The sequence below is a fragment of the Archocentrus centrarchus genome, chromosome 3, assembly GCF_007364275.1.
Source record: "Archocentrus centrarchus isolate MPI-CPG fArcCen1 chromosome 3, fArcCen1, whole genome shotgun sequence".
NCBI lineage: Eukaryota > Metazoa > Chordata > Actinopteri > Cichliformes > Cichlidae > Archocentrus > Archocentrus centrarchus.
In genome coordinates, this window is record NC_044348.1 from 18,592,033 (window position 1) to 18,880,390 (window position 288,358).

Genomic DNA, 288,358 nt, shown 5'->3' on the forward strand with positions numbered 1-288,358 from the left:
CTAATTAGGCTATTTTTAAAAACTGATTTGACAGTTCTAAAATTTGTTGAAAATGATTAACCTTTGGCAAGTTTGAGTTATGTTCAATCAGCACAGACAAAATGGCAGGCAAATTAAAAAAAAAAAAAAACGCAAAATGTCCCTAAGATCTCCTAAGGGTTAATACCCCCCAGTGTACATCACTTTATTTCTGTGAAACCAGCAGCCATTGTGTAAGTGGAGAGCAGAATTCTGCACGAATTCACCAAAGTTCACAACCATGAGGATTTAAACTATTAAAATATGCTTAAGTCTGTTCAGTCTGTTTTGAGGTGGGAGGTTAGTGTTAGCACTCTTCATTTTAACTATAGTTTATCTGCTTGTGTCCCAACAGATAAAGTGCAGTTCCCCTTTCAAAGTTGTAATCTCATCATAGATGGAAATTGCTTCAAGGTGTCTTCAGAGGTTCGGACCTACTATGGAGCTAAAAGTCACTGTCAGGTGTGTGTTCCTCACTCAGGCTCCTCAATGAGCCTTGTGCAAATCATCATGCAAAAACAAAGTTTGCATTCTTCTTTATAGGAACAAGGGGGTATTCTGGCTCAAATCCACAATCAAAAGGTTCAGGACATTCTGGCTTTTTATCTTAGTAAACTAGAGACAAACAACGAGGTCACGAAGAATGACTTTGAAACTCAGAACTTCTGGATAGGTACTCTTTTTTCTTATAAACAAATTAATATTAAGAAAATATACAAATGTTCATACTACTGGAATGGAGATAGTAGAAATGGTGCATAGATAAAACAGCATGTTTTTACTCCACAGGTCTGACATATAAACCCCCAAAAGACTCATTTCAGTGGGACACCGGAGAGATTCCTACATTCTTCAGCTTTGCCTTTGGGCAGCCTGACAACCAAGGGTAAGAGACCCATTTAGAAATAGACAGCTGAGGGCAATGGACCAAAACAAACAAAGCAATTCTCCTGAAAAGGTGGAAAATCTGCTTCTCTATTTGTAAATCTTTATTTTTTTCTCTTATTTTATTTTATTTATTTATTTTTTTTTTAAGAAAATGTAGCTTTTCTTTCTACCTTCAAATTAAGCTTTGCTTTTAACCAATCCAAGTGATAGTGATCTTGGCTGACATGTATCCTTCATGAATACCACTAGATGTCTCTGTTTCTCTCTGTGTTACCTTACCCCCTCTAATTATAACAGCTTTTTTTGTCCACACTGTGGACAAAAGAAGTGGCAACACATATTGCTGAGGCTGCCAGTTAACCAAGTCAAAATGTTTCATCTGTGGTTTCTAGATGGATCCATGATTTTTTTTTTTTTTAACTAAAGAAAATAAACGACTCTGCTGGAAGTCTATACTTCTTTTTTTTTTCTTAAATTCCTAACCATTTCTGGTATCTATCACAAACCTTGCACGTAGTGTCACTCACGGTTTCTCTTTTTCTTTACAGTTTTGGAAACTGCGTCGAGTTGCAGGCATTGAGTGGTTTCAACTGGAATGACCAGCGCTGTAAAACACAGAACAGATACATCTGCCAGCACGGTATGGCTCCTTCTGGGAGAAGGTGGATGAAAGCCAAGATGGGTGAAGACTGAGTTTTTGCACAAGTGAATACCTAAAAATATAGTGATAAAAATTAAGACTATTGACATTTTTCCATCATTTTTCATGGGCACAAAAACAAACAGCCTAACCTGAGTGTAGCACATCTGTCTTTTTCCTATGAAATCTGTGCATGTTCCTTTTCCTCAAAAGCAACAGCTTTTTTGTTGACAGCTGACTTGCAAATGCGACTGGATTGTCCTCTTATATTTCCCCCAGACATGGCAGTTTACTGTCTGTCCAGCACCAGCTGCTTTGAAGCAGAAAACCACCAAGCTTTGAGCTGCATGGTGAAAGGGATCTGTGTCTCCAAACCCTAGCCCTATAGTGATATTATAAAAAGGATTTGGTACACCAGCTACTATGTAATCAATTTTTTACTTTCATTTCAATGTATTTATGAAAAATAGCAATAATAAGATTACTGCTGTGTTGCAGTTCATGGTCAGTGTTTTATCTTCTAAGCCACATGGTGATCCCTTCATTTAACAAAGAATGATTTGATTCACTGTTTAATATATATATATAAAACATCTATATACATAAATTGAGTTCATTTTCTATTTGTTTGGCTAGAAGAATGGACATCTTCTCCTTTTTTAAATTTTAAAATGGACTTTTCTTTACAATTGTGGTTTCTGCTCCTTCTACATGCTGTGCTCCACTGTGTCCAGGCAATTACTTTTCCTACTTCACAGCCTCTGTCACTGATATTCAGTGAAGTGTAAAATATTAATCCAGTGTGTCCCATAATGATGTGAAAACACTGAAATCTCCATGTGATCCTGCTAACACCTGCCTCTCAGTCTAAATCAATGGCACTCGGGGCTCACCATCAAGAACCTCTGAGCAATCAATATACCTCAGCTCCACAAAGGCCTGCAGTATTTGAACACACACACACACACACACACACACACACACACACACACACACACACACACACACACACACACACACACACACACACACACCACTTATATTGATCGTGAGAAATGAGATGGTGGTAGATGTTTAGTTTTGCCCAGATGAGTGTGTGTTTGCAAGTGTCTGGTGTGTAATCTCCTAATGATTACTCATAGCTGAATGATGGATCTGCTTTGAATGGGGTCCACATTGCAAGGATGTCATTTTTATAAACAGCTTTTCATTTTTCCTATTTGTGGAAGGTGTGAAACATGATTAGTAAATTCTTATCAAAGGAGAGCTAGCTGTTTGAATTGTGTCAGTAGAAGATATTCCTACAGGTATTTAACAAAGCTAAATTTATGTAAATATTCTTCCTCAATCGATGAAGTTCTCACCCTTCCTCTCAAAATAAAAGCAAAATTTCACTGAAGCAACAAAGAACTAAAAGCATAAATTAAGCTGATTATAAGTGCACAGAGCCCTGCAGCCCATCTGACTAATTTCCAGACATCATTGCTGTGTTGTTTTAATTGGTAATAAAATGATAAGTGGATATCGCACAGCCTGGAGCAGACACTAAGCTGTGTTTCTCCCGAGTACTGACTGTACTTGTGTGTATGTGTTTTTATATGCATGAAAATGTGTCCACAGTTTGAGACTCTTTTGTGACTTTGACATTTATGGCTTTACATTTAGGACATTACAGTCATCTTTGGAGAGAACTGAAGAATAACTTGGGATTCATAACACAAATGCAATTTTTCAGTCTTTAACATTTTTTATTTATTTATTTATTTTTTTGCTTAACAAGCAGAATTTCCTACATATTTTATGTGGTTTTCTTTTTCCAGGTGCCGAGCATATTGCCCAGTGGGAAGATGGCAGGTGACCTGGATTTTTCAAAGGGGTAAAATACTGCAGTTGTGATTACTTTAAGATATGCTGGGACAATAGAGGCTAGTACTGATGTATATTTATTTAGCTTTTGCCATTGTACAGTACTGTGTAAAATTCTTGAAACACTTCTCAATTCTTTATTTTTTGCTGAGAAAATGAGCAAATATGTGCAGTGATTTCCTGACACGTTTAAACAATCATGGAAATACATTATATAAGGCGAAAAACAGTTTATATAATTCTAATGAACAGGAATGTCAATATTTGGTATGAACACCTTTATTCTTCAACATATTCTGAACTTGTAATTTCTTCAAGCAGTTTTTAAGAAGAGTTCTCCAGGCTTATTGAAGGACTTTCAAAGCTCTTCTTTGGATATTGGCTGCCTTTTGCTCCATTCTCTGTCAAGATGATCCCATACTGCTTCAATAATGTTGAGGTCTGGGCTCTGGGGAGGCCAATCCATGACTGGACTGGACTGAAAATGAGTAAAAAAGCCACCAATGCTCAAAAGCAGTCAGACTTTCAGAAAGCCTGGAGAACTAATGTTCAAGACCACTATAAAAAGGTCTGGCTCCTTGGAAGCAAACTACAAAGAAATGACAGCTACCTCAACACTTTTGCAAAATACTGTACATGGATTATGGTAGGTTTAGATGTGCACTATATAATGTAGATGTCCTAATCTATAAGTATTTTACAGTAAAATAGCTGTATGCTACTGATAAAACTTCATCTGTTTATGTTAGGTGAAACATACTTTTGTTTTTATGGTTCCAGGCACAGTCAATTGGGTGGTCACTTTGATCCAGGCTACAGTATCTCAATACTTTTGGGACATAGATTAAAAAAATAAAAACAACTTTTATGAGGCATTATTTCCAGAGCATGAATCTTACAGCTTTTAGTCATCCCCTAGCTTCTAACACTGCCATGAGGTTAACATTTTTGCCATAGTTGGGTTTTATGTAGAATTTTAATTTTTATTCTTTGTTGCCTGTTGTGTTTTGAAAGTATTCATTTCCTTGTATGTTTATGCTTTTCTCACCTTTGTAACTGTTTGCAGCTACTGTTTGTAGCTGTCTTAGGTGCCGTTTACACGAGACCGTTTTCATTTTGAAACGGTGTCGTTTTGATGCGTTTCGGCCATGCGTTTACACGACAACAGAGTGAAAACGATGTGTTTCAGAAACGGGGTCCAGAGTGGAGCGTTTCAGAAACGCACCGGCTTGCGTTTTCGTGTAAACACTTGAAACAGGGATGATTTGAAAACGCTCGACTCGCACATGCGCACTATGGTTGCGACGGCCACAGTTTTTCGCGCACGCGCAAACTGATAAACAGTACTCGCGGATTCACGAGTGCTTCTTATGCTTTTCCTGTGTTTTTACCGTTTTGTAATTCAGCGTTGTGTGCAGCAGCGATCCAACCTCATCATCGGTCCACACAAAACCTCTCACATTGGCCGTTTTGTAAGTAATGAACAATTTGCCGCACTACCTACTGTGTCACTCCACGCATGCGCGTCTTGCATAAACAAACTTTGCAAAGAGAAAACCAACGCCAACTTGTGGCCTGGCATGAGAACTACATCGTTTTCATCATTTCACATATCCTCGTGTAAACGCGGATCGTTTCTGAAACGCCATCGTGTAAACGAAAGGCTGAAACGCATCAAAACGACACCGTTTCCAGTGAAAACGGCTTCGTGTAAACGGCACCTTAATCAGTCCCACCTGTGATCAGTGAGCCCTGCGTGTGTGTATGTGTATGTATATGTATAGCCTCATTGTCTGTCTGCTTCTGTGTCTTCTGATGATTTCCCTGGTTGTTGTTGTTGTTGTTTGTTTGTTGTTTTTTTTTACTCTTTTCATTATTCATTTTGTTTTTTTCTTTCTGTCTGACTTTGATGTGACTGCATGCTATCTGTATCTTGGTCCACTTTTGAACATAATGTTCAAAGAAAAAAGAAATGTTTTAGCAAAATACATATAGATAACTACTGGGTGGATTGTAACACAATTATAATGGTTTCAGATGGTGAATTCAAATGATCTCCCCTCTAGCACCATGATGAGGTTCCTATTTGAGTTTAACAACGTTTTACTTAGATCCTCATATATGTGCCGAGCTGTATAAATGAGGACCTGTCAGACTCATCACCATCAGTGTGAGGACATTTAGGAAAAGTGAGGACCTTTTGGCCTGCCCTCCATTTTTCATATCTCTTCAAAGATAAAGTTGAGACTTGTTTTTAGCAGTTCGGGTTAAATGTACTCTACCTGAGGTTTACATTAGGTAAGAGATAAGTTTAGACATCTGAAGGAAAAGTAAAGGTTTGGGTGTTTGGGGAAGGAATGCATTTGGTAACAGACATAGCCATGCAAGTGTGTGTGTGTGTGTGTGTGTGTGTGTGTGTGTGTGTGTGTGTGTGTGTGTGTGTGTGTGTGTGTGTGTGTGTGTGTGTGTGTGTGTGATTAAAACACGGATCAGGTCAGTGAGCTTTTAATGGTGACTCCAAGGTCAGACACCACAATGGCCTTTGCAGAGGAAGATACTGTTAGGTGGTAAATGGTGGCCTCAGAAGGAAGAGTGCAGTGAATTAGTGCAAATGAACACAGAGGATTAGACAGTTATAAATGTCCCTTCAGTGAGAGTTTCTGCTTTTTCTGCTTTATCTGCAAGTATGCAGTGCTGCTACATGGTGCAAACAAAAACTTGTTCAAATATCTCTTTAACATACAGCTGATGCACATACACATTTTCACAGCCCTCATCATGCTAGTATTCCTATGCTTATAGGTCATGCTCCAACAAGGATGTTTAAGGGCTAGAGATGTGCATTGGTGTAGTGGTTAAATTTGGTATTTATAGCCTCATTGTTTCTGTGCTCACATATCCCTGCAACTGAAAAGATACCATGAATACACTGTGTGTCATAAGTGAGATGCGCTGTCTAATAAACTTTTTATTTTTGCTGATGTGTTGGTTTACATCTGACAGTCTCTCTAAGCAGAGTGTGAGTCCTGAATGTGCATGTGTCTGTCTGAGAGTGTGCTCAGTTTGTGTGAATCTTCGCCTCACAGTCGGTGCTCGCGCAGCTTCCTGCTGGTCTCATGGTGCCCCCTGATAAGCTGGTGCTGCAGAGGGTTTCAGAATGGTGCTAGTGGCAGTGGAATTAACTTCTATTGTTATGATAATGACAGTGATACTCGTGCCCCTTCCAACTCAGACCAGCCATTGTATGGAAACAGGAATGCAATTTCTCCTGCAGCAGCAACCGACAATCCTCTATGAGAGTGAAAGGTCCCTAAATGACTCTCCATTCAGGCGAGGCTAAGGGGCCAGCAGCCAATTAAAGTGGGAGCAGAAGAACAGTGCCATCTCGAAGACCTGAGGCTCTCTAAACACACGCATTAAGCAAGACCAAGACACACACATTAGTTTCTGTATTTTCCTTTTGACAAAGAACATCTAATTCCTATTTTTTTCCTCACAAACCTGATTGGTTCTGGGGTACAGACAGTTTTTGCTAAATAACTCAAGAGGTTTATTGAGCACAGTGTGTACACAGACTCAGGAACACAAGTTACTGATTTAAGTTGGGAAATTGTGGGACGGAGTTACCGGGGCAAAGTGGAGACACTCTCCCAACACTATCCATCACCATTAAATTCTCTGGCAGTGCTTAAGGTATCAGACAGGCAGACAGGCAGCTGAAGCTGAGTCATGATGGAGGGTGAAGGGCTTCGAAAGTGTTCAGTCTGGTGAGCCATGAGTTAAGTGGGTGTGTGCTGCTGGGCTCTGTGAGTCTTGAAGCCTGTTGAGCCAGATAAATTTATTTTAAGCAATGTTACTAATAATTGCCCATCACACCTCTGACAATTACTCAGAGTTTCCCCAAACAAAACAAACCACTTAAAAGTCTCATTTACTCTACGGCCACCTTTGGTCCAAAACATTTTCTAGGCTTGTTTCTACTGCTACTGCATAAAAACTTCCCCCATCTAGAAGTTTTCCACATTTAGCAATCTGAAAACTTTCTGTAATAATTGTTAACATGATATTGTTCCACAGATAAATGCTTATATATTTTTCTCCTAGCCTTACTAAGGTGTTAAATGCACCAGGAGGTGTCCAGTTTTGGCATATTTCATCTCCTTTGTCATTAGTTGGACCTCCTGTTATCTTAAACCTTGTGTGACTCATATATTGGCAGCTATCATATAAAATCTCTGCCTCATCTGGCTGAATCAATCTGTAAATAGAAGCTCAAGTGCAAACTATTAAACAAGCAGTCTTTTTTGTTTAGCAATATTAGCTTAGAGTAATTAACCACATAACCAGCTTTAGCTTTACAGAAATTGTTTGTAGCAGAAAATATTACCCAGTAAAAGGTACATTTACTGGTGGAGTAAAAAGTGAGTAACTTGCAAAAAAGCAGCAGGGCCCACTTCAAGACAATAGCATCAGTCATAAGGTATGAGCTTGTAGCATTTCTCATTTATGTTAAGATAGTAAATATCACCTCATTCAGTCCTGGAAGATAATGTTTCCTCCCGACATTTTTAGTGTGCTGATGTCTGGGTGGCTGGGGGCTGCTAAGATAAAACAACAGTCTTTAACAAGAACCTTATTAAAATGGAGCAATTTGATAAAATGTTGGATCTTAGCAGCAGATGTGCTAGCAATAGGCATAATGTGCATCTTAAGGTACCAAGTACAAAATATCTTTCCATCATAAAATATTACAAGACCAGGACTTAGATGAAAGCTCTCATATGGCTGCAATCAGTCTGCAATTATTGCTCTTTACATCTCAATGAGGAAATCCAGCTGCACTTTAGTAGATGATGATACAGGCGGAGGAGTAACCATGTATTTTTATGTGGAGAGGCTGATGATACTTAGAGACAGAATTACAAGGGGGTTTCTAATCATCTGAACGAATCATGAGAACTGCACTAAACACTCCCTTCTTGTCTTCGGCTGATGATGGCCTCTGTTTACCAGAACTAGGGCAATGTTTTCTTTTCTTTTTTATGGTTCTTGCATCAGTTTTTGAGTCCTTACATTAACATTTCTCATATGATACTAAATTGAGAGCAAAAACTTGAGAGCATTCAACGAGCCTATTGTATTGGTAAGATTGAATTACGATAAGATTTCTATTTAATTATTTGTGCCAGCCGTTTTTTTTCTTCCCTAACTTCTTTTCTAGCTCTAAAAAAACCCCCAAAAGAACAAAGACAAGTGTTAGTTTATATTAAAAACGTACTTATCAGAGTTTCAAATATGAACAGAGTTTAATTTTACACCCAACCAATATTCAGCCTAGTCAGATGACTGCCATGATTATTCTACCCATCTCCAGTCACCATTAAACAATTATTTCTCCATCCTTTATCTACACACTGCTCTCTCTCTCTCTTATTCTCAGCTGCTTGCTTTGTCTTTTTCATTTTCTCTTTTCAGTGCAGTCAGTATTGAGCAGCCCACAGCATTTGGATGCAAGATGAACTTTGATAAGAGTTAATGTGAATACAGCATTGTGCAGGCAAAGAATGGCTCAGGCTGCACTCAAGAGCCTCCTCACCAGGAAATGGACTGTAAAGAGCTGAAGCCACCCATTGCTCTAGTTTGGAAGAAGAGAGGAAAAGAGGAACTGAAGGATGAAGGGAAAAGTATGGTGCAAAACCAGACCATATATTTGACTGAGGAACAGAAATGTAGTACAGGGTGCAAACATAATCGCAGGTAATTACTGCATTTATATAGCCAACATAATTCTACTTATATCTCTATATGTCTTATATCTATATGTCTCTATACTTTTGTCACATAAGCAGGAAAAGAATATCTATTATAATAATAATAAGCAATTACAATTTAAAAAACAGTTTTGGAGGAATCCCATCATGTTTAACCATGTTAATAATAAACACTGCCAACAACAACAACAACAACAACAAAAAAAGCACAGTCACTATTGGCTGTTCCACCACTCTCCCAGACATGGTGTTCTTTTAGGATTGAGCAAGCTCTTCTTGCAATTGGTGGCAAATAACAGATACAAAAAGAAAAGTGTTCAACAACTGCAACTGCCTTAAAATGCTGAGCATCCTCCTCTGTGCAGCCTAACCTCTTACTACAAAGTGCGTTTTTGGTTGGGTGCAGTACTATACATGCACTTGTGTGTAAATAATTCTTTGTTAAAAATATAGTAGCTACATATCATGCACATTTGCATTTCTGTCCATGTGTTGCACTCCTAATCTGTTATTATAAGGTCATGTCCTTTAGCCAGCCGAATAAGATAAAAAAAATCATGATTCATATTTCAGGGAATATTAATCTAATGGACAGGAACTTTACAGAATTCACAAAGACACAAGTCAAGCCTTATACAACAAGCTCCCTTTGTGCCCTAAAATTAAGGCTGGAGCCAACCAAACAAAATGATGGTTGACTGAAATCATACCTGCGCTTATCTGCTATCCTTTGGAGCCACAATGAATTATTAATAAATTATTATTTGCATTATGTTAAATAATTTCCACTCCCCCCCCCTACATTTTCTTCTGCTCATCAAATTCAGGATTGCAGGGGGTCTGGAGCTTGTTGCAGCTGTCACAGGACGAGAGGCAGGGTGCACCCTGAACAAAATGCCAGTCTGTCGCAGGGCGTTAAATCATTTTAACTGTGTTATTTTTAATGTGAAAGCAAAACAGACTCAGCCATTTTCCCATTTTGATGGGAGAGGATGCTTCATATCTAGTTTGGTCTGGGTGTAGCTGCTGCCACAGCTGCTTACTGAAGCTGTGGCTGGCTGTGCGTGTTGTTAAAAATGATTGTTACATCACACACACACACACACACACACACACACACACACACACACACACACACACACACACACACACACACACACACACACACACACACACACATGCCAGTTCTGATATTTTTACACACAAACCTAAAGGGGTTAGCCATGAAAGTTGGTCAGGGAATCTAACACAGACAAGTTAGCTGCCCATTTTTAGATCATAGGGCTTATTGGCAGCTGAGCTGTGATATGAAACTCCCACAAAGTTTAGTTTCATTTCATTTCAGTTTGTTGTATTAAACGATTAAAAAATATACAAAAATGGCAAAGATAACAAATAACATGCAGTGCAGGAAGAAACAAAAACATCCAGTGGACTTATTCGGAAGCCTCCATCTAATTAATATGAAAAATATAAAGATCTGACAGCATTGTTCAAAATCATAAAGTTTGCATAAAATAAATAACAAAACAATGGCAAAATAGGAATAACAAAAATGTATAGATATATAAGAACAATGACAATCACATCAGAGTAATGTGTTTAGGTATATGTGTGTTGATAAAGGAATATTAGTTTGTGCATGTGAGTTCACAGCTATGCAATAGAACAAACAACTCTATGAATGAAACAAGTGAAACATGGACAACTATGCTCAGAGGAACACAGTTTTACCAGACTGGAAAAAACAATACATAATATACAACTTCCAAATCTTTCAGAAAATTGACCTTGACAAGTGAGGAATTTAATTGAGTAGGAATGTACCTGTGAGTTACACTCAACCATCTCAGCATCTGTTTTAATAAAATGCAGTCATATAGGTCTCTATTTTTGACATGGTCAATTAGTCTGGAATAATCTCTGAGTTAAAGAGGTAGTATATTCTTTCCAGTGCCAGAAAGAATGGATCAGTCCATGGATAAACGGATAAAGTCTCCTCCTAAAACCAACACCAGCGACTGTTTGACCGAACAATTGACCGGTCGATCCACAGATTACAGCACTGTTTGAAATCCAGTCATCTTGAATATTCTCTTTTTCATTTGTAAAGTAAGATCAAACATCCCTGCCTTGAGTGCGCATGGTATTTTGTGTTTTCGCAATCTGCAGGCAATCTCACACAACAAAGCCATGTTCAGAAAAAAGAAAAATCCCTCATCGATATTTATATTTCATGTGCTAGCTCTGTAAAATCGTGAAAACTGCAAATTCTATCACAACTGAATCTGAGGGAATATTTAAAATGGCATCTAAAATTCAGTGGTTGTCCTTTTCATTTATCTGTAAAACTTGCTGTTGCTGTTGGAGAAAACTCCCTCCTAAAGCCTCAGCTTTTTAGGAAATAGCCTCTGAGAAAAATATATAAACAACTTTGGTTTAGAATATATAGATTTTAGATAAGCAAGTTATATTACTTCTAAGTTACTAAAATTCAACTATTTATTTTGCTTCTTTTAGCTTTGTTTGTTTGTTTCATACATCAAATCCTTAATTTGATTTAAATTGTTATTTCAACACTTCTTCTAATTGAACTGCATAAGAGACATGATGCAGTAATTTGTTGTTAATTGCAAAAGTCACCAAACACGTTTCCTAACATTTTTTGTAATGCAAATAAAACCAAATAAATTCACATTTCTTCACACATTTTGATGGCACAGAATGCTGATAGATAAATAAAATATGATGCAGTGGAGTAAAGGGTAAAATGTATGAGCAGGTGTGAGATGGACTGAGTAAAAGTAATGATTAAGAATAACGACCATAGCAGCATGTAAAATGAGGGTAAAAATAAGACATTCAACACACATTAAGACATATAGTAGCAGCATGATGAGAATAGTTCCAAGAAGCAAGAGAGGAGGAGAAGAAGAGAAATGAGATCTGGAGTGAAACATCTCCTGAAGGCTCTTGATAAATGAATAAATAAAGGGTTGTGGGACGAGAGGGCTTCTCAAGGATGTCATATCTTAATTGAAAATGACAACTTCAATTAAAACTGTAATCATTCTGTCCGTTTTCTAATTAAAAGCGAAACGACTGATAGTTTTGACTCATTAACTTCAAAGAGTGATGCAGCCTGACAATCTGGGGAAAGTATATTATTTTCTGAATGGTAAAGAAAGGAAGCAGATGATGAGAAGTGGTGCAAAGGATGAAGGAAACTGATGCACAGGGTAAAGGATAATCTGCAGAAGTGACTTTCTATTACAGAGACACAGCTCTTGGTCAAAGAATGAAGGCTTAAATGATAATAACCAGGAAGCAAAGAAGACACTATGCTGTCAAAGAGGTAGTTACTCCTGACAAAAAGCTACAACAGTAAGTGGCAATTATTGTGTTTTAAAAAAAGAGTAGCCGCTTTCTCATTACTGCTTTTCTGAACTAACACAAGTGACATGGATACAAAGTTTTTAACATAAGCCAAGAACACACACACACACACACACACACACACACACACACACACACACACTGATCTGATGCCTATTACCTGTGTCACATATGGTTCTCTCTCCATTCAAGGGCCTTTATTGGCTTGGTTGCTGTGTATGAGAGCAGTTGAGGGTTTTTGTTTGTTAAAAACAAAAATATTTGATATTGCCACTGAGCAACAGAACACATAATACAATGTAAAAGACTTGCATACCATGATTTTTTTGTTTGTTTGTTTTGGCAGCGTCAACTGTCCAAACTGATAGTTAAACTGAATAATAATCATGAGAGCTTATAATTAAACTAGATTTTTTTTCCCACCATCTTGAGGCATTGCAAAGTCAGCATGCACATTTTGTCACCTTGGTTGATTATTTCTTTGTCATAACAGTGCTTCTTGGCAATAAATCTTATTCCGTTGGAAAGCCTGTTTATTTCCCCTTAAATGGTGTCACATTTGTAAGGAAAATGCATTTGTGGGTCAAGCAGGAGAGTTGAGTATGTGGGTTACGCCCATGAAAAACTTGCCAAATCTTCTCTGTCAATGCCAAACAGCAGCTTCTGTTACTGACTTTTGTTCGGTGTCATTTATTAGATTGAATGATTGAAGTCTGAAGAAACAAAACATATTGGCAATTTAACAGTTTATTAATTTAACAAAGAGGGGCCTCAGCAGCATGTGGAAGAACCATGCAGTCCTGACCTCAACTCTATTAAACACTTGTGGGATCAGCTTGGGTGTGCTGTTCCAACACAACCACACTGGCTGACATGTGACAAATGCTGGTTGAAGTATGGGAAGCCATCCCACAGCAGTGTGTGACCAAGCTGGTGACCAGCATGAGGAGGAGGTGCCAGGCTGTCGAGTCTGTGTGGTTCTTCCACATGCTACCGAGGCCCCTGTTTGTTAAATGAATAAACTGTTAAATTGCCAGTATGTCTTGTTTCTTTAGACCTCAATCATTCAATCCAATAAATGACACCAAATGAGTCAAAAGCAGAATAAGCTGTTTGGCATCATTTCCTTACAAATGTGGTACCATTTAAGGGGAAATGAACAGGCTTTCCAACAGTAAGATTTATTGCCAAGAAGCATTGTTACAGCAAAGAAACAATCAACCAAACATAAATTTCCTTACTTTTTGTGCTAAGTTTATTTACATACAACATGTCTGAAGCAATAACAATATTCATTGTGAGTGTGTGTTTCTGTAAGTAATGAATGTACAGAGAAACTCAATTGCTGTGCTTTCAACAAACTGATGAGGGAAGATCTGAGAGACAAATTAGAAGCTTCCTGCTTCTAATTGTTTTCTGCCTCTAATTTGTCTGTTTTGTGCCAGAGGTGGAAATCACTGATAATGTTTGTCATTTCTCAAGCAGTGATGTAGTTCTCCCGTGTATACAGTACTGTGCAAAAGTCTCAAGTCACCCCTTTATATTTCAGCCAGTGGCGTTGGAATCTTGTCAAAATTAATGTAATTATGAACACAGAAAAGTACTGTCAGATTTTGATCCATCATGTAACACCGTCTGGATGGAGTCTGATTAACAATGGCTTTATTTTTCTGCATAACAATGATCCCAAACGTGCTACCAATGCAGTAAAAGTGTATCTGGATAGAAGAAACAGACGTATGCCTTATATACTGTATTTCTGTGTATGTTTGCACATTTTTCAATAAATTGCTGCACCAAGACTTTTTCACAGTACTATATAAATAAGTATTCAAAGCACCATTCAAAAGCTTATAGCTATCAACATTACTACACAAACATCTGTTCACACAGCTACTAGTTTAGTGCTGATTTTGTTTTCATTTGTTTCTAAAAAAAAGTCAAGAAAATGTAAAGCCCATATTAAAGCCTATATTTAATTAAAGACAAAGACAACACATCAAATCCCAAAATGGAGAAATGGTAAATAAAATATATGCTCATTTGAATTTGATTCCTGCGACATGTTTCAAAATGTTGGAACAACAGCTTGGACAGGTTATGTAGTGTTTAAAAAACAGCTGGATGAACAACTCACATTCTCTTTTAATTAGTCAAATGATTGCATATAAAAAAAGAGTATCACAGAGGCTGAGGATTTCACCATTCTGTGTGACTAAATAGAGAAATACTCCAAAAAGTAAACTAAAAAAAAAAAAAAAAATCATTATGTTCCTTTTCTATCTAAAGACCTGACACTAAAGAGTGACTGAAAAGTCAAAGGGAAAAGTGAGATGAGCCTCTTTGTTTGATAATGCACCTTTTCATGATGCTCAAAGTGTGTTAGTATTCACTGGTTGGTTCCTGGTAGATTGTTTAACTCATGGTTATTCATTCTTAGTTTCTGGTCTTGACCCTGTTGACAGACCTTTCTCTAAAATCTCTAAATAATTTAATAACATTTACTGTAGGTGATGAAACTCCTTTTCCCCCCAATTTTATACTAAAATGTTACTGTTAAATTAATCAGATCTATGTACTAAAGTAGATAATAGCCTGCAGATTAGAACCAGATCATTTAAACTGTTTAAACATTGATTCAAATCCTTATTCATACATTCCTTACTGACTCTAGTACTGGACCATGAACCTTTCTATTTGACACCCAGAGGAGAGAAGTTAGCTGGATAAACAATCTTGCAATAATGAGATAATTTTTCTTCACCCAGGTATTGTTATGTTTTTTCAGCAGCACACTGACTCACATGGAACTATTTTGATAAAACTGACAAAATAAATCTTAAAGTGATGAATAAATGAGTTCTAATACACACAGTCACCAACAGGAGTGCAATGACATAATAGTTTCTTCATATTTCTTATCACTCCTTCCTTAGAGGAAAAACTATAACTCTATGAATACCTCTACTATAAATGGATTTCCTGCAGATTCTATTGTACCTAAACAATGTTTCTATCCAAGGCAGGATGTGATCAATGCATGCATAGACCTTTTCAGTTTTAGTAAATACGAATGCTTTGGGAATAGTGGCAATTTCTACAGCAACCTCAACAAATAGTTTTTTGCTGTTGTTGTTTTTGTTATGTCTTTATTTAATGTTGTAAATGCAAATTTTAAGAGGAAATTTTACTTTGTAGTTAACAGACAATCCAGTGACCTTGTTAACACTCTGTGTCAACTCGGGAAATTTAAACCAGTGCATAATTGTAGCCACTGCAACAGGAATAGTATATTTAGACAATTATATTGTATAATGTTGCTGCATGAATAAAGTGGGAAATAAATAAATACATTCAGAGAAAATTATATTTCAAGAGCCACTTGTAAGCCAGACAAAAAGAATAGAAACCAAATATTTGAACTGGCAACTACTGGCAGATAGATAAATTTAAAGTCTGCTACAGTATTTACCAGACAGTCTTAAACTCTGTTCTGTCTGTAGCACTAAACAGTGTAAGATAAGATAAGATATGCCTTACTACTCCCAAAACTTGGGAAATTATTCTGTTACAGCTGGCAAAACATGAAAAACAACCTTGCTTTGTAAAATAGAGAACTGTATGGGGAGGATATGTTTTTTTTTTTTGATCACCAATATGAAATGCTCCATGTTTACTGCACAAACTTTATGAATTTGTCTGGTTCCTGTTATCTTTACCAGACATTTGGTTTCATCCTTTGAGACCAGGAAGCAGAGTTTCAGTCTTTTACACCACTCTGCAGCTTCTCTCGTCCTGCCATCCCCCCAAAACCCCATCCCCACAGAGCTGGTGTCTGCTCCCAGACCACCAAAATCAAACCTAAAATCAGCAAAAATCTATTTGAGCATAAAAATTCAAAAACAATAAATATCTTCCTCAACTGCACCAAAAAATAAAACGATTAAATGTGGATTATTAAACATTAGGTCTCTCTCTTCCAAGTCCCTATTAGTAAATGATTTAATAATTGATCAACATACAGATTTATTCTGCTTTACAGAAACTTGGTTACAGCAGGATGAATAAGTTAGTTTAAATGAATCAACACCCCCGAGTCACAGTAACTATCAGAATGCTCGAAGCACAGGTCGAGGAGGAGGAGTAGCTGCAATCTTCCATTCCAGCTCATTAATTAATCAAAGACCCAGACAAAGTTTTAATTCTTTTGAAAGCTTGACTCTTAGTCTTGTCCACCCTAATTGGGAAATTCAAAATCTGTTTTATTTGTTATTATCTATCGTCCACCTGGTCCTTACTCAGAGTTTCTGTCTGATTTCTCAGACTTTTTATCTGATTTAGTGCTCAGTTCAGATAAAATCATTATAGTGGGGGATTTTAACATCCATGTAGATGCTGAAAATGACAGCCTCAATACTGCATTTAATCTATTATTAGAGTCAATTGGCTTCTCTCAAAATGTAAAGGAGCCCACCCACCACTTTAATCATACTCTGGATCTTGTCCTAACATATGGCATAGAAACTGAAGACCTAACAGTATTACCTGAAAGCCCCCTCCTGTCTGATCATTTCTTAGTAACATTTACATTTACTCTAATGGATTACACAGCAGTGGGTAATAAGTTTTATTACAGTAGAAGTCTTTCTGAAAGTGCTGTAACTAAGTGTAGGGATATAATTCCTTCATTATTATGAAGTGCCATGTGCCAACACAGTGCAGAGCAGCTACCTAAACTCTGCTCCCAGTGAGGTTGATTATCTCGTCAATAGTTTTACATCCTCACTGCGTACAACTTTGGATACTGTGGCTCCTCTGAAAAGGAAAGCTTCAAATCAATAAGTGCCTGACTCTGTGGTATAATTTGCAAGCGCACAGCTTAAAGCAGATAACCCGAAAGCTGGAGAGGGAATGACGTCTCACTACTTTAGAAGATGCTCATTTAGCCTGGAAAAAGAGTTTGTTGCTCTATAAAAAAGCCCTCCGTAAAGCTAGGACATCTTACTATTCATCATTAATTGAAGAAAATAAGAACAACCCCAGGTTTCTTTTCAGCACTGTAGCCAGGCTGACAAAGAGTCAGAGCTCTGTAGAGCCGAGTATTCCTTTCACTTTAACTGGTAGTGACTTCATGGATTTCTTTACAAATAAAATTTTAGACATTAGAGAAAAAAATTATTCATAACCATCTCAAAGACTTACCTTTTCAGCTGCTTTCAGCACTGCTGGTATTTGTTTAGACTCTCTTTCTCCAGTTAACCTTTGGAGTTAACTTCAATAGTTACTTCCTCCAAACCAGCAACATGTTTATTAGATCCCATTCCTACTAGACTGTTCAAAGAAGTCTTTCCAATCATTGATGCTTTAATAATAAAAAATAATTAATCTGTCTTTATTAGTTGGCTATGTACCACAGGCCTTCAAGATGGCTGTAATTAAACCACTACTTAAAAAGCCATCACTTGACCCAGCTGTCTTAGCTAATTATAGGCCAATCTCCAACCTTCCTTTTCTCTCAAAGATTCTTGAAAGAGTAGTTGTAAAACAGCTAACTGATCATCTGCAGAGGAACGGTTTATTTGAAGAGTTTCAGTCAGGTTTCAGAATTCATCACAGTACAGAAACAGCATTAGTGAAGGTTACAAATGATCTTACAGCCTCTGACAGTGGACTCGTCTCTGTGCTTGTCCTGTTGGACCTCAGTGCAACTTTTGATACTGTTGACCATAACATTTTATTACAGAGATTAGAGCATGCCATAGGTATTAAAGGTACTGTGCTGCAGTGGTTTGAATCATATTTATCTAATAGACTCCAAATTGTTCGTGTAAATAGGGAGTCTTCTTCACACACGAAGCTTAATTATGGAGTTCCACAGGGTTCTGTGCTAGGACCGATTCTATTTACATTATACATGCTTCCCTTAGGCAGTATTATTAGAAAGCATTGCATCAATATTTATTATGCAGATGATACTCAGCTTTATCTGTCGATGAAGCCAGATAACACACATCAATTAGTTAAACTGCAGGAATGTCTTAAAGACATTAAGGCCTGGATGACCTCTAATTTCCTGCTTCTAAATTCAGATAAAACTGAAGTTCTTGTACTTAGCCACAAATCTTAGAAACATGGCGTCAAACCAGATACTTACTCTGAATGGCATTACTTTGGCCTCCAGTAACACTGTGAGAAATCTTGGAGTCATTTTTGACCAGGATATGTCCTCCAGTGCATATATTAGACAAATATGTAGGACTGCTTTTTTGCATTTGAACAATATTTCTAAAATTAGAAACATCCTTTCTCAGAGTGATGCTGAAAAGCTAATTCATGCATTTATTACTTCTAGGCTGGAATATTGTAATTCATTATTATCAGGCTGTCCTGAAAGCGCCCTAAAAAGCCTTCAGCTGATCCAAAATGCTTCAGCGAGAGTACTGACAGGGACTAGAAAGAGAGAGCATATTTCTCCCATATTGGCTTCTCTTCACTGGCTCCCTGTTAAATCTAGAATAGAATTTAAAATACTTCTCCTCACATACAGGGTCTTGTATGTGTAAATTGTCTACTGGTTGCTTAAAGGGTGAATGGGTGAAATGTACCAGCACTAGGTGCTTAGTGATTGTTTTGTTTTTTTTGTTTGTTTGTTTGCTTGTTTGTTTGTTTTGTTTACCATTTTGCTTATTATTATATTTATTTCCAATAAATTGAATTAATGTTTTTAGTCTTTCTCATATTTTCCTCATTGTGTGTTTTGGTTTTTTCTGATTTCTGTCAGGCTCTCAAGATGATACAGAAGTTTCTGGTTAGTTAAGAGATTGTTTTTTTTTCTTTCGTCACAGCTGGGCAGTCCAAGTGAACAAGACTATCCCTGACACAAAAAGATAGGGCTCTGGAGGATGATGAATGGGCTTGTTTGAGAATGTGACTCAGTTCAGCCACACTCTCCACTGTGTCTGTCTCACGGCGGGAGGCAGGGAAAGAGGCGGTAATGCAAAGTTAACTGAGTTTCAGGTTCTCACTATCTCCGAACATAATTGAATCCTCCTACTAATTACTCATCAGAGACTGCCCAATATAGGTTGGCTCATCCTCTGAGGAACCTGCTGTGCTCTTTGTCGAGCCAATTTTCTTTGTTCAATACATCACAAATCTGGAAACAGCATACAGTCTTGTGTGTGGTCTCTGTCCGAGAGATGCTCCAGGGAGAAACGGCCTCATCCAAAACTGAGATCAAACTGCACAGACACTGTTATCTCACATTCAAGCTCCTCAACAAAGACGAAGTCCAATTCCATGTTTTACAACCTCACAACACTATCCTATATTACAGTCAAAGATTACACTCCAAGTTTGTTGAATTTTATTTCCCATTTTTATAAACTTTAACATCTTATAGTGCATCTTATAGTAATTTATATGTATACTGGAACCACTGGTCGTATACTCTGGAGCTTGAAAAAGGCGACTGGACTTCTTTTTGTTTCTTGAAGTCACATTAACTCAGTGGATAAATACATACGTTTTACCAGGGAGGACACCAGAGATAACAAGTTACCATTCCTGGACTGTGCGGTGCTTATCGAGGAAGATGGAAGCCTCAACATTGAAGTTTACCGGAAGCCCACACACACAGACCAGTATCTCCTCTTTGACTCCCACCACCCTCTGGAACACAAACTTGGGGTGATCAGGACCCTACAACACCGTGCGGAAAGTGTTCCCTCTAAGGCAGAAGGGAAGCATAAGGAACACACACACATTAAGAAAGCCCTCAAAACATGCGGTTACCCCAACTGGGCCTTCATCAAATCAGCTAAGATGCACAGGAATGAAGGCCAAACACAAACTACAGAGAATGGGAAGGACAAGAGGAACAACATTGTCATCCCATATGTGTCAGGCTTGTCAGAGAAACTCAGAAGAATTTTCTCCAAGCATGACATCTCAGTATACTTCAAACCAAGTCACACCCTAAGACAAAAACTGGTTCATCCCAAGGACAAACCCGCCAAACACAAGATCAGCGATGTAGTGTATGCTGTTCAGTGCAGTGAAGAGTGCTCGGACCTCTACATTGGTGAAACCAAACAGCCTCTTCACAAACGAATGGCACAACATAGAAGAGCCACTTCGACAGGACAAGATTCAGCAGTACATCTGCATCTGAAGGAAAAAGGGCACTCTTTTGAGGATGCCAATGTCCACATTTTGGACAGGGAAAACAGATGGTTTGAAAGAGGAGTGAAAGAAGCCATCTATGTCCACTGTGAACAACCATCATTGAACAGAGGAGGTGGATTACGTCACCAACTTTCCCCCGCTTACAGTGCTGTCCTGAGCTCCCTTCCCAGACGTCTCAACCCCCATTCACACCTTTGTTCCAGTGACCTCAATAGGCCACAGGAAACAATGGAGCGGAGTCCTAAGTTGGTTTCAACTGAAACCACTGATTAAATATGACCCACGCCCCCTTCACACCTGGGCACATGTGTTCAAGCACATGATCAATAGAGGGTCATAACCACCTCCAGGGGACTACGCCCACAGGGGTTTAAATACCTGGGTCTCTCCACCATTTGGTTGAGAACTGAAGAAGCCTTTCGGATGAGAGGTGAAACGTCTTCAAGAAACAAAAAGAAGTCCAGTCGCCTTTTTCAAGCTCCAGAGACTACTATGACCTGGATAACTGAGAATCTACACAGACACACTGGTCGTATATTTTTATTGAGCAAAAGAATATGTTAAGTCCCATCATTGAGGGTCAGCATCAAAGCTGAGTGAGTGAAGTGCCAGTTTAAATCCGTCTTAAAATGCAAAACCATCCACAGCATCTTATCATCAGCCAAATCACACTGCAGCCACAGTTATTAAATGCTCAAAAAATTGCCCCACCTGAGGACTGTCACACTGATGGAGCCCTTTTGATTCATTCACCACAGATCACATGCATATGTTCCTGCACACACATGAAACAGTAATGAATGCATGTGCATCCACACTTGCACAAAAATGCAATAGCAGACACACTGGCTCAGACCTGAACTATAACTTGCTGTCCAATTGAGTTTGCAGGTCCAGTTGCGGAACATAATGAGGTTTTCCAACAGAGACACTCAAGCTGGAGAGAGTGGCAGGGGGAATGTGGGGGGATTCAGTGGGTGTGACATGAAGAAAGAAGGAGTAAGGAAAGAGAAAAGGCACTCAATGATAATGTATGAGCTGTCTGCAGTGCTCCATGGTGGAGGAAAGAGTGCAGTGGTGCATTTAAAAAGAAGATTATCATGTCAGGATACAGTAATACCTCACTGAACACTGATTTTCATTGGGTATTGGTCACTGCCGTCTGTCTGGGTGTGAACGCAAAAAGAGGCTAATCGGGAAAGGAGAGTATTTGGAGGACATGTTGGCTCAGAATCATCTCATAAACAGAACAAGATGAATTAAAATGAGAATCTGAGCACTGGTGATTTCCTCTGTATTTATTACTGCGGCACCAGCATATAGAATCATCTTTAACATGGTTATAAGAAAATGTACTCTCTGAAATCTAAGGTTTGAGGTATCAAAACACAAATCTGCACTTTAGCAGATCTTACAATCTGGTAAATACAAACTCTTGTGAAAAATAACACATAACATATTATTTGATATTATTTATTCAACAAAAATTAAGCCAAAGAACAGAAGCAGTGTGTGAAAAACTAAGTGCAGTCACTTGCAGAATCACTTTTAGCAGCAACTAATTTAAAGTCATTTTCTGTATGACTTTAACAGTCCCTCACATGATTGTGGAGGAGTTTTTAGCCCACTCTTATTTACAATGTTGCTTCAGTTGCTTGATATTTGGTATGAGGTCCTTCTGATGGTATGCTGTTTTTGGTTTTTCCAAACATGGTGCTGCCCAAACATCTACACTTTGTTCTTTTCTTTTCCAAAGGATATTGTTCCAGAAGTCTTTTGTCCAGATGCATTCTTACAAACCTAAGCTGTGCTGCCTTACATACATATCTATGTATTATTGTCATGGTCCGGGGTCCTTTGGACCCCGTGTGTTTTGTTTTGGCTTAATCTTGTCTGTTCTGTTCTGGGGTTTTTTTTGGTTGTGGGGTTTAATTTGTTACTTCTAGTTCCTTGTGTTTTCCCAGTATACTGTGTCAGGTCTGCGTCTCTGTTCCCTCGTCTTACTTCCTGTTTTATTTTGATAGTCATCCCGTCTCTGTCTGTTGTGTTCAGTTTTGCTTCCCCTGGTCTTGTCCTTGTAGTTAGCATCACCTGTGTTCCCAGCTGTTTCCACTCCCCTCGTTATCCTCCTGTGTATTTAAGTCCCGTGTTTTCAGTGCCTGTTGTTGTCTTGTTCTTTGGTTCCCATGCTGTTTGCGCCTTTGTCAGTTTTCTGGAGATCTAGTGGCGTTTAATTTTATTCTGCGTTCTTTGCCACTGGTCCTGCCCAGTCCTGCCTTTTGTTAGCTCTGCCAAATAAAGCTGAGTTTATATCTTACCTCTGTCTGGCGTATCCTGCGTTGGGGTCCTCCTTCCTGCCTGACACACAGCCAATCCATGACAATTATAAAATATAACTCCCACAAACCTATTGTAAGTTAAGGCATTTATTTTGTAGGATCTGCTGAATTACCACTATGAAAGCCACTCTACCAGACTTACAGTAAAAAATAAATAAATAAATAAAATAAGTCAGAGCATAAAGCTCAATGAATGGTTCTTAAACAAACCTAACCAAAGCAGAATAAGGCTGTTTAGTGGAAAAGAAATGTCGGACATTGGAGAGATTCTTAGTCTTAATAACTTCTATCATAATGTGAACTAGGAAATTTAGACAACTTTAAGCCTTATGTTTTAAATGTCACTCTGTGTACAGTTGTCATGAAAGGAAAATAAACTTTAGAGGCTAAAACTTTTTTTTTTGGTACCAGATTTTGATCTTGTTTATTTCTGTTCTAAAGTTAGACTTTTACCTCGAGTCTGTAGACACCGACTTGTTTGTGACACATCCGCAAGTTGCCATTCAAGTGCAACTCCAGCCACACATGCAGGCACAAATGTACAGTTTTATCTCTGTCTCTTTGTTGAAGCACTACTTCAGCCAATGACCTTGAATCAAGTATATGTGGGACACTTTGTTGGTTCACCTTGCTCTAGTCCTTAGTTTAACCTGACTACCTGATGCACAGGCTACATTGAGCTGTGGTAAACATAGGTGTGACATTATGAAGTAGGACATGCGATCATTATTTATGATTTTTGTCACTCCACCCAATAATTCCCAGCAGTCCCAGCAGTCCCAGCAGGCTGAATGTTGAATTGTTCATTTCTTACAGTGTACAATGTTTCTACTGCTCAAAATCAACAAAACAGGAAATGGCTGTTGCTTACCCTGAGTTGTTATGTCATCATTTTACCCACATTTCCCCCCCCCCAAATTTGCTGGTTTTTAAAAGTGGGAATTGGTTTAAACAGATCTTTGCCGCAAACAAGATCTTTTGCTCTCAGCTCAAATATGCCTCGAGTGACAGATGGCGAAAAAGAAGAAAACTGGAGGAAAATACAGATGTGCTGCTGGTTTAGCCACTGGGCTCCGTATGAGAAATCAGATATCTGCATATGACTATATGCTGAATCTGTAGGTAAAGGACAATATTATTGGTGCACAAAGCTTTCTGGTTTATGTTTGTTTCCCGCTTGTAGTTCAAATTTTATCCGTCAATTATGTTTAACCAGGATTTGATTGCATGCAGGCAAACAGTTTAAGTAGGGGCTGCAGTTTTTTAAATGTTCTTTAAATTGTGTGTGTGTTGGGAGTATGTTTCAGCATTGTTCAGCTCGCTGCAGTGTAATAAACTGTAAAATGTTTCTTTTCTGTTTTTTCAGTCATCTCCAACACCCTTAAGGTCTCCCCCAAGACCCTGCCCCCAGTCATCCCAGAGGGAAGTGTCCTAACTCTCTCCTGCAATGTCACCAGGGTACTCATTCAACCCACCTACCTGTCTGTCACCTGGTCAATAAAGAAGGGGACATCAGAGGAGATTTTGACAATTGGTCCTCAGGGAAATGTAGTCACAGGGTCTAGGTTTGCTTAGCATTATGCAGACGGAGGCATCTGATTGGTCCCTGGCATGAATGGAATGTTTTGGTGATTTCCAGAATGATGATGTCTGATGAAGGGAATTATGAATGCAGTGGAACGGAGTGGACACATGAAAGTGGAGGACAATGGATAAAACTTGTAGAGGATACCAAAAAGATGGGAACCATTGCTGTTACTCCTACAGGTAAATGGTGACCAGGGTAGACATACTGGCTGAGAAACATCTGTTGGAATTTTCAATATGATCATGTTGGCATACTAGCATTATCATTCTGGCAGCACTTTGCTTAAGGATAGGTCCAAGCAGACTTTTAAAAAGTATAATAAAGAGCCCATCTGTGGGGTCTGCAGCTGTCCATCTCCACAAGCAAGAGCACTCCTTTTACTACAGAGCTGTTAGCATCGCTGTATATTCTGTCATACACTCCTTTACTACCTTGAACTTTGACATGTTTCTTGTATGTGATTTACTCAGTCTGAATCATACTATACTAGTAACAGTACTAGAAAATACTAGAGTAACTGAGTGGATCTAAAGTCCTACTGAGAGTTTCGGGGCCAAAAGAAATAACTTAAAATATATTATCTTTTTTTTTTTTAAAGTTTTAAAATTCTGATATAAATAAATTGGCCAATATTTCTTTATACATAGACTTTATAGTGTGATGGTCTGCTTTGTTCATCTAAAATGTACCTTGACAAGTTGCACCTTGACTAGATGCTTTTGGTAGCCATCAACAAGCTTCTGGCATAATTCTATCTGGATATTTGACTGCTCTTCTTGGTTGGTTTCCTGCTGGCTTTTAAGTGTAGTCCACCACTTTTCTATAGGGTTGAGGTAGGGGCTTAGAGAAGGCCATTCCAGAAGCTTTATGCTAGCCTGCTTTATCCCTTCCAAAACCAGGTTTGATGTGTATTTGGGATCATTGTCCTATTGAAACACCCATCCACTGAAAGTTCGCGCTGGTAATGGCGACAGGCAGCAGTAGTTGTGTGCGCTCTCTGTGTGTTTTGTGCATTTTGTTTTTTATACCATTTTTAATGTTATATGTGCCAATGGTAGAAAACAACATTCATGACTTACACTTGTGTGGCCCCACTTGGCTCATCGGCCCAAAGAGCGGGCCAACATTTAGATCTTAAAGATGGTAACTGCCCACTTCCCTTTGACCCCACCTAATTTACATAAAGTCTCAACCCCTGAAATTTAAACCCCAACAGATCACCTGCTGAGGCTCTGCCAACTCTCGTCCCACGTGGGCTAAAGAAACCAACATCACCAGGGTACCTAGGTGGTTTACAACAGCTCTGGCAGGTGTAATAATAGTGAAGGATCTTCTTTCATTTAAAATCTCTGCTATGAAAACACCTCTTTCACAATCCCCGCTTAGCTAGAATTTATCCCCTGCTAATCTATGTTACAAAAACACAGGTGGGTCTGCAGAACTCCACTTTTGGAGCCTACCTGTCATAACCTGTCATAAGTCATGTGAACCAAAGATGTTCCTGCATCCTACCACCAAGGCCTCAAGCATATACGAGTATAGACTATAACAGGCCATACCTTTACCCCAGTAACCTTAACGTATTCAGTGTTCATTAATTCAGTGTGTGTGTGACTAATATACTTTAATACATGATATAAAAAATAATAACAGTAAATGCCAATATAAAAGTGATAAAAATTCCCAACAGTACAAATATATACAGTTGTGGGATTTGTAAAAATATTTGTGTACGTCATATAGATGCTGGCCCTCACAGTGCTCTAGACAATGTCTATGCCAATTTTCATCAAGCATGGTCCACTCATCTAGGAGGACATAGGAAATGCACAAATATACATACACACATACAAAGAGACGGCCCAAATTAGGCCCCAAGCAGAACGTGATTTGGAGCCCCCACCTCCAGCTGAACCCATCGCCAGCCACCCATACTACACACTCCAAACATGCTAAATGTCACAAATCTCTCAAAGCTTAATATCAATATAGCTGACGCTCATTCGCTGCTGCCATTCCCAAAACTTTTAACTGTTGCTCAGCAACCAAAAATTTTGCCATATAATTTTTTGATTGTTTGGAACCACTGAGTGAAACTCAGAACATGGCAGACCAACCCACCTCTGCGACTGAGAGAAATGCCTGTGAGACACAGGAGCTCTCTAGAAGTACATCCTTGGCCTCTCTGAAATTCAGAAAAGGACAGAAGAAAAAGGAAAAAGAATAAACAAAAAGAAGAAGGAAAGAAGAAGAGAGCAAGAAAATACTGACCACAAACTTGTTCCCAGATCTTATGGAGGAGATGTTTCAATCTACAGTTATCTAACTGAAACAGCTGCTACTTAAAAAGTTTATTCTGGAGCCAGAACTGTTATTGGTAGTTGTTAATATTTTTATGTATTCATTGCATATGAAAAACACAACCTGTTCAGTAATGGAAGAATGTCTCATTACAACTCTGCAGGATATCTTTAAAGATAGAGGCAGAGATTCGTGATTCTGATACAAATAATACAAACAACAACTAGTGTAGATAGAAGCTTCTCAGAATAACAGAAGGCCAATTTCAACTGATTTACATTCGAAATTTTGAGATGTAATTTTTATAGAACCAAAACAGCAATTGCCCCAAGTGCATTAACCCAACTGGTCACGACAGATGGCTGCCCCTTCCTGAGCCTGGTTCTGTCGATGCTTTCTTCCTGTCAAAGGGGAGTTTTTCCTTCCCACTGTTGCCAAATGCTTGCTAATAGGGGATCATTGGATTGTTGGGCCCCTCTATGATACTCTATGATACTGCCTATTACCTAAATAAAGTTGAAATGTAACATACACAAGAGAGAACAGGTTTTTGTTTTTTGTTTTTTTGTCTCACTCCTTCTGGAGATTGGCCACATGTATAGAAATCTAAGGAAATGGGAAATTTATTCATATTCATATTTATGGTGCAGAAGAACAAATGAAAGTGCACTGGGAACATGTTTTTAAAGGCAAAAAGAGAAGGAAAAAAACAAACAATAATTTTGCCATGGTAATCAGAAAGACAAGGATGGAGCATGGAGTGCTGTTGCTTCTGCTTCTGAGTCTGTACTTACTTTTAACAACTTCTGCTGGTTTGGACTTCTAACCTTTAAAAACAGGAAAAAACTGCTGGGAATTGTAAAGGTGTGCAGAAAAATTGCTAGTGTAGCCCTAAGCAGCCTCACTGACTTGCACAAGGTGAAGTCAATGAATAAGGCCGGACTGATCACATGAGTTTAGGTTGCTTCCTACCAGACACAGATGTGGAAATAGAAGATCTGATGAAAGCGAGCAGATCGCATAAGTACAAAGCACAGATTAACAGGTAAGCAAGCAAACAAAGCATCAAAACGAGGAGGCCCACAGTAAGTTACACAACCACACTTGGGTAGTCTAATGATCCAGTGAAGAATGGAAAAAGAGAACCAGGAAGACCTTTTGAAGACTGTAGATGTCTTATTCTACAAACATCTACAGCAGAAGTAGGCACGGCTACTTCTGATGTAGATGTGAAAGTATGAATTTTCAAGATCCACCACACAACCAACAAGAATGCAGCCATCTTACAAGTTTTCATGTAGGGAAAAGTTTTTTTATTTTATTTTATTTTTTTACCTCAGTCATTACTTCATGCTAAACCTCAGCATGGGTGCCTGCTTCCTCGTGAGAGTTCATCAAGAGTATATAGCCCACAGCATATGCTTTGCTATGTGGTCAATTTTTCAGATGGCTAAGCACAGCTTGAGTATGTCAGCTAAAACAAATTTCTTTCTGCAGGCCTATATCTGAGTTTCAACTTAACTGCGTAGGTGTATCATGGTAACACTTTATTATCCACACACTACTTTTTTTTTTTTTAAATACAACAACACAGAAGTTCCACTTCCGTAAGTACCTTCAACCTGAAAAACCTGCCAGTTTTTTTAAAATCCCTAACACGGTTCCTGTACATCAGCTCTACTGCACTGTTGTACTGTAACAGTACATTTCATTTTCAGTAGTAGTCAGTAGTCTGAACTGTAAATTTTAGGTGATTCACATGTGCCTCACACAGGGTTGACCCCCAAAAATCTGACACCTGTGGTAAACCTTGCACACTCACCAGGGTTATAATAGTTTTGGATTTTACATTATAGTTTAGTTTTAGTTAGTTTTTACTTTTTTTTCTCTAATTCAGTTAGTTTTAATTAGTTTTCAGAGTGGTTTTGCTCGTTTTTATTAGTTTTTATTTTTGGTTTCATGCTTAGTTTTAGTTAGTTTCAGTATTAGTTTTAGTATTTTCATACCTAATCAGGTGCAAGATTCAAGGCGCAAAAGTGACTATTGTGTAATGAAAACTTGACAAAAGATACAGTTTAAAGAAATATAGTCAACAACCAACTGTTCACAAGACATGCTAAATGTGTGTAATATTAAGGACACACATGAGCATAACCAGGGAGAAACAAAGAAAAACATGAACTCCCAAACTCAATAAATTCTACAATAAACTCCACAATAAACTTCAGCATCAGTGCAGCAGATTAATAACGCCTACATGTGGTGTTAAACAAAAACAAACTCTTTGAAGGAGTCAAAGCTCAAATCCAGCTGCATCCTGATGTTCTCACCACCTGAAGCTGCTTCTGTTTTGGAGCTAGCTTGGTTAGATGCTCGCTAATTAAACCTGCAGGGTCTTTGCGGCCTCTGTACACAACCTACAGAAGTTGCCGACCTCATGTCCGCATTTATGCTTGTGTAGCTGGATTGTGTGTGTTAATTACCTTGTGGTCGTGTGCAGGTGTTTGTACTCAAAGAACCTCCATACGGGACTCGGCAGACCGCAGCCATTACTTTGCGGACCAGCGCGGTGAGCGCACGCACATGCGCACTCACACAGTTGTCCTGTGGCGCTCCCAGCTTAAACTCGGAGAGCGGAAACAATGATTTCATATCAATCCACAAGGCTTAAAAAACCCCCCAAAAAAACAAGTAAATGAAAGTAAGTTTATCGATTATTTCAGTTAGTTTTAGTTAGTTTTGTAAACTCACAATTCAGTTTTAATTAGTTATCGTTTTTTCCTTTTAATTATAGTTTTTATTTATTTCAGTTAACGACAATGTTTTTTCAATTTCAGTTTTCGTTATTTCGTTCGTTTTCGTTAACTATAATAACCCTGACACTCACTTACAAAAATGTAAAAAAAAAAAAATCCTTTTTATGGTTTCTGATTTAGGTTATAAGTATGTATGCAGTAACCCAGGCATGTTGGCCTGTACTGCAAGTCTGCCATAAATATAAAGCTGCTCATTGACTGGAACTCTGTGAACTTGAATCAAGCTCAATGTGTTTAACAGCTATTAATGCAACATACCAAGTTTTTATTTTGGCATATAAGCTCTGTAGGCTGGACTGAAATACAGTACAATACAGTGCAAATGTCTTATGCTACCACTGATGGGTTTATATTTTGAAAAGAAAATGTGAAATAGTAGCAGGGATTTATTGAAAAATATGCAAACATAAATGGAAATACATTATATAAGGCAAAAACAGCAAGTTTGAAAGTCAATATTTGGTATGACAACCTATATTCTTCAGCACAGCCTGAACTTTCTTAGGTAGCTTTCCTTTCTATTTTTTTTAAGCAGTCTTCAGGAATAGTGCTCCAGGCTTCTTGGAGGACATTCAAAGCTCTTCTTTGGATGTTGGCTGCCTTTTGTTCCATTGTCTGTCAAGATGATCCCACACAGTTTCAGTAATGTTGAGGTCTGGGCTCTGGGGAGGCCAGTCCATGACTGCTAAAGTTTTTCTATTCAGGTATGTTTTTGATGCATTGGCAGAGTGTTTGTGATCATTGTTATGCTGAAAAATGAAACCGCTGCCAATCAGATGCTTTCTAGACGATATTGGATTAAAATCTGATGGTACTTTTCTGCTTTCATAATCATTCAATTCATTCATATCGACAACTATTTGAACAAAAAATTTCAAATTTGGATTCATCTCTCCACAAGACCTGTTACAACTGTCTAGTTCTGTCTAGTGTAATTTGACATACCTCGGCCTTTTCTCCCTGGTTCCCTTTCTCAAGAATGGCTTCTTGACAGCCACCCTTCCACTGAGACCATTTCTGTTGAGATTTCAGTGAACAGTAGATGGATCTACTGAAGGGCCAGATGCAGCTCTCAGTCCTGTGCCAGGTCTGGAGTTTTCTCCAGTTTCTTAAGGAAATGCCTTTCAGATACTGTTCATCTGTTGTAGATAGTTTTTGTTAGTTCTGCCACTTGTTAGTTCTTTTGTCCTCCACTTTTCCAGTTTCTTCAAACATTTTTCAGGATTTACGGCACACCATGCTGAGATATGTGAAGTTTTCAGTCCTATGAGAATCACCTTGTTGGTGCAAAAAAGTTTTATTTCTATCAAACTGCATCATCTTTGTCATTTTTGTACATCAAGCTGAAGAAATGGGAATAAATTCTGTGTTTTGCGACAGGCTGCTAATAACTTTAAAGATACAGTGTGCTATTGTTCCTTATTGACTGGTAAGTGACAGGGTTTCAGCTTCTTGTCACTGACAACACAGTTATCCAAGGGTTAACAGTTTAATAAAGCAATTGTGCCTGGGTTAAGTGTTGTGTGAAAAGAGCTAATAATCATTTTAGAGTTGCCTAAGATTAAAGTTTGGCTTGCAGCCAGTCTTACTCTGTGTTGGTTGTTAAAGGAGCTAATTAAACCCTACATGAAAGCCCCCTCCTCGGGAGCTAGAAAGATTAAACGCCCTCAGGTGTATTCTCCCTCTAACTACTGCTCAACAAAAATGGAACAACGATTAGACGGCATGCACAGTTTTCACCACGTAAAAAGGGATTCTGCTGGGTGTGTTTTCCGATACAGTATTAATTATAATCAAGATCCCAGTGATGGAAATAATGTGAGAAATGTGACATTACTTGCAATGAAATCTTCAGTTTATTTCTCATACATGTAACTTGCCTCCAGTATGGCATAGGTTTTGTGTAGAGATTAAGCCACTATTTATAGCATTTCTCTTTATATTTGCTGCATTTATAACTAATCCTTTAGTCTCCTTCCTCACAAAATTACACTGAGGCTAACACACATCTTTCTTCATAATGTGTGTGTACCATAAACTGTATATAAAAGATGGACATAGCTACCGTGATTTCACTTTTTGGTTTTGGAGCTTCATTAGCATTTTAGCTACTGATATGTTTGTTTGTTTGTTTTATGAAGCCAGAAGTGACCACATTTTAACAAAAGTGTGGAATGCTAAGTTACCATTGGCTCCATGGACTGCATGCATATTACAATAAAACATTATTATTACAATAAAATACTAGAATTTCACTCACCAAAACTGGAGAGCAGACCTCTCAGGCAGGCCAGCAATACAACTATTGGCAAAGCAAGACGTATTATTTGTCAGATTATTGTCTTAAAAATGCTTCAAAATTCACCTGAAACACAGCTGAGGGGCAAATTATGACAAATCATGATTGAGGAGAAACCTAGCAGACAACTTCATCAGTGGCACTGGAGTCTGTGGGGGATTAGCTCCCTTTTGTCCTTAGAGTGTTGAAATGTCTTTCTTGTAAATAATCAGTAATAACCGAATAATTGACCCTCTTATCACTTATCTGTCTTGCAGACAGTATAGACTACACGTTCTGCACAATGCAAATGTGAAGTAAAACAAGTACACACTGTGCCTTCAGGCTTCTGCTCTTTGACACATGCATGAAAGTGCACACACACACACACACACACACACACACACACATACGATGGAGCAGCTTCCTTTTCGCCTGGCTGGAATTTGTAAGCCCTAAGCTCCGGCCATGCTCCTGTTGCTGGGGGGGGAGCAGCTGCACACTCATCCTACCGTCCTTTCAGTTTTCCTGCTAATGGAACAGCCTAGTGCTCCTGTCCACCCCTCCCACAAGAAAACATTTGGTACATCCCAGTGGTGCTTCTCTAGCTGGTTTATCACTGACTCAGTAGTATCACAGCAGCCAGCCAAACAGCATCTTAAGCATACACACACACACACACACACAAACAACACAGCGCGCACAGTCTGAGAGTGAGGACATAAGAAGAGAGAGTTATAAAACAGAAGGAAAGAAATCCTTGGCCAGTCCTTCCACTCACAGTCTTCTGGTTGTTTTTGCATCCCTGATATGACCCTGTTCAGTCCAAGATGTGAGTATACTGGAGTTTTTTCCTGCATGTGTGAGAATGCATGTTTTAGTGGATGTTTGCATGCAGCACAGTGTTACTGAAACACAGTATTTTCCACTGTTCCCCTTATTCCTTTTCTCTCCACTGCCATTTTTAGCAATTCAGTCAGGAAGCCTTTCAGCCTGTGTGTGCTCATCTCTGCACTTCATCCTGAAGCTCAGGTTTCTTTTTATTTGTACCTCTGAGCTGTTTTTCTTGCGTTACCCTGTCCCTAAACATTAGTCCAATCACATGCTGGTTTGCAAAAGGTACTGTGGTACTATGAGGGGCACTGGACTTTAGGATGTAAACACTGTGATGCATTAAGGGGTGTTTCAGGCACATTTACCTTCAAGCGAAAACTGTAAGGTGCTTCATCAAAGCCAAGCTTGTTTTTCATATTGGCAAGGTCAGCACCTGGTCTAGTCTGGATAGGCTTGTGCTACATAAATGGCTGAAAGCTTGATTATGTTATAATCCCAATCTCTAGTTATGGATCGAGCGTTGTTTTCAGTTTTCTTCATCTGCAGAGTGAACGGTGCTTCTGTGAGCAGTTCCTAATAAGACTACTTTACCATGCAGGCGGGGTGCCAACATCTTCTCACAACTTCCACACTAGTTTGGAAACGTCAATCTGTTCTCAAAGCTACATGTCTGCTGGGGAAGCCGAGGCTTCAGGCAAGTTCGATATAGACTCAAAGACTTCACAGTAAAACTGTTGAATATTTTCAGAGCGTATAAATAAAGTCATGGCAGCTGCCCTTTGTTTCACTGCTGTTGTGTAGTTTTTAGCACACTAATAACTCTCTCAACTTGCCATGTATTCATTATCAACAGACAATATATTTTCTATTTTGCATTTGTTCTTTCTTTGATCTATAAGTAATAATCTATATTATACAGCTGGCTGTATTTATGTACAAGAGTGGAAACTACAGAGACTGGAGCATATTGACAAGAGCCACTGCACGTCTACTTCAATATCGTCAACACCTTCATATGTAGGGTACCAGAATGTGGATTCATTAATAAACTGTATGAGAAGTGAGGGTATAAAAAAAAAAAAGAATGGCCTTTTTTCTGATCTTTATAATGCTGTAATCACAATCCACAGCTGGCTGCCAAAAGAAAATACGGTAAAACATGTAGATGATCTATTTAACTGTGAGTCTAAAGCAAAACTAAACTAGTAAAAAGTTATTTTCTGCTAATCTGGTTTTGCTGCTTTGTAGTGAATTGCACTGTACCTTGACAAATTTGTTCTGAGCCACAATGATCAAAATGTAGTGGGCTTAAGTAATGCCAATAACCAATGTCATCAAAAGAAAGGAGGAAATGTACAATACAGACAAAAAACAATGCAAGCTTAAGAAAAAAAATCTTACTGAAGCTTAATCTTTTATAAGGGTTGTTTTGCAAATTAGCTGCTAAATTCAAATCAGTTTTGCAGTCCTAACTTGAACGATTGTTGCAAAAGCGTTCAGCCATGCACGCTTTCTTTTCTTTTACTTTTAGGATGCCGTGTTTCAGAAAAGCAAATAAATGAGTGAGCAGCGTTACCAAATATTCTATTTGAATTAAATCCCTCTGAGATTTTCAGTGTCAGTCAGCAGCTCAAGCATTTGCAATCTGTGCTGAAGTTAGTTACTCAATCAAGATGTTGAATCAAATTACACTGAAAAATACATCAAACATTTAAGAATGCAGTTCAGCGTGGCACGTGTTAAATTGAAGAATCTGGATGAAAATAAAAATGATGATAGAAGACGGCAGATTTAGCTGTTTTTATCTGATCACATTATCCAATCTCCCACACATCCGTGACTTCAAGTGAGTGTGTGTGTGTGCGTGTGCGTGCATGTGTGCATGCGTTCTGTAGAAGATGAGGGTGCTTGCTAAAAAAGAATCTGTGAAAATAAAGTAAGTGCTGTGCACAGAGTCTGCTTAATGCGTGCGTTGCAGAGACGGTGACTGTCTTGATGATTCATTCATACATACAGCGTGAAGTCTTTAACTACAGGTAAAGGCAACTTATGGGTGTATGTGGGCAGGTGAATACACAGGTTCATATTTCCCAAGTTTGATGCAGAATCCAAGGTTTCTTCAGAGCAGGATGGATGCTGATTGACTGGGATCTTCAAGGGAAATTTAGTCTTCTTCTGCCTCTGAAAACTCAGAATAAGAAAAGCTTTTCTGTCTCTGTAATTTTGTTTCCAGGTAGTGTGATTAAGCTGGCTCTAACTTTGGCTCGGTATGAAGCGGCACTCTGGCACTCAGCCTGACATCCGCTGATACAAAGCACAGTGATGGACTGTAGCAGAGGCTGAGGCTTTATAACTCATTACAACTGATCGCATGTGACCTTGATGTGTCCTCGGATGCTCTATTATCCTGTTTTACAAATAACTGTCGATCAGATTATACTGCTGTTTGAGTTCTGTATCTACCTGCCAGTTTGTAACTGGAATCTCTCAGCCTTGTCATAGAATCATCTGGTTTGTAAATGAGTCATGAGTCATTATACAATGTTGTTATGGGTAAAATATTAGTAGTAGGCAACAATAATGGCACTAGCAACATTCAGGCATGTCAGCAAAATCAAGATGAAACAGATCAGGTGAAATGGCAAAATACACTCCTGCATGTTGTACAGAACTGCTGTGTCACACACTGATGATGTATTAATGTTTTAATTGTGTATTTATATTTAAGTCAAATATAATGCTTAAATCTTTCATCTAAAATTGAAGGAAAAAATATAATAATAGTTGTGAAAAGGCACCCATGAGAAGCAAAACATCAGATATTGTTAACACATTGATCGCCCTCAAATAATACAAATAGTATAACCAGATAAAGAATGACAATGGTGAAACATGGCTGTTCATGAGAAAAGTGCTTAAAGTGATACCAATATTGCTAAAGAAAAACAACAAAAAAACAATTAATGCCTATATATGTACTTGCATACATGCGTGGGCATGTATGTGCAGTCTGCAAAGGAGAAGCCAACTATGGTGTATATAGGATTTTGTTTACTCTGATAGCACTCTGATTACCTCCTGACGTTTTGCTCCTGTTGAGCGACACAACTGTGCTCAGCAGCATCCTCCCCTCTCTTCCTGTGTAATGGCTTCATCATGCAGTCAATCATGCAGTCATCCTGTTGCTCGGCAAACTCATTATAAAATTCTGTTTTGTTTTCCTGCCACACAATACCGAGCCATTATATTTAAAAGATAAGGTGTAGATCTTTTGTCCTTTTACTGTAAGGAGATGTAGTTACTGTTTCATGAAAATACTATGTGCATAGAAAATATAACCAATCCAGTGTGGATTTAATAATTACAGTGTTAAAAGGTGCATTACAATTTTCATAAAAATCTAGACAGTTAACATTTAATTTTTCTGCTTAATTCTCCATATTATTCAAAACTCTTCAATCAGTTGCAGTTAGATTTGAAATGCCACCGTCATTCTGCCAAATATGGGCACTTCAGTGCATTTTGAGATATTGAAAACATGTCCATTTTTACTGCATGTTTTGTCTGTAGTCCTTATACCTCATACACATTAGTAGTTTACTACAGATGAATGCATGGCTCAAACCAATTAGGTGTCAGCAGCAAGGTCAGCTCCTGTCGAAAAGCCATCCACTGTGTGACTACAAACTGTCAGGAAATTATGTCTACTACATGTCTGCATAACATACATCTGAATTTTTCACACATTCAGACCCATACTTAATTAATTGTCGCTTCCAGCCATTTGACAATCATGCTGTGTGAGTGTATGTGCAGCTGGCCCAGTCACACTCCATTCACCACCCATCTGCCCACGTTAGACCGGACTTCTCTCCGCTCCACTCCCCTTCTCTTTAATGCTTTTTTTTTTTTTTTTTTTTTTTGTCTTTTACTCACCTTTGGTAACAATCGACAAGAGAGCAACAACAGTGAGAGCAGTGAGCTGCTGGCATATCCTGTAATCAAGATGGTTTATGGTTAAATGGCTTGTACAAACAGGAATATAAAGCTGTTTGCTGAAGAGACAGAGTGAGATCAGAGTTGAGCTTTTGTGCCAAGTTTCCAATGTATCCTTGTAGACAGGAAATAAAAAAATGGAGTAAACAGCTAGCTCAAAGTGGCTGGAGCAGTCAGCTGGGTATGAAGGAAGGTGGACGTGAAAACAGCTACTGGCTATTGCAAATCTTAGAGTAGGATAAACATGACCACCAAATGTGCATGTCAGTTACTCATTTGAAGATTCCTGTCTGTTTGGTGCTCACTCTTTGTTGCGTTGCGGTATATTGCTCTTTCCTGTATCAGTACAATGTTAATTGGCTGCTCTTTCATGCAGACACGAGTATGAGTGGAGAGTTGAAGTCAAGCCGCTCTAGGGCAGCCAGTAAGAGGGCCAGCAACACCACTTATGGGTGAGTATGACACCGCCCACCACACACACACACACACACACACACACACACACACACACACACACACACACACACACACACACACACACACACACACAGGCAGAGAGAGAGAGAGAGATAATCATGTGCTCTATTATTTGCTTCAGCCCTTTATCTGTAACTCAATGGTTGCACCTCAGCTTTCCAATCAATGCAGCATTATTCATTATTAGCGTCATACCAGTGTATGTAAGCTGCTATTGATTTTGGCCAGAGGTGCTGTCTCCATCAGTCAGTGTTTGAGTCCATCTGTTGATGTAGTGCACACATACGATTGGAGCTGATTACTGTTTATTGCTGACGGTTCAATACTGTGGTGTGCAGCTACACTAACGTAAACCGTGTGCTCAGATGGCTGGGGGGGGTGACAGTGTGTGGGCTTGTTTGAATTTGTTCATGCCTTCATTACTCAACTCCAGCTCTCTCTGTGAACTGCATCGTTTGCTCTGGCTGCAGCTCTGTAGACCAGAGCTCCTTTTATGAGCGCAAACCACAGAAAAGTACCGTCTTTAAGTTTGGGTGCATCCTCATTTTGTAGCACTCACTGACTAATAGTCCATTCTATGTACTCTGGAAGTCCATGTATGTACTTCAAAAATAATTAAAAAGAAAGGGGAAAAATAAAAAAGAGCAAAGCATTTAGAAAATTCACTAAATCATTAAATCAAATGAGAATTTCTGAAGGGATATAAAGGTGTTTTAACATTCAAGCAGCTGAATAATGAAACACAAGTTTTTAAAATACGTTGCAGGACAACCACTCTAGGACAACAAAATGCAAAGTGGGTTAAGAATGCAAACAAGAATAGAAAATGAATATTAACAGATGTAATGATATTGAGGGCAGCCTGTTTGTCCCGGTCTCAATCAGAAAATCTCATTAATATTCTATCTTCTGTGTAACAGGGGCTTCACATGTGTTTCCAGCTCCACAATACACATTGATGAATTTCAATTCAAGGCAGCTGCATTCATGTACCTCTCTTGGTTTCATCATATAGTAGAGTGGTATGTAGATATAAAAATAGTGCAATATGGGTCATTATGTATTATGTAGACAGTATGTCCTTGAAAACAGTTAATCCAACTCTCTGCCTGTGCTCCACTCCCTCTAACCATCCCTGTATAAACCTTGAACCCCCAAACATTATTCACCCCTTCCACCATGTAGTTATTCAACAGCACCGCATGCATTAATGAGGTTAGTCATACAACACACATACTCACAATGACTAACAGCAAGTGGAAAACACCTGAGGTATCATCCCCAATGTAGCCTCATATAGCCTCTGTGATATTTCACAGAGATGACGTGGGCTTAGAGCAAACGATGTTGGATTTTTGTGGTCATTTGAGGCTTATAGACACGTCCATCTGGCTAAACTAAGCACAGGACATGTCCGGCCTGTTAACACATGCAAAAGCATAAGATTACGGATATACTAGCAGCTCTGTTAGGCTATGTGCAGTGGCGCTTTAAGCCTAATGTTAATCTTCATTTCAGCATGTTTATAGAATATGCTGCGCTAAAGGTAAGCAGATGTGATAATAACCACTGTAGTTCACTATATTAACATTTATCAGTTAGAGCGTAGACTTGTGGGCATAAGCAGTTTTGCAGGTTTTTAACAGTAATGATGGACGGTGTGTCTTAAATCACATCCTTTACATACTTACACCAGGGAAGGCGTTTCAACTAAAATACTCTTTGGTATTCAGTGGGAACTATTTAACTTTTCGTCAAAGATTTTCCTGGCCCCAGACCTCTAAAATTATTGTGCACAGTTGCAGCTCGTAATAGTGTTACGCTAGCTTTAGTTTGCACTTCATGTTTTTGTTCATTTTTTTGAAGGAGTTACACACAGGATTTGTTGTCTCAAACTGAAACTTTTTGGAGTATTTTGTGTGTATTTTTTGAGTCTGTTCACACTTTCAAGTACAGGTACATGAAGTGCACCATGAATACACGATGTTGTACTCACAACTGTCCAAAAATTGAATGCAGAAAACTGTATATTTCTCACCCTCAGTGGTCGTTCTTTTAGTTATATATCACACCAAACAATTTTCACACCACAGGAGCAGGATTCATTGCCAGTAGTGGCTCAGTCACACTAGAATACAACTAGGACAGCAACATCCTCGCAACTAGGAAAAATCGGTGGCTGGCCAGTCGACTGATTGCAAGTAGTTGCAGTGACCAAATGGCCGGACTGCCCAACTGCCACCTTGCCCGGAGGTTAAATGTGCAACACTATCAACCTCTGGGTGACCATTTTGTAAGGCAGTTGCACTGCAGCTCAAACCACACATCACACCTGTTGTCATTTAGATTTTATGAACACAATTGTTCTCTTCCCTGTAGATGAATTTAGCATCATGGGTAGTTAGAGGCACATCAAGTTGCAAATGCACTACATGAGTGCTGCATGCCAACAGAAGTACCTGAATTGAGACATGCTGGGAAAGTCAGAGCATTTCATTATTATAATTCATCCAGAAAGGAACATGAACGAGTGTAGCAAATATAAGGAAATCCATTTCAGTAAAACCCACAAATCATAATGCAGTGAGGATTCCTATAGGTCGACAATCTTGTCCATACAGTTTAAGGGGCATTTCATCAAGTAGTAACTGAGACACACCAAAATTGCTGACCATTAGACTACTAGCAAAATCAAATATGCATGATATTAAACTGCAAAAAAAAAAAAAAAAGGAATAAAAAATGTTATTTTGGGTTTTCTGGAAGGCAGCATCTGCATTTCCTCTACATTCCATATAGGTTTTTATTTCTAAGGAAAATGTGAGCAATACAGCCACAGTTACAAATGAAAACATTGCGAGGCAGGTACCAAAAATCTCTCTGTCCAGACTCCAGTAATCTTGCTCTGTGCTGCTAGCAGCAGTGTGCCTCCTACTATTCTCACAGAGCTGGCCAACAAATACTTGCCTGTGGCCTAGATTACTTTGCAAACAAACTTTCTAAGTCATGTCTAAGATGCTAAAGCAGTGTAATCTGCTCATCCAAGACCGTGTAGTCTACCAGCCTTTCTAAACTGTTATTATTGGTTGAAAGTTGGATTATCAAGTTCAAAATAAAATTTTCAATCCCTATTGATAGTAAAACCCAGTTAAAGCTTTTAATTTTATGTCTTAATGCAGTGCAAGTCATTTCTTGTCTCATGATAGCAAACCTGTTTTTTTCCTTCCATTTTATCTGTTCCCACTGCCATTCTTTCATGCACTATATCTCCCCCCCAGGCTATTTCCTCTAGAGCGACCCCGACAACATATGAGTGTTGTCATCATTTATCGTTCATGCTTCCTGACTGTCACAGGTCCTTTCTATTGGTGAGCCCCAGCTGTGGAAACAGTGATGGGGTGTAGCACATGGCAAATGTTCCACAACCCAGATGCTGTTGATGCTGCAGTCGTGGCCTCTGTGTGCTCCACTGCATTACTACAAACGCTTACTGCACTGTACTGTGTGGCCCATATAGGAAGGCTCAGGTGCTATAGGAAGGATCTCAGTGGAGTATGTGTGTATGTGTTTGTGTGTGGTCAATATGTAGTTAACCCATGGCTTGGAATAGGAGACCAGGGGGAAAACCTGGTTGTTTTGTCTTTTTTTTTGTTTGTCTTTTATCTCTCCAACCACTAATAATTAAGTCAGAACAATAACACCAAGGCACAGTGTTGCAAGTCCACATTAACTTCAGTCACAGAACCATAGATTTAACAAGTCTTAACTCAAGTCTTTTCTACCCCCCCTTGTTATATGGTAAGACTTTTGAGGCATTCTCTGCAGATCTTATGCTTGGTCCTGAGTTTTGTGGTTATAGTTTTTTCTTAGAAATGTGTCTGTCTTGAGGTTATTACAGTATTCACTCTTACTATCTGCTCCATTTGGCATCTCAGTGGTAAGGGGAAGGAGAGAGGCACAGAGGAGGGGGAGGGGAGGTAGCCTTGAAACCGAGGGGAAGTGTACTGAGCATCTGGTCTTTGGTATTTTTGTCTGCTTTCTCTTTGCACTTCATTCTTTTAATATTCTTTCATCTCTTTTAATTATCAGAGGGGCTACTCATAGAGGAGTTTGTGTTAGGGTGGAATCAGTGCAGCAGACCCATCTGTTATATCAGCTCAACGAGTCTGATGGGGGCAGAAGGGGCAAATATGAACATATTTCTGATTTTTTTCATTTTTGCTCTTGTTTTTATTGGTTATGGTAACATTATACACTCACCAACCAGGTCAGTAGGTACACCTTGCTAGCACTGTGTTGGACCCCCTTTTGCGTTCAGAAATGCTTTAATTCTTCATGGCACAGATATTCAAAAAGGTGCTGGAAACATTCCTCAGAGATTTTGGTCCATATTCACATGACAGCATCACACAGTTGCTGCAGATTTATCGGCTGCACATCCATGATTTAAACCTCTCATTCCACCACGTACCAAAGTGCTCTATTGGATTGAGATCTGGTGACTGGGGAGGCCATTTGAGTACAATGAAATCATTGTTGTAGCACATTATCCTGCTGGAAGCAGCCATCAGAAGCTGGGTTCAAGGGATGGGCATGGTCAGCAACAATAATTAGGTAGGCTGTGGTGTTTAAATAATGCTCAGTTGGTAGTAAAGGACCCAAAGTTTTCTTCTTCTATTGGTCAGTTCCTATAGTGGTCACCACAGCAGATCATCTGCCTCCATCTGCATGGCCTCCTTCACTACATCCATGAATCTTCTCTGTGGACTTCTGTTCCCCTTGCCTGGCAGCTTCAAGATCTTTCTACTATTTCTCCGCTGCACATGCTAAAGCCATCAAAGCTTTGCCTTTCTTATTTTGTCTACAAACTAAAGGGCACAAACTGTGTCATAAATATGATTAGATATTTGGGTTAAGGAGCAGTTAAACAGGTGCACCCATCAAAGTGGCCATTGAGTGTACTCTCCACTGAGAATGGGAATATGTTGCTATCACTCAACAACATATGATGGGGGAAAGAAGAATGAACACAGGTTTAAATCAAAAACCAAGTTATTTAAAAGAAAAGAGACAAAGTAGAATCTGAAATTTCAAACATTCAGGAAGATTCATATCCATCGCCGTTAACACACCCACATCCTGTTACAGCTTTAAACTAAACATACTTGCTTTAATTGTGCATGGTGTACATCTGGCTAAATCATCATCTCACTGCTGGTTTCTTAAGCAGTCAGCTTTTGTTATAGTGTAGCTTAAGCGTCGCTGTTATGTTGCAGCATGCAGTCACCATAACCAATAAAAAAAGACAGAGGACATAAATCTGAAGTTGTCCTTCAAGGCAGCTGTGTGTGTGTGTGTGTGTGTGTGTGTGTGTGTGTGTGTGTGTGTGTGTGTGTGTGTGTGTGTGTGTGTGTGTGTGTGTGTGTGTGTGTGTGTGTGTGAGAGAGAGAGAGAGAGAGAGAGAGAGAGAGAGAGAGAGAGAAAGAATAATAATCCATAAACCAACATACGCATCTTTAAGAAAAATAATCCTCCTCCTTCTCGTTCGTTTTCATACAACACCTGTTTTGACAGTTGTGTGACGGTTTTGCCTGAGGCTCGATTGGCTGACATCTGTAAATCCACCACAAGCAGTGCACAAGCAAAGGGCAAATGGAGGCACTGCTGATGTTAACCAATTCTAAGAATGACCTCTTTCTGCTGGATATAGTTCTGTGGTTCTCAATTGTCACAACACAGCTGACCACCAGCTGTTATGATGCCCACCCAGAGCTAAATGTGTGCACAAGATGTTGTAATAATTTTTTAAAATGACATTTTATAAACATTATTTAAAGAGAGAGGAATACTTTTTGCACAGAATCAGAAATAAAAAAAAAAAACTCACAAGTATTAGTAATGTGAAAAATAGAATTCTGCGGCTTCTAACATTTAAACATGGAAATAAATATGTAAAATAGATGCAAAACCTGATTACACCACCCCCTGTGTTCTTCCCAGCATGGGCTTTGGGTTTAGATATGATATTTCAGGTTGTTCCTGATTCACGCAGTAGTCTAGCGTGAGCTCACGAATGGGATTGTGTGAATTTGTATGGTAGGGGTAAAATAAACACCTTGCAGACCTCCGCATTTATTTACATCCTTTCGTAACCTGAAAGTCGTTACCATGTCTTTGCTTACTTGGCAAAAAGCAAGTGAGCGAGGGATATGATATTTGATAGTTTTTATCTACGTTCAAAAGTCATCTAACAAAGAAAATTTGAAAAGTACTTTTGCTGTGTACTCCAGTTTACTGTGATGAATTTCTCACTATTTAATTTATCTTTACAAATAGCACAAATATTCTGCTTATGTCTGCACCTTGGAAAAAAATTAAGTTAAATCAAGTGTGGAGGAAGTTCTTTGTCTGTGTGACTAATGTATCTGTGTTTTCATTGTGAGTAGCGATGTTGTTGTTCTGCCAGACAATGAGGCCAGTCGAGTGCGAGAGTGTGTCTCCGTGTTTAATATCATGGCTCATTCCCAAATCTAGAAGATCTGAGAATTAATTGTGTCAAAACCTGAACACCGCATTATTTAAAGGGGTGAAGTATTGCAATAGATTCATTCATGTGAAAAAATAGAAATCTATTATACATCTATTATATTAAAAATAACAGGAAATTCTCACAGAAAGCAAACCATATTGAAGAGTCAAGACATTAGTATGCTTTCAACAAAGCGCTTGTTGCTTTTTTTGGAACCTTTCCGAAACAATCTGACATATGACAAACAGTGACTGGCCAGGAGGAGTAAAAGTAGTGTGAACTTCTCTGTGAAGCTTTTTGTTCTCCTCACAACTACATCTGTCTTTTTTTGTGTGTACAACAGAGTGCCAAGGGAGGACAGTCTGACTGTCTGAGAGAGTGCATAAGCGAGAGACCATGGTAGCAGCCTTCACTTGTGCCTTGGCCAAAAACAGCCCACTAACTATTCATCAAAGCCTACTGTTCCCTCCCCTTTCCACACGAACATCAATTTTACAACATAACTGCCATTTTCATTTTTCTGTCCAGCTTTTCTGTCCTTTGTCAGCTTCCTCTCCGCATGGATGCATCCGGCACGATGTGCCGTATGCAGTGTATTCCTGCGAGATGACTGGTGTTGGACTGTTGGACTGTAGGTAAAGGTCAGTGCAGTCAGAGGTGGATGTACTGTTGGGGAAAGGTCGCGTTCTATGGAGACAGAAGGAAAGTGCATCTGCTGGTTTCAGGGCCACTGTCAAACCCCTTTGAGACAGTAGAGAACAACAGAGACGATAAGAGACGGATGAATAGAGAGAGAGGTACGAAGGAAGGAGCAACAGAGTGACAGGCTGGCTGCAGACACCGTGTTCTTTGGAAATAAGGTCATGAGCCAGCAATGGTGACACTAGTGGCTCAGGGCATAATGGCAAGAAGGTCTATATTCCCCAGGAAAAAAAAAATTCCAGCAGCACGTGTGTGTGTGTGTGTGTGTGTGTGTGTGTGTGTGTGTGTGTGTGTGTGTGCAGGTGTGTGTCCATGCATGTGTATTGGTTTATATCCACATACTGTGTGGCTGTGTGCATTACCAGGCCAGATGAGTTATCTTTCCTGTCCTACAGGCTTATCACTCTACCGGAGCTGGTCCCTTTGCTAATGAAGTCATCTCTATCCCCACAGCCTTCTCTACACCGGGAGAAGAAATGTAAGGCAAGCAGGTGGAAAAAAGGAGGCATGAATAAAGATTGATGCAGAAAGTTGAAAGACAGGCAGGGTGTAATACCGTAACAAGACAAGTGTGAAACAATTGAGAGAGGAGTACATAGGAGAGAAAAATGCAGAGAGAGGAAGAAATAACTGCATTCAGGGAGAGCGAGGGGTGAAGAAAGCAAAGGAGAGAAAGCAAGTGAGCACTGAACTGCGTGTCATTGGCCCCCTGGCATGAACAATCCATCTCAAATTGATCTTCCAGTTCAGCCCAGCAGGGCATTCTGAATCAATCTCAAATTGATCTCTGTGCCAGAGGTCGGGAAAACTAGCAGTGGAGCTTATCAGAAATATAGTGGTGCTGGGAGGATCTGACAGGGAAACTTATCACACTGCACAACAGGAAATGGGCTCTGAGCCCCCGAGGCAGCAAGAGGACGAGTCGGCTCCCTATACACGCGCAAACCACAAGCACAATCACACACAGATTCAATGTCTCTGCATGTACCCAACACAACCATGCACTGACACATGCTCCCCAATGTTCAGCACAGTACAGAAAGGGTATACTGTGCTTTCACCCAGGCTTATATACCAACACACTCTCACACTCTCACAAGCTCACAAACGCACACGCAACACAGGTGTCAGTACACACCTACAGGGTGCCTCAAAAAAAAACAAAGTTTGTCAGAGCACGGTGTGCCAATACATTTTAACTTAGATATGTGAGATTTGAGACCTGGAGCTCTTAATGACTTATAACACATTTAATGTGTCCTCAGCAAGGCTATGCGAATGGCCCGAGGAAGGACAATCAATACTGGCTTGCATTTAGACAGTCAGTCAGCTTAGGGGAGCAGCCCGCCTATTCTGGTTCAGCAAAACTAAAATGATTTAAAGAATTGTTCAAAGGTGACTTTCATCAGTATCACTAGAAACACTTAAGAAGCCCAGTCCAGGAGCACAGGAACGTAGCGCTTAATGTGCATGTCACGGCTTCTTAAGAACACATAATTGATAAAGTTTTTGCCTAATATTTTGTAGGTCTCTTATGAACCCTCATGTGGGGTTTTGCGCATCCTGCGGATATTCATTTTGGGAGGTTACTGGCTAGGTCAGTGCTTGGGATCTTGGTAGTCTTGAGCCGCATTCGCATCCGGCACTGTGAGGATGCTGCAGAGTGCAATGTTCCCATGGGGTGGGGGTACTTGGTCTGTAAAGATTGCTAGTTATGTGGTACATGACAGAGTAGCATCCACATAAACAATAGGATCCAAGATTACCTAGTAGATTGGTGTCAGTAGTTTTTTGTTTTTTTAGCTGATCAGTGGATATTTCCAAGGCACTGTAGCCTTTGCAGTGCTGTGTCTTGCTTCCAATCACTTCCTGGATCACCAGATTGAAGCTGACAGGGGCTTTACATAGCACAAACCAGGGCCCAGAAGACACAGAAAACTTACTCAAAGTTCATTCTGATGACTGCTGCAGAATGGCACACAGATAGGACAAGGTGAGCAATTCAGGCAATGAGCGACTCAGGGAGTGCAGTGGAAGGGGTGATGATGGGAGGGGTGTGTTTGAGCATGTCAGCATTTGGAAGGCAGGGCAGCCTTTTCTGTGCCCTGGATGTGAAAAGCTCACTGTCAGCACAGAGGGGTAATGGGGGTCAGTAGGGTGAACAGAGGAAGTGAATAGTGAGGGTGTGAGTATATAAACAAGTGTGAGTTTGTACAAAGAGTACTACGGTACCTTAGTAACCCCAGTGACCCTTGTGATTACAAATGAATAACAATGGAAACACACATAATATATATGAAACTGCATGTCAATAGTTTCTTGGAAGATATTGGACAAAATAATACATTTCATGCTACAAAATCCCATAAAAGGTGGAAACTGAAAAGCTAATTTAAACACATCAATAAGTGGACATCCTGTTGTTTCCTGGCCTTTGCCAAAATTCCCAAATCACACACTTTCTGAGGAGCAGCGAAAACAGAGCAAACCTTTTTTTGACCTCAGGCCCCATGAGGGACAAATTCATACACAAGCATACACTTCAAAGTTACCTCCTTGCAGCTTTACACTCCATTTATTCTTGCAATCTCACCTGCAGATGAAAGTCCTTCAAATGTCATGCTCATACACCTGCCCCCACATTGATGTTTTTATCAGTAAAAAGGTCACTGGTTGACTAAGTACATTCCTTTATCCATAACGCTAACCTATCATCACATAGGTGACATGACTAGGTTATCTGTAGTTAGATGAAACACCCAAACTGCATAGAATAAAGTACGGTATTGTATTATGTGTGTATGTATTAAGTACTATGAATATGAAAAAGGTAAATGTGGCTTGTAGTGTAAAGTGGTTTAAGTGGTTATTATGACAAGGAAAATTCCAATCTACAGTATATATAAATGCAAGTCCATTTCCTCCAACTGTTCTCACTATCAAGTGTCATACTTCCCTGTTTTTTCAAACAGAATTTTAATTAGAAACCCAAACCTAAATGTTAAGCCTAAAACAGCTATCTTAAGGTGAACTGGGGCTTCACACGTTTTTTTGAATCATTAATCCAGTTTGAAGAAGTTTTACTTCTGGCCCTTTTACTGCTGCAAGTTAGCTAGCAAGAGACATGTTTCTGCATGTGTTTTTGTTCAGCTCAGACTCACCATAAACTGCAAGCATCATACTGACTAGATCATAGACTGTATATAAAAGATGGGCATAGCCATTGTGAGATCACCAACTGTTTTATTCACTCTGAGTTTTGAATTTTTGTTGTTATAAGGGAGGTGGTAATTACAGAAATTAATATAGTTTGTTTTGTTTTTTTTTAAATATCTTTTTGGCATTTTTTAGATAGTGTACAGTGAAGATAGGGGAAGAAACACAGCAAAGGGCCACGGGTCGGACGCAAAGCCAGGCCGCCTGCACCACAGCCATGTGGCATACAGGGGTGCCAGGGTGGCTCAGTGGCTCATCCGCTGAACCACCCTGGCACCACAAGTTTGTTTGTTTGTTTGTTTTTGTACAAGGTGGCAAACATGCTCATTTTATGGCATTAAGGCATTTTAAAACAGGAGTCTACAGTCTACTGGGATCATCTCTTTCTCCACTGTCTTTATACGCATTTGCACCTTTAAAATTCCCTTCATGTTCTGTCTGAGGACATCACAATTCACTGGATTACCCTATTAAAAAATCCTTGACTGAGCATATGTTAATTTGTATCATACTAACAATATGCTATGAAAATTACTTGAGAAATTCTTATTAAATAAAATGACTGCTCAATCCAGAAAATAAATTACCAGGCAAATCCAATACTGCCATCAGTCAGTTCTGCTCATTGTTTTGCATCATTTTCTGCAATGACTCTGTGCAACAATAGATATTAATGGGACAGCAATCATGAAAGAAAATGCTATAGAAAATCTCTTATGGCACATAAATTTATTTCTCAAAATAAGTCATTATTATTATTATTGTTATTTTGAATTCATATGTAATTCTTTCTCACAAATATAGAACCATGTAATGAAAGCACAGCATGCACTAATCACAGTTTTCTATCTGTGTACGTTATATTCAAACATTTGACAACATCTGTTTGACCACTTAGTTCTGCTGCATTACTCTTGGATTTCCTTAAAATTCAGCTAATGACTCCTTTTCCACAGCACCAGACTGCTCAGTTTGTCTCTGAGCTGTGCAAACACAATGTCTCGAAGTATTACACTTGTCTCCCTCCTTTTACACACATGTGCCTCTTAATTTATCTGCCTCTTTCAGTTTTTGTGTTAGCAAGCGTCAGGCAGATACAGGGAGGTTGTTGACAGAGCATGGCTCATGTTAGCTGAGGTTAAAGTTTTGTCCAGTGAGGATCGCGGACTGCAGTCTGAAGTTGACTCAGCAAATGTCAGTCCTGTCGATCACAGTTAAAACCACAAACGGCTATCGCAAGGGGCTTTCTGAATGGCAGCTTATTATTTACCCTAGATATCCTCTAAATGTTCATGTCCTCTCTTGCTAGGTGATGTGGAAACTGACTGTGTTTTCTTCATGGCTTGATATGAAAAGTCTGACTAAACACAGCTGCTCGCACACACTGAAAACCTTTGTATTTTTGCTGTATTTTTATGACAGTGTCTTGTCTTTATTACTTTTCTTTTGACTGAGAGCAAAGGCATTAATTTTAGCTCGGTGTAACCATGCTGCTTTGCCCTTTATGCAGTTGAGCCAAAATGACTTTTAGCTTTTAATTCTTCAGTAATATCAGGACAACGACATAGTTCAGAACATGGAAACGATGCAGGGGTTTGACAGAACTGAAAAGGCTGGAAGGATTAATTACTCCAGGCAGCTTCGGTTAACCTTTTAAGTTAGCACTTTAAGTCAACTCTGATGCAGACCCTGTTAGTGGAATTGTCTTGATATTTCTGCTCCTCTCACCCCTGTGGGTAATGGGTGGATTGGAGGGGTGCCGTGGATGTCACTTGTCACCTTCCCGTGTAATGCTGCTAATTAGCACTAAATATCCTGATCTGAAATTTCCAATTACTGCTCCCAGTGAGACCCCGAGCTTTTGATAAATGGCACCAAACTAAAGCAGTCGCCCCTCCTGGAGTGAAGAACCACACATAAGTGTTCAAGGAAGTACATGCACTGCATTACTTGCCGTCAGATGACATGTTAACAAGCACCTGTCTCCAATTCCTCCCTCCTTTATGAGCTGCTACTCAAAAGCTCCTTTTAAAGTTGGTTAAAAAAAAAAAAAAAAAAAAAAAAAAAAAAAGAAGCTTCGTTCACTAATTTTGTTGTGTGTCAAGTTGTGTGCAGATGGTCTTAAGTCATGCAGTAGAACTGGGAGTTATCCCTCTCCAAACACCCTGCCACCAGGAGGATAAGGCCACACTGTCGACACTGCTGAGGAGAGATTGTTTCTAGCTCTCATACACATGGAGCTAAATCCACACTTATCTACATATGCACATATTTATGAAGCGCATACATACCTACACCCACAGACTGTGCATGCACTCTCACACTATATTCACTGTAGAATACACCCGATCATAGAGTATGCAGCATGTCTTCTCCTGATTTAAAAAAAAAGTGGAGTTTTGGCTCTGATCTTTTGTTCTTAGCCTTGTTTTGCATTTCTGTGTCAAACAGAGGCCAGCCAAATCTAGCACCTGATCAGAGTGGATTATATGAAGTGTTTTTGTCTGTAAGAACAAAACATGTACAGTATTATTTATTCAGGTGCTGTCCTACTACTGAATGCTAAATGAGCAATTAGTACAAAAGCTGTTTGGGCTTTTAATCGCAATAAACACCTGCACTGTAAAACCATCTGATTAGAAAGGCAGATTATATTTTTTTTCTTGATACGGTTCACAGCCCTGCTAGTTCTGTTTTTTTTTTTTTGTCCCAATCTACTGCTTCCACTGACTGATGTGATTCTTACGTGTTTCATAGCTTCTTTTCAGCCATTTTAATCTCTCTGTCTTCAACTGTGTGATCAAAACCCTTCTGCAGTTGTGATATTATGGTCTAATGGTTACAGAATGCAGTGATGTAGTTTTTTCCCCCCTTGTGGGAAAACACAAGTAAAAATCCAGTTGTCAGTTTTCCATCGGTGTTCATTGGTGATGGTGTTAAAAGCTCCAAAATGGATGAGAATTACTTCCAGCTCATATTCTGTAGCTGGATGACCGTGCAAACAATAACCATACTGCTCCCTACCCTGCCACGGCTGATCCTACAAGCCCATTGTATCAGCCAAGAATGTCCACACCCTGACAGCTGTAGGAGAATCTGACTCATTCTGCCCAATGTCCCCATCATCCTCTCTTTAACAAATGCTCCACTCACCCTTTCTCACTGTCCCTGTACCCTTCATTCTACCCACTCTGGTTTAAGTGCTCTGGACAGGTTGCATTGCTTCCTTCTGTGATATGAGTGTTAATTTACCACTGATGAGTACTCTTGTAAGAGGACTTCTGATGTACAATTGGGCTAGAAGGCCAAATAGGGAAAGCACCTTTTTCCTGTATGACACTCCTTATTGAGTCTCCTCTTCCCTGATACGTGCCTGTCTTATGATATGAACTGCCTCTTATGCTCCACCCCCTGCTCCTGGTTCCTGTTCAATGACTTATTGATGCAGCAGCACTCCCCAGCTCCTATCTATTAATTCACTGCTCTCCTTCACCTCCTTTTGATGGTGATGTTGGCAATCAAACCTAAAGAGCTGTTAGCCATTCAGGGCTACTTAAACTAAAGGCAAGAAGGATGAGTGCAACCTGACACATAACCCTCATCTATGTACCTCTATTTCTCAGACTGAATAAAATGCACTCAAGCCATAATTTAACCTTGATGTTTGCAGGATATAAATTTATGAGCTCCTTTAGTTGCTATTACTCTCGTCCTTTGGCCTGTAGCTGCATATTGCCATCCTGGAGTATGGAGTATGTACAGTATGTAAACTGGGCCAAGCATTAAGGGATGTCCATAAGTAAATTACATGGTCACGTGTTATTGATCAGCTACTGTCCAATACATGTCATTGATTAAAACAGTGAAGTGTGTGATTGCAGAATGTTGAAACAGGTTCTCAGAGGGGTGTCCAGACGTGGGGAATGGTGTGCAGATGACTGCCCCTCCCTGAGACTGTTTCTGCTGGAGGTTTCCTTCCCACTGTCCCCAAATGCTTGCTCACAGGGGGTTATTTTGATGGTTGGATTTTTCTGTAATTATTGTATGGTCTTTACATTACAATATGATGTAATGTGAGGCCACTGATTTTCATTACTCAAAAAAAAGTAATGCATTACATAATACTTGTTATTTTTCTTAAAAGTAATTCACTATGTTACTTAATTACTCGCCAGAGAAATTTGTTACACTAGTCATTACATGACTTTCTCGTTACTCTGTAAATTTCGCAATCTACGCAATTTTGTTATATTATGATGGAATATCGTTATATAATTTGTTGTATAATGATTAATTTTGTTGTATGTATAATGACAATAAAGTTCTATTCTATTCTAAAATGACCTGAAACACATTGCCCCATAACTACCAGTTAATATATAAAACTTGGCTACAATTCCACACACCAACACAATAGTTACATATTGTTTTGCAGGTAAATTGCATTATTATAGTTTAAGCTACCCAGCAATATGTGAGTAATTAAATTCATCAACAGCTGCAAATTAAAGAGATGCACACATCAAGAAATCAATAATTGTGATCCAATAATATCATCTATATGATCCTGAAAACTGTCATTACACTTAATAAGTAAATTTACTTTAGGTATTTTAAATATATTTTGAATATGCAACGTGTGCACAACTAAGTTACTTAAGTAGAATTATAACTTTTCTAAATATTTTTCTTTCCACGCTGTAAAAACAGTTATCCAATACAAGATGTTTAAACTCTTGTGCAGCACTTTTCACACAATAGATCTATATTAGGTCACATGAGCCTGAAAATCATGTTTTTTTGTGTCATATTTCAGAGTTCTGAAAGGTCACATGGACAGCTACTTTAATATAGTGCAAATATTACAACATTTTAACCATTTCTTAAGAGAAATTTGCAGGAAAAGATTAAGACTCAGGAAAAATGTCTATGCAATTAACAAAGCCAAAAACTGATACTAAATAGCTGTGATCATTGGGCAGCAAGGAACTAAAATAGTTCTGGGATTAAGCTCATTTACAATAGGCAAAGATGATAGATGAGGCAACATTAGATAAACTGTTCTGTGGTCCAATAAATCAAAATTTTTGTATTTTTTTGAACAATATCCTCTTGGGTAAAGAGGTGAGGAACCATCCAGTTGTGAAGGTAGCATTAATGCTGAAAGATATATAAAGCTTTTGGAAATGCCTTGCTTATTTCTTCAAAACACTGCTAAACCACATTCAGCTAATATAACATTTTGCTTTATAATAAAAGAGTTTGAACGCTAATTTATAGAGACACAGTGATGGCAATTTTTCTTGGTAGATGTTTTTTAAGTGCAACAGCAAAAACACTGAAACCGTTACAAGCAGAATTAACTGTGTGCGCTCCATCTATCAAACAAAGAGAACAGAAGTATGTAGTTTATTCTAAATAATTGGTAAAGATTGGTGTCTTTGTACATGCATACATTTGCACATTGTTTATGCAAATCCATCAGAAATAAAATTAAGTTATATATATTATCTGAATATATATATATATATATATATATATATATATATATATATATATATATATATATATATATATATATATATATACATATATATATATATAGTATGTCGTGTTGAGAGGCATCTCAGATGCATTTTACAAAAACAAGGACAAGAAGGAGAAATAAATTAAATGCGAGTGTGAGTGTGAGTGTGAGTGTGAGTGGAATGCAGAGAACAAAAGTGACAGTGATTAAATGAAAGAGAAAGAGGGAGTAGATTAGCTCAGAGTCCATACTTGGAGAGTGTCTGATAGGGTGAACAAACTGCCAGTACTCCCTTCATCTTCCCCTTCTCCCCCATCAAAGCTTTCTTGCTCTTATCTTCATCATACTCACTCTTAATATATCATGGTCTCTCTTTCTTTTCTTACACTCTCTGTGTCTCCTCTCCTTGTCAGTCCATGAACATGATTGTAGTTTTCTTTTTTATTTTCTGCAGAGTATAAAGAAAACACCTATGGCACAGTTTTTACACACAGTAATCTCATTTCTTCTTCACTTCTTGCTGTTTCCAGTCTCCTTCACTCAGTGTGGGCTGTGCAATGTGTTCTCTCTTGATTATTCAGCTGCGTTTTGTTTTCCATATTTTTCACTGTAAATGAGTAGGGGGGCAGGGTGACTAGGGAACTAGCAATTCTTATTATACAGAATGTCAAAATGAAATAAGACTTTTTTCCATACTGTAGATGTTTTTGAAATTGTAGGGGGTAACTGGACTCCAGTACTGACAAAAAATACACATCATGTAAGACTGAGAATTATGTTCCCAACAAGAAACATTAGAAAATAAAAAAAAAAAGAGAGAGAAATAAAGCATTAAAAAAGTTGCCATGGATTATTCAAGCTTAATTTTTGTAATTAAACTGAAAAAAATAATTGCAAGGTTTGCTATTTATATTAGCACAAGGTTTAGCGGTCTGTCCTTGAGGTTCTTGAGCTTGGGTTTCATCATGGCTCATTATGCTCTATGTTGACATATCCAGTGTACAGGAACAACCTCTTTTGACCTTTGCCTTTCTATCACAAATGATTTGGAGCTCTGGGAGTCAGTGCTGGGACATTAAGGGGAAATGAGTAGAGGCAACATAGATAAAAAATTCTTGTCTTTTAAATTCTCGCTTGAAAGAAATTTTTCATCGTTTCCACTTTGCAACACTTCAGAATTAGCGATTTCCAATTTTTTCTAAATTTCCATTTTCACTCATTTTCATTCTAATTTCCTACTTCTACTTCAAGGTCCTGCTTAATCCTACTGACGCATCTTCAGTAGAGAAAGCAGAGTCTGGGGAAAAGGGGTACTCACCCATCACTGGGGGTGAGGTCCATGAGGTAGTTAAATAACTGCTTGTTGGCAGGGCCACTGAGGTGGATGAGATTTGCCCTGAGTTCCTGAAGGCTCTGGATGTTGTACAGCTGTAGACCCATTCAGTCTACTTGTATTTTGTGGACTTGGAGAAGGAATTTGACTGCCTCTCTCTGGATATCCTGTGGGAGGTGCTATGGGAGTGTGGGGTGTCTGGCCTGTTGCTACGGGCCATTCAGTCCCTGTACAAGTGCAGAGTGCTAACAATACATTGAACTTGTGTAGACTCCACCAGGACAGCCCTTTGTCACCGATTCTCTTCATAATTTTTATAGACAGAATTTCTAGGCATAGCCAAGTGGTGGAAGGTTCATTTAGCTCATTTAGAATCTCATTTAGAGTAAGAGTAGATGTTAGAATTAGGCAATGAAATTGTGAAATAGACATAGTAAAAACACCAAAATTTTATCACTGTTCAATCAACATTTAATCAACATACTGCATGATGTATACCTATTTCCTTTTGAATCCTGTTTTCCAGTTGACCTCACATGGGCCAGTCAGGGATAACCAAAGGGTCGGATGTGGCCTGGGAGGCGTACAATGCCCAAGACTGCCATAGAGGGATATGTCTGTCCTTCACATAATTCCAAATGATAAAATCAGTGACCATCACTATTATTATGGCCAGAAAGTGCATATTAATAGGTGTTGCAGCTTAATTCCCTTCTTTTCGTGTAAGTTTACTTCACAGCCTTTTGTATCACGATGAATAAATATTTTGCAGCTTTTTATTTTTATTTAGAAAAAGACAGATTTTAAATGTAGCTGCTCTGTTTTGTTTGTTTGTTTGTTCGTTTGTTAGGGGTTTTTTTTTTGGTTTGTTTTTGCTAATTTCTTCTACAGTCCTGTGTTTCACTGAAAGTCATAACAGTATTATTTTTCATCATCTCTTAGACAAATGTTTGTACCATTAGAGCCAATGTTGTGAAATGATTCTATAGAAGATTAGGATAGAGAACACAACTTACTTGTCACCAAAGAAATCACCACGATCCAGAAAGCTTTGATTAATTGTCAGTAGAAATTGAAACATTGTCTGATGAGGTTTTAAACTGCTTGAACTGCCCAGCTAATAATTAATCAAACACAGTACACAGAAATATATTCACACAAATTTTTAAATTCTGGTGGTGTTTTGCCTTTGATGGGTGTTTATGTTGGAGGAAATCCCTGGGATGCTTTGTTTACAGAAGCGACTTACATATGCCCAATACACACACACACACACACACACACACACACACACACACACACACACACACACACACACACACACACACACACACACACACACACACACACACGAAGGTGGGCACGCTCGTTGAGGCTAAAATGATTTATAGCCAGCCATGTCTAATGGATTGCTTTGGCACTTGAGAAATTATGAAAAGGAATTAATTAGCCTTTAGTGACCCTGCTGTCCATCTGCCTCTCTCTCTCCTGGCGGAGGCGCTTGGCTGATCCCTTTGGATGTAATTACAGGTTAAATGGGCTATGCTTACCTGTCACAGATTCATCTTTGCTAAATCACATAAAAAATGCCTAGGTGTGTCATTACTGTACTATGGTGAAATTTTAATGGCCCAAACAACATTACAAGATAAAGGATTTGTTGTCCAACATTTATGGTTTGGGTGACAATCCAACGGCAGCATTTTAATACAAGTTACACCGATAATAGGATAATTTTTAATAATCAAAGTAACAAAGCGGAGGTGAAATACTCTATATAAAGTATACTCAACAAAAACCCAGAAATACTTCCAAATGAAACCTGCAATCTTTGCAATATATGTGATTTAACCAATGAAAAATTACTTTATCTGCTACATAGTCTTGCAAACACTACAGCCGAAGGTAAACCGGAGAATGTTGAAGTAAAAGAAATGAACAGAAAGTGAACAGCAGCTTAGTTTCCCCTCAGTAGGGATTATGGTGAATAGCTGTTATTTTCTCTCGTCTAGTTGAATTCACTTGGAGAACAGAAAGCCCTTCTCCGCTAAGAAGCTGTGGAGTTGCTGCTTCTTTTTGTCCTCCTCTGTCCTTAGTGTGTCCTTAACTCGTACAAGGATAAAAGGCAAATTCACTTGAATTGCTTCCTTAATTTTATATCATCACATGCAAGAGAGTTGTGTTTCCGCTAACAAAATGAGCTAAAACAACTTGTAGACCTTAACAGAAGGCCATCTTTAAATTGGATTGAAATTACACTTTGCATTTTTGGCAAGCGTGCAGCTCAGGCACAAGCATTTGTTATGAATTATTTTGTGGTTTCCTGTCTCCTGAGCTCTGAAAACCAGCTGGTATGAGACAGAGAAGAGTCCGTGAGAGCAATGCTGGAGGAGATGTGATTATGGTCCACTCTAAAATAAGCCTGCACTTCAGGTCAACACATGTACACCGTACTAAGGCTGAGATGTTATTTTGTTTGTCTTCGTTTGTTTGTAATTCTGACTGTGTGGCACTCACTTTAGTCCCCTGATGTTTATCCTTACATACAAAAAAACACCTCTTTTTTTGAGATGAGCTGCATCAGAGAATCACAGCACCCTTTAGCGACAGATATAAGCAGATGGCAGAGATGTTGGATTTGTCAGATTCCAAAAATATGTTAAAGTGTCCTGAAAAAAATTTAAATTTATCAATCTGAAGATGGTACTGTATATGATACAAGGTAGCCACACGATTCAAATTAATTAACTAATACAATTTCATACCTCATCTGTCTTTAAATGCACCATTTTCCCCCTAATTTTCTTACACTAGTGTTTCAGTAAATGTTATTTTTGTATTAACAATGGACCCCATGACTGCTGGTACATGACCATCTTAGTGTCAAACCCATACAGAAATATAACTCAACTCTGCGGTTCCACTCAGCTCTACAGAACTGTTTAGTGTATTTAAGCTCATTGTTGTTTTTTTGGCAAGCAGCATCACTGTCATGGTTTTCTCTGCTCTTACAGAGTAGATTTTGGCTGTAGCAGGATATTATTGTCAACAAAAGGGCTCCGATAAACCCACAGTACACTGTGTACAATAGTGTGAAAAAGTATTTGCCCTTGTCCTGATTTTTTTTTTTTTTTTTTTTTTGCATATTTGTCACACTTAAATGTGGCTAGTGAAATTGAACTCAGATTTTTTTTTTTTAAATGAGGTTATTCACAGTTAATTCTTGATTTAAAGGGGGACAATTACTTTTTGACATAGAGCCAGGTAGATAGCTTTTTTTCCCTTAAGAAATGAAATCATCATTTAAAACCTGCATTTTGTATTTACTGAATTTATCTTTGTCTTTTTTTTGTGATGATGATCTGAAACACATAAATGTAACAATTTTGCCAACAAGTAAGAATTATGGAAGTGGGCAATTATTTTTCACAGCACTTTTGTCATCACAGTGGAGCAATTAGTAGGCAACTATATCTAGAATATATCTATGGGATGTAGTATTGTGAATAAAGCTTGCAGATCAAAAAAGAGAATACTTGCTGTGTTTTACATTATAATGTATTTGCTTAATTACATATGATTTAAATTTAACTGAAATTAACCTTAAGGCTGTCTGAGAGACAAATGGGGAGACTGAGGTCAGTTTAAACAGAGACAAAACAGGACAAATAAACAAATGACAGAGACAGAGAGAACGGCAACGAGAGAGGCAGAGAGACAGAGGGAGAATGAGCAACATGGAGGGATTATTAGTGACTCTGTGAAGGGATTAGGGAGGAATGCTGAGGTCTGACACACCAGAATGTGAACTCTCTGTGGCTTAGTGTCACTTTTCTCCCCTCCACTTCCTCTGCTCTTTTCTGCAGGTACACACTGGCTACCAGACCATTCACTCCAGTCACATCACTCACCTGCCTCTGGTTTTCTCTCTCCTTCTCTCGCTCTCAGACTCTGACACACATGCATCACTTCTTACCTCACCAAACTTACACATCGAGGTGTTCAGTGGGCGGTACAGTTGTGGCACGATCCAAGGATCTAATTTCTGTGAATTATCCACCTTGGATGATGCAGCAGAGCAAATTTGATGTTTTTTTCTGGCTGGCTGGAGATCATGAACATTGTATTTTTTTCCAGATGAAGTGGTTGTACAATATAACTCTGTTGAGACTTACATTTACAGACTGACACACCAACCAAGCATGCTGTCAGTTAAGTGAAAAATGTGATAGCTTTGGTAAAAGCACATCATGTACTTTTGTCAAATTCTTAACCGTTCACCTCATCTCTCCTCTGACTCCTTCTCCACCTCTCCTGCAGATCTGAGCTCGACCTGGACTATGACAGCTATCACGAGGACTACTATGACAGGTACTGCCAGAAAGCTATGCATGGCAGCCCATACACCTTATTGCTTGTCTGTGTGTCACAGGTGGCTAAAGGTAGAGGCTAAAATGGATTTGTCATCCTGACGGCCTCAAGTAGGCTCTGCTCCCTGTTGCTGTCTTCCACACAGCTGTCAGTCATTCTGTCTTTGCTTACAGTGTACCCTGTTATTACTCAACCTGCACGTGCTCTCGAGCCACACTTACACACCTGCAAACATGCCACAGAATATACCTTTTCATACTATTTACCCACACTAAATCTGCAGATTTTAATGTGTAGTCTAAATTTAGGATGACACATTTACTCAAAGATAAATAAGGCTTGCTGAATTTAAGAGGTGATGCAGTATATACAGTATTTACACTATTTATCCAAGTATGCTTCTACTGCATTGGCAGTGTGTTTGTGATCATTGTCGTGGTTGAAAATGAAGCTTTTGCCAGTCATTTGCTTTCCAGATGGTCTTGCTTGGTGGATCAAAATCTGATGTTACTCCATCAGTTTTGACAGAATTCCCACTGGCTGAAATTCAGACCCAAACCATGACAGAGCCTCCACCGTGTTTAACAGATGGCTGCAGACACTCGCTGTTGTACCTCTCTCCAGACCTCCTCCGTACATATTGATGGTGATTTGAACTAAAACTTTCAAATCACTCTATAAGACCTGTTGCCACTGTTTTTCAATCCAGTTCTTGTGTAATTTGGTATACTTCAACTTTTTCCTTAAGAATGGCTTCTTGACAGCTTAGAAGGTCCTAAGGTCCTTGCTGGATTTTTTTTTCCCTATTTCTTTGCTGTAGACCTTGCTAGTGCAAAAAAACAAACAAACAAACAAAAAAACTATTTTATGGCTGTCAAACTGTGTTGTCTGTAATTTTTCATAGATTAAACTAAAGAAATGGGAGCAAATTATATGTTTTTGTGACAGGCTGCTAGTAACAAAATACCTAAAGAGAAAGGCTGCAGCTCTGCTAAGCTCAGTCCTCAAAGTCCAGTCCTCAAAGATAGTCACCAAGACATAGTGACTGTGACAATTGTAGCATATTATTTTATACTGACCACTTGTGCCCAGTGTAAGATAATATGGGTTTTTGTTGTTATTGCTGTTTTTGTTTCTCCTCTCTTTTATTCAAGTTGTTTCTTTGTCACGATTTCACATCTCTGAGCCTTATTAAGCAGGAAAACTAATGAGTAATTTGATTTTCTGGTGCTCTCACTTTTAACTAAAATTAGGTCTTAAGAAACATCTTCGACTGGGACATAACTGAAACGCTAAAAAGAGCTATCACTCTTCTCTTTAAACTGATTGTAGATAGAACTGTCAAACATCACAGCACTTTTTGTGAAAACGTGACAGGTTTTATTTAAATTTTCTCTCTTAAATTTGCAGTTCGTACTAGCTGCCAGAACAGCCGTACTCTAAAGTTGAATGACACCTCTTAAACACCAAAAGCTAATCTTTTGTTTTGGACATATCATGAATTCTCATCTCGGCTGTGAGCTTACACTGTGTGTTTGTACTGTAAGTGCAGTTTTTAGGTAGATGAGGTAGTTAGCTGAACTCCACTCAGGGTAGCAACTCCGTATTATTGGTCATCCAATGAAATTGCTATGTGACCCTCCCTCCTCCCCCAGGCTTCACTCATAAACGCTCCACTCAGCGTATCTGAATAAATGAAGGCAGTCAACTTGCTCGAACACACATGCACACGCAGAGTGAGAATAACACCTCATTCTATTGCTTTTCTCACACCTAGATGCTGAGTTGAGTATTACCTGTCATCTTTTTCATTGTTTTATATTTTCATGTGGTTTTCCTAGCGCTGCATTTTTCTGTCTTTGTTCAGGGGGGAACACTCACTGCTGATTTTCAATTTGTTTTTAACACAGTGCATGATTATTCCCCACACTGTTGGCTCCTGACAGCTGTGTATGTTTGTGTACGTGTGCATGTATTCCTCTGGGTATGAGTGAGTGGGGGCTGTGCGTGTGTACGCGCGCGCATGTTTGCATCCGTGTATGCTGTTTGTGTACGTCGGTATGTGGGAAATGGAGAAATGACTGTTTTTGTCCGCTGTCCTCTTGAGCAAACACAAAAGTAAAGTGTCTTTCAACACAGATAACAGCTCAGGCTGACAAAGCTGCTTTCCATGTGGGGTCTAATCCATGGAGACAAACACTCTCACACACACTCACACATTTTCTGTAATCCTCACTCCTCTACCGTCTCTCATTGTCTGAGCTTCTATTCTCTGAGATGACACTTCAAAGCCGGTGTAACAACACATTGTCTATCTGCCCCTGCACACGGCTCTAAAAGACTTTAAACTCCCTTAAGTCTTTGGTTTCTGTGTCTCCCCGCACGGACAATGCTCAAAGCCTCTAATCTCACACACTTTTGGTGGCCTAATACACTTCATCCTTATGTGACACTGTGATGCATATGTGTCTGAGTGTGTACTGTAGATGTGCTAAGAGCACAGTCTGTTCAGAAATCTCTGTATCAAGTAGACAGGCTTCACATAATATGACAGAGCAGGAAACAATATAGAAAACTTTTCAGGAAGTCAGACTTTGTCTGACTAAATGGCTAACGGCTCAATCAGTAAATCTAAATTGCCATCTAACTCAAAGTCCTTGCAGATGACAGCTTGTCTTCCTGTTGTTGGCTTGTTATATACAGCAGAGGAGCAGTTCACTCCCCTCGTTTTGCAGAAATAATTTAGTTTGTTTTCAGGCTGTCCCTTATCCTGAAATATCCAGACTGTGACTAGATTATGTTGGCTAAATCTAACTCTTTGGCTATTGATCTTTTATAACTGCTATAACTACACAGAAACATTCATATCATTCGTAAGTTTAGCTTTCTATAGTTCCCACATTTTCTGCAGGTTTGCCCAGTGATGATCAGTTGGTTTGGATCCTGTAGCTGTGTTTCACCTGGTCACTGGGTCAGTGGGCATTGAAGGCATTGTGTTCTTCAGTCACATCATTATTTCTATTTTTGAAACACCCATGCACAAACACACAGTGTCATTTCTGTAACCACTATAGAGGTTGACAGTGATACACCCCTTGTCACCAGCACTACTAGCCTGCCGGGGAGCTATTGATTGGCCCTGACAGAACCAATTACATTCAGTGACAGATAGAGACATGGAGCTGTCCATAGGGAGGAGGCAATAGAGAGAGTGAGACAGTTTCACTTTCTTGCGTTTGATAAATAGAAATTAAAGTCAAAGGAATATAGAATATACAGTATGCACCCATATTTATCTATGGTGACCAGACAGCTGCTTTGTGTCTCTTTTTATCAATTTCTTTGAGTATGATTTAAATTTTTTGACTCCAGTTCCAGCAAAACATCTAAGTTTAGTTATGAATGCTGATTTGTTTTGATACTTTAAGAAATTTTAGAACATTTTTCTACAATTTAGCAAAACAGAGTATAATTTAAAATATAAGCAATCAGTGCTATAGATGCAATTTAGTAAGTATTTCAATTTGATACTCATCCTAGTTTTTAGCGTTGCAGCGTGCCCTGGGTAAAGGGTAAAGTGGCCTCAGGCGTATGAAACATTCACCACCTGTTGTCTTAAAATGGTACATTTGAAATGTGTGTACGTTGTACGGAGGCTGTGGACAGCTCAAATTATCTGCAGAATAATAATCTGTCTACCTTCTCATTTCAGTCATTTTCACCAGTGTGTGACAAAATGTATTGTTTCCAGCTACTGATTATCATTTCAGACACAAGCGCAAAATGACACACACACACACAAAAACACACACACACACACACACACACACACACACACACACACACACACACACACACACACACACACACACACACACACACACAAACACACACACAGCAGAAACACAAGTTGCTGCATGGAAACAGACATTTAAAGATGTTTTTTTGTTAAAAATGTGTCTGCCTAATCTGCAGGGTGTATGACTACCAGCGTGTGCCAGCTTCCTTCTCTCCTCTACCCCTGGGACCCAGTCTTGCCAAGCGATCCCGTTCCTCCTCCTACTCCTCTGGGCACAGACGCAGCCGAGATAGAACCCACTCCAAAAGCTCCAGAGCCCACTCCACTAGTTCAACCACAGCCAAGTGTGAGTAATATGAATGGGATGCCCCTGAGATTTGATTGTGTTTATAAGCTGGTCGGGAAAAAAAACATAGACAAAACACCTGTCTTGACTTGATTGTGTATCTTAAATGAGATGCTGTAGGTTCCCACTGTTTGCCTAAAATACTGGTGAATGCAGTAGTCAAACTCAAACATCTTATAAAAACAAAACCACGCATCATCTGATGGTGCAATCACAAAACAAACTACGCTATAGGAAGAAATAGTTGTCTATCAGGAAGCATTTGCCTGAGTGACATATCAAAAACATGAAAAAAGCTCTGCACATGCTAAACATATTTGTAACTTGAATAAGGACAGATCATTAGGAGGAATTGAACATGATTTATTGATAAGGAAAACAATTAGCTATTTGGCGATTAGACTCCGATGGCAGAGCAGAATCCCAATGGAGATAGGACATGGGCAGGACCCCCCAGAGTCTGGATGGTGGTGGTGGTGAAGACAAAGATGGAAGGAGCTCTGAGAGACTTGGGTTACGGTGATGGGAAGGAGGTGGGTTTCACAAATGTGTCTGAAAGGGAGAATAGCAGATGAGCAGTGATATTTAAAGTACGCCGAGTGGAGGTTGATTGGCTCAAAGAAGGTGGGCAGAAAGATGATTGGACTAGAAGTGATGAAGTCAGCATTAAGATTGACAGTGAAGAAATAGACAAGCAGAGAAACACCTGGGAAAGTGGGCAGATGAGTGATTACAGGTCTTCCTTATTGAACTTACTCCTAAGCTTCATGTCTAAGTTTAAATTGTATACTTAAAGCATGTTTAATAGCTTATATGTTGCTCTTACTTATGTTTCAGAAATAATTGAGAATAGATTCCTTGAAGTCTCTCCTTCTGGTCAACAAATATTGCTGAAAATATTCGCCTCTAAATCAGTGCTAAACTAATAGCGGTTACAGTTATTCATATTCATAAATATTTGGACGCTGTCACAGTTTTGTAGTTTTACCTCTCCCCACCTCCACGGGGAATTTTAAAATCAAACAATGAAGATGTGATTGCAGTGAAGACTTTTCTCCATTTCAAGCAATTTAACAAAAGTATTGCATTTACTGTTTAGGAATTAAAGTTGGGGGAGTACATTTTTATATGTAGTCCCCCTTTCAGAGGCTCAAAATGAATTGGACAGTTGACTGACAAGCAGCTTTATGGCCAGGTGAGGCCTGTTCCCTCATTCTTCCATGAGAAGCAGATGAAAGATCTGGAGTTGTTTCCAAGTATTGAAAATGAATTTGATAGCTGCTGACTGAAACTGTTTATTGAATATGAGGGCCAAAGAGATGTCAATGCGCATGAAGGAGGCTGTAATGGCTGAAACCAAGATTAACTTGAGCCAGAATGATGAGAAGAGATGAGTATGGAGAAGGAAAGGAACAGCTTATCCTCCACAGCATACCGCAATAATCTGTCAAACATGGTGGAGGCAATGTTATGGCATGGGCATGTAGGCTGCCTGTGGTAAACTAGTGTTTACTGATGATGTGACTGCTGACAGAAGTAGGAGGATGAATTCTGAAGGGAACAGGGCTATACTCCCTGCTCACATTCAGCCAAATGCTACAAAACAGATCAAATGGAGCCTCACAGTCCATATCGAAAATGACCCAAAGCATTCTGCAAAAGAAACTCAAGAGTTTCTCAAGGCAAAGAAATAGTCTATTCTTCAGTGACAAAGTCAGTCACCTGATCTCAACCCAACAGAGCATGTTTTTCACTTACTAAAGACAAAACTGAATGAAGAGACCCACAAATAAGAAGGTACTGAAGGTCTCAGCAGTAAAGGCCTGGCAGGGCATCTCAAGGGAGGAAATGAGGCATTTGGTGATGTCCCTGGGTTCTAGATGTCAGGCAGTCACTGACTGCAAAGGATTTTCATCCAAGTATTAAAATAAATCTTAATATTTGAAATTATTTTAGTTTGTCCACTTGTTTCTGAGCCCATGACAATGGGGACTATGTATAAAAATGGCTGTAATTTCTAAACAAACAGTTACTGCAATACTTTTGTTAAACCCCTTGATTTAAAACTGAAAAGTCTGCAGAGAAAATCTACTGTGGTGATGTACAAAGACAAAATTAAAAAAAAAAAAAAAAATGTTTGTCTAAATATTGTTCCTGTGTCGCCACACAGGTCTCAAACTGGCCCAAGTACATTTAAAATTCTCCCCAAAGATGTTTTCAGGTTGTGTAATTTCCTAATGTCACTTACATTTTCTCGCTCTCTCCGTCCTTGCAGTGGGGATGGAGGAGTTGCAGGTGATTAAAAAGGAGCTGACTCTGATAAAGACACAGATCGATGGGCTGCTTGACAGTCTTGACAGGATGGACACACAGAGGAACGACCACAAAGGTGAGACACTCATTCAGAAAGACAGTGGAGTCAGACGGCTGTGAGATCGAATGATAGATAATCTATTTGCACATCAGAATCATTTTGAGGCGGACTCCAGCGATATGCCACTTTCAGATTTCTGCTTGATTAGCTCCTCCAGTCACAACCCCAATCAAAATGATTCAGGATCTGTGCTGCAGGGAGACGGGGGGATGGGAATGCACTACACGGATGGAGCCACTCTTGCTTTACCTGACAAATCAATTATTTTTCTCCAGTCAGGATTTTTTTTAAAAAGTAGAATCCAGGCTAATGTGAGCTAGAAATTGGGGTGGGGGGTGTTGGGATCAAATTATGGAATATGCTGAACAAACAGTGTGGTTGAAGTAACTGAGTGATGAGGCTTCAGAAAACACAAATAATCAATCAAAGATGGTGAACGGCAGCACAACACAGAGGCAAGCGGTGTTGCTGCCCTCATGTGGACGTCTGAAGATCACTGCACCTGTCTACAAGAAAACAACAGCTCAGGGAACAAATGGCAAAGCTTCATTATCCTCCTTAAGGAAACTATTTTAGCCACTGCCTTAATGAAACTGACCGTAAACCAAAACACAGTTTATACCAAGCACTGGATGCAGTTCACCCTCCTCTGAGCTCCCAACCCCTCATTCACTGCTACACTAAACTGTTCTAGACTGAGAACAGTGCTTTAACCTTGAAGCCATTATCACAACATTGGACGGAATAAACAGTCCTGGGTAACCTGCAGTTTACTATCTGTGGATGTACACCTGCAGAAATCTATGTAAAAAACTCTCCTCTCTACTTTGATTGACCTTGGGTGATAGATAGCTCTCGTCTTTGTATTAATTTATCTCCAGCTTTACTCGATTCCCCTGTCCCTCACTGTCTAGCCTTGCTGTCTCTCATCTCCTTCTTGCTATCTTCACATCTGTCCTTCATCTTGTCACTCCCACTCGTTTTCTGCCTGTCATCCAGGACAAAATCAGAAAACATGCATTTTCTTAATTCCCGTCTAAACAGGAATTAAGCTCAAATAAAACCGTATTCTATGAACATCACGTGTGCATATGTTTATTCCTGTGTTTTCAGGGTCTCCCCTGAGAGAGGATAGTCCAGTTGGTTCACCGTATGCTGCATCAGCCAGCAGCCCAGACCACTCCCTTTCCTCCCTCTCTCCTCCTAGTTCCCGCCATCGAATTCACAAGGAGAGCCCTGACCTGAGAGAGCCTGATGATGACCACCACACGGTAAATGCACCTTGAGACAGCGTGGTTTTGGAGGTTTATTGCCTGTAAAGCATATGCTTTGCTTATAGAGATACTAATGCTAGGACCAGAATTTTTTTTTTTAAAGTTTGATACTTTGTCTTAAGCATCATTTTAATGTTTGTTGGGACCACATTTTGCGGATAAAAATGGATGGACAGAAAATAATCTGTCTGAAGCTTAAAAAAGGAATATTAGAACAAAACTGGCATCTTAAGAAAACACTGCTTTGACTTGAAAATCATACAGATGAGACAACCACATGTTTTAATCATGTGAGCTGCTTGGACATTAAACAAGACTTTGCTTTGTGAAATCAAGGTGTACTGGCATAACTAAATTTTACTGAGTCATTCTGAGCTGGCAGGTAATGAAATGCCTTCTTTGTTTTCCTCCCACTGTCTGTCTGCCTGCTTGTCTGTCACAGATGAGCAACCACAGCTCTGACCCTGAGGAGGAAATATGAGGGAGGAATATGAGAAAACGTAAAAGACATGGATACGGTGCCAAACATGGAGGAAGAGAACCAGAACCATCAGGCTAACACCCATATCAGAAGCTCCACAAAGGCTGTACATATCAGATAACATAAATGCAATCAATTGAATCACAGCACCTTGTTTTATGTGACCATGATCCAGATACAGGTAACTTTTAAGCAGCAAGTACACATACATCTGACTGACAAGAACCTGATAGGATTACCTAAGAGAGTGAGAGGTAGACATTAACTTTGCTTTAACGAGAGAGCGAAAATAAACAAAACAGAGCGATGAATTTAACGTATCTGCTTGAAATGAACCTGTTCTACTGTGTGAGTGAGTTTGCATGAACGGCAGCACTCCGGTGTGAATCACAATGTTCCAGTAATAATCAGTATGACGTAAAACTGATTAAAACATTATGAACCAAGCTTGCCAGTTTATTTTGTTCACATCATAGACAGCATAATAGATGGACATAGCCACCGTGATGGCATGTTTTGAAGCCTGGACATGAGCGTTTGAGCTGTCACCATCTTGGCTGCAGAAAACCGGATGTGACGATTTGTCACATATGAGCGTGAAGTTTCATACCAGCAGATAATTCTCCATTTTGAAACATAGTATTACCCAGATTTAGAAAACATCTGAGCTTATGAACTCAGCAGGAAAGTGTTTACAAAGGTGTAGTTAGAAAGCTGTTTTCCTATAGACTCCTATAAGACTGAAAGTATTTTTGCAACCACTGCTACTGCCATCTGGTGGCCTTCAGATAGTATGCAGGCTTTTAGGCACTAAAAGGCATTGGCTTCACTTTTCCGACCTGGAAGCTATGTCCATGTTTTATACCGTCCATGGCTCACATTAAGGTTTTCTTCTGAAAACAGGCAACAGACTCATCGACAGACTATACACACAGTAATAATTTATTAAAAAAAAAAATGTCGATATGCGTGTTTCTGCAGCTCCTTCATTGTTTGGGGGGGATGGGTTTTTTTTCCAGAAAAGAAACAGCAAAATAATTAAAAACGGTAGAATGACAAAAGGCCTTAAAGGACCTTGAAGCAAATCATGCACAAAGAACAGGATATTAATAAAGCATGGGCAGTTATGAACCATGTAAACATACAGCTATTTCCATGATATGACTATAACTGGAATATTGTGTGGATGTACAATAAAATGAAAATCCACTTCTTCCAAGTATTTTAAAATCTGCACACCCTCATTTCAGCTCTTTCAAGTGGTTTTTGTTTGTGTCTTTCTTTTTGTTAAGGCTTAACTCATATTTTTTCTGCACTGCATACTTTGAGATACCAGAATTTAGCTTGATAATCACTCAGGAGAGAATTTTTTTTTTCACCTGTAGGTATAAGTATGAATGCCATACTATACCTGTCGAGCTTTTTAGAAAGATGAGTATTTGATCTTCTTTAAGTCTATTAGAGTAATGTTATAACTCTCTTCCTCTATGTATAAGACACTTTAAGACGTGCAAAGACCCAGGTCAGTGTAATATTGTGTATTATTGTATACTTTACTGTAATTGTTTAGCTGTACAATTTTAATCTTGCTTTAGGACTTCTTGTGTGTTTTTTAAAGAAAATAATGATGTTATTATAATTCCTATGGTGTTACATGTTTTTGTTTGCATTCTTAAGATAAGCCAAGTGGAAATACTCATTGTCACTGTAGTAAAAGTATTTTCATATTGAGTATAAACGTTATTTATGGCGTTGTGTTTTTATTCTGTAAGACCAAGGCAGAAGCAAACATTTGATAAAAGACTTTGCAGCAGCCTGTGATCTTCTGCTGATTCAAGATACTGAAACAAAATATGACTCATTTTATATATGCCAAGGTTTGAAAAACAAAAATCCACCTGCAGCCTCTCCACCAGCAGCTGTCTCTTTGGAAAGCTGGCTTAGCACCGGGGAGATAATTGAGAGAGAAAGGGAAAGCTTTACCGAGCTGAAATACGGAGGCCACATGGGGGGAAAATGGCCAGCTTTCACTTTGATTTAGGCTATAGGTCACAAGGGGGCCTAAAAATATCCTGATAACTGAGAAATAAAATAATGTTTTGCTCTCTTATTTTCATCCATAATAATGTGACTGATTGATAAACAAGAAGGAAAAACAACTCAGACATGAGATGAAGACATGAAATGTAGCCAAATTAGACAGCCTGGTGATTTTTTTTGTGATAAATGATGCATATTAACAACATTGCTGCCTTGGCCTCGTAATGTCAGCATGTACCCAGTGATACAGTTTGATATGTAAACATCAGGAAAAAAAACTGCATTGCTAATGAGTCACTATTATAAAATCTGATACAAAGCAATAATATGAGTGAGCGCTCATATTTGGCAACTTTATACTGAACTCTGGGACTCAAATTTTCTTACAGTTGGAGGTAAGGGGTGAGTGATTGATGTCATGTAAATTTGTGAATTTTTTTTTGTGTGTGTGAAATTCAAGCAAGAAGAACATATGATTATAAAACAGAGTTTGTTACTTTTAATGCCCTTCATTGTGCTAATCTGCTTGCCCCCAGAGGAACCCACTTTAATCATTCAAGTTCAAAGTGCTGAAAACAAAGTGTGACAGAAGGAGCTCTTGCATAACTAGCCTGCTGTTGACGAAAAAGATAAGCGCATGTGTGCTGAATGCCGTACTGGAGGACAGTGTGCAGAACTTTGTGTGGGTTTTTTTTAATAAAAATCTGAAGCTGTTACATATACCATAAAATTACATTACTCGGTCAAATCTGCAAACTTAGGTTAGCTTTTATTCATCAGTGCACATGAGTGCATCCAGGCTGAAGCAACTGAAGAGTCAGATTCTGCCTGATAAGGTAAGGACAACATTTCAAGAAATGCATGATAAAAGTGAAGATTTGTGATTAAAAATAGAGTGATGCAGCATTATATATTTGATACATTGTCATATACTGTAATTTATGGCTGAGGTGACAGTAGTTTTAGTCAATAGTCTAGTATCTAAAATAACAAACTATGTTATTTTATTTAATTATTAAACACGTACCTGTCCCAAATTTAAACCTAAGATTGTGACATGGTTGCTGTCTGAAAACTGCCAAAGATAATTAAACATTGTGAGAACTCAGTGGTGCTTTAAGTAAAACTACACTGACATCAATATCTAATTTACAAAAAGAGTAGGTGTGGATTTTATTAGATTTTTTAAATATGGTATCTTTATTTTAGGGTTAAATATGATTCCTTCATATAAAGCTGCTCTGCTTAACGTCCTATTTCCTCGGTCTGTAGCTCATAGCAATGGCTGGATCGCCCAGTCCTCTGACCACACATGTGCTGAACACTGCAATGGGTGTCCCCGGATCAAATATGTCCCTCAGCCTTTATCGCCAAGACCCCTCCACTAACGCCTGGAATTTAATTACCACTGGGTAATAACCTGGAAAAATAAAACTGTATCACCAAGTAGCCTGTAAATATTTGAAAATCTCAAAGACTGCTGGAAAATTCACATCTTTGTGCAAAGCTCTTCAATCTTATGTTGTTTGAACAGGACCACTAATGATGACGGACGCTGCCCAGGACTTATCACAAAGCAATCATTTACATCTGGTGTGTACAAAATGCATTTTGAGACTGCTCAGTACTGGGCGAGTATGGGAGAGACCTGCTTTTACCCCCATGTTGAGGTGAGAAAAGGCTTAAAGCGGAATGTGTTGATATCTTACCATCCTCTGCTGTCAGTGCTTAAATTGCCTGTAGTGTCAACACCTTTTTTTCAGACTAGATCAGCAAATTTGAAACCCAATTAAAGCTGTTGTATGCACTTGAATATTAATCTTGTAATGTTTGGTTGTTTGATTTTTGCAGATTGTCTTCACTATAAATGACCCAGGGCAAAAGTACCATATCCCCCTGCTTCTGAGTCGTTTCTCTTACAGTACATACAGAGGGAGCTAGAGATCAAGTAAGAAGAACCTCCTGAGACAATTCCATCTATCAGCTGTTTGACACAACAGAGGCAGAGAGAACTCCACCAACAATGTCCATGATAGCACCAAGTGAACTGTTGCACATATTGGCAAGGCATAATACTCCATTTCCATTTCACATTTTGTTTTTCATATACTCTGTGCTTTAGTCTACCATAACAACTATTGCAAACTGTTATTTTAAGATGTGCAATATCTCAACTATTAAATAAGTTTGCATCTGCCTAAATCACCATCAGTATTTTATTCAAAGTGAAACACGAGTGTGCACATCAATAAATAATTTATATTACATGTGCACTGTCCCTAAACGAAATTAGCCTAAAAACATCATACAACTGACTATAAGATACACTTAAGCTTTGCATATATTTCTCTTTAGAAATATTTCTTCCAGTATTGTCTCTCTGAAGTCTAAGTCATCATTGTCATCATCAGTGAAACCAAAACTCTGTCCTAACCTTGTATTTTAGAGAAAGTGAAAACGGATTTCATGGGAAAACGATTTAGTGATTGCCAAGACTTGGGAGAATAATAATAATTAAAAAAAAAAAAAAACATATTCTAATTGTATAGGTTCAGGAGTAGGATTTGGTGGTCATCAATTTTTAGATTATTAGAGGAATAATACAACACATGCCTGTGCGAGCCTGACTCTGTGATTGATTGATCTAGTCTGCTGGATCTGTTTTTCTGACGTCGACTGTCCTCGCCTTAGTTAGGTAGGGCCTAGCCTCTGATAGGAGTTTACTGTGCGTTTTACAGCGATACCCCATCCCGGTGAAGTTTTGACTTTTAAGTCAATTTTACTGTCATAAAAAAATGGCAGACGACGAATTAGAGGCGATTAGGCGGCAGAGAATGGCGGAGCTACAGGCAAAACACGGGGTAAGGACTGAGCAGCGGCTGGAAAGCGTGGTTTCACCCGCCTTATAAGGAGATGCTGAGTTCAGTATGATGCTAGCTAGTAGTGTAGCTAAAACAAAAAAACACCACAACTCACCTTATTTAACTCTCATTCAAGGGATATACACAGCTCACTCATGAGACACATGCTTTGCCCAAATGACGCGTATTTGTGTCCGCAGTCAGCTGTGTTTGCTAACATTACCACGGAGCTAGCTTCGTGTCAGTCAGCGCACACCCCTCTGAAAATCAAACGCTGGCTTGCTGGACCAAAACTGAACGATTTTTTTTTTTGACATACCACTAATTGAGTGATGGTTGTGGTTCAAAGGTTTTTCAGAAAGCCTTTTTTTTTTTTTTTTTTAAATCTAAAGTTTGAAATAAGCACAACATGTGGTCGCTGAACTGTTAGTAGCTTTAATACATTGTCATATGTCAGCAATACTTATTTACACCGAAGCAAATACGTATTGCGGTGCAGACATTAAATAGTCAGCACTGTGCTGGCTGTTTAACCTGGAGTAAGGATATTATTTTTGAAAATAGTTATACACTGAAAAACGGATGTTCTTCTATCATGTGACTGAAAAATCCAGTTATTATTGGACTTTAATGCTGAGGGTTCATGATGCATAATTCACCTGCAATAATTCAAAGGAACTTTTCAGTAAATGTGCCTAAAATGTACCATATGGGTTTTGTTTGTGTGTGGACAACAACGTGTTATACAACAGTCTGGCTTTAGTCAAGTCGGTTCAAGTCAAGTTTATTTATATAGCACATTTAAAACAACAATGTTGACCAAAGTGCTGCACATTAAAATATATAGCCCCAAGAACTACACACAAATAAAAACAACATTAAAAGACAATAAATAACATAAAATAAATAAATACTTTTTTTTTTTAAATCATAAAAAGCAATCATATAAAAGGAGGTAGCACTGCAGTCAAATGCCAAGGAAAAGAAATGTGTTTTTAGTAAAGATTTAAATCTGTGTATCATCTGAGCTGTGTGGATATGGAGAGGTAGATCAAAGCTCGATCACCTCTCTGTTTTAATCTAGTTTTAGGCCTCTTTAAGAGCGGCTGGTTAGATGACCTCAAAGCTCTTACAGGGATGTGACTGTGAAGCAGCTCAGACAAATAAAAAGGGGCCAGTCCATTGAAAGCTTTAAAAGTAAGCAATAAAATCTTAAAATCTATTCTTAAATGGACAGGGAGCCAGTGAAGGGATGACAGGGCTGGGGTAATGTGTTCATGCTTTTTTATAGCAGTTCAAAGACGTGCTGCCACATTCTGGACTACCTGAATGCAGCACCTACCTTTAATTGGCACAGAACAAAGAGTACTGGACCTACTTTCATTGTCTAGAGGACATCCTTTTTTATTTTTTCTTTCCAATTTGTGAAATCCACTTTTATAAACACAACTGGATTAAAAGATAAAACTGTATGCACATTATGCTATCCACAAATATTTAGATATAGCTGATATATCTATACAGACAATACCAGTTATACTTCCAAGATGACATTATGATTTAACTAAAATATAATTTTAAAGAACTTGAAAACAAATAAAGAGATTGCTCCTATTTTCTTCTTGTGTTGTCAAACCTGGTCTCCCTGTTAAGTATCACTTGTGAACACATACCTACTACCTTGATAATGGCTAGTGCCCAATGTCTGGTCTCTATATGAAGTTATTTTTTGCATGCAAACACTGCATACTAGTTTGAAATACAAACAAATTTGAGTTTCATCAAACAACATTTTAACAGTGATAAGTTAGTTTGACCCAGTTTTCTCCATTACCAACTTTAAAGGACTGTTGGATGGAATAAAATCCCTGTCCTTATTAAGATTATCCTCCAATTAGCTGAATGCACAAAAAAAAATTGATATGTAACAGTGCTGACCTATATTCTTTCAGGAAGGTAATAATCAGCAAGCAGAAGAGGCCAAACAAAGGTAAGATGTGTAATTCATAAGAAAGTACAGGCACAGAATTTTTCTTTTATTATTTTAAAGGACTTTTAAAGGTCTATTTCATATTCTAATTCACTTCAAAGAACATTTGTGTATCTACAAACCACGGTGGGATTACTATAGAATATAATTAAAAACTTAGTTGTAAACACTATGAATATATAAATATTTGATGAGACTGATTGTTATTAATAGCACACCTTTTTTTGTACTTGCCAGACTCCTTTAAACCAAAATGTTTCCAGACAGCAGAATTGGTTTTACCTTTCTTGTTGACTTGTTGATCTTGAGAAACCATAAATGTAAATGAGTATAAATTTAGATTATTTGTGCAATCCTGTAGTAAATATCAAAACTGTCAGTGTACTTGGCCACCCTAGTGTTCTTACCGCTTGATTGTTTATTAAATGTATTATTTTTTTAGCTGGTCTCAGTTGACCAATATAAAGTTTTTTTGTTTGTTTGTTTTTATTACAGAGAAACTGAAATGAGGAACTCCATATTGGCTCAAGTTCTAGACCAGTCTGCCCGTGCTAGATGTAAGTGTGGTCTAATATTTATCTTTCAGCCCAATGAAGCTCCCCTTTGGAAATTAATGTTGCTGTCTCTTGTTTATTCATTTATTTATTTGGTTTGTTTTGGGGGGGGGGGGGGGGGTTTGTTTGTTTGTTTGTTTTTAGTGAGCAATCTTGCTTTGGTGAAACCAGAAAAGGCAAATGCAGTTGAAAACTATCTCATTCAAATGGCTCGTTTTGGAAAGTTGGGAGGAAAGGTAAGAAAAAGTACAGTCATGTGAAGGGGAAGAAAAAAAAAAAAGGGTTCACAGCACTCTATGCAGTCCTGTGAAAAACTAAGTGCATCCCATGTTTCAGTAGCTTGTAGAACCACTTTTAGCAGCAACAACTTGAAGTAATCATTTTCTCACATCGCTGTGGAGGTCCCACCACAGCATTTCAATCAGGTTGAGGTCTGGACTTTGACTGAACCATTGCAACATCTTGATTCTTTTCTTTTTCAGTCATTCTGTTGTAGACTTGCTGCTGTGCTTGGATCATTGTCCTGTTGCATGACCCAAGTTTGGCCCAGCTTTAGCTGTTGGACAGATTTGGCATTAGAATACTTTGGTACACAGAGGAGTTCATGGTCAACTCAGTGGCTGTAAGGTGCCCAGGCCCTGTGGCTGCAAAACAAACCCAAATTGTCACTCACCCACCAGTTTCTTGACAGTTGGTATGAGGTGCTTGTGCTGATACACTGTGCTTTATTTTTTGCCAAATGTGGCGCTGTGCATTATGGCTAAATATTTCCATTTATTCATATGTCCAAAGCACATTTTTCCAGAAGTCTTGTGTTTTTTTTTTTCCAGATGCAACCTAAAACCTAAGCCATTCTTTGTAGAGAGAATAGGCTTTCTCCTGGCAAACATCCAAATAAGCTGTACTTGTTCAATCTTTTACCGTCATGAAGTTTTAAACTTAACATCCTAACTGAGGCCCGTAGAGTCTGAGATGTAGCTCTTGGGTTTTTTGCATTTTCTCTTGAGTATTGCACAGTCCAACCTTGGGGTGAATTTGCTGGAAAGATTGTAGCACTGTATTAATACACCTGAATGTTCCAGACCAGCAAACTGTCAAAACAGAGGTGCTCACACTTTCTGATCATCATTTAATCATGTGCATTTTATCAGCAGCACCTGGCTGCTCCTTACCCTCTTAATTCCTACGAAAGCAGTGACAGTATACTCAGTTTATCACAGGACTCTATGAAGTCCCATGAAAACTTTTTTTTTTTTTCCCCCACATGACTTTAACCTTGAATGTTTCTAGCACTGTATGTTGTGGGGATTCTGCTACATGCCAGAAAAGCAATGAACAAATTTCCTCTCTTGTCAGATTACAGAGTCAGGCTTGATCGAGATCCTAGAGAAAGTCAGTCAACAAACAGAGAAAAAAACGACGGTTACAGTAAGTTTCTCTGAAATGTCACATATATTTTGATATTTTTTTCTGTCATTTATCCGTATTGCATTTCTAATATACTGTACCTGACAGTTCAACAGACGGAGGGTGATGGACTCAGATGATGAGGATGACTATTAACTTTAAACAGGATCCCTGGAATGAGCAAAGAAATCGGAGCAGTTGACATGCTTTGCTGGGACTCTGACAGGATTTTTGACTAGTGTGTTCCTGTTAGCTAAATCCTGGAATACTACACTAGCTTCTGGAAACTACCAACCAAGATGGAAGACAAGGACATTTGATACTGCAGCATTTGGTGGGGGGAGGGTGATCCACCCAATGACAAGATTAAGATTTTCTTTTGTAAACTCTTCAGTCAAGTTGCTACAAATTTGTACTGCTTGTCTGACAGCTTATAGCACTGTTTGGCTCTGCTAGTTCTTCTCAGTAGTTAGTTTTCCCCCTTTATTTTCACTATGATTCATGTATTTTCTTCAAACATAAGAACCTAGATAAGATGCTGAACGTACTGATCTGTTCTTTAAATCCAATATAGGCTACCATCCCACTACCTTTGGATGTTACTGTAGGATTCTTGTTGCTGATATGTACCATGAAGGTTTACATATAAATTAAATGAGCCTTAAAATTAAATGTTTTTTTTTTCCTTATTAGCAGATTATTTCTAAACTATCCTTTATCATTTAAAAGATTATTATTATTTTTTTTTTTTTAGAAAGCTTCCACTTGGAATATAACACAAATTATATTCCAGTGATTTCAACACAAAATATCACATCAGTACACAGTAATCTCACCATCATACAAAGGTAGACAGTTAATGTTTGGATGAGTTGACTCTTTACTTTTTTTCCCCCTGAACAAATTGTTTCACATTTTGAGTTTCATTTCAGAAGCTGGAGTTAACAGACTGCCAAATGTATCCAACTACTTTTGAAATAAAATGCATGACCAGAGAAATGTGTTTTATATTAATATACTTTATCATCTCTAAGAAAGTATTTGGCATGTCCACTAACATGAGAATTATGTAATAAGCAAGGTGTTTAATGATGCAAAGTAATTAACCAAAGGAAGGGGTGTCACCAGTTGCAGAACTTTTTTAGGGAAAGGCTTTGCTTATTTCAGTAATATGATACCAAATCACATTCTGCAAGTGTTACAAAGCATGGCTGTGTAGAGTCAGAGTACTAAACAGACCCATCTGAAATCCAAACCTCTCAGCCAATAGTGACGTTTGGCACATAATGGGGGGAAAAATGGTCTCCTCAGACCGAGGAGTTCAGTCATTCAGGAGGGGCACAGAGTAGAGCTGCTGCTCCTCCACAGCAAAAGGAGCCAGCTGAGGTGGTTCAGGCATCTTGACTAGGATACCTCCTGAATGAGGTCTTCCGGGCATGTCCTACTGGGAGGAGGACCCAGGACATGCTGGAGAGATTACAACTCTTGGGTGGCCTGGGAGTGCCTCAATATTCAGGACTGGGCTTCTCTGCTTAGGCTGCTACCCCTGTGACCCTACCTCAGATAAACAGCAGAAGATGGGTATGGATGGTCTCCTGAGTTCTGAAATAAAATATCAAAATAGATTTTTTTTATGCTTATTTTAAAAACATTTCAATTATGAGAATCATTATGATTTGTTTATTTTATATTTAAATATTTTATATTTAAAATTATTTATTTGCATTTTATGCAATGTTCTAACTTATTTGGAAACAGGGTTAGTTGTCTAAAGTCAGTGTGGTCACCATACGGACAGAACTGCCTTCATGGATATCAGTACCAATACTGATGTACAGTATACGAAAGCATTTGACGTACTACAACACATTTATGTTAGTACCGTAACTGAGAACCTTTGTCCACAACTGAATCATGCAGTTGTGCTATTAACAGTAACTTGTCTTTATTTGCTTTTCCTGAGCAATTATCAAGACTTTCTAATTCATAAATATAATGTATTGACTTGAATAAACCCTACCCCTGGTGACAGGGGTCTGGGTTGGTCTCTCCTTGCCTCATTTTCACACGACCGTGGTCAGATGATCTCTCATTGGCTATTTAGACTTCAGTACAACCAGCTCTACTCTAATTGGTTGGCAGATTAGTCACATGTTATCCCTAACCAATCGGGTGAACCTGCTCGGAAACGCAACAGTAAGATTCAAGCAGCCATGCTGAACTTGCTAAACACAACTGGAGTGTTTTACAGTGTGTTTAAAATATCCAGGTAGTTTTAGCATTGGTTTATATGCAGAGCCATGCCGGAGGACAGGATTGACCAGCTACATATAGTTACATGTACCGCTCCCGTGAATATAGCTGTCATTAAATACTGTAAGTATCACCTCGACTTGTGTTTAAGTTAGCAATGTTTGTTTTGGACTCAACGGAAACTGACTAGACGGTAAATATTGGCCGTCAAAGTGATTGAATTATTATCCTAATGTCAGTCTGATGATACCTCAGTTGTGCACTCCGTGTAAAGCTTTTTTACTTTTCAGGGGGGAAGAGAAATGAAGACTTAATTCTACCCATTAACTCATCTTTGAGCGTCACATTGCATCAAGACCAGGTATGTTAGAACGATATTCTCATCATCTTATAAAGCCTGTGTCTATAGGAAAACACGCTTCCTTATATGGTCCTGTCTAGAGCTGCAAAATAACTACTGCTGTCTGCTGTAGTGCAGTTCTTTGCATTGTGAACTCAGTTATACAAAACTTTAACTGTCCACATCTATGTGATCTACTAAAGGAATATTGAAAAAAAAATGTAACAGTAACCACTAGAAGAAATCCTAACTCTGTTATTCAGATTACAGACAAATGACATAACTTTTATATTGTCTCCACATAAATTGTGTTTTGTGCTTTTCACACGTCAGTATTTGGTGTTTCCACCTTTGCTCTTCAACACAGCCTGAACTCTCATACAGCTTTCTTGTCATTTTTTTAAGTAGTCTTCAGAAATAGTTCTCCAGGCTTTTTGAAGAACATTCAAAGCTCTTCTTTGGACATTGACTACCTTTTGCCAGTCCATGAGTGATAGTGTTAGAATTGTGTGTTTTTCGTTCCAGGTATACTTTTACTGTGTTGAGATCATTTCTGATGAGGCTTCAACAAACAGTAGATAGATCAACTGGATTTTTGCTGGATTTTTTTTTTCCTGTTACTTAATGATGTGACTTTCAGATGCTGTTCATCTGCTGTAGATAGTTTTTTAGGCCTGCCACTTCTTTTTGTCCTCCACTTGTCCAGTTCCCTCAGATTCTTTAAGGGCACAGTGTATATCATGCCAAGTTTTCCGCTAATAGCTTTTTGGGAACCACCTTGTCAGTGATAATACTATTTTATGCCTGTCAAACTGTTATCTTTGACATTTTTCATAGATTTAACTAAAGAAATGGAAGCAAATATGTTTTTGCAACAGGCTGAAAAATACTAAAGTGCCTAAAGATACTATTTAAATTTGTTCTTCACTACATTGTCTGTTATGTGAAGACACAACACTGGATCATTCATTGAGTTAGATGCCTTTTTTATGCTTGAATGATTTACAGGTCAGTGTTAGGTGGTTTAACAAACAAAAGAAAAACTGTCCCCTGAAAATGGTCAGGCACAAGGATTGGACTAAAAATAAGTGAAAAATCAGCCAATGTCCAAAGAAAAACTTTGAAAGACCTTCAAAAACCCTGGAGAACAATTGCTCATAAACACTTGAAAAAATTACACGAGAGGCTGGCTCCTTGGAAACAAGATAAAATGAAAAGGGGGTGGCTCAAGACTTTTGCACAGCACTGTAAATACAGTTTGATATGGACATACCTTAATTTCTTCTTCTGTTCAGCTGAAAACAACCACAACAGTTGCAACCAGCAGATCATTTCAGGAGGATCGAATATGGCTCAACGGCAAAGAGGAGGATGTAACCCATCCCAGACTACAGTCCTGTCTGAGAGAGAGTGAGTGTTATTATTTTTTAAATCTTAAAATCTTAAAGTGGACAGAAAACAGATGCATACTGTTATGTGATTTTATTTATTTATTTATTTTTGTGCTCTATTTTAAGTTCGAAGATTGGCACGGAAGAGGCGGAATGATGGAGACCCTTGCATGGATTCAGCTGGTTTGTCCCAGAAAGTCCACATTTGCTCAGTTAACAACTTCCCCACTGCTGCTGGACTCGCCTCATCAGCAGCTGGATTTGCTTGTCTAGGTGAGACTGTCTGCTATGATGCACTTTTGCTAGCATCTGTATTTCCTAGTCCATTTTTCTCATGTCTGATATTGCTTCACTCGCTTGGCTCTTCTGTGGTGCAGTTTACACTCTGGCTCGGGTATTTGGAATAGAGGGAGAGTTGTCTGGGATTGCTCGTCAAGGCTCAGGCAGCGCATGCCGGAGCATTTATGGGGGTTTCGTCCAGTGGATCATGGGAAATAAAGAGGATGGGAAGGACAGTCTAGCCCAGCAGGTGGAGCCAGAGACTCACTGGCCTGAGCTCAGAATCCTTGTACTAGTGGTAGGTCTGGCTGTGTGTATATGAGTGCGACTGAGTCAAAATAAGAACAAAAGGCCTGATGTGGGACAGTAATGTGCTATTAAATTTGTGCTTGTGGAGAAAATGACTTTAGTAATCCAGGAATGTGAAAGTTACAACAGGTTTAATTTAATGCACTTTTGTCACAGGCCAGTGCAGAGCGGAAGCCAGTAGGCAGCACCTCTGGAATGCAAACCAGTGTAAAAACAAGCTGCCTATTAAAGGTACTTTGTCCGCCTTACACACACACACACACACACACACACACACACACACACATAGATGCTATACTCTGATTTTAAAAGTTTTCCTTAAATTTTTTTTTTTTAGTTATGTGTGTGTCTGTTTTTTGTGTGTCTGCATAGCACCGTGCTGAGTCTGTTGTCCCAGGCCGAATGGTAAAGATGATTGAAGCAATACGAAAAAAGGACTTTGCTGCATTTGGTGAACTAACCATGCAGGATAGTAACCAGTTCCATGCCACCTGCCTTGACACGTACCCGCCTATCTTCTACCTCAATCATGTGTCTCAACAGATCATCAGCTTGGTCCATCGTTATAACAAGCATTACGGGGAGACAAGGGTGAGCAGCTGCTCAGTGGTGCTGCAGAGGAAATATCAGTGCAGCAGATTTCATTCATTTATACAAATTTGTGTTTACCTTAATTTAATTACATTTTATTGCATTTGTATGCATGACCAACCATTGTTTGTTTTTTTTTTTGGGGGGGGGGGGGTTCTGCTTATCCAACTTGGGGTCACAGGGTGGGTGGAGCCTATCCCAGCTGACATAGGGGAAGGGTTTGGGTACACCCTGGACAGGTTGCCAGACTATCACATAACACCATACCATACTGTCAAAAAAAAAGGAAGAAAACTTAAGTTTCTTATAGATTAAAATAAACTTGCCCTTTGCAGCACTGTGTTTGAAGTTGGGGCGGCGCGGTGGTTACCATTGCTGCCTCACAATTGGAATACCATCTGGAAGGCCTGGGTTCGATTCCACCTTGTCCCAGGCCCCTCCCTCCCTCTCTCTCTGTGTGGAGTTTACATGTTCTCCCTGTGTCTGTGTGGGTTTTCCACAGTCCAAAGACATGCACTTACTGGGGTTAGGTTAATTGGAAACTCTAAATTGCCCATAGGTGTGAATGAGAGCATGAATGTGAGTGTGGATGTTGTCTGTCTCTCTGTGTTGGCCCTGCGACAGGCTGGCGACCTGTCCAGGGTGTACCCTGCCTCTCGCCCTGTGTAAGATGGGATAGGCTCCAGCCCCACCCCCCCCACCCCCACGACCTTGAACAGGATAAGAGGAGGGATGGATAAAATACAGTTTTAAAAAAAATTATTGGAAGTCATGTCAGTCAATTAATTATTTTAAATTAATGGAGCTGAAATATGCTGAGCTACAGATGTACATCAAGTACAGATTATATTCTGTCTTAATGTTTAAATCTTATATTAAAGTGCTTCAAACAGTATGTTTACTTTCATATCTTTCTTGTGAAGCACACATCCTTTTTTTCTTTGTCTTCTTGTTAATAATTTCTCAGTTCATGCAGCTGAATTTTTAACATGGTGTAATGAAGATGGGAAAGTTGAGGTGGTTTTAAATTGGAGAACGAGAAACTTGCACTCCTTAGGTGATGGTCACGTTGTGTTTATTATCTTGTAGGTGGCCTACACTTTTGATGCAGGGCCCAATGCTGTGATCTTCACTTTACAGCAGCATGTTCCTGAATTTGTGCAGGTGGTTCAACATTTCTTTCCCCCAGAAACCAACGGAGCAGAGTAAGTTGAAGGATGTTAGGCTCATTTGTTTAACTGCTAAAAGCTGTTAATCCTTTTGAAAAATAAAATTGGCATACACATATAGTTTATCTATGGTGGATTTAGAAAGTATTAGGACTTTTGAACTTAATATGAAACAGATAAAACAGACTTTGCCCATGAACCTACTCTGAAAACTGAAAGTAAAACTTGTTTTAGTTTGTTAAAAATCAAGAATAGAAATCTCTCCTTTTTAATGGTGTGCAAACCTTTTGTCATTGCACTCCAAATTGTGGTCAGGTGCATCCTGTTTGCTTTAATTATCTTTAGACATATGTCTACAGCTTGACTGTGGAAACTTGAATGATTTGAGCACAGCTTAACAAGGACTTGCCTAGAAGAATAGGCTAACTGCCTAAATCTAGATGTGCAAATCTTATGGAGAAAAGTCTATGGAGATCTGAAGCTGTAAATACTGCTAAATGGACTTCCACAAAGTTAATTATGTGTCTGAATAATATTGTATTTAAAAATTTTTAGTTTAGGATTTCTAATACATTTGCAAATGTTTCTAAGAAAATTTTTACTTGATCATAATCGGATGTAAAGTCTAGATCAATGAGCAGTGTAATGGCTACAAAAAATGTGGAAAAAGTTAAGTGGCCTGAGTACAGTTAGAATCCAGATAAATACAGAATTACAAATAGAAACATGGGTGCTTTAGACTCAGAATAAATGGCTGGATTGTACGTTTACACATTAAGATGTATTTGCTTTCAGTCCCTTTTGAAATGTGTCGCTGAGTGCTTCTTCCTCCTTTGCAGCTTCGTTCAGGGTCTTCCAGTCAACTGTGCTTCTCTTTCTGAGGAGCTAAAACAAAGTATTGGTCTGGAACCTGTCCCAAAAGGAATAAACTACATAATTAGTACCAAGGTATTCACGCATTTACCCACACAAGCAATTGCTCAAACTCAGTTCTTTTATAAGCTTACTTGAAACACTGAAAGATTTTTAGGTTTTAGATTTAAATATCTTGATCCGTCTAAACCGCACAATACACAGTGAAAAGGTGGAAGTGATGTGTCTGTCAGATTGCAAGAAAGGTTTAGACGTGTGTCTACATTTCCTCTTATGCTTTTACGAAACCTTGCCTTGCATTACTTCAGTTGAATAGGGTGCTGAAAGAGCACGAGAGTGACTTGAATCCTTGATCTCTGAATGCTTCATTTGAAAGGCTGAAATTTCTTAAGAGGCAAAATAAATCTATAAATTTGAAGCTGTGAGCAAAAGTAGGATAAATCTGTCATTTGATCTTTTTTAATTGCATTCAAGGCTGGACCAGGCCCTTGTGTTGTAAAGGATCCCACTCAGCACCTGCTTTCATCTGATGGTTTTCCCAAGAAAATGATGTGATTCCTGCTGCAGCCCTGAAGGAACATGTTCTATTGAGCAATAATGAAGCCAATTTGATTTAGTCACACATAACTTTTACAATTTTTACAAATCGCAGCAATACCAGACATCTTCCTCACCACTGCAGAAGCTGATATGCCTCCCTTTAAATATTAATCTGTCCTGTTGTGTTTCTACATTATCATTATGCCCTTGTGTTATTTCATAGCTTCAATCATTTCTGTGCATCTCCAGGTAGATGCTGTTTTGCAGGTATTAATGGATTCAGTTATAGATATGAGCATCTGCTCGACTCTCAGGCAGTAAACAAGTGGAAATTCTTGCAGTGAGGAATGTGCTGAGTCATGAACACTGTTCACCTCTGGAGCTAACCTAGTGTCCTCTGACCTGTCTGATCAAACTGTTGTGTGTACAGTTTTTTTGTTTTTTTTTGTTTCCTCTTCTTAATCACCATTTCTGATCAACAGTGTGTATTTTATTCATGTCCGTTTTATGGTGTGCAATAAAATATATTTTGATCAAGATTTTTTGTCTTTTGTCATTCCATCAAATTCAATGAAAAATCAATTCTCGGTAACTCGTAACTTTAATCGATGACAAACCTGATATAAAAGCTGCAGAGAGGACAGCAAATTGGGGCGGGGGGTCTTTGAAAAGATTCCAGTAACTTAACAATCACCGCTTATGTCAGAGCGCATATCTTTTATTATCTTGCACGTCCACGGACAGCATTTGATTTTTCATTTCCTTATTTCACCTGGCAAGAAGCCTTCAGCGCTTCCTGTTTCGCGGCAGTGGTGCGTTTTGTTTTGTTTTCCGGAAATGACGCCTGAAGTGGGGATTGGCTAAGGTAGAAGAAGCCCTGCCCCCTGGCCTGCCCGTCTGCACTCCTCAAATCTCGTAAATACATTTTCTTCCTTGTAGAATCAATCACAACCTTCGTGAATCTTCGCCGGAGGAGCTTCAGAACGCAGCAGAGGAGCTGTTAAGTGAACATAATGGGGAAGATCGAGTGGGCTATGTGGGCCAATGAGCAGGCTTTGGCGTCGGGTCTAAGTGAGTATAAAAAACTTTATTATTATTATGAAAAAAAATGGGAGGGGGGGGGGGGGGGGGGGGGGGAGTATTCGGGGATTTTCTTACAAATTATTGGCTAATTCGCTGACATGAGGGAATTGCACTTTTAGCTTCTCTAGTTTGTTTGCTGAGTATTTCTGGCAGTATAATAAAACTTAATTTCACATCTCTGTGCAGTCTGTTGGAGTATATTGTTTTAATCTTCCTGTTCTTTTTTCAGTTCTCCTCACAGGAGGAATTATAGGCGTTGCTGGACAGTTCAGAGGGTGGCAGTTTGCTGCTTATTCAGTGTATCCTTTATACTCTTGTCCCCCCGTCCCCCCTTGGGTAAATATGTCTGGGTTTGGTCTTATTTAGCCTTTATTTTATGTTATAAGAATAATAACATGTCATGTAAGATTGTAAGATGGGAGTAAACTCGGAAAAATGTCCAGATTAAAACTAATATAAAGTTAGGCTGCAGTATTTTAACCAAAACTATAATGCATACAGGAAGATGAAATACTTACAACATGTCAGTATGTTATTTTTAAACGTTACAATAGTGAAGCTCCTCAGCTAATATTAGGCTGCACCTTTGGCAGTCTGGTCTGTGTTGAAATGATAGAATAGATGATGTAATTCATCTATCCTCCAGCATGTCCTAAACAGACTCTGTTGGATTTTAAGTGTTGCGTTCAAGAAACCAGTCTGAGGTTTCATGGCGTGCTACCTGAGTGAAATGAGCTATTACACTGTGGTCATACAGGGACAGATATGCTCATAACAATACTCAGATTGGCTGTTACATTCAAATGATCCTGAAATGCTATCAATTCTTCTGCTGACATGCCAAATTGTTACCTCACCGCCTGAATGTTGCAGAAAGAGAGCCATCACCAGTCAGCCTGGCAACATTTTTCATGATTTTTGTCCAGTTTTTCTGAGCCCCTGCCCACTGTAGGCTCTGTTTCATTTTCCCAGCAGTACAAATTGCTCTCAGGATGGTCTAAAGCTGCCGAGGACCGACTGCTTTAAGGTTTGACAGATTCAGTGTTCAGAGATTTGAGTTATTGCTGCACCATTGCTAGATCAGTGCAGCCATTCCTCTCTGACCTCTGCTATCACAAGGTATTTTTGCATCACTATGGTTGAAGTTGTTTTTGTGTGTGTGTGTTTGGGGGGGGATTTTTGTTTTTGAACCATTCTCTCTAATCTAATTGTATTTAGTTCCTGCGTCATAATTGATTGAACTGGTGTTTATATTGACAAGCAGTTGAACCAGTGTTACTAATAAAGTGGCCATGAAGTGTATATGGTACATCACACAATATGTTAAGCACAATGATATGGCGAGTTAACGTAAAACTTGGCCATATGTTCTCTCATGTTATGGCTTTTTATATCTGTGAAGCACTGCGTGTGCTTGCTTTGAAAAGGTTGCATACAAATACAGAATGTTATTTTAAAGAAAACACCTTGACAGGTAACCAGTGCTGCTGGGGTGTTTGTGTGTCTGCTTGAATATCCCAGAGGCAAGAGGGCCAAGGGCACGAGTATGGAGAGAACGTAAGCAAATACTGTTCATTTTAATGTTTTTCTTTATATGTGCTGCACTTTAATGGATTTAAATTCTGTGATGGTCGCTCATTATTGTGTCTGATTTTCTCTCAGGGGCCAGTACTGCTTCACTGTGTGTGTAAAAGCTTTTGGACCACTGACAAGGAACTACTATGTCAGGGCATTTTTACATGCTGCGTGAGTTATCTCAGACAAACAGCATTCCCCTCGATCAGTCTCTCGAAGTATTAAGTATTGTGATTTGTATTTTTTTGTCATCAAAATCCTTTTGTTTTGTTTTTTTTTATTGTCTCAGTATCTGTGTACCTGGGGGTTTTATGCTTGCCACTGTTCTTGGATGTGTCTGCCTTGGCATAGCCAGCCTCATCTACCTCGCAGTAAGTTGGCATCTTTTATCATATTTTTCCTCCTGTCTAGTAAGTTAAATAACTTTGATAAAGTTGTTAACTGAAGCAAGAAGTGGCCAGTTGGTGGTAATAAGGAAACCGTAACAAGGAAGATATTGTTTCATTACTGACGCCTCTGTTGAGACACAGCCGTGTAGTTAGGAAATCTGAGCTGTAAGGGGTGTGACTGAATTCTTCTGCACCTCTAAATGTGGTTATGAAGCTTTCAGAGTCGCACTGTTTATTTTTCTATTTTATAAACTACTGTGATTGTAAAAGATAAACACCACTGTGAATAATCTTCCTGTTTTTCAGAACTGAGTAATAAGTTTTAGTCATGCTTAACTTAATCACTCACAAGCCACCCATTGTTGATTTGTCATCTTCTTGCTTTCTAGGCAGCAATCCGAGGGGAGCACTGGGAGCCCATTCTTCCACGGAAAGAGACCCGAAAGCCGGTTGGAGAGAGCATCAAGAATCCTCCTCAGAATCCACCACCAAGACCTCCTCCGGAGATGCGCAGGAAACAAGCAGGCGACCTGGAAAAAGCAGTTTATGACAATCCCATGCCTGTTACTGATGAGTAACCAGTATTCCTTCCCTTCAAAACCAGTTACAACAGAGTTTACTGGATTGTGTAACTCTGGATGAATAAACTTTTCTGAAATGTAGTTTTTTAGACTGGGCAGCATGTTAGATATATACCTCCTTACCTCAACTTGCAGAAAAATGTGAGGAATAAATGAAGGAAATGGGAAAGTTTTTTTTTTTAATCACCATCAAAAAGCAAAGAAAAAACAAATAGAATAGAAGCAGAATAGAAATGTAAGCCCTGTAGCTGCGAAGTGTTATCCACACTCAAATATTGTCAATTTAGAGGACTGTAGATACTTCTGTTTTAAGTTGTTCTGCATCAAAATAGTGTTCTTAACCCTTCCAAAAAGGCAACTGATCCCAGTGCTGTTTGATAGGATTAAATAGACCTTGATTTTCTTCTGCTTATCCAATTCAGGGTCGCGAGGGGGCTGGAGCCTATCCCAGCTGTCATAGGGCGAGAGGCAGGGCACACCCTGTACAGGTCACCAGTCTGTCGCAGGGCTAACACAGGCAGACAACCATTCACACTCACATTCACACCTATGGACAATTTAGAATCACCAATTAACCTAACCACCCTACCTGCATGTCTTCACACCGTGGGAGTAACCCAGAGAGAACACCTGGGGAGAACATGCAAACGCCAATCAGAAAGGCCCCGGCAAGATGGTGTATTCAAACCCACAACCTATGCTAACTACACGCCACCATGCAGCCTGTTTATTAATCTTTTTGTCTGTGATTATGATGTGTTGTAAATAAACTCCTTGTATCCTTTGACTCATTATGTGTCATAAGTGTGTTCTTCGTATCTGTATTCTACAAGCTTTCTCGGGTGAGTTATTTTAAGCAATGCAACTTCCCCATTTCACAAATGCACACTATTTCAATACATCAGAATTTCCCTTTCTCGCCACAGCTGTTTCTTTCTTCTTCTGCATTTTTTTTTTTTTTTGTCAGACTGCTATCCATTGTTGGCTTGTAATGGAAAAATATTCCTTTGCTTTTGGTGCTGGTTGTCAGACGAGTTCTGCACGTTGGAATTATTTCTTTTGTAACTTTGTTTAGTTTGTGTGTGCGTGTGTGTCACAGCTGACCTGTCAGGCAGTTATAGTTAACTCTGTAGATATCTGTTTATGAATTACGCACGCTGGCAGATGATAATCTATGGGTTCTGTGCTCCAGCATTTTAGTTTGGGGCCTAACACTAATGTACGGTACTTGTTGCATTTAAAATAGTTACTCCATCCATCCATCCATTCACTTCCGCTTATCCGCCTATCCCAGCTAAAATAGTTACTGTCTTGTTAATACTTATTTATATCTTGTAGTATAAGTTTTGTTCATGAAGTTTTATTTAGGTTAGGTCTGCCACCTCCTGCTCCGTGAGGGAAATGCAAACAGACTGTAAAAAGATGTTGTGCTGCATTACATTTTAATTAATCATTTATACACCAGTTATTACTGACTAATTGGGCACTTGGTCATTCAAATTATAAATTATAAACTATTATAAATTATAAACAGCTGAGCGCAATACTATAACTGCTTATACCACATGTTGTATTGTTTCATTAATTGCGACAGTTATTTAAATTGCATGGGCTTTATATGGCTTGGATTGTGTGTTCCCCACTATACTTATTTATCTCCTTCTTTCATATTCTATCTTGCTGCTTTGACTATTTCTTGCCCGCTCCTGTTTGCATATTGACCGTTTTATTTTTTATTATTGCATTTTCTCAGCTATCCAATGGAGGGCAGTGACGCACTCAGAAGCGCCGAACCATTTCGAAGAAGAAGAAAATGAAACCAATGGAATTCGCCCTCAGTTCATTGGTCTGCTGTGCCTGTCTGCTAGCAAAACAGCTGTTTTAATTGTTCATATTCAAGTGTATGTGACCCATGATTATTAGAGAATGTCTACCCGGGCTCTGCGAAGACTTAAAGGTAAACAGAGAGGCCAGGAGGCGTTGGACTTGGGAGATTTAACTTTGGGTGACAGCCCGGAGGAGCAAGCTGAGGCTGAAGAGGAGCAGCTGGACACGGCTAACGTTCCTCCTGCTTCTAACAAGAAAAGCAGCAGCCGAAAGGCAAAGAAAAGCAAGGCTCAGAAAAACTTCAGCAACATTTATGAGTTGGTAAGTTGACGGTGTAATTCACCACCTCGCGTTATGTTAGATGTTAAGTTTGACAAAAAGTTAGTGTCTGCGTCTTAGTGGCAGTTGTTTAGAGCTAGCTCTCTCTGGACTAGCCGTGTGACATGCTGCCCTGATGTCTGTCGCTTTAGAAAAAAGTAAGCTCTGTCTTTAGCCTTAAAGGGAGCACTGACAATAAAAGCTTCCTTTTTAAACTAACCTTTAAATTCTGGTCACAAACAGCAGATTGCACTTGGACCATCTTATCGATAGATGTCGGTGTGATTCTTCAGCAAAACGAATAAAATCTGAGTGACTGTGGAGCCGTACAGGCACTGCCTTTTATACTGCCACTTATTGTGGCAAAAGGGTCGTTTTGTTTTTGCGTAGATGATTGCTGTAAATCAAGATAAGTTTAATATAACAAACTAAAACAAGTGCTTTGAAAAAAGTAACTGCTCCCTTCCTGATTTCTTTCTTTCTTTCTTTTTGCATATTTCACACCAACATGTTTCAGATCATCCAAACAAATCTATAGTATTAGACAAAGAGAACCTGAACACTTTTTAAAATATTATTTAATTTATTAAGGGATAAAAGCCATCCAAACCTAAGCCTGATTATTGCCAGACCTGTTGAATCAAGAAGTCACTTAAATAGAACCTATCTGACAAAGTGAAGTAGGCTAAAAGATCTCAAAAAGCTACACATCATGCCACGATCCAAAGAAACTCAAGAACAGCTGAAAAACAAAGTCAATGGCATCTATCAGTCCAAAAAGGGTTAAAAATCCATTTCTAAGGCATTATCCATAAATGGAGAAAACTTGAAACCATGGGGAACCTTCCCAGGAGTGGCCGGTCTACCAAAATTACTGCAAGAGCGCATCAGCGACTCATCCAGGAGGCCACAAGAAACCCAAAGCAACACCTAAAGAACTGCAGGCCTCACTTGTCTCAGTTAAGATGAGAGTTCATGATTCAACTATGAGAAAGAGGCTGGACAAAAATGGCACACAAAGGCTTGTTTCACATTTGCCAAAAAAAACCCCATCTTGATCCCCAAAACTTTTGGGAAAATGTGGACTGATGAGACAAAAGTTGCACTTTGTGGAAGGTTTGACTCTCGTTACATCTGGCATAAAATTAAGACAGCATTTCAAAAAAAGAACACCATATCAACAATTCAACATGGTGCTGGTAGTGTAATGGTCTGGGGCTGCTTTGTGGCTTCAGGACCTGGATGACTTGCCGCAGCTGATGAATCTGAATCAGAACTACTTTATTGATACTTTATTGGCCGAGTCATAGTTGGGAGATGCTTTGACACGACCTTAAACAGGCCGTTCATGCTTGAAAGCCCTCCAAATTAAACAATTCTACAAAGAAGAGTGGGCCAAAATTCCTCCACAGCGGTGTGAAAGACTCATTGCCACAGGTGGCACAACCAGTTGTTTAGAGGGCAAATACTTTTTCACAGGATTGTAACTTGTGTCAAGCTTAAGGACTTGATGGGAAAATGAAATATTTTTGTCACAGTTGCACCAGCATTAAAGGCTTTTTCATTTGGCAGCTCATTTCATATAAATGCTGCTTACGCTAATCAGTTGATTTCAATTGATTTAAATGATTCAGGATTCAGAATTATGAAGACCAAAAATCTGAACCCCTGCAAAAATGTATGCCACAATTCATGCCCAAGCTGTAGTTAAAAATTTATATGTATAGTCCTTGTTATTGTGAGCACAAACATTTTGTCTATTAAATGTTGTTTAATGTTGATGGTGTCGTAGCCGTGGCGCGTTTTCATTAAAAAATGTTGTGATGTTAGAAAATGGGACTGAATATTTTTCTCTTCTTGTTGCAATGCCCCACCTTGTTGTGATGTTTTTACTCACTTTGAGAGCTTTCAGTGCCAATCTCCCACTTTTACTAGATCGGTAATGCAGAGGCCGAAGGAGAGAAAATTTCACCTGACGAAGAGGCGGCGAAACCAGACAGAAACAAATCAAGTGATGCAGGAAACAATGACAATAGAGACGCAGACAAACCTGATCAAAAGCATGAAGGAGAGTCCACCAAGGTAAAAATGAAAACAAAGTGGTAGTGATGTATTTCTTCAGTCTTCTAGATTTGTGTAATTCTGATCTAATTGTGCATCTTTACATCATCTCAATTTTCTTTAACAGCCAGTTAAAAAGAAGAAGAAAAAGAAAAAGGCAAAAGTGACATCAGAAGAAGGACAGGTAATTTTTTAATTGCTTATCTTCCTAAAACTTATAAAATAACCCACACTATATATAATTAACGCTTCAGAGTCAGCAGCTACACTCAGTGTAGTTAAACAGTACGCATAACTTTGTCTCTTTTTGAATTGACTGTGTGTGTGTGTCTGTGTGTGATTTACTGACTTTCAGGAGACTGCAGCAGATGATAACATTGATTTATTGCTGGAAAACTTGGAGCAATCTAATGGTCTGAGTTTGCAAAATGATGATTCTGGAGTCTCTGACAGAAGGTCTGTGCTACATGTGGAGCACAGGTGAGGATACCAGCATGTTTCATACAGACAAAATAAATTGGATTTGCACACATTCTGATCATTTTTCATTGTCCAAACCTGACCAGCATGGTGGCAGAAGCATTTATCTTTACTTGCGTGCAAAAATGAGTTTTTTAGCGTACTGCATTATTGCAGTGTTACTATTTTGGCTACATTTAAGAGCTTTCATGTTTCAAAATAAATCAAATAAATTTTATGAGTCTAGAAAATTGTATTTGACAGCTGTGCACTGGTTAAAAGATGTGGTCAGTTTTTTGAACCTCAAACATAATTCGTGTGATTCTGAAATGCCGCCATGTGGTGGCACTTGGCTCACAGAAGAAAAGCGAAACATGATAAAGCTGCTAGTCTTACAGGATGTGCAACAGTTTAGCAATACAGAAGTGTAAAAAGTTAAAAGGCTTCTGAAAATGTTGCACATCTGGCCTCACAAGCATTGACTTCAGAGCGAGACGTTAGAGTATAACTAAAAAATCATCAGTAGCAAAGCATCTTTTCATGCTTCTTTTTTTGTGCATCCACACTGTTACAGAACAAGCACTTGCAGTTGGGTGTTTCCAAATAACTGTGCAAATTCTGCACAGATGTTTTATAATGTGGTGCGTCCTTAATATGATTACACATGTCTTTAATATGAGACATTTCCGCTGGAGTGTAGTTTTCCTGTGGCCTTCATGAGAACCTTATTTATTGCTGTCCACTCAAAAATATACAGTTAATCATGTGAAACTTGAGTGTCCCTGAAATTGGTAAATAATCACACTAGTTTTGTTTTCTGACTAATATAAAGTATAACTATGAATGGGGTGTGCCACTGGCATGATCATTTGAGCATTTTTGCATGGTCTCCAATGAACTTGTCTGCTATATTTATTTGAAATGCACTTTTTTGCTGGACTGACACATCTGAACAACCTTGGAAGGCATTTCCTCTGGTGGTTCACGTTGTTATCTGGCTTGTCAGGATTTGAATTTAATTTTCGGTGTTAACTCATCAGGAATCTCAACCCAGAGACAGAGCTGAAGAGATACTTTGGAGCTCGAGCTGTTCTAGGCGATCAAAGGTAAAAGCAAAACTAATGTGTGCATTTGCTTAGATTTAAATATTCAGTGCCATCTTTTATATCAATGTTCTTATATCATCTGTAGGGTAAAGTATAATCTTGTGCTTTTTTTTGTTAGACCTCGACAGAGGAACAGACAGTTTCACCGTAGCACCTGGATGACCGGTCCAAAGGACAGCTGGCCTCGCTTCAGCCGCCCAGGTAGACTTTTCTATATTTTATTGAATCATACAGAATTTTATAAGAAAATATTTGGTGATAATTTCAGGATGTGACAGTTGGTTTAATGAGTATTCTTTGTTGATATTGCGATCCACCCCACTTGACTGCTGTTTGGAACGAAAACACTATAAGCTTTGTAGTGACATTAGTGTAGCCCCTCTACAGCAGTTTATATCAATCAGAAGCTCTTGATATATTCAGTTTTAACTATACATAATACAAGCTGACAGGCACATAATTGTGTTAAGCTCTCGTACATGTTTCTTTATCTTGTAATTTGAAAGAATTACAATTATGGTAAAAGCCTTAAATTATGCTACTTGCAATAGATATTTAGATTTTGACAATATATTATGAGACAAATGCTGCCTGTGATACTGACATTGTAATAAAGACCATCTCTTTGTGAAACACTGAAAGTCACTGTTGATATATTGTGTAATTCTGTTTCGATTCGCTGTTTGAATCAAATTTTCCCCACAAATATCAATTTAGGGAGCTTGTTAAGTAAAAAAAAGTGCATTTCTGATATGTTCTGGCTCCCTCCAACTGTTCTTATTTAATATTTAGTTAAGTCATTGCCAGAAAGTGATTGTGTTTGGCACTACTGTTTTCACTCATAATGTCTTTAATTTTTTTTTTTAAGATTTATTAAATATTAGTTGTTTATCAGAGTAACATTAAATGTGACACGAAATCTAAAATTATTCATTTTGTTATAACAACCTTTGATCTAAATGGCATACAGCAGAGTGGTTTGTATGCTGTGTACCGTTCTGGAGGGCCGCACCAATAAGCTTATAAAGAGAGAAAACTGAGTAGAACTTACCTCCACAAGAGTTTCTCATGTGGCCCCTTAGGAAAATTAATTTCCCACCTTTGCTGTATCGGTTAAAGCACTTGTGAAGGTTATTTTACATTATGATGATTTACATGTGTGTGTGTGTGTGTGTGTCTTTACCTTTTACACGCCTGCTTTTTAGCTCTTTTAGCATTTTAGCTAAATGTGTGTGAGTTTTGCTTTTCATTTCTGTTTTTGTGTTCTGTTTTTGCTTGACGTCTCTATAGGAATCTCAATGACCTTACTGGAGACAAAGGATGGCATTCATTACTTCACTTTTGAGCACAGTCGGGACTACCAGCAAGTACAGTTCAAGTTCCTGGATGCAGTTGAATCCATGGATCCCAACAACATTGTGGTAAATAAAATCCTGATTATCCCTTCATCATGGCACCTGTTAGTGGGTGGGGTGTTTTTGGAAGCAAGTGAACATTTTGTCCACATAGTTGATGTGTTAGATGCACGAAAAATAGGCAAGCGTAAAGATTTGAGCAAGTATGACAAGTGCCAAAATGTGATAGCTAGATGACTGGGTCAGATCATCTCCAAAACTGCAGCTCTTTGGGATGTTCCCAGTCTGGAGTTGTCAGTATCTATCAAAAGTGGTCCAAGGAAAGAACGGTGGTGAACCAGTGACAGGGTCATGGGCAGCCAAGGCTCACTGATTATGAAGGCTGGCCTAGTGTCCAATGCTGACCCCTGTTACCTGCTGAAAGTGCCAACAATAGGCACATGAGCATCAAAACTGGACCACAGTGCAATAGAGAAAGGTGGCCTCTTCTGGCAAATCATGCTTTCTTTTACATTACGTGGATGGCTGGGTGCATGTGCATCGCTTACCTGGGGAACACCTGGCACCAGGATGCACTATGAGAAGAAGGAAATCTGGCAGAGGCAGTGTGATGCTTTGGGTAATATTCTGCTGGGAAACCTTGGTCCTGCCATCCACGTGGATGTTACTTTGACACGTACCACCTACCTACCTACCAATACCCAAGTATTGTTACAGACCATGTACATCCTTTCATGGAAATGGTATTCCCTGATGGCTGTGGTCTCTTTCAGCAGGATAATGCACCCTGCCACAAAGCAAAAATAGTTCAGGAATAGTTTGAGGAGCACAGCAATGGGTTTGAGGGGTTGACTTGGCCTCCAAATTCCCCAGGGAGAATGTTTATTTCCCGATCAGTCGGCAGTTGGTTGCTGGAGGTTGCTGGCAGTTGCTGGGTGAAATTAGTTGGACAGAGGGATAGAGAGCTGTACTGAAAACCACCTTGCAATTGCTGACTGTGAAAAGTGTAACACAAACTGGAAACTGAGAATGATGGCCTGAAAGTTTCACCTGTACCTAGTTGGTACAGATATAAAGCACAGCTTTTACTTTGAAGGCAAATGTTCTGCATTTCCAGTTTTTGTTGCGCTTTTTCCGACTTTTACTACCTCTCAGCCAGGGTTATAATAGTTTTGGATTTTACATTATAGTTTAGTTTTAGTTAGTTTTTACTTTTTTTTCTCTAATTCAGTTAGTTTTAATTAGTTTTCAGAGTGGTTTTGCTCGTTTTTATTAGTTTTTATTTTTGGTTTCATGCTTAGTTTTAGTTAGTTTCAGTTAGTTTCAGTATTAGTTTTAGTATTTTCATACCTAATCAGGTGCAAGATTCAAGGCGCAAAAGTGACTATTGTGTAATGAAAACTTGACAAAAGATACAGTTTAAAGAAATATAGTCAACAACCAACTGTTCACAAGACATGCTAAATTTGTGTAATATTAAGGACACACATGAGCATAATCAGGGAGAAACAAAGAAAAACATGAACTCCCAAACTCAATAAATTCTACAATAAACTCCACAATAAACTTCAGCATCAGTGCAGCAGATTAATAACGCCTACATGTGGTGTTAAACAAAAACAAACTCTTTGAAGGAGTCAAAGCTCAAATCCAGCTGCATCCTGATGTTCTCACCACCTGAAGCTGCTTCTGTTTTGGAGCTAGCTTGGTTAGATGCTCGCTAATTAAACCTGCAGGGTCTTTGCGGCCTCTGTACACAACCTACAGAAGTTGCCGACCTCATGTCCGCATTTATGCTTGTGTAGCTGGATTGTGTGTGTTAATTACCTTGTGGTCGTGTGCAGGTGTTTGTACTCAAAGAACCTCCATACGGGACTCGGCAGACCGCAGCCATTACTTTGCGGACCAGCGCGGTGAGCGCACGCACATGCGCACTCACACAGTTGTCCTGTGGCGCTCCCAGCTTAAACTCGGAGAGCGGAAACAATGATTTCATATCAATCCACAAGGCTTAAAAACCCCCCCAAAAAAACAAGTAAATGAAAGTAAGTTTATCGATTATTTCAGTTAGTTTTAGTTAGTTTTGTAAACTCACAATTCAGTTTTAATTAGTTATCGTTTTTTCCTTTTAATTATAGTTTTTATTTATTTCAGTTAACGACAATGTTTTTTCAATTTCAGTTTTCGTTATTTCGTTCGTTTTCGTTAACTATAATAACCCTGCTCTCAGCAAGTAGTGAGGGACTGGTTGTAGACAAATCTGCAATCTGCTAACAACCAAAGCAATCACAAGAAGGTTTTTGGTGCAGCATATATTTTGTCCCCTTTTTGACCAATTTCAGCTAGTGTCAGACACCAACTGCCAACCAGCTGAGGGAAAATACATTTTTCCCCAGCAAATGGGGTTTGCCAGGAGGTTGCCAGCCAGTCTCTAGGGCTGTGTAAGTGAGGCCTTACATGACCTCATTAAAAGCATGATCTAGTTTCAAGTGAAATTGAATACAGCATGGTCATTTTTCAATTATGGTCCAATTTGAAGTAAAAAAGACTGTAAAAGCAGGGTAAATATTTGGGTACCTCCCTTATGAGTGCCAGGTTGCTACAGTATGAGCAAACAGTGTCCTTGGTTTTTCACCCCTTGTTTGTGATGTCTGGTTTCCAAAAACTAAGATGCAGAGTGCCAAAAAAAAAACTCTGCTTGAGGCTTCAAAACAGTTTTACAAAGCAATGGGTGATACAACAATACACTACATCCAGTTTTTTTTTTTATACAGTATGTGTTGGCCACAAATATCACTGTGCTTGTTACTGAGCAGGCCATACTTTACAATGATCTGCATCACACAATGGGGGTTCTGAAAACACACCCATATGTCTGTCTCCATCTTTATCAGTTTGACAGTTTTTATTTTTTGTTTGTTTTTTTTTGCAGGCCCTGCTTCAGCTTAACCCCTACCACATTGATTCCTTGCTGCAACTTTCAGATGTCTGTCGCATACAAGAAGATCAGGAGATGGCCAGGGACCTTATTGGTGAGGATCACTGGCCTCTCTAAGAACATGTTTAGTGCCCTCTAATGATTAAAAATACTGCTCAACAATTTTCCATTTTAAAAGAGGATACCCAGGAATCCACTGTACTCAACCACAATCTGTTAAGAGCCAATGATGCTTGTAGCTTGAAGGGAAACTGATGGTGGGCAAGTGTATGATGGTGATTCATTCAGATATCCTTATACTATAATGAAATTAGGAACCTAAACAGGGTTGTGCTTTATTCGGTTGTGTGATCTGTACCCAGCCTGGCTTTCTCATCTCAGTGACTTAATACACAAGCTCTTTTTATTCCTTTTTTTTCCCCTTGTCGTAGACACAAGATTTTGGCTCAGACATGAAATGCAGCCTGTCTTCAGGCATTATTCTGCCTTTGAAGTGCATGTCTGGTTTTTTGTATCACTAAGAGGACCAGGCATAGAGTGTACATTTTTTTTTAATATTAACTGATCACTTAATTTGTTTTGTTACACGAATACCTTTAGAACTCAAGCGTTTTATATCCCATTACTTTAAGTATGTTGCTCTTTAATCATGATATTATCTATAATTACTTGTCATCATTCATAATATGAGACACCACCACCCAACCATACACAAACAAATTAATCTACCAGTAATGATTATTATGTTTTAGTATACATTTATTTATACAACCCCATTTTCCAAAGTGTGAGCAGTCATCAGTGCAGTCCAAAAAAAAAAAAAATTCTAATAAAAAAATGAGTTATGTAGAACCACAGGATCATCACTACAACAGTTGTAAAATAATGTTAACTCGATTCATACTCAGGAGGCCACTTTCACTTAAGACGTAAAATACACAAAACATTTACTATAATATTTTTTATTTTTTTTTATTTTCTATTTTGGGAAACCACATTGTGAACATATTACAAACTGTTGAAAGAGTCCAGGAGCCTATTTGATGTAATTGTTTCCAAATTGTTACTTACTGGAAACATCTGGGGCACTTTTAATCAAAAAATAAATAAATAAAATAAATATGGTCCTCCAAACTTTCGAGCTGCTGAAATCCTGTGAAGCAAAATTTGGGGGATTTCAAAAGTTCAGGTAACATGACACGGTGCTAATTATGGTCCTGTCACTGTTTTTTCTTAAATCTGTTATTGTCATTAAATTGAGTACAAACTTTTATTTTTCAACAAGCAACTAAATTTATCAGCTTCAACATTTCATATTTTGTCTTTGAAAGAATTAAAAGTAAATACAGTTTTTACATCATTTGTAAATCATTGTTTGTATTAATATTTAAAACACTACTTCCCTCAAAGTAGTGTTGTATCGTAATCTAATCACTCAGTGTGCTGTGGCATCTTTACAACGTGCAGGCCATCTGAATTTAAGTGTCGGGTAATTTAAAGGTACAGTGGTCAGTTCATTTCAAACCTTTAACTGATTTGGCAGGTTGATCATTATTTTAAGTACAGTAGTATGTCTTAGATTTGTCAGTATATTGGTACACACAACATTAAACGCATTGTTGTCAAGTTACTGATTCTTATTTTTTCCTCTTGTCTATCTTTATAATTGTGGTTATTTCTGAGTTCAGCATGTGCCCTTGTGTACTGTGAGTGAACAAACCAGCCACTGTTAACAAGTCAAAGTTCATGCAAAGAACAATGCTAGGTTTATTTTCACAGGCCCCATCCTCAACATGTTATCTGAAATAGCTTATGTAGAAGACTTTAATAAAGGACATTTGTCTTCTTCCTTGCGTGATTTCATGTAAGATGAAGAACTTCTGGTGCATTCAGGTTCCAAAACCTTGCAGGTGGAACAGTGCAGTGTTGTATACCTATTATTGCTGCTTCATAAAGGAGTAGTGCCATTTCCTGTGTAAAAATGTAATTTTTTTCTTTTTTCTCAGAGCGGGCCTTGTACAGCTTTGAGTGTGCTTTTCATCCTTTATTCAGTCTGACATCAGGCACCAGCAGACTGGATTATCTGAGACCAGAAAACAGGTTGGTTCTTCTTGTTTTTGTTACACGTTATACTTTTCTGAAACATCATTTGGACTCTACAGTATCGTTTTCAACTTAAATTATATTTTTATGAAATGATTGAACTCAGCAATTCAGTAATTCAATATCCGCTGTTTGCAGAGCATTTTATCTGGCTCTGTATAAGCACATGATGTTCCTGGAGAAGAGAGGATGCCCAAGGACAGCTTTGGAGTACTGCAAACTGATCCTGAGGTATGAAAAAATCTTAAGAAGCGGGAGAAGACCAGCTATACAGTTAGATATGCAATAATAATAAACCCACACTCTCCCCCATTCATATTTCGAACAAAAACTCAGCTTTAACTCAGTGTGTTAGATATTACTATGTTACTGGTCTTTTATGACTAATTTACAGTTATGTGAAATGGAGTCTTCACAGGACTCTCGGCAGTAAATACACCCCATGTTTCAACAGCTTGTAGAACCACCGTCAGTAGCAATAAATTTATGTAATCGTTTTCTGTCTTCTATGACTATCAGTTTCTCATGTCATTGTGGAGGAATTTTGGGCCACTATTCTGTACAAAATTGCTTTAGCTCATTGGTATTTACGCGCTTTTGGTTATTGGAATGTCACGGTGACTGCAAAAACCTCAGTTTTCCACACAGCTGCATAGAGTCCAGTGAAAACATACTTTTTCAAATGACTGTAACTACTCTTTTAACATTATCATTCACCAGCAGTCTCTTTCTGCACAGTGAGAGGGTGCACGTTTAAACACTGTTTCAGTGTGTCTGTTGTGTCTTTACATGAAAAAATATCACATAAATTACTTGCTAGATAAACAAAAAGAAACCTTATTCCCTTTTATAAAGTAGACACTGAACAGACAAATTTGGTTGGGGCACCTTTTTTATGTGTGCTAATGTGGTGAGACTGTCTACTGATAAAGATCAAAGATGCACTCAGAATTATTTACAGGGTATAAAAAGAACTGTACATGTGTTTCAGACAAGGAGTCTTTCTATGCTTTTTCCCATTCATTCAGATGATACAGTGAGATTCCTGCTGATGTTGGGTGCCATCTATTACATGGAGTACATTACATTTTCTCAATGATATAATCCAGCGTTACTTTATGTTTTTATATGTCATTACCTCTTGTCTCATGCTGTTAAAGGTACCATTTACCAAAGAGCTGTTCCCTCACACTGCTGCTATTAGCTTGATCTTTGTAGCCTGTTCATGTAATCTATATTTTTGTGATTTTTCGTCAAATTCTGGCTTCCTGCTTTAATGTTCTGATCTGTAAAGCAGCAGTGTGGAAATAAAAACCACTCTCCCTTAATCACCCACATTTATTAAGTCACTGTTTGCTTTAAGAGAATTTTAATGAAAGTATTGTTTGAAGAAGTGCCACACATACAGTATATGATACGATTAAAGAAAATAGCAATAATTTTATCTGTTTTGATGTTTTTCATACAAACTTTATTTGTTTTTATGATCGTGGTTGTTCTTAGGTCAAAAAGAAAAAAACAATACTTGAAGTTTGATGTGAACAAACGTTTATTTATTGTAAGTAGCTATGTTTGCACATTGGATTAGTAACCACCTTCTGGTTAGTTCAGTTGTTTATCTACCCCAGTGTCAAAATTTACTCAGGAAGCAAACAGCAGAACAATGGTGTTCTGGAGCGATCTGGTTTCTGATGTCTTATTTAGTCACAGTGTGACAGTTTAAAATTAAGCTAAATATCAGTTATGACCAACAGTGATGTGCAAAGTCTGAAACACTAAAACACTGTGAACAACTGAGATTGTGGTGTGATATTTTTGTTTGTGCTTAGTTTAAGATATATGGTCTTTCTTTCTTTGTCAGTGAGTTGCATGATTATTTGATACTGATCTTTCTCCCACTTTTATTAGTTTGGATCCGGACTCTGACTCTCTTTGCATGCTCCTGCTCATTGATTTCCTGGCAATTCGTTCCAGAGAGTACCAGGCTCTCCTTCAGTTATATCAGGACTGGGAGGTAAAGTGTGCAGTTACATTCAGTGTGCGTGTGTGTGTGTGTACGTTGGTGTGCCACTGTTACCTTTTCAGCCTGTCACAGAAATTGTTTTTGCTTTTCAGGAGCACAGAAATCTGTCTCAGCTCCCAAACTTTGCATTCTCCACTGCCCTCTGCTATTTCCATTTAAGTCAGCAGGACAATGTGGATCCTGAAGAAAGTTGCAGACTAAGACACAAAGCTGACCAGCTGCTACAGAATGCTCTCATCATGTTCCCTGGAGGTTGGACCCTCAGCAATAAATGCCACACCATTTATACAGCAGCATAGTGTATAAATAGTCATTCTTCAGTCAGCTTTTCATATTCTAAGGCATAATTGAAATAATTTTTATAACAGCAAAGATTGTTACCATTCACCATGTGTGGAAAGTGTAAATTTGTATTTCTCCACCTCTGCTTTACTTTTTTCCCCCATCTTCCCTACAGTCTTGATGCCTTTACTGGATCTGTGTACTGTGCAGGCAGATGCCACAGTCACCTCTCACAGCTTCTTTGGCCCAAAGAGCCAGATAGGGTAATGTATACTCTTTATGTTCCAAACTATTGCGTAATCCAGCTTTTATAAACACAATATTATTTTTTTTTTCCTCCACCTTTTCTACCCTAACGTTAAAGCTCATTGTACTTCCTTCACCTGTAGGCAGCTGCCAGCCCTAGCTGAACTGACAGGTCTGTATGTGGGGAGAACTTACACCCTGTGGAGGGAGGCAGCAGTGATGCTTTGGCTGGAAGAGACTGTGAAAGAAGTGCTGCGTCGAGCTGATGCCAAAGACCCTCTAGTGGAGGACTGCCAAAACAAGTAAGTTTTTTTTTTTTTTTTTTTTTTTTTACATTAAAGGTATTCATTAATGACAAAGGGAAAAATTAAATGTAAGGCTGTAAGACACTTCTGGGTTTTATCTCTTCACTTAGTGTTCCTTTAATTAAAAGAAAATGCCTCTCAAAGCCTTCACTTTTGTGTCTATGTAATAGGAGAAAGCAGAGGTACCAAAGTGCACCAAGGAACATCCATCGCCATGTCCTGCTCTCTGAAATCAAAGAAGCCACCTCAACTCTGCCTCTGGTAAGAAACAATCACCATCTGCGCTTCAGCTTCTTCTATTCTGAGAACTTGCACACAGCAAAGCGCAAGCCCAGTGCAGTGAAAGAAACTCTTGCATGCCATGATTTTTGTTTTTTTTTTCCCCATTTCTTTTTTTACCAAATGTTTTCAGTTACTTTACCCTGAGCAGGGGAGTGAACAGTGTGAGACATCACGCTGATAAAGGCGAGATAGCAGAGACCACACTCCAGTAAATCACTATTCACTCATCCTACAGTGTCCTCAGTCCCCCCTCCAAGAGCAATAAGAGTTTAAAGATTTCATTATTATTCATGAATCTTCACATGGATAATTTTATATATTTTCCTATGTGAAGTTTTCCACATATGCCGTTAATCTCATTCTCTGTGATGTGCTTATGAGCGCATGTCCTGTTTTCCAATGGTCCTTGAATTATATGTAAGACTTCATGTTACACAAAGGTTCTATGGATCAAATTTGAGATCAGAGTGATATGCATATTAAAAACAGATCTACTCTTCCGTAAATATAACCATGTGACAGTTTTTCATTTCAATTCAAATGTTTTTATATAATACTAAATCACAACATAATTCATCTCTGGGCACTTTACATAGTGAGATCATCAGTTTACAATGTCATGTGGAGAAACAATTACCTATGAGCAAGCACACGGCCGCAGTGGGGAGAAAACGCTTTCTTTGAACAGGAAGAAGCCTCTAGCAGAACCGGAGTTGAATGGGTGGTTAGGGTTTGCATATGCGATTGCAAATCCATGAATCACCTACTTTGGTGCAAATGTGATGGGTCACTGGAGAGGCAACAACAAGACAATCCCCAAAATGGGACTGGTTTTGCTGGGTGTGGCCACAGACCATTGCTTTGTCCTTATCCCTCCTTATTTTTCCCTAGTTTTGCTTTTTGTTAGTGTCCTGGTCACTACTGGGAACATGGGACAGCCTATCAGGTTGCCCCGGTAGTCCAGATCCTGTATGATGTTCCATGATAAGAAGGTTTAGAAGGTCTTAAGAGTGTGGAGGAGATGCCAAGATACCGGCTGTTACACAAGGAAAGTTACATAGAAGGGCATCAGTCCAACAGAAGTACTGGTATCTGTCCCGTTATGCAAGGAGGAGCAGGAAGAGCAGTGCCAGAGCCCTATAAAACCTCCCATGGGCTACTCATGCATTTTTCCAAACTATCTGAAATGGACTCATGAAGGTGGTGTGAGGTCCCAGCATCCTTTAGTGGGACCCATGCTCACAGACCAGCACCTTCCAGCTCAGTTGGCATCAGAATTGGCAGCTCATCCACTGGTGCCCCATTCTCTTCTTCTCTGATGAGAGCAGTTTCACATTGAGCACATGTGGAGAGACCATGGAAATTGTTATGCCTATAACAGCATCTGTGAAGAGATGTTTCATAATGGTTTGCGTTTGCTAACTAGACAGATTGATATCCCTGAAGTTTAATTGACTTATATTATACTGTAATGATAAAGTGGTCCCTTAATTTTTTGATCAGTTAGCAATGCACTGTAAGTTTTTGTTTGTTTGTTTATTTTGTTTTGTTGTTGTGTGTGGGTTTTTTTTGTTTATTTCTTTTAGAGAAGAGAGAGGCCAGACACCAGACTAATGAAAATTCATTGTCCATTATTCTTCACACACTGCATTTGAAAACTATTCTATAATCATTTCTATTCTATAATCATTTATTTGGTTTGTTTCACCCTCAGGAGGTGACCACTCAGCCTGTGATGGGATTTGACCCTCTGCCCCCACTCGACTCAGTGATATCATATACCCGACCAGCAAGGTAATTGAAGATACATGCATGCCAATTTCTTATTATTGTAAAAAAAAAAAAAAAAAAACTTAATGGGTTTTGTTTTGTGTTTTTTGGGGTCTGCATATAGGCAGCGCGTTGGTCCATCCAATGAGAGTACATTTTCTCTGTTTTTCCGGTCATTGTTGCCAAACTTTAACCTTCAGGTGAGTTGCATGTGTCAGGCAAGATGAGTTTTTTTGGCAGTGTTTGGGGTCTCTGTCTGTCTGTCTGTCTGTCTTGGATTTTATATGAATTAACACTTATCAGGAAGCTTTTATTGTAGTTGTAATGATTTGTCATTAAATTAAATCTTCCCCTGACCTCCCACTCCTCTGTTTGCACTGTGTTTGCCACACAGACATGCAACAAAGCCGGTTTCACTGTCACACAGAGAGAGACACACACAACAAAACAGAAAGGAGAGGACTAGGGGCCTATACCAGGAAGCAGGTTAAGCTAACAACTCTGGGGGTTTTTTTAACCCTAAAATGAGGGAAACTCGAGTTTTCAGTTTCAGAAAGAGCGCTAACTTCAACTCTGAGTCAGTTCCCAGGATAACAGACTCTGTGAACCTAACCTGCTTGCTGGCAGGTTTTATCCAACAAACTGAGTGTCTCTCTGACTCCTCCCCTCCTGCTGCACCTGAACCACCTGTCTGATGCTCCGAGTCATTTCCTCATTCATAAAATGTCTGTCAGAGCATCAGAGGAGCGAAGTCATCTGCAGATGTTTGTTTCTACAAGCACTGAAATCCCAATTAGACGTTAGTTTGTTATTTTTGTACATGAAGCTTTTACAGTCGTTCACTCTTCAACAGGTTGTAAAGACGGAGACAGCGACGATGTCGTGGATTTCTAATGAGCGCAGCTGCAGCTGTCAGACTGTCAGTCAGTTCCTCTGAAACATTTACTGTAGTTACTGTAGCATCACTGTTACATCACACTGATTTGAATGGAGCTTTAGACACAGAACACACTAATGATCGATCATTGATCATTGGTTGTGTTGTAAAAGGTCACTGACAATGTTTGATCTTGGAGATGATGTGAATGTTTGAGTGAAGATGAGGTTGAAATGATTTTAAGGCTTGAAAACTGAACTAAATGGATTTAAAGTGACTTAAATGTTAACATTTTGAAAGTTATGATGTCTGTAATTAATCTCAACATATTTTCCACTGAAAATCCCCTAAATCAGTGATCATAGGCTCTATAATGGATCCACATACCGCATCCGAGTCCACCTGCACAGCAGAAGGATCCTAATGGATCAGGATCACGGATTCAGATAAGGTCCAGATCCAGTTCAGGCTCCAGTCATTTCCCAACTCATCCAGTCCGGATCCGTTTATAATGGATTCATTTTCCCAACACAATCTGCATTCTTTAATTAAAATGTCTCATCCTCCCAAACCTGCACTGAAATATTTAAAACCTATAAAGCTGAGACATTCATTATAACATGTTTGTAATGAATGTAAAGTTTTACCAATAAAGGCAGACTTGGAAAGCTGCCTTGCATGTTTTCAGCAAAATATGAAACTATGGCTAACCTCTGACCGTTAACAGTAACTCAGTGAACCATCGCTGCTGTGGCTGTCAGAGAGCCGTCATCTATCAGTGAAGCTGATCTCAGATCAGATTAGAAATGCTTAAACTGAAAATATTAAATTAGATTTTCTGTAAGTCTCATTACTCATTTTTATCCAGTAATGGCAGAAATAAGTGTCTGTGTGGGTTCTCTCTGTGTACTCTGGCTTCCTGCACGGGGTTAGGTTAATTGGTGATTCTAAAATGACTGTAGGTGTGCATGTGAGCATGAATGATTTTCTGTCTTTATGTGTTAGCCCTGCAGCAGATTGATGACCTGTCTGGGGGTGTACCTCATCTTTTTGCCCTATGACAGCTGGGTTAGGTTTCAGCCCAACCATGACCCTGAATCTGATAGGTGGAAGAAGATGGATGAATGGATGGATGACATTCAGTTTAACTGTAATTAAACTGTGAATTTGAACAAGGCCCTTCTCAAACTCAAGAGCATACTCCGCTGTGACATCTGAAAATGGCTGCATAGGATTTAAATACCAGAAAATACAAATAAAGGACCCATAGTCTGCATGTGGTGACACCATGTGATTAAGCTATAAGCCCTACACACAAAACTCATTTGTATCTTTAGAAATTATGTGAGTACAGTTCATAATGAATCATTATGAACTGGCGTGTTCAGAGGACTGTAAAGTGATTTAATTATGTTCTTTTTGATACTCTGATTTCCTGCAACGATCTCTGTTATTGAGTTTACTTTTCAAAATCACTGAAAGAGCACAAAGGTTTGAATAAGAGTGGCTCTAGAGAAGGGTAGCTCCCATTGAAGAGACCTGAACTTCAACAGAAGAATTTAAATTTTTTCCTGAAAGATGGGACTTTAAAAAACTGTTAGTTCATTTTTTATCCTTATAAGGAATTATTTTCATAATTAATTATTGTGAATGAATTTGGTGTCAGGTCGGAGATTTAACAAAAAATGTATGGCTTTCACCTCCTGACAAGAACAAAGTTTAGCAGCCTCTGTTCTGTGCTGTGACAGTGTAATTATGAGAAAAAAAAATCAAACTAGAAACACAAAATATAGAGATGTTTATTCTTCCTTTAAAATATTTGATGTTTGAGGCAGAAATAGCTGAATACAGTGACTCACTCACTTGCCTTCCCAAGCAGTCGTTGGGTCTGACATGTTCTTATGACTGTCGTACCTCCTCCAAAGCAAACCCCAGTTTAACGTTCAACCCCCACCACCCCGAAAGACTTGATGCATATCAAACGCCTTTTTTTTTCTTTTTTCTTTTTTTTTAATGACTAAAACAGAGATACACAGATGCACCCATTGAATAGCATTGCCCTGCAGGGCTGAGCTGGGAAAACATTTTAACACACATCTATGACTGATGGAATATTTCCTCTTAAGGCTCATGGTTACCCTGAGGGGGATTACAATCAAAGAAGGCATATGACCTTGTCACAGTTAATTCTGTCCACCATTTCCAAGTTAGAAAGAAAACAACATTCACAAAGTGCAACGTTGTTTGTCTCAGTGTCTCAGCTTTCTGTTTAATAATGAAGATCAGTGCTGATATTTATTCATTATTAATTTACTGGGTACATTTATAAGCCAAGTTAATGGTTTTCTTTCCATTTTGGCATTTTGTTAATCTTGATTGCCAGCTGTATTTGTAAAAACAGCATTGTTGGAAGATGTCTGTAGCTTATCCTGTTCAGCTGTTAATGCGTGAACACGGAACCATTTTCATCCCTTATCACACAAATCAACTTTAAAGCTTGCCAAACTTTAAAATTTTAAAACTGTGCAGTCATTCCCACAGCATACACTGCGTACACTGTTTGTCCTTATAAACTAAATTTGGTCACTTGTTACACATTTGTAGTTAATTGTGTTTCAGACATTTTGGATTTTTTTTTTTTCAGTGTATTTTAATAGTAGGAACTTGTTTAGTTAATCGCATTAATTTAAATGTCAGAACTTGGAGGCTTCATTACGTACACTGATAAAATTCATTAGGAAGTTTATTTCTAACCTTCCTATTGATATCAGCAGCGAAACAAGACGTAAGCAAATAATGAGAGATAAATGAGCGGGGAGAGCTCTGAGTTATATCTCATTATTTTCTTACATCTTGTTTGTGTAACAACTTCATGGCAAATATTTTTATGCTGGGGAGGACAGTCAGACATGAAATAATTTTTTTCAGTTGCATTCAGATCAGCAAAAGCATCGCCTGGAGTTTTCCCTGCAGTTACCTCTCTAGGTGCCTTTTAAAGTCTTTCAGCCAGACAGTGCTGCAGTAGTACTTTACACAGTAACTGTAATCTTGGCCTTTAACTAGAAAAGCTATTCCAAGGGTGTGATTGTTGCAGTCTGAGACAGCAAGCTGAGACAAAAACAAACGAAGTGGTTGTCGTGAGGGAAAAGTGAAAGCACATGAATAATTTGATTTCAACAATATAAGCCTCAGTATGGGTAGACTTTAAATGTGTAAATGGTGGATTAAAAAAAAAAAACAATCAAGAAACAAACAAAAAAAAGTCACCATTTATGGATTTTTGTGACATGCTAAAATACAGTTTGTGTTATGTTAGCATGTTTGGCCCTATAATTAAAATGGATCAACACTAAGTTGATGGCAGACTGCACAAGATGTAACTCTTTAAGGGGTGGAGATATCAAGAGCAATAGGAATATGCATTGTCCTAGCATCAATTTCTGTGGCGTTCCTTTGACACGCAAGAACATTGTGTTAAAAGCAGTAATTTCATCTACTGGGGATTAAAAAGTATATAAAAAAGTGTGCACTGCTCTTCACAAAAATGCATGCTGATCATAAAAACTCAGATGCTGCAGAAAAGGGGAGCATGTTCAAAGGCTTCTTATAGTTCATAACATACTGCAATCTAAATGTTGCACTTTTACATCACAAATGCATGTGGATTTAATCAAAGATGCTGCATTTGAAAAGAGTAACTTTTCAACTTTGGGTCCTCTCAAGATTGTAGCAGACATCATTGGGCAATACTGTAGACATATACACATCTGTGTGAAAATGGTATCGGATGAGTTCATTGAAAGCAGGAAATATACTGAACTCATTTTGACCTTATTTGGTTACTTTTCTGCAAATAAAAACTTAAAGAAGAAATTTAACTTTTTTTTTCGTAATATGCGAAGGTGATTGTTGCAAAGGCCCCACATCCACTTGGTGCTCTTAAAGGACTTCTCTGGTGCCACATTGAGCACGATTATGTGCCTGGTTTATGTCCAGTTTTCCAATGACTGACCTGCTGAATATGAATCTCCTCATTGGTCTTATTGTCTCCTTCCAACTACTGCCACTTTAAGATGCAGTAAATGTATGGGAAACACCCACACATTGAGTTAAACATCGTTTGTCAGCTATACTGTACATGTTTAGTGTTAACGGATGTGCCTGAGGCATGTTTCCATCAGGACAGTTCCATCTGTGTTATCCACTTATGGGGAGGAAGAGATACAATATGGATAAAGGAAATATAGTTAAGAGTTTAAGATCTAAAAGAAGAACTTGGAAATAAAGTAGAATTAAATTTCTGAAAAACAACATAACATTATGTTTGATAACATAACCCTGACATCAGTTGTATTGCGGCATATATTATTTAAACATCTTACCAAATGCCACTGTAGGCTAAGGTGTGTGTATACTGAAGACGCGTCATGTCATTACTCATTGTGGACTTTATTGCTCAATTTCACAAGTTTAAGAAAGCAAACACTTACTTTGTTGATTGCATTTCATATCACCGTGCAATGGCACTTCCAGCGGAGATGATTAAACGGTCAACAGAAAAGTTGCTCACCCCGCACAAGATCCAGGTCATGCCATGCATCTGCACACACTCAATAATGCCACCACACCCAAAGTGCCACCCACAAACCAGATGTCACCACGTCCACACATGGCAGCACAATAGGCTAAGCTATCAGAAAGAGAGAAAAGTAATATGGCTCCTATATTCCAGACCCAAATTATTTCATAGAAAGAATTCACCGCCATTAATGTAGAAGACAAAGTACAAAATGAATAAAAATACATTGCTGAAAATGTCAAAATAAGCAATTCAATTTTATGTCCACATGCAACATATCCAAGTCTTCACTGCCTCTCCGCTTCCTGCAGAAGGCAGAATTTGGTTATCGGCCGGTCCAAACAACTGGTCTTAGTTTTAATTCGAACATTTCATACAAGTCAATTTTTATCCTGAACAGTATCCACAATTCATCCTGTAATCCAAGTGTTGCAGGGTGCCATAGCATCCACTAGAACCACAAGATCTCCTGCAACAAAGTTTCTTTTTGCAGTATTCCACTTCTGTCGCTCCTGAAGCCAAGGAAGATACTCTCTCACCCAGCGTTTCCAGAACAAATTCGACATGTACTGCACTTGCTTCTAACAACAACGTGCATAAACATCTTCCTTCTTGAACAAACCTGGCTGTGATTTCAGCAAAAGCAGATGGTTAGGATTCCAGGCCTACAAGTCTTGAGGATCTGTTATTGTTATTCCCTTTGTTATTGGATGGCTATTAACAATTGCTTCAGCCTCACAAAACACTGTCACCAAACCTTCTTCATCCAGGTTCTGGGTCCTTAAAATAGAATTTAACACATTACAGACTAACCGAATCAACCTCTCCCAAGCACCTCCATGGTGTGATGCTGCTGAGGGATTAAAAACCCATTTCACACCCTTTTGCAGCAGCATGTCATTAAAGAGGTTGTTGTTCAGTCTCTCCATAGCCACTCTCAATTCATGTTCAGCACCCACAAAGTTGGTACCATTATCTGAACAGATTTCAAGAACTTGACCACGTCTTGCTATGAATCTTCTAAGACCGTTAATAAAAGAATCTGTGTCTAACGATAACAGAACTTCAAGCTGTATGGCTCATATTGCCAAGCATGTAAAAATGAGCCCTGACCTCTTGACCACAGCTCGTCCACAACAAATGGTCCAAAACAATCCAAACCAACTCGAGTGAAGGGAGGTTCATCAGGAGTTACTCTGTTTTGTGGAAGGTCAGCCATTTTTTGCTGTCCAGGTGCAGCAGATAATCTACAACAGATTACACATTTTGCCAAAACTTTTCTGATGGCAACACAAGCACCAGGTATCCAATATTTCTGACGCAAGTGGGAAAGCATATGGTTTTGTCCACCATGGCCTGTTTCTTGGTGTACATGATGGAGAATTAGACTGGAGACATGTAGATCTTTATTCAGTATAACTGGATGTTTTGTTTGAGCTGACATGGCTGCTCTACTAAGCTGCCCCCCCAACCCTAATAAGACCATCATTCAAGATTGGGTTAAGCTTGTAAAGATGGCTTGTCTTCCTTACACACTCTCCTGGCCAGTTCTTTGGGAAATCTTGTTTTTTGGCAAACCCTGATTACTGCAGACTCAGCCAAAATCATATCTTGTAAGCACAGAACAACCTTTAGCACTTGAGCCTTGACATCTTTCATCCTGACCTCTAGTTCTTTCTCCAGCTGCTCAGCACTTAGATCTAATTCAGAAAGTGTTTCTCTCAACAACTTTCGATGTCGTACCAAGAACAGCAACAAGGTCTTAAACTTGAGAAGCCAACTAACAGCCCTTTTAAGGCTTATAAGGGTCTCTACTGGACTGACCTGTCCAGCTTGAGTAGCATTCACCGCCACTACTTTGACCTCAGGATCTTCATCAGAAAGGTCTTTAAACAGCTCAGGGTTTTTCTCAGGTTCACGCAAAAAAGTCAGGACCACAGAGCCATTCACCAGTCTTTAACAGTGTCTGAACCTTTGCACCTCTGGAGGCTAAATCTGCAGGATTGCTTGATGTATTCACATACCTCCATTGGGATGCATCCGACAGTTTGAATATCTCTGACACTCTGTTTGCCATGAAGATTTTAAATCTTGACGTCTCATTTTTAACATACTTCAAAAGAAAAGTGCTGTCTGTCCAGAAGACAGACTCTTGAAGGTCCATTTGTAACTCTTTCTTCAATAACTTGTCCATCCTGCTATCAACCACTGCAACAGTTAGCTCCTTATGAGAAATAGTGACAGGTTTCAGAGGAGCTACACGTGCCTTGCTCATGACAAACTAGCAATGAGACTGCCCACTGTTGTTATGAAGTAGCAAGTAGGACACAGTACCAAATCCTTCTTCACTTGCATCTGCAAAGTGGTGAAGCTGACCAGAGACAAGGCAACCAAAGTCACCAGGGTTTAAACACCTACTGACTTCCCAGGTCTCAAGATTCGATTCAGTTCAATTCAATTCAAATCAATTCAATTCAATTTAATTCCAATTTCAAATTCAATTTCAAATTCAATTCAATTCAATTTTATTTATATAGCGCCAAATCACAACAAACTGTCGCCTCAAGGCGCTTTGTATTGTGGGTAAAGACCCTACAATAATACAGAGAAAACCCAACAGTCAAAACGACCCCCTATGAGCAAGCACTTGGCAACAGTGGAAAGAAAAAACTCCCTTTTAACAGGAAGAAAACTCCAGCAGAACCAGGCTCAGGGAGGGGCAGTCATCTGCCGCGACCGGTTGGGCTGAGGGGAGAGAAAGACATGCTGTGGAAGAGAGCCAGATGACAAAGGTCCTCTAACCAAGACTTAATTGGAACTTTCTCAGCATAGCCATCAGCCAGCATCTCAAACATGAATGCAACATAATCCAAGTGATATGATGAATCTTTATTCAAACGTTTTTAGACTCAATACATGGTGCTCCACAACTGCCTTGTTGTTTGGCATTCTGATGCAACTTTGTCTTAATGGCAAACCAATACTGCAATGACCATCGATGAGCTTAGCAGACCCTGAGTCAGAATCAATTAAGCACTCATCCTCCCTTGATAAGCCAGATTGTTCATCCTGTGGGGTTTCAGGAAAATCAATCTTGAGCTGCTTCATCCAAAGCTCATCAAGCCTTGCCACAGAAATCCGATTTACTGTGATGACTGGTTGTAAACAGTGATGACTAATCTGACAGTCTCCTCACAGTGGACCATTTACCGTCCAACCCAGGATGGTTTTGATTGCACAGGGACCCCCACGCACCCCACGAATTGCCTCCCATGGCTCTAAAGCTCGAGGTACATTTGTGCCAATCAGAAGGTCCACATCTGCCTCAATTTCTGGTTTCTCAGTTGTGTCTCAAGTGCGGCCATCTTTGGAGATCCTTTGAGTGCGGAATATTACCTCTAATAACAGGCATACTTCTTTGGTAAAAATCAGGTAAGCTACAAAAGTTGTCAGAATTAAACCCAGCAACTTCCAAATCTGACAACATGTAACTGTCCACCACTTTCTCCTGTCCCATAGTTCAAAGAAGAATTCCCATTTTCTTTCCTGTAACCTTAAGTTGATTCATTAATCGCTCTTTACAAAATGAAGAAGTGCTTCCTGGATCCAAGAATGCATATGTGACAAAAAGCTTATTTCCTCTTTTGGATTTCACCTTAACATGCAGAACAGAAAGTGTACAGTCCTGATCACCAGCTCCAGTCAGGCTGCTGGACTGAACTGACACGACAGCACCTTCTATTGGTATTTCTGAGCCATTATTGGCCTGAGTTGATCTCCTTTGTTTTTCTTTGGAATGGAAATGTATGAGTGGACATGGATAAGTGCAGTTTGGACATCTCTGGCAGCCATTCTTTTGTGGCTTCCAAAACAGCAGTTTTATGTTTCTTAACACTATCAAACCAAGCAATTTTCTTGTTCATCAGGAGGAAGCATAGAAATAACACCACTATTTAGTTCCTTTGCTTCTTTAAACAAACTTGATATATTTTCAACATACAGTGGGTAATGAAAGTATTCAGACCCCTTTAAATTTTTCACTGTTTCATTGCAGCCATTTGCTAAAATCAAAAAAGTTCATTTTATTTCTCATTAATGTACACTCAGCACCCCATCTTGACAGAAAAAAACCCCAAAATGTAGAAATTTTTGCAAATTCATTAAAAAAAAAAAAGAAAAACTGAAATATCACATGGTCATAGTATTCAGACTCTTTGCTGTGACACTCATATGTAACTCACATGCTGTCTATTTCTTCTGATCCTCCTTGAGATAGTTCTACTCCTTCATTGGAGTCCAGCTGTGTTTAATTAAACTGATTGGACTTGATTAGCAAAGGCACACACCTGTCTATATAAGACCTCACAGCTCACAGTGCATGTCAGAGCAAATGAGAATCATGAGGTCGAAGGAACTGCCCAGGGAGCTCAGAGACAGAATTGTGGCAAAGCACAGATCTGGCCAAGGTTACAAAAGAATTTCTGCAACACTCAAGGCTCCTAAGAGCACAGTGGCACCATAATCCTTAAATGGAAGAACTCTTCCTAGACCTGGCCGTCCAGCCAAATTGAGCAATCGTGGGAGAAGAGCCTTGGTGAGAGAGGTAAAGAAGAACCCAAAGATCGCTGTGGCTGAGCTCCAGAGATGCAGTAGGGAGATGGGAGAAAGTTCCACGAAGTCAACAATCACTGCAGCCCTCCACCAGTCGGGGCGTTATGGTAGAGTGGCCTGACGGAAGCCTCTCCTCAGTGCAAGACATATGAAAGCCCACATAGAGTTTGCCAAAAAACACATGAAGGACTCCCAGACTATGAGAAATAAGATTCTCTGGTCTGATGAGATGAATATTGAACTTTTTGGCGTTAATTCTAAGCAGTATGTGTGGAGAACACCAGGCACTGCTCATCACCTGCCCAACACAATCCCAACAGTGAAACATGGTGGTGGCAGCATCATGCTATGGGGGTGTTTCTCAGCTGCAGGGACAGGACGACTGGTCGCAATTGAAGGAAAGATGAATGCAGCCAAGTACAGAGATATCCTGGAAGAAATCCTTTTACAGAGTGCTCAGGACCTCAGACTGGGCCGAAGGTTCACTTTCCAACAAGACAATGACCCTAAGCACACAGCTAAAATAACAAAGGAGTGGCTTTGGAACAACTCTGTGACCATTCTTAACTGGCCCAGTCAGAGCCCTGACCTAAACGCAATTGAGCATCTCTGGAGAAACCTGAAAATGGCTGTCCACCAACGTTCACCATCTAACCTGACAGAACTGGAGAGGATCTGCAAGGAAGAATGGCAGAGGATCCCCAAATCCAGGTGTGAAAAACTTGTTGCATCATTCCCAAGAAGACTCATGGCTGTAGTAGCGCAAAAGGGTGCTTCTACTCAATACTGAGCAAAGGGTCTGAATACTTATGACCATGTCAGTTTTTATTGTTTTAAAAATTTGCAAAAATTTCTACATTTCTGTTTTTTTCTCTCAAGATGGGGTGCTGAGTGCACATTAATGAGAAATAAAATGAACTTTTGATTTTAGCAAATGGCTGCAATGAAACAAAGAGTGAAAAATTTAAAGGGGTCTGAATACTTTCCATGCCCACTGTATGTTTGCACCTTTTCAGCATTATAAGTACTTTGCATTAGGTCTTTAATTTCTTTAATCAGACCTTTGATCTTCCTCATTTTTACCTGACCTTGTTCTTGGAGTCTTTCTAATTTATGTTCAAAAGCCTTATGTGTAAGCTTCGTTTGCCTCTTTTCATTTATAATATTCAACCCGGTATCATTTAACTCCATTTCATCGACAGAATAATCCACAAATACCTGCTATTTTACCCAAATCATAGTGTCTCATTTTAACACAGCACAATATATCGTCTTTTATTCCCCTTTAAAACTATCCACCGGACTAAGCTAAGCTCAACCCTAGTCTTCTGTGCATACTAGCGCTGGGTATTTATGTACCTCTATATCGATAGTCTGGGATCAGACAAACTGTCTTAGAACCAAAACCAAAGCGGTACCCCGAAGCACAAGGCTTCAGCTGCTTGACGCAGGAACAAAAATACTTTCTAATGTACCAAACAAAAACAGTACAATCACCTTATGTGAATTACCGCTAGACCTAGCAGGAGAATATGTTTGCTTAAATGACAACAAAAAAATTCAAAAGCTTATAAACAAGCAGTAGAATCCAATAAAGGCACCTGTGATGGTCACACAGTATTGTAACAGTAAATTTGTGAATGAATGGGCCTTTACGTTAATCTAACACATGCTCACGGCTATCGTTTACACCATGAGCTCCCTCATCCAAACTACACCAACAATACATTTAAATCCCATCTTCAAAAATCAACACAAACTTTTTCTGTTGACAAAATATTGCAGCGTATATTATTTAAACATCTAACCAAATGCCGCTGCAGGCTAAGACATGGGTGTATACTGAAGACGCGTCACCTCATTACTCATTGTGGACTTTATTGCTCAGTTTCACAAGTTTATGAAAGCAAACACTTAATTTGTTGATTGCATTTCATATCACCGTGCAATGGCACTTCCAGCGGAGATGATTAAACAGTCAACAGAAAAGTTGCTCACCCCACACAAGATCCAGGTCATGCCATGCATTTGCACACACTCAAATTAATAATGCCGCCACACCCAAAGTGCCACCCACAAACCAGATGTCACCGCGCCCGCACATGGCAGCACAATAGGGTAAACTATCAGAAAGAGAGAAAAGTACAATGGCTCCTACAAGTGGTATACCCAACATAGATGTATATTTAATGGGACATCATCAAGTGAGAAAAGACTGTTGAAGATTTTTGAGGAATAACCACCTAATCATTTTCTTGTATTTTATTATCTGTTAAGTTACTGACTGTCTTACATTGGTTAGCCATTTCACAGAGCAACTTAACTTATTCTATAGAGGTATGAATGTGATCAAGTTGAGGATACTGAAGCTGAACACCACTAGAAATTTGTAGACTGAATGATCTCCCCTTCATTTTTTAAGGGTGCACCAAGGCAGGAAGATGACATGGAAGTGGCTCGAGCTGGTCAGGAGCTGAACCAGGAAGTGAATCGCTTAATGGTGGCAATGAGGGACATGCTGGCAAACATCCGGTTTCAGGAACCACCAAGAGAGGACAACCCCTACAGAGATGATGAGGAATGGGACTGAGAGAGGAGGGAGACAGGTGGACTAAGTGTTGGATGAAGAGGAATAAAATGGACATACTTAAAAAAAAAAAAAAAATTTAAAAAACATGATGTTAATAATTAAGAAGAGATTGAGTGGGACAGCTGGATGATATTTTATTATTTGTCACAGTTTCAGAATACTAGACTGATTTAAAAAAAATAGCATAAATGCTACTGGGGTAATGTTGATGACTGTGAACCTGGCAAACTTCCTTCCAGTGTCTGAAACAGATTGCTAGTAGAACCTGACATGTTGCCAAGGTTAACAGTATTATTTATAATAACTAGTTCCATAATCAACCTCCAAGCATTGTCAGTTCAGTAGCACTAACACGAGTGCTACTCTTTATCTGGTTTCTGGCTTTTCTGAGAGTTTTTCCTTTCTCACACTCACTCACACAGTGAATGACTTTATGACGTTAGAGTGAGATTCATACAGTCTTATTTTGAGTGGAAGTTCTGTATCAAAATGTTGTTTGACTGCACTTTAATACATTTACACAGAAGCAGAAAGAGTTTTCTCATTGATTTGATCACCCCCAATAAAAAATTTTCTTGATGCCTAAAATGATGATGCTGAACACACTTTGTTTGGGATTGTTTATATATTAAAAAAAAAAAATCTCAGTGAGATGCTGCTGGACCTTATAACTCGCTTCTGTTGTGACCTATTACAGATGCATTTAAGAAAAGCATGAATGGGTCCTCCATACACAAATCTTAGATCATTTTAAACATCCCTAAACATGATTCAAGATTTGATTGTCTTCATGGTACTCTTTATTCACTCTCTTAATCGTTTTGGCCTGTTTTTGGCGTGATAACGCTGATGATGCCACCTAGGATTTTCAAATTAAAATCTGCTGAGAGCTCATAATTATGTGTTATAGAACTTGTACTACAGGGAATTTCTGCCACCTAAAGAGTCTACTGCCAGGAGGCTGAAAGGTAGCACTGGCAGCCAACAGTATTTTTCCTTCTCAAATTTTCCCCCACTGACTTTGGCACTGATTTTCACATTTCACTTTGAGTTTGCTTCCTCTTATTTGATTATTTGTGGCTTACTCCTCCCTGTAAAACAATACTGAGAATTATAATGTTGCTGTCTTATTAAGCTATAATCAGTGCACAAGTATGGCAGATTTTATTTTCCTAATCTTATTATTTTTCACTATTCTCCAAGCATTTCACTCTTTGCTTGCTGTTATTTCCTATAATCAAACACGGGATAGGATTCAGCAGATTTTTTCCTTTTCAGTCACCAGTGGAACAGAATTTTTTTCAATACAAATACAAATAACGAGACAGCCTAAAGAACTCAAAAACAGGACAGCATCTCCACGAGATGCTGAACACATGTAAACCATACATACACTTACTTTGTTTTACAGTGAGCCACATGATGTGAGTGACTGTGGTAGAAAGTCAAATGAGGTCATTGTTCACCTGGAGCTATGGCTGTCGTGAAAACTTTTCATGTGATCATTCTGCTGTATAGAAAGGCTTTTAGATTAGGGCCTGAGAAGGAACTGTGGTTGACTAAATGTGATTCCAGGATTATCACGGGTGCTGTAGGTTATCAAAATGTCAGCATTTGCTATATGGGAATTTAACACAAAAAAAAAATGAATGCAGAGTTGCAACAGTGCTAAACCTCTATTACTTTCGTAATGAAATGAATTAAATGAAGCAGCAAATCCTCACATTTCAGAAACTGAAGCCAGAGAATGTTTGGTACTTTTTGGTGATGTGTTTGCCCGCATGACTTGTCACATTTGATGATACAAACTACTTTGAGACTAGAACCTTCCTGAACATGCCCCATAAGTGGAACTTGAAATTATTAAATTGTTTGCATGGATATGGTTCAAACTTACTGTCCCATTGGTTTGAGAAGACTGACAGTTTGACCACAAAGAGAAAGTTCCTCTCTACAAACACTGATTCCCAGTTACACAGTTTGAAATCTGAGTGCTGATTTCATACTGGAAGCAATTTTTAAGCAGAGGTAGAGTTGTAGATTTTGTCCTGCATTACTTAACCTTTAACAGCACAGTGGTTAGCACTGTTGCCTCACAGCAAGAAGGTCCTGGGTTTGAATCCACCATCTAGCTAGGTCCGTTCTGTGTAGAGTTTGCATGTTTTCCCATGTCTGTGCAAGTTCTCTCTATGTGCTTTGTCTTTCTCCTACAGTCCAAAGGCATTTAGTTAGTGGAGTAAGGTTAACTGGTGATTCTAAATTGTCCGTAGGTGTAAATGTGAGTGTGAATGGATATCTGTCTCTCGGTGTTAGCCCTGGGCAGACTGTTGACCAATCCAGTGTGTACCCCACCTCTCACCCTATGGTAGCTGAGATAGGCTCCAGTGATGGAAACCTTGCATGTGTGGGAGTTGAACATGGCAGGTCAGGTGCCTTTATAATCTTATGCCACCCCGAGCTGTCATTTGATCTGTTTTACTTCAGCTTACAATAAATGGATTCTAATATGTTTATTTTTAGATGATTTAGCTACATTGCAGATGCTTGTGCTTGCAGGGGCAGATCTTGTGTCTGTGTCGAGGTACTCCCTGACCCCTAAATGACCTCTGTTCCTTATGTGCACCGTGTATGATCACTCCTGTGCCGCTTTACTATTCAAAGACCAGCAGTTGCCTGTCTGGCCAAATGTGATGGGGACATGGACAGTTCTCCTGATAGTGTCCCCCTTGAACTCACGACTGTCTCATAAAAAAAGTACAGATATGGCATGTGCAGCTTCATGGTTTCAAGTTTCCCTAAAACCCCCATTTTCCTTCACTTGACCCACATTGGTTGATCTCAATAAATATGGGTCAAATTTGACCTGGAACAGCCTCATTGAAGAAGGCTTGAAACACCTGTACAAGAATTTTTTAAACATTTGAGTTACTTTAGGTACCCTGCCTCTGCCCTCTGTCAGCTGGGATAGGCGCCATAAACCGCCCACCCCGCGACCCTGAACAGGATAAGCGGAAGAGGATGGATGGATGGGTTACTTTAGGAAAAGTCATCAAATTTCATGGTAAAATATAAATAACTTTTGAAAGAAGAATTCCTGTGAACTAAACTACAGGAATAGGGGTTTCAATTTACTTTCTATAAAGCACAAAAATAGTTTTCAGTGCTTTTTTTTTTTTTTTCAGTTTTCAGAAATTATATTTTTGACACCTAGAGTCTAATATTAATATTATAATCGGCAGTAAAGCCCTTTCTTAAACATGCAAAACATGTTAAAAAGCATGATGCAGCATTATTGAGCTCAAACCGTCACCACTCGGTTGTCTTCTGCCCCCCCCGCCCAAAAAAAAGCTTGTCGCTACATTTCGTGGACAGGACCGCAGCCCAGCTGACGCTGGTGTGAGAGGAGGAGTCGCCTGAAGACATTCAGGATCCAGCATCACTGTGATGGCTATAATCCATCTGGAAATAATCCAGAATCTCTCTCTCTCTCGTCACTCTCTCCCTCTCTTTTCTCTCTTCCTCTCCCTCTTTCTCTCTTTTCTCCCCCCCTCTCTTCTCAAAGACGGTGTTCACTGTCACCATGTTGCAAGAATTTTGGCGGATCGGGTGTCTGAGTGAAAACATGAACTTCGTGCGCAATGTTTTGATGGATAAGAAAATGTTACAGACCTCCGTTCCAGATTACTCGAGTCGGGAGACGCACCTTTGATCGGGACAAACTCTCCGAAGAGTTTTTAGGTTAATTAATGGTTGAAATAAAGACCCTTAGACTGTTAGCGTGGACTCTGTGGATACTGGACAGTCGAGGCTTTCATGGGTTTAACAATTAAACAGTTCGGATGAGAAGCTTGATTTTCCAACCTGCTGAGAAGCAACCTGTACCTTCAGCTGATGCCGAAGCATCCTGTAAACTACGGAGACAGCTGATGAAACTTTTTCATTTTGACACTTTGCTGCAGTAAAACCCAAACAGAGCACCTGCAAAACTGTCAGTTATCTTACTGAAGTCAGATATGGAAATGATCAACGGGTCTCTGCAGTACCCCTCCATACTTCACGCGGACTTCGGCGCGCTAAATGACTATATGGAGGAGAACGACACCAACTCCACCGCTGGAGAGCGAAACTGGCTGAACTGCGTTCAGATCCGGATCCCCCAGGAGCTCTTCTTGGCGCTGGGGCTCATCAGTCTGGTGGAGAACATCTTGGTCATCCTGGCGATTATTAAAAACCGAAACCTGCACTCGCCTATGTACTACTTCATCTGCTGTCTGGCCGTGTCCGACATGCTTGTCAGCGTCAGCAACGTGGCGGAGACCATATTCATGCTTCTTAATGATCACGGTCTTCTGGATGTGCACCCTGGTATGCTGCGCCACCTGGACAACGTCATCGACGTGATGATCTGCAGCTCTGTGGTATCCTCTCTCTCCTTTTTGTGCACCATCGCCGCGGATCGCTACATCACCATCTTTTACGCGCTGCGGTATCACAGCATCATGACTACTCACCGAGCCATCATCATCATCGTGGTGGTGTGGCTGGCCAGCATCACGTCCAGCATCCTCTTCATCGTGTATCACACCGACAATGCTGTCATCGTGTGTCTCGTTACCTTCTTCTGCACTACTCTGGTATTCAACGCCGTGTTGTACCTGCACATGTTTGTCCTGGCGCACGTGCATTCTCGGCGCATCGTGGCTTTCCACAAAAACAGGCGCCAATCCACAAGTATGAAGGGTGCGATTACTCTCACGATCCTGCTAGGGGTCTTTATTTTATGCTGGGGCCCTTTCTTTCTACACCTTATCCTCATCCTCGCCTGCCCCACCAGTTCCTTCTGCAACTGTTTCTTTCGAAACTTTAACCTTTTCCTCATTCTCATCATCTGTAATTCCCTCATCGATCCGCTCATATACGCCTACCGGAGCCAGGAGCTGCGTAAAACCCTGCAGGAGATGATCCTGTGTTCTTTTTGCTTCGGCGTGTGACATTGTACGCATTCAGGAAAAAAGGCGAGGGCAAAACATCGTCCACTATCTTCAACATTAGTTACGAAGATAAAACAAGCCATAAGTGATATTTGTTTAAACTTACAGATGTTGCCCGTGCAAGAGTGCACGTGAAAGTTGAAGACTCTCTCATATAATAGACATTTAATAAATAAAACTGGGTTTGTGTTAGTTGTAACCTTATTTATTATTGCGTTACACCTTTTTTTTTTTTTTTTTTTTTGGCCACACACTGTGAAACATGGATATTCTCCAAAGAGGGATCCTTAGAACTCTTTCAGTTAACAGTGTCACAAGATCACTGCTGCAAATTATTGAAGCAGAAAAACTCCTTTTGGTTTTATTGCTTTTTCATTTGTAAACATGTTGAGTTTTTGTCTAAAAAGTGCCTCTTCTGGTGGTCAGAATATGCTGTCTTAAAACAGTTTTTTTTTTTAAAGCTATTAAATATTATGTCAACAAAATAAAAAGAAAAGTTACTTCCATTTTAGAATGACCAAGAACAAAGGCCTCTACCTTAACCCCCCCCCCCCCCCTTTTAAATAGCAAATGCTTTTTTATTTTTAAGAATGGATGATGATGCGCATCGCACCCCCCCCAAAAAAAAGAGAAGTACTGAGTCCCTTGCGAGTAATGTCAAATTGCTGCAGCTCACACAATTTATTTAGTGTAGTAACGAAATTGGAATTGCTCAAACAGAGCGGGGAACAGATGAACACAACTTAACAGGAGAGCGCTGTATCAGACAAAACCTTAAAATAACACTATGAGGCAACATTAAAAAAATATTGCTGCAAAAATAAATTTTACAGTAACTAAAGAAAAAAAAATGGGGACAAAAATCACATGAACATGCTTGGTGGTAGGCCCGAGGCTCATGGCATAAGAGGGTTTATGAAAGAAGAAAGAAGCCATGTCAAAGTTACATTTCTGGAAGTTTGTGTAGTTTTGTGTAATGTGCAAATAAGGGACGGTTTGTGCTGGATTTGTTATGTAGGACAAACTTGGAAGGAATTGGGCCAGATGGCCAAGATAAAACTGTGCTATAGGACGGAGCAACGCCAAGTCCAGCAAATACGCGGCTCTACCAAAAGACCGCAAGGCTTAATTGCATTAATTAATTAATTAACCTTAATTAATTTCAGTAGGAGCAGTTATTCTGAAAAGAACGATGAAGTGCAATCCCTGGTGTCGTGTTCGGGGCCTACATTTTACATTAATTATTTTAGAAGCTGAAATCCGTGAAAAGAATTCCGACGTGATGCTGGGAAATAAGGTATGTGGGTAATCAAGCTGTCAAAAATTTAACATAATGATGGCAGCAATGCAATGTGTATTGTGATTACTAAAGTGGACTGTTGTACTCTAATGTAGCTCTAGTAATTCACATAGTTTTGTTCTTGATATTTTTCCGTGTATTGTTTTCTACCGAATTTGATTTCGAACCATTCTTTTCCTCTTTTTTTGTATACTTGATTTAAAAGCCTAACCATTTTTTTTTCTTATGGTGTTGGCTTGTTATAGAACTGATAATATACTGCATTGTCATGTAGAAGTCTTTAAGAAAACCTCTGTTAAATGTAATGACAATTGGTGCTTCAGTATAAGATCTGAAATGAACACGAATCAATCCATACTGTAAAATGTAAAATTATAAATGTGGGTGTAAAGAAACAGCTGCATGTATCCAGTGTAAACTTGAATAGTCTAAAACAGGACCATGTTGTTCTGTATGCCATGTGTCATATATAATCACTGCAACTGTTTGTGTTTTCCCAAATAAAGTGTTCAAAACATAAACTTATATTAAATCTAAAATAACAGTGATATTGCTTGTGATCATCCCTCCAATATAAATCCCATTATTTTCCATTTCATTATTGTCTTCACATTGTTGCACATTGTTGCCATCGCTCTTTGGAGATCAATCTTCCAAACCAAAATCTTCATTCATGTCCAAACTAACAAGAAAAGACTGCAGTTTCTCCTGGAAATGCCTGTGGAGTCAAATAAGGAACCAGATATCCAAGTTTTCAAATTATGACTGATGTATGGGTTCAAGTATAAAAAAATGTCACTGTAACATATCTGCAGGCATCTCTGCAGCATTTGCAGATCACATTCTAAATTTAATCAGACATCCTAGAACTCTAAAGTTAACCCACTTAAATGCAACATGAACAATTTCTGGTCGACATTAGCAAAAATATGCAAGACAACGTTTGCTCTTGGCAGACAGTAGGGCCATTGATATGCAACACAACAGGCGTTTTTTTAAATGCTCCATTTTAAACTCATGATCAAGTTCATTTGCTGTGCCCTAAATAACAGCAATGAACAGAAGGGGATTTCCAGCTGAAACTATAGTTAGATAAATCCCTTATCCTGCCCTAAAGAAAAAAATGTAAAATCCTAATAGTTTAAAATGATTTAAAACATTTACTGGCTTTTTTTTTTTTTTTTTTTTTTTGTAGGTCACCCACATACACATTTTTTGGGGGAAACTGCTATTTTGACCATTTAAGAAAGAAAAAGGGGGGGGGGGGGGGGGTTCCACAACCTAGCTCATATGGCCCAGTTGCAATGACAAATCCTGCCCTGCCCACCAAAGACCTGAAATACCTGAAGAGTGAAAACAAGGGGCAGGGGTTGTGACAAGAGTTTTAGTGAAAATGCACATATGTCAGCATTTATGTTTGAATACAGTTGTTTATTTTTGCTAAATTCCTTTTATTTCTAGCTAGATTTTCATACTGATAGTAATGATTAAGACATTTTATTGCTAGAATTGTATTACTTGCATTGGCACAGCTGCTGCAGTTTAAAAGGATTACTCGAAGGGGATGAAAAATCATACCAAAAATGAATTAATGCCATTCAGTGTGATGCTTTGTAATTTGTGTCTAAAAATAATTTATTACTCTTATTAAATACTAGTTTCTAGATGGTAGTTAGGGCAGCGTGATGCTGTCAAGATTGTCGCCTCACTGCAAGAATGTCCTGGGTTCGAAACCAGTCCAGGGCCTTTCTGTGTGGAGTTTGCATGTTCTGCCTGTGTCTGCATGGGTTCTTTCTGGGTACTCTGGCTTCCTCCCACGGTCCAAAAACATGCATGGTGTTAGGTTAATTGGTAATTCTAAATTGACCATAGAGTGAATGTGAGCATAAATGCTTTTCTGTCTCTATGTGTTAGCCCTGCAACGGACTGGTGACCTGCCCAGGGAGTACCCTGCCTCTTGCCCTATGACAGCTGGGATAGGCTCCAGCCTCCTCTACAACCCTGAATTGGGTAAGTGAATGAAGATGGATGGATAGATGAAAACTGCTTTGGAAGATTGTTCCATGGCTTTGAAACATTTATCTTTCCTGCCAGTCCCATCTCAGACCCCAGTAGTCCGATTCTGATGCAAGAAAAGTGCCTTTCCATTGGATCCAAGCAAATAGTACTGACTGACCTTCATTGTTTTTATCCATAAGCTCACACTCCATTTGGAATAAGGAAAGACAGGTGTTGTAGCTGCCTAGCTGTGTGTATTATAGCAAGACGTGTATTTACAGTTCCATTCTCAGCATATTGAGCCATCAATGCAAACTTAACAAAAAATACATATTAAGATTGTGGTAGCTATGTAACTGACTGTATGACACGTGCTTCTCATACGAAGATTGACATAGACCAGTAGACGGATGAAAACCAAAACTTTTAACAGGCCTCATTCTCAGTGACCTTGCAGTGATAACCTTCACCACACTGGCCAAAACTGTGATTCTGTCATAATAAATGAAAACTGTAAAGATTCTTTAAACCATATGCTGTATGGATCACATAGGCAGGCTGTAGATGGCTCACTCGATTATAATTACTGCTGATTAGGGGTGGGGGGGCACTGCATAATTTCCAACAGAAAGCATGTTATTATTGGTGCTATGACTGTATGACTTCTGCTTTCATTTAGCCGCACAACGCAGCTCTGTTTGCAGCAAAGAAAAATTTCCACAGCTGCTCCCCCAAACAACAAACACACTCAAGCTATATCCATATGACCAGACCACAAAGTGCCTACCCTCAGGGACGGACTATAAGAAATTCTATTTTAAAACTGTTTTTATCAAATGATTTTGATTAAAAAGATATTCATTATACAGAAGCAAAACCTGTCATAGCTGAAAATATTGGATACTGAAAACCTGAAGAATTACAAAATATCATAAAGTGAAGCAGCAGTTGTTCTTTTTATGCCTGTTAAATTTAATTCATCACTTAATTTTGAGTCTTTGGCGATAATATTAATTTTTAAAATTTATTTATTACAATGCTCTTTATTAATTTGGACTGACTTTTGTTTACTATCTAGAGTACACCAGAAACAATCGGATTACATACTGCAGTCTCTTACAATGCACATTTGCCTTCACATCTTCTTATATTTGTTGGGGTTTTTTTTCTTGTGTTTCTTTCTTTCAGCTAGGATTTTCTTGGTTTTTTGGTTTTTTTTTTTTTAACACTGGAGCCGACCTGCACAGACACATTTATACATACAGTACTGTGAAAAGTATTTGCCCCCTTCTCGATTTCTTGGGTTTTTTCCATATTTGACACACTTACATGTTTCAAATCATCAATCTAATTTTAATATTAGATAAAGATAATCTGAGTAAACACAAAATGTAGTTTTTAAAGGATGATTTCATTTATTAAGAGGAAAAAAGCTCTCCAAACCTACCTGACTCTATGTGACAAAGTAATTGTTAAATCATTGATTAACTGTGATTATGCACATTTTTTTGGAATACTGAGTTCAATTTCACCAACCACACCTGATTACTGCCAGATGTATTGAATCATGAAATCACTTAAATAGAACCTGTCTGATTTAGTCCTTCTTTCTACTGTAAGAATCTGCCCTTCAACCTTTGATACTGAACATCATCTATATTCAAAGATCTGCTTCATGTTGAACCAACAAATGTAGTATTGACATGCGTGTTTTAATTTCCATTAGATTTTATTGATCCAACATTAAGTAAAGGCAGCCCTGCCCCACAGTGCAATTATTTGTGAATGTTCAATTCAGTTCAATTAGCCTTTTATATAGTCCCAGTTCACAACAACAGTCATCATAAGAACCTCATACTGTAAGGTAAAAGACCCTAGAATTTTAAAGAGAACCTCAGTGATCATATGATACCCTATGAGCAAACACTTGGCCATGGTGGGGAGGAAGAACTCCTTTTGACAGGAAGAGACCTCTGGCAGAACCAGAGACATTATTCAATCAGTTTACAGGCAGAGTAGTTTTCCCTTTGACTGGTTTATTGTCAGTATGCCTAATTTTGGAGGAGAAAAAAAAGACAGAAAAAAGACAGAATAGAGAGATCACAAAAAACAAAAGGGAAAAGTCACAAACTACAGGAGAGAGTAGAGAGAGGCAATAGTGGTGTGTAAACACACAGTGAAAAGAGGGAAGTCGAAGAAAAGTGCTTAGTGCATCAAAATATGTCCCTCAGCAGCCTGAGCAGCAACCTGAGCTTAGAGCTTTATCAGTGTATAAGAGTTGTCAGAGAGGAAAGGTTTGAACCTAACCTTAAAAAAAAAAGAGTATCTGTCTCCCAATCCCAAACTGAGAGCTGGTTCCATAAGTGAAGGCTCTGCCTCCCGTTATACTCTCAGAAACTCTTGGAACCATGAGTAAGACTGCACTCTGAAAACAAACTGCTCCATAAGGTCTCTAAGACATAATGGGGCCTGATAATTCAAGACTTTGTATGTGAAAAGGTTTTACTATGACTTCTGGCTTGCAGTTCACATTTGTTTTAATCACCTATAGAAATAGAAATTAAAATGCATGTGGCCATACACATGACCATTTGCTACAGAAAAAAGATGAAGCTGTGAACAAGGAAAAGAACAAGGCACCAGGCTGATCACACTGAAAAATACAGCTGTGATAGGTAGGGTTATGGCCTTTTTACAGATATGGCAGACATATAGGATTCAAGGATTCAGGGATTCTTTATTGTCATTCACATTGCATTTGCATGCAGTGGAATGAAATTCCATTCTCAGGTCCCAGTGTTTCCCATGTAATAGCAACATAAGCATTCATTTCTCTCTGCATGCCAACTAAGCAGGTATTTTATTATTATTATTATTATTATTATTATTATTATTATTATTATTATTATTAGGAAACAAAGTGACATTTCTGTTGTGTATGACATGGATCACATGCCTCTCTCAAACACAAGCATCACAGTGTACAGAAGATAGTGATCTTCACATTCCTTCTCACTCCTGAGCAAAGAACTTTTTGTTGAAGAAATAGAAGCCTTTGATCTGCTTTAGATCACAATATATGATTATGTGATGTCTTCATATTCAATACTGTTTATTTCTTTACTTATTTATTTGATGGTACAGCATGTTTCTCTACCATGTGGCACACTGTACAACACATTTTGATGAGGTCACTGTCACCACTTTACTTAAAATTATTTCTTATATTTATGTGACAAGGCCTCTGTTTACAATAATTTGTCTTCTTTAAATATAGCTAATTCATCTTGTATCACTTGTCTAATGTAGGGATCTTTCCACTAAGTGGTTTGGTTTTAAGATCTTTTCCATGTAGATGTACTAAAATCCATCTTTATAGTCTCTGTAAACCTTTAAATCTAATCTTCAGTGTGAAACACACATAACATCTTCCAGAAACTACAAAAATGTTGTAAACTATAATTCATAAGAAGTTTGGCCATCAAAACATTTTTATGTGAACCCAAATCCTGAATGCTGTTATTGGAGAAAAGCTATAAAAAGACCATCAGCTGCTAAGGGGATAATTTCAAAATTAAACTTAATATGCATAGCACCCTGAAGCTTAAAAAGTCCAAAGTAGCAAGGGGGGGTTGCCCTCCCTACTTTATTTTACTTGTTTAAATATATTCTATTCTATGATAGATAGATAGATAGATAGATAGATAGATAGATAGATAGATAGATAGATAGATAGATAGATAGATAGATAGATAGATAGATAGATAGATAGATACCACAAAGGAAATTATTATGTTACAGGACCAAGAAAATAGTACAATCTACAATAAATAACAAGTGAGAGTAAAAGTGCTACAGGCAGAGTGCAAAACTATACATATATACAACAGTGATAAAATAAAATATATAAATGTAGGTCAAGAAGAGTAATAGTAAGACTGACATTGTGCATTAATAATTTGTATTAATAAATACTATGTACACTTGAAATCTGAATATGTACACTAGGAATCTGAAAATATGTACACTAGGAGCATAAAATTCAATATAATATAATAATAATAACATACAAATATTCATATTTGACACCATTCTGCCTTAAAGTTAGCATCTGTGATATATCAGGCCAATTCCTGTTGCTGTGATTGCAGGAATTTCTTTCTTTTTGGTATTTAAAACGGACAGTCTCAAAGCATGACGTGGTTTGCAGACTGCAGTGTTGCAGGAATCCAAAACGTCTCAGTTTGAAGACACCAGTTTGATATGTAATTTCCTGCACAGAGGATTATTGTCTTCAGGCAGACAAAAACCAATGAAAGGCCAAAGGGAACTGTAAAAAAAACAAGCAGAAAAGCAAACAAAAACAACAAAAAATTGTTTTAATTGCCAGTGAGAAGAACTGAATTTATTATATTTGTGGTAGAGAAAATATTATTTGTATATTTCCAGTTTCATTATCAGTTCAACCTCTAATTCAGGCAAGGATTATTATTATTATTAGATTAATTAAAAAAAGAAAAAGAAAAGGCCCACAAAGATGATCTTTTTGAGGAAATTATTGGAAGGTACCTACCATCCCCATTAAAAGGAAAAACGATTGAGTTCGAGGTTTGTTTTCAAAGTAAAAGCACCCCTTTTATTTTACACAATTGAAGGTAAGCTAGACTAGCATGCCACATGAAAAAAAAACAAACACATGTACTAAGTTCAGATACAGATGTAGCTTTTAACGGAGCATTTATTCGTCACTTTAGTTTCTCGCATTAATTCTATACTTCTTCATAATGGCAGTTTTTATTTTGAAACTCTACCCGGAGCTGGCTATTTTGACGAAGAATGACGACAATTTTTTTTGCCCTCTGATGTTACCCATGACAGAGGCAAAACAAAACGGCAACGGCTGTTTATATTAACCATAAACGTCGGCCATAAAATATTTTATTATATTATTGCTTCTAGATTTCTGCTGATAAATTCCGTCAACAACGGGGTAAGCTTCTAAACTAGTTGAAAAACATTAGCATTAAAACAACGTTTGATTGGCTGGTTTTAAAGCTGGTTAGCTAGCTAGCTTCAGCTGTTTGTTGACATCCGTGTATGGATATGGATTTGACCCTTTATATGGAAAGCGCAGTTGTTTCTTATTTTTACGCCGTGTTAAGATGTTTAGCGGTGATGAACGAAATAAAATGAAAGTTACCTCTTAGTACGTGAGGACAGACTGCAGCAGCATCCCAGAGTGGTTATAATTAGTGAAGTAAGGCTCCAACTTAACGTTTTTCAGGGTTTGTGTTACCTTGTTTGACTCCATGGAAGGGCGTCTTTTATTTTTTTAACTATTTAAGTAGAGCGTACAGATCTCTCTGGGATTCATGTAGCCTCTGTGAAAATTAGGTATGCTCACAAACCAGTCAAAGAGAGTACTACTCTACCTGTAAACTGGTTGAACAATGTCTCCTTCTGGTTCTGGTGTAGCTTTATAAAATCTAATAAGATTACTCTGATTATGCCATTAAGGTTTCCTTGGTTTTGTTTTTAAAAATTTTAAGTTTATTGGGTGTAAAAGGTATACAAAAGATATCATAGGATTCTTTTGGAAGCACAAGCTTCTGACTTTTTTTTTTTTTTTTTTGCAAGTTCAAAACAGCAAACAATTCTCATTCAGAACATACACTATATTGCCAAAAGTATCCGGTTGTTAAGTGATGACTTTGAATTCCATTTCCGGGTCCAAACTGTCCTGTGTTTAATATGCCGCAATGCTGTGTCCCTCGTTGTTTTAACCGATCCGAATGTAATAGTGAACAGTCACTGGGCTGCTATTGCTGTCCATTTAGGGGCATCTGGACCCGGAAATGATGTCGGACACTCACCCATCTGAAACATTTAATTCAGCTGTTCCAATGACTTCTATGGCTACAGGTGTACAAAATCATACACCTAGGCATGCAAACTGCTTCTACAAACATTTGTGAAAGAATGGGTTGCTCTCAGGAGCTCAGTGAATTCCTGTCATGTACCATGCTGGAATTCCACCTTTGTAACAAGTCCAGTTGTGAAATTTCCTGTCTGCTAAATATTCCACAGTCAACTGATAGTGGTATTATAACAACGTGGAAGTGACTGGGAACTACAGCAGCTCAGATATGAAGTGGCAGGCCATGTAAAATCATAGAGTGGGGTCAGCAGATGCTGAGCTCCCAATTTTGTGGGAGCAGTTTGGGAATGGCCCCTTCCTATTCCAGAATGACTGTGCATCAGTGCACAAAATAGGTCTATAATGACATGGATGAACGAGTTTGGTGTGGAAGAACTTGACTGGCCTGCACAGGGTCCTAACCTCAACCTAATAGAACACCTTTGGGATGAATTAAAGTGGCGACTGTGAGCCAGGCCTTCTTGTCAATGTCATCACCGTCAGACTTCACAAATGCGCTTCTGGATTAATGTTCAAAAATTCCCATTAAACACACTCCTAAACCTTGTGGAAAGCATTCCCAGAAGAGTTGAAGCTGTTATAGCTGCAAAGGCTGACATCATATCACACATATGAACTCAAGTTCATACGTATGTGTGAAGACAGATGAGCGATTACTTTTGACAGTATAGTGTATGTTTCTGAACCAAATTAAACACTTGTGGATGATTCCACAAGTGTTTAATGCAATTATGCAACAACATTAAAAACATATTTGTATTTGTGAATAGTTCTCGATCAAGTAAAGATCAAGATCAACAAAATCTCAATAACTGCCAAAACCAAGTATAAACTTCCATTAAAAGGAAACAGATCCTTCTTACTGCTTCAATTCATAAACACAAGGAAAGAAAATTTAATCAACCTCTTCCTTTTTTTTGTCTTCCTTAGATGTAGCCAATAAAATGGAGTATGATGAGAAACTTGCACTTTTTCGTCAAACCCGCCTAAATCCTTTTGATCGTGGAGAGGAAGAAGATGGTCCCCAAGGAGGCAAAACACCCCCACAACATGGTGACGTTTGCCACAAGTCTTGATACAACCATCTCAAGTGCAGTCAGCTATTTCATGATTGCTTTCACACCTGTAGTTGAGTTCAAGAAAGACATACATTGTTGTCTTTTGGTTTTCTGCTTCATGCTAATATTAAGTCATATAGACAATTTTTATAGCATGTCACTCAGCAGTTTTGCTGACTGTATTCCTTCATCATCATATGAATATTTAACATTTTTCAATTGCTTATCAAGGTTATGCAAATTTTAGCTGTGACTGTGAAAGATAACTAGTTTGATAGACTGTCAAATTGTTTGGTATTATATTAGCTGCTAATGCTATTCTGTCATTAGGAGGGTAAAATACTCAACTCTTTTTGAATTGTTTGATTCCTCATAAAGATAAAGGCAAAATATTTTAGTGATCTTTAAATGGGATGTGGTATACTAATAGTACAGTACTAAGGCTTAAGCCACCCGTCATTTCTTTATATTTTGCCTCCAAGGAGCCTGACTTTGTTGTGATTTTTTTTTAAGTGGTCTTGAGCAATAGCTCTCTGGGCTTTCTTAAGGTCTTGCAAAGTTTTTCTTTTCTTTGGCATCGACTGCTTTTCAGTCATTTTCAGTCATGGCCTTGTACCTGATCATTTTCAGGGGATTTTTTTTTTTTTACTTGTCAAGCTACTTAACATCGAACTATGAATCATTCAAGCATAAAAAAGGCACCTAATTAAGGGGTGAACCAGTGTTGTGTCTACACATAAGAGAACACTTAACAAAGAACCATATTAAAATGATCCTTTGCCGCTTTGTTACTAGCAGCCTGTTGCAAAAAGACATAATTTGTTCCCATTTCTTTAGTTGAATTTATTAAAAATTGTAACAGTAACACAGTTGACACAGTTGACAGGCATACAATTGTATTTTTGCACCAACAAGGTGACCTATTAGCAGAAAACTCAGCGTGGTGTTCATATGTGGTGTTTCCTTAAGGAATTTGAGGAAACTGGACAAATGGAGGTCAAAACAAAACGAGTCAGGCCCAAAAAACTTTTCACAGCATGTGAACAGTATGTGAAAGGGATATCCTTAAGAAAGAGGAAAAGATCCAGCAAAGACCTGGCATAGGAACTGAGAGATGCATATGGCCTTAAAATGATCCTTCTGCTGTTAGCTGAAGCCTCATCAATTCAGTTCAATTCAATTTTATTTATATAGCACCAAATCACAACAAACAGTCACCTCAAGGTGCTTTATATTATAAGGTAAAGACCCTACAATAATTACAGAGAAAACCCAACAGTCAAAATGACCCCCTGTGAGCAAGCACTTGGTGACAGTGGGAAGGAAAAACATCAGAAATGATTACAGTGGAAGAAGCCATTCTTAATGAAGGTGAAACAGGGAGAAAGGACTGAGGTATGCCACGGACAAGAACTGGACTGAAACTCAGTGGCAACAGGTCTTATGGAGTAATGAATCCAAATGTAAAATTTTTGGTTCAAATCATCATCATTAAAGAAATTAGCAGAGAAGTACAGTCAGGGCTGCATGATTAATGGCCAAAATGATAATTGTGATTATTTAGTCCAGTATTGAGATTAAGATTATTTGTCATGATTATTCATTGGCACAAAAAGTATTATTGAATCATGTAAACAGAACACTGCCTTCCACTACTCGCCAGGAGTGGAAGGCCTTCACCAAGCAGGACTGAGTCCAATGTTGAGCATGACAGTGCTGCAAGGGGCTCGTCGGTATGACCTGGACATGAACCGGGACAGTGTTTGGAAGATTATCACTGAAGAGTTAGGCCCTCATGATCCCCACGCACCATCTGCCTGACACGCTCAACGTTGGACTCAGTCCTGCTTGTTGAAGGCCTTCCACTCCTGGGGGTCACGTCCTCGCATGCCTCTTTGCACCTCTTGTACCACTCAAAAACACATGAATGTAACATTAGCTCATCTCCATACACTTGCTGTAGCATTCCTAGTGGTATTGATTGAGTTTTCCTCAACTGGACCAGAAATTTCAGATTGGTCTGTTCCTGTGCTCATTGGTGAATGATCTGAAACAGAGGGTATCTATTCAAAAGCATGTTAAAAAAAATCAATGGTTACAGAGTGTTGAGATGGCAGGTATATGCTCCCTGGATGTTACATACACCCTCCTAGAAGCCTGGAAACTATTCCTGAAGACTACTTAAAAAAAATAAAAATTAGAAAAGAAAGCTTGCCTAAGAGAATTCAGGCTAATTCAGAATAAAGGTGGTCATAACCAAATATTGACCTCCAGACTCTTCAGAGTTTATACAAACTCTGGTTTTGCCTTATTATACTGTATTTCCATTTATGTTTGCACGTTTTAATAAATTGCTGCATCTATTTCCCATTTTCCTTGCAAAAATATAAAGAAATGAGGGGCAGCTCGAGACTAATTTATATTACTGTATATCTTGACATTTACCTTTCTAAAATTTTTTGCTGATGTAGTAGGAGGTGCTTTTTGCATTCAGGATTAGTTCTTTTCCTAAATGTCACTGCTTAGAGATGCATGTTTGCTTTCTTTATGAAAATACCAGCAGTTTGTGTCAGTTAATGAGACATACTGCATACCTTTATAGTCAATAACTGTTATGGGCAAAAACGCCCTCATTAAACTTCATTTGTTCACTTAGTGTAATAGCTGTCATGTAGAGCAACCACACAGTACTGTTATGACTATGGAAAAGGAAGTTGGAAATGCTGTAGTCGAAGTAGAGGAAATGAAACGCATGGGAGTAAGCAGTACTTCAGTAACACTTCCTGTAATTTAGGATATGGGAAAAGCAATTTTTTTTTTAATCAGTAAGAATACTGAATGTACTGTGTTTGTCTGGAACTGCAAATCTGAATTCAGTCAACATGTTTTGTTCAGAGGTATACACAGGTAAGATTATTGTAGTTTTTTTCATACAGTATTTTAAAGACAAAACATAGACTTCTTAAACTCTTCAAATACTTTTGAATTAGATTCTCTATTAAATCCTTTGGTTAAGTTAGTTAAGTTTAAATTTTCACTCCATCAGATTAATCTCAGTATTCACTGTTGATAGCAGTAGGTATGGACACAATGCCTTTTAGGTGTTAATTGGGCACTTACTTTAATTCATATGCAGGTTTGTACTGCAACAGATGAACATGCTAAAATTAGCAAAGAAAAGATGCTGATCAGCATATGTGAAAGTTTTGCTGTTTATTTTCTCTAAAACATAAATTCTATATAGTCAGTTTTTTTTTGTTTTTTTTTACATGAGTACAAGTCATGGTGTTATGGCGTATGACAAGTACAATTCAATTCTTATAGCACATTTCTTAGAGAATGAATTCAGACAAATAAAGAAAGAATTATTGTTGTGAAACAGACTGGTTGCAAACATGTAAATGTGACAGCAATAAAGTATTAGCATTTCAAAGTTCATTCAGCCTGGTGAGCAGCAGTTGGAATGATTCAGTAGGCGTATGTCCTGTCAACTGACTGAGTTATACATTGCCAGAAGTTGCTGGATAATCACTCGTGAATTTTGCAGTTGCAATTTTTTTTGTGCTGTTGTCCTTCCTAAAGACGTCTTTAGTGGTAAGTCAGGGTGGGAATTACCTTGAGCGGTGATAGTCATGTGGATGAAATTAACGAGCATGACTGAGTGCATTTGCCAGAACATAGTGTGTATGCTTGCAAGAAGAATGGTGCTTTATGCCATGTTTGCCTCCATTTAGAAGCAAGATCCGAAGTTTTCTCTGGGACCAGAACTCACCATTCAGATCGAACCATGGACCTCGGTCTAGCTGAGGACCACTTCTCAAGGCCTGTGGTAAGTACCACATTTTTTCTGATTTGTAGCACAGTTAAAATATTTTATTAGATAAAATTAAACTGTTTGATATAGTGAAATGTGAAACTCCCTTGTCTATTTTCACATGTTGCAGGGTTCTTTTGTGGCGTCAGACATCGAACAGCTCAAACTGGCCATAGAAGAATGTAAGAAGCTGATTTTGGAGCTGCCAGAGCATTCAGAGAGACAAAAGGACAATGTGGTGAAACTTATTCACCTGCGTCTCAAATTGCAAGAACTTAAGGTTGGGACTGAGGAGTGAATGGAGAAGAGGATGACATTATATTGCAGTTGCATGTGTTGGATAAGTGTGACAGGCCCTAAATCTTTGAGGAATGGACCACTATACGAAATTTGTGCAAATACTAAGTTTTATTAATATAGATTTAAATGACAACATAAACCATCTTATGGCACTTAATAAGGTCAAGACCCTATAATATGAAAGAGAGATATCTTAAGCTTCCCTTTGAGCAAGGACCATGTGTGTGTGTGTGTGTGTGTGTGGGGGGGGGGTTTAATGTTAGAAAGATAAGAGATTGTAAGTGATCTTGCTAGGCCAGTAATTACACAAGGTGATGACTGTGCTCCGAAGACATTCTAACCTATTAGCTTTATGTACTTTTGCCCTTTATGAGACACATGAAAATGCATTGCAGACATTCTTTGAGACTAAAGAGTTTGTGGATATTAGAAACTTCCTGCATAAACTGTTAAAATAGCACAGTTTATGTGTCTTGCAGTTTTCTTTAAATTGTAGAAAGTACAGTCTTAGAGCCTAGTGTCTGGAGGGGCTTTCAAATAAACCCATTAATCCAGCTGAATTCATTTCAGCAACAGTAAAGATGATATCAGTGATTATCTGTCTTTTTGGAGCTATGTTTTTTGTGGTTTATTTCCAAAAGCAAGATCCAGGCTGAACAAGTTGCGGAAAGATTTTTCTCTGAAGGCACCCATCCACATCTTAGCAATTCAGCAGTTTCGCCACTTTAATGAACCCACTGACATTACTGAAAAAACTGCCCAAGTGGCAAACTGGCAGGGTGTCACGTTCATCACTGTAACGTAACCAAAGTGTCACTGTTTGTAACACTGATGGACAGCTAAAACTGTACATCAGTGAAACATGTCTAATTGCTTAGCTTGATTCTTAACAACCATATCCATTTTCATTTTATCTTGTGAAGCAACTAAATATTATACCTGTATCTGACATTTACCCAGAGCACTTCATGTTACTCTGTAAGGCAGAGCTTAAGGACATTAGTACTCTATTTTTTATGCATTTCATTGAGTTTTGTCACTGTCTTTTGTAAGTGTACACGAACAGTGTTAAAACTAACTTCTGTGTGTTTTGTTTTTGCACGAATCCCTTTAAAGGATCCTGAGGAAGATGAGCCTAATCTGAGAATCCTATTGGAACACCGCTTCTCCAAGGAGAAGAGCAAGAGTGTCAAACAGACCTGTGATAAGTGTAGTGCTATCATCTGGGGCCTTATCCAGACATGGTATACCTGCACAGGTGAGACATACTATATAATGGTAGAGTGCTGTTGAACTACCAAAACTGCCAAACATCCCAAAAATTTGAAACATTTTTTGTTAACACTTCAAAATTCAGGCTTCTCATATCATACTAGCTCTATCTAAATATCACTTACCGTGCTCTCAAACTTTAATGCGCTCATAATATGGTAATCACTCAGAGATTTGTGTAGTCCTACTTTTGGTAACAAGACGTAACCTTGATGATTAAAAAAAAAAAAAAGTTTTGTTGTTAACATGCCGTTATCCCTTTCTTGTTTCAGGATGCTATTATCGTTGCCATAGTAAGTGTATGAACCTGATCACTAAGCCCTGCGTTAGGTCAAAGGTCAGCCACCAGTCTGAGTACGAACTCAGTATTTGCCCTGAAATAGGACTAGACCGGCAAGACTACCGCTGTGCAGAATGCCGCGCACAGATTTCCCTGAGTGAGTACAAATTCACTGTGTTTATTAGGAAAAATCTAAACTAAATGACAGTGAAATGAGAAATACTACTGTGCATGTGAAAAATGTATTTTGTGGTTCCTGAGAATGCTGCACAAAAGGCTTCACAGATGATGAGTGTTGACTTGAGTATAAGGACTGTAAGTTTAAAGCAAGCTACTTTCAACTGCTCAGTTATTTACAAGAGGCTGCAACAGCGGGTAGCTCTGCATGTTTGATTTGCCAGATTTTCACGCTGGATACCATTCTCGGGGGGTTTGTGTCTCCTCCTGGGATCGAACCAGGGATCTTTCACTTGTTAGGTGAATGATTAAACCACTATATTATGTATGAGGACTATAAGTTAGATAAAGGGGAAAAATATGGGGGAGTTGTCATAAGAAGAGATCTTACTGGACTAATGTATTTTCTGCTAATCTCTGATTGAGAATAACCACACAAGACTACATTAGCCAGTGCTGGCCTAATACACTTAAATCTGTAACTGAACTATTGGCTGTCGAGTAGCGCTATGCATTGGCAAGGTATGAGAATGTGTGGTGTGAAAAGGAAGGGTGTATTTGGCTGCATCATTTTGATTCTTTCTGTCAGTATTACACATATATACTCTCCATTTGCACGCTATACAGTAGTTTACAGTAGGGTCACTTCACCTCAAACCTTTTTGGGCGTAGGGTTATTGTTAGACATCTGGAAGTCCTATACTCGGGCAGTCTTTCTGACACTTTTTCTTACTTCAAAATGTGGCTCAAGTGACACTGTCTCCAGTGTAGCAGTGGATTTCTGAAGCTTGAGCCTTTGGAACAATATTAAATTCCACACAAAAAGTTATCAGTCTGGGGCAAAGATGCAAAACTGAATGACATTTTTCTTTGCTGCAGTATCCCCTGATGAGTTTAATTATGCTTAAACAAGAACCCAGTTTAGCTCATACTAAACTGTTAAGGCACACTGGCAGCAGTGTTAGTGCCCCACTGTCACTGCAGTGGAGGAAAAACAGTACAGTCATGTCTCTGTTCGTATTTTCTCGTAACATCCTCATAAATGCACAGTCTGTTTTGTATATTAGTTATTATTGTGATCAAACATTTTACATATATCACATTATTAATAAAAACTAAAATGACTGGGAATAAATTCTGAATTTTTACTTTATTTTTAACATCTAACACAGCCACTGGTACGTATTGGTTTAATGTGGAATATAAGTTTTAAGGCTTTATTCATAGTATTTTAAATGTATTTTTTTTTTTTTTTTTTTTTTTAAACTTAATTTTTATTTATTTTTAGCCACAAATAATGACATTGTTCCATAGTTACATTCTTCTCCTGCAGTTGCAAACATTCCACGTTAGAAATTGGCGAGGGAAGGCAAGGTAACAATAGAGTTGTCAAAGATTATGGCAATGAACACAATACAATAATAAAGGTAAAGTGACGAGAGATAAAAAACAAAGCAGAGCAGGAAGAAACAAAACAACAGTAAAAGATAATTTTTTGAATTCCTCTGGGGTAGGTTGGGTCATGCATTCTTGTTCTCAATGGTATTTTCCAAAAGTGTACAGTGCATGCAAGGGGCAGGCCTCTGGGTATATTACTGTATTAGTAGGGGCATGACAGGGCTCCACCGTGTATTAAAATTTGTTTTTTGAAGCCTTAGAGAATATGTGATTTCCTCCATTAAATAAATATCCCAAACTTTTTGGATCCATATGTTATATTAAATGTATTTTTTGTAATGTGTTCATGTTCTTTTCCTCTGTTTTATAGTTTAACTGTACTGTATCATATTTATCTTGCAGGGGGTGTACCTAGTGAAGCCAGACAGTGTGACTACACAGGCCAGTATTACTGCAGCACATGCCATTGGAATGACACAGCCGTCATTCCAGCTCGTGTCATCCACAACTGGGAGTTTGAACCACGGAAGGTACCCTCAGCAACTGCAGATCCACACAAAACAAAAACAGTGCACAGAAATATCTTTTATAAAATCGACTGTGTAAGCGGTGTGTTTACTGAACATGTTGATGAGACTGCAGTCGTGCTCTATGCTGTACTCCCGTCACTGCTGAAAGAGGCTGAATGGTTATCAATATTATTTTGTGCGTGCTGCTGCTTAACATCAAAATTGCACAATATTATATCACACAAGCATGCAATAAACTTGTGGGCACTCCACTGATGAAGCCATTTTACTGGTCATGAGGAGTGCTGCGTAAACTGTGAAACCATCCGTTGTGTGGCTTTAAAGGAGTTTTTCCAAGTGTGGGAAAATTACTTGAGGGGACTCGAATTAATGTTATTTAAAAGTTAGTCAACTCAATTACATTTCTGTGTCTGATAGAATCATCTAACAGCATGTGACTTACTTTTAAAATCCACCCAGGTCAGGAGGAGGTTTGTGAATTCGAATCAGATGATATACATTTACTTTTTCAAGATGTGGGTCAATGCAGAATTAAACAGCTTATGATTAAGTCTTATGATGAATGGGATGTTAGTGTGTTTGCTGGGCATTTTGAGCCAGTCTGATAGTGTCTCTTTTTAAGGTTTGTCGCTCCTCGATGCGCTACCTGGCCCTGATGATGTCACGTCCTGTGCTAAGGCTGAAAGAAATAAACCCGCTGCTATTCAACTTTGTGGAGGAACTGGTTGAAATCAGGGTGGGGAGCTTCCCATTTTGAAATTGAAATTTTGTAGTTTGAAGTTGAAATTTTCAGCTTATTTTTTAGCAGATGTGTTCTTGGTGTGAGACTGGAAATCCTTTCTGCATAATTTATTTTTATATTCTGATTATAGTTACTCTTATAGTTGTTTTGTCAGCCAACCTATCCTCGAGATTTAGACAGCTTTTCTGTATTAAGTGTTGCTAGCACGAGTAAGTGGGTGAGAAAATAATCTGGGACTCACTGACAGAAATGTTTGTGCCAATGCGTTTTCATTCACAGAAACTTCGTCAAGATATTCTGTTGATGAAACCCTATTTTATTACCTGCAAAGAGGCGATGGAAGCTCGACTACTACTACAGGTCAGTAACTCTATATTATCTGTTTACTAAAAATTTCAGTGATGTATATGCAGTAGATTTTAGAGGGCAGAATTTGAGAAAAACTTGCTTTCAAGCAGAAACATTATAAGTTATAATAAATTCAAACTGATGCAAGCAATACAATTAGCTTATTAGAAAGTTCTGTATGTAAATCACAAAATTAGACTGCAATTGCCCAGACAATTTTATAAAATGTGGAATATTTAAAGGAACCTTATTTCAATGCATTTGGAAGAATAAACATACACAGGTTTTGAAAAGGAAGAAATGACACAATTTCCAACATAATTTACAAAAAAATGCCTTTATGCCAGGAACTTTGTCATTAAGAACTTGGTTAACATCAGCTTGTTATAAATAAGTGTAGATGTTGTAAAAGTGGGGTCCATTTCTTCCTGGATAACAGTGGCAAACAAAAAAAACTCTTATTCTTCACAAAATGTGGGATTCTTGTCTTATAATTTTGGAACAAAGAACAGATGGCCTCAATTTGTTTAAACTGACATTTACTAAATTAGACTGTGCCCTTTTTTTCTTCGTAGTTGTATACAAGCACGTTTGTGTTTGTGCATACAGGCACGTACATTAAGGAAGTAAATTATTTTCATTATTATTTTGTAAACAGTACAGCAGTGTTTTATCTACACTGGAGGATCAGATTTTACAGGAGAGCAACGATGTAAACAACCCAATTTAGAAAAATGACAATAACTGAGCAGTTAAAAAAAAGACAGCTATGTGCAGCCGAGAGGCTTCACCTCTGTTAGTAATATGGTAAAACAGCACCACCACGTGATGGAAGTGAAGAGCTTGTACTGAAGTGAGGAAGGCTGATGATGTACAGTCTGTTGAGACACTGGATGTCACTAATTAGAACTTGACTCTTATGGTCTCAAGTTCTGCATTAGCTCAGTTTGTTTTTGTTCTTTACTAAAAATATTTTTAGGATTTGGCAGTTTGTGCAATTTGAATTGTATAAAATATTTTCCAGCTGCCCAAAAATTATAATAGGTTTACAACACAATGCTGTCTGAGGTATTTATTTGTTTCTTGCACTGAACTATGGAGCTGTTTATATATACAAAGCATGAAGGCTACCCATTTACCTTTTTTTTTGTATTCTTCAGCTGCAAGATCGGCAACACTTTGTCGAGAATGACGACATGTACTCACTACAGGATTTGATTGACATCTCCACCGGCAGACTGAGCTGTTCCCTCACAGAGATCCACACCACGTTTGCTAAGCACATCAAACTAGACTGCGAGGTGAGCTCATACATAAAGGACAAACTTCCCGACCGATGACATTGTTGAATTTTGTCAGTAAGAGAAGTGCCTATGTTGGAATTGCAAATTCATTGTGTTGTACAAATGTATGACTGTTTTATTATTTACAACAGTACTGTTGTATCTTTCTGTGCTATTTTGACAGTTTGTGCTGTCGATGTGTGTGTTTATAGCGCTGTCAGGCCAAAGGATTTGTGTGTGAGCTTTGTAAGGAGGGAGACATCCTATTTCCCTTTGACAGTCACACCTCAGTCTGCCATGACTGCTCCGCCGTCTTCCACAGGTTAGTCAGCACCCACTACTTGGGCTTAAAAATATGGTTATTGAGTGTTTAAAACATGTGTGGGAGGAAGAAATTGTAGAGAAAAATTTTGTGATTGTTTTGAGTAACATACTAACATATCTTCATATTACATTTAAAAAAAAAACAATTTTTTTTCTGTTTAACAAACAGTACTGAAAGAAGCAAAGAAGTGTCATTACCGAGAAATACCCTAATAACATCACTATTACAATGTTGATGTTTGTTGTGTGCACCTTTAGAGATTGTTACTATGACAATTCCACAACTTGTCCACGATGTGCCCGAATGACTGAGCGCAAGCAGGACGAGGACGAGCCAGATGTGAAAGAATCCTAACTCTGGACCACGCCATGTTAGTGGACATTGCACTTTGCCTCATGATTCAAAAAATGTCTGTTAAAACAAACTTATCATTTATTTCTTCCTTTTATTTTGTGATTTATGCTCTGACTTATTTGTTCTTGTGCACTACATTATGAAGCCGGGTATTTAGAATTCATCTGGAAATTAATATATTTTTATCAGACCTTTGCATTCCTACAGAACTTAGATGTATATAACACTGTATGTATGTTTAACGTTAGCGTGTGTTTATAAATCTACAAATAAATACCCTGTAGAGAAAATCCGCCTCATCAGTAGCTGGTTATGCATGCAGAAATTGTATATTAATTGTTACTAGCCTCAAATACATTAATCCAGACTGCCAATAATGCTGAGCTTTAAAGTTGCCATATATTAAAAATGTAAGAATTAGAATGCCAGCTTAAAATAAGAAAATCACAAAATTGTATCGCCAAAAATTTGCCTTTCAGCATCCAGTTGCTGTGCTGCCATTTTTGAGCTTCAGTTTATTAGGTTCAGATGGGTTGTGTTGCACAAAAAATCCAATGTGTTTACATTGTTTAAAATAGAATGTGGATTACGTCTTTTAGACTGTGTGATCAGTCGGTCACTGCCACTTTCTTTTTTCCCTTTTTTGGGTTTTTTTTTCTATGATGAATTCAATTGCTGTTTACTTAGAATCATTATATTGATCTGTTTGACATTTCATGAGGTCTAAAATTATGTAGGTTTTCAGGCCTTAACTATCTATTTTCTGCTGTTTTCCTATTCACATCTTACCAAGTGGTGTAGGTCTACAAAAATGAATGTGTATATATGGAATCACTGAAACCATAGCTTCAACTATACATAATTTATTGGCAACAAATATATGATGAAAGCATGCATTGGCAGTACAGTACATTTTCTTGTAAAGGGAATTGTTAAACTGTAAGAGAAAAGGACTATGGGAGTTGTTTTTTGTGCTTTCATTTTTTTATTTTATTCAAAACTGTGAACTAATGCCGTACAGTCTAATATGTGTTTAATCAGTACTGTTTTCATGCAGTGTAGCAAATAACTGTTAATGCTCATGGAATTTGTGTGCCTGAGACTGTCAGGTTACTTACAGCTGTTATCCAAACCTCTTAATACCATCATAGTGGTTCTTTCAGTCTTAATTAACCTACAAGTCTTTATATGTTAAGTAGCAACTTTGGTTAATGTGTAAATGCTGACCTTAAGTATTTGTTTTAAAATAATGAGTTTTGGCTGTGTTATCAGTCAGCATGATGTACTGTGTGTGTGTGTGTGTGTGTGTGTGTGCATATATATATATATATATATATATATATATATATATGTATATATATATATATATATATATGTATGTATAATTTTTTTTTTTTTTTTTTTAAACGAATGGACTTCGGCTTGTAAAACGTTAGTAGTGCATGAATAAAGTAATGAACTGCATATAAACTGTGGGTTTAACTTCTTAATGACAGGTTGTAACTAACTGCAACAAAAGTTCAAATGAACATAAATGCCTGGTCGTTCCAAGATAACTAACCTTTAACACACATCCTGCAGGAAATCTCATGCATCCCTACACCTTTATCCAGTTTGCCCATTTAATAATCCATTCATGTATTTATATTAAGCAGTTTATTCATCTGTCGACAAGAGTATCTCCAAAATGCAATAACTTGATGATTGTACAACAGAATTTTTTGAATAGTTTTTGGTGTTCTAAAACGTCCTGTGCTAAGGCTGTAAAATTAGTAAATATATGAATTAAACAGGCCTAAAAATTGCCTTAAATTCCCACATGTAAAATTTTACTTACATGTAGTTAAAAAAAAAAACTCATACGCAGCAGTATATTTTATTTAAGTATTTGTTGTTTGGTTATTCAAATGTATTTGCCTCATGTTGTGGAAGTCAAAACCTCGTAGAAAATGGAAGTGGAAATACCTCTGTACAAGTCAGTGTTTAAAACGGAGGGTTAAAATCTTTTTTAAAAGTCTGTTTGGTATATTGATCGCAAAAACGTACTGAAAGAAGGATACCTGCAGCGTATGTAAGCGAAATCTCGCGAGATGGCTGTGATAGCCGGTAGGACGCACCGTGCCTCCGGTGCTTCTCATAATGGCTCTGCGGTAAGTCGGGTTGATAGGATGCGTCTCCTGTCACTGACTGCGGGATACTTTCGGAACCGACCGCTGACGGTTCGGCCGTTGAGCCGGGACCTTTGCTGTTCATCTACCTTTCACTGCTCCGTGGCTCTCACGTCGGTAGGTTATAAAATACTTTTATAGTTTTATATCAGATTGTGTACACTTCTAAAAATAGATGAAAAATCTTTTGTGAACACCTCCTTTGGTTAACAATGATTTGCGCCGTGATTGTGTTGAAAATTTTTCTGAATGCAGAAATAGCAGTCACCTCAAAAAAGCTGCAGCACTGTTTATCATTCCTACATTGTTTGTTCTCTCACGGTAGGCTATGTCCGTTCAGTTAATGGAAGTTTATAGATCAGTTTCCTCAGTTTCATAATACTCATTATGAAGGGGCTGCATCTTCAGGAGAGAGACCCTGTTTGTTCATCATTCAGCTTCCTTTAATACTTAAACTTTAGGTTAGTTTGCTCCCATTTTGCCCCCCGTTTTCCTTCAAATAAAACAACTGCTATTCAAAAATTAATTAATAGTATTTTTTTTTCTTCCTTTAGTCAAACATGTATGGTAAATATTCCTAAGTGGGTCAACATGTACATCTAAGCCAGTGTGGGTGTGAATTGTCCAGAGCCATAAACTGCAGCAATGTTTTTATTGTATGCATATTTTTATTGTATCTATGTATTATATGTTTGACATCTCAAAATAAATCACAATTTGAGCAGTCATATGGTAGCTAAAAGTGTATTTAGTCAAACCTTACTTAGATTTACTTAGGAATCAGCATTAAATATGTATAGATGGCAAATATGCAAGTAAATATTTGACCTTTACAGCAGCTGTTCAGCATCACTGTTATAATGTGCCTAGATCTTAATGGGATTTCAGTAATCCTTTAAAAAAATGTCAGTGAAACAACAACACAGTTTTTAATGTAAAAACTTAAATGCATGACTACCTCATAGTGCTGTCTATACCATGAGACTGGATCCTTTTTCTCATTTAGTTTATTTACATCATCTACATTTCTTTTCTACATGTCTTTTGCTGGCCCTGTCTTCTCTGCTAACCTGTATCAGAAGAAATCACTCATCCAAAGGAGATGCGGAGGTTTATATCAACACAGTTTCCCAGTCACTCGGTTACTTAGCTCAAGGAAACCACCAAAAGGTAGTCCAAATTTTAGTGCTGTTAACTTTTTTTAAATAAATCAAGTCAGTGTGAGGAACATACTTATTTACTTCTCTGTGTTTGTTGTTGTACTGTTTTGAATTTATTTATTTTTTTAACCCTAACTGTGAAGAAAGCATTGATGTCTTTATTCAAAGGAGCATTTGTAAGTCCTGTATTTCTCAGCTCTTCTGGAATGGACAGTTGTCAGTTGTCTCTTTGCTATCTAGATGGCAATATAAAAGAAGAGTCTCATGGAAGGGAAGGGCAGGACCCAAGTGGTGAGAGGGGCCAAAGTCATAGACGATGGAAAAGAAGGGAATCACACTGGTGGTCACGCTTTCAGGTGTGAGCAATGGCTGGAATTGTAGCAATAATTGTCTTGTCTTCAGGCAGTAAATAGTACAATATATTTACTAAAATGTTGCTTTATGGGACTTGTAAAGTAAAATATATTTTTAATTTTGTTCATTAGAGCAGGTATAAATTATATCCTTTTGTGAGCATCCTCAGGTCTTTACAAGTACACATGCTCATATTTTTGATTAGCACTGAAATTTAATGGATTATGATCAAAATTGTATATGTAAATGAATGATTATAGGCTCATTTATTAGGCTTTCAAATTTTTTAAAAACAGTCACACTACGGCCAGTATAATTCAGTGTCAGGGTGACCACAGTGCCTTGTTGGTTTCAGTGGAAATCAATCTTATAGAGTCGGTTGCTGTCCTCGCTCTCACAACATTTCTTTATCTTACAGGATGATTTTCCCTTTGATGATAAAACAGTTCAGAACCTGGCAGCCGGTGCAGCAGGCATGGCGTCAGCTTTCTTGTACTTTCACTTTAGAGAAACAGGGGTCCAGATCTCCTGGAAGGATTTTGTGCATCTCTACTTGAGCAGAGGCTTGGTGAGAGGCAGAGATTGTTTTCATTCTGGTGTCTTCCTAACACCTGTGTCTCCATGCTTGTGTTTGCAACCATGTGAACAAATGATTCCTTGTGCTCTCCTCCCAGGTGGGCCACGTAGAAGTTGTCAACAAACAGTACGTCAAAGTATTTCCTGCCCCTGGTGTGAACACGTCAGAAGTGGTTAGTTTCATTAAAATGCTGCATGCCCCAGTGTGTGGTCCCAGCGTCTAATGCAGAGTGAATTTAGTTTTACTGTTAAACTGGTGATGAGAATCAACTGAAATTTGCTTACATAAAATGATTAAAACGATTGTGTAAACAAACATGTTTCTTTTTCACACATGCTGCTTTCTGATTTGCTTTTGTTGCTAAAAAATACAAACAATATCTGAAATTCCAAGAGCATAAGTCTAAAAATACTCAACTCAGCAGTCAACATCTTTATATTTGGCACATAACTGCCTTGCTTTTAATTTTCTCACTGTTTTCCCTTAGCATTTGTTTTCTTTCTAAATAACCCTTCCTAACCTGAATCGGTTTATTTGCAGCAGGCATTTGACTGATTACAGCAGGAACAAATGTTATTCTAACAATGCCGTCTGTCTGTGAATAGTGTTGCTATTTTCTCTCCTCCCCTGCTTGATGAAGGTAGCGTGCCTCCCCTGAGGGGCTGCAGTCCACTTGCATACCGCAGCCAATCAACGTGCAGAAAAAGCAGATAACCATATATTACATGCTGTTGTCTTTATGTTTCAGAACTATTTGTGGTTCAATATTGGCAGTGCAGACTCATTTGAGCATAACCTTGAGCTGGCACAGCAGGAAATAGGTCTGGACTCCACCCAGAAAGTACCTGTACTCTACAGCAGTGAAAGTGATGGGTGAGAAAGTACAGCAGCTTCACTTTATTCATATCGAATTAGGTTATTTAGATCCATGGCTTAAATGAGGTTTTTCTCTTCCCATAGGACTTTGTTTTTTAGTGTTCTCCCAACCTTACTTGTGATTGGGTTTTTACTTTTTGCAACACGACGGGGACCAATGGTGGGAGGATTTGGTGGTAGGGGGAGAGGAAGCCCCTTCGGCATAAGTGAATCCAAAGCCAGGATAATTAAAAACAACATCAGTGTGGGTTTTAGTGATGTTGCAGGGTGTGAGGAGGCCAAACTTGATATCTTGGAGTTTATCAACTTTCTGAAGAGCCCACATCAGTACCATGACCTGGGTGCCAAGATCCCCAAGGTGTGTGATTTCTTGACAACAAATTAATTATTGTTTTTGAAATTCAGCATTGGGCCGAGCACCTCCTGAAGACAGAAAATGCATTAAATGCCACAGTAACATGTTATATAAGTAACTCCTTTGTTTTCAGGGTGCAGTGTTATGGGGTCCACCTGGAACTGGGAAGACTTTGCTAGCTAAGGCCACTGCAGGAGAGGCCAGCGTTCCTTTCATTACAGTCAACGGCTCGGAGTTCCAGGAAATGTTTGTTGGTGTGGGTCCAGCAAGGGTCAGTACCGCGCTGAATTATTTGACTCTCAGGGAATCTGAAAGCTAATTGATGGGCCACATGCATGTCATGCTCCAGTTTGGCCATATTATCTGCAAACACAGCAGTTCACTGAATTACTTGTTCTCCTGTAGGACAGTAAAAATATAAATACTTTATACTTTTGGATTTTTTGGCAATATCAAGTATTTGTCTAGTAATAAATGTATCTTTTCTGGTCTTTTATTAGATAAGAGATTTGTTTGCCACAGCTCGAAGAAATGCTCCTTGCATTCTTTTCATTGATGAGATTGATGCAATCGGCAGAAAAAGAGGCAAAGAAAACTTTGCTGATGAGGGTGAACGAGAGAACACCCTCAACCAGCTGCTTGTGGAAATGGATGGTGGGCAGTTCTGACTTTTCTTTCACCGTTTAAGCCTCTTACTCATTTCTGATGCCATTTCTTCACGAGTCCTCTAAATATTTTTGTCATTGCAGGATTCAACAGCAGCACTAACATAGTGGTTTTGGCTGCAACAAATCGGGCTGATATCCTGGATCCAGCTTTGGTGAGGCCTGGACGCTTTGATCGACATGTATACATAGGTAAGGTGTAAGTATCAATCTGAGGTCTGTGTACTTCTTCTGCAATCTGTTCTCTTGTTACATCTCAGTTACCTCTTATGCAGACTATAAATGTAAAATCATTATTTCCATGTTCGTTAAGATGCATTTCAAATTTCAGTTTATTTGGAGACTGTTGATGTCTGACCACAATGTCAACAAACTCACTTTTACTTTTGCTGTGAAGAAGTTTTTGTTCTTTCGGGCTTCTCTGTTTATCATTCCACATTAAAGCATGAATTTGTTACCTCAGTTCTCTACTCCTGCACACCAGAAACTATGCAACAAATGCAATTCACTGGCTCTGGTGTGCATGCAGGCCCAGCTCTAACATTGTTAGATTTCCCCTGCTTTAGATGAAGTGCTAAGTTTGACATTATTAAGACTCATATCTTGTACTTAACTGCATGTTTCTTCCTGCATGTTTATGTCATTAAAAGCATGTGTTGCATAATGTTTGCTTTTATCTTCGCTTAATTTGATATTTCCTGCCTGCTAAGATCTAATTTTCCTGACACCAGGACTACAGGGTGGGTGGCCAGACCAGTTTTCTCTGACAAAGAAAACAAGGTTATAATGAGAAAGCTGTTTTCCTATAAAGGAAGGATTAGATAACTGGAGGCCAACATGAGGGATGGGACATATTACTTCTCATTTCCCTGTTATTCTCTGTTCCCTTTCCTTCTGTCTGTGTATATTGTCTTATGTAAACAGATGACAGCAAGATGGCATTGCTTAAAAAAACATCACATTGCTAATTGGTTTAATGAGCAATTAGTTATGTAACTTGGTACATAAACAGGCCACAAGCCAAGTTTGGTCGCTGCTTCAGGACTCGATTGTATTGGATCTCTCCAGAGTTTCCAGACTACTCATATATTTAAAGGGCTTTCAGTGATAAAATAAATGAGACTGACTTTCTGGCTTTAACTGCAAATTAAAACACTTCTACCCTAGTAAGAGTTAACATTTCTGTACTGAAACATTCAAGGCAGTGCATTGCGGTTTAGAACTCTCTTTCAACTGACTGCAAACCTCTTAAAAAAAATTTCTACAAACAATTCTAATTTGGCTTTGTACAGCTGACAGGCTTTAGCTCCTTTTCATTCTGTTGTGGTTTGACTTGAACTATTTTTGCAGTTGCTAATTGTGCAGCTGCAATGCAGGAGAAGACAAAGTAACTGTCAACATCTGTTGAATAAGCTTTTGTAAGGTCTGTACAGTACATAGTACATTACATACAGTACATAGGTGCAACAGTTTATTGAAAAATGTGCAAATATACATGTAAATACAGTATATAAGGCAAAACAGAGTTTGTACAATTTTTAACAAGCTTGAAAGTCAATATTTGGTATGACCACCTTTAGTCTTCATCACAGTCTGAACTCTCTGAGGCAGCTTTCTTGTCATTTCTTTAAGCAGTCTTCAGGAACAGTTCTCCAGGCTTCTTGAAGGACAATTGGAGCTCTTCTTTGGATGTTGGCTGCCTTTTGTTCCGTTCTTATTCAAGATGATCCCACACTGCTTCTATAATGTTGATGTCCAGGTATAGTTTTAATGCATTGGCAATGTGTTTGGGATCATTGTCATGCTGAAAATGAATCTCTTTTCCAGTGGGTATTGCATGGTGAATCAAAATTTAATGGTGCCTTTCTGTATTCATAATTTTATGAATTTTGACAAGATTTCCAATGCCACTGACTTACATGCAGCCCCAAACCAGACAGAGTCCCCACCATGTTTTACAGATGTCAGACCTCTCTCCTGACCTCTTCCTTACATATCGATGACCACTGGAACCAAAACTTTGACATTTTGATCCATCACTCCTTAAAGAGCTTCTGGCACTGATTTTCAGTCCAGTTCTTGTGTAATCTAGCACACATCAACCTTTTCTCCCAGTTTCCCATCCTTAAGAATGGCTTCTTGACAGCCATCCTTCCACTGAGATCCTTTCTGATGAGGCTTTAGTGAACAGTAGATGGATCAACTGAAGGGCCAGATGTATGTCTCAGATCCTGTGTCAGGTCTTTGCTGGACATCCTGGAGACGTATTGCTTTGGATCACTTTAGAAGAGGCTCTTTGGAAGCAAAATATAAAGGAATTAGGGATCAAAACTTTTAAACAGTACTGTATATGTGACAGAATTTGAGGCAGTGATTTACTGATGAATTGTAAAGACCTTGGTCTTCTTTTCTGTTTTCTGCAGGTCCTCCAGATTTAAAAGGCAGGGCATCAGTCTTTAAGGTGCATTTAAGACCTCTAAAGTTGGACTCCAGTATAGATGTAGAGACTTTGGCCAGTAATCTTGCTGCTTTAACCCCAGAATTTACTGGTAAGAACAGGAGATGTGTGTTTGTGATCACTGAATCCACAACAAATCTGAAAAAAGAAAATCATGTAGTTTCTGCTTCTTCTGCTTTATATTGCAATTATATTGTAATTGCATCACAGTCTAACTTATTTATGACTTCTCCGTGTGTGTCTAAGGGGCTGACATTGCAAATGTGTGTAATGAGGCAGCTCTAATAGCTGCACGTCATCTCAGCCAGTGCATCAGTACTAATCACTTTGAGTGTGCAGTTGAAAGGGTTATTGGAGGTGAGTTAAACAGCACAATTATGCACTTCAGAATAAACCAAAATAAACTGATAGTAATTATGTGAACCTTTCCATAACTACTTTAATGTTTAGATAAATAGAATGACTATTGGTCAGTGGTTAAGTGCTGTCAGTTATAAAAGCAGTGGTCTCAAAGTTTTTCCTCAGGTAGTTAAAATTATTTTATGTTAATTCATTAACCTGACATTAATGTTATTATTTGAGCAATTTATTTTCAGGATGCTAATATAATTTTATCATTTTAGTTTGTAGTTTGGTAATATGTCCATCTTGCTCTCAGGTCTAGAGAAAAGGGCTCAGGTACTGCAGCTTCCAGAAAAGACGACTCTGGCATATCATGAAGCCGGGCATGCTGTCACTGGGTGGTTCCTTGAACATGCAGACCCACTTTTTAAGGTATTCATTGCATTTCCCGCTTTCTCTCTGCAGTCAAATTAGCATTTACCATACTAAGTATAGTGATTAGGTAATTATAGATTGATTATAATGTACTCCATCAGGTGTCACTTGTTCCTAGAGGGAAAGGTTTGGGCTACACGCAGTATCTTCCTAAGGAGCAGTACTTATTCACACAGGACCAGTTGTTTGACAGAATGTGCATGATGTTGGGTGGTCGAGTGGCTGAGCAGGTTTTCTTTTGTCAAATCACCACTGGGGCACAAGATGACCTCAGAAAAGTCACACAGTCTGCCTATGCACAGGTAATCGCCTCACTTCAGATCAAGCTTATCATAGAAATTCTGGTGTCACCAAACCAAAAAAAAAAAAACGCATAACCATGTGTGAGGTTAAAATGACTCTGAGAAACATTTAGGGTTTTTACTGACTACAAATTTCTGGTTCCTTCATACAGCAGCCATTTCTCTTCATATTTTAGGTTGTACACTTTGGAATGAATGGGGCAGTGGGTCAGGTTTCTTTTGACCTCTCTCAGTGGGGAAACCTCATAAGCGACAAACCCTTCAGTGAATCTACAGCCCAGCTTATAGACCGGGAAGTTCGCTCGCTCATAGATGCTGCCTTCCAACGAACACTTGAGCTCATAATCGACAAGAAGGAAGCTGTGGAGAAGGTGCGAACTTTTTTCACTTTGTAGTGAGTGTTTCAGAGACGGGTAAAGCAAAGCAGCACACTGGAGAGGATGATGCTGCAAGTGGTTTCTCATTTGTGCTTGACTCAAGTGAACATTTTTCAAACCTGTTATTTATTTGGAGTATGAAAAAATGTGTATTTTATTAACTAAAAAAAAAAATTGTTGGTTATATAATGCAGGTGGCAAAGCATCTTCTAGACAAAGAGATTCTAGACAGGGCTGACATGGTGGAACTGCTAGGACCTCGCCCCTTTCAAGAGAAGACCTCATATCAAGATTTTGTTGAAGGGTTGGGGAAACCTGAAGAAGACATTTCTTCACCTGAAGGGTTAACAGATTGGAAAAAGAACAGAGGAAATAGAAACCAAATGAAAAACAAATCAGCCCTTTACCTGTAGATTGTCCTCATGATTATTTCTCACATGCAGCACCATCTGGTCTGTTAGGACAAAAGATGTTGTGTTGTCCAGGTCTTTGTGCAATTTTTTCAATTGTAGTTTTTATGTGAAAGTGCACTTTGTTGCTGTACTTGCCTTATATATATATATATTTTTTTTTTTCCTCCACACTGTGGAATTCTCTAAGTGCAATAATGCTGAGAAAACTTACCATGAATAATTAGAATATCACATTATTAGAAGGGACTAAACCATCATCCTGCGTTAGCAACAGGGATCCTTGTGTTAAGTTTTATTCTGAGGATTGTATTTTCATATTTTTAAACATAGAGGCTTATATACGTGGTAGAAATTTCTACAAATACATATGTATATTTGTGAAAACTAAATGTATTTTCCCTCAGTGGGGAGACAGTGTTTTCTATTCTATTGTATTTTATGTCATATATTTAACATTTCAGATTATTTGATTGTATGAGTGTCTGTTTTATATTTCAGTCTTTCTGCAGGGTTTGTCTTCTGCTGATCTGGCCCTTTATCATAAAGGTAATTATTAGAAGTCAGTGTTTTGGTGTTTTGTCATTTTCTCGCTGCACATACAGTTCCAGCTGCCAGGGTAAGAGGCAGACTATTATACTTAGTATATATATACCGTACTAATTATTACTTGAAACTATGTCTTCCAATTTGACCAGAGTGGATACTTTTCACATTTTAGCCTGGATTCCCAGTAATGGTGAGCCAGCACCACATCGGTGCTGTAATAATAATCATTCAAATTCTTTGGACATCCAAGGATTGAAGGTATTTCATTAGTTTATGTTTGAACTTAAATAAATGAAAACTGGAGTTATAAAGTTTCAATGAGGAAGGCCATAATTGCATTACAAAAAAAAAAAAAACCTGCTGTCTGAGACTGGGTTTGGGGGTTGCCATAGTTTCCTTGCTATTTAGAGATCACACTGTCTGCAGTGAAAAGAACAGATCTGTAGACTTGTTTGTAACTTCGACTTGTATGAAATACATGATTGTGTGAGTGCTTGCTGTTCACAGCATACAATACAGAACGGGTCTCCTCCACACTGCAGTAACTACATGAGTCACGCAATAACTCGTACTCTTTTATTTCAATTTCTTTTTCCTTCTACCGTCCCAGTGTCACTTTAATCCACTGTGTCACAGCATTCAGAATTATTGGCACTCTTGGTATAGACAAGCTGAACATGCGACAAACAAATCAAGTAATCAGCTATTCCATTTGCTGACAAGGATAAGAAATATTGCATTGGTAGTTAAATTCACCTTTTGAGAGATGGTTATAAAATTTTTGGCACTTTGTTGTGGTTTTGACATCCATGCAAATCCACCTATAGTGAGATTTGACCTTCATTTTTAACTGCTTCGAGTGTAACCCATCTAGTTAATGCATGTCTCGGTGGAACTTTACTAACTTTGGATTGCTTCATGCTAGTAGCAGCAATTGTGGCAAAGAGTGTTTTCATAATGATAAGGTAAAATGAGCAAGTTCTGCAAAAACAAATTTGAGTATAGGGAAAGTGTATTGCATACAGCTGCTACTTGGTCTCTTTATCTTTCTGAGCCATCTGCACCAAATGCCAATAATTCTGCAGGGCACTGTACATACAGTTCAGTGAAGAAGTGCATTATTTTTCTCAGGCATTTTAAAACAACAACACATTCTTCATTAGGATTAAGAAGAAGTGATAGACAGAGCTGAGCCTCACAAAAACCAACATCCTCTGCTTGACTTATCTTACTTCGAGGCAATACAGAAAAAAACCTCAATAGGAAATCGGTGTGATGTTTTTTTTTTTTTTTAAATGGCTGATCAATGATTTATCTTGTGACACGATAACTCAGAGTGAATCTCAATGTCATCTGAGCATCATGTGAAAGGTCTAGCCTCACGCTGTGGATATTTCAGGGTCAATCTCACTGTGCAAGCCCACCCTGTGAGGCTGAATGGATAAAAGTGCTATTATTCTGCTGACCTAATACCCTGTCTGTCAACCAATAAACAAAGACTAAAATCTGGCAGCTCAGAGTGCACTAAGAACCTTTTGCTTGAGCAAGGCAATGATTGCGTGGGTTTGTGAGTGTGGGAGAGACTGGGACAGGGAGAGAAGAAAGTGTGAGTGTGCACATTGCACATCTCAACATCTTTAGTTGGTGTACAGAGCACAGTGTCCAGAGTTCAGCCTGAACTCGCCCAGCACCATGTAAGATTATGTGAGAGCATGGTGGCAGAACGAGGGATCTTGGTCCGCGTTGTGTGACCACTCTGGCTGTGTGTCTGGCTCTGGGTTTTTTTCCTCTTTCTGTAAGCTGGTTGGTTCATGTTGGATATCATGGTTGCTTTGGCCTTTCCAGCTTCATTAAGGGCTCTGTGGTGTCTGAGTCACTGTGATGCTTTCTCTCTCGTGGAGGCTCAACTTTGCTGCATCGTGTCCACGAGGGGGAGCGCATGTACCCACCTCTGGGAAGCATAGGCTGGTGGGAACCTGAGAATTAAACGCACATCAACCTGTTACAAAGACGAATCCAATTTTTTTTTTTGTTACATGGAAACCAACATTTCTGTCATGTTTGAGCTTAAAAATACAACTGTCTTCATGTTTACTGGCATTTGCATACATAGCTTGACACTAGCTAAAACCATATCTGAAACTCAGTGCTAAAGAAACAACCGAAACCTTACAGGATACAGTTGCTGCTTGCTTTTCTCTCAGCCATGAAATCCTTTAATCCATGCTTGGACACACAGCCTGTGCATACCAGCTCTGTAAAGCAGTCAGGATTGTTGTTCATTCAAGACTATCATGAAAACAATAGCTGCACTTTTCAGGATTGTTATACAGTTTTTCCAATTTTAGCATCTTAAGTAATCCAAGAAGTTACGAGTGTTACTCATTCCAAAAGCTGCTTTCTCTTTGCATAAACTAGCAAATAAATATATAATTCCATTAATTATATTTCTGCTGTAACTTGTAACAACTTGTCCACTTTATATCAACTGCTTCTTTTATTTATTTTTTAAAATATTAACCATGCAAAGATTTTTCCATTTCATACCACTTGGTGGCAATGTTGCACCTACCAGGAAGACAACAACAAAGCAATTTGGGGAGACTTGTAGACTGAAAAAAGAGCTTATAATTGGCCATCTTTCATCACCCATAGCAGACCTAACATGAGGCAGATAAGTATATACATCTCCCCAAAGCCACATCCACACATTAGTGAGAGAGAAACAAAAAAAAAAAGGGGGGGGGGGGGGGGTATTGATCTAACTTGATTGATGGCTTCTCCACTGGGTTTTAATTAGAGGGACAACTATTTTTTTTTTGTGAGCATCAGAAAGGGGTCTGATGGCTGCTGGTTGTGTTCAAGTAGTTCTAAAAATGTTTGTCTGCAATATGTCTGGTATATAAATATGCAGCTGTGTTATGCGCACACAGTAAATCTGATCTGCATTCCTTGTGCGCTTTGCTCAGATTTCTCTTTACACCTGGCATTAACACAATGAAAAGACTGAAGAAGAGGAATTCAGGGAAAGTTGAAAGATACTCTGAGAATAACGCACAACAACGCTTCAACACAAGATTCTGTTACATGTGTGACGGCACAGAGAAGGCAGCTGTAGCAGGACACCAAATTTGTAGAGTTTGAGAGAATGCTTGTCTTTTTAAAGACATTTAAGGGTTTTTGGTTTGTGTTGTTTTTTTTTTAATTCTGTGGTTGCTAATTTCAGCACAGCTAAGCAGTATTTGGGAACTAGGGCAAGAATTTATCAAAGAAAATAATCTGTAAAGTTATTAAAAAGCCATAGCAACCCTAAAGGCAGTGAGTTCAGCTGAAATCTGCCAAAGTAAATTTAAGACCATGTTTATAGTGGGTCTATAAAAAGTGATACAGGGCTTCTAAAATTTAAATGATCACTGAATGGCACTAGACAGAAAGCTGTCATTGCACACTTTGCACATTTAAATGTAATGCATCACAACCCAGGCTGTGACATCACTGCAAGTTTTTGTGTCTTTTAAGAGCAGATTGGAAACACCTCCTTTGACTGATCTGGGTGTGGCTCGCATAATTTTTTGCTGCTGTGCCTGTTGTGTTTCCACAACACAGCACATCACCACCAAAGGATCCAAGAATGACACTGTCCCTTCACTGCACAAAATAATGAACCCACAACTCCTGATACTTTAATATATAACAAAAACAATGCAAAGAGCCATAGTGTTAAATGCATTACTGTTTCAATAAAAAAAGAATAGGAGGCCAAAGCTACGCCTGTTTTTGTTTTCCATGGACGCATAAACTTTATGGTTCATCAAGCTCATCTGCGAGAACAAAGAGCAAATCCACTGGATCTTTCAGGCTTTTGTTCGGTGTCTCTGGAGCTGCTCTAGAACAAGATGCTTGATGAAACAGTAACTGTAGCTATGAAGTATTGTTTGACAATTTTCAATAAAATCAGAAAGAGAGGAGCATTTAAACGAAAGGGTAAACACACAAAGCAGACAGCACAGAAAAGAAAACAAACACATCACAGACATATTTAAGTAATATGAAAGAGCAGTTACACAGATTACAATAGGTGTTGAAATCCCTTTTGAAGGACCAGGCCTCGTTTCCAGCAGGGGAAAGTGAATTATTCAGGAACCTACATTTAGCTTGAACTCGGTCACCCATCTTTTGCTCCCCTCCTCTTTTCTCCTTTCTTTAACCACTTCCTTAGCTCCTACATGCACTCAGCAGTTTCCCGTGGAGGCTTATGCTAACGCAGCACAACTCGGCGCTATCTGACCCACATTTGCAATGCAAACTTCAACAGAAAATAATTAAATCCAAGTCTCAACCTCAGGTCACCAATGGCTTTATGGGGGCAAACTCTACATCCTTTAGCATGGTTCAGTTTGCAATACGGAACTGAACACGTTCAGCCAGACTGTTTTTAGGGAATCCAGAAACAAACACACTGGTCCTCACATTGGCCCATTTGGATAATTGCTGCTGTCATTTTCTAGCCAGTGTATTTATTACATAATTAGGCTAAATTTGTTTAAATATACATAATTAAATATACGTCTCTGCATTGGTTAATAAAGTTATTCCTACAAAATTTTATAGTGATAAACAAATGAACAAATCAACCATCTGTTTAATTTGATACAATTTTATCCAAAAACTCCATGCATTGTTTGCACATTGCTTGGCTCCACAAAACAACGTGTTGTATAAATGATGTATGCAGTGTAACCTACTGGAAGCTGTATTTGTATTTCCTTAGCTGATCCCATTTTAAGATTTCAGTTTATCGTTCTGTGTTCAGTTTTCCAAAAAAACCTTATGCAAATAGCACCTTGCACTTAACTGCACACAACCCTGATTTATTATAAAAATGTTTTTTATACTGAAAATATAAGTTAGAAACAGTTGTTTTGTGTCTCTCATGATAATGAGACTTTCAGAAAATCTTGGCTCTGTAGCCAGAACACTTACTGGTTGCATCCATGTGAAATTGCTATGCTTCCTCTATGCAAGCCATAACTGAGGCAGACATGAAGACTGGGAATAGCAATGAAGACAACCCAAAAGTGAAGAGGAGGAGGATTGTTACAGGTAGAGTTTGTTTTTTGTTTTTTTGAGAAACGCACTGCGCCGAATGAAGCAGTTTGTCAAAAGGTTAAAATCTTCAGATGAGTAGCTGCCGCATTAGCAGATGACTGAGCTATTTTTATTCGTGATGATTATGCAGCTAAAAAGGCACAAGTGAATGAGACACTACTTGATTAGTTTAAAAAAAAAAAAACTTAAATCACTTATTGCATGCTAACATTTAATCATTGCAGGGATTTTATTTTCTCAGAGGGCTAAGGGTTGTGTATCATTAACAGCAGGATGCTGAGCAGCAGCCGTAACAACAGCTGGTCAAATTCTCTCCATACTCAGGCACTTCACAGCCTCCTTTATTACCTCCCCTAGCATAGGATACACCAGACCATCCTTTGTGAAAGGAGATAATTCCATCCCATAATTCATAGAAATGCATAATCAGACTGTTCATGAAAATAATCAATATAACTCACTCGGTGGTATGTTTTGAACTTTCAACAACAGGCTGCTAAACCAGGTAAAACCTATTAAAACAGGTGAACTATGACATCACGCTGCTGTAATAAAATAATAAAATCTGGTTCTTGACGAGGTGTTGACTTGTGTAGAGAACACAGATTTAAATAAACTCTAAATAAAGATTATGAGATATATTAATTGATGAAAGTCTATGTTCTGTGGCTGTGGTTCCATTACTAATGCCTTCTGTTGCTACTGCCAGCCTTTAGGATTATCAATAAGTACATTTTTACTTCAGTCAGCTAGGACAGGCTCCGACTGGATAAATGATGGATGGAGGGAATTTTACTTCAGGTCACAGAAAATCTTAAGAAAGAAGAGGACCATCTCTCCAGCAGGAAGAAATATTAAAATAGGATTTATTCTGTTTTATTGTCTGCAGTGTGTATTATTCTTTAAAATTTCAACCTTTCTAATGAAGTGATATTTTTCACCGTTTTTTCTCGTTTATATGACTTGCATGAAACAACAGTGTAAGAGCATGTTGGGCTCCACATCTTGTAGACCATCTTCTGGATGCTGTAGTTTCAACATGGCAGACACCTGCTGTCACACTGTTATGGAGTCTTGTGTAAGTACAGTCAAATCTTCTGAGCACCAAGTTTCTCTTTTTTATAAATAAATTCTCCTTCACACATTTTCCTGCTGTCATACAGTTTTCCATCAAGGCAAAGCACAGAAAAGCGATCGGGAAAAGAAGATCATTATTAGACAATTCAACTGCACTCCAGGACAGTCTTGATTACCAGACAGTTGAGCAGCAGTTGACAAGTTGTTTGCACTTGCACTTTTCAGCTACTAAAAGCAGCCGTGGCCCTTTACTAACAAGAGAAAACTTAATGTGATAGATTTGAAGAGCGCAGCTGTTGAACTGTCATACACACGTATAATTTTACTCACTCGCTGTTCTGCTGTCCAAGCTGACCTGCAACTTATTATTGTGCCATTTTCAGCAGCAGCAGCAGGCAGCAGTTTTTAAAATGCTCTACAGTCCACTGTACAACACCTGCTCTGCATCCAGCAGCAGACAGAAAACAGAAACTAGCTGGTGAGCATAGAGGAACATTTAACAGCTTAAGACTCTGATACCATCCTGAGGAGCTAGCTGAGACCTACAACAGTGCTAAATGAGGGTAATATTAGACTTAAATAAATGCAACTCCTAACAAAAAATAATAAAGTTCTGTAACAACTGGGTGTATAAATAAGGCGATAATGTGTGTCAGTACTGAGTCGACAACCTGCTTCACCCTGGATTTCAAATTTCCCAAAAACTGCTGGTTTAAGGAAATCTGTTGCATTTTTCCATCTAGCATAGCTGAGTTACTACAGTAACTTCATAATCCACGAACCATAAGAATACAGTTGTTACCATACCATTAGATACAGCACATAAAACAGAGTGGACAAGGTTTAACCAAAAAAAACAAAAACAAAGGAAAATTTCTATTTTTGGACAAACATGTCCCTCTGCAGTAATCACTGTATACCATCTCTAATTTAAATAAATGACTACAGAGCTACAGACAGCAGTACAGGGTATATAGCACAGATCCCACTGGGACCATAACTCACGCTTAACACACTGTGTCATGATATGGAACAGTAGCAATAAATAGAAAAGAGAAGGAACAGGATAATGCTGTTAAAGATGCAGGTGCCTGTAAGAGTGAGATGCACCATCACAGTGTTAACTCAGCGTTAACACTTTGTGCTTATACGTGTTCAGCCTTCTTCTGAACCTGTTAGGTACTCTCAGTCAAACAAAGAACTGGTTAATTGCATGTAAAGTCACTTTTTGCTGGATTTGATTCATTTGGCTGATATGGGGCTGAAGTGATGCAGTTCCAGTTCGCCATAATAAAAGAATTCACATTTGTGATTAATCACCTTAATCTACATAAAATTGTTTCCTTTAACAGTTAGGCAATGTTAAAAAAAAATGAAATTAACCAAGTTAAACTGCCCCTTTTACTTAACCACTGACACTGTGAAATAGGTTTTTAATGAGTCTGTGAAGGAGTCACATGACATTTCAAATTGTTATAGCTCAGCAGGCCATTTTAGGACCCTGCTGGGCCATAATGATACAAACTCTCTCTTGCATACACCATGGTCATGTTTCCATCACTTCAGAGGACCTTACATTGACTGGAGCAGGCCAGCTCCTGGAGTAGGCTTTTGTCTCCTGCTTACAATACTAACACTAATGGTCTGACTTGCTTTTGTCCCCAAAAGACTGTCAGATCAACACTGCTGATGTCCCCACAAAATGGGTAACAGAAGTACACATTCTCTGTCTCTCTTACACACACACTGTTCTACCCCCACAAAATGATTGCTTCTTTACTTTTCACGCCCACAGTAACTAATCTGGGAAATGTTTCCCTCAACAATCAAATCACATGACCAAAAGCTACAGGGAAAAGGGTTGGGAAAAAATAATGTGCTTACAAAGGAGGTTGTTTACAATGATTATTGTTAGCACTGGCATAAATTAAAATTTGTCCATGGGCCATGGTGTACAAGATGTCTCAAGGAGACTGGAGGATAATTGGTTTTTGTATGTACTGTTGTCTCAACAAACCTTGAGGAAATATACCGTACTCTGCAAAAGTCTCGAGCTACCCCTCATTATAGGAAAATGAGAAATAGGTGCAGCAATTTCTTGAAAAGTGTAAGCATAAATGAAAATATAGTACATAAAGCCAAAACTGAGTTTGTACAATTCTAATGAGCTTGAAAGTCAAGACCACCTTTTTTCTTCAACACAGTCAGAACTCTCTAAGGCAGCTTTCTTTAAGTCGTCTTCAGGAAGAGTTCTCCAGGCTTTTTGGCTGCCTTTCGTTCTATTCTGTCAAGATGATCCCACACTGCTTCCATAATTTTGAGGTCCGAACTCTGAGGAGGCCAATCTATGACTGATAGTGTTCCATTATGTGTTTTTCTATCCAGGCATGGTATTCAGGTATGCAGTGGCAGTGTGCTTGGGATCACTGTCATGCTGAAAGAGGAAGCTGCTGCTACTTAAACCCTTTGCAGATGGTATTGCATATTAGATCAAAATCTGATGTTATATTCCAACAATTTTGACAAAACCTCCAACAACACTGGCTGAAATGCAGCCACAAACCATGACAGAGCATCCAGTGAGTGTCTACAGCCATCTGTAAAACACAGATGGCTGTAGACACTCACTGCTGTCCCTCTTTCCTGACCTTGTCTGACCTTGTCAATGACAATTTAAACCAAAAAGTTTAAATCTGAATTCACATCAGACCTGTTGCTGGCAGAAGCCTGGAGAACTATTGCTCAAAACCACTTTGAAAAATTACAAGAAAAAATAAATAAATAAGGTGTGGCTCAAGAGTTTTGTACACTACTGTACATCCAGTTTTACTTTCCTTTATGTTTTAATTATTCATGTTTAATCCAATATATATATATATATCAAATCTTAACAAGCATTACCTGCTGGTGACTCATTGTGGTTCTCCTCATCAGAATCAGCGAAAACTTCAGCCAGTTCCTGGTCAGACATATCAGTGAGTTCAGTCAGATCCAGGAGGTCAAAGTGTACCTCTAAAGAAGACACACTGCTCAACGGTTCTATGACGTGGAGAAAGAAAAACATCCTTTTAGGCTGGAGAGAAGTTGGGAGATTAAAATTAATCACTCACTTTTTGCTGACAGTGCAGAAAGAAAGTGTCTCTTTAAAAGAAGTAGGAGATAAACTGAATATATTTGAAGAGCTCAAGTAAAGGGCTCTTAAATCTATTGTACTCATAATCAGATCAATAGCTGGCTCTTGCAGTACTATTGCAAAATCAATTTCTCTTCTGCTCTTGTATCCACTTTAATCTGTACCCCTTGTGCTCCCCATTACAGAAATATTTCACATACTGTACATTTCTTAAATTTGTGTCTGATTTTGATGCTTCATTCCTCTCTCGGCATGACGCCTGTGTGTCGACTCAGGTGGTGACTGAAGAATTGAAACAAGAGCTCCATGGAGACAGAAATAGCCAGTTCTTCAACGTACTGCGAGCTCCATTTTTTTTTCTCCTTGGTGTGTTGCACCTGTTCTTTTCTACACGAGCTTCTGAGTCCTTAGCAGGCCGTTTCCTCCACTGTTGCACACAACAGGGTGGTATTAACTTGTGGTGTGCATCAAAATGCCTGACTCAGCTTTCAAGCCAAGCAGCTTCCATTGGCGAGAGTTTAATGTAATGCATGTAAGGTAATATTTATTCAAAGACCCACGTAACCTTTTACATAAAGAGCACCAAGAGAACATCTGCTTGTCTCAGCATTACCCAAGTTAGGAAACAATTATATGTAATAGAGCAGAGCTAATCTATCATTACAGTGAGAAAGACGTCTGCAGCGAGGCAGCTGGAGGTGTGCTTACATTTCCTTTTCAATCAGTGAATGAAAGCCTGCCAAGCAATGTCTGAATGAAACACATCACTGGCTGGTTGTGGCATGACTTTGTAAAGAAAGAATGGGTTCCATGACAGGTTGAATGCTATTATTATCCTGCGCTGTTTGCACGCCATTTTCTGGACAGTTTAAGACATTGTTTCAGGCTGAAGAAGCAGAGCCCACTCTCCTGCCTGCTGTGTGTTTGCCTGCTGCTTTATATCATTTAGTTTATCATGGTCCTGATAGAGCACATATTGATTTATAAAAGACTATTTATTATGCCAGGGAAGTAGCTGTGCCATTTTTGAGATATAAGAGAAGCACTCAGCACCAGAAATCCCAGAACCCAAGAGGAATGAAAAATAAGGAAGCACTGACAAAGAGAGAATACAAATACACGTAACTGAATATAGCAACTATCTGAACCCCTTTAATGAAATGGTTCAGTCAGCCAGCTTCCATTATCACACCATTAACCACCACCACATAAAATTAAAGCAGCAGCCACAGAAAGACTCAGCAGACAACACTGAGAACTTTACATCCAAAGCTTGAAGGTTTCTATTTTTGCTGTCTGAGAGTGGTTTACAATAAACACTAAAACATGCAATAATGGTTTAAAAAAAAAAAACATATTTTACATTATTTTTTTATACATCATCTCTTTAAATTGATTCTTCAGCATGCTTGTGAATATATTTTACTTTTTCTGCAGGCAGGAAGGTGCTTGCTACAGTTATCAGTCTTTTTAACTGCCTTTTGGGAGGTAAAAAGAAACCAGAGGCAGTGAAACATAAAGAAAACTGTGGGGGAGGAGATGAAGAAAGATGAGGGAGAGGCAGGGTGATGGGAGAAGAGGGAGAGTTGGGTAAGGAGCTAAATGTAAAACAATAAAATGGGTATGGAGGAGAGAGAAAAGGGGAAAATGAGACATTATGTGAAACAACACCCTCTCCTTCCATTTTCTGTCATTATTTTCAGCTGATTAGGGTAATTCCCACTCTATTGTGCTTGCTTTTAACCACCTCTCCCCCATCACGTTTTTCCCTTTTCCACACCCTTTCTCCTTGAATAATTGATCAGTAGGTTTTCAGTCGCAGACAGACACGCTGAAACAACTGCCTGCAGTTCAAAAGCCAATCAGTGGCACGCCGAGATGTCAGAGGGGGAGGACAAAAAAAACAAAAAAAAAAAAAAACAGACTTTTGTGCCTAAAGAAGATGTAAAAGACTACCATTTCTTAGCTGGTGGCCTTGCAAATTCACATTTATTCATTTTGTCTCCTTCTTCACTTACACTTTATTTTTTCACGTGTGTGCATGCTAAACATGATTTCTCATTTAGTTTAAAACAATATGACTCTTCAGTGTTTTCCCTTATTTTCTCTCTGTGCAAGTATAAACATACAGAAGGGTTCAACTGAAGGAATAAAAATAGGGAGAACGGGTAAGAGGGAGGGGTTCACATTTGGGAGAAGGGATAAGAGGGTAGAGTGGATGCGCCTTGCATGCTGGATCTGTATAATCCCCTTTCTTTCCTGGCTTATCAGGGCTCTGAGGTCATCAGTTCAGCCTGAGCAGATTGTAATAATGACTGAGACTTAATAGAGTGAATAAGACTAAGACAAGAGTAAGCTATTGATATATATAAATATTAAATACAGAGTTTAAAATATATAGATTGTTTTCCATCATATATATATATATATATATATATATATATATATATATATATATATATATATATATATATATATATATATATATATATATTAGGGGTGGGACTTAATTTCGATTAATTAATTACGGGGAAATTAACGCGTTAAAAATTTTAACGCATTTTAATCGCACTTTGCACCGTGGAACGTTTCTCAGTGCGCGAGTTCCCGGCATGCAGATTATATCGACGCACAATGTCCAAATTAGGGGCCGCATCCTGTGAAGGACCCGGCCCACGTCTTTCGCAGCCCACGAACACCACAAAGGCCGGAAGTGAGCAGCTAGCCTTCATATCAGCTGCCGTCACCTCTGCGTAGCTCATGTCGCCTAGCAACCGTGAGTGCGAAGCACAGCTGTGTAAAGCAGCTGATTAAACGGAGAACGAACTTTTTCTCCTTTTTGTGGTTTAATTTTAAGTCTTTAATTCAAAATAAGCTGTTAAAACAAGCATAACACATTTCAACATCAAGGAATACAGCTGAGCTAATGATTAATTTCCAACTATAACAAGTGAGACATTAATGTTGAATAAAACTATCCAGTTATGATGCTTAACTTTAGTTTCAGGAGTTTGCTTATCACAGGAGCACTGCCACCCTTTGTTGGTCTGTGTAGTAGACTGGTGGGAAAATAAACAAAATTTTGAAGTTTAAGCTTATGTATATTGATTCATTCATCAACTAAACTTAAATTAATATTTCTCATGTCAAATATTGAAATGCGATTAAAATGCGATTAATTTCGATTAATTAATTACAAAGCTTGTAATTAATTCGATTAATTTTTTTAATCGAGTCCCACCCCTAATATATATATATATATATCCAGTTTGTATCCAGTTTGCCTGTTCAGATTTCTTAAGAATGATCTAAACATTTACTTACATTTCTGGGGGCTTTTTAGCCTTAAACCCCAGACTCTGCAATAGCCTATAAAAGTCAGTGAGCTAAACCAGCACCCAACCTTTAACTACATTTATCTAAATATCTTTTCTTTACAGGATGTTTTTGCTTTTGAAGGACACAAGCTGAACCAAAATCCTGAATTCCTTTGATCTTGCCCATGACTCCCAGTTTCAGTTATTAAAGAAACTCTTGTTTGGGCAGTCGCCATAAATTTTTTTATTTCTTTCCATCCATGCTATCAGAGTGCAATAGATTTACAGTGCAGTTTTCTTTGGGTTTGTATTTATTTGTGGATGCACCCCTACTGCAGGTTTTTTTGTTGTTGTTCTTTGTTTTGGGTTTTTTTTTAACGTACCACTTTAGTTCCTGCAAACCAAATGATCTTTTATGGGATATTAAGATGTTTGTTTTTTTTGAGGCTGGACCTAAAAATAAATGTTGTGGATGACTCAAGAGCAAAGTGCAGCTCTAGGAGATTATTTGTTTCTGCACCATTTTTGGATGAAGTTTTGATGTGGTTCTTTAGCGCCGTAGCTTTAACCTCTCTTGCCACATACTATTAGCTGTGCTGCCAGGTAGCACGGTTATGTCGTGGGTTACATTAAATCAGATAGACACAGAAATTGGGCTCTGGATGAGCTGTCTCCCTAAAAAAAGAGTTCAGTTTGCGAAGCAGAAAAAGGCTGCGTTGTCACCCATATAGCTCCTGTATTCGTCTCTGTGTTCTTGTGCCCTGGGAGTCTGGCACTTACAGGGAAGCCTCTGTATGAGACTAATGCACAATGGGTCTGTTCAGTCGAAGCTGTGTTGGACCAGAATATGTAAAACAGTCAGTAGTCATTCCATGGGACTCGAGACCTGCAAATATATACTCTTGTAATTCATAATTATATTAGTGAAGCAATGTATTAGAGCTCCACAGACATGAGTATGAGATTTGTAATGTATTGTGATATTCAATTTTATTCATATAGCAACAAATCACAGCAACAGTCACCTCAAGGCACTTTATATTGTAAGGTAAAGACCCTACAGTAATACAGAGAAAACCCCTATGAGTTGACCGTCGTCACAAGCTGGTTTTCATGACTCATGATTCCTCAGCTGTGGAGTCATGAAGCACATCATCTTCCTGATGTTTTAGTTATGCGTCCTTGTGGCCAGTCCTCAAGATAAGATGCACTGAAACAGAGAAGTTAGTCTAGTACTTTCTGATCTGTTGCTCTCTGTCTTTATTATTTAATTGTTTATTATTTGGTTGATCCACTGTTTATTATCTAATTTACTGGAGTTTTACCTTTCAACAATTGTCCTTTATTCACTGAGTAAAAAATAATCCCTAACACCCCAACAAACAAAATGACCCTCTATGAGCAAGCACTTGGCAACAGCAGGAAGGAAAAACTCCCTTTTAACAGGAAGAAACCTCTGGCAGAACCAGGCTCAGGGAGAGGCAGCCATCTGCTGCGGCTAGTTGGGGGTGAGGGAAGAGAGCCAGAGATTAATAATAACTAATGATTAAATGCAGAGTGGTGTATAAACACATAGAGAGTGAAAAAGAAACACTCAGTGCATCATGAGAATCCCCCAGCAGCCTTGGCTTATTACAGTGTAACTAAGGGAGGGTTCGGGGCCATCTGATCCAGGCCTAACTATAAGTTTTATTAAAAAGGAATGTTTTAAGCCTATTTTTTAAAAATAGAGAGGATGTCTGTTTCCCAAATCCAGACTGGGAGCTGGTTCCACAGAAGAGGGGCCTGAAAGCTGAAGGCTCTGCCTCCCATTCTACTCTTAAGTATCCTAGGAACCACAAGTAAGCCAGCAGTCTGAGATCGAAGTGCTCTATTGGGGCGGTATGGTACTATGAGGTCTTTAAGATAAGATGGGGCCTGATTATTCAAGACCTTGTATGAGAGAAGAAGGATTTTAAATTAAATTCCGGATCTAACAGGGAGTCAACGAAGAGAAGCCAATATGGGAGAAATATGCTCTCTCTTTCTAGTCCCTGTCAGTACTCTAGCTGCAGCATTTTGGGTCAGCTGAAGGCTTTTCAACGAGTTTTTAGGACACCCTGATCGTAATGAATTGCAATAGTCCAGCCACAAAGTAATAAATGAACTAGTTTTTCAGCATCACTCTGAGACAAGATGTTTCTAGTTTTAGAGATATTGCACAAATGCAAGAAAGCAGTCTCACATATTTGCTTAATATGTGCATTGAAGCACATATCCTGGTCAAAATGACTCCAAGATTCCTCACAGTGTTACTGAAGTCCAAGGCAATGCCATCCAGAGTAAGTACACCATGTTTCTAAGATTTTTAGGGCTGAGTACAATAACCTCAGTTTTATCTGAATTTAAAAGCAGGAAATTAGAGGTCATCCAGGTCTTTATGTTTAAGACATTCCTGTAGTTTAACTAACTGATGAGTGTCATCTGGTTTCATGGATAGATAAAGCTGGGTATCATCTGCATAGCAATTAAAATGTATGTTATTCCTTCTAATAATCCTGCCATAGGGAAGCATAAATAATGTAAATAGATTTGGTCCTAGTACAGAACCCTGTGGAACTCCATAATTAACCTTAGTATTTGAAGAAGACTCCCCATTTACATGAACAGTAAATGAAGTCTATTAGATAAATATGATTTACTTGAATACATACAGCATGCTCTAATCTCTGTAGTAAAATATGGTCAACAGTATTGAATGCAGCACTGAGGTCTAGCAGGACAAACAAAGCGATGAGTCCACTGTCTGAGGGTATAAAAAAGTCAATTTGTGATTTTGTGATCTTCACTAATGCCGTTTCTGTAATGTGATGAATTCTGAAACCTGGGTGAAACTCTTCAAATAAACCATCCCTCTGCAGATGATCAGTTAACTGTTTCACAACTACTATTTCAAGAATTTTTGAGATAAAAGGAAGGTTGGAGACTGGTCTATAATTAACTAAGACAGCTGGGTCAAGTAACAAATTTTTAAGTAATGATTTTAATTACAACCACCTTAAGGCCATTTTTAAACTGCTTGAAATGGGGGACTATGTCTCAATCCACAACTGTCACTGATAAAACTCTTACACAGAAACTTCTTCCCTCATTCCTCACCTTCTTCATTTAAGAATATTGATCGGGTATCTTGCTCAAGGCTTTTCCCACCTATAATTAGCTTGTAACACCTCTTTACTGCCAATGAATATTCATTATTATTTCACATTGTTAAAATCGTCCTCTCATTACACTTTCCTTTGTACTCACGTCTCTTTTCAGTGATGTGCAGCAAGCTAGCCGTGTGCCCTGACAGGCTGCCCTCCTCTTCTGCTAATGGGTGCTGAAACAGCTCCCTGGACAGGTCACCTGAGCTGGAGGGCTTCAGCAGCTTCTGGATGTCTTTATTGGGCTCTGTCATCACACGTAGACCCAGAAAAAGAGATGGAGCATAAAAAAAGAGATTTGAAAGCAAAGTTAATTATTTTTAAGTCTCTGATAAAATATTTCATTAGGTATGCTATACCAAAAACAATTTAAGGCACCACAATGAGGCAGAGAAGATACTGAGTAGTGAAATGAAACAAGTACTCAGAACTGAAAGAACTCAGTGATAATCCTCCTTGTATAATCACGGTTATGTGGTTTCCAAATCAGACACCAGCTGGACATTAATCCTAAGTTACCTGCATCACCTTATAATGCTCGACCATCTCAGTTACTTGTCTTTCTGTTATATAATGCAAAAACACAAGTTCTTCACAACATCTATGCCACCTACACACCAATATTAGTTTAGGCTTTAATGGTACATATGTATCATATACAGTTAGGTCCATAGGTTTTTGAACAATTACGCATTTTTTTTGTGTTACCTCTGTGCACCACCACAGTGTATTTTAAATCAAACAATCAAGATGTGTTAGAAATGTAGATTTTCAGGTTTAACAAAATATTGAATTAAATGTTTAGGAATTAACATCCACTGTTATACACAGTCCCCCATTTGCAGAGGCCCAAAGGTTATTGGACAAGCGGTTAGACAGGATAAGCAGTTTAATGGACAGTTGAGGTCTGTTCTCTTGTTATTTCATGACAAATTAAGCTGATAAAATATATTGAGTTGATTCCAACTGTTGAACTTGAACTTGTTAACTTTTCACTGGAACTCTCCATATGACGGTTCTGGTAAAAAGTGGAATGGCCTCCTTCACTTGATGCAAGTACAGGAGGCCATTATTAGGCTAAAACAAAAACAAACAAACAAAAAAAACAACAACACAAAATAAGTCTATCAGAGGATAACAAAAACTTCAGAAGTGGCCAAATCAACAATGTGTTACATTCTTAAAAACTTTGGAGGATGTAAGTTTATCATTAATAATGTCGATAATCAAGAGACGACTTCATGAATGGTTTACAACAAGGTGCAAACCACTGGTTACACTCAAGAACAGGAAGGCCAGATTTTGCAGAAAACACATAAAAGAGCCTGCACAGTTCTGGAAAAAAAAAAAAATCTTTGGACAGATGAAACCAAGATTAACTCGTGCCAGAATGATGGAGGAAGATGAGGACATGTGATTGTTTAGCCTGCTCGGCAGATATTGGTCACCGATACCAACAGCAACATATACACCCTCTTGTTAAAATACTGCCAGATAACATCTTTAAAGATAGGTTTTAACCACCCTCCTACATAATATTATATAGTAAGATCAACTTATTCATGTCCAGTTATTTACAAATCAAAACCTATTATCCATTACCTACTGCTAACATAATGTTTATGTAAACATCTGTCATGTTATCTGATTTTCACTGTACTACAATACTACAAACTTCTTAAAGTAAAAAAACAAAAAACAAAAAACTAAATGAATACATTCATTCATTTTCTTCTGCTTATCTTTTCAGGGTCGCTAGGGCTGGAGCCTATCCCAGCTGTCATAGGGCGAGAGGAAGGGTACACCCTGTACAGGTCGCCAGCCAGAATACATACAAAATACAATACTATTCTATTAAAAGTAAATACTGCCCACTGAGTGAGCTGCTTTGGTGGGGGCTTTCTGTTGATGATGTGACTGCTGATAGAAGTAGCAGGATGAATTGTGTGCAGTATATTCTCTGCTCAGATTCAACTAAATCTGCTGCAAACCGATTGGACAGCACTTCATAGTGCAAACGGATAATGACCCAAAGCATACTGCAAAAGCAGCCCAGGAATTTCTCAAGGCAAAGAAATGGGATCTTCCTCAATTGCCAAGTCAGTCACCTGATCTCAACCCAGTCAAAACTGAAGGCAGAGAGACCCACAAACAGAACGTGGCTGCAGTCAAGGTGTAGCAGAGCATCTCATGGGAGGAAACAGCATTTTGTGATGTCTAGACTTCACGTAGTCATTGAGTACAAAAAATATTAATCCAATTATTAAAAACTATTTCATATTTAAAATTTGTCCAGTATTTGTCCAATTACTTCTGAGTCTGAAAATGGGGAACTATATATAACAATGGCAGTAATTCCTAAGCAGTTAATGCAATACTTTTGTTAAAGCCCTTGAATTCTACACTTAAATCACATCTTGACTGTTTGATGTAAAATTCACTGTGGTAGTAGACAGAGGTAAAATTACAACATTTTTACCTTCCAAATATTTTAACTGTCCCAGTATTTATGGGCGTGTGAATGCACGTGTGATTCCTTTGAAGGAGACTGGTTTTCTGCTTGGTTTTTCTACAGATATTCAATTCATCAATTGTTGTATTATAGTAATTTTACTATTTCTACAGAAAATGCCTTCCTGTAGCCTGGTCATGCTTTTTGCTAAAGCCAGCTAAAAAAAACATCTCAAACATCTCTTCAAAAGGTTCACAGAGGCTATTAACAAAATCTGAAAATAGTAGGGACTTAAAATAGCATCCCTCCACAGTCAGGAGCATGCATAAAATCTAAATTGGTTAAACTTGATCAAGGTTAAATTTTCACCTGTTTGATGCAGCTGAAAACACAGCGCAGAATGTGAAGAGCCTGAGTGAGCTAAACTGCACAATCAGTGAGAGGAACAGAGAGGGTAACTGATATTTCAGGCACTTGTGGAAGTTTAAAAATCACACTATAGTTTTATCACAGAAGTAAACTTCCCAATCAGTAGTATTGCTATCTGGGTAAACTCTAGCTCTACATTCCAGAGGAATAACTAATAGATATTCCTTTGTTATTCCTTTAGAATGGAAGGCTTACTCAGATAACAATACCAGTGCATAAAGAACTAAAATGACCACCTCATAGCTGTGTGCTTCCACCAACCAGTCAAGTTTACATTCATGTCTGTCAAGACTCATAATAAATGTAGTGAAAGGTTGAAAGGAAATCATTTTGATGTTGGAAGTTTGTTTAGTCCATAAAGATTTGGATCCAACCAAATGTTAAATAATGTCATAAACTCCCATAAACTCAGTTATTCCCAGAGAACAGCATTTTTATAAAACATCAAGAAGTTACAATGACATTCAACATTTTACTTAAAAATTGTCACCACTGTATTGGTCTATCCTGCTATTAGTGGATATATTCTTCTGAGTTATGACCAAAATGTGTTTTGTGAAGTCAAAAATGTCCTTGACCACCCCCAGGGGTGAAAGTAGTTTTAAATTCTTGCCGGTGCTATGACAAACACACATAAAAAAAAAATATATATATATATATTATATATATATATATATATATATATATATATATATATATATAAATAAAAAAGAATCAGTTTACAATGTGGAATATATATATTTTTGTGGAACTGAGATGTTTGCACACAATGCACACTTAACACAACTGATGACCACCTCCATGCATTCTGGCTCTGTCCACCAATACAAAACTTGTGGACAGAAATAACCACCAAACTTTCGCAAACCTCAATCCCCTTGGCATCCACTGTGTTTTGGAGCTGAATGCGCTCTCATGTAGCGTAAATGAAATCTCCGGTCATAAGCAGTGTTTTTCAGCTGTGCTGTGTTGTTGAAATTAGTTAATCTCTGTTTGATTTTAATTGAGAGAGTTTGTAACAAGCAGACTGACATTAAACGTAGCGGTAAATGTTTTAACCTGTTAACTGGCCGAACCAAAATCACCTCCAAAAACTACACCCATGTCATTGCCCATTAACTGGCCGTGTCCTGTCCTCCGGCATGTAGTGCATTTTATATGAAAGGCTAGACCCTCCCATTTTGATTGACACCTTATTCGGCCAATCATATTAAGAAATGGGCTTTCCAGAGCCAATAATAACCAGGGAGTGACCATCTCACGGGACCTGTCCTGGACTCATCACATAAACATCACTGTGAAGAAGGCCAGACAGCGTCTCTACCTCCTCAGGCGGCTGAGAGACTTCAAGCTCCCACTCAAGGTGCTCAGGAACTTTTACACCTGCACCATCGAGAGCATCATGCGTGGGAGCATCACCACCTGGATGGGAAACTGCACCAAGCAGGACTTCATGGCTCTAAAAAGGGTGGTTCGTTCAGCTGAACGGACCATCAGAACCACCCTCCCCAACCTGCAGGACATTTACACCAAGCAGTGCAGGCTGAGGGCCATGAAGATCCTAAAACAGCCCAGCCACCCTGGACACTCTCTCTTCTCCCTGCTCCCATCAGGCCGGCGTTACCGCTGCCTGAGGGCTAAGACTGAAAGGTTGAAGAAGAGTTTTTACCCACAAGCCATCCGTCTGCTCAACTCTGAGCCCTAACTGGACCATTATTGCACAATGTAAATATTATAATCTATAATTCCATGTAAAAGTGTGTATAGTGTATAGTATATAGTGTGAATTACTTATTTTTATTCTTCTTATTTATATGTGTGTGTATATATGGTTGCAGGTACAAAATACATTTCACTGTGCATTGTACTGTGTATAACTGCGCATGTGACAAATAAACACTATCTTAATCTCAATTTTAATCTTAAACCAGGGGGTGTCACGTAGCTTTTGGTTGATTTTGGTGCAGCCAGTAACATGATTGGTCGAACGAGGTGTCAATCAAAATAGGAGGGTCTAGCCTGCCATATAAAATGCACTACATTCGTACCGCTTACATGACGTGGCTGTCCGTTTCCGAAATCCTCGATCTCTGAGGGGCGAGAAGGTAGAGACTTGAGGCGCCAGCATAGCACGAACAGTTCAGAAACAATTTGAAATGAGAAAAAAAAAAATCAATTTATTAACTGATTAAGTCGTGTTTTAGACTGCTTATTGCTAGCGGATCTATTCTGACCCAAAGTGCAGCCGTGACCGGTTCTGAATGACGGCTTTACAGCAGACAGCTGCTCCAACTCTTGCCGGTACTGCGTACCGGTGCAGAATCTTTTTGTGGTACGCAGTACCGGACTGTACCGGCTTACTTTCACCCCTGACCACCCCCCCAAAAAAGTTCATCTACGAGTCCAAATGCTAAATTTGACAAAATTCCCCAAGATATTGGATCATGAGTTTGAGGGTGGATGGAATTATTAGATGGATGAATGGACAGCCAACCTGAAAACATGATACTTCCAACTAAGGAAGCATTAAACATTCATTTAAAAAAAGAAAATAAAAAAGAAAAGAGTAATTTATTTACGGAGCAACATGTAGCAATAACTTTGGTTGTATTTGATGATAACATACAGAGCAGATGCAACTGTGGGAGTACAGCAGCTTCCTGGTGGGCCTCACCAGATGGTCTGTACCATTTCTACTTGCAGTATGTTCAGACTTTGGAATTTCTTATTTCAGACGAAAAGCATGTTACAGCCAAGGTGAAGGCAGAACATGATAGATTTTCATTGCAACCTGAGAAGCAAAGTGTTTATTGCCTGCTATTGATTAATTTCCCCCAGTGAGGAATGAAATGGTATAATGAAATGTTGGCTCAATATTTTGATCGTAAACAGTTGTGCTTTCCATTTCCTTCAGTAAACACTTGATTCCATCCATCAATCAATACATGTATACATCCCTAAGGAAACGTTGTCTTTAGAGAACAGCTACATGCAAGACACCAATCAAAAGTTATTCTCTCAGAAATACCTGTGTAGTACTGGCCCATACTCTTTAGACAATACAGGATGCACATGATGCGTGCGTACGTATTGGCTTGCATGTTTAGTATTTTAGAGGAAAATGACTATCAAAAGATCTTTAATAAAAGTCACAGAATTTTCTGCATGTACAGGAAGACAATTTACACATATGGTCAGATGCAGCCACTAACTGCTAAAATATCTGTGAAGAAGCCAGAGCAAATGATGACAATTATAAGTCAGTGCTGTTAAAAGACAGCCAGTCATACATATGCCCTTATGACCTTGTCTCGAGCTGTCAGCCATGACTGTCTGTGAATCAGCTAATTTGAGACAGGCAGATAGATGGAGGGAGATGTAGAAACAGGGAGTGGGGGAGCGGGTGAGATGATGTACTGTACAATTGCCAAAAAAAAAAAAAAAAATCAAATTAAGAGTCTCGGTTTAATAAATCACTTACTGTTTGACTGTGTTGCACAGGCAGGAAAAATTAACATGCTCTATGACCTTGCCAGGTCATTGTGCTTGCTGATATCTCTGTCTTTCATCCCATATATGGTCTACATATATTTTACACTACACCCTCAGTGACAGTTTTATATAAACATTACTCCCACAGCAAAGTGAGTTACTGTACACAGAGGATGATGAATATAAAGCTGAATTAACAGCACAGCACGGTTTATGGTGCTTTTAATGCAGTTTCTTTTAACATTATTTCTAATCCTCATACATAAGACTGGGGCTTTTTACACACTGTTAACTTCCTTAATTAAGACTTTCAGTTTGTTCCCAGCAGTTTCTGTGTTTGCCAGATAATACCATCCAAAAGTCATGCTTTGTGACCCAGTTCTGTGATACATCACAGTAATGATGTTCACTCTAATTCAATCTCATATTAATGGACAACTTTTATCCCTATAGTGGGCAGGTAATTCTGGCAGAAAGCATGAACATGTATTGTTGAGATGAAAATACTGGTAGAGGGAACAAGGTCATAGCAGGAAATGGCATACCCCATTTAAAAGGAAATTTCTGAGAGTATCTGCTGAAAATGTAATTTACACTGACATTGTTTAACCCCATGGTACCAAACACTCTGAAAAATGTCTCAGCTGAAGCCCCATTTGGCTTCAGCTGAGACATTTTTCTAAATTCTAAATTGTAATTTTAAATTCCTTTAGAATTACAGTAAGGACCATAAGTTGTTGTTTTTTTGGGGTTTTTTTTTTTGGGGGGGGGGGGGGGGGGCTATTACACATTTTTTTATAGTTTTGCCTCTGTACAACACCACAGTGGATTTTAAATCTAACATTCAAGATGTGATTGAAGTACAGCTTTTAAGCTTTAATTCAAGAGGTCTGGCAAAGGTACTGCATTTAATTCTTGGGAATTACAGCCATTTTATACATACATAGTTCTCCATTTTCATTTTAAAAGCAACAGTTTTATGGCTAAGTGAGACCTGTTGTATTGTAATTCCATCACATATTAACCAGATAAAACATACTGAGTTAACTTTTCACTGGAACTCTCAATATGAGGTACAAGGAGATGTCAATGCCAGTGAACGAGGCTATAAATCGGCTTTAAAGAATAAAAAGAAGAAAAAAAAAGCAAAATAAACCTGAGATCTAAATGATGGAAGAGAAAAGCATGAAGGATGAGAGAAACAACTCTTGATCCGAAGCATATCACATCATCTATCAAACATAGTGAAGGTAAAGTTATTGCATGGACATGCAAGTCTGCTGGTGGAACCAGACCACTAATATTTACTGCTGATGGAAGTTTCAGAATGAACTCTGAAGTGTGCAGGGCTATACACTCTGCTCAGATTCACCCAAATGCTGCAAAACTGATCAGCGCTTCACAGTCCAAATGGTTAATGACCCAAAGCAAACTACAAATGCAACACAAGAGTTTCTTAAGGTAAAGAAATGTGATATTCTTCAATAATCAAGTCAGTCACCTGATCTCAACTCAACAGTGTATGTCTTTCATTTACTGAAGACATCACTGAAGGCAGCAACAAATAAACAGCAACTGTAGGTGATGGCAGTAAAGACCTGGCAACATTGACTGCAAGGGATTTTTCTCCAGTTATTAAAAACAGTCCTTATATTTTATGTTAATTTTTCCTATTACTGCTGAGCCTCTTAAAATGGGGGACTAAGTATAAAAATGGCCATAATTCCTACAGAGTTAATGGGATACTTTTGCCAAACTAATTAGTTTAAAATTAAAAAAAAAAAAAAAAAAAAAAAAATTTAAAACTGAAAGTTCCATCTTGATTGTTTCATTGAAAATCCACTGTGGTTGCGTAGAGGCAAAATTACCATTGTCATTGTCCAAATATTTATAAATCTGACAGTATACTATTAAATAACACTTTTTCAATAATAAAAGAAGCTTTTAACAAGAGGTTATTTAAAGAACTCCTAAAGGTGCCTCAAAGACCCATGAAAAAAATTACTTTGGGGTCATAAATGGTTCTCCAAAGAACCCATCCATCCATCCATCCATCCATCCATTCATTCATCCATCCATTTTCTTCCGCTTATCCAATTCAGGGTCGCAGAGGGCTGTATCCTCTCCAAAGAACATCACAGATAAATAAATGAATGGATAAATTATTAGGATGAAACAAGGACATGAACATAATTATTGGCTGCTTAAATAAATTCATTAATTTTTACTTCATTAAGTAACATATAATTAATGAATGAAAAAATCTGCTTTGGGAAGTGCATGGTAGGGCTGATGGACTAGACTGTAAGGGGAAAACAGACCTCTAAAACGTGTAATTACTTGTGGACCTGTACTAAAAATCAAGCAATACCAAATGCATTGCCAGCTAGACACATTATGCGCAAAAATATTACAGTTTTACAGCTGTAGAGTTTTACCAGATTTCTCCAGGGTTCCACTATGAAAGTGACAGTGGAATTTATAGAGTAATACTGCATACTGCAAGATGTACATTATGAGAAATATTCTGTAGTTTTTCATTAAGCAAAGCTAATCTGTCCCACAAGGAGATGAGATTTAGAACTTAATACCATCATCCCTGTAAACGCAATACTGGCACTGAAACACTGCTCAGTGCATCCACACAGTGCAGGCTTCTCTGGGTGGCCTTTACACAAAGGCCATATGCCTCTACTATTGTTCTGTAATTTTCATCAGTGCAGCTTCAGCATGGTTGACCTATAGTGAGCAGCTATATTATGTTAAGCAATAGATTAAACATGAAGCTTGAATGTAGAAATGCCCCCTCCCGGATCCCGGGGTGAGGAGAATGATCAGAGATAGGGCACTGTGGTACTGCTATATTTAAACCTCACACTCTATTTCAGTGATTAACTCCTGACAGGAGAAGAGTTACTCACTCGTGTGATGCAAGCATTAAACACTGATTAGGCTCCAGTTTAGCAAGTCCCCAACTGCACACATCATGAATGTATGAATACACATAGCAGGCAGGTTTTTCACGGCACAAGTCAATTAAGACAAAAAATAAAATAAAAGAAAAAAATAAAAAGACTCAGCAACAGCCATCATCAACCCACCAGCAGTGAGAAAAGCAAAAACAGAAAATGGCTCTTACCTGGGCTCCCCGCCCCTCCCTGTGCCTCCATGCAGCTCAGCGGAGAGTGTCCTGCGGTTCACCACACCAGCATCGGAGAGTGAAGGAGACAAATGGGAAGAAAGGGAGAGGCAAGGAGAGAGAGACAGTGGGTGTGTATATGTGTGTGTGTGTGTGTGCACGCATATACAAGAGTAAGGGATGGGTGGACGCAGCAGACCTAAAGCTTTCACCTGCCTCTGCTCCTCCTTCCTTTTTGTCCGCTGTTGTTCTAGATTTCCCAAACAGGTGATACTGCCTTTTCCTCTTGCATAGTCCACGTGCCCCACTCTGCCATCAGCACTGAACTGCCTCTCACACAGCGAGTCCACCACAGAGAGGGAGGTCTGGGAACAGCGACATCACAGTGAATTTCTAAGCCACTTGCTTTAGTAAATGCAGCATTGTGAGGCTTGGCTTGGTATGTACCGAATACACAGAGAGAGATCCAGAGAGAAAGGGAGGGAGGGCTGAGCTGGCAGGCAGCCCAGACTGGGGGGTGGGGGGGTAGGGGTGGGGGTATGGACCACTGGGGGTTTGGGTGGGTGGGGTGGGGGACAGTGTACACGAGTGTCAGTGAATGAGTATCCCAGAGTGCAGGAGGGTGCAAATGCATTAATGTGGCACAATACTTTGTTGATTCTGTGGGACAGAATTAAAACAGAAATACAGTTTATCGGTGATATTTGACAGAAGTATGAATTCCATGCCTTCAAAAATGGGAAGGGTGCTTCCTTCTCTTGAAGGAAATATCCTGGTAGATATCGCTCTCTAGTGGCAGGATTTGATGCATTCAGGTAGTCGTATCAAGTTTACATGCCAAAATATCACACAAAACCATTAAAAAAGGGGATACACAGCACTTAGAGTGTGGCATATTGAAAATTGATGTTAACATTCATGTTTACAGTGTTATGCACTGCTGGCTGAAAAATCCTTCAGCCTAGCCATGATTTTACTTAGAGTAACAGTCTTACTCTCTTACTTAGTTCTGATGCCATGATTTTACCTTTTAGTTTTTCTTCTGCTGTAAAGACATTATTGTAACTTTTATAAATGGCTGCAAGTTGATTTACCTGAAGAAATCACTAATGAGTTAATCAAGTCAGACCAGAATATCATTTTAATGCTACTTTAATAGAAGGTCTACAACTCAAGTAAACCTGAATGTACAAAGAGGTTAACATTGTCAGTGGCACAGGAGAATCCTAAATATTTCTTCTTCCTTAAGTCATAACTTGTACTTTTAAAGATTCAAACTGATTATTTCCAAGTTTACAAGGAATTATGACAGATTTTTGAGGTTGTCTCAGACTCTTGGAATCTGCTCTTGTGATTCGATTGTAAATCTAAGGCCTGTACAACCTCACCTAAAGCCATACCAAAATGACATATACTAAAATAATTTATCCACAGGTCACATATAGTGCAAGAAGGAGTAATGGTGCATTTTCATTTCGTAAGAGACATTTTTTGGTTGTTGTTTGCACTTCTTCACTTATTGTTTTTTTCTTTTTTTGGCGGGGGGGGGGGGGGGTGTCACATTATGATTACGCTGAATAATACAAATAAACAGTTTGCCCACATTTTTGGTCAGTCAAATACAAATATGACAGTTAAGCATTAACAAAAATATTATTCATTTAGAGATTCCTTGTACATCCATCCACCCATCTTCTTCCACATATCAGGGTTCAGGTTGCGGTGGCATCAGCCTAAGCAGAGAAACCTAGACCTCCCTCGCCTCAGCCACCTCCTCCAGCTTATCCAGGGGAAAACCAAGGCATTCCCAGGCCAGCCGAGAGATATAATCTCTCCGGCATGTCCTGGGTCTATACCCCGTGGTCTTCTTTCAGTAGGACATGCCTGGAACACCTCACCCCGGAGGCATTCTAGTCAGATGCCTGAACCACATCAACTGGCTCCTTTTGATGTGGAGCAGCTCTACTCTGACCCCCTCTCGGATTGTTGCACTCTTCAACGCATCTCTAAGGGGAAATGACCGAGAGTGGGCACGCCAACAGGACAGCATCACCTGCAAAAAGCAGAGATGAGATTCTGAGGCAACCAAGGTGGAAGCCTTCCGCCACTTGGCTGCACCTAGAAATTCTGTCTATAAACCTTATGAACAGAATTAGTGGCAAAAGGGGAGCCCTGGAGGAGTCCAACACCCTGCTCGATCAAGTCTGAGTTGTTGCCAGCAATGCAGAGCAAGCTCTTGCTGCAGTTGTACAGGGAGTTAATGTCCTGTAACGACAGGCCAGATACCCCATTCTCCCACAGCCCCCCCTACAGGATACCTCAAGAGACATGGTTGAATGCTTTCTCCAAGTTGTCAAAAGAGTTGGTCCAGCGTTCCACTACCAGGACAAAAACCATTGTTCCTCCTAAATCTGAGGTTCAGCTAACAGATGAACTCTTCTTTCCAGCACACTGGCATAAACCTTCCCGGAGAGGCTGAGGAGTTTGACCCCGCAATAGTTAGAGCACACCCTCTGGCCCCCCTTCTTGAAGATGGGAACCACCACCCACGGTTCTAGCCAGAGAACAAATTCAGCCTGGTGCGTGTGTGAGACCCTTTTTTTCCATGATGAAAACGAGATGATAACTAAATACAAACTACCTAAAAGGATAAAAACACTGACGAAATTAATTGACACTTTCGTCAACAAATGAAAACGAGACGAAAATGCTTGGCAGGGACGACATCCAATCAGAACTTATTTAATTGTGTGAAAGGCAGGGACAAGTTAGGAAAACAGCCAATCAAATGCACAGTTGCACAAATTTGATCTAAACAGCCACACTAGCCTGTGAATTTTTCAGGCAGAGCAGGCCTACTCATCAATAATTTATTGTTATGCTCAATAAACAAGGTCAAGTAAATAAAGATGTTGTTTGTTCAGTATGTTTGTGTGTGTACTGGACTTTCAAACATTAATAATATTCCATAACTTTTAATAAATGTTTCATTTCCTGTAAGTGTGTATAATGACTAATTCAAAGGAACTGAAGAAAAAGCATTTACATTTTACACCCTTTATATTTTAGTCGACTGAATTGACTGTAGATTTAGTCGACTATATTCTTACTCTAATTAGTCGACTAAAACTAGACAAACTATTCAGGTGACTAAATTATGACGAAAACTAAATTAAATTTTCGTCAAAAGACTATGACTAATACTAAATCAAAATTTGCTGTCAAAATTAACACTGCCGTCTACTGACCCTGGTGAGTCTGGTCTTGAACCAACAACTGTCGCTGTATCCACTGCCCTCCTCAAAACTGCAACTATACAGTAACCTGTCCTACTGCAACAGAGAGCTAAATAAGTCAGTGTGTTTGTTTGGCCTGTGTTTCATTAAAAGATTTTTTAAAATCTTTAAAAAAAAAATTCTTACTTTTGTTTAACAGGACAAATGCATAAAATAGGCAAAAGGGCTTCTCAGCACACAAACCATTCATTTTTGCTTATTTAGGCTAAAATATGAGGCTGCAAAGGATAACAAGTAAAGAGCCATTTGAGAGCCAAAAGAGCCAGCTCCCTGAAAAGAGCAGAACTTCCCATCACTACACTGCATACATATAAAAAAGAAGATGGGTGATCTTGGTGAGGTAAGATTGAAATAATCGTTGACTAATCGACTAATCAATTAAATAACAAAGATTATTCGACTACCAAAATAATCTTTAGCTGCAGCCCTATCCAGCATCCTACCCCTCACCATCAGGTGGTGATCAGTTGACAGCTCAGCTCCTCTCTTCACCTGAGCATCCAGAGCATATGGTCGTATACGATTACAAAAAAATCCATCATCAGCCTGCGACCTGGTGCCACATCCTTATGTTTGATCATGGTGTTCGTTATGGACAAGCTGTGGTTTACCCATGTCTCCCTGATAGCTCCTTATATGGAAAAAATGTTCACTGCCAGAGAAGGACTCTACTCATGTTCTCATGACTAGTGGAAGATTGTTCTTCAAACTAGCAGTCTGCACTGGGATAGTTCAGACCACCTACTATCACTAACATCTATCAACTCCACAACCACCCACTGGAATTTCGTAGCAAGAGTTCATATGTAAATATTTAATAGAAGTAATAAAGGTTATGCAGGAATGGTGTTCTTTACTGATTCTTTAATTTTGAATGCACTGACCATATTACACCATACAACTAAAACTTTTAGCCTGGAAAAGAAAAAAAAAAAAAAAAAAAAAAATCAGGTGAATTGAGGTCATATATATGTTGGTGTCAAAAATGTTGAAAGCCTAGAGTTAAGTGTGTGAACAACAGATTTCCATTTTAATTTTCTGCATTTCAAAATCTGGGCCAAAAGGCTTATGACACCCAAAGACCTGAAGGTGGTGCTCCAGTATAAATAAATTATAGTAAAATTTGATCAGTACTGTATGATTGAAAGAAGACACAGAGATGTTTCTATTAATTTACAATGCACTAATAATTAGAAACATATTCACCAGAGGGTTTTAACAGAAAAACCATCATGCTGTTGTGGACTCTGGGTTACATTATTATGTATTTTCCTCCTTCAGTTTAATTTGTCAAAAGGCGCACACAAGTGAGTTATGTTACTGAGCATATTTACATTTTTGCTTTTTTAGGTGCAAAAACTTCAGTATCAGTGTAATTGTATTTAGCATTGTGGTGTGCTGTAACTGATCCAGTTTTCTCACTGAGAAGCATATAGAACAAAATCTTTAAGATGTAAATGACAAAGTCATTTCACTAAAAAAAACTTTATGAAGTAAATTACAACGTCATAATGATCTTTGACAACCACTTCGTCATTAAGTTTTTTGGATTATTTCCTGTTTCCTGCAAGATCACTGATATCACTGTTCGCTCGTCATTTATGACAATCAGTTGCCATTTTAAAGCACAGACTGAAGCCACATCCTTATCCTGCCTGTTTTTTACTCCATAACAGATGCTGAAGTGTCCCTTTCCTTACGCAGACAATAGCCTAGTGTTCTGGACTCCTGCAAATTAATTTTCCTGCCCACCTTCAAGAATTTGCACCAGCCCATCCCATCCTGTCTTAACTTTCTCATATAAATATTAAAAAAAAAAAAAAAAAAACTTGCAGATTTATAGCTGGGTGATGAATTGTTAAAAATGTAAAAGTCTTTTAGTAAGGTGTTGTGTTGCCATGTTCTGCTAGAACAGCTGAAATGTGCCTGTTGATTCTACAAATCTCTGGAAGTGGATCAAACACGGTTAATCCAAAACATATTTTATCAATTGTTATTTTGATGATGGTTGACAATATGGATGTTAATACATCAGTCCAGTGTTCATCTTAGGTGAGATGTGTTGCCTGCAAACCAAAATCAATACCATACAAGTTACACATTTTTCATTCTCATTAAACTATTTAGTGACACCCTCTGGATGTAGGCATTTTCATTCAAGAAGAGTTCACTGGCATTTGGATAGACGGGCCACCCTACAATTGCAGGCCATTTTCTCTTGCACCAAATAATTTTAAAAGTAAGTCTTATTTAAAACTGAAAAACTAAAAAGGTGATTATATTTAACTTAATGGTGAAGAATTTATGAAACAATATTTTTTAAATCTACTTTTCTCGGGTTCTGGAGTACTAGTAACGGGGTTGTGCCAAGCATAGCATACAGTATCTAAAATATCTCGTAGAAAGTGTACTGTTGATGCCAAAGATGGACAAAGTATCATTGGTTTTTCTTACATACACAACAGAAAATTGTAAAATAAATTGTCCTTTTTGTTTGTTTCTTTTTTGTAATTTTTAAAGCCTACATTATCCTCCAGTTGTAGAATAACCCAGAAATGTTAAACCATAAATAAATAAAATAATTTAAAAGACTTTAATTTAAGAAAACCAATGGACACAATTCATTACCAGCAAATCCCCCGGTGGCATAACAAGACAATCAGATTTTCAACCTGAAGGGGTCAACAATTCAGTTTTTTCTTTGTCTCTATACAGCTGACTGAGCGCCATTTTACCACATGCATTGTTTGCTGTCTTAATGAAAATTCAATTAGCAGAGGCACAATTAAAGGAGTTATCAAGTCAAAGTACTGGATAGTCATCAGTTATGAGTCAAACATTTAAACAAAAAAGGATTGAAATATTTCACTTCACGTATAATAATATTACGAAAAATGTTTTCACTGTATTCTGTATTTTGAAAAGCGTGAGCGTGCCACTTACCAGGGTACGGATACTTAGAAGGTCAGAGCCGCTTTCGCGTTTTGTTAGACTCGTCCCTCTGAGCCGCCGTAGCAGTGATAAACATTGACAAGCAGCTGTTCCGTCAGTATTACGTTACAGAGCTCACGTGTTCTGTTTTACTGCGTGAGTGCATCCAAACGTTGTGGAGTAAATCAGTTTGGAGCTCTAATACAGCAATGGATCCCGTCATAAAAATAAACCCGGGTAGGTTAACGGTTTCGTAAAGCGTTTGCTTTGTCGTTGAAATTGTTGATAAATTTATCGACTCGCCAAATGTAACGCTGTAAACGTTGCTTTGTATTGCTTTGGTCTGCGTTTGTTACAATACCCCGTTTCCCCCGTTTACTCTCCAGGAGCATCGAAATGGGACATTCGTCAGAAAGTTTGGGACTACATAGAAGAAAGGAATCTGGCAAACTTTCCGAGGCCTGTCCATAACAGAATCCCAAATTTCAAGGCAGGTTAAAGCAGTTTAGGTGAAGAGCAGCAGCAGGGTGTTACAGTATAGTTCTCATTCAAATTAATGCAGCCCAACCACTGCCACTAGTTTCATCCAGTTTTCTCCCCCCACACACACACAAATTAAACTTGAGACTAAGTGGAGCTAGGAGATAAACAACCAAAAAAACAAAAGAACAAACCAACCAACAAACAAACAAAACACATTGCCATTATATAAGCTCAGCTTAGTAATTGAAGCCAATATTTACCCAGAAAGAAACAGATCCTGTGACTGTCTGGTTTATAACTAAATAAATAACTGGACAAAACAATAATGGCTGTACAGGTGAAACAAGTTGTGTCGACACAACAAACCCTGCCACCAGCAGACGTTTTAGCAGATTTGAACTTGTCCTCACTCTCTAAACAACACACAAGTCCTATTGTCCATGTCCATAATTTTCCTTTGACCTTTTACCTTTAGGTCAAGGTTGCTGAGATTCAAAATAATCTCAGACTTTTAGTATATGTACCTATGGTGTTAATTTGAACATCCTAGGTAACATTGTTCTCGAGTTATTGTGTTCACAAGACTTTCAGAAAACTTGACCTTTGACCTTTACCCTGAGGTCAAGGTCACCAAGATTCGAACTTGTGTAGCATTTTTAGTAGATGCATCTAGGGTGTGAATTTGAACATCCTAGGTCTTATCATTGTCGAGTTATCTTGTTCACAAGATTTTCAGAAAAACGTAACTTTTGACCTCTGACTTTGACCCAGTTATGGCAAACATTTAATCAGGTGATCTAAGGGTCACTGGCCATCTTTTGTGCAAAATATAGTATGAACTGGACTGGTAGTTCTGCTCTAATATTGTTAACAAACAGACAAACATACCAAAAACAATACCCTGTTCCTCCCTCTGGTGCAGGAGGGATAATCATTGCTACACCCAGGACACCAGCACGGTTTCTGAGTGATATTCTTGGATTTTGAATTACTAATGGCTGTCTCATCAGTGCATGCATCAGTGCGTATCTTTTATTGTGTACTTATTGACCAGGGTGCAGTTAAGGCATGCTACAGCCTTGCAGGCATGCAGGAGTTCAAGTCCAGCGAGACAGTCAAAATAAACCCAGACAGACCCCAGCAGCAGGCACGCTTTATCACCCTGGAAGTAAGTTGACTTGAGAAACCTATCATCAGATGCCTTCCTTTCTGCTATAGGGTGCTTTTGCTGCCTGCGCCAAGGTGTCGGAGCTGCAGGCATTCACCCATACACCTGAGGTGAAGGTGGATCCTGATAAACCTCTGGAGGGTGCCCGGCTGGCAGTGCTGCAGGTAGCACTGCACTGTTGGGGGGGAAAGGAGGAAAAAAAAAAAACGTACCAACATCCAGAGTGCCTCAGGCTGTATTACATGATTTATTTATTCATTTTAATCTTGCCTCATCAATTTTGTAACTGTTGTATTTTTAGATGCATGTAGAGTTTTAAATAAGAACATTTAGATCATATTCTATTACAGCCTAGAATTTGCTAAATGTGATTGCTAACGTTTTTGTGTAATATCCTGTAAGTTCTTCATAAAGTCACATTTTAGGGACATCAGTGCTTTGCATCTGCTAAATTTAAATCTACTTATTATTTGCAGTTTTTGCCATCACTCCATTGATTTTATTCAGCTCAGTTTTAACTAAAGCATGTTTAAATATCTCAGAATCTTTGTTACCTTTTATTGAAATAATCTTTGCAGGCACGGAAAACTTTATTGGTCCCAACTCCTCGTCTTCGTACGGGTCTTTTCAATAGGATTACTCCTCCCCAAGGGGCTAGCAAAGAACAATTACGCATATGTGCTTCCTCTCAGGTATAAATTTACTGTTGTTTACACTTATTCAGCAACAATCCCACTCTCCTATAAATTTCTAATAATTACTAATTTAATTTTTTTTTTTATCTCTTCCTTTCTTCTGAAACCTCTGAACCTTCTTCAGGGTGTGAAAGACTACAGTGTACCTGTTGACCTGGATGCAAAAATAAAAATTGACCTGATGGTGGTTGGTTCTGTGGCAGTGTCAGAGAAAGGTGACTGTTTATACATTACATCATAATACGAGTTCTGTTTAATGTTGGTAACCTAAATCTACTGCAGATTTGCCACATTTACACGTCAACTAGTGTAAACATATAGATAATAATGCACGGTCATGGAGCTTTATGGTGTTTTATGATTGTGGTAAAGCAGCAGACCAGTGAGTTCAAGATCAATTTTACTGTACTTGTAAAAAAAATATATAAAATCTGATGAAAACCAGATGTAAACACGCTACTCCTTAAACAGTAGTTAAAGCCAGATGTATAATCTACTGAATATTGTTATTTCAATTTAAGGTGTTCCTATTTTTTTCTCTTTATTTTCTGTCATAGATACACTACAGGTACACTGTGGGATGCTCAGATTAAACATGGGCAAAGTTTCAGTTAATCAAATCTATACGTATGTATAAGTAATCACTTTGAACCCAAAATATCCGGCTTCAAATCCATTCATCTGGTCTTTTTTTTCCATATAGTTTTTTTTCCTACGCTTTTTAGTGTCAGTAAGAGACATATCTCCAATATGGTCATCACACAAGCTCTACCCACCAACTGTTAAAAGAGGAAGCCAGTCAGCTGAAAGGTGGCTTAAAGGGAAAGGCATGAAAATGGTTTCACACAGTAGATGAACTGAGGGACTGCCGCAAGGCTAGCTTAATCTCCTGTACTATAGTCCAAGAGGAAAAATATGCTGGGAATGAGCACAATAGGTCCCCTTAAACCATCAAAGATGGATTCATGTGCTGCAAAACCTTGTCTTAAAAGCATGTTTTTATAAGTATTAGCTGAATAATGAACAAGATGGTTATTAGATAGTTACCCTCCTAAATCAGTACTTGGATGATTATAAATTATTTCATGCAAGGGTTGTTTACTGTATGGTGGGAAATGACAGGATGCTATTTTGACTGAAAGAGGAATGGGACAAAGGTTCTGTGAACTATTGTGTTGTAATCCCTGCACATGTCTAAGCCCATTGAGGCACTACTACACACCCAGCCAGCACAGAGGAAAATAAGCAGAAATAAGATTGGGGCAGATGTTTGTAATCAGATCCCTTCTGCTTGTTGTGGCTTCTTCTTCTTCTGTGTTCTTCCTGCCATGTAAATTGTGTGCCAACCACACTGCACGTTCATCCTCATTTTTAAAATGCCCAAGATAACTCATGCAGTACTGCAGTGAAACATATTTTACTGTAAAGCATACATTTTAAATGGGCTCTGATCACATAAATCCTCTTCTCAAAAAAGATTTTGTGAATTACAAAAATTCAGTGATTCTGCCTCCCCCTGTAGGATTTCGGATTGGAAAAGGAGAAGGCTTTGCTGACCTAGAGTATGCAATGATGGCTTCGATGGGTGCTGTGAATGAGTCTACTGTGGTGGTTACTGTTGTCCATGACTGCCAGGTTGGTTTGCTTGCTTTGATCTTACTGAGTGGGTCAAATGTTTTATAGATCGTATTTTGCTATTTTTCTCTCTTTGAAGACCTAAAGAACAGAGTAGCATTAAAATTGGACATTTTAAATAAAGATGTTCAACTTGAACTGACATGAACAGCCATAGTTTAGATGTTTTTCTTCCCACTTGCTTTTTCGGCATTAATAATTGGAATACTTGTGGAATAATTGTGCTTTCAGGTCTTGGACATTCCAGAGGATCTAATGGGAAGTCATGACCTGAGTGTAGACTACATTCTCACACCAACCAGAGTTATTAAGACAGATTGCCAGTTACCTAAGCCACGTGGAATAATCTGGAATAAGGTAACTTGAGCTCACTTTGCTTTGTGTAAAACACAATAGTTTTATCAAAGTCAAGCTGACTGTAAAGGGTGCGATATTGACCTAGGGGTTAAGGTGTCAAGCATGACCCTGGCTGTATGCCATTCCTCATCTGTCCCCTCAAATCTCTCTAATGGATTTATCTAGGGGGGAAAAAGGCATTCCATAAAAAGTACAGCTAAAAGTAACTGATTTTAACATTGGAAAAATGATAAAGTTATGGGTTGTCTTTATCTATGAAAGACTTACCATCTGTGATTAATACTTTGCTCTTAATATGTGGATTTCCATTACTGGAAAATAATGTTATTGGAAAAATCCTGTGCCTTTTTTGAGTCAACAATCTGATAATATGGATGTTCCAATAAAATGACTTGCTCTGAAAGTATTTTTTCCATGAATGTTTGATCATTCATGATCAGTAGCCCACCTTCACCCAAGTACCTCAGCAATGTCATCTTAGTTCTGACCTACTTAACATAATTTAGCTTCTTAAAAGGTCTATAAAATGAGATTCTGGTTCAATTTGGTATGCAACATCACTTTAGGTTATAAACTGCCCAAACTACACTACCAACTACAAGGGCACCCAAACAGCAAAGTCCCCTACCAAAGCCAGGGCACTATCTTGCGGTTAGAATGTGATCTAGATAGGCACAAAATTGGTTACTTCACCTGTTTATTGCATTAAATAAATACAGAACCTATTTGAAATGAGGTATATTGTACAGTGCTAGTAATAGTGAACACAGTAGACCCACTTTTATTTCTGGGAGCAGTGCTGGTTACAAAGTCTGATTGTTGCAGGGAGAAAAGACCTGCGATAGCGCTCCCTCAAACATTTGGGGTGCAGCAGCCTATCATTGATAGAGCTCCTCAAAGCTGTTACAGAGTCACGCATGGGGTAGGAGTCATTTGACAACATGGAGCGGAGCATAACCTTGCTGTCATCCTCCTCTCCGTCACCACAGTGTGGCCCAGGACAGAGCTGGCCATCTTGATGAGCCTATCGAGTCTCTTCCTGTCAACAGCTGTTATACCTCTGCCCCAGCACACCACAATGAAAAAAAGGGCTGATGCCAGAACAGTCATAAAATTTGAATTATAGTTAAGTTAGATTTAAATAAATGCCATTTTTTATAGAAATATTTTAACACAGACACATTAGAGCTGTGGATAGAATTATTTTGATGATTAATATTAGAATAACAGACCCATATTAAACTGCCTGTCATGCAGCCCTCCTGTTGTCATTCAACATGATGAAACTTGCATTTAGGCAAATAAAGAATAAATGTCCAGTACTGAATTGAATTTATTTTTATATATATATATATATATAATATAATATAATATAAAATATAATATAAAATAAAATAAAATGTGTCCACAAGGTATACATTAGCATGAGAACATATAATGATACACAGCACCACAACAAACAAACAGCACTTCATTTTCTTTGAGTCGCTATGCTTTTCTCACCTAGTCCACATGTCATGTATCTTCATAAGTCCTTCCATGGGATCAAATGTTTGCATAAAGTTTGTAGGGAGATGCTCTGTATTGGCTACATGACAAAAATGTCGCCTTTCCTTAGTGACACTGCCCTCTAATGGACTCATAGCAAAACCACACCTCACCAGAGGACTCCTGTGTCCAGTATTCTTTTTCTTTCTTTCTTTTTTTTTTTTAAAACTTATTCACCCATTTCAATAAAAATTAAAAAAAAGTGTACGTGCAGTGTACACTCTTAAAAAATGTTCTTGCTCCCCCCCAAAAATTACGAAAATAATTAACTGGACAACTAATGTTGGTAAATTGACTGGTATTTTTTATAGGGCTTTTCCAGTCTTACTAACCACTCATTTCACTTCATCTTCTATTTGCATTTAAATTCGCATAGACCATAAACTGCTTCTGATTTACTGACAGTCGCATAGAGATGCAGTGTGTTTTTCCTCTTGATAATTTGTCTTTAATCAGAAATGGTAGAGGTTATTTTTCTTATGTGGCAAGTTTGTGTGTAACTTCTGGGTTCCTTACAACATGCATATAAGTAAACAGGACCCAGTGACCTCACAGACAGGAAGGCCGTGTCTGATCATCAAAGGCTTCTCTGCCCAGCCACCTTGGCTCTGCAGGGGCAGGGGAACGACAGGTCAAACAGGCCAGTGTAAAAACAATAGGTCCGTATATCCTTTACAGGACTGGTCAGCATCAAAGTCTGCCAAGATACTTGAAGACCCAACAAATCAAGACAGCAGTCTTTATTTTTAACTTCTTGGGAAGTGAAATATCCTGCTGGTATAAAGATGGTTTTTAAGCATGGGCTGTGAGCATTTATCAACTTTCTCTTTATTATGAATAGGTGCACTGCAATAGCCCTGAGCAGGTCTGTTTATTTGCTGTGTGAGACACATTTTGCCTTTCAGCATTACTGAGTCTGTCCAGTTTTGTCTTTAGCTGGACACAGAAAAGCTGCAAAAGATCCCCATCCTGAAGAAGCTTCGTGCCCTTGAAGAACAGGCTGGAAAGGATGTCACACTTGGAGCAGCGCCTGTTGAAGCAGAGGCTGGTCTGCACACCGGTCCACCAAAAAGGCAAACCAGACGGAGGCCGAGGCACAACACACAGCAGGATGCTGAAGGAGAATCCAGCCAGGACTCTAGACGGGAAAAAAGAGTAGAGGGAGAACTGAAAGCCAGACAGCATCCGACTAGAATGAGTAAAGAAAGCAGAGGAGACGGCAAGGCAGGTAATGAGCAAGAAATTGGCAAGACAGTAAAGGGAAAAAGCAGAAGGAACACAAAGGAACAGGGCCCAGAAGAGGGTGGAAGTGAAGTAAAACTTCAGCATAAGCTCCATCTGAGTGTGACCACAGTTTACTTGGGAGGAATCCCTGCTGGGTTGCGTGTTAGTGAGCTGAAAACCGCCCTCCGAGAGAGGGAGGCCACTCCGCTGAGGCTCACCTGGCAGGGAGCTCAGCACAGGGCCTTCCTGGACTACAGTGACCCCCAGGCTGCAGATCAGGCCCTGGAGGCTCTGCAGGGTCTCTCTCTGAATGGCCACAGTCTGCAGGCTGAGCTGGCCAAGAGCCAGCGAGGAGGCAGGAAATCTGGACAGTCCAGTAGGAGACAAAAACCACCAGCAGCTCTGAAGCCTGAAGTATCAGTGGCAGATGTTAAGAGGGATGTCACAGAAAAGACTAAGCAGTCAAAGCAGTAAGAAATACACCTACTAAATTGCTTAAGGTGTTTATAATTTTGGACAATTGTAAACACCTTAACAAGAGTTTAGCTTGTTTTTTGTTTAAAAATATTTCTAGATTTATTGGTAGAGGAACTCCAGTTATGTGAACTTAATAGGCTTGACAAAAATAATAATACCTGAAAATATGAGAGTAGTGATACTTTTGCTGACTGAGACTAATTCTAAAAGAACTAGCCTTTTGGTACATGCTCTACCAGGTGGGCCATAGGGACACCCCCTCGTATGTGCCTTTTTTTTTTTCAGTTTACATTTGTCTTTATAACTTTTCTTCCTTCAAAGTGCCTTTTATCAGAGATTCTTAGAAACACACGACACATTTTCTTTCAAACTATAGACTATAAACTATAGTCATTTTGCTACCATACAATCTTTTTTTTTTTTTTATTCATTTTAGTGCTGGGTTTTTTTTTGTTTTGTTTTTTTTAAGGTCAGCTCTCAGTATTGTCTCCTCCAAGAAGGTCACATGTTTGTCTGCATGTTAGTTGTTTAAAAAATGGTTAGATTTTTTTTTTTTTTTAAATGGCACCTCTGTGTGGCAAGTTACATAGTTTGATCATTTCAGTCATGAAGCTAGGAGTAAAATATAAAATCTCTTCTTCTAAAACTAATGTTTGCATGGTGGCTACAACATTATTTGACCATTCAGACAGATTTTTCTGTCATTTGTTTTTTCATTGTCCAAATTCACCCTATTTTAGAGGAACATGAGCACCCCCCAATGCTGTGCCACTTTGATGAAACTACAGAAATGTAGTGACTTTATATTAGCCATGATTTACTTGTGATTGTTGACTGAATTGATCCTTGTATATAATGCAGGATTTAGATCTCTAAAAATTAGCACAATTTTTCTATATATTTTTTTTTATTAAACTCTCAATTTAGGTGGTTACAAACATAAACAGAGGAAGAGCAAAAGGCTTTCATTGCTGCTGTGCTTTTTTTTTTTTTTTTTTAAATAGATTGGTGGTGGTCATGTTTACAGTGATATTTGCACCATTATATTGACTGAACACAAATTTATTCATTGTATTTTGTGTGGTTGGGCCAGTGTGAGTGTGATGAAAGCCTCATTATTAGATGACATTTGTATCACATGATTACACATTGTTCTCTACTAAAGCATTTGACTGTACCTGTTAAGCCTGAGTGTCTTTTTTTTTTTTTTTTTTTTTTTTTTGAAAAAAAAAACAAACAAACAAAATTTAGGGATGATAAATCTTCACAAAGTTTTTCAGAATTTGTGAAATGACTGATTGGAGACTCTGAAGCCCCACACTTCCTCAAACTAGTGCTCTAGTATATTGTGAGAAGTTAAATACGATATTTCAGGCCACTTGTTGGATTTTCACAAAGCTTGATGTGTTTTGGAACATATAAAATGTCAACTTGTAAACTTGAAATTGTTGTTAAGATGGAACTTTGAGCAAATGTTGAGATATTTTTGAAGAAGATACTTAATTTTGATGTGACATATTTCTGTTTCTTGGTTTGTTAAATGTCTATTTACATTATTGTTGTTTTTTGACAAAACATGACCTTAATTCAAAGTTTTGTGACCCCAAATGCTCGATAACTTGCTCAATAGCTCTATTTTTTTTTTTTTTTACTGCTTACACCTGTCTCTGTAGCTGCACTTCCATTACCTAAGAAATTAACCCACAGATGTCCTTTTTTTTTCTTCACTGAAGTCTTGGCAGTATTGGGACACAAGCGGTATGTCTGTCTGCACAGTGCAGGCCTCTGGCTTTTTATGGAGCTGTCATCCAGGCCTGGCCAGGGAACAGCTGTGGAACTCCATCCCTCTCCCTCAGCCCTCCAGAGCACTGAACCTTGGCAAATGTCATCAGTTTGTTAATGCTCTGTTCCACTGCTGTTAAGCCTGCTTACCCCTGTGCTCAATGGCATGCTCGTTTTACTGGGGTTCAGTCAGTGGTCATGTGGTGAGATTGCAAAGCATATCAACATGGAGCATGTTACATCCCCTTGTAAAGATGTATGTGTGTACACACACACATCAGCGACATGACTTAACAATCAAGATTAAATAAGATAGCAAAATGCCTCAAACCACAGTTGATTTACCTAATCTAAATTACAAGCATGAGCACTGGATTAATCTGTACTATGTTGATGCGTAAAATAGACTGTACCCACCATACTCTTACACTTTTTTTTAAAACACCATAAATGTTGTTTGAAACTAGAGGAATTAAAAATCATAAACTGCATCCAGACTTCTTATCATTTGTGATAATTCAAAGGAATAAATCGCCACATTAGTTTAAAACCAGAAAGCCAGTTATGTGTATGAATGTTGTAAAACCAGTATTATAATTAACTGATAAGAAATCTGATAAAGAAAAGAAATATCTTGCCTCTTGTAAAATTTGTAGTTATAATATGCAATTTTTTGACGCTGTGATAAGACATCGAGGACTTTACACATTACAATGCACGTTATACATATTATTTACGTGTATGCTTAAATGCGCAATATTCTTATGTCTCTGCTGTGCGTAGCGAGGTTGGCATTTCTGTTATATTTAACAAGTAAAACGCTTTTCAGATGAGAAATAAAGCGGCTTATATTTTTGTTAAAAAAATTCTTTCTCTTTAGAGTTAATTTTTGATTTTCCTATTTACGCATTTTACGGAACACCCCCAAAACCATTAATTACACGAGGTATGCGGGTTAAATTAGATCAGCACCATTTATTATATTTCCGCCATGGTAAGAAATAATATTTGGACAAATGCTTTTGAGGAAAACAACTGTACAACTACCAGAGCAATGAGACTGCTGCAGGTTTCCACCCTGTAACCAAACGCGGGTGAGGTCTCTGCCTCAGATTTGTTACGCCTTAATTGCTGCACACGCTCAACAGATCGAAGTCATATTATGCTTAATTTTCAAACCAGTTATTTTAAATGTGCATCAGTCCATCAATGGATTGCGAAAATTTTGAGATTTTTTTCATATAACAACGAGTCGGGCGTCACCAGCTCTAGTTGAAAGCAACAGACTGCTGCGGTGATTGGTTAAAATGCGAGACTTTGGCTTTAGGCGTCGTCTGAACTGTATTACACCATCACAGTGACAGTTTTCTTATTGTGCTTTAAAATCCGTATAAAATAACCACCGCTTTACATTAAATAATCACAATAATATACATTTACATAAGAATGCTGTTGAATTATTTATTGGACATAAATGCTTTCTATCACTTGTCTTTTTCATTTCTTTAAACATAGCTAATTTGAGGTTAATCATGCAGTAAGGATCGCTGTCTTGAGATCTGTTTACATGGCATGTTTGCTTGCAGGGTCATCGCCCCCGAAAATTGTCTGTGTGAGATAAAAATCGAAATATATCTTGTTTGGTGGATTTACCGGCTTAAAGAGCCCAGTATATATATTTTATTTCTTAAGGATTTGTTGGAATATAGTTTCAAGACAAACCCTCGCTGATGGACCCCCTTGGGGTTTTTTTTTTTCTACCAATGTGTATACAGTGCTGAAAGTAAGGGACTACATACATCTGACACAAAAGACGTAACAGTGCTTACAATATATCCTCAATTTTCATTTTTAAACAAATAAGCATTCTGACAAATATTGCCAATAAAGGATATAACTCCTTGGCCATTTCGCCTGAAATTAAAATATAGGCCTAGAGAATAAATTAAAAAAAGAAGAGTTGCGCTTATAGGTTATTCAAAAAGTGCCGTCATCGTTTTTACACAGTATACAGTATATGGACATACATTATACAGATTATGTAACGTCCATATTTGTTCATTTCAGAATTTAACATTGGTATGAAAGTCCAAAAAACAAACAACAAAAAAAAAACCCTCAGTCTAAATGTCAAAGAAAAGTAAGGTAAAAAAACATGAGACGGAGAAAATGTGTGCATTTTTTTTCTTTTTTCTTTTTTTTCTTCTTTTTTTTTTCTAAACATTGGCCTACTTTAACAAGATGAATACACAAGAACAAAAGTGTGAAGTGGTAGTCATCTGCTCTGCAGGACTAAGTACCAAACAGCAGCAGGGTTTCTTACGCCCACTCTTTACCCCGCAGGTCGATGATGATGGCACGAAAAAGTTCTTTTTTTTTCTTTCATTCTTTTTTTTTTTTTTTTTTTTTTAATAATTATTATATATTATTATGTGGTTGCTTTCTAATTGGCCTGTCTCCGTGTCTCTGTCGCTGTGTGTAGCAATACACAGAAGTAGTCCGGTCTACTTGAAGCAGTGAGCACTCTCCAGGACTGGGGCATGCCTCTCAGTGGTGGTTTACTTATTCTTTATTCGTTTCAGGTCATTTTGCTTCGTGGCTCAAGTCTGTGATACCGTCCTCTAGTCTCTAAATTGTCCGTGGAGGGCATCACATCACGCAGGGCTTGATGTCCTGGTAGGAGACCTGCTGGTGGTGATAGTAGGAGCTGCTGCCCGGTGAGTGCATGGCTGAGGAAGTCATGGCGTTGAACGAGAAGACGAACTCCTTTCGGTCACACATGCTGGGAGACTGGGAATGGTACCGAGGAATACCTGCACAAAGGCATTTTAGAACGTGAATAAAAATAATAATAAAACCTCACATTTAGGTTTAGTATTTTTGAAGGCTAGGTTACAGTTCTCCTAGTTACGTAGATTGTTGTTGTCTGTAGTTCTGAAAAATAAAGTTATTTGAATACTTATAAATGATTTAGAATATGATTTGACGTAATCTATAGCTGATAACGGACAATCAGTTATTATGGAAACCATAACAACAACAGTAATAATTAGTTTCATATCCATATGACTAGGTAAGTTATATTATGTATAAGGACTGGGTTTATATTTTTAAATTGAGCTTCACTCTATTATACTAACTGAAATGCATTCCTCTTAGGCCCAAAGTCCATTTAGCAAGCACGATAAAGATTGTCAAAGGGGGAGGCGGGCTTGCAGGGCTAATTGACAGTGGCCCTTTTGCACGCAAGTCCCGGAGGACTGAGAGCCTCGGGGCAAGGCAGGCTGGACCTAACCGCGCTTGTTTTTCTTGTCCACAGATTGGCATGACTCTAAACTCTCCCGGTTGACCCTTCCAGCCATCTCCTGAATTTTTAAAATAGCACTTTGAGAAGGTTTGAAACCTTTATTTTAATCAGCCTTACGTATTATACTATAAAAAAAGTGAAACTTAATTTCCAAGAAAAAAAGTGCTTGCCTTGTGTTGTGTCATTTTCTTTAATAGCCTTAATTTCAATGCCTCAATTATGTTCAACAGAGATAAGCTTATGTTTACTGACTGCAGAATAAATCCGGTGCATTTCAATGTGATGCGCTCTAGAATTACTCAGTATTTCCACTAGGCCCGTGTTTGCCACGCGCTATAAAATAAAAATGTGTAAACAACCAGACGTAGAAGTATGTAATAAATATATTAACTGTGTCTTTTAATCATCAGATAGTCTTAATTTGAATCAAACATTTGTTTCATGTTTATCTCTATGATGTCATACCTCGCAAATTTTCTTTATAAAGTCAGCCCCGGTTTTTCTAAGCATTCTGCAGTTTTTTGTTTTTTCTTTTAAATTAGAAATTAAAAAACAAACAAACAAAAAATAACCCTACCTTGTAAATCTGTGGTGCTGTGGCCATTCTGGTGCAGGTATGGTTGGTCTAGTGAGTGTGTGGGCAAGCTTGGCTGCAGCGGGTTCGCCCCTGGATTACAAGGAGACAGAGGCTGTTGCTTGATGTAGGAAGCCCCGTTATTCAATGAGGCCGAAGGGGCCGGAGCCCACGCAGAGGCTGAACTCGAGTAGACGGGATGAGGCTCCATGACTCCTCCGCTGGTGAGCAGAGGGGAGGCGGAATTGTCGTGGTGGGGATAATCACTCCCAGTGGATCCTGTACAACTTCCCATGTAGGAATGTCCACTGTTGGTCGACAAGTGTGACATGGAGTGTCCGGACAGACCCATCCCATCCATGTTACCTGCCAAGTGTCCATTCATCATCCCAATCCCACTGTCCAGAGACAAACTGTTGGGCGGACAGGATAGGCCCCCGCCGCTCCCTTGGAAGTTGTAAGACTCGGGGATGTGGTTGAATCCCAGGCCGTTCATCATGCTGTACATGGGCTTCAGCGCCTGGCACTTGCGCCTAAAACCCCTGGGTCTCCTTCTGAAGGAGCCTTCCTCGAACATAAACTCACTAGCCGGGTCGATAGTCCAGTAGTGGCCTTTCCCTGGCCTACCGAGGCCTTTGGGTAACTTAATAAAGCACTCGTTCAGGGACAAGTTGTGACGCACCGAGTTCTTCCATCCCTGGTACGAGCCCCTGAAAAACGGGAAGCGACTCTGTAAAAATTGGTAGATTTCACTGAGCGTCAGGCGTTTTGTTGGAGAACTCTGGATAGCCATAACTATTAAAGCGATGTAGGAATAAGGTGGTTTCTCTGGTCGTCGGATCCCTGCGTTTGTCTTTTTGGTTTTCGTAGTGGAGGAAGCAGTTTCCATCACCACCGTCTGTCCGTGCGGCTTCTCCGGAGCAGACATCGGGCTGCTCTGGGCAGGAGTCTGTGCTGGGGGCTGCTGGACCTCTGCCGTCATTAGTTAATTTAATCTTCGAGACAAGAAACAAAATCCCTGTTGCTTTTCCACCTTCAAAAATACCAAGTCGGGTACTAAATTGGTGGCATAAAGAAACCAAAATAGTAATAATAATAATAACAGCAGAGGTAAAAGGCAAAGGCGATTATCTTCTTAGCTTTTGCTTTTGATTCAGTCCTGCAGCAGTCTGAAGCCTGACCGCCTTGTACGCACCGCCCGAAGTGGGATAAAGAGAAGAACAGGAGCCGCTTTCCACTTCAGTTGGTGTGTTGTCGTGCGTCCGAGGAGCTCACTTTTTACTTATCTGTTGCCATCGGCGCATTGGAAGCTGGGTGTCTTGGTCATCCTAATGTTGGGACCCGCCCAGTTCCCAGTTCCCCTCCTACTCCAGTGGTGGGCTGTAAGCATGCACATCTGTGTGCGTTCACTTTTCAGTGAAATGTTTTCCCTCCTTCCTTACACAGAAACAAAGAATATATCTCACATATAACATTTAATGTAAAAAAAAAAAAAATCCCCACACGCTAATTCATGCCCTAGAGCACAATTTAAATGTCTGTTAATGATTTGCAAAAGCATGCACTATTGATAGTAAATGTATTAGGTTCAGCCTTCAGCTACAGAGTTTGTTTGTCTTGTTTTCTAATATTTCTTTTATTATTTATTTCTTTTTATGGCTATGATCATTCTAATACTATATTTTATGCCACTGATATCTGTTCTTAAATCTGCAAACAGCATCCCGCCATTGCAGACCACATAATCCATGAACCACACGACTGCAAGTAGTTTATGTCTCCATTGTTATTAAAATGATCAAATAGGCAATTTTATATCACATTTTTAGTGTATGGAAAACATTTACTAGAGAACATGCCCCTCATATTCAAAACCACCCTCTTGATTTCTGTAAAAGATAGACAGGAACATGGGCAGGATGTTTATACAGCAAAATGTAAACATTTTCCCTGGCCTTCTTTAAATAAAAAATCAAGCAAAAGCCCAGTTAGATCAGCTAATACTCAATCTGATGCGATATGCTTCCCTGTTCGGAGAGTCGATGCTGGACGTTTTTACACGTGAATATTGTTTGTGTAATGCAGTCATAATATTTATGCAGGGACGCAGGAGGAGTGAGGTGGAAGCTCCTCCGAACTCCGAGCACAGAAAGTCGGACTGGGACTTGAGATCGACTCCTGCAGGCACTTCGTCATCGAATGATTCTGGAATTGAAGTAAGGTGGATTTAACACTTTTAGTCACAATATTACTAACAGTACTGGAGCGCTTCGATTCCCACAGTGAGATACACGAGATGTTTCATTTGTATTGTTACATAATATAGGATAATTAGAAAAGTTGAGTTCAAATTTGCATCAAGCTCTGCAGACTGCCTTCTTGTACTGAGTGACAGTTTACTCCGAAGATGATGAGCACCAGTTTGTTTGTTTGTGTTTTCAACATTGAAAAACTTACTTCTAGCTCGCTTTGTTGCTTCTCATAAAGCTGCGAGTGAGAGCTACTGGAAGGCGAGGAGAATAGCCTAAAACTGTTGACAGTAGGTTGGTTATTGTTCCCTGGAGAGCTCAATAGCTGCAGCCTGCAACCTTTTGGATTCAGTTAGATGAGTGCGTGCTTCTGCACTCTGTCGGCATTATTGTTTCTAGGGGCTGGTGAGTGCTGGTTTTGGCACTATGGAAATAAATGAAAGGCGAATATGCACAGTTTGGTTCATGCGTAAAACCAGAGAATGTTTGACGACTTCGTTGTGCGTAAAGATCCTATAATATATTTTTTAATGTTCTCAGCTTGAGGTGACAGATTTTAATCAAACTGAGCGTATAACTAAAATATATTTATTAATGTTTAAATTCCCCAGTGCCAAAACATGAGCCGGCGGCTTTCCAGGTATTTTGCCGTAGGGAAATCTAGAAAACAGTTCACTGTCAAATATTCATTGTTAACCCAAAGGTGTTAGGCATGCCACGGTTAGATTTTGCTGTTGCAGAGGAGATCTAAAACTATAGATAAATGAATGTGAGTATTGTTTTAACCGGTGCCTGTTCGGCCACTCGCGTGAAGTGAGGGCCACACATTTATCGGCATAGCGGACCACCCAGCGCGCACCAGGGGCAGGCGCGCTCCCGTTCTCTCTCTGCCCACTGTATTTAATTACCGCTGATGACTTCATACCATTAAGGCATTCTTTGTCTCAAGTTCATTCGAGTCATGTTATTTACGAATATATTTATGTATAAATGCACTTGTACTGTTTTTGCACTTTCGTGTGTCTCTCGTGTTTACGCAGAACTTTTCTGTTCGATGGTGATTCTTTAGTCACTGTATCATTATTCTGTACTTAGTGTAAAGTGATATATTTTATTTTTTTTAGCATCTCAGATCACTTTAGAAAATTTTATTTCCAGTGGGAGGTAATGGAAAGATCAATCGATCATATTATTCGTCCTTAGAATGTCACATTTTACACGAAAGAGCGAGTTTTAAGAATCTTTTCGCCTCCTCTTATGAACAGGTATGAATATACAGAAAAAGGCTGCTTCAGAGGTGGCAGATTATGTTCATTATTACTGGGGCTTGAGACCCAAGATCAGAACTTCCCTGTTACTGTATCGCTGACGAAGTCGTGCACTTTTCCGTGACGTCGGATCTTGAAATATTTGACAGTGCTGCATCCCCAGGAATGCTTGTCCACTTAGGTGGAGGTACACCGCAGAGCGCACAGTACTGACAGCCTTTCCGGGCCGCCTCACTGTATTTACTGAAACAGATTTTGGGTTGATCACTTCGTTGCAATAATCTGCTGAACTGTACACAGATATGTTAATGAACCTACTTTTTATACGACCACACCCACCATAATAGGTCGGTATATATATATATATATATATATATATATATATATATATATATTCAATCTAAGCAGCATTACCAAGTCAGCTTAGTCTTGTCACCACTCATTAAAAAAAAACTACTATCACAGAATGTTAAAATTAGATTGAGGGTATGTATTCTTTAGTCAAAGTAACGCTACTTTGTGGTATATCTTCTGAGAAAATCTTGACATTTTAAAGTTTGAAATAATTTCCTTGTCACAAGAAATTATATTAGGCCCATACCTGGCGGATCATATATCCAAAAGAAGCTGCTAGCTATATTCTAATTTGATTTGGCTTCTCACCACAATAAAAGGTTGGCGAGATTGGGCCCAAGGTCCAATGAGAATGATAATATTAGGTGCAATAACTAGATTAAATGTTTCTTTCTTTAAGTAATAAACCATTTGACCTCTTCGGTGGTAAAGGAGGGTCACAGAGAGGCCGCGGGGACTTGTTTGGAGGACAGTGCGACAAGTAATCGATCAACTGGCTCTAAGTTTAACCGACTTGAACTTGAGTTAAGTTCTGAAGCAAACTTTCTGATAATGTTTTATTTCATTATCAGTACTTAGATACGGGAATCAGAGATTGATAGTAAAAAACTTTTAAAACCTTAACTTTTCATTAATGACGTTTGTTTGATTTACGCTGCAAATCTGATAAAGAAAAACGTATTTTTTTTTAATGAACACGGATAAATAACATCTCATCCCAGTCTCCAAAGCTGACATTAATAAACAAAGATATTGGTAAGTGAATCTACAAATGGTTTGGAGTTTGAATTAGTCCAGTTTTTTTTAATTACATTGATTTCTGTCCTGCTTTTTATTCTCACATTCATTTTATTTTCTCGTGTTATACACGACTGTTAACAATTCTTAAACACGCAAATAATAGTGCCGAGCTCTCAGTTTTGCGCAGAAATACTCGAGATAAAATGTAGAAAACTAACCTCATCGTTATAGGAATTCTGGAATCGACACATTGACTAACATTATTAACCTAAATTTAACAAAAAGATGGAAATGCTATTCATATAGATGATTTTTTTTTTTTTACACTTTTTCTTAACTGTTTAAGATGCTTCCTAATTGGGTTTCTGGCCCTTTGCTTCTGAAGTGTCACCCGTAGTTCACTCAGCATTGTCACTTTAATTAAAAACAGTGTGTCCTAATGTCGGAGTGGGTACCCCCTCATCACTTTCCCTGCGCTGTAGGTGGCCGTGTATATTTTCGTTTAAGTGGTGTTTATGTGATTGAGAAGGGACGGGATTGCTAGCAGACCGCTGATTGCGCGCGTTGGGCCACTATGTGGATTTGAAGTGTATTTGATGGGCTCCAGTAATCAGCTGCTGCAGAAATGGCTTTATGACGTGTAAATTTTCCCGATAAGATACCTGTACTACAAAGAAAAGCCCCCCCCCCCCCCCCCCCCCCCCCATGTGTTCGTCAATACATTTTTTTTTTTCATTATAATTTTTCCTTCATCTATTCCGATAGAGATGTCCATAACTGAGATAGAAATATGGGGTTTTGTTCAAATGAAAAAAGTGTCGCGCTTCCGAAGTGTCCTGGAGCATGGCACTGAGCCCAAGCTAGCAATACGAGCACTACTGACAAACCAGAAGATAAATTAATGTTTCCAGTCTGTGCGTTATGTTGCAGATGCTGGAGTCTGATGGATATTTTCAAAAAGGTAAAGGTAAAGGTGAAGGTATCTGAGATAAATAAATGTGATCTCAGATGCAGTTCAATTATGTTATCATTCGTTCCATAAAAAAACGCGATTTAATCAGATTATATATATCTATATATATATATATATATATATATATATATATATATATATATATTATATATATATATATATATATATATATATATATATATATATATATATATATATATAAGAAAAGAAAAGAAAAGAAAAGAAGAGGCTTTCACAGTGCGATCATTTTAATTTACCATTGATAACTATGAAAATCCTGCCGTGTTTAATTGTATCGGTTACATTCTGGTATCACACAGAGACATGTAGACACCTGCCTGCCTCCTCTTCACACGCGCACCAACAGCTATGAAGTTATCAATTCATTCGATTCAGTTTTATTTATATTGCGCCACATCCCAGCATGATTTTTCTCACTGCACTCTATATAGTAAAATAAAATAACCTTCCATCGTTATTCAAGGTCCCCCGCAGGAAGAAACCTGCAACAGGACCAGACGCAGAGAGGGGAGCGTAAAAGGGGGAGGGAGAGAAAAGATGAACACTGAGAAACAACAGACAGTAAACACTGGGTAGGTTGATCAGGTCAGTGACCCCAGACCAGACTTAAACTGACAACTGCGAGTCATCGACAGTGATAATAATGCCATCCAGCATAAATTCAGATTAAAAAACATAACCTGATTTTTTTTTTTTTTTTTTTTTTTGGAGAAGTTGCTCAGTTAAACAAACTCCAGACCCCACTAGAATATCCTGTACCGTAACTGTAAAATTAGCACCAAGGTTTTGCTCATCTGGCAGTCCCTTTTAAGTTTATATCTTGGAAAAGGGAGCATCTGACATTTTTTCTTTTTTATCGTATAAAGAGGTCATCATACCAAAATATGAGTCACTGTTTTTAAAAATAAATAAAATAAAACGTTATTGTGAGAACCCCAGGCTGCTCAGCAACACTTCACACGCCTTCCCGCAACTGTCCCTGGTGTGCCATATTGTCCAATTATAGACGGCCCACTCACAGTCCCGTTTTTTTTTTTTTTCTCTGCTCGTTTTTTTTTTTGTCTGGATTCACTTGTTTGTCGCACGTTAAAGTTAATTTGACCATGTTTTAAAACTGGTCCTTTTTTTGACAGCCTCATGTCGAAGCATTCTTTTCAGACAGTGAAAAAAAGCATGAAGGCATATGTAAAATTCTTTCTGGTTTATTCTGTGATCATAAGCAGTACCACATAATTTGACATGAAGGACAGCAGTGGGGAGGATTTGGCAGGTCTTGAGCTTTCACAAATTCCTGACTGTCCAAATGTGGTTAGCACTTGTAGGGAAAATGCTTCATAATTTTATATACCTGTATATAGCAGCAAACTTGGTGTTTCAATAAGTCTGTAACTTGCTCGTATGATCAAAAAGGACAAAAGAGCAGAATTCAAAGGAGAAAGAAAAATGTGATAACTATAAAAATATATATGGAATTATTTTACTTATAAGGTTAAAGTATGAAGAAAAACATGTGATACTGGGTTCAGTGTATGTTTTAATATGTCTCACTGACAAGTGTCTGTTTTCATATTCCAGCCCAATTCATTAAAACAATCTCTATAATAGAAATGATTTCACAATATTCCTGAATATCATAAATTTTCAGTGAAAATCATTCATCAGATTTTTATTTACTTTTTTGTTAAGAATATTTGGTTTTGGTTTTTTGACATCATAATAAAAAATAAAATTAAAAAAATACATGGCAAAGATTGTCAGAGAAGAAGTAGTAACACTGGCTATTTTGGCTGATCAGAGATTATTAAAGAGGCAGTTATTTTGGTAAAATATTGAATGACAACATTTGACATTTCTCAAAGTTTTAGGTTTCTTTTGTGTTAGGGTTAGGGAGTAAACCTACGAGTGTGGTCTTCAAATTTATTTACTTTTAGTTTACAAAAAACTTTATTTAAATGTGTTGCTGAATATTTAAACTTGGACATCCTGGTGACCATCCACCATCATTCCCGAATTATTTTGATTTCTGCATTTGTGTTACTTTAGGGTTTTTTTTTTCTTCTGTGACAAAATCTACAGATAGGATCAAAATTTCTTGAATCATTGCACATTACTTTGTGCTCAACATAAATGTGACACTTTTTCTTTAGATGCTTCTCTGGATCACAGCCTTACCATTTCTCTCTGCCTTTTTTTTTTATTATTGTAGAAAAAGACTCAGTCCCACACAATGCGTTCTAGCCCATTTGGTGCCCCACCCTGGAGTCCCGCACACCTCCCAGGGCTGGTCCATCATGGTCTGTCCAATGCAGGGAAAGACATCGATAATGAGAGCTGAAGCAGAAACCACAGCGGAGAACACAAAAGAGAGAGGGAGGGCAGTCACAGGCCACAATTGGCTCTGCTGCAGGTTAGCTTCTTTGATACTGCCTTGATTTCAGTTTGATGGGTGCACATGGGGCGACATGGGTTTATACGTATGTGTTTACATAGTATGTATGATGTTTACGCACAGCCCACTGACTCTTTTTTTTCTCTTTACTCTGAAGGGGGATTTTCCTGTGGCAAGCTGCTTCGGAAAAAGCAATTAAGAATTCCCAAACAGTACACCACAATGGGAGATATCATTTGTGCAATGTGTGCTCCATGTCCCTCACAGTTTTTGTCTGGAATTGGTTGACTATTTTTAATCTGCGCATAACTGAATCCACCTACAGACAAACCACAAATTGAATGAAGGGGAGGGGGATGAGTGGGCACTGTAATTGTCTATTGTGGAGCTCAAACTCCTCTGTTCTGCCATAAACAGCTTTTGGTAGTTCACAACTCGATACCCAGTGCTCTTGAAATGATGGCATATCCTTGTTGTCTGTGGGAACCTATTGCTGGGCAGTGGTTGGAATCAGTCAGGAATGCTTTGGGATGGTAACTGGATTCAGTTGTAATGCCCAGCTCTCTACAGCGGAACACTAGGGTGGGAAAAAGGCCGAGAGCATTTCCTGAGTGGAGGGGGGTCCCAGCGAAGCATCACACGCATGGGCATCATGTGACAGAGACCCTGCCAGGTTTAGGCTATGATCCCAAGTGAAGAGAGGAGTGGAGAGGAGTACAACCGTGAGGGGAGGTGTGGTTGGTACAGTAGGCAGTGCCAGGGAAAGAAATGAGAGAACAGGGAGAGGCTGGAATGAAGAAGGAAGCTTAAATATTGTAACTGCAATGTAGTGCAACCAATGAAGAACTAGTCAAAGGGTCATAAAATGTGCATAATAACAGTAATGTTTCATCTACCCAGATCAAATAAAAAGCTACTTTCAGCTACTCCCTTATTTACAAGGGGTCACCACAGCGGGTAATGCTGCATGTTTGATTTGGCAGATTTTGTTTTACAGTGGAGGCCTTTCCTGATGCAACCCCCAAGAGATTTATGTCTCCTCCCAGAAGCCAACTGAGGATCTTTCACTTGTTAGGCAAATGTATACATCACTACACTATGGAGCTGCTAACAATCCAAAGTAAATAATAAAAAAAAATTTAAAGCTTAAAAAATTGTTTAAACCCAGCCTAAATAAAACACAGTGTCAGAATTGCATTGGGCCATACAGTATAATTTTTTTTAATAGACCAGAGGTTGGGTATTTAATCAGAGGAAGCATGTTTGAAAAGGAAGTGTCCATAATTTAAAAATGAGCATGCTATTAAAAAATAAGTCTTCTTGCCACATTGCACATCATTGGCCAAGACTTCAAGCTGTGATGTATCAAGTCAGTTAGAAATAATGGGGATTTTTAATAAAGCTTTATTGTGCATTACTCAAGCAATGCGGTTATAGCAAATGAAAAGTTATCAAAGCCAGTTATGCCTTTACGTTTTTAACTCACTGGCTAGTTGTATAATTTTTGGTACATCTGTGCACAATAAAATGCAATGATCACCTTTATTTATTTTTTGTAACTGTAAAAAAGAATGCAGCCTAAGTATTTATTGATCTTTTAAGATTTAATCTCATTGGACACCACAGTAAAGTGCTAGTTGCACTAAAAGGGAGATGCCCGTGTGTTTCCATTAGACTCGGTTGTGGCTCTGAGGAGAACGGGGTGTGATCTTTGTGGCAACTTGTGTTTGCTGAGTGACAGCAAAACACAACAGAACAAATGTTACTAAAAAAAAAAAGAAAGAAAGAAAGAAAGAAAGGGATGTTGTTTGTATGTTCTTTTCCATTCTTGAATTTAATAGTGATCTACACTTGACTGCAACAAGCCAAATTTAAAGCTACCACAACAAAGCCAACAGATGTTATTTTAACAGTGTTTGTTTTAGACCAACACACCGCTTACATGTTAATGTGGAATAAGGAAAAATAAGAGTGTGAATCAGGCCATCTGTCTGGCTCTGTCTGTTTTTCTGTGCGGCAGCATCATCTTTGTTTTTGTGTGCTTCTTGCAGCTACCTATGCCACTGATACATGTGTTCATGTTTGAGGATACATATGAGAGTCTTGCTGACTAAATATTGGTCTGTATATGTGTCCAGACTGCTGCTGGCAACCAGACATTGCTCTCTTTGGCTTGTGTAAATGTTGTGGCGATCTTGGGAAGAATCTTACCTTATAGTTGTCAAAGAGCTTTTTATTTCCACCTGCTACCGGCCTCTTTCCGCTGGTCTGCTCTATAACAATGGTACTGCGAAAGCTGCGGAGTGCAAAGTGATTTATGTTGGACTGTATTTGGCCCTTCTTCAGATTGGGGCCTGAAAGGAAGTGGCTATCCCTCCCTTCCACCCTAAGTACCCTGCAGGCTTCAGGAACTGATCAGGACTTTCTTAGACATCTCATTTTAACGAAGTGCCAATCTGCGAGTTGCCAGGTACATATAAACACAGGTTTTCACAACTTATGAGTCAATTTACCAACACATAAAACAGAATGTAGCTCATCGTTGCCATATAGTCAAACCCCTCCATCCTTTCTCCAACCTCTTTTTCTGGTCCTGTCATGGGGGGAAAGAGATACAGCCTCATCCCCACTGCATTCTTTCCATTTTGCTGAAGAGGAGCGTGGCAGAGAAGGTAATCCATTACCCAAACTGTTCGTCCGTCTCTCTCCGTACTTCTAACTATGTTTCTCTTTCTCCTTCCTCTAGGCTAGAGTGGGCAGGCGTGCGGCTTTGGCCACAGGAAGCTGTGAATTCTTTGGAGAATGGAAGATGTCTTATGGGGAGACATACTGGCCCCCTACTCACCCACTCACCACCTCAAAATGACCCCTGACCCTTTCATGTGTTTATATCAGACTGTGGAAGTGAGAAATAGTGATGAGTCACTCTGGCTGTGTGTTTACACTCCGGAGTCACGCAAGGAAGGAAATCAGCCACGGTCTGCTAAAAGTGGCGAGGTGAGAGAGAATAGCTGCAGTCCCGAGCGCTGCAGTGATTTACCTCTTAGAGCCAGAATTTGCTTTGTGTCATCTCTGCTGTGAAAACTTTCAACCTGTAGAAAAGCACAGTAGAGGAAAAGGGCCAAAAGAAGTAGTAGCCACTGGGGATAGGTGGGTTTGTGCATGTGAGAGTGTCTGCTGCTGCCATACTGACTATTTCGGGAGACAAAACTGTTATAATAAGCAAAATAATTAATTCAGCAGAATGCATGTTATCCAGATGTTAGAGAATTCTTAATATGTTGGCGTTTCTTGTGTTATTAGTGTTGATTACTGTCAGTTGCTTTCTAATCAGTCCTGCGTCTCACTGTCATTAAATTAAAACCTACATCCCCACACGTTCAATCTGTCTTTAAGAAGAGCTGTTTTTAATCTGATGACTGCATATTTCACTGTTATTCTTTTTTTTTTTTTTTTTTTTAATTTTTTATGAGAGTGATAGTTAAATAACACCTTCACCCAGCAGCAGTGATATGCTACCCTTGTTTTTATTTAAAGGAAATGTTAGGCATGAATCTGATGGAATTTCTACAGTCATTGTACTGAAATTGATATTCAACTCATGTGGACTACAAGTCTGTTAAATAAATATAAATATAAAAAAAAAGCATCAAACAAGAGCCTTAATTAGTTGGCACCTTATTTAAAATTTTTGTTTGCAAATTCAAACGGTCTCACCTCCAGTTGTCTCCAGGCAGCACTAGATAGAGAAAAATATAAGATTATTAAAATAGTTTATGTATAAATGTGATTTTTGACATATATTTAAGTGCCAAGTGGATTATGTGAAAACCAGAAAGAGTCCATTCTAATGACTACAGTGATACATGTGTGTGTGAAACTAGAAAGATTAAAAGATCCAAACCCCACAATTTTGTCAGAGTTAAATATTTTTAATAGCTTGGATAAAACAGGCATTTTACACATCTACACATAGCAATAACACTGTGAGGGGAATTTGTTCACGTACATTTTATCACATACGCGATTGAGTGATCGTACGGTATCATTGCCATGAAAACCACACTGGACACATATTGTGTTGTGCTCAGGAAAACTTTATGTTCAGTGAACTCTAAGGTGTGTTTACTGTGGCTTCCACCAGTTTTTCAAACACAGTGTCATTGTTGTCCTCCTCTCTGCGTGACTTCAGATTTTAAATTGCACAACTGTTGTTTTTGAGACACAGCTGTAGTTACTGCCGCTGTGCTCTGTAAATAAAAGTGACACTTTATTTCTTCCCGTCACTGCACTGGTGCAAGTCTCTTCATTGCTGACTGTAGTGCGTATCCTTTTACACACCCCCGTACACACCGCCACAATGAGAGAGTCAGCAGCTCTTATTTTGGCCGATCTCTCCTGAATTGTAAGTCCTGTCAGGGGTTTTGATTGATAGTTACATTTATCACCATATTATTAAGTAATCAGGCTCACCACAGCTGGGCCTGAAGCTCCTTAATTCTAGCTAAAGTACACAGCTTCATGCTAATTAAAGGTTTGGTAAACCTGTTTATTTTCGTGAATTTTTAGAATATAGTTGTCTGTGTTATTATGTGTTTTAAGTGTGCTGATTATTGCATTTGTATCCTCTCTGGAGCATTTAGAGCCAACCTTTACTACTGCATCTTCATAAGAAAAACTGTGAATAGTCACATGCAGAGAGAAATTCATGATTCATATGCTGCATGTAGACTATAGAGTATTCTGCATTCTGTAAAATTTGCAAAACAGCAATCAGGGAATGAATGTAAATTTTGTAAATAACACAAGAGGCCAAATCGGTCTGTGTTCGGTAGATGAGGAGAGGTTTCGTTTTGCTTCCTTAATAGAGCCTGCAGCAAGCTGCACTTGTGTATTGCTGAGATAAACACAGTCATGGCAAAGTGGCTGCGCTGCTGAGTGTGTCCTGACTGGAGACAGAGAGCACTGTGGCACTGTACTTTCTGAGATGCTGGCAAGGTCTCTAGAGGTAGGGTTAATTTGATGAATGGCCATTTGCTAATGGGCCATGTATTAGGGTGAAAAAGCTCTTTTAAAAGCCATAGTGTGAGTCGTTTCTATGGGCAATTTGATTTAGAAATCAATCAGGTGGCAGATGTTTCATGTTGCATCAGTCAACTTTGTTCTACACTCGCTTTTAACCAAATATGAACTGCTTGAATGACTGCGTATTGTAATCAAAGGAGAACATAACTTCATATAGTTAAAACATCAGTAGGCTGTACCCTGTTTAAAAATGTTTTATTTAACCGTATATGTAAACTGATTAATGTTAAAAATGAAACATATTATGATATTTTCTCTTTACTACTTCAGCGCACGCAGTGCTAATTTATCCACAGTGTAGAAACTATTGTGCACAAGCTTGATTTCCAGTAAAGTGAATTTACGTGTTCTGCACATTCAGATTTTTTTATTTTAAATTTACAAAGTCAGCTAAAGTGGAAGGACTGACATATCGCTTATAAATATATGCATGTTACTGAGGAATAATACTAGTGACATTTTATGATGTTATATGTATTTTAAACATATCATTAAAGTCCTGTCTGCTTTGTTTTCAAGTTGTTATATTTGGAGTAACACATTTGTGTGGTGTTTGTGTGATAATTGTTCCCATATTTCCTGTTACTATGCTTCTCTTCTGTTTTTATCTGTCGCATACTGTTAAAAAAAATTAATAACTTTGTTCATTATGTACTTCAAATTGTTTTTAGTTGAGCTGCTGTTTTGCAAAAAATGGATAAAGTTTAACATGTTTTCATTAATAAATTTCCAATTTCTGTACAAACTGGAACCGTTGGTGGTGCATTTTCTCCTGCTCTCTCTCCTCACAAAGTCCACATATGAACAGACAAATAAGTAACACATACTAATGTTGAACTGTGCAAGGCATAAACCTTTGTTTTCTTTTTTCTGCATGGGGTAATCCTTTACGTATGAAACCACTCAATCAGAGTTAAATTTAGCTTTAGAGCCAAATTCAAGTGAACAACCACTTAAAGACCTTATGATGACTTCTCTGGTTTTCTGCGGTAGGGTGTAGAGCACACACGATAAACAATGCCAGATACAAATTCAGGAATATTGAAACTGCTGGTGGTCCTGTTGTTGTTGTTTATTTATGTGTTAGCTTTTTTCCAACGAGTTGTAGGTCAGCGTTCACACTGTCCAGTTTTTCCAATTAAGTAGACCCTGCAACTGAACAATGCTTGATCGATAAATAATACCACTGCTTATCCGTGACACACAGCAGACTTGCGTGCTTGTGTTGTTTCTGACCTTGGACCTTTTTGGCTAAAAGCAGATTCACACTGGTTTATCTGTTTCTGTGGAGGTCGTGTGAATCAGAGCAGCTCAGACATTCTTAAAACATATATTCTAAATACTGGGGGGAAAAAAAGAAGACGAAATGATCACTATGCCCTTTTCAACACATTTAGACATTTGATTATAGTTGAAATGACTGAAATTAATGCCATGGAGCCATGGAAGCTTGTCTTTTTGATATGTGAATAAGCTTCATTAAAGAAGTAAAAAACTAGTATACATAGCATTATTTAATTTAAAGCAATAAATACTCATTGTAGTGGATTTTTTCTTGTAATCACTTCTATTCTTAATATCAAATAGACACTCAAAATGTTAATTTTCTAGGAGGCCGTGTGCCGTTTCTCCCTGTCCAAACTGCCTTATCTCAGGTGTTGGTAAGAACAGACAGAGAGACAGACAGCCACATGGTTCTACTTTTGCTTGCTAATTCCAGGGAATCAATCCTAAATGACACCTATGGGATACACAGAGTGGATTTCCCTCTGATGCAGATTGGTGGTGGTTTGCAGATGAAAGACAGTAAAATAAATAAAGTTGTGGCAAGCAGGCAGAACTCTTCTGTCCACACAGTACAACCATAATGGGATACATGCTGACATGCGGGAAGAAGTGGACGCCTGCTCCTGTTTTCACCACTGTTGCCATGGAAATGCTGATGGACCGCTGCTGCTCATCCTAAATATCTCTGTTGACGTTTGTTTTGAAAAATATTCTGTTTTTCACTTTCAAAGGGTTGGAGAAAGTTACCAAACAAGTAGAATAATAGTGATTAGCAGAAAAATGGCTCTGTTTGCCGTTACCCTCTCTGCTCGCTGGTACTCTTTTAATCCTAAAACACATCATTAAATCAAACTCAGCAGTATCAAATGGCTTTTTAACCTCCCCTAATTAATCTTTTCATCAGCTGCTGTGTCTGCGGTTGGCCTGAAGTAAGAATGGTAATGGTAAGACAATCCTTGCTTGACTCATCCAGGCTGGGATCATGCATGATACTCCTACAAGTTACTCCGACCTGCTGTTCCCCACGGTGCCAATGCAAATTCATTGTGTTGCACAACACTGGACAGTTCGCTCTTGCAATTTTTTTGCATCTCCTGCAGAGCATGACTTAAAGTTAATTACTGCTCCTTGTTGTACTTACTGGTGAGCTTTATTTGTACTTACTGCTCTTTGTCTGCTGAAGGGAAAAGTGTGTGCTCACTGTAACATCTGTATAAATGGGACTATTATGTGACACCAAAGCCATTTTGGAAACCAGTCACGGTCCAATATGCAAATGAGCATATTATGTGGAAACCTGAAGCCTCCAGTATGCACACACTGAGAACTGACTTTTCACAGAAGCACCAGAAATCTTGTGTCCAGCAATTAAACTTTGGAAAACAACAAAATCTGCATATTTCTGCATTAAATGACAAAGAAAGGGCTGAGGCAAAATTTAAGAACATCTGTTAAGGTAATTGTGGGGGAAAAAAAAGAAATCTGCTTTATTTCAAGCCAAGCCAACTCTGAGGATTTTTATAGAGCTTAATATGTGTTCGCAGGGGATCTTTGTTAAAAAGGTAGAAGCAGTTACACAATTGTTCCTCTTATTGGCTCAATAATTAGCAGCAAATACCCTGCAGATAACGCAGGGGCATTATCATGTTTTTGTCACTGGTGCCACTACAGTGATTTATTCAGATTCTGGTCAACTCCCGTCTGATGCACTTTAACAAATAACAGCCTGAGGTCTGGCAACCCCCCACCCTGCTCACCTCTGTCTCCCTCTGACCCCCACACACTCGCAGTGACAGGGTGTAACACTGATATCACCCAATAGTCAAGCCATCCTACTCTTCAGGCAAAGAAATACAATAATCAGACTGTTATCTTTGTTAAAGGAGTAATATGCTGTGTAACAATGCTAAAATTGTTGCCTTCATTCCTTACATGAACATATTATTATCCTTTACAAGAAGCCAAAAATTTGTACTCCTATATTAATAACAGTTTATTATTTAAAACTACATTTTTTTTTTTAAATGATTAAAATGTCTGTGACCACCAGCAGCACTGTGTGACCCAGGGGCTCAGGGTGATAAGACCTCCATAACTCTACTTTATCCCCCTGCTCATTATCAACCCCAATCCCAGATCTGCCCTGATCCCTCGGGCTACAGCAGGACAGGCTGCTCTCTACCTTCCACTGCCTGAAGATAATGTGGGAGACAGACAGGCTGAGTTTAACTAACTCCAAGCACTTGACAGCCTCTTTCTGTGGGAGGTCATTTCTAGCAATAAAATGTAAAGGTTGGTGGATTTCAGGTTATAGACCTATTGGCAAGGAGATCGTTAAAATGTTGCAGTTTACTTTTATTTTTTGTTCAAACTCTACATTAAAGTCCACTTGTAACATGAGAGTTCATAGGATTTCATTTCTTTGGTTTCTTTGAACTCCAAGTCTATTGGCTGTCATGATGTGGCATTATCGCCTATCAGTATTGATTAGCATAATTAAAAAAAAGTGCTACTGAGGCTTCAGTGTTGGATAGACTGTTACTCTCCTCAAATTCAGCTTTTTAGAAGGAAACCTATTGCAATTTGTAGCTGAGACCAAGCAGATGTGTCAATAAATTAATACAGTGTAATTTTTTTTTTCCAACTCATGCTGTTATTTCTGGACTCTTTGTCTGCCACATGGCACATTGCACATATTTTTCATCACTTTCTTTAATTGGCAAAACACTGAACTGCTTAAATTTATTTAACTTTCTTGTCCCGTCAAGAGGGTTTTTATGAATTGAACCACTGTCTTATCCACAAAGCATGATTGATGTGTTTCTTATTAACCTGCTGATAATGTGGCTTTTTTTTTTTAAATGCAATTTCTTGCTAAAGTTTCTTTTGACAGTGATGCACCGTTTGTGTGTTTTCTTTACCCAGTCTCTGAACTGCATTCAAATGACTTTGTGTTCTGTGCTAGAATTGTAGTATCCTATTAGTATCCTCAGCGCATATAACTGTGCTCTGTCCAAGAACCGCGTGTGTTTGTGTGTGTGTCTGTTTTGGTGCGCCTCAGGATATCCTTCAGCTATTCCACTGCTTTGTTTATGGATCCAAGTTTATGTATGCGAGGGAGAGTTCATTTCAGCATGTCTGCGTGTGCATGCTTATGTTTCTGTGTGTATGCTTTATATTTGGTGTGAGAGGTATGGTGATGGACATGACTAAAGTTAATGGAGTTGCGTTCTTATAACAGTCACTTGCATACTCTCAGCCTGATGACCAGTCAAATATTTATTAATCTGATGACAAGAGCATTCTGATTATGTCAGAGCTACCCAAACAGTAATAAATATATTATGAAAATTCAATATTTGCTATGTTATGCCTTGCATTTTTAGCAGATATACTTGTCATAAAAATAACCCAAGGATAAAAGAGGATTGAGAAGTCAAGAACAAGTGATTCATACAAATAAAGGATTTTTATCTATACTAGTAGTTAAATGGAAATTTGACCTGGAGACACAAGATTTTGTGGTAGAAAATGATTGCCAGATAATTATCATAGAACCAAAGATGTATTTATTTATTTTTAACATAGAAATGTAAAAATAAATGAGATTACATGTCATATTCCAAAGCAATGTTGCAAACTGTCATAGCATTAAATATTACTTTGTTTAGACATTTATTAAATGGAGATTTTTAAACATCTGGATTACCTTCATGTAAAACAATTTGAATATCTTTTGGCTGCATTTGTGTTAAGAGCTAGGATAGTCAGAAATTTCAGAAGCATACCACAACAAAATGAAAACCTTTTTTTTTTTGACTAAGCTTTTTTGGTTTTGTTTTGTTTAATTGTGGAAGTAGAATGAATAGATTCAGCGTTGTTAAAAGGACAGCTGTTCAGCAATCATATTACATTTTGCAGTTATATTTATGAAGAGACAATATCAGTCTATCTGTCAAAGAGAAACGGGAAATTTAAAGAGGCTTACTAGAAAGAGCTTGGCAGTCACTGCAGAGCAAAGTAAAACCCTGAGCACTACTCTCGCTTCATGCCTGAAAATCAATAACCCAGACCCCAGTGGTGACTGCACGCGAGAAAGACCCCACACAGCGGCAAACTTTTCCCTGTCCGCACCCCCCTCACTCCTCAGTCTTCCCTCTCTACACAGTTCTGTCCGTCCTTATCTGCTCTTTTTTATTTCATTTTTTGTTTCTCAGTTTATGTCTTTCTCTTCTCTTAAGCAAGCTGGGTTTCAGAACACCAGTGAGGGATATTAGGAAATAGCTGTAAAATGATTCATCAGCTGGCTGACCTTTACCACATGCATGAATTTTTGTGAGTGCAAGTGCATATGCAAGAGAGCAGAGCCAGGAGCTGGGAGGGGGCAGAGGCGTGCAAATTTCTTGTTTTAATTTCTGAATTGGCTCTTAACCAGGGGTCAAAGGTTGGCTTAGCACAACAACTGTGACAAGATAAGCACCTGTTTTCTCTGCTGCTAGAGGCTAGAGTTATCCTATTACCCACAATATGTAAACCTCTCAAAAGACCTGTACACACATGCGTAAATACTGACGTAAATATGGGAAAACACCAGTTCTTCTCTCTCAGGGAAAACACTAACACTGTCAACATCTTCCACCCCATAACTTCAGAGGACATCCAGTATTACCTGAGTACAAACTCGTCATCAAGAGCTTTGTTTGAGCTGTTTGATGCTTTGTTTACCTCGTTAGTAGAAAATCTGTAATTGAACATTTCAGGATGCTCATTACACTTCACAGTTAAGAGAAGATGCTTTGTATAAAAGGTACTGGCACGGATACCTCTGTGGGCACGCAGCTCTTTGGGTTGGCATGGCTTTATTTTTAGACACTAAATAGGCACAGAGAAACCACCTTTCTCTGCCACATTTTAGCACCCGTAATTTAGCCCACCCCTTGTTTACTCTCCTTGGGGCCGGCATGATCTTTCTGTTTTTCTGCTGGTGAATGATGAGGGGTCACCACGGCTGGACACACTCACAGAGGTTAAAAGAAAAGGAGATGGCCTCCTACGTTTTAACAGTATATGTTCTTCATTCCCTCCACGCGAATCCATCACAGCAAGGCAGGAATAGCTTCATTAAGTTAACGATGGAGCTAATCAGACAGTACCAGCTGCTGCACGAGAACACGCCATTTAAAACGAGCAACACAACTATACTACACATAGCTGCAGTTAATTCAGATTCTTTTTTTTTTTTACTGTGTCTTTAAGACCAGTGGCAGAGGTGGAGATATTCCACATAGTAGAGCTAATGATGCAGAATCTGCCAATTTTCTGGGGTTCTGCGAACTCTCATTAGATCAGAGTTAGTTTGTGATGGCATGTCATATTTGCAAACTTGTCAGGTGACATTGGCCAAAACACCCAAAGCCCAGAGACAGCACTGTGGCGGTGTCAGCGTGTTGCAGTATAGACAGGTGGTGAACAGAGCAATTAGAGGACTCCTTTCTCTTTCTCACCTTTTAGCATAGTTAGATTGCTGTTTTGACATTTGGAGATCCAGTAGATGTTATCTGTCTTTCTTTTATTGCTCTACTAGTACTCCATAAAGTGAATAAAGGAGCTTTTATGCTATATGTTTGCTTTTTCTTTTCATTTCTTATTATATGTCACATTCTCTTAGGTTAGCCACTTATCTTCAACTGGAGAGAGTGTGTGCAAGTTGCTACTGAGCCAGTGGTCACTGTGTGTGGTACCCAGCCAAAGAGCAACTATGTGTATCTGACAGTCAGCAATGCTAATCCATACATGAATAAAGGTTCATATTACGCTATGGGTTTTTCTATGCTGTACTTATCTTTGTGGTGTTTGTGTGCGTGTAAATGTCTCCCCTCACAGTTCATTGTTAATTAGGTATGGTGATGTGAGTATGTTGCAGGCTTGCATGATCAAATGCAGAGGTCTGAATGTGAAACCGTACAGGGACGAGGGGAAGCAGCACGAAAGCTGTCTTGGCGTCGTGTGTGAGTGCCTTTGCTGTGAGCTGGAGGGAATGCTGTCTGAATGCTCTGGCCTTTCACTAAGCCTGGGCTTTCTGCTGTATTAATTACCCTCCGCAAAATCTGATTTCTTGGCCTTGCGCTCTAAGACCGAGGCCTTGACACTCAACTCTTCGCTTTGTGCTGTCTATAAGGATTGAGTCCGCATGGTTCCCTCAGTGTGTGGTTTCAGATGTGTGTGAATACATGAGGAGGAAGCTAGTAAGATTTGACATGTGTATGGTTGAGGTAGAGTTGAGCAGAGGGGGGAGATTGGGAGGGAAGGAGGAGGAGGGATGGCTTTCTGCATCTGTGTGTGTGTGTGTGTGTGTGTGTGTGTGTGGTGTGTGTGTGTGTGTGTGTGTGTGTGTGTGCGGCACGCGAGAGAAAGCCAATAACTGGCAGACCTGATAAGAAGGGTCGGGTACAAATGAATGGGGGTCAATGCTGGAGTGGTTGTAGTAGGGACAAGTCTGGTTAGGAGAGGCAGGGGTCCTGCAGGTCACAGAGTCACACAGACAGGGTGTGTAGCCTTACATTTTTCTGGGGCAGAATGGTGTGGTGTGTGTAAGACTGACAGTGTGTCACGATGAAAATACTTCTCACAATGTCTGTAAGAAAGTGTGTGCTCATGAATTTTAAGCTCATGTGCAATATGTCTGTGTAGGTTCTCAGTCATCCAGGTCATAGTAGTCTCTGGAGTTTGAAAAAAGGGCGACTGAAGAGCCAAAAGGCCCAAAGGGTTCTTCAGTTCGAAGAAGCCTTTTGGATGAGAGGTGAAACCAGTCGTCCTTTTTTCAAGCTCCAGAGACAAGCTCATGTGCATAAATACTACAATATTAGCACCCTGAACTGACAAAGCCTGTAAACTGTATGTCTGTTATTTTGCACTATACAAGTAAAATTGAACAGACCAATTGTGAGGTTGCAGGTCAGAACGATGAACTGTTGAACAGGCCTCACGCTGGTTTTACTGCCTCTTCTGTGTAGCTCCCAAGGCTGCGGGGACCAGGGAAAGGACAGTTAGCTTGGGGTGAAATCACCATATTTCCTTTTACGCTATCATTAAGAATGCAGCTGGTTTTTCACGAGATATGTGAACCCTGACTGTATTAGTTTGACCTTCTGGCTCAGTCAGAAAATTTTAGGACAGAAAAACATAAAACACTGAAGTATGCTGGGAAGTTGTTTTCTTTTGCGTGCATGGGGCAAGTGTGGAAATATTGTGAAACCAGATGTACTTCTGTAATTCCGCAGCTCTCTGTTTTTCTACAGAGATGCTCTTTGTGTGTGTGTGTGTGTGATGTTAGCTCCGGGTTGGCAGTGCCACTTTAATGACCTAAAGCTCCAAATTCTTAACCTGGACAATTTTGCCATTAAACCCCTGTCTCTCTCACACAGAGCTCGAGCACTCTTGTTACTGGGGGGAATCTGTCAGTGTGACGCAGTGCTGGTTTGTCTTGGCGGCTGTTCTACTGCTATGGGATACAGATGTTAACGGTCTCTGTGTGTGTTTCTCAATTAAAGCATTAATCCAAATCAACCCAAATGATCGCACACAGCGCAACGACAACCAGGGAGGCCCCTCGTACTTTCTTTCTCCTTTTCTCGCCTGCTTTACATTTCTATCTTCCTTTTCTTTCGTCTTAAATGTCCATCTTTTCTCGCCCTGTGGCCTCTTTAATTGTCTCCATCACCTCTTCAGTTCATCAGTGTAATCCACCTCTCTCCTTCCTCCTCCCGCTCCCTCCTGTGATTACTCACCCTGCATTCCTTCAGCATGCATCAAAGCAGCCAGTTCTAAATGTGGAAAAAGTGAATGTGGAGAAGAGAAAGACAATAGCGCAATGAGGCTCCGCTCTGTCGACCATTTCATTTTTCCACTATTTTCTAAGGTTCGAAAGTGTTTATGTTCCTCCCTCTGCATCAGCTATGGTATACCGTATTTTATACCTCTACACGGGGCATGTAATTTGACACAATGACAGATTTTGAGCTTCTTAATTCAGAGCGATAACATGACTTTTAAGGGCATTGGAAACCCCCATGGATACCATCTGGGTGCAAATGCATACAAACACCAGCAACCCACCCACTCACTGATATGTTCCCTCAAACAGCAGGTCACAAACATCCTGCTGTAGCTACCACTAACTCATCATGTGTACAAACAAACGTCTCGAGGAGCAGGATGCACTTTGGAGAATGACACCCACCTGCACAGGGTCAACAGTTTTCAAGTCTATGACCTCAATATATGATCCCATTTGGCTCGTGCTCACTGAAAACCCCTCACCCAAAGGGGGGTACACACATAAAAATACTGTTGTGCTTTTCCACTGGCACATATGCTGTACTCCCACTTCAAATGTTCCTGAATGTACTCACAGAGCCAAGCAGGCTTAACAATGGGCAGATATAGAGCAATCTTGAGTAAACAGTCAAAATATGGCTTCAGGCAGGGAGGGGATGAGCTCCATCTGGAGAAGTTGATGCCAGATACACATAAGTGTTCATGGCCTGCGTGCGTCTGTACATGTGTGAGCATGCTCATGTACAATGGCAATTCTAAAGATGAAGATGTCAATGTCCTCGTGTATGTGTGTGCACTGCAGAGTGTCTGAATGTGTGTGTTCCCCTGTCCTCCCAACCCAAACACAGTTAACAGTAGCATGCTGTCATAACACCCTGCCATTCAGGCAATGGAGCTGCTGTTCATACTAAACAGGCAGAAAGCTGGAGGAGGGAGAGAAATGCTGGAGAAACAGGGAGAGGCTGAGGCAGCAGCAAGTGTGGAAGTGAGTGAACGGGAAGAAGTAGAGATAAGGTAGGCGTGAGACACTGGCCTTGAGTTTAAAAAAGAAAAGAAGGACTATGCTATTGTGAACAGAAGGCAGGTTTTTAATAGTTCAGAAAGTTTCATGGCAGAGGGTGGGGAAACCTACAATATGCTCCCTGAGGCCATCTGTGGATGTGTTTGTGTGTTTACTTAGAATGGGGTGTATGTGCATTGGCGCATGTATATTTAATACCTGGCGCTTCTTCAAATGATGCTGAGTAAAGAACGATTGTTGGTTGGAGAAAAAAAAATAAATACACAAATGACACTGAAGGCCAAATTCTGAAATTTCATGTCAGATTTCATGCTTAGCTAAAGTTGTTCATACCTGTTAAATGTTTTCATTGCTTTTTATTTTACAATTTAAAAAAGAAATACATCTAAAAAATATTTTTTAAAATCATTTATTTTAGAATACAAAGCATACAGATTTCACATGCAAGCAAAAATATTCCAAAATAACCCCAAATTGGTCTCTTGTGGTGAATTTCAAAATTTCCTTTGAGGTCAACTCACAATAACTGAAGTTCTAAACAGTGAAAACGATGGAACACACACAGACTCGCACACATGAGCCTTCAGTTGAGGGGTCCAGTGTAAACAACAATGACATGATTTTATTTCCTCCTTCCCACCGCTCAGTAAAACAGCTTTCACGCTTACACTTTCTTTCCATTTCTTCTCACGAGGAAGAAGAGCATATATAAAGGATTGTTCTGCTCGTTTTACTGTGAAATGTCCTTGTCTAATTCTTTAAATGCTTTGCTGCTGTGGTTCCTAATAAAAGAAACAGCTATAACAGTTTATATGAATATAACTTTCACTAATTTATGCACGTAGAAACAAAAAAAACGCTCAAAATAATTTCCATTAAGATTTTATATTTAAGTCTAATTAGTTTTAGTTTCTAGACAAAAAAAAACCTCCTTTAAACAGCTGCAAAAGCAGAACGCAAGCAAATTACAGCTGGAAATGAAAGTCTTCTTTGAAAAAAATAAATAAATAAAAAAGAAAGGGACATCTTATCTGGCGTTTGGTTCATTTTTAAGATTTTTGAAGTTTGAGAAAATTACTTTTCCAAAAGAATGATAAATACTAAGCTTTCTCTCCACTGAGTCTTTAATTGCCTGCACACCCTTAAACCATAAATTAAATGTTAAAATGACAGAACAACTAGAGAAAAACATTTTGCTGGATTACAACAGCAGCTAACTCAGATGAAATTACAGAATAGCCTGTGGAACATTTTAGGTTTATCTGCTTATTTTGTGAATGTTGTAAGAATATTTCTGATATTTTTATGAAAATCTTCTCAACGACCTTTGATAATCTTATCATGCATTCTTCTTGTCCATTTTACCCGACTGCTGCTTATTTCGCATATGCAGATATAAACCTCACATTTTCCCCTGCTGACTGTGTGAGGTAGTTTTCTGTCTTTTGTCTCTCATCCTGTCTTACCCCATCACAGCCCTGCAGGATTATAGGGTTGAGAGTGCCACCTAATAACAGGGTGCACCACGAGTTCTGCTCCTGAGCATTTTGTGGACGGATAGCTGATACCTCAACTCATCCTATCATTGTCATCTAAGATGCATGGCTCTAATTAGCTGTAAATATAGGTGATTTTTTTTCCTCCTCCAAATTATGCACTGGGCTCTCTCTTATAAATTGAGTTAGCGAATCAAAACATATTGTCAAAGACATATAAATAAGAAAAGACATAAACTCAAATTATTAGAGTATAATATTGTTTAAAATACAACCTTCTCAGTAAACAAACTTATAGATCCCAGAAATTTGATTTTTTTTTCTCTTTTTCTCTGGTCAGGCTGAACTTGGCAGCAGTATTGGTGGACATTTTTCTCTGTCAGGCCGCAGGAGTCAGTACAGCAGAGCCAGCTGCCGAGGCTCACAGCCTGGCCTCTAATTAAAACAGTGGAAAATGAGATAACTCCACAGATCCATCATGGCCGCTGTTGGCTGTCAGAGTGCTCGGGGGCTGCCACCCACTGTATGTTTACACCAGGGCCACTCGGCCTCTCTGCTCTCAGGGTGTTTTTAGAGTCCCGGCCTGATTTCTCTAATGGGCCGAGAGTTTTTTTTTTTTACTCTCCTTCCACTCTTGCTTTGCTGCAAACCTCTCTCCCACCCCTCCTTCAAGTGTTCCTGAAGGGGTTGACAGAGGCTTGGGGTGGCAAGGCACCCACACCTCCCCTTTCCATCCCCTCCTTCCATATTTCCCACCCACTCTGCCTTGTTAGGCCTTCATTTATTAGGCCCTAATGGAAGCTGGGAGTGCTGTGATGTCATGCACTAGTGCACAGAGAGGAGAACCTTTCTCTGTTTTTTCCTTCCTCATCCTTTAGCCATGCCTCAGCTTCTTCGTGTATACGCAACACTTTTCCATTTCACCCTTGTCTGCTTACGGCATCCTTTACTTCCCATTTGTCTTGAACTCCTGCACTCTCCTTTGCTTAGCTCAGGGGTTCACTGTGAGTATAGACAGAAAAGACCAAGGCCAGTCTTGCAGATCTGTTGCGAGGTCTCGCACAGGGTATGAGGGAGTGCACAGAGGTCCACAGCACATCATGGTCGGCAATTCATTTATGGGCAGAGACTTGGAACGTGCCTGTGGTGCTTGACTATTTTGTGTTAAAAGACTTATTTTGACAGGTGCCATTTAAAAGAGAGTAAAACTGCCGCAGTGATTAGAGTAAGGCAAAAGCTGTCTTCATTCTTGCTGAAGAATGGCAGAGTGTTAGCAGATATCCTTCAAACTCTCATGCCAGCCTCACTAATGAGCCTAAGGCCTCTTCCATAGCTTTTGCCAAAACACTGCAGAGGAATCCAGCTACCAGCTCTGTTTCCCTTCAGCAAGCAGCGAACAGCAGCCTTTCACACTGGAAGGAATCTGAAGGTAGGGATGAAGGACTCATCACAGCTGGAGATTTGTTAGCACCCTGTTAGCAGCTCTGAAATGCCTGTTGCTGTAAAATAAGCCACAACTTAGATTTTCGAATGCTGTCTTGAAAGAAGAAATATTTTCTCTGTGACTGAGATTTTAATGATTTAACAGTTCCATTAAAAAAATAATAATAAAAAGCTCTATATATGGTGAACGGTAACTTCAAAATACATAAATTACATCACTGATACTTCAAACATATCCATTACTGATTCTGAACATAGAATTTTCATCTATATATTGTGACTCTGATTATGACTAAAAGGCTAAATTACATTACTGTTTATTATTATGAAAGAATAAACACAAATAAAGCTGGAAAGATGAGCAGGATATATTCATGTTTCTAAGTGTGTGTGCATGTGTGTGTGTATGGTGTCCAACAGGCCACCCAGCGACAAAGCTCATTAGTTTCAGCAACACATTACTTCATGTTTCAGGTTAAATATCATTACACAAAGCCCATTGATCATGCTGCAGTGCGTTCAGCTAAGGCTGATGACAAAGACCACAAATGTGATACTGGTCCTGTAACTGGATCTGGATGTTTTTGTTCTCATTTCAGAGGCGTGCGCACACAGTTTGGTCAGCAGCATGTGCCTCATTTAGAAATCAAACAGGGATCATTACAGTTCCACCCTCTCTCTCTCTCTCTCTCTCTCTCTCTCTCTCTCTCTCTCTCTCTCTCTCTCTCTCTCTCTCTCTCTCTCTCTCTCAGTAGTAGCTAACACGTTTTCAGATGTCAAATTACTCTACAATTAGGCCAGTGGGCCTCCTTGCACGATTGCATTGTGTGCTTTTGCTAGAAAGGGCTGGGTACATTGCGCTTTTGATTTCAATATGATGACAAGTCATCCATCACATGGAACACTCTCTCTCTACTTCCCTGCTTGTGTCTCTCTCTTCCAGGCTTTCTTCTTGCTCGCTCGCTCTCTTCCCCTGACCTCACTCCATACTCGCTTGCTCTTTTTCTGCCCCATGACTCTCCTGTCCCCTCCCTCCTGTCACTCTCAGTCAGGATGAAAAAAGGTCAGTGTAAGAGTCAGCTAAGAGAAAGAACAGGAGAGTAAACAGGGGAGAGAGATCAAGAGCATTTTACACCCGGTATAAATATTTGCAGAAATGTGGCTGCAACACGTGGAACACACATGAAGAAAAATAAGGAGGGGAGAACATTTCTGCAGTCAGATTTCTGCACACATGCACATGCGACCCACATGTAGGCATGCACATATACACAAACCTACAAAGCATTTCTTAAATCTTTCTCTATTCTTGGCATTTGGGCTGGCAGGGCAGTGTACAGAGCAGAAAGACCACCCTTCAACTAAATGGCTTGTGATGCAAACCTGCATGCAACAATGTAGTGTCCTTGAGCACAAAATCAAATCCCTCCAGATCCAGATGACCATATGCTTCATATGAAAAAAAATACTTTCCATGTTATTTCAGTTCCGTTGATTGTTACTTCAGAGCAGAAGAGTGCTTATCTTGTATTACACTGGATGATGTGACCTGTGGACGTGTCGTGAATTCCCTGTCAGACCGTTGTCATCTGACTGACCGCTGAGCCTGCGTTGCACACAGCTGGTTTCAGTATCACCACCGCTCTTGTAATTACTGACATGCCTCCAAACACCCAGTGACACCACTGAAAGTTTTGGCTGTGATGGATGGACAGGTGAGGAGACCCTTGTCACTGAGAGTGTGATAGCTCACAAGAAGGAGTCCGGTGTTGACAGAGCGATAAGTTTATACTAGCAGATGATAGATAACATGGCAGAGTGGCAAGACTGACCCGTGTTAGAGGTGCTGACAAACAGCTAAAGCAACTTTTAAGAAATAGCACTGAGGAATTGATTAAAGAAGTTGATAGATGAAGACACTGTAAAACGTGCCTAACTTGAGATTCCCTTTTATTTAACATATTGAGGAATTAATCAATCAAAGCAGGACAATTAATGGTAACTACTCCTAAATTGCTGGCATAGCCCTATTGCACAGCTTTTTGGAGCTGCCCTGCAGGAGTAGCAGAACATTACTGCTGCCTTAAAAGGGGGGAAACATCTTATAGATGCATAACGACATGATAAGAGATGCTAGCTCTCCCCCTTCTCCATTCACTGAAGTCACCTTCAATCAGTGTTGAGTCCCAGCTCTGTTTCCTTCTCTTTATCTTTCCAGACCCCCACCCCCAATTACTGTTTCCAGAGAAAACTCATGCAGACCTCTTCATTAGGTCTCAAAACATGACAAAACATGAGGTACCTGACTGAGGTAGAGCATTATTCTTTACTGACGTGTCATCTTTGAAAACTAAATTTCCTGAGAACGGAACAAACTCTGAAATCATGCATATATAGAAAGAGTGGCATGATACCCCCCCCGCCCCTGCCAATGTTAACATTAGCCAAAAAATATTTCATGGTTATTTTAAGAGCTTTATAAAACTATTAAGCATGTCCTTTGTTAATCAATTTGTTTAAAACATTGCTGAAATATGCAGCACTTTGCAGTGTGCACAATGTTGCAAACACACACAGATTAGTGTGCAGAGTTTGGCTAACCTTAGTGGTGCTAGCAGCATTAGACTTTGCTTCTTCTTTGTTTAAGAACAATACATTTCTTGGCACCAATGAGCAAAGGCAGCAATCTTTCAATGTCCAGTTACTTTTGTGTTTCACCTCTTGTTCAACAGTAAGTAGTTAATTATTTACCAAATATTATAATATCAAAATTCCATTTCAAGTATTTTTCTTATCAAACTTAAGGGAAAAAAGAAAATCCTCCCTTGAATATTTACCAGTTGTTACCAAAGGATACAAATTAAGTGTTCAGATGCAAAACCCCTCTAAGTTTGTCTGACATTGTTTATTTTAGATAAGTATTTTTTTTCTTAAATATCAGGCTCATATATTCAGGTTCAGTAAGCTCCCTTTGATTGCAAGGAAAATGTTATTAATCACTGAATGAAATGGCTTAGTTTCAAAAAGTAACTTCAGTCAAGTAACTGGTTTTGAACAAGTTTGATTGTTTTTTGCAGCAAAACCCACCATGTCATTTTGTTTTTTTGCAGAAACCTGTAAGTCCTCCTCTTTGAAGAAAATAAGAAATGGTTGCACATTCACTAAAGATGCAGCTGGAAACTGCATCTCTCTGCTCTTTCCCCACATCTCCCAACAAGTCACAATGGATGGCTGCCCCTCCCTGAGCCCGGTTCTGCCAGAGGCTTCTTCCTGTTAAAAGGGAGTTTTTTTCTTCCCACTGTTGTGAAGCTCTTGCTCATAGAGGGGTCGTCTGATTGTTGGGGTTTTCTTTGTATTATTCTGGGGTCTTTACCTTACAATATAAAGTGCCTTGAGGTGACTGTTGTTGTGAATTGATGCTAAATAAATACAATTGAATTAAACTGAATTAAAAGATTTCAAATGATGAAAGCAGAATTCAAAATGAAACAATGAACAAACTTATCAGCAACAACCACGTGGTACAACTGCATACAATCACACAAAATGACAGCATATGTTGTTAAGAAATAACAGAGAAAACAATAGACTGAAGCCATTCCACAATAACTACATCATACACAGAATAAAGATAAATATGAAACAATATGGTGTATTAAAATAAATAAAAATAACGTAAGTTAAGCTACAAAATAATGCATGAAGTTGGCAAACAACATTATGATAACAGTCTGAAACCGTTGATCTGTTAGAATGTCACATGATCTAATCTAGGGATCCTCAAATCCAGGCCTCGAGGTCCAGTGTCCTGCAGGTTTTAGATGTGTCCCCGATCCAGCACACCTGAGTCAAATATAGAAGTCATTAGCAGGACTCTGGAGAACTTGACTGTATACTGAGGAGGTAATTCAAGCATTTTAATCAGGTGTGTTGGATCAGGGACACGTGATGTGTCCCTGTGTTGGTGCTGTGAACATAATGGTTTTTGCTGACAATGGAAAGAAGCATTTAGAGGCTTCTGCCAATAAACTATGTTTTTGAAGAGACTCGCTGTGGGATTTAGTGATCTTAGAAGTGAAAGCATTTGATTATCATATACTGGCACTGACAGCTCATTCTCTCTCAACCCAGCTCTTTCATATAACATAATGGAGGATCAACTGTGTTTCTCAGGCATGAGAATCAGAAAAATTGAACAGCAGATGAAGTAATCAGCAGCTTAACTATCATAGCAATTATGCACATTAAACAAACACTTTTACGTAATTAACAGCAGATTACACTCAGTGAACCGTTGAGCCACTACATCCCACCCCTTCATCCTTTATCTTTCCATGGAAGGTTAAAAGGCCATCACCAGCCTCTGCCTCCTCCCAGTTCAGCCCCATGTAACCACCAGGCTGCTCATCTGAGGCTTCAAATGCCCTCTCCAGCCTCTCTCCAGGGTAATTGAGGGGTGAACAGATAAGGAAACTAGCTCAGTTGATCTGCTGGTATGAGGGGGGCGGTGGAGGGGGAGTGAAGGGGTGGTGTCCCCAGAGCATCAGGGTCATTTGGCTGCTCTCCCTGGATTGTCAGTGGAATGTCAGAGACAACCAGATGCATTTTATAGACCTACTTCTAAAGGCAATTTATTACTTGGTCTCTTAATTCTTTACGACTTTCTAACTCAAAACTAATTCGTTCCCACAGAGGATGCAAAATATTAAAAACAAGGTCACAAATATAAACCTACAATAGATGTATACTATTTACTTTTACTAGTTTAAATAACCTTACAAATGAGTTTTTACTCAGTTTAATCAAAAGTTTCAGCTGTAAACTAGGTGTGCTATTTTTGTAATTACAGCACCAGGTCCAGTATTAAGCAACATTTCTTCAAAAGAAAAGGTTTGGCAAACACTGACCTATGAATCATTCCAGGATAAAATAGGCACCTAACTCAAGATATGAACCAGTGATGTGTTTACATATAACAGAAAACTTAGCAAAGAACCAATTTTAAATTATATCTTTAGGCACTTTTTTACTAGCAGTCTATTGCCAAACATATAATTTGTTCAGTTCAATTCAATTCAATTCAATTCAATTCAATTTTAGTTTAGTTTATAACACCAAATCCCCCCCCCCCCCCCCCCCCGTATGAGCAAGCACTTGGCAAAAGTGGTAAGGATAAACTCACTTTTAAAAGGAAGAAACCTCTGACAGAATCAGCCTCAGGGAGGGGGCTACTATTTGCTGCAACCGGTATGGGGTGATGGCAGTGACGTGCAGTCAGGGGAGGCAGGTGAGGCACGGCCTCACCTGTCATCGTGGAAATATAAAATTAAAAAATAAATTAAATGGTTATATTCATTCAGTGATTTGTATTTTAAAGTTCTTTTCCATTTAACTACACCATTTTTAGATTAGTTTTTTCAAAATCGCTGAATTTTCGCATTTGCCGGTCAAATACTAAGAGACGAACGGTGAGGCACCAGCCCGGCGAGCCGCACCACGGATTGCGCAATCCGTGGTGCGGCTCAGTATAGTCATTGCCAATGACTACTAACTGTGCTGGCATGCTATGCAGTGAGACCGGATTACTTTCCCTTTGCATGTGGCTATTAAAATGTTCTAACACTTTTACTATATGAACTAAATTTCTATATTTTAGCTGGTGTATATAATGCACAGTTTTTTTTTTTGTTTTTTTCATTAACAACTGTATGTGTGTGTAATGCATTCTTGTGTTGAGCGATCATGAAACTGCTGCGAAGAGACACTGGGTGAGGCACGCAGTTCTCGTGCCTCATGGTAGGGGGCGCTGGTGATCCCAGGGACTCTACGACTCCTCGGCGGCAAGCTACCATAAACAGTTAGCAAGGCCAGTTAGTTTTTCCTGTTGCTTGGCCTTATGTTCAACATGGAAGATTACATAACTCAACTGAAAGAATTTTCTAAACTGGACTTTCAATCGAAGCAGAAGATAATAATTAAAGGAAGACCAACACCGGAGCTAAAAGGTTTGCTTCAGACTATGTTAATGTTAAACAAAACAACTGTTGCCAATCAAATGGTGAATAAGCTATATGTTTGTAAATCTGATGTGATGACGTCAGTGCCTCACCAGTCACGACCCTCACCGCACGTCACTGGGTGATGGGTCAGAAGAGAGCCAGACATTAATAGTAACTAATGATTAAATGCAAAGTGGTATATAAACACATAGAGAGTGAAAAGAGGTGAGTGAAGAAGAAACAGTGTATCATGGGAATCTCCCAGCACTCTAGACCTATTGCAGCGTGATTAGGGCCTGTCATGAATCTGTGCGTGGCAGGCAGAATTCCCCCATTTGTGGGACTAATAAAGGCATTCTTGATTCTTGATTCTTGATTCTTGAGAATGCAGACCCCAAAAACAGGACGCTTGACTCGGGCGTGAGCTCAAAAACACAGCTTTATTGCTGGACAACACTTAGGAGGGCTGAACTGGGCGAGGCCAGCAGCATAAACTCAGATACAGGATCACAAATGGAAACACACACACAGCAACTGACAATGACGACAATGACAAGGACACGACAACAAGCAGGGGAAAACACAGGACTTAAATACACGGGGGCTGATGAGGGAAAAAGACACATCTGGGAAACACAGGCGAACATCATAACACTAATGACACAAGAAGACACAGGTCAAAACCAAATACAACTTAAAATGCTGGGTCAAAGGACCCAGGACCATGACTGGGCGGGTTTAGGATCACCTGATCAAGCCCTAAAAGCTTGTTCAAAAAGCAACGTTTCAAGCCTAATCTTAAAAATAGAGAGGGTGTCTGTTTCCCAAATCCAAGCTGGGAACTGGTTCCACAGAAGAGATGCCTGAAAGCTGAAGGCTCTGCCTCCCATTCTTCACAAGTATCCTAGGAACCACAAGTACAGTAAGTCAGCAGTCTGAGTATGAAGTGCTCTGTTGGGGTGATATGGTACTATGAGGTCTTTGAGATAAGATGGGGCCTGGTCATTTAAGATCTTGTTTCTGAGGAGAAGGATTTTAAATTCTATTCTGGATTTAACAGGGAGCCAGTGAACAGAAGCCAATATGGGAGAAATCTGCTCTCTCTTTCTAGTCCCTGTCAGTACTCTAGCTGCAGCATTTTGGATCAGCTGAAGGCTTTTCAGAGAGCTTTTAGCACAACCTGATAATAATGAAATACAGTAGTCCAGCCTAGAAGTAATAAATGCATGAATTAGCTTTTCAGCATCACCCTGAGAGAGGATGTTTCTAGTTTTAGAGACATTGCACAAATCCAGAGAGCAGTCCTACATATTTGCTTAATATGGTCATTGAAGGACATATCCTGGTCAAAAATGACCACAAGATCCTCACATGTTACTGGAGGTCAAGGTAATGCCATCCAGAGTAAGTATCTGGTTTGACAACATGTTTCTAAGATTTAGGGCAGAGTACAATAACTTCAGTTTTATCTGAATTTAGAAGCAGGAAATTAGAGGTCATCCAGGCCTTTATGTCTTTAAGATATTCCTGCAGTTTAACTAATTGGTGAGTGTCAGCTGGCTTCATGGATAGATAAAGCTGGGTATCATCTGCATAACAATGAAAATGTATGCTACATCATGCCTTCTGATAATACTGCCCAAAGGAAGCATGTATAATGTAAACAGAATTGATCCTGGCACAGAACCCTGTAGAACTCCATAATTAACTTTAGTGTGTGAAGAAGACTCCCCATTTACGTGAACAAATTGGAGTCTATTAAATAGATATTATTCAACGCACTGCAGCACAGTACCTTTAATACAGATGACAGACACATTTATGGTTTGGAGAAGGTAACTGAACTTAACTCAGAAAGCGTCTAAATATCTAGCAGTAGTATTAAAAGTAGCTATATGTAAGGATATGTCTATGAGATGTTATGAATAATTTTTTCTCTAATGGTTAAAATTTTATTGGTAAAGAAATTCATGAAGTTGTTACTAGTAGGGGTTAAAGGAATACTCAGCTTAACAGAGCTCTGACTCTTTGTCAGCTTTGCATTCTTGGCATATTTTGGCATGGCATGCAGTGTGTCCTTAAAAAATTTTGAGAAAGACAAAAGAACTGCAAAGGTTAAAACTCCTTACAGCAGATGAACAGTATCTGAAAGTCATGTCCTTATGAAAAAAAAAAATCTAGCAAAGACCTGACATAGGACCTGAGACCTGCATCTGACCCTTCAGTTGGAGAATTATTCCTGAAGCCAACTTAAAGAAAGCTGCCTAAGAGAGTTCAAGCTATTTTGAAGAATAAAGTACCAAACCAATAGAGTAAGTACAAATACCAAATATTGACTTTCAAACTCTTCAGAATTGTAGGAACTCTGTTCTTGCCTTATATAATGTATTTCCATTTGTTGCACATGCTTTAATAATTTGCTGCAAATAGTTCCCATTTTCCTCCCAAAATATAAAGGATTTTTTTTTTCTTTTTTTCCGGCAGTTAGCTCTACAATTGCTTGTTTCTGCCCACTCACAGCAGACTCTGTGTGTTGAGATGAGAGATGCTATTTTATCTAGCATTCACTGAGGCATATTTTTTTTTAATAATTAAATTAAATTAATCCAATAATGTCTGTTAGGTAGTGTACAAATGCACAATCTAGTCCTGATCATACATTGAAAAATATCTCTAACATCTCTTTGTAATCCTCTGTCACTCTCTCCCTGTGGTTTCTGTGCAGCTCTGTATCTGCTACATGACTCTGAGCCCTGGCGTTTCTGTCACTTCCAGCTGCTCTCTCTATCAGCTGTCATCACGTCTACAAGACCATCACTGCCAATTAATTCTCCGCATCCCCACACGACTTTTCAAGAGCAGCAGCTCCATGTTGTTGTGTACTATTCTTGGGAGCTACATCAGTGGTGTTCAAGGCTGTGACGTCATTTCAGAGGCAGCTGTTTTTATTCTTATGTCCTCCTTGCACCCACTCTCAGGTCCTGGCAGAGTGCTGAGTAATAGCTTAATGCTGAAGAATTTTTTTTATGTTCTTCCTTTTTATAAATGATTTGACTACAGTTTCTTCCCCCTACTATCTTCTTCCAAAATAAATCTTATCTCTGTCATATATTTGGGCAAAAGTTTTTCTTCAGTTCCAGGCATGCCAGATTTCTAGGGATTCTGAGGAAAACAACATAACTAACAGGCATCACATCTGAGGTGTGTTCAGGGCTTGGTTGTGCTGTGGTCAAAGAGTGAGATTAGGAGGAGGGGGGCAATGAACCCTGGGGTCCTGTGTTGGCCCAGTAATGGCCCAGTTTTATCATCCTACGACTTCCTGTAGCCTCCTCTCCTGGGACGGCCTGTTGGAGCTCTGCTGGAAGCTCCTGATAAAAAAGCCTGGCTAATGTTCACATACTGCTGGGAACAAGAGAGAGAGAGACTGTAGAAAGAGCAAGCTTGATGAATTTCAACTGTCACAAAAGCAGAAATAATCTAACATACCTCTGCCTAGTCCTCTAATGATGTAATAAACTGTGGTTATGGGTCACAGCGACACAAACCATGAGAACACTCACTCAAAGACATGTGTCACATGTCAGTAGTTGTAAGACAGTGGAAAGCAGACCAGAGTGTACGAGTGCATAGATGATGGGAGGGAAGATTGTTATTTTGGTGTTTTTGGCCCCAGATGAGAGTAAGTCCAGTCAGAGGATAGGCATGCTTGACGCCAGGCATGAAAAACCATGGGAGCAGGGACCAGGAAGAAGAGCAAGATCCCAGGGCACCACGCTGACTTCCTGTGTTGTGAAACAAAGAAACTCAACAAGGCATTTAGAAATGGGTAGGGAGTGAAGGAAAAGGTGAAGTAACATATAATGAGATGAAGATCACGTCAGTTTTAATAAAGCTGGAAGAAAAAAAAACTTACAGGAGAACAGTACAGAGGAAGGAAGGGGAAAAAGATGAACTGATAAACACTCAGCAGGACTCGCACAGCTTTGCATGGATGGATGTGCACTTCATAAGTGACCTCACACTGACACAGTGTCATGCATTAATAAATCTTATAACAGATTCTTAGTTTGTGAAAGTCTATATGGGTCTTTCTCACGTCTAAAGAGTATCTGCATTTCTTTTTAAGAACAGCTGCAGTCATGAAATCTATCTCTCTGTTTGTGGCTATATTAACTCTGAATTATCATATACACAAAAGTCTGTCTTTTATAAATTGGGCCACAGTTGCCTGTTTCTGCCCACTCACAGCAATTTACTTACTAATGGCAGCACCCAGAAATCAACAAGCTCAGCCACGGGCAAACTGTCATTCGAGTTGGCTTGATTATATGTTACTGGTAATATTAACACAATATCACCACTGATGATAGTTTCTAGTTTTCTAGATAGGTAATTCCTGAATGTGTTGATGCTCCCAGGAACACAAGCCGTGTATTTACTCTTGTGTATTTAGTTTGGTTTCTCCAAAATTCAATAAATATCAATGCAGCATTTGAAAAGTGCAGTAAGATGAGGTTTGTATTCATGTGAAGCTGAGTTTGTATTTGTTGGAGTTGGAGTTTGTTGGTCATGTTAACAAAGTTCATTGATGCAGCTGCTCAATTAACTAACTCATGCTGTGCTTGAAGAATAGTATCCTTCCTCTGTAACTGCTGATGATTTATGACTTGCAGTTTCAGGTATCCCCTGCACTGTGCCGGTGCCAGGTATTTTGCCAAATAAGCTGGAAACATGTTAAATCCTGATTTCTGTCAGGTCCACTATTACAGTAAGTGAAGACTGCTAACTGGAATAATTTATATTTGTCAGCATTTCTCTGTTCTGGCCTCCCCACCTGATGAGGCACATATGTGGAAAGGGTAAGTTAAAAGCACACCTTCCTGTCATTATATGTGCATATGTGCAGGGTGAGTAGCAGCAACACCCCAGCACAGACCAGAGCAGGGACCAGTGAAAACAGATGAAATGGAGGAGTTAGGGTGGAAGTGGGTTTCAAAGTGGTTTGCAAATGAGACGAGACTGTAGACTGCAGGTAGTCAAAAGTAGTGTAAATAGTACACATTTAAAGAGATTTGCCAATTGGGTGCATAGTTTGCAGAAGTTTATCGGCTGAGCCATCATATGATATCGGCTGGCTTGAGATCAGCTGTGCGATTTTAGCCTGACTTTGTTACAATCCTGACTCTATGATTGATCTGGTGAAAACAGGTATGTGAATATAAAAGGACAATTTTGGTGCTTCAGCTGCTTTCAGAGGACTCTGGTTGTCAGTGGTGTATTTCCATTCAATAGAAATGACACAGCTTGAGCTTGAAAATAAAATTCTTGATTTTGAATTTTTACTATGAATGCTATTTAGTTAGCAGATTCCATTAGTAACAGCATTATAACAGCTGTCAAATGCTAAACTAAAAAAACAAAATACAACAACAACAAGAAAAAAAACCCTGAAGCAAAAATAAAAGTGATGGGAAAACAGTACACTGTATCACTGGGACAAGCGGAGCAGCGGCTAAAATGAAAGGGAAGTTTGAATCTGTTTTGTCATGCCAAATAATGTTTTATTTCTCAAGAGATAAAAGACTTTGATGATGGCCAGCATTAAAAAAAGCCATCTCTCCACAGTGCTGTTGGGGTGGGGCTGATAGACAATGTTGAATGAATTCCATTAGGCCTTAAATTACCTTTAATAATAAAACAACAGGCAATTACTGGGGCACCATTAACATGGAATTGAGGTGTTTGCTCGTGCGTGTGGCGTGGGCCAAACATATGGTTCGGCTCATGACTAGCCCAGCGTTATAAAGCTAACATTGTCATGACTGATGTATGGTGGCGTAGTAGTGGGCTCTGAAAGATCCATTTGTCTTCTCAATTAAAGCTGAGAGGGGGAAGAGAGGAACGGGATATGGGGCCAGGGAGGTTAGGGGGCTACCCCCTGTGCGGTCCACACTTAAGAACATGTGGTGGGGCTGACGCTGTGTGTATTTGTGTGTTTGTAAGAGAGAAAGAGGGGGAGAGTGAACAAGTGTGTATCCGTCAGTTGGATGCAGGCCAGATGAAGCCTGGGAGTTGTTTTGGCAGCCCTTTTCACCTAAATGCCCCTACTCTCCCACTTTACTCTCTTCTCCCATATCTTTTTCTTGCCATTCCCCCCCCCCTCTCCATTTTGCCATGTAGTCACATTAAAGTGGTCTCTTCCCTGGGGCAGAGACCACTTTAATGTGGGAAGCCTGGCAAAAGCAATCAGAGACCCAGACTTTTCTACGCCACACACACACACACACACTCACACAACACACACACACACACACACACACGCGCACACACACACACACACACACACACACACACACACACACACACACACACACACACACACACACACAAACTTACACTTAAACATAGACGTACACTCAGAGTACTCTCTTATCTGACTTGACGACATGGCATGCATGTTCTCTATTTTCCTCTATGATCTAGCACTGTCTCACCATCAAGCACCACAACCTAGATAAGACCAAATTAGGGAAAAGGGGGAAGAGGGGAGCTATTATTACAAGGCTTAAACTTTGCAAATCAGTTTTTTTTATCCATTAGGGTACAGTTTTCATCAACTAGTTAAATAATTATACTATCTACAAAGACATTCTTTGATTCTTGTCGGCTTATCCGGCTCATACATACTGTTTTTCATGTTATTTTATCTGACAAATTAACTTAAGTACAGCACAATTTAAGAAAAACTGTTTTCTTCTTATGTGTATCAATTAAGGGAGCTGATGAATCAGTTGCTGTGAATTTCTGTCTGAGCTGGGAAACTGAATTTTGCTGAAATTCGGACTCTGTGAAATGCAACTTAAAATGATCACAAGTACAAATCACAACTTTGTGATGACCACTGATATTAGTGCCTTGCTTTGGCCAACAAACAGCAATAGATTTGATCAAATGCTATGATTTTACTGTAAGACACATCTGAGATTAATAATTAACACTGAAAGAATCGGATTACCTTATATGACGAGGTTGAATACTGCCGTGAGGCATAAGAAAATGCACACCCAAACTGAAATTCTCTCTGTTTGCCATCCAGGGCCTGAAGTGGTCTGCACTAAACAACCACTGAGACTAAACAACGTTTTGTAATGTCTCATCCGTTAGGTGAAGTATAGCCTTTCATTAGCATCACAGCACAAAAAAGAATAAAGGGTCTTGCACTTTTGTCTTGGTCGTTTTATACTCACAGGGTCGGCTGTATGTGGAAGAAATGGCACAGACTGTTTTCTGCGAACTTTCTGCAAAATGTTTTACTCAGCTGGCGCACATACAGCAGCGATAATTTTAACATTACCAAGCAGTATTGCTGCATAATTAAAATGCTGTTTTTTAAAAGGTCTTCCTTTAAGAATGACTGAAGTACTTATAAAATCAGTTATTATTTTAGCAGCATTTCAATGTCAGATCTAATGAAACTAATTTTTTACTAGTTAACACAGTCTCATCCTGGTTAGTCATGACAACCGATTATATTAAATTAGCCCATCATATGCAAAAGACTAATCTGCAGTTCTGAATCCTTCTAATCAAATAAATGAAACATAATAGAGCCCAAACTGCTGAATTTTCTGTGAAATCTAATGGAGTCAAAATGCAAATAGTAAATTGAAAGTACATGTGTAATTCAAAAGTGCACTTGGCCAAATGTAGTGAATTTACTTTCCACAGCTGGGGGAAGCACACCCCTCTTTCATCTCACATGATATGCAAATAACTTCAATGCAATAGTAAAAGAAAAAACCAAAACAAAACACACTAATCCAAACTCAGACATCCTCCTTTTCATCGCTGTCAACAAAAATCAGAGGTATTCCACTGGTGACTGTATCCCCAGCTTCAGCTTGCAGTGCTAATGCTACGGAGAAATCAAAATAAAGGCAGTATTGTTCTGAAACTTTTTCTCCCATCCAACAACTCCTAATTGGCCCTTCTCATTATCCTGCCTCAGTGGTGCACTGTTGGTGGTATGCAGTGAAACAGAATAGCACTTCTAAGGGGCACAAGGAAGTACACTATATGCTCAGTGTGTGATGCTTTTTAATTCAAGGTCTCATCCAATTCCCCATTGCTCCTTGTGCTGGAACATCTGGAGCAGGCGTTAGCCCTCTGACCATGTGTCTAATAATTGCTGGCAGCACTGAAAGAGCACAGCAAACAGATCTCACTGGCTGCTTATGAGCTATACTAGGACACAGGGTTGGTGATCCTTTGAGAGGCTGAATACAAGCCTGTTACAGCAGAACACATCATGTCGCTTACCGTATTTCAACTCATGCACTCTCCAGCCAGCTGACTGTGTTTGGCTAAAAAAATGAAGGAAAATGTTACTTTCAATCACAGAGTAAGTTGACACTTGACGCAGTACCCAACGGAACAACCGTGTGGATAGAAAGTTGCTTCAGAGCTACCTCTTCTATGAGATTCTTGCCGCATTCCCTTTGTATTTATTGTGAAAATGCATAATAACTTAAGCGAGCGGTTAAGAAAAGGCGGAAATGTTTCAAACATGGTCTTTTTGTGTGAAACTAAATCCTCTGCTGCATTATGGAAATTTGAGGCTCACAGCGAGTGCTAAGCAAACTAGGCCGCTCTAATAGCGTGGTGCACTCTATGAAATCAGCAACCCCAGCCTCAGGAATGAGATCCATGCACCACTTTCTTATTCCCTACATCCTCACCCAAGCCGTCTTTCAATTGGGCATCCCACTGCTAGTTTTAAGGAGAGAGGTTGTGTGTCTCATCTGGCTAAAAGGATGGTAGGCTATCCTCACATCTGCAGCACTTTAGTGTTTCAGAGGCACTGTGTTCCCTGCCAAGTCAGATTGAGAACAGAGAGGGAAGAGAATGTATAATGCACGGAATCATAGGCTACTGTAGTTGTGTACCAAACACAAAGACCTTTCTGGAGACATAGCCAAGCGTCGTAATTTTAACTTATATGGATGCCTGATGAAAACAGGACAGAAGTAAGAAAAAAAATTTTGTCTTTGTTATATGGTGTCTCTGTCTTTCTTTCTGTCTCACCGCAGAGTGTGACAACAATCTCTCTAAATACAGACTATCATGTCTAAACGAACATTTTGCCCTCGCTTTCTTCTTGCAATTTAATTTAATAATCTAATATTATATTAACACCCTGTATTAGTTTACAGAAAATCCTCAAATGGAGTTTGAGCCCAAATCACTTATCAAAACCAATTCAAAAGGTGTGATGACAAGCATTAAAGCTAACATGCGTAGATAAAATAAGCATTTCTTCCTCTCATTCTTCATCTTAAGCTCCTTTACAAAAACCAGATCTTTTGAATAGGTGAGTGAAGGATGTATCAAGGTTTGAGTGACTTAATTGAGGAGACAGACCCTTTTTAAGGAGGTGATTGGCAATGTAAAAGACACCCACGCAGCCCCACAGACGAAGGAACCCTTAGGAAGTTCTGGGTTAATTAGATTTGTCCTACAAACGCAGCTCAGCCCTTTTCACTTTAAAATATTAGGATCACACATCAGGAAAACAGACATTCGAGACCTCTCTGAGAGCCGGCTAACATGATTCTCTTCATACTGAGCTGCTCCCCCAACCGCACCGCCCACACTTACATACACTCTCACACACAAGAGGCAGCAACGCACAACACAAACAGAGGACTGGAACTGAGGTACAGAATCACTCGCCCACATAAGCACTAGTCTACTCTCTGCTTAAAATAAATTTAAATTTAATGGCTGCGATTCACTGTTGATCTTGTTCTCAAGGGTTCCTGCATCTGAGGAAAACTCTATTCAGTCTATGTTGATATTGAAGAGATGTCCAGCGAACATGAAGCCCGAACATTTTAATGACATTTAAATAACCCCAAAATTGCTAATCATAAAATCATTTTGTGTATTAGGTGTGATATTTACATCTATATGTTCCTGAGTGTGTGAGGAAGATTGGATCATTAACAAATAAGGACAGTTATGTTTTCACTGTAGTAGGACATATGGGGTGTCAGCAGCTGTTTATACAGAAACCCAGGAGCAAAGTCTGTTGCATATATGTGCGTATGTGTTTGGCATCATTTATGTATCTGTGTGGAGAAGCTGACTTGTGAATGACAGTGCCTGGGTGATAAGAACTCCCTGTAGACTGCTCTGCTCTGTGATGGGTCACAGAAGACCCTCAGTTCTCTGTGACCCCATTCGACACATCGAGGATACTCTCTGGTTACTGTTTCTCCAGACTTGTGCTGTAACCCCTGCCAATATACTGACACAAACACGCACACACACACACACACACACACACACACACACCACACACACACACACACACACACACACACACGCATGCACGCACGCACGCATGCACACACACACATGCACACATACCCTTAAATAGCTGCGTTAGACTAGTGGTAGTTGCTCTCTACAAGGAAAGACACTGAGACACAGAGAAGTCACACTAGAGAGTAGAGATGGGGAGGGGAAAGATATAAAATAGATCAAAAGAAAAAGGAGGAAGAAAAGAACAGAGAGAAAATAAGAAAATTAAAGAGGCTGAGATTGTGAGGGAAAGAAAGGGAGAGCAGCAGAGATGTCTTGAAGGCAGCCAGATGCCTGTTTGCAGCCTGAGAACAGGCCTGTCCAGCTATCTTTCTTTGTCCTTTAAAGCTCTAGAAAGCCTGGGAGCCGTTTTATAGTAGCAGATCCGCTTGGCTTTTATTCCATCCCTGGATTCCATGGGATTGTATTCCATTACTGTTTCTATATATAGATTGGGGGGGGGGGCTCACAAAATTAACAATTCAAGCAGTGAGATAGTTCATAAAGGATTTTTAAAAAACATTTTTATTTAACATTTAAAATAAAACTGAATCCATGAAAAAAAATCTGTGAAAATTAAAAAAAAAAATTCCTATGTAAAATACTCCTGACACTGACCTTGGAGGTTGTGTAAATGTTTGACCCTTTGATAATAAGTGACACAACAGATCTTTTGTGCCATAACACAATCTGATGTTAACTGGAGTGTTATGCTGCTATTTGATCCAGAGAATGAATGTTGTTTCTGTCCCGGGGGGGGGGGGGGGGGGGGGGGGGGGGGGGGGGGGGGGGGGGGTTTTTTTTTTTTTTTTTTTTTTTTTTTTTTTTTTTTTTGTTTTGTTCTTTGGGGGTGGGGGTTGGTTTTGCTTTCACTGAGCCTGCTGTGTCTGCTCAGCCACACAGCCATGCAGCCTGGGACCCTGGGACCCCAAATCATTAGATATAAGAGGTCTGTGAGACACTTCATGCTCCCACCCACCCCTTGGCAGGACTGTTTTAACCCAATCATGTGCTTCCAGCTGACAGACTGATGCAACTATTATGACCATTCAGCACAGCAGACATGTGAAGATATGCAAAAGGGCAACGGGCAAACCAAGATGTCTCTGAATGATGAATTGGCCGATGCATGTCTGTGTATGAGAAATCAAAGGTTTTAAGATATTTTCAATAATCACTATATGATTTGATGTCATTTCTAAGTAGTACTCTCAACTTATTTATTTGCACCTATCAACTTATGAATTAATCACTGTGCCGAACAAGCATATTTTGTGCACACCTCTAATGGAAAAGAAATATAGACAAACTGATGTTTTATGAATAATTTAAATGCAAATTACAAAACAGTTTCACTTAACTAAAGCTTTGCATGTTAACGCCATCTAGAGGGTTCTGTTAGCAAACCATACACACCACTCAGACTCACACTCAGTCTCATGGCCAGCCCTGCATGCTGAAAAGTTCACAGCAGAAACAATGAAGGTTCATTCATAATATAAATAGTTACTATAAGAAAAGGCCATACCGTAGCCATTAGAGCTGTAAAAGTTCTAATATTACAAAGCAGAAAATCTACTTATGTTTATGCTTAAAGAAAAAGAAAAATTTAACATCCATCATCATCAAAGCGCAAACATGAGTGCAAATTAACTGGAGGTCATAACTCTTAGTCTGCTTGAGCTGCAGAGAAAATGCAACAACTGCAATCTCAGAGTCTTAGCTGTGAAAGAATGGAGAATTTTTGAATATGGGAAACAATTCTAATATTGGTAGTAGATAGCAAAGAAAGAAAGAAATGTAAATAAATGTCTTTTACCTGCAAAACCAGACCTAAAGCACTGAAGACTGAAGATCACTGAAGACTGAAAGTGCTATTCTGTGGTCACTGACAATAACTGTGACAATAAATAGTTATTAATTTAAAAACCTCTGGCATCCATCCTCATATTATTTGCTATGTTACTGCAGTTTTTAAAAAAATCACGGATTTTTTTTTTTTCTGTAGCATAAGTGCTGTTAAGTGCTGTTTTAAAAGCAAATGTTGATGTTTCATGCATAATATGCTGGTCATAACCCATGTGGAATGCTGCTGGCACTGGACATGTTAGATAGCAACAAAAGAAAATTAAAAAAAATAAATAAACAAGCCATCATGTTTAAGTAGTGAAAGTTGTATGTATTTCACCTCTGAAAGCCAAACACAGAGTGCACTTTGAGTCCAGACAACCCATAACTCCAAAATGGATTTTGCCATTGAGGAGTTTGCCTGTTTTAAAATAAGCTGCTTCTGTTTTGCAAACCACTACTCTGTAAATATACTACACAACAAACTGCCATCCTCATTGTTTCTTAACAATAACAGTGTAATAATAATAATAATAATAATAATAATAATAATCTTTTAGAATTATCACATTTTTAAGTTCAAACATTTGATGCAAAATGCTGAACTACACAGTTTCCTAGCCACAGTGTTTTTAAATAATTGTGTGATCATTCAGGATTATGGAATTATGGAATTTTTCAGAGGTTTGCAGCCAAGATGGGAAATGTGGTGAAGCATTATGCTCACCTTTTAAAAAAAAATGAATGAGTCACCTCTCTCCTGAGCCTTCCTGCACTGTACCTCTACTCCCTTTGCTGGGTTTCCTCACCAGTTGGTCCTCCTTTTCCTAAGCGGAACCTAGGGACAAGTTTCAAGATGTAGGGGGGTTAAAGGGAAGTGGCCTACGTGAGGGTCTCATTAAGGACTAATATAGAGAGTTTAGGCCTTCATCTGTCTAGGGAAACAATAGAAGAATCAGAGCCAAAGTCTTTCAACTTTTAATCTGTCCCAGTGTCACCAAAGTCTGAAGTAAGAGTCAGAAAACAGGGCATATTCATATTTTACTCTCTGCATTTAGGGCAAGATTTATATTGTATTCATTTCATTGTTGCTGTTTATATAATATATGGGGTAAATTGGATAAAATATTAAAATTCATCTTCTTTTTTATTATATTAAATGATTTATTTATTATAGTATTTATTATAGTGAATAGAGAAGAAGAATTTTAATATATTGTGCAATTTACCCCCCAAATTAAAATTACATTTAAAAAGTATTATTTATTCAAACTACTTTACTCATTCCCTAAAGGGAATTACTACATCACTTATAGCTTAAATTATAAGCTGTGAGGGGCACCGTGATTTTGAGTACTGTGCTTAGCTAGCAGCAAATGTCTGTTCTTTGTGTTATTTTACTGTTTTTAGAAATACTTTACCCAAACATTTTTTAGGGTAAGGGTCTTCAGAAAATGTGTTATATGCATGTATATATGTGTGAGAACTTCAGCTCAACCTGTGTACAGGTCATGCCCTCATTGTGTTCCCTCGTGGGGACCCAGACACTCTTGTAGCAGGCCAGGAAGGACAGAGTCTGTGTTATTCTTCCCTGCTACCTGTCAGCCATATTTCATTGCTCCATGACCTTCACCGGCTCCCTACTCAGCAGACAAGTGTCCAACTCCCTCCGAAATGCTTTGCTTGGACTCCTCAGTGCCATGGATCCCCTAAGACTCCTCTCAACCCTGACCTGATCTCACATCACACTGTTAATCATCTATCTGCCCTACAGCACAAGTTTTCACCTTTAGGGACACTGCTTCCAATTCTTTTCCTCAGACCCAACCATGACCTCAAGTCACAAGCACTTCTCAGCCCCTGATTCTTCCTGTCCAGACAGTGACCCATACCCATGTCCTTGTCCGCTGACCCCCTGCAGACTCAACCAGTCAACTTCTGCTTAGCTCACAACTTGTTAAAGAGTCTTTCCTTTTACTTTTGAAGACTTGGATGTTGTAGGTCAGCTCACCAATGCATCCCAGGCAGTTTTAGCAATGGTACCAGTCATGCCTCATTCATGTGCACACTGCAAAATGCATCCATATATTATATAACCAGCATAATATAATAGCATGAAATCTTAAATGTATTCTTAAATATCCTCTACTACAGCCAGGAAAACTTTAGATAGTGGAGTTATGTCCATCCTGTGATCAGGATTTATCAAGTCTTGGAGGGCTGTGTGCAAGAAACCAAGAATTAGCTTGTTCCATTATGAGATAAAGGCCAGATGAGGAGGGATCACAGTCCAGCTACCTGTATTCGTTATCATAAATGTGATATTAAATGTGGAGATAAGCAAAGAAAGAAGAAGGAGGCAGGGTGCTGAGGATTACTGATGCATGGGCGGGTGTGTGTTGTAAGCAGGCAGATGGTGCAGTCCGGCTCTGCTCTGCCTGATGCCCCTGACAGCTGCACTAGATCCTCGGTAGAGGTGAGCTTGGAATTGTTGACGAACTTGGAGTACATCATGTCTTTCCACTGGAAATGCTGACCTTGTGTTTCAGTGTGTGTGTGTGCGTGTGTGTGTGTGTGCGTGTGTGTGTGTGCTTGCACCTATTCTCATGGTAAGGTGATGCGAGGCAGGCAGCATGATTGGTGGCAGTGGGGAGTAATTGTGATTGAGAGCATTACTCTCCACTCCGCCCTATGTCACACACACACACACACAACACACACACACACACACCACACACACACACACACACACACACACACACACACACACACACACACACACACACACACACACACACACACACACATTCACAGGCTCTCCCGTGGGTCATTCTGACACTGTCCAGATAAAGAAAGAGACTGATGGCTATGTGGACTTGTGGAAAGAGAGAGAAAAAGGATGTGTGTATATGTGTAAGTGTTTGTGTGGTATATATTTATTTTGTTTAGCCTTTGCGTGTTAACATGTTTGCCAAACTTCTAAATTGTGTGTGAAGGCGAGATTTGTGAGGCATGATAAGCTTTTTTTTTTCCCGTGTTTGGATTTCAGTAGAAATTTGAAGGAACGATTAAAATAACAGCCTTTCTTTAAGATAACGTTCATGCTTGTTTTAAAGCACTAGCTTATGTTTTCTCCACACAACATCTGATTTCTTTTTAACTAATATTCCAGTGAAATTAGTTATAAAGTACGGTGACATTTAGTGAGATTGAGATGTCTCCAAATGCAGTCATTGCTTCAAGATAATGGGAAAAAAATGTATTAAATTATTGTGATTCGTGTTGTAAAGATCAAAACAAAAAGCTGCTGCTCAATATATTTAGATATTTTGATAAGTAACTCAACTGTAACTTTTGGTTAATCATCATGATGTGATTTCCCGGCTAATCTATGTGTGGTTTTTCCCCAGAAGAGAGTGCATGTCTCCGACATGGAGGCGGACACGCTCTCCAAACTGCACTTTAAGGTTTGGCAGTAGAACAGCAGTGTACTTATGAATCTCTTCCTGTTTGTGTTTACTTACTGTTGCAGCACTGCTATACTGAAGGATTGCAACTCTAGTCACTGTGTCAGACTTTTGGGTCTTTCGGTAATACTGAGGCTATGGAACATTTCATCCAGGTTCGCAGAAGATCGTAGGCCAACTCTGTGCCAGTCTGTTGTTCCTCGGTGCTCCATGTTGCTCTGCCCTGACCTGCCGTATGATTTTGCCCACAGGGGAGCCATGCCGATGGGGCGTGTGCTTGCGTGCGTAGGCCCCTGAGCCCCGGCCCCTGTGTGGTCTGCCTGTATGTGTATGTGTGTGGTCTTCCCGGCCCCCTGCTCATCTGTCCGAGGCCTGCTAACGGCCTGCCCAATGACCACGGCTGTTTACTTTACTTCTGTCTGCACCAACTGAACTCTGATCGCCCGCTTCCTCCAGCTGGGGCAAATCAGGCCCCAGCTCCGGCTCTCAGCAGCCCATGGAGAGGCCCCAAAATGTGGGACATGACAGGACATTGGGTCTTGGTGGATTAAGACACCTTCAGATCCACCCACATATCCCAACTCTGCTTTCCTATCGAGTCTTGTTCCCAACTTCTGGGTGACTGGTAGCCATATTCAGGCATATGGTTGCTGCAAGGCAAAGCTGCCTGTAATTATGCTGTCAGAGGCCTGTCCTCATTGGCCAGGATAATTGGTCTCTCTGTAACCGTCAGTATCAGGAACAGTTCAGTCTCTCTCATCAGTGGAAACAGACAGACTGGCAACTCACCCAGAAGCAGACATTCAGATGTTGGAGGTAACCATTGCTTTTTCCAAAATATGAGCCTGCAGAAGTTGGCACCATTGAGGGTAGATGTTCTGACAGCAAGAGGGGAGACATATTCTAGTTTTTCAGTATGTATATTTTTTTTTATCCACTTTAGTATTATATATCACCATAGATAAGTATGAAACTGGTTAAAAATGTATGCTTAGATTTGATGCTACTAACCTCTGCACTACATCTGCTGTATTAAAATTTATTTCTCTCAGTTTTATTCTCACATTCAATTCTATACAGAGAAAGCACAAAGGTTTGCATTTATTAATTAACTTATTTACAGTGAAGGTCAAAGAGTTAAACATCCAAGTGTGCCAATATACACAGGGCATACGATCCTACATAAATCCACAGAGTAATGAAGTGGAAGCATACCTGCCCACCCCACCCCCCAGTCTTCTGCCCCTGTCTGTGGTAATTCCTCTTATTAAGGATGGATTGGTGTTGAGTGTGTATGTACGAGTGTTGAACTATAGGTCCTGGTTTTGGAACTGAAGAGAAGACAGTCAGGGGAGGCTGGTAGTGTTTAAGACCTGTGTTTGGCCAGGGAAGCCAGGAAAGGTCCTCTGGGGTCACCGTCTACTGCTTTACAAATTGAGGGCTATGCCGGCAGGCGCCAGGGCAGAGCCGAATGAGAGAGCCTGCTGACCTGTGACCCTGGGTGAGCCCTTGCGCAGGAGCCCTTGTAACCCAGGAGAGGCGACCATTGACATCAGGGGGTCACATTCCTCATCTTCCTCCTCCAAGGCTGCAGGGGATTCCTGGGTCTTCCAGCATCCATCCTGCACAAATTAGATTTAGCACAGACCATTCCAAAAATAAACAGCTGGTTTAAGCATGTATTTATTCTGAAGACCCTAGTGTTAAATAAAATGATTTGTTGGAGGAGGCAGCTTTACAGACAGAAGGAAGGAGAAGGAATAATGGATGAGTTATGAATTTCATTTAAGAAAAGCTTCAAGCATTCTGTAGAACTTCCTGAGGATTTTCATGACTATACTGGCATCACGGAGTCTCAAATTAGAGTGGAATGATGCAGTACTAAAACAAAACATGATATCCTCTGAGCTGTAAAAGGCCTGCATGGAATCACTTATTTCTGGGAACCTGAACCACTGATTCATCAGAGGCTGCTGTCATAATCTACAAACAAGCTTTCTTACATTTTCTGATTATTTTCAGATTTTGTAAATTTAAAAATATGTTTACTGTGCCACTGAATAAAAAAGAAAAAAAAATCTCAATTTCAGAATCAGTGTGAGGATACCTTTTTTATTTTATGTTTCAGATTCAGAGGCCACCGCTTCTCAGCATGCCTGCCTTCATCTTGCCTTCATTTCTTCTCATTACGTATAGAGTGTATGTAACCAGAACTCTGAACTCCCATGTACAGCAGAGCTACATCTCTCTGTAATGTAACATTTCCTAACATTTTATACCATGTGGGTAATTCCTGACAGCTTAGATCCTGTAAAAACACACTGGTGCCCCCACACCCTCACAGACACTAACCTCTCGTGCCATCCTAAAGAAAGCATCGTCGGCTGCATCTGGCGTGGGTGTCACCAGGCTCCCCGAGGCGCTTCATGTAAACATCTTCCCACCTCTAAAGCTCCTGCCATGCTGCGCTCTCTGGCAACCGCTGCTTAATAGTAATTGCTTCAGGAAGTATGATCACCATGGTTCAGGGACTTCCTAATTCTATCAGAGGCCAGAAGGAGGTTTTTGGGGGGCAGGGAAAAGAGTGGGAATACAGTACACAGACTGAGAGAAATAATCACTCTGTGAGAGGCAGAGATAAAACAGGGAAAATAAAAGTAAGTGTACATTTTGGGATTAAAAACATGTGGCCTTGTTGTTAGACTCTGAAGGACTGTCACAGTCATTCTTCGTTGTCAGAGGAAATTTATGTGCAGTAGCATGGGAACAATTCAAATTCCAGATTGCATTCTAATGTAAATGATGGATGCTTTTATGTAGGTTTATATTTTAAGATCAACAATGAGAAGTCATAACTTCCATAACTTCTATATTCCATATAGGATATAATGAATCACTCCTGCTACAGTTATTAAGTCAAGATACGCATGGTCTTCAGTGGGCCTTTCATTGCGCCTCTGGATTGATTAAAAGAAAAACTGTATGTAGCCCTTAAATAGTCTAAATGCTAAATACCTGGGAAGAGTCCAGGTAAATATGCCATGTTAACAGGTGAAACGGAATATTTTAGTGCATGCTGTTTTGTAGTGCAAAACCTTGTATTTGGTCAGATGTGTGCGTGTGTGGCCAGCTGGGGCACATTGCTTCTGACACCCACGAGATGAAGAGGCCAAGGGGTGCTGAGAATTTCCTCCACAGGTCTCTGAGCATGTCCACATGCATGGTTAAACCTCACCACTGGAAACACATCCTGCCCCATCACGTCACCCTCTGGCCAAAGCTCTCCTGGGCTGCAGCGTTTCCCATGGTTGACAGTGACACAGACAGCAAGAGGTGTCAGACCACAGCCCTCGGCTAGCCCTTCCTCACAGTCATAACCAGACACTGTAACTGATCCCTCCCACTCATTCCTCTTTGGGTGTGTATGTGCGTGTGTCCAGCATCTGTGTGACTTATGTATATGTACCTATGTGCAAGGCAAGTGGTTGTGAGTGTGTGAATGCTAATCTCTCGCCAGCAAGACTCCCATAAGAGCCCCCTCCAAAAGGTCTGGTGACATATATAGAATAGCAGGAAGAGGGGACATCCGAGTGTGACTGCTGGAATTTTGCCATTACATGCGACTTTGGATGCTCCTGTGCTCCCACGTATGTCATTTGGGAGAACAGAAGAAAGGTATTGGAAAACAATCTGTTCTTTGTGGTCAGCTGATTTATGCACTTTCTAAAAACGAGACAGATGCCAAATGTGTGTAGATGCGTGAAAATAAAGGTGGCTTTATTAGTTCTAAAAATAATGTATTCAAAGATATGAAAGGCACTGTTCACGTTCTGGTAAACAAACTGGCATCTTACCTATGATACTGTGTCCTTATCTTGGTTGAAAACACACCCAGAAGTGGTGAAGATAGAGTGTGTGGGAGACTGACAGAAAGACAGAAAGTCATAAAGAGAAAGAGTACTCCAGTGTGCTATGTGTAGTGAACTGTGAGTGGCCTCTTGGTAGGTAGACCATAAGAGTCCGCTCTGCTCAATATCTGTTTACTACTCCCTAACACCTTGGCGAGGCTCCCCACAAAATAGCTGCAACCATTTACAGTGCATAAAAACACATGCATATGCACACATTTTCACTGCGAGAGATAAAGCTATGCACAGAGACAAAGCAGAGCTATAAAACTTTTTTATGCTGGGAGTTCTTGTAGCTAAGGATAAACACCAATATTATGCTCTACAGCACATCCTTTAGAAATGTCCTGCTCCAGCAGTCAGTGAATAATATCAAGGTCTCTGTCCAGGCTTCTGCTTGGGCCTCTCTAATATTCTGCAAATGGAAAGGGGTGTGTGTTCCCTGGCAACGAGTTAGTCCTGATGGCTTTGATGGTGGTCAAGTCCAGATGTGAGGCCTGTAGTGCTCTGGTCATGTAGACTAAACCTGTGGACAGAAGAGCTTTGGACCTCCATTGGCTCATTGCGCCACACGGGGGCTGCTGCCCACATGTGAATCTTCCAGAACACGCAGTAACACAAAATACAACAAAAATTTGAAAATAAGGCTAGTTGCATAACAGGGAGGAGTGGGGATGTGAGAGTCAGCTGACTCTAGTCAGTGTCTTTGTTATAATGAGCAATGCTGAACATGACACGAGGACATTCAAATTTAGACTTACTGTATATTATGAATGTGTTCAGGGCAGGCCTGGAGAAGATCATTATAACTTATCAGAACTTCCCAAATGATTTTAGATTACAGATTACAGAGAAAAAGAAATCTTAAATAATAATTAAAAAAAAAAAAGACATCCACTAACTCTTTATAAACATATCATTAATAATTTATCCAGCTTCATCCACCTGTAAAACAAACTGCTTTTGTCATTTGATTTGTCATGTAAATGTTATGACCAGATAGTGTCAGATATGTCCTGCAAATTCTTGGAATTCACTTTATCATTCCATAATGATAAATGGCTACTTTCCACCCATTTTCTAAGCCACTTCCTGTTTGGCATCATGGGGAAATCCCAACCTCACAACAAAAATTGCTATGGTTTAGGCTTGTCTTTGTTTTGGGCCTGAACGCCAGTGTCGACTGGATGAAGGGTGCACTAATAGCTGCCACAGTGACATTACACAAAAGAAGTACTACAAGTAAAAGCTCTACTACGTGAAACTGCAAATTGTATGCTTATTCTTTAAAAATGCAGAACAGTTAGGAGCTGCATAGTGCAACTTTGACAGTGTCTTAAATTGTAATAAGTGTGTTAAGGCACAATCAGCAGCTTTCATCCCTCTGCACATAAACATTTCCTTCCTCTTAACAATTTGTTCCTATCTCTAACTTCCTGCTTGGCTTCTGTCCTCATGCCAGCCACCCCTAAGAGAGATATATGATATCATATCTCAATTATGACTCTGTAATTTAGGCTATTATGCTACACAAGAAAGTGTTGTCCCCAGGGAGGACATCTCTATGTCAAATGTCCAACCTGAGGTCAGGAGCTCTCCTAATTTGACAGCTAAGAGACAATTCTCAGCACAGATAAGATGGAAAGTGACACTCTTGCAGTTTCCAGTAAGCACATTGCCATTGAGTCAGAGGTGCGAGATGGGAAAGAAAAATCCCCCCCTAGAGTAAATAGTCATCCCTGGGCTTCCACCACCTATGCGTCCTCATCACCCACGCAATGAGGTGAAAGTCCTTCTTGTTACTTTTCCATCCTTCCAACACCCCTGCCATTGTACTGTAACCTTACTGTCTCCTTTTCTTTCCTGTCCTTGGATTTTTGGGGGTTTTTGGAATGGTGAAAATGATACAGGAGGCATTCATGTCTTTGGCTCCTGTTCAGAGTTGGGGGCTCTGTCTGCACTGGGAGAAAGCTTCTGTTGTACTGCTGCTTTTCACTCTCTGTAAGTTATGTGCTTGTATTTGAGCAGTGAGGCTGCCTTTACAGGTGAAAGGCAGCCAGTGGATTTCAGGGAGGTCTGTCAGTAAAACAGGTAGAGTGCAGACTTCTCCTCTGATCTGCCTCCCACTGGGGAGAATCCTGTTGCCTTCCTAGCCCCAGGACATTTAGCAATGGAGAAATATTTTCATAACTGATTGTGTGTGTGTTTGTGATAGAGAAAGTGAGAGAAAAGGAGAAGCAGGGTGACATATTCTCCAAATTGACATGTGTAAAATGTAGCTGCTCGATAACCCCCACCCTTCATCTCTCCTGTGCTTCTCTCCCTCGTTGGAGAGTATTTGTATTTCATACCAGAGATATAGGGATCAGGACTGGAATGTGCCAGGCTTCGGCTTCTGAGTGAAAGGCGTTGTAATACTTTTGACACTAATCACAGAGTTCACATATTGGTTTGATTTCTACAGATTAAGCTCTAATGGCCAAACACTCTCAGGGTTAATCAATGTGTGAGTAGATGAAGTAGGTCTGGGGCCACCTGGGGTACATGGCGTAGGATCTGTGTTTGAGAACAGCTGCTGGTGAAAAAAAAAGTGGGCAGACAATGAAACTAACTGGTTGATCCAGGTTTACTACCTAGGATGAGAGGGATAAAAAGTGAGGCAGGAAGAGCTTGTAATGTGCTGTAGATCAGGCCTATTGCCTGACAGAGACACAGCTGGATGTACAGAATGCTAATGGGCTGGGAGTGAAGAGACTCCAGCTGGCTCTGCAGGAATAGTAAGACCACTACAGTGCCTCCCATAAAGTGAAGGTCACGGGTTCACTCCAAGTTTCTCTGTAAAAGAGCATAAAACAAAATGCCTACAATAAAAAATGCAGCATCGGTAAATAAAAAAGAAAATAACAGACAGCCGCATTCAAGAAAAAAATCCTAGTTTGTTGTGTGTTTTTCTCATCACGTTGATGACAGGTTTATGGCAAGTTTATATGTCTCTACTATCTATTAGCTGTAGCTATAAAATTATAACATTCTCTGTCTAGAAAATATATGGTCCAGTAATGTATACCTCCAAAACTTTACCAGCCTCTCCAAACCGAACTTGACCTATTGTGGTAGAGGTTTGGACACTGCGTCTGGCCAAATGTGGGCTTTAAACACCAGAGGGAAAGCAAACATTTCAAAGAATGTCATATGGTTAGCATGATGAAAAATATACAGCTTGGCAGCACAGACCAGCATGACCACCAGCCAATGAAAGCACAATTAAAGAGTTTTGTTCAAAAACGTTCACACTCTTCTACTAACATTTATCAATACTACCAATATCAGTGGGCTCTGCATTTTAAAATCAGCAGACTAATCAGTTAAACTAATATGCTTTTACACATTTAGACTAAAAATTATGTTTGTCAGCCTGCCTTTGTCACACTGTGGAATTACATCACTGTGGGTGCTTAACAAAGGAATGGGAATTTATTATAACATTTTAAAAAATGTTAAGTATTACAGTTATGAGAGGAAGGCCAGATTGTCTAAGCTCACATGAAATAGGCAGCAAGCCTGCTGTGTGGCCTGGCTTCACTGAGAGAGTTTAAACAGATAATATGTCTTTCTCTTATGACTGATAAGCACAAGCACATATACACACACACACTCACTCACACACAACCTTTTTGTGGCATGCTGACTGTGTTTATCTCAGTCCAGACACTGAGTAATAAAGCACACTCGTTGTCAGCGCCAAGCCGAGCCGCGTGCTCTTCTTTGCCCAACAAACACGGACGCAGCTCGGGTAGAGAAGCTGGACCAAGGGCCCCCTCCGCTGGAGAGCCTGAAGAGGTTTGGCTGTTAGGCTGATGTGTGACAGCATGTGTTTACTTATTACGGTGCTGACTTTAGCTTAAGTGACAGTGAGGATCGTTCATTAAGTTCAAGTCCAGGTCCCTGAGAGATAAATAACTGGATGGCCAAGTGCCACGAGGCCAATCTGAAATGCTTTTGCTGCTTTTGAAAAAAAAGTTTGTTGTGAAAGGAGCTCGCACTGGTGAAATGTATTACCCTTTCTTTTTTGTGTGTGGCTGTGACTAAATATAAAACCCCAATGTGCAGAGAATTCCCATAGATTTAATAATAGATGTCCTGTAAATGAATTACTTAATTTTTGGCCATTGTATATAAAGGAAGAGCACAGTAGTAGTGAACAGAGAACATTACTATAATGAGCATAGTTATAGCAAATTATGACTACTTTTAGATAAATTTTCTTTGTTTTATTCATTTATTTATTTATTTTTTGTGCTTTGTCCATTTGGTACCTCTAAATAGTCCACTGATGTAGCACCTTGTTGCATTAATTAATGCAATGTAAATGGAAAACGGGCTGGTTCTTATATGGTGCTTTTCTACTGTACATGCGCACTCAAAGCACTTTATACATCATTAGCATTGAGCGACTCTACAATTCTCCTTTTTTATTATCTTATATGAAAAGATTTTGTGCAGGCTTTATATACATTACCATAAATGGGACATTATATTATTATCTTAACCTGCCTTTCACCGCAAACATGCCTAACATGTTCTACCTGTTATGTCAGAGTAGCAACACTCATCAAACAAAACAGTAACTGGACGGCTTTTACCAATATCAGGCTGGTAGGATGCACTGGCTTATGTGAATCTGTGGCTCACTTATGGAAATAATTATAACGGATGCTTTTAGATGGTTACAATGCGTATTACATCACCAAGTGTTGGTATAATATGTACTTGTCCCCACACATAAAAGAGACAGGTTGTGTGCATGAGCACTTGGTCATATGTGTGCAGTTGTTTTGAAGTGGTGTTTATGCTGAGCTGTGATTAACACCATCCAGGTGCTCTTGTTGGCAGAGTTGTGCAGCCGCTGTTTTAGACACTCGCATATTTTCCCTCTGCCTGGGTCCAGTCATCCATATTTACAGAGCTGGACGAGCCAACATGCTGAACTGCTGACCACCATTTATTCTTGGACTGTCTCGTAAACGATGCTCCTCCTTGGAAAGACAGTGCGCATGCACAAGAGAAGAAGAGATGAGTGGGGGAGGAAGAATTCCACAGTGACAATGAGTGCAATTTGGTGCTTGAAATTGGAGGGTGTAGGAAAAGGAGGCAGATGGAAAAGAAAGGGAGAGGGGATTTGGGACACAGGAAACATACTGTAGGTAACGTAGGTGTATGCAGAGGTGTGATGGTCTGCTTCAACAGGAATGACCTGAAGATGGGTGCTGCAGCCAACATTCAGACAACTTTCAGACAGCATTTAACATTTCATTAACCCTATCCCCAGTGGTCTAGACAGGAATCCCAGTCTCGGGCCTCACAGAACCGTGGTCCTATGAGACGAGCTGGTTAGTGAACTAAATCTGTATTCACCATTACCTCAGAGCAGTACAGAATCAAAACAGATAAATACTGTAGGTGTGACTTGACAGACTTGTCTGAAATGATTTTTTAAAAAATACATTCAAATGTATTTAAATGCATTTAATATGTGTAAAAACAGTTTGATCAACTAAAGAGAAATGCTGCTGTGCATGATATTTTGTGACAAAATGAAGATAGTAAATAGTGTGTGAGTGCACAAAGAAGACTTCCTCAAAGGCTTGCAGTAGCACTTCAGAGATTTGCATTTAAACATCTATTTGTAATTTGGTCTCATACTGGAAAAGAAGCCTGTATATTGAGCACTGGTGGTGCACAGCTGGTTTGTGGATGCGCAGGACATTTATCTGTGTTCACAGTGCACCATGTACTGACTGAATGCATAACCAAGAAAATGTCAGGAAGTGAGGAGAAACAGGCGGGCATTAAGAGGTCAGTATAACACCATTATCCACATCATAGCAGAAAGTTTGTACTGACATTGCAAAGTTATTATTTTTCATTTGTGATGTGGAAGATGTCGGATGGCGATACGGCAAGTAGGACAGGGGCCAGTGACTCATTCTGAAGGAAATATAATACAATCATTTTCAGAGCAACTTCAGGGGAAAGCTGGTTTTATTCACTGGCGTGCAAAAAAAAAAAAAAAATATATTGTGTAACAGTCACTACCATTTCTCAAAGTGAAACTCCTGTTTCACATCATTATGATGATGCACCTGCATTTTGGACATTTTACTGGGAATCAAACAGCCCTTAGAATTCATACATTATGATATATATTTCCAATTTTTAAATTTGCCAAGACTGAGGATTAGATATATTTTAAACATGAAACTGAAACACTGTTCTGTACATAAACCATGCATGTTGTTGTTTAATACATAATAAAATATCTTCTTAATTTAATGTTCAGCATAATGAATTCTTAAAATATTGAAAAGGTCTTTATTTTAACCTCTTCATTTAACATTTGTGAGAAGTTAACAGGTTTTTAACGCATTGTTTTGTGAGGTTTGTTAGTTAATACAAATTCATTCTGATTTGGCTCGCAGTATTACAGCAATGATTTAATATGAATTTTAAAGAGGTGCTGAACAGTTGAAAACATCACAAAATGAGACCATGAAGTCACTTGGTGAAAATGCTGATTGTTTTAATAGAAGCCAGAAAAGGACTTGGCTTTGAAAGTCGTGTGCCGAACATGTCAACGGGTGGCAGAAACTTTTGCTTTTTCTCACATACATACGATGTCAAACAGATGCAGGTTATTAGCAGTGTGTGGCATGTTTTAATTACCCAGCAGGAGTTTGGGATCTGATTACATATGAAGATATGTTCAAAGATGAGTTGCATGCTCATACACAGCAGTAATCGGTAAATAAAAACACGAGCAGTGATGTTGTGACATAGGACGTCTGTTGTTGGGAACTCTGTATCAATAAAACTGAATTTCATTGAATTGAATTCAAGTTTTTAATCAGTATTCAGTCTATTATTCTTTTTTTAGATGCACTGAATATTTTTGTTTCAGGACTTTACCACAGTTTTTTTTTCTTTACACCCACATTTTGATGGAAACACAAAGAGTCCTGCATTGACATTTCCATGTTCTCATCTCAGTAGAACCTGTTTACAGCACTCCCATAACCCCTGTGCTCTGACAGTGAAAAGAAGAGCATGCACTTTTGATTAAACTACCACAACCGTGTGTTTACTTCAAGTTAAGTGGAGGTCACAAGCAGTTTTTTTTTTCTTTCATTCCCCACCCTCCCCAATAAATCTCTTTCCGGCCAGAGGAGAAGAGGCTTAGGGCGGAGAGAGAGGGAGAGAGACCCCGCACTCGGTGGTCCTCTGCAGCCAGCACTCGGGAGAGCAGGAGCTAAGAAAATAAACTCTCCTCTCTGGCACTGAGGGTGGGCGATGCCACTCTGCGACAGGGGACAGCAGGTTCTGGTGAGTGTTACTGAACTGTCATTACCCCCATTCCCTTCGAGCACCCCCATCACTCCCCATCAATGTCCCACTGGAGTGGGCTGAGCAAGCAGGACAAGGGGTGGGGTCTGAGCCAAGCATTCCCTGCATTCCCAGCCAGCAGTAAGGCGGCAGGTACAAGCAAAAACACAAGTTCTCAAACACACACACACACACACACACACACACACACACACACACACACACACACACACACACACACACACACACACACACACACATGCAGGCGTTAATGCGCATGCACCCACTGCTTCTGCAATAGTGCAGGCCACCGGGGTACACGTCACTGTTGTCAGATTGAACAAGACACAGAGCTAATCCAAACCAGTTCCAGGCTTCGCTTGAAACACACATACTCAGAGATACACACACACATGCATATACATATAAGACACATTCATACACACAGGTATGCTCACATTTATCCACAAAAGATTCTTATCATTCACAAATACGCAAACAAAGCCAAATGATATATTTTGGGGGTCCTCATATGTATGCATCTGTGTGTGTGTGCACGCATGTGTGTTGGTGTGTGTGCATGAGAGCGCGAAAGAAAGAGGGGGAGCAAGACCAGCTGCTTAATGTTTAACTGGAGCAGCTCTTAGTAGACTTGGCGTGCCCTGACAAAATCCATTTTGTGATGGAGCTGTGATTACAGTGATAGGCCTGGAATTATGATGCAGGCTCTACAGCATGGTTTGATCACAGCTGTAGAGTGCACCATCCTTTGTGCACGCTTCCTTTCTTGGTCTTCCTTCCTTTCTCACCTCATTACAGTGAAGGGTACTTTGCTGTAAACATTTGCTAAGTCCATATATTAGAAAAAAAATGAGAAGACTGGACACAGCAGGTTTGGCGAGTGCTGTCCATATGTGTAGAGTGATTTTTCCAGAAAGTAGTAGGCAAAGACTTATCATGAAGTTTGTTTGAATGAGAAATGTGTCAGTATTTATTTATTCAAGGCTTTGTTGAGGCTTTTTCTATGTATATATAAATGGTAAAATAACCATGAGGGGTCCCCTACTGATATACTCATTTCTTGGTGAAACCTCATCTTATTAGCAGTGATCAGTGAGATGAAGTTGACCTTCTGAACTCCACTCAAACAGAACACAAACCAAATGTGCGTTTAACACAAAGCTCCACCAGCATAAATTGGACTCATTTGAGATACTCTGAGAAATCAAACCCCATCATGCGCAGATGCTGAGATAGATTTTTCCATTCCTACTGATTCATCCAACTCAGATCTAATCTCCTCCTTCTTCTCTCACTGTTGGTTCAGAATGGTGAATGCATAATGGCAGCAGACCCTAACACTCACTCTCTCTTTCTTTCCCCCACACACGTTCAAACTGGTTTTTATACTGATTTGAAGCTGTAGAGGTCCTGAAGAATCCTGTAGTTTATATGGCTGTGGTTCACTTAGCCATTCTGCTACTCTAAACACTCCTGTGTGTGGCATTCCCATTGTGACTGTATCTGTCTTATTGGTACGTTCACTCAGGGTGTATTTTCTGGAATATATTTGTGTGTGTGCCAGCAAGCACTGGTGTGGGGAACAAGGTAGTTGATATATCCTTCAGTGGTATTTATCAGGACACAATCTGTACGTGTGTGCGCGCGTGCCCGTGCGTGCGTGCCCATGCCCGCGTGCGCACACACACACACACACACACACACACACACACACACACACACACACACACACACACACACACACACACACACACACACACACACACACACACACACACACCTCTCCCTTCTCTGTCCAGGATCTGGGTGTTCCACAGCACAACCCTCTGTCCTCTTGCTTCGGCCTTCCCCTCCACGCTAAATGTTATCCTTTGGGCTCCTAATTGCCTGTAATTTGCTCGCTGAAAGAATCCCCAGCTTGTCTGGACCAGCGACGCGTGGTAACCTGAGAACCCCTGAGGGGGAGGCAAGGGGAGGAACAGTGAGGGAAGGATAGAGGACAGAAGAAACCACGGGAAGTAGACAGATTAAGAGGGCAGGACATGAAGGTGAGGAGGAAGAGAAGAGGTGAGGACGGAACATGAGCAGTTGCACAAACAGGGCTGCTGAATAAAAATTCAGATGGAGGCTTTCATCTTATTCACCTGGTTCTTTTGGTTAAGAATACTCTGTGCATGCCTTTACAATGATAAAATACAAACTTCTAGAAGTGTCTTACCATGTGCATAGACATGAATTTCATATACTCAGAGGTTTAAATATTAATGTTCTCTGACACTTTCATCTTAAAATCAACAAATTGGAAGAGAAATTTGGACATTTTTTAAAAGATTGCATTTAAAAAAATTTTTCCTTTGAATAATGTCATCATTTATTTGAATAATCCTCAGAACATACTCAGCACATTTGAAAGGAATAAAAGCAGCTCCTCAGTGTAATCTGTCAAATGACTCAAGTGCTTATGAAATATTATTTTACTACTCCTGAAAGTCATCATGGAGACTACAAATACAGTGTGTATAATTAGCATTAAATTCTTGCATTGTGAGACAGGGATGATATTCACGTATATGCAACATGATCATAATTTCTGTGATATAGCAAAGTTTGTCCATGGTTGATCAAATGATCCAGAATGATGAAAATTATAGGGTCAAAAAATAATTCACTCACACTGCAGAGTAAGAAATAAACCACTGATATGCAACTAACACCAAAATATAGCTGAACCTTATGGAGTCTGACAACACTGGGTGGTAGCTATTGCACCATAGTGTCCACACAGAAAATTTGGGGTGAGTGAGATACGTCCTCTACTGAGTGCCCTTCTAATTTTTTTATGAATTTGGATGTTGCAGCAGCATTTACAAATTACTAAAATCTAATTTACTACTGCCGATAAAAACTGCTGTGGCCAAAAACGCAAAAAAATAAATAAAACACTAAACATTTCATAAGGGGACAAATTCTCCAAAAACATGCATAAATACTGAAAAATGTACAAAAGTATAATTTATTTATCTATCTGTGCCCAGACTTATGCCCAAATGACTGGAGTACCCTGATCCATTTGAACTGTTTTAGTCCAGTCTTCCTGATACACTCTTAGATGCATTTGCAAACACATATTCACTCACACATTCACTGCTGCAAACCCCTCTGATCAGAGTGCAGTGTGGTCACATGAACAGGATATAAGGTCGTGATTGTTTGCCTTAATTTCCTGTGGTGAGGCATGATAACTGCCTGCCCGTCTGCCTTTTTGTCTCTCTTCCAGCAAGTTTAACATGCCTCAATCCCGATGTACCAGAGAGAGCTGCGAGAAAGCCAGACAGACACATTTCCCAAAAATTCATCCACAGGAGAGGATTTGTCACCATAGAGGTCCCTAAAGTCTCCCCCCACCCAGCCCAGTTGGCTCGGAGTCTAGTCTTCTGGGTCCCTCCTGCTTCACAAAGCACCGAGCTGCTGTGGACAAGGTAATCTGCTGGGCTATGGCTCTGTTTAAGCATACAGTTGATTGCTATGAGATTACACTGCTCCTTTTCAGCTGGGGTCAACATCCTCATGTTTGACAGTTGGAATCACAAGCAAATTGTGTCATTTCCTACTTGTTGTAGCTCTCACCATGTATGTGTATGTGCATGTGTGCGTGTGGCTGTCTGATCTCCCTAGATAGCTTACACTTTGCAGGCTATTATATGACCTGTGCATCTGAGATTTACTACAAGAACAACTGTCCTACTTCACAAGAAACTATAGCATTTTCCTTCTGCTTTTTCTGGACGTTAGTGACTCATCACATTTGTATTGTTCAGCATGTTTCTCAGTTCAGTGTTTGGTAATCTCACTGCAGTCAATACTGTGACTTTCCCAAAATGTCATTGCAACAGTCTTACGTTGTTTCTGTGGTCAGCGCCAGCAGCACTGGACTATTGTAGGGAGTAGGGATGGTTTACAGTTTACATGTGAGTGTTTGCCTGTCCTCTATACTCCTCCTAACTGGGACCACCCAGGAGCTCAGTGAAGTGGTACTGGTCTCCCTCTCTATTGCTTTCTCGGTCTCACGGTATATTTGTGTCTTTCGCTCCCCTCTGTTATTTTGTAAGGCTGTGCTCCTGTCTTTATAATAAAAAGTAAAGGCTAACTCACTCAGCTCCAGACTGTAAAATGTGCAATGGATACACGGTCTTGAAAACATCAAAACAAGCAGAATACTCTGTGAGTCACCTCATCTTTATTGTGGGGCAAACAACAAATGTGTTACAGCTATTGTGTTTTCACTGACAATGGTTAATGGCTAAAGCATGTTTATTCCTTTGCCAAGCAATAAACAACAAGACCAAAAAAAAAAAAATGCTGATATTTTGCTTGTTTTTATTCTTTTCTCTTTCCCAAAATCAATATGCTTTGCTGGCCTCGACGTTTTGCCAGCCTAACTAATATATTACTGGGTACTGGAATAGAAAGTTGATCAACCATCATAGGACACAGAAAACTGCACAACAGGACGCTCAGATGTTTAACCTCTATTTTTAGCACGGATGAGGACATATGAGTTTTGGTTTCCAATGCTGTATAAATAGTACACAGGCACTGTGTAGAAATTGATCTGATTGTGTTCATGAAGTGCAGATCAGCAGCACAAGTAATTAATAAACTGAACATCTACCTGAAAAAATTTTAACTTCACGTGCAAAAAGCAACTAAACAAAAATCACATGCTCCAGCCAGTCAGTGTCATGATTTGCTGTTTTCTTAGTCATATGAGATAATACCCTCAGTATTTTGTGCTTTATACTGTTGCGGTATTAGATCCCACAGTGATTTCAGGCAAAATATAAAATATATATATATATATATATATATTATTCAGTTAGCCAAGGAATTTTTAAAATAGCTTTCAAATGGATTGATAATAAAGGTATCTTCCCTACAGTATATATGTCTTATATGTCATTTAATATCAGTTGATTATTTATTATCTGCCTAATAGCAGGACCTGTCCAGGGTGTGCTCAATCTGTCACCCACTGTCAGCTGGGATATGCTCCAGCTGCCCTGCAATCCTAGCTGGATGACCAGTAAAGTGACTGGGTGGATGGATGGATGGATGAATGGATATATGTTTAATGGCAGTCTGAGAGTGGGAGAGTGGTGGTGGCTGAAGCATGAGTCCTGACCAGTTGTGTCGTCTCTGCTTTGGCCTCTCTGGTCCCAAAACACACAGTCCTGCTGTTTATGTACTGAGGTCATGGACTTTGTAACTGAAGATACCACTCATATCTCTCTGTCGTGACCTGCTCCCTGGAGATATTCCATAATAGCCCATCTTTGCACTGACATGATAACACCATACGCAAAACAAAAAAAAAAAAGAAAAAATGACTCATCACTTGACTCAGAGGAAATGCCTTTTGTTTCCGGTTAAGCTTGATTCATTTTTGAGTGCACGGCATGTGAGATGTTTGAGAAACTTTGCTGGGAATAACCTTCCACTTTGAGCACAACAGACCATAATGAATCTGATGCTGCTCTGCCTTCAGAAAATGATGCACTAGGTTGATTAATAATGACATAAATATAATTTAGTCTAAATTATAGTATCATTTATAGCACTTATTATTTTCCTCTCAAATCTGAAAAATGTATTGTTCAGTGTGGGAAATTTTTTAAGTGCATCAATCATTTGTAAATACAAACAGTTAAGATGCCACATCTTACACACACCCAGACACATGGACTCAATCTGAAATTAGTTTTACAGAAAGTGTGAGAGTTACACATCAGAGCTGATGAGAGTCCAACACTGCAGTGGCCAGTGCCAGTGGAAACAAAGAGATGTTGTGTTTGGACTAACTTCCATGTCCGACTGCAATAGGGCCAGATGAATGAGTGGAAGTGCAGGCAGCCTAATTGGAGAGATGTGAAAAAGCACAATTTTGGACTGCTGGTCCCTTGTGACGTCACCTTGGCTCTGCTAGCGCTGTTTCACTGAACAACAAAGTACATGTGCACCTAATGTTTCTTCTCAGCTGCAACCAATCGTGTGCTATGAGAGATCCTGCAGGTTTTCACTTCAACTAAGAGGAGTAAAGAGATGTGTGTATATATATATATATATATATATATATATATATATATATATATATATATATATATATATATATATATATATATATATATATATATAGAGGAGTAAAGAGATGTGTGTATATATATATATATATATATATATATATATATAGAGGAGTAAAGAGATGTGTATATATATATATATATATATATATATATATATATATATATATATATATATATATATATATATATATATATATATATATATATATATATATATATATAGAGGAGATGTGTGACACAGGCTGGTAAATTAAGATTTGTTTAACCCACATGTAACATTTAGTTTTGCCGCCTTTTTTGGCACCATGATTTGACTGAGGGAACTGAGGAAAAGAGAGATGAGAGGTTTTTTGAAAAAAGCCTGCTGCCTGTTCTCATGTCACAGCCAATCTAATCAGCCTGCCAGGACTAAAGAGGGGTACAGAGGAGGTCTCTAATTACTCATTTTTCTGTATCTCCAACCACTCAGCAACAATGGTTAGCCCCAGTTTCAACCCCCCACCTTCCTCTGTGCTCTGACTAACTGCATGCACACACGCACATGCCCACACAGTAGATGTTTACTTGTAATCATGGCATTTAGTTACAAATATTATGTATTTTCTTGTGTTCAAGACATGGAAAATGCAAATGACTGCAGACCAGAGAACTTGATGCTAGTTACAAAAATACAAATATACATTTACCAGACAGTGTCATACAGAGCAGCTAATACAGATTGAACTGGAAATCCAGGCAAATCTATTTTATAGAAAGAAAACTGTCCATCAGACTAGTCTCAGGCTCAGTGGTTAGATTGGTTCAAGCTGATTTAACTTGGCAGGACAGTCAGACAGCAGCTTAAGCAGGCAGAAGGAACTGATGCTTGCAACTGGGCAAGATAACAAAACTGTCACAGAGGACATAATGTAACCCAAAATTCAACTATTTCGCCAAGCCATTTGATTTTTTTTAATTGTTAATATTATTTTTGTATTATTCTTTGCTGAAATGGCATCTTTACAGGCACTCGGAAACTGTCTGGTATCAACACATTCAGACTGGAAAAACCTGATCTGACTTCAATTTTTTTTTTTCTATTTTATATTTATTACTGCAAACACTGTATTTTTTTTAAAATAAATTAATGAACAAAGCTTTCATTTGTGTTATTAAAAAAAGAATAGGAAATCAAATCTAATTAAGTTTTTTATATATTAGGGGAAAAAAACTAGATTATTGCCTATCTGGAATTTATTTTTCTCCTCTTAAAATTTTCTAACAAAGAAATTTCTTCCTGTTTGTTACTGTAAATTGATCATTTATTTGAACTATTCAAAGTAATCAAAATATGTAAACAAAATTTATTCAGTCTTCTCGGTATGTATTGATAGACCCTTGCATTTGCACACATAGACCAAGCCTGGGCCTGCAGTAACTGGGTCACAGGGTTAACACAAGCCAATTACCAAAACAGTTAAGGAGTGGACAGGAAACACAATATTTACCACATGACTGCCACAGTGATGTGCCGCACACAGAAACGTGTTGTTTATCTCTCGTTCTTTGACTTTGCCGTTAGGTTTCACTGCAGAGGTGAAAGCGTTGAGTTACAAATACTGAGCCTGAACAACAATAAGCAACTCTGGAGGAATGAGAGATTTAACGATCAAAACTGTTAATTTTTTTTTTTTTTTACAGTATGGAAATGATACTTAATAAGATTATGAACTCATGTACAAACAACTGAAACCTTCCTCTTTGTTTCCTATTAATGAATGAATTTTTGCATACTTTTATATTTGATCACACTGGATTAATTTTTTGAGTATTTTAAAACTATCAGGGTTTGTCTGAGGAAGACTCATATCACAAAATCTCTTTTTCTATGAAAGGAGACAACATTCATACTATTCTTTGATGTTTTGACAGGCCTGATAACTATAAATGTCCATGTATCAGACATGTTTATATTGGGGATGTTTGGTTTGACCCTGGCGTGTGGCTGTAGGACAGTGCGGGGGGTCTCACTCCTTCCTGTTTATCACATCTTCCACGTGAATGTCAAACAGTTTACCTAACAAGGTACTCTCTCTCTGTCTTCTCTCTGTCACAGACATGGATGCACACACACATACACAAAAAAATACACATGCACTGTCATGCAACATACACATACACAAACATAAGCAAAACTCACATAACCACACACAAATGCAAGTCTGTGTAGAAATACACCACCTCTCTTTCTATCTCACACACGCACACACACGCACACACACACACACACTCTCACTCGAAAGTCACAGTCGCTTGATTTCAGCGAGGCAGGAAGTGAATAGTATCATCATTTTACATAAGTGGGAAGTCTCATGAGACTGACTTTCTTTTTTTTTTCCTGTCAATCACATATAAGCATTTATTAAATGTTAAAACCTGTAAAATAATATGAGAGACAATAACAGAAGCAAAAAAGTGCAAAACAAACTTTGCTTTGTTCAGTAAAAATGTCACTGAGATGCCTTTTCAGGAACAACTCTTCCTGTCTTGGTTTCAGGGCTTTCTCCAGACTTAACTGTCTTGTAAACCTTGCAAAAGCTATACAAAGTAACACGAGAGCCTCCATGTCAGAGAGGGAAGGGGGGGGCAGAAAGAGGGAAGAGGAAAGAGGAGGATTGAATGAAAGTAGGCACGCATGTGAGAGACTGGATGAGGTGATGGTAATTTGCAAGCTCCGTTTTAGAGCTTTAGAAGATCTGCCATCTATCTGATATCCACCATGGCTCTAAAATCCTCTGTGGGTGGCTGAATGTGTACTTTTGTGTGCTTTTCTCTGACCATGTGCATGTGTTTGAACACGTTAAAGTAAGAATTCTTATCTACAGTTTTCATTAAATTGTTTTCATGCAATTAAAACACTTTATTTAAATGATTTGTATTTAAATGAAATTGTATTTATTCTACTTTTAAAGTCATAATGTCTTCATAATTTGTTCAGTAAGAGAGAGTCATATTTTAAAAATGCACCATTTAAATTCAGATTAAAGCAATATAAAAATACTGGCATAATTTTACACAGTTAATTGAGTCATTGTTATTTTAACATTTTTTTGTTTATTGCAGTAGCTTCCTTCACATAATTCAAAAGATTACAGTTTATTATTACCTCTATTTTAAAAAATATTAGTGAATGATTGAATAGTGAATGGTTAATTTTATTTGTGACGCATTAAAAAAAAACCCTGAAAATGATGAGAACAAAGATATTTGCTCATTAAGAATAATTTGTTACCAGTCACAGGAAACCAATCACAGTATGATCTATTGATTACAGGGAATTTTTTCACCATTGATAACCATTTTGAAAGCCACACTGCTCAATAACATAAACATACCAAAGTCTGCATACCTTTGCTGACTACATGGCTGCCAGAAATTTAGTTTACTTTTTGTTTTTTGTTGTTGTTGTTGTTAATATTTGATATAACAAAAATGGTCGTCTACCTAGTAAGCTAATTCTTGTCTCTAGTCAGGCCCCCAAATGATGCTGGTCCAGGCCTAAGTCTGAGAGCGATGTTGACAGATGGACCAGAAATTTGTCCAGATAATAACCCAAGAGATTAGGAACCAAATGGAGCCCAGTGGCACTAAGAGTCACTAGACTTAACTCAGTCAGAGTAATCAAACATGGAGATGGACAGGATGTACACAGGTATACCCACTTTGGGGGAAAACGCACACAGGGAAATCTTTTAAATGCAACCTTTCCACTTATTATTTACTGGTTTTCCCCTTTTCCCAGTGAATTTTTCAATTCTTTAGGATAATGCACCATGTAATGCTGCCTGTGTGTGTGTGTGTGTGTGTGTGTGTGTGTGTGTGTGTGTGTGTGTGTGTGTGTGTGTGTGTGTGTGTGTGTGTGTGTGTGTGTGTGTGTGTCTTCTGCGTTCATATAAAAGAGAGAGAGAAAAGGGAGCAAATGAGACAGCAGATGAATGTGTGTGTGGGTGGTCTTCTAGAACTAGAGCGCACAGCCATGGAGGCTCTACACTGCGAGTATAAGTGAACTGTTAAAGGCCACACGAGCAGCCTGAATGAAATCACAATATTCCAAAATGAAAAAAACTTCACGGCAGGGGGAACCGTGTCCCACTGAGACATGCTGAAGGTCTGTGGATGGGCCTGGCTGCTCCCCTCTACAAAGCAACTCTTTCACAAGGGGAAACATTCATGAGATGGCTGATTCACCTAATGAAGTTTCAATAGATTTAAATAGCTGGAAAACCAAAGCCAGGTCTGACTGGAGTAAAGGAAAAGGCCTTGAATCATACGAGCCTGCTGCTGCGCCGCTGAATAAATCCATCTAAATCTATGGTCACATGAGCAGCTGGACAAGGAAAATGACCCAAAAGATGATTTAAGGGAGAGCTTTAATAAAGAAAAGTAAAAAATAAAAATACAGAATTAAAATAAAGAGTATAGATCACACATGCATAGCTCAAAAGAATTAAGATTGCCATTGTGAGGTTTTTGTGCTTGCGAAAGAATCTGACCAGCAGCATTGCGCCAAGTGGTGGTCAGCCAAGATGATGCAGAAAATCATCAGCTCCACCTCTTATACATCTATCAGCAGACAAACTTTTTCCAAGTCAACATTCCTCCCTCAGTTTTCTTTTCCCCATCTCTCTCCCTCTGCTCTCTCTGACAGCCTTCACTCTCTCAGCCTGTCTGTCTCTGTGGATTTCCTGTGGCCTCAGGGCTCCTCTATATCCACCGCTCTCCAGGGACCAAGCTTGTCCTCCACACACACGAACATACGTAGACATACACACACAAACACACACACACACACACACACACACAAAATCAACTCCGTGTCTCTGGGGCCGCAGTGATAGAGATCTTCAGTTCGGTCCACCACTTCCCTCTGGGGTCAGACTAGAAGAGATGCTGCCAATAACGGGGATGCAAGTGTGTGCGTGCATGTGTGTTATGTCAGTCATTCTCTGTATATGCAGTTCCTGCTGCATGTGTACCTCTGGAAGTTTATGTGCATTAGACCTTCATTTCTCTGAATGCACTTCTGAGGGGAAGAGAAATGGAAGGAGAGACTCAAAAACAGACAGAGAGACTGAGAGGCTTTGCCCTGTGAGAAGAGGATAAAGTGGGCAGAAGCTCTTGTAGCTGCAGGGCTCCAGTCTCTGCCAATGGTTTCCAGATGGGGCTCATTTGCCCTGCATTGCTCCAGTGCACGGGACTGCTATCCTTCATTAGGATGTCCATACACATGCTCACAGTGACACACACATGCAAACAACAAACAAGTCCAACAAACACACCGACATACATGTACAATTGATATGGAAAACAGATTGTGCTTGCACATCCAGTACTAGAGCAAAACCCCTGCAATTTAAAAATCTGACAATTAAATAATAAAGACACAAATCCAGAATGTAGACAGAACCAGAAAGTACACAAGTGCCTAAATATAATTACAAATTCAAAGCTTTTTATGATCATTTTATTTCATTTTATTTCATTATACTGTAGTTCTAGTATATTGCAGGTTCACCACTACTGATGAATGAACATGCATGGAGAATTTAACTTTGTAACTGAGTGAGTTGAAGCCAATTTCAACAAAAAGCCATATTTGAAACTGGCTAAAAAAGTCAGAGATTACATTTGGCAGCTCTGCCAAGTAGGCCAGCAACCTGGAGCCACTTCTTCAGTGTTAACACTGAGACTGGTATTTTGAGGGACCATTTAAGCTGCTAGTTGAGAAGCCTGATTTATTTGTCTTCTGGATCAGTTGTATACCAGAGCCTCCAACTTGTTGTTTGTTTGTCTATGTGGGAAATTTCCCATATGGAACAGCCTCCTTGATTTCTTAGAACATGAAAACTATCAGATTACAGTTATGTATGTAATTTTATGGCTAAAAATTATAAGAATAAAATAAGTACAAGTATAAAATGTTCACAAATCAAAGTATTTAGACAAATCTTTGTACAAATCTTAATAATACTTATATATATATATATATATATATATATATATATATATATATATATATATATATATATTAGATTCCTTTTTTTTGTCACTTTTCACCCCTGAAAAATCACATGTGAAACTGAAATTTAAGAGATGAACATAATATGGTGTGTGGAAGAAGTTCCTTCCCACGCACCACTGTGGCTGCACAAAGAGTCAGTGTTCAGAGGCCGACAGTGTGACGATGCGTGACATGTTGGTGTGAAGCTGCCTGTAAAACCCACAGAAACAGGTACGGGTCACAGGCAGCAGCACACATGGAGGGTCAGCCTCTGCTTTCTCACTGTGCCTGTGCTGAGTGTTTGGCTATGTGTTTGTGTAGGGTGGAGGTGGAGGTGGTGTGGTGTGGTGGATGTGTGTACTGTGTATTTTTGGAAACCTCATGATACAGAACAGCATCTCCACTGGAACCTATGTTGCAGCATTCATGAAGGCCTGTCAAAGAGTGTGAGCATCCACACACCCGCCTTCCTACCCCCAACCACCATCGCACATGCACGTGCACACACACTCTACATGCAAATACACAGTTTTCTGCACATGTACTCATCATGCTTTGACCACCACATATGGTATCAGTTTTAACCCTCTCTTTTCATTGTCCAAAACCAGAAGTTATCGTCAACCAATGATGGATACATCTGTAAACTGAGGATATATCATTAGCAATAGTTAACAGCCTCATGATGTTTACATTATTGATACACAGCTGCTGAGTAGTGTCAAACAAGCAGTGTGGATAAATATGTTTTCCAGGTGGGACTATTGATCACGAAAAGGTTTATCCCCCTTCAACTAGTGGTGCTACACCTCAAGATCGATTGATACCCTCATTAGCCAACTGGATGTGACCCTAACCTCAATACCAAATCTGTGTTTGTTATTGTGAGAAAGAAATGAGTCCAGTGGGGATAAAGCTGGCTGTGCTGATAAAAGGACGGGAGAGATGGTGACAGACAGGAAAATAAAGAAAGGTAAGAGAGAGAAAGTAGTGCTGAGAGGAAGGAAATGTATAAAATGGAAATATTGAAGGTTTGTTTAAGGGTTCGTTTTACACTGACAACTGGAGAATGAAAAAGATGATCAGCTACCTCTCACATTCATAGGAGACATGCATATAAATGCACATGCCTTTCAGGGCTGGTAGTCTGCTGCCCAGCCTTACATTACATTGCTGTATGTACGTGCTGGCAGGCTGGCTTAACATCTGGTTTCCATGAGGGTCTGAGCAGACTGAGAGCAGCCAAGTACAGCACAGAAGGTATTAGAGGTAATTTACTTATTAGAGAAAAAAGACTCAATCTCAGGAGCTGTGATTGTAAATGGAGATGGGGCTTATCTGAGGGACTATCGGTATCCCTGCAGGGGAAATACAAGTAGGTAAGCAGTGGCAGTTTAACACAAACAAGTGTACATCATAGCTGCATACACACATGCAAGCATGTTAACGCGAGCACACGTGAACAACATGATGCAACATCATTCCATTTGATTTTTTTTTTAGCTCATACTTATAAATTGGATTACTTGAACTGCTGGCCCTTTGTGTCACAGCAATAACAACACAGTTGATAAATGAAGAGGCTCTTTTAACAGAGGTCACGACTTCACTGTTTAGCTGTGAAGCCTGCTGGCCTGTTGAGTCACATATGCAGTGAGGATGTGGATCATCCGACACAAAATGTAATTCAGTGTTTAGCTGAAAAGTGTATTTTTTTTTCTTTTTTGTTGTTGTTGTGTATTATTGAGTCATCATTCCTGCAATGCAGATTGTCATCATTCAAAATAAAGGAATGTATTACACATTACTCGTTACTTGATTTTAAAACAAATGCATTACATTACCAAATTACTCCACGGAGAACATAATTTGCTACTACTTGGTACATGTTCAGCATACACTCAGCTTTAATATCACGGGAACTCTCTTGCTAGCTTTGTGTTAGCATGTCATCCATGTAGATGCTTGCAAAGAGCCCACGTTGTGTTAGCAGCATAATGCAGTTGTTTCTTTTCATATTCATATCATCACACTTCAAAAGTTGTAGACAGCGTTACCATTCTTCTCCTCCTGCACAAAAACTAAATCAGATGATGGCAGCACAAACGCAAAAGAAGAAAAAGGCGCTTTGATGGGTTTTTTTTCTATCTGTCCATTGTGCAGATAATTGTGCAGATAATTGCCAAACCTTCAGTTATCTCCACAATTAAATACTGTACTGTAATGTAACACTGTAATGTTAAAGTGATGATTTTTTTTATGGTGATGCATTACACCACTGTATAATCAAAAAATAGAATGTGATTACATCCAACATCAAATGAATTTGTTGAACAGTTTCCCTCCTTATATGACACAAGCACATCAAAATAAAGACTTTTTTCTGGTTTCTTGACCAAGCTGGTTCTGCCACTGTCACTGCTACAATATTAGAAAGGATTCTTCACTGCTGAGTTGATGCTGCTGCGATAAAAAGCAGCGGTTATTTTCTTTGCTCTTGGAAATGATGTGCGTCACACTCAACTCGAACTTGGTGGAAATAAACCAGAAGCTAGTGTAAAGCCTGGAAGGGTGAAACGAAGAAGAGCTGACATGCCTTACCTTGATTTACCCCAGGCAGTAAGGTAATTTACTGTACTGTAAGCATAGTGGAAGGCTTTTTATCAGTTTTATTATTATGTGTATCAGGAAATGCTTTAACTTTTCATTTTCCTAGTCGAGATGGACCTTTTCCTTTTTTTTTTTTTTTTTTGTGGGAGTTGTTGCTGAGTCTTGTCATTGTGAAGCTATTTCACTCAAGGGCACCAAGAGATGACATCAGTGTTTAGAGATCTTGTCACAGTTAATGGTTCCCAAAAAAAATCATTGCTGTTATCTGTTTGTAAATCCAATGACGCGTTTGTGGCCAGTTAGTCATCAACAACATGCGTCTGTAGCAAGCTGGAAATGTTTTCACCTTTCTATAAATGCCGTAAACTAGCAGAACTGGTAGTAAAATGAAAACACATGAGAAATACATTGTGTGAGTGTGGAAGTACATTGCTGCTGTGCAAAAGTCTTGAGCTATTTTTCATTTCAGTTCTAATGAGCTTGAACATCAATATTTGATATGACTACTTTTGTTATTCGGCACCATCTGAACTCTTTTAGGTAAACTTTCTTGTCATTTCTAAAGTAGTCTTCAGGAGGACTCAGGTTCTGTGTCAGGTCTTTGCTGGATTTCTTTCTTTTTTTTTCTGGTTTCTTAAGGACATGACTTTCAGATACTGTTTGTAGCACCCCACCTCTTTATATTGTGTTCTGACCGGGAACCCCAGGATTGACCAAACTAGGTGGGGTGTGGGTCCGATGCAAAGTGGATACCACGAAGGTTCACTTGTGGACAATGATGTGATGACTATTAAGAAACTTAAATCACACACTATTTAAAATAACACTGACTCAGATGACTCTTTAACTCCAAAACTGAACATTTACTGAACGTGAACGCAAGATAGAAAACCACACTTTTAAATGCAAAATGTAAGACACAAATGAAACACTAAAACACTTGTATTCTTATAATACCAGTAAAAATATTGAACTCAACCTTAGCTTTTCCCAATCAGTCCGAAAGGATTAGGCTTATAAGGGTTAATTCTGACTACTCCGTCATTCAAATATACACAGTCACTTAACAGTACTCATACATGGGCCCCACACACACGCTCGCATTCACACAAACGTTGCAGGCCTGATTGTTGTGTGCTGCAGCACAGTGGCGAAACTCCTCTTCACTCACCGATAGCTGCACCAGAAACGTCTGACTTACAGTTCCGCGTTGCGAACCAGCTCACCCTCTCGTCCCCTCCGGACGACAGTCAACCAGTTCTCGTCTGCAGTCTGTTTCCGCTCACCACTCGCCACCGACAGGGCAAAGAAGATGGCGCTCGTCACCGCGACGAGCTCCTGCTAGCCGTTAGCTGCTAGCCGCCGATGCTGATGCCTCGCTCTGAATCACCGTCGTCTGCGGCTGCACAGCTGTCGGGCAGGCGGTTTCCCAACGCCTCCTACTAACAGTCACTGGGTAGTATTTACTAGTCAGTTCTCTTTTGTTAGTTTATCGTGTGCTAGCGCGCTCCGAGCCAACACTGCTGCGTCCGTTCTCCGTTTTTCTCTCTTCTCCTCTCCTTCCTCTCTCATCACACCCAGCCAAATACAACAGGTAGACATGCACAGACCACCTTCACTGACCACTCAGAAAATACGAACTAAGAGTGTTAGCTCTGTTACATTCAGCAACTTTGTAAGAAAACATTATATTTACATAACATTATTCCTCTTCCATTACACAATACACATTATATGCAAAGTACATTACACTCCTGTTAACTTTGCTTTTATGACCAAAGGAATTAAGCTTATTTAATCCCCATTTTTCCATCCGGGCTACACCCTCCCCCTTCTAGAATGTTTTGATGTCCCCATCAAACCAACAGCTTAGCTAATCTGAATCTCCATGCACTGTCTAGTGAGATTCAATTTAACGCAGGAAGGGCATAAGGCCATAGGGTGACACCAGAGGGTCTGGCAGGGGTGGCATCGTGAATCTCTGTACGTGCCACTTCCAACCAGCACTCCCTGGCTCAATACAGTTAAGGGCTGATCAGATGGTCTTCCCAGTTCATCATAACTCAGTCTGACAACTGGCTTCTTGACTCTCTTTGTGCGTTCCGTTGGAGGGTCCCTGTCTTCCAGTAGCACCTCCCTCTCCACTGCTACTGCCTGTAAGTCAGTAACTGTACCTTCCTCAGAGTTATGAAGCAGATTTGGGGAGTCGAGAGCTTCTGGAGTTGAGTCACCCTCCTCCAGTTCAGGGGATGAAACTTCTAGAGGAACTACGCTTGGGGCTTGACCTTGGCCTCGGTCTCTCAACAACAGACCTGGTCGTGTCAGAAGTTTCTCACAGTCCATATGTAATGATCGTGATGGGCCTGCATATTCACATTCAGACTCTGATGAGAACATGGCATCTTCCTGATCTACAGTTTGTTTTGTCGCTGCGAGTCTCCTTTGGGATCTTGTGACCGGTGTCTGAAATGACTCGGGCTCAGTGTCGTTTGGCAGTCTCACTAGATAGCCAATCGGTAGTAAGTGGTTGCGGTGTACTGTCTTTTCTACCCCCAGTCCCTTCTCAGGTTTTACTCTGTAGACTGGTAGGTTGGGAAATTTCTCCACCACGACATATGGTGTAGGTCGCCACTTACTTTTCAACTTGTGTTTGCCGGTAACACCCAAGTTTCTCAGTAGTACTCGGTCTCCTTTTCCCAGAGTCTGCTCTTTCACATGTTTATCATGAGCTTTCTTGTTTCTCTGATGACTCTTGTCAGATGCTTGTGTTGCAAGGTGGTATGCTTGACGCAGATCAGCTTTCAGCTTAGCCACGTACTTGTGATGTGACAAACTCTTTTGATCCTCATCCAGTGCACCAAAACAGATGTCCACAGGTAGACGCGCCTCCCTGCCAAACATGAGCAGGTAGGGCGAGTACCCTGTTGCTTCGTTTTGAGTGCAATTGTAAGCATGCACCAAATGACTGAGACTCTGACTCCATTTCTGCTTTTGCTTCGGATCTAGGGTTCCGAGCATAGACAGCAGCGTACGGTTAAATCTCTCTGGTTGCGGATCTCCTTGAGGATGGTAGGGCGTTGTCCTAGACTTCCGAATCCCCAACATTTTGAGAAGATCTTGAATGAGTTTGCTCTCAAAATCCCGACCTTGATCAGAATGTATCCGTGCCGGAAGTCCATAGTGCACAAAGTATTTCTCACAGAGAATCTTGGCAACTGTGGACGCCCGTTGATCTTTGGCCGGAAAAGCTTGGGCATATCTGGTAAAATGATCGGTTACTACAAGGATGTTGGCATACCCCTGGGAATCTGGTTCCAAGGACAGAAAGTCTATGCATACCAGATCAAGTGGTCTGCTACTGGTAATCTGGTTTAATGGTGCAGCTCTTTGGGGCTGAGCTTTACGCGTGATACATCTACCACAGTTTCTTATGTACTGCTCTACTTCTGCACACATTTTGGGCCAGAAGAATCGATCCCGTATGAGTTTAACAGTCTTGTCCACTCCTAGATGACCGGACTCATCGTGCAGCGACTTCAGAACCATGGCAACCAGCTCCCTTGGTAACACTAGCTGATATACCTCATTACCAGATTGCCTCTGCACCTTTCTGTAAAGCAGATCATCTCGGATCACCAACTTATTGGCTTCTCTCTGAAGCAGTACGGCTTCTGAGTTGGCCTCCTTGTCTGGTGAAAACAGGAATTCTCCATTCACAGATTTCTTGACTGGAGCAATCACTGGATCATTATCTTGCACTTTAATAAGTTCTGCCTTACTTATCTGGGTCAAAGCACTGTGGTCCAATCGAGTGGGGAAAACAAAACACTCTGGGAGTGCCTCAGGGGAAACCCCTAATGACTCGGCATATCCCATGTTCCCTCCTGCCGACTTTCTGCAGGAGATTTGCTTGCAGAGGGCTTTGACACTGTCGAGGGGCATTGTTTTCCACTCGGGGCTCTCCGATGGCAGAGGATTGCGTGACAGTGAGTCAGCATCAATATTAGTGCTTCCAGGTCGGTACTGTAAAGTGAAATCGTAAGTTGAGAGGGCAGCCAGCCAACGATGACCAGTGGCATTGAGCTTGGCTGTGGTCAGAATATACGTGAGGGGATTATTATCGGTCCTCACCGTGAACTGAGCACCATACAAGTAATCGTGAAACTTGTCCACCACTGCCCATTTCAACGCCAGGAATTCAAGTTGGTGCACCGGGTAGTTCTTTTCCGAGGAACTGAGCTTTCGGCTAGCAAATGCCACAGGTCGCAAACCTTCAGGATGTTCTTGATTGAGTACTGCGCCCAAACCATGAAGGCTGGCATCGATGTGTAACACATAGGGCTTGGATGGATCGGCGAAAGCCAGAACGGGTGCATTTGTGAGGCAGTGTTTAATCTTTTGAAAAGCCTCTGTGCAAGCAGGACCCCACCTATCTCCAAAGGGTTGATTTACACTGTAATAGGTCTTTTCTGGGACTTTAGCAGTTTTCTTCTTTCTCTGAGTGGGTGGGTAACCTTTGCAGAGCTCCGTGAGTGGTCTGACTTGAATAGAGTAGTTTTTTATAAAGCGACGGTAGTACCCACAGAACCCCAAGAATGACTGCAGTGATGGAAGGTCAGTGGGTTGCTTCCAGCGAGTTACTGCTTCCACTTTGCTTGGGTCGGTGGCAATACCATTTTCAGACACTATGTGTCCCACATATGTCACTTGAGGTCTGCAGAACTGACATTTGTCTATTGCCAACTTCAGTCCAGTCTCTTCCAGTCTGTCAAGGACCTTGAACAGTCTTTGTTCATGTTCTTCTAAGGTTTTTCCAAACACTATTAAATCATCCAAATACACTATGACCTCAAGCATGTGCATGTCCCCAACCGCTTTTTCCATTACTCTCTGGAAGGTTGCTGGGGCTCCTGTTATCCCTTGGGGCATCCTTTCGAATTGGTAAAATCCCAAAGGGCATATGAAAGCGGTTTTTTCCTTGTCGTCCTCTGCCATTGGGATTTGATAATACCCGCTGCGCAGATCCAGGACTGAAAACCATCTGCTTCCAGACAAACAGTCCAAGGCCTCGTCAATTCGAGGAATGGTGTACTGATCAGGAATAGTTCTGCGGTTCAGTGTTCGATAGTCCACGCACATCCGCAACTTCCCCGTTTTCTTTCGTGCCAATACGATGGGTGAAGCATAGGAACTCCTTGATTCCTTTATTACTCCTGCAGCCAGTAGTCCTTGAAGGTGACGGCGCAAATCATCCAGATCAGCAGGGGCCACACGGCGAGACCGTTCTCTGAAGGGGGTGTCGTCATTTAGTCGTATTTGATGGTGCACTCCTTTAGCCAATCCAACGTCCCACTCGTCGGTTGAAAACACATTACTTCTCTCTGCAAGTTTCTGTTTCAGCCTCTCTTTCCATTCAGCTGGTACAGGGGAATCCCCAAAGTCGAACAGTGATGGGTCCAGCTGAGATGAAGCTCTTGCGTGTGTGCCAGGGATGTCAGTCACTATATCCACCACATGCAAGTGTGCAACCACAGTACCCATTGGAATGGCAGTGGCTTTGAGGGACTCATTGCGCATAAGAACCAAGAACTTGTCTTTGTCAAGGGTCTTGGAGAACAACACCGTTGGCTGCACTAACACACTTGGGGGAAGAGCATGTGAAGGTGCACGTTCTGTGATCAGGATACTGTCTCCGATCGTGTGTGTTTCTTTGACTTTACAGATGGCTATATGGTTTTTCCCAGCCGGAATAACCAGTGGTCCAGGACCCGTCCACTTTACTTCGGCTACAGGAAAGTCATCATCTGTAGGCAACTCGGACTTAATGGTAGGTAAGGGCTGAGACTGCGAAACGTTCACCTTGCTGGTGCGAACAGTTTTTGGGCTCCCCTCTTTCTGACTTGAAGACAGAGGTCTAATTTTGTGAACATTGGTGCCAACTAGAACAGGTATGGTATCTGAGCAACGAGGATCTGGGCACACTAAAGCAAGAACTGGGACAGCCTCCACGTTCCCTTGGGTCTTTCCAGGCAACTCCAACTCAATTTGGATGTAGCCTCGGTAGGGGTAGCTGGTCTCTGACTCACTTAGGCCCCAAATATCTAAACCCGTGACAGGTTGGAGAGGCACATGAGGCAAGTACCTTGAATACCAACTGTCGAAAACTATCGTTACCTGAGACCCGCTGTCTAATAGGGCAGTGCAGGTTATGCCATCCACCTTCACACAGGCAGTGGAGGGTGGCCCTACGAGTCCTTCTGGGACACCAGCTGTGTGTACACTCACAGCGCTCCGGTTGACCCCTACATTTGTGGTAGTTTGTTCTTTTGCACTACCAGGAGCTTTCTGGCTTGCTTTCAGTTTCCGTTGGGCATGAAGAAGTTTCTGTATCACTTTTGGGTAGTTCTCTGGGGATTTACATTTAGTGGAAATGTGCCCATCTTCGCCACAGCGATAACAGAAAAAGTCACTGGGATCTCTGAGTGCCGTAGCTCTCTGATGCATGCGCACAGGAGAAGTCTGGTTACGGAGTGGTGATACTACGGGCTCTTTGCTGGGTTTAACAGACATAACTGAGATCTGCTTTCTTAGTTTCACCACTTCTTTCTTTAAAGCTTGAATGTTGTTGTTCTCTTCCAAGCTGTTGGGCTCTGCCTCATCCGTGGGTGGAAACTCAAGGGAAAGGACACATGGAGCCCCTGACGCAGCCGTGAGCCCACTGACTTGGGTTTTGAGGTCTTGGAGCTCAGCTCTAAGATCCTGGACGTATGCCCCTGTGGGTACAGTAGCACTTTTAACATGCACAGCTTTTGTGGGGTTAAGTCTACGGCGGGAGGCTTCATACTCTTCTTCAATGCGCACCTCATTCAGCAGCTGCAAGAAAGTAGGTGGATTATCTCTTCGCTCCCTCAAACGCAAACTTAATAACATCATGTCAGACCTTGTGGCTCCTTTAATGAGTTGATCAAGGCGGGCTTTGTCTATGGAAGTCGGGGACAGACCTCCTTTTTTCACTACTTTGTTCAGGGATCTTTCCATCCTTCGCAGAAACTCAGAAAGTTTTTCACCGGGATGCTGGCATAGCACTCTGAATGAGAAGTACAGTTCTTCTCCTGTCTCTGGTGTGTCAAATGTGTTCTCAATCACATCCACGTACCCTTGGGGTGTGGCCTCTGGGTTATTAAAGCGGACGGCCTGCAATATCTCCAAAGCAGGACCTTTTACACTTTCCATTATTCTCATTTTCTTTTCTTTGTCAGGCCGATCATATTCCTCTATCATCAAACGAGCTTGCAATATCCAGTTCTCCAATGGCTCCTCTCCTGGGGGAGTAGGGACAATCCCTGAGAAGGTTCGTAGCCTCCTGTAGTTGCTGTTATCACTTACCGGCTTGGCTGTGCTTTGCAGAAGGTCTCCCACAGCTCTGATGATAGCTTCCGGAGAAGAGGCCTGAAGTGGTGGAACAGGGCCTAACTCTGTTGGTGGCAACTGCAAGTCCTCTGCGAGCACTTGGTCAGCTGACCCTTCCTCCTCCTCTGAATATCCAACAATTCTCCATGGTGCATTACTACCTTCCGGCAGGATGTCTAAGGGAATAGCTTTGGGATTTACTTTCTCTCTGCATTCACACAGTACAGTCAAACATTGACTCTGAGGATCGTACATGCGTCCTCTGACTTTAACACGTCCAAGAACTTTAATGGATTGCAGAGTTCCTTCTATGCGTTCAATCTCAGTGTCTTCGGGAACATCTTTGAGCAGAATGGCATGGGAAGGGTTAATGCCCTCTCCTTTACACCAATGCCGTAACTGTGCCATCCCTCTGGTGTACCAATTTCCCTTCTATTACACAGAGTCTGCTTACTGGTTTCCTCTGAGTTTACCTATAGCTTATTTTCATTTCAGATTATCTCTACTTAAAGAGTTGTCTGAGCCAGTAACAAGGGTAGACTAATATTAGCATTTATCCCAGCGGTGCCTCCATTTTATGTAGCACCCCACCTCTTTATATTGTGTTCTGACCGGGAACCCCAGGATTGACCAAACTAGGTGGGGTGTGGGTCCGATGCAAAGTGGATACCACGAAGGTTCACTTGTGGACAATGATGTGATGACTATTAAGAAACTTAAATCACACACTATTTAAAATAACACTGACTCAGATGACTCTTTAACTCCAAAACTGAACATTTACTGAACGTGAACGCAAGATAGAAAACCACACTTTTAAATGCAAAATGTAAGACACAAATGAAACACTAAAACACTTGTATTCTTATAATACCAGTAAAAATATTGAACTCAACCTTAGCTTTTCCCAATCAGTCCGAAAGGATTAGGCTTATAAGGGTTAATTCTGACTACTCCGTCATTCAAATATACACAGTCACTTAACAGTACTCATACATGGGCCCCACACACACGCTCGCATTCACACAAACGTTGCAGGCCTGATTGTTGTGTGCTGCAGCACAGTGGCGAAACTCCTCTTCACTCACCGATAGCTGCACCAGAAACGTCTGACTTACAGTTCCGCGTTGCGAACCAGCTCACCCTCTCGTCCCCTCCGGACGACAGTCAACCAGTTCTCGTCTGCAGTCTGTTTCCGCTCACCACTCGCCACCGACAGGGCAAAGAAGATGGCGCTCGTCACCGCGACGAGCTCCTGCTAGCCGTTAGCTGCTAGCCGCCGATGCTGATGCCTCGCTCTGAATCACCGTCGTCTGCGGCTGCACAGCTGTCGGGCAGGCGGTTTCCCAACGCCTCCTACTAACAGTCACTGGGTAGTATTTACTAGTCAGTTCTCTTTGTTAGTTTATCGTGTGCTAGCGCGCTCCGAGCCAACACTGCTGCGTCCGTTCTCCGTTTTTCTCTCTTCTCCTCTCCTTCCTCTCTCATCACACCCAGCCAAATACAACAGGTAGACATGCACAGACCACCTTCACTGACCACTCAGAAAATACGAACTAAGAGTGTTAGCTCTGTTACATTCAGCAACTTTGTAAGAAAACATTATATTTACATAACATTATTCCTCTTCCATTACACAATACACATTATATGCAAAGTACATTACACTCCTGTTAACTTTGCTTTTATGACCAAAGGAATTAAGCTTATTTAATCCCCATTTTTCCATCCGGGCTACATGTTCATCTGCCATAGTTTTTAGGCTGTCAATTCTTCTTTTGTCTTCCACTTATCTAGTTTCATCAAATCTTTTAAGAAATCACTGCACACCATGCCGAGATATGCCAAGTTGTCAGCTAATAGCTCTTTGGGAATCACTGTGTTGGTGCCAAAAATACTACTTTATGCCTGTCAAACTGTGTTATTGCTGGCAAATAAAGTAAGGGCAACAAACTGTGTTTGTTAATAACTGCCTAGTAAATGGCCAATGGTACTATTTAAAATTGGTTCTTTGCTAAGCTTTCTGTTGTGTGTAGACACAACACTGGCTCATCTCTGGAATTAGGTGTCTTTTTTTTAGTGCTTGAATGATTCATAGGTCAGTGTTAAGTGGCTTTGCAAACAAAAAAAATGATCAGGAAAAGGCTGCCAATGCCCAAAGAAAAACTTTGAAAGACCTTCAGAAAACCTGGAGAACGATTCCTCAAGACCACTTTCAAAAATTACAAGAAAGCCTGGCTCCTTGAAAAGAAAATATAAGGAAATAAGGTAGCTCAAGACTTTTGCACAGCATTGTAACACTGCAGATTATTACCACTCAATCTATGTAGGCTTCACTGTGTGGCTGAATGGCTTTCATTGTCATCTCCCATATTCTGCCTTACATGCTAACTATTCACAACTGTCTTGACTCAGCTGAAGCCAGATGGTCCAAAAAGCACATGAGACATTAAACTGAACAATACACTGGCTCCTGAACTTTGTAGATTACAAAATCACAGACGTCATGTGCATCCGGCTCGGACACACTCACACAAATGCCCCCGCACTCTGAACATCGTCTGCTCTTTATTTTTCCAGCTCCCACATATTCTTTTAAGTGATGAAGAGAATAGTAAGCCTGTGTTGTTCTTCATGTCATCTCGTATTTTGGTTCATCATTAAGTAACTAGACCAGTGGACTGAAATGAACAAAATCTGCCTAAACATATTGGCATTTGGGGAATTTATTATATGACTATTTTTTTTACATTTTCCTCCCAAATGTATTTATGATTTGTGTCTCTGTGGCCCAGTGTGCCTTATCTTACCAGCCACCACACCCTTAAATCACCTTTGCTCTTTGGAGATGGGCTACAATGTGGTCAGCTGTGTAAGTGAGCAAGATCTGTCGTGATGTGTTTGAGTGTTTGGGTTGGGAGGGAGGTTGTTAGATTAGGGAGGAGAGTTTTTGGCACCCAATCCATTGATTGATGGAGTAAATTGGGTGGGCCAGGGCTCACTGAAAGGAGGAGTGTGTCGGGTAACATCTGCCCCCAACTGTCTGCTGTCTGATCAATCCCTGCACGGTGGTGGGCCAGAGAAGCCCTATTACTGATAAAATGTTCACACAGGTACACACACACAGATTAAATTCCTTCCACGGCTCAGTGTTCACACACATATTAAAGTATCTATATATAAATTGGAAAGGCTTCATTGTGCTTGAATGTGTTGGTTTGAGTGGGATGGTATGCTGGTGTGAGCCAGATTGCTGAAGACTCACTGCTGAGTTTACGAGGGAGAGCTCTCTGTCTGTTCTGTGTCTCTGTGTCAGGGTGACTTTACCACAGTGATCTGGCTCATTTCTTCCTCCACAGTGCTTAAAACATTTTTTTTTCCCCCTCGCTTTTTAGTCTTTACCATAGTAGTGCACCTTAAAACAATCTTAAATGTAAAATTCAGGGTTTTTTTAATTAATATATTCACTCACATTAGCCACAGTATTCACCAACACTCATAGTCAAAGCAATGTATTTTGCCTGCGATTAAGCGTGTCGTGTATGTTTTGGATTTTGAGGCCTATAGTAACTTTGTATTCTATTGCACTTGGCTTTGATGGTCTACCCTCTATCCTTTTATCCCCTCTGTCCATGTCTACATCCAAAGAGATGCTCTAACCGCCACTGTCTGTGTGGCCTCCTTTGTTGTAACGTTGGCCTGCTGTTCCCTTTCCAGAGAAACCGTGGTGTGTCATAGCCACAGAAATAGATCTGTGTTTACATCACCTTAAACCCAGCCCAATGCTTGTTTTGAAAGATGTTCTGTGGTGAACTCTGTGGAAAAAAATGTTTCTTTTTCTTTGGGTTGGAAAGAAATCGCCAGGTATACATATAAAATCCACTCTGGTTGAATTAACAGGGATTTCACATCTTGAAGCTGAGTCCTAATTTTGGACAGATTTACAAAAATATGGTTCAGAGGTCTCAGCTCTGTTTTTAGATATTACTGTGTGAAGAAAATTTTGATTTTACACCACTATGATGGTTTAACTGGAAGGGTATACTGACAATGAGCTATTGCAGCTTTCCAAGCTCTGTCAAAGTGGAGTGCTGAGATTTGTGGAAGTTCCTCAGGTGTGATAGTGTTGTGCAGGACTCCCCCTACAGGATATACACTACACTACAAAGTAGAGAACCTGCACTGTTACTAAAAATGAAATAAAACTATCACCTACCAACTGAAATCCACAATCCATGCAAATTGCTTTGCAATAATGTCAAACCAAATGTCTTTTATAGTTTCTATAATAAATTATGAGTGATGCCACCAAACTATGCTGCACAGTGATCCTGCTTTGCTACCATAAAGTCAGTTGTCAGCTATAAAAGAAGGAACTTCATTAAAATAAACTGACAGGTGTCACTTTTCATTGGTATGATGAAATATACAATACATATCTTTTTATGTGCTTATTACTTCATAGCTTTTGTAAGCTAGAACTACCAGGAACTATCGTTACAATCTTCTAAAAAATAAAGCCAACTTCCAAGACTACAGACTACACTAGGCTGCCCGGGTGTGCGAATGAATAAGCGACAGTAAGTCCAAGTGTTCACTGCTTGATGAGAAGCCGATAAGATGGCAGGGGTCAGATCTGAGTGGTCATCTCCTCTCCATTCTAGGAGCGTACCATAAATTACATGATAGTGTCTGGGTGCTGTCAAGCCTGCCTGCTGCCCACCAGGGTTAAACCAACAGTGGCCTGAGAGGGGAGGTGGGCAGACTGAGGGAGGCCAGAGGAAAATTCTGCTTTGTCTTCTTCAGTGACAGCAATAGCACGGCATCAGTGATAGGGAGTGAAGACACATAAACACTCTCTCTGTAGCATATGCTGAAATGAATCACTATTGACATTGACTTGTGCATTTCATTCTGCAGACTTTTAGTGATTTTCTCCTGCCATGCTCAATTGCTCTTTTGAGTGCAACACACTGTTGCCATAGCTGACTTTCTTCCCATGTAGTGACTTATTTTCTCTCTCCATCTGCTTCTTTCTTTGTCCCACCATTCTTCCCTTAAGTGGAGGCTGAAGCAGTGACGGCCTTACCCAGGGCTAAAGATAGAGCTCTTTAGAGCTTTCATCTGTCATTTTGTGACAGTATTGTAACCAGGCCCAGAAGATCCTGCCTACAGGCCGGACTTGACAAGAGGTTTGAGCAGTCCTAAGCCCAATGGACAGCTGCCAACCCACTGTAGGCATGCAAGTAAATGCAGCATAACCCTCATGCTCTATCTAACGTTAGAGCATGGAGGAGAAATTTATACAATGCTGCTGAGAGCTGAGAACTGTTAAAAAATATGATCAATCCCTGTAGCTTTGACTCCAACAGTGCCACCAAAGAGAGGACTCCATCTATTTTGGTATCACTATGTCTAAATAAGACATGAAACAGCAAACTCCCTGGTTATAAAGGCGAATGTGCTGCATTCACTAAAAAAAAAAAACTGATGACAACGTGGTCATTTTAAATAAATAAACTGAAGCTGCAAACAACCAGAAGTTGATCATAACATAGCAGCAAGAACTGCCAATACTGGATACTTGAAATCTTCTACAGCCTCAGAGTTTGAATATTTATCTTGGTGTAAATTTAATTCAGTCATCAGCGTCAATCAGTGACTACAAGTCAATATGTTTCTAGTGCTGCCAGCCAGAAGGGGTTTTTGACATTGAAAGAAATTTAAGAAGAGATTTCAGTTTGAAGTTGAGTGTTTAGCATGTTAATACAGTAAAAGTACTGCATGTGTACACAGTATGCATGTAATCGTTTATGAATGGGGAAGATTGTCCACCTGAGTGAAATATTTCACCTTGACATTTAAAGTTCTCTGGGATTCAGAGCTGCTACCCTGAATAATGTGTTTTGGTGTAACATTGCTTTGTTTTGCTTAAATCCAATTAGTTCAGATTACACAAGAGTACACGGGTATTGTAAACACTCAAAATGAAATTACGACATCTTGACGGTGGATTTTCCTAAATTTCCTTAAAAGAAGATGTCTTCCGCCACTGTAAGTAAAACCAGAGATGGATGATGCAGGATGATTAAGGTAGCAAGTATCTCCAGGGTTTGTTTTTTTGTTCTCTTTTGTTGTTTTGGTGATCATTCGCATGTGCACATTTCCTCCAGTGCATGTTCTCATCTTCATTTTTGATTTTTTGGTTCTGTTTTTTTCCTGATGAACTGTCTGGTGTGGGCAGAAGTGGAGGTAGACAGAGAGAAAGCGAAAGAGAGAGAGAGAAAGGGAGACAGCGATATTATCAACATCCTGTCTGTGTGACCTGGTGCTAATGCTCATGTAAGACAGCAATCTGCTGGATCTTGTAATGCCTCTGAGATTGCAATACAAGGAAAGAAAAACAAAAACGTGCGTTTGCATTTGTGTGAGGCTCATACGCAGAGAACTGGAGTATTATACTTCTATAGCTGTTCATTTTTAACTTAAATTAGATGTTAGATGTCAGATTCAACTCATTGTCATTGTGCATACAAGGCACACAACGAAATGTTCGTTCCAGATCACTCATCCAGAGACAAGCATCTGCGGTCATGCAGCCAGAGACCGGCGCTACCTTTAAAGTCACATTTTCAGTGGACTATATGAACTATATGAAATCCATGCATAGTTCATTTAATGGGTTTACTTAAAGGGCATTTCAACCAAATTACAAAAACACATTTTCTTATTTATCCTATTACAGCTGATTTAATGTGCTAAAACTTAAGAAAGCATCCCTATTCTTAAATAACCATTCAACATGACACAATCAACAAGTTTTTATTGGAACTGTCAACTGAAGAAATTCTTAAGAAAACTGGCAGTGTGATCTGTGAATTTTCCTGAGTAGCCTAAGGGGGACACTGTTTCCAGAAATGACTAAAATGTGACAATACTGGTGGATAGTAAAGTCGGTCTGTGGGTCAGCTACTGGCCTAAACACCATAACATTATACAGACAGCGTAGGTACAGACATACATGGCAGGCAATCTGTTCTACTAACTTTCATAATCCCCTGACTTTTCCTCTAGCTCCACCATGAGGTTAATATCTATGGAGGTAGATGAAATGCCTCCACATGTTTTGGAGGTATTGCCTTCTTTCCCCCTAGTATTTAATCACTTTGGCAGCTAAATTCAATTTGTTTAGCCGCAGCTGTACATGGATTTATTGCTTATAAGCAAACATTAGCACATTCACACAAAAACCAAAGATAGTTATGATGGCAGACATTATCCACACGCATGCTGATATTAGCAATGAGCTCAAAAGACCGATGTGCTAAAGCGCAGTCACACAGGGCTGTGATGTAACGTAGTAATCAGATTACACATCTTGAAACATGGAAAGATAAAGTCAGATATAAGTTGCCCCTAAATAGCTTTATGGTATGTTTGTTGCAACAAACCAATCTTTTAACAACACAACCTTTGAAATTTCATAATTTGCTTTAGTACTATGTGCACTGTGTACTACTGATAAGCATAACATCAGAGAACTAAGAAACCACTTATCCTCCACCAGCATACACACTTGCATTGAACATGAGGTGTGAACAACCCAGAGGATCAAAAGGCCACAGAAAAACAGACGCCTGCAAAAGTTAAAAAAGAAAAATATAACACAATTATGTTTGCAGCCAGAGACAGAAGTAATTTCCTGAGAGAGTGGGCATGAAATACAGCTCCAGCTCTCCCAGGAAATGGGTTAATGT

The 288,358-nt window shown here is 39.3% G+C and overlaps 13 protein-coding genes across 21 annotated transcripts in view; 11 read left to right on the forward strand and 2 right to left on the reverse strand.

Annotated features, from left to right (window-relative positions):
* The window catches only part of LOC115778131 (C-type lectin domain family 18 member A-like), a 13,071-nt gene extending 9,595 nt beyond the window's left edge, over window positions 1–3,476 (forward strand). Inside the window, exons 8-12 of the mRNA XM_030726176.1 lie at window positions 374–480; window positions 562–691; window positions 808–904; window positions 1,455–1,546; window positions 3,367–3,476. Coding sequence (XP_030582036.1) covers window positions 374–480; window positions 562–691; window positions 808–904; window positions 1,455–1,546; window positions 3,367–3,404 — 464 coding nt within the window. The 3' untranslated portion in view covers window positions 3,405–3,476. The remainder of the gene's footprint in view (window positions 1–373; window positions 481–561; window positions 692–807; window positions 905–1,454; window positions 1,547–3,366) is intronic.
* A 29,254-nt stretch (window positions 3,477–32,730) lies between these two features.
* On the forward strand, window positions 32,731–67,793 carry LOC115775555 (heterogeneous nuclear ribonucleoprotein C-like). 3 transcript variants are annotated; one of them, XM_030723061.1, is made up of 9 exons: window positions 32,731–32,920; window positions 33,057–33,120; window positions 33,521–33,616; window positions 37,295–37,370; window positions 59,023–59,073; window positions 63,049–63,218; window positions 65,494–65,607; window positions 66,706–66,863; window positions 67,309–67,793. In XM_030723061.1, the coding sequence occupies exons 3-9, from the start codon at window positions 33,589–33,591 to the stop codon at window positions 67,345–67,347; spliced, it is 636 nt and encodes a 211-aa protein (XP_030578921.1). In that variant the 5' UTR covers window positions 32,731–32,920; window positions 33,057–33,120; window positions 33,521–33,588; the 3' UTR covers window positions 67,348–67,793. The 3 variants fall into 3 exon arrangements, with proteins under 3 accessions (XP_030578921.1, XP_030578918.1, XP_030578924.1); XM_030723058.1 differs by lacking the exon at window positions 33,057–33,120; XM_030723064.1 differs by lacking the exons at window positions 33,057–33,120; window positions 33,521–33,616.
* A 2,224-nt stretch (window positions 67,794–70,017) lies between these two features.
* Window positions 70,018–71,546, forward strand: uraha (urate (5-hydroxyiso-) hydrolase a). The gene is made up of 4 exons (XM_030726252.1): window positions 70,018–70,223; window positions 70,660–70,799; window positions 70,922–71,057; window positions 71,239–71,546. Exons 1-4 carry the CDS (start codon window positions 70,173–70,175, stop codon window positions 71,326–71,328), a joined length of 417 nt encoding a protein of 138 aa, XP_030582112.1. The 5' UTR covers window positions 70,018–70,172; the 3' UTR covers window positions 71,329–71,546.
* A 517-nt stretch (window positions 71,547–72,063) lies between these two features.
* Window positions 72,064–77,198, forward strand: pdcd5 (programmed cell death 5). The gene is made up of 6 exons (XM_030726443.1): window positions 72,064–72,248; window positions 74,201–74,238; window positions 74,734–74,795; window positions 74,937–75,028; window positions 76,149–76,220; window positions 76,308–77,198. Exons 1-6 carry the CDS (start codon window positions 72,183–72,185, stop codon window positions 76,353–76,355), a joined length of 378 nt encoding a protein of 125 aa, XP_030582303.1. The 5' UTR covers window positions 72,064–72,182; the 3' UTR covers window positions 76,356–77,198.
* Window positions 77,199–78,382: 1,184 nt separating this feature from the next.
* Window positions 78,383–84,483, forward strand: mvda (mevalonate (diphospho) decarboxylase a). The gene is made up of 10 exons (XM_030725996.1): window positions 78,383–78,575; window positions 78,743–78,813; window positions 80,088–80,202; window positions 80,310–80,456; window positions 80,561–80,760; window positions 80,928–81,002; window positions 81,144–81,362; window positions 82,452–82,567; window positions 83,371–83,479; window positions 83,879–84,483. Exons 1-10 carry the CDS (start codon window positions 78,500–78,502, stop codon window positions 83,957–83,959), a joined length of 1,209 nt encoding a protein of 402 aa, XP_030581856.1. The 5' UTR covers window positions 78,383–78,499; the 3' UTR covers window positions 83,960–84,483.
* Window positions 84,484–84,784: 301 nt separating this feature from the next.
* Window positions 84,785–88,359, forward strand: cyba (cytochrome b-245, alpha polypeptide). The gene is made up of 6 exons (XM_030726004.1): window positions 84,785–85,015; window positions 85,257–85,326; window positions 86,510–86,584; window positions 86,690–86,773; window positions 86,892–86,973; window positions 87,381–88,359. Exons 1-6 carry the CDS (start codon window positions 84,958–84,960, stop codon window positions 87,567–87,569), a joined length of 558 nt encoding a protein of 185 aa, XP_030581864.1. The 5' UTR covers window positions 84,785–84,957; the 3' UTR covers window positions 87,570–88,359.
* Window positions 88,360–89,373: 1,014 nt separating this feature from the next.
* Window positions 89,374–117,895, forward strand: tcf25 (TCF25 ribosome quality control complex subunit). Its single transcript, XM_030722140.1, has 18 exons — window positions 89,374–89,720; window positions 91,653–91,799; window positions 91,906–91,962; window positions 92,134–92,258; window positions 93,278–93,343; window positions 93,462–93,544; window positions 94,634–94,764; window positions 97,631–97,730; window positions 99,643–99,736; window positions 99,878–99,970; window positions 101,648–101,753; window positions 101,855–102,014; window positions 102,220–102,307; window positions 102,434–102,592; window positions 102,766–102,856; window positions 104,592–104,671; window positions 104,772–104,847; window positions 117,137–117,895. The coding sequence occupies exons 1-18, from the start codon at window positions 89,499–89,501 to the stop codon at window positions 117,302–117,304; spliced, it is 2,046 nt and encodes a 681-aa protein (XP_030578000.1). The 5' UTR covers window positions 89,374–89,498; the 3' UTR covers window positions 117,305–117,895.
* A 2,978-nt stretch (window positions 117,896–120,873) lies between these two features.
* Window positions 120,874–124,065, forward strand: mc1r (melanocortin 1 receptor). Its single transcript, XM_030723339.1, has one exon. The coding sequence runs from the start codon at window positions 121,318–121,320 to the stop codon at window positions 122,293–122,295; it is 978 nt and encodes a 325-aa protein (XP_030579199.1). The 5' UTR covers window positions 120,874–121,317; the 3' UTR covers window positions 122,296–124,065.
* A 6,383-nt stretch (window positions 124,066–130,448) lies between these two features.
* Window positions 130,449–144,720, forward strand: def8 (differentially expressed in FDCP 8 homolog). 2 transcript variants are annotated; one of them, XM_030726453.1, is made up of 12 exons: window positions 130,449–130,583; window positions 132,462–132,584; window positions 136,324–136,418; window positions 136,534–136,683; window positions 137,820–137,961; window positions 138,248–138,412; window positions 140,233–140,360; window positions 140,983–141,096; window positions 141,382–141,462; window positions 142,611–142,751; window positions 142,946–143,055; window positions 143,316–144,720. In XM_030726453.1, the coding sequence occupies exons 2-12, from the start codon at window positions 132,476–132,478 to the stop codon at window positions 143,410–143,412; spliced, it is 1,332 nt and encodes a 443-aa protein (XP_030582313.1). In that variant the 5' UTR covers window positions 130,449–130,583; window positions 132,462–132,475; the 3' UTR covers window positions 143,413–144,720. The 2 variants fall into 2 exon arrangements, with proteins under 2 accessions (XP_030582313.1, XP_030582314.1); XM_030726454.1 differs by having other exon boundaries at window positions 136,327–136,418.
* Window positions 144,721–145,560: 840 nt separating this feature from the next.
* On the forward strand, window positions 145,561–154,420 carry LOC115774751 (AFG3-like protein 1). 2 transcript variants are annotated; one of them, XM_030722152.1, is made up of 16 exons: window positions 145,561–145,697; window positions 146,660–146,750; window positions 146,981–147,096; window positions 147,513–147,662; window positions 147,769–147,843; window positions 148,420–148,544; window positions 148,632–148,905; window positions 149,036–149,173; window positions 149,403–149,556; window positions 149,652–149,759; window positions 151,991–152,116; window positions 152,272–152,382; window positions 152,684–152,799; window positions 152,904–153,104; window positions 153,281–153,475; window positions 153,676–154,420. In XM_030722152.1, the coding sequence occupies exons 1-16, from the start codon at window positions 145,581–145,583 to the stop codon at window positions 153,892–153,894; spliced, it is 2,316 nt and encodes a 771-aa protein (XP_030578012.1). In that variant the 5' UTR covers window positions 145,561–145,580; the 3' UTR covers window positions 153,895–154,420. The 2 variants fall into 2 exon arrangements, with proteins under 2 accessions (XP_030578012.1, XP_030578019.1); XM_030722159.1 differs by having other exon boundaries at window positions 146,663–146,750.
* Window positions 154,421–155,011: 591 nt separating this feature from the next.
* dbndd1 (dysbindin domain containing 1) lies at window positions 155,012–180,258 on the reverse strand. 2 transcript variants are annotated; one of them, XM_030723714.1, is made up of 6 exons: window positions 180,221–180,258; window positions 179,973–180,138; window positions 179,774–179,824; window positions 170,365–170,508; window positions 163,528–163,665; window positions 155,012–156,416 (listed from the first exon to the last, which is right to left on the reverse strand). In XM_030723714.1, the coding sequence occupies exons 3-6, from the start codon at window positions 179,802–179,804 to the stop codon at window positions 156,262–156,264; spliced, it is 468 nt and encodes a 155-aa protein (XP_030579574.1). In that variant the 5' UTR covers window positions 179,805–179,824; window positions 179,973–180,138; window positions 180,221–180,258; the 3' UTR covers window positions 155,012–156,261. The 2 variants fall into 2 exon arrangements, with proteins under 2 accessions (XP_030579574.1, XP_030579566.1); XM_030723706.1 differs by lacking the exon at window positions 180,221–180,258 and having other exon boundaries at window positions 179,986–180,202.
* Window positions 180,259–186,080: 5,822 nt separating this feature from the next.
* Window positions 186,081–195,853, forward strand: mthfsd (methenyltetrahydrofolate synthetase domain containing). Of its 4 annotated transcripts, XM_030723661.1 has the most exons (10): window positions 186,081–186,237; window positions 186,387–186,490; window positions 187,538–187,651; window positions 187,702–187,815; window positions 188,230–188,343; window positions 188,471–188,561; window positions 189,869–189,981; window positions 190,213–190,338; window positions 192,823–193,580; window positions 195,321–195,853. In XM_030723661.1, exons 1-10 carry the CDS (start codon window positions 186,210–186,212, stop codon window positions 195,457–195,459), a joined length of 1,701 nt encoding a protein of 566 aa, XP_030579521.1. In that variant the 5' UTR covers window positions 186,081–186,209; the 3' UTR covers window positions 195,460–195,853. The 4 variants fall into 4 exon arrangements, with proteins under 4 accessions (XP_030579521.1, XP_030579531.1, XP_030579505.1 ...); XM_030723671.1 differs by lacking the exon at window positions 187,538–187,651 and having other exon boundaries at window positions 187,702–187,818; XM_030723645.1 differs by lacking the exon at window positions 187,538–187,651.
* A 1,152-nt stretch (window positions 195,854–197,005) lies between these two features.
* foxf1 (forkhead box F1) lies at window positions 197,006–200,526 on the reverse strand. Its single transcript, XM_030726404.1, has 2 exons — window positions 199,254–200,526; window positions 197,006–198,182 (listed from the first exon to the last, which is right to left on the reverse strand). The coding sequence occupies exons 1-2, from the start codon at window positions 200,230–200,232 to the stop codon at window positions 198,019–198,021; spliced, it is 1,143 nt and encodes a 380-aa protein (XP_030582264.1). The 5' UTR covers window positions 200,233–200,526; the 3' UTR covers window positions 197,006–198,018.
* Between the last annotated feature and the right edge of the window lie 87,832 nt (window positions 200,527–288,358).

Bases quoted from the DNA above. Each gene is read 5' to 3' on its own strand.
- LOC115775555 (XM_030723058.1), top strand. From the start codon at position 32,899: ATGACCCTGTTCAGTCCAAGAT. The intron at 33,617-37,294 runs GCAAGTTCGATA...TCTTTCATGCAG, and splicing joins TGGGGAAGCCGAGGCTTCAG to ACACGAGTATGAGTGGAGAG. The intron at 66,864-67,308 runs GTAAATGCACCT...TGTCTGTCACAG, and splicing joins CTGATGATGACCACCACACG to ATGAGCAACCACAGCTCTGA.
- uraha (XM_030726252.1), top strand. From the start codon at position 70,173: ATGAGTGCATCCAGGCTGAAGCAACTGAAGAGTCAGATTCTGCCTGAT. The intron at 70,800-70,921 runs GTAATAACCTGG...TTGTTTGAACAG, and splicing joins TGGAATTTAATTACCACTGG to GACCACTAATGATGACGGAC. The intron at 71,058-71,238 runs GTGAGAAAAGGC...TGATTTTTGCAG, and splicing joins GCTTTTACCCCCATGTTGAG to ATTGTCTTCACTATAAATGA.
- pdcd5 (XM_030726443.1), top strand. From the start codon at position 72,183: ATGGCAGACGACGAATTAGAGGCGATTAGGCGGCAGAGAATGGCGGAG. The intron at 74,239-74,733 runs GTAAGATGTGTA...TTTTTATTACAG, and splicing joins GCAGAAGAGGCCAAACAAAG to AGAAACTGAAATGAGGAACT. The intron at 76,221-76,307 runs GTAAGTTTCTCT...TGTACCTGACAG, and splicing joins AGAAAAAAACGACGGTTACA to TTCAACAGACGGAGGGTGAT.
- mvda (XM_030725996.1), top strand. From the start codon at position 78,500: ATGCCGGAGGACAGGATTGACCAGCTACATATAGTTACATGTACCGCT. The intron at 81,003-81,143 runs GTACTTTGTCCG...GTGTCTGCATAG, and splicing joins AAACAAGCTGCCTATTAAAG to CACCGTGCTGAGTCTGTTGT. The intron at 81,363-82,451 runs GTGAGCAGCTGC...ATTATCTTGTAG, and splicing joins AGCATTACGGGGAGACAAGG to GTGGCCTACACTTTTGATGC.
- cyba (XM_030726004.1), top strand. From the start codon at position 84,958: ATGGGGAAGATCGAGTGGGCTATGTGGGCCAATGAGCAGGCTTTGGCG. The intron at 85,327-86,509 runs GTATCCTTTATA...ACAGGTAACCAG, and splicing joins CAGTTTGCTGCTTATTCAGT to TGCTGCTGGGGTGTTTGTGT. The intron at 86,585-86,689 runs GTAAGCAAATAC...ATTTTCTCTCAG, and splicing joins GGCACGAGTATGGAGAGAAC to GGGCCAGTACTGCTTCACTG.
- tcf25 (XM_030722140.1), top strand. From the start codon at position 89,499: ATGTCTACCCGGGCTCTGCGAAGACTTAAAGGTAAACAGAGAGGCCAG. The intron at 97,731-99,642 runs GTGAGGATCACT...CTTTTTTCTCAG, and splicing joins GATGGCCAGGGACCTTATTG to AGCGGGCCTTGTACAGCTTT. The intron at 99,737-99,877 runs GTTGGTTCTTCT...CGCTGTTTGCAG, and splicing joins TATCTGAGACCAGAAAACAG to AGCATTTTATCTGGCTCTGT.
- mc1r (XM_030723339.1), top strand. From the start codon at position 121,318: ATGGAAATGATCAACGGGTCTCTGCAGTACCCCTCCATACTTCACGCG.
- def8 (XM_030726453.1), top strand. From the start codon at position 132,476: ATGGAGTATGATGAGAAACTTGCACTTTTTCGTCAAACCCGCCTAAAT. The intron at 138,413-140,232 runs GTGAGTACAAAT...TTTATCTTGCAG, and splicing joins CCGCGCACAGATTTCCCTGA to GGGGTGTACCTAGTGAAGCC. The intron at 140,361-140,982 runs GTACCCTCAGCA...TCTCTTTTTAAG, and splicing joins GGGAGTTTGAACCACGGAAG to GTTTGTCGCTCCTCGATGCG.
- LOC115774751 (XM_030722152.1), top strand. From the start codon at position 145,581: ATGCGTCTCCTGTCACTGACTGCGGGATACTTTCGGAACCGACCGCTG. The intron at 147,663-147,768 runs GTGAGAGGCAGA...CTCTCCTCCCAG, and splicing joins TCTACTTGAGCAGAGGCTTG to GTGGGCCACGTAGAAGTTGT. The intron at 149,760-151,990 runs GTAAGGTGTAAG...TGTTTTCTGCAG, and splicing joins TGATCGACATGTATACATAG to GTCCTCCAGATTTAAAAGGC.
- dbndd1 (XM_030723714.1), bottom strand. From the start codon at position 179,804: ATGGAGGCACAGGGAGGGGCGGGGAGCCCAG. The intron at 163,666-170,364 runs GTGAGTACAAAG...TCCACGTCATAG, and splicing joins GCACATCACTGAAAAGAGAC to AACCGTTGAGCAGTGTGTCT. The intron at 156,417-163,527 runs GTAATGCTTGTT...TTTAATTCTCAG, and splicing joins CCACAATGAGTCACCAGCAG to GTTCCCACCAGCCTATGCTT.
- mthfsd (XM_030723661.1), top strand. From the start codon at position 186,210: ATGGATCCCGTCATAAAAATAAACCCGG. The intron at 189,982-190,212 runs GTTGGTTTGCTT...TTGTGCTTTCAG, and splicing joins CTGTTGTCCATGACTGCCAG to GTCTTGGACATTCCAGAGGA. The intron at 190,339-192,822 runs GTAACTTGAGCT...TTTTGTCTTTAG, and splicing joins GTGGAATAATCTGGAATAAG to CTGGACACAGAAAAGCTGCA.
- foxf1 (XM_030726404.1), bottom strand. From the start codon at position 200,232: ATGACGGCAGAGGTCCAGCAGCCCCCAGCACAGACTCCTGCCCAGAGC. The intron at 198,183-199,253 runs GTAGGGTTATTT...GCCTTTGTGCAG, and splicing joins CAGCACCACAGATTTACAAG to GTATTCCTCGGTACCATTCC.